This window comes from Scatophagus argus, chromosome 18 (genome assembly GCF_020382885.2).
Source record: "Scatophagus argus isolate fScaArg1 chromosome 18, fScaArg1.pri, whole genome shotgun sequence".
NCBI lineage: Eukaryota > Metazoa > Chordata > Actinopteri > Scatophagidae > Scatophagus > Scatophagus argus.
This window is the reverse complement of record NC_058510.1, coordinates 10,605,755-10,891,693: the sequence shown is the minus strand read 5'-3', so window position 1 is coordinate 10,891,693 and position 285,939 is coordinate 10,605,755. Positions and strand designations below refer to the sequence as shown.

The 285,939-nt window shown below is 39.7% G+C and overlaps 19 protein-coding genes across 39 annotated transcripts in view; 11 read left to right on the top strand and 8 right to left on the bottom strand.

Annotated features, from left to right (window-relative positions):
- The window catches only part of anxa13 (annexin A13), a 6,820-nt gene extending 2,164 nt beyond the window's left edge, over positions 1–4,656 (top strand). For both annotated transcript variants that reach the window (XM_046371794.1, XM_046371793.1), the window contains exons 6-11: positions 609–688; positions 937–1,005; positions 1,089–1,190; positions 1,515–1,590; positions 2,115–2,227; positions 3,267–4,656. In XM_046371794.1, coding sequence (XP_046227750.1) covers positions 609–688; positions 937–1,005; positions 1,089–1,190; positions 1,515–1,590; positions 2,115–2,227; positions 3,267–3,386 — 560 coding nt within the window. In that variant the 3' untranslated portion in view covers positions 3,387–4,656. The remainder of the gene's footprint in view (positions 1–608; positions 689–936; positions 1,006–1,088; positions 1,191–1,514; positions 1,591–2,114; positions 2,228–3,266) is intronic.
- A 1,711-nt stretch (positions 4,657–6,367) lies between these two features.
- LOC124049910 (coiled-coil domain-containing protein 106-like) lies at positions 6,368–15,682 on the top strand. 2 transcript variants are annotated; one of them, XM_046372026.1, is made up of 5 exons: positions 6,368–6,563; positions 9,295–9,512; positions 9,915–10,127; positions 10,220–10,426; positions 13,337–13,858. In XM_046372026.1, exons 2-5 carry the CDS (start codon positions 9,305–9,307, stop codon positions 13,657–13,659), a joined length of 951 nt encoding a protein of 316 aa, XP_046227982.1. In that variant the 5' UTR covers positions 6,368–6,563; positions 9,295–9,304; the 3' UTR covers positions 13,660–13,858. The 2 variants fall into 2 exon arrangements, with proteins under 2 accessions (XP_046227982.1, XP_046227981.1); XM_046372025.1 differs by lacking the exon at positions 13,337–13,858 and adding an exon at positions 14,677–15,682 and having other exon boundaries at positions 6,372–6,563.
- A 5,233-nt stretch (positions 15,683–20,915) lies between these two features.
- On the top strand, positions 20,916–75,629 carry myo3a (myosin IIIA). 6 transcript variants are annotated; one of them, XM_046371823.1, is made up of 37 exons: positions 20,916–21,201; positions 30,961–31,144; positions 32,992–33,126; positions 40,991–41,095; positions 41,264–41,363; positions 45,441–45,517; positions 47,177–47,322; positions 47,641–47,739; positions 49,385–49,450; positions 49,582–49,737; positions 50,154–50,195; positions 50,956–51,052; positions 51,914–52,030; positions 52,483–52,587; positions 52,745–52,828; positions 53,462–53,664; positions 55,074–55,172; positions 55,290–55,404; positions 56,237–56,363; positions 56,732–56,942; positions 57,419–57,566; positions 59,014–59,167; positions 59,559–59,647; positions 59,752–59,881; positions 60,368–60,450; positions 61,996–62,076; positions 62,159–62,364; positions 62,506–62,617; positions 64,016–64,178; positions 64,284–64,370; positions 64,462–64,585; positions 64,668–65,976; positions 66,060–66,204; positions 69,811–69,902; positions 70,511–70,551; positions 73,485–73,709; positions 74,898–75,629. In XM_046371823.1, the coding sequence occupies exons 2-37, from the start codon at positions 30,977–30,979 to the stop codon at positions 75,010–75,012; spliced, it is 5,556 nt and encodes a 1,851-aa protein (XP_046227779.1). In that variant the 5' UTR covers positions 20,916–21,201; positions 30,961–30,976; the 3' UTR covers positions 75,013–75,629. The 6 variants fall into 6 exon arrangements, with proteins under 6 accessions (XP_046227779.1, XP_046227778.1, XP_046227776.1 ...); XM_046371822.1 differs by having other exon boundaries at positions 20,917–21,305; XM_046371820.1 differs by lacking the exon at positions 20,916–21,201 and adding an exon at positions 28,594–28,765.
- Positions 75,630–76,686: 1,057 nt separating this feature from the next.
- Positions 76,687–91,411, top strand: gad2 (glutamate decarboxylase 2). Its single transcript, XM_046371915.1, has 16 exons — positions 76,687–77,607; positions 77,928–77,990; positions 78,160–78,306; positions 79,003–79,236; positions 80,566–80,656; positions 81,553–81,665; positions 82,148–82,263; positions 82,692–82,771; positions 83,119–83,173; positions 83,296–83,412; positions 84,699–84,763; positions 84,866–84,944; positions 85,050–85,199; positions 85,667–85,774; positions 87,180–87,269; positions 89,954–91,411. The coding sequence occupies exons 1-16, from the start codon at positions 77,532–77,534 to the stop codon at positions 90,125–90,127; spliced, it is 1,758 nt and encodes a 585-aa protein (XP_046227871.1). The 5' UTR covers positions 76,687–77,531; the 3' UTR covers positions 90,128–91,411.
- An 8,881-nt stretch (positions 91,412–100,292) lies between these two features.
- On the top strand, positions 100,293–103,566 carry LOC124049970. Its single transcript, XM_046372137.1, has 4 exons — positions 100,293–100,398; positions 101,549–101,598; positions 102,121–102,229; positions 103,260–103,566. The coding sequence occupies exons 1-4, from the start codon at positions 100,330–100,332 to the stop codon at positions 103,308–103,310; spliced, it is 279 nt and encodes a 92-aa protein (XP_046228093.1). The 5' UTR covers positions 100,293–100,329; the 3' UTR covers positions 103,311–103,566.
- A 4,180-nt stretch (positions 103,567–107,746) lies between these two features.
- Positions 107,747–114,608, bottom strand: nell3 (NELL (neural EGFL like) family member 3). Of its 2 annotated transcripts, XM_046371991.1 has the most exons (5): positions 113,244–114,608; positions 112,385–113,052; positions 111,280–111,839; positions 110,753–110,819; positions 107,747–110,459 (listed from the first exon to the last, which is right to left on the bottom strand). In XM_046371991.1, exons 2-5 carry the CDS (start codon positions 113,025–113,027, stop codon positions 108,928–108,930), a joined length of 2,802 nt encoding a protein of 933 aa, XP_046227947.1. In that variant the 5' UTR covers positions 113,028–113,052; positions 113,244–114,608; the 3' UTR covers positions 107,747–108,927. The 2 variants fall into 2 exon arrangements, with proteins under 2 accessions (XP_046227947.1, XP_046227948.1); XM_046371992.1 differs by lacking the exon at positions 113,244–114,608 and having other exon boundaries at positions 112,385–113,217.
- A 1,929-nt stretch (positions 114,609–116,537) lies between these two features.
- On the top strand, positions 116,538–140,020 carry LOC124049576 (amyloid beta (A4) precursor protein-binding, family B, member 1 interacting protein). The gene is made up of 14 exons (XM_046371401.1): positions 116,538–116,735; positions 121,240–121,299; positions 122,653–122,740; positions 123,473–123,771; positions 125,276–125,353; positions 127,852–128,011; positions 132,185–132,306; positions 133,492–133,566; positions 133,677–133,820; positions 134,191–134,301; positions 136,305–136,403; positions 136,498–136,621; positions 136,730–136,791; positions 137,679–140,020. Exons 2-14 carry the CDS (start codon positions 121,240–121,242, stop codon positions 138,312–138,314), a joined length of 2,058 nt encoding a protein of 685 aa, XP_046227357.1. The 5' UTR covers positions 116,538–116,735; the 3' UTR covers positions 138,315–140,020.
- On the bottom strand, positions 139,459–146,131 carry LOC124049577 (protein adenylyltransferase SelO-like). Of its 3 annotated transcripts, XM_046371404.1 has the most exons (20): positions 146,010–146,131; positions 144,996–145,198; positions 144,791–144,909; positions 144,577–144,705; positions 143,950–144,014; positions 143,785–143,841; positions 143,533–143,631; positions 143,113–143,180; positions 142,926–143,013; positions 142,737–142,806; positions 142,398–142,470; positions 142,232–142,315; positions 142,014–142,143; positions 141,737–141,781; positions 140,962–141,043; positions 140,717–140,809; positions 140,441–140,517; positions 140,262–140,305; positions 140,008–140,087; positions 139,459–139,902 (listed from the first exon to the last, which is right to left on the bottom strand). In XM_046371404.1, the coding sequence occupies exons 2-20, from the start codon at positions 145,090–145,092 to the stop codon at positions 139,780–139,782; spliced, it is 1,623 nt and encodes a 540-aa protein (XP_046227360.1). In that variant the 5' UTR covers positions 145,093–145,198; positions 146,010–146,131; the 3' UTR covers positions 139,459–139,779. The 3 variants fall into 3 exon arrangements, with proteins under 3 accessions (XP_046227360.1, XP_046227358.1, XP_046227359.1); XM_046371402.1 differs by lacking the exon at positions 146,010–146,131 and having other exon boundaries at positions 144,996–145,997; XM_046371403.1 differs by lacking the exon at positions 146,010–146,131 and having other exon boundaries at positions 144,791–144,971; positions 145,060–145,181.
- On the top strand, positions 146,048–150,311 carry pdss1 (prenyl (decaprenyl) diphosphate synthase, subunit 1). The gene is made up of 11 exons (XM_046371412.1): positions 146,048–146,218; positions 146,751–146,791; positions 147,042–147,168; positions 147,297–147,427; positions 147,609–147,750; positions 147,829–147,940; positions 148,089–148,198; positions 148,302–148,382; positions 148,638–148,751; positions 148,891–148,971; positions 149,399–150,311. Exons 1-11 carry the CDS (start codon positions 146,048–146,050, stop codon positions 149,537–149,539), a joined length of 1,251 nt encoding a protein of 416 aa, XP_046227368.1. The 3' UTR covers positions 149,540–150,311.
- Positions 150,312–150,355: 44 nt separating this feature from the next.
- On the bottom strand, positions 150,356–197,627 carry abi1a (abl-interactor 1a). 6 transcript variants are annotated; one of them, XM_046371405.1, is made up of 11 exons: positions 197,417–197,627; positions 184,681–184,848; positions 170,744–170,920; positions 164,737–164,840; positions 163,957–164,109; positions 159,472–159,572; positions 158,046–158,165; positions 155,274–155,519; positions 153,591–153,677; positions 152,223–152,408; positions 150,356–152,138 (listed from the first exon to the last, which is right to left on the bottom strand). In XM_046371405.1, exons 1-11 carry the CDS (start codon positions 197,531–197,533, stop codon positions 151,963–151,965), a joined length of 1,635 nt encoding a protein of 544 aa, XP_046227361.1. In that variant the 5' UTR covers positions 197,534–197,627; the 3' UTR covers positions 150,356–151,962. The 6 variants fall into 6 exon arrangements, with proteins under 6 accessions (XP_046227361.1, XP_046227362.1, XP_046227363.1 ...); XM_046371406.1 differs by lacking the exon at positions 153,591–153,677 and having other exon boundaries at positions 197,417–197,626; XM_046371407.1 differs by lacking the exon at positions 158,046–158,165 and having other exon boundaries at positions 197,417–197,626.
- Positions 197,628–199,172: 1,545 nt separating this feature from the next.
- Positions 199,173–205,589, top strand: acbd5a (acyl-CoA binding domain containing 5a). The gene is made up of 13 exons (XM_046371128.1): positions 199,173–199,323; positions 199,671–199,797; positions 200,160–200,280; positions 200,848–200,920; positions 201,041–201,158; positions 201,635–201,820; positions 201,922–202,113; positions 202,457–202,551; positions 202,640–202,862; positions 203,042–203,244; positions 203,871–203,939; positions 204,056–204,165; positions 204,248–205,589. Exons 2-13 carry the CDS (start codon positions 199,701–199,703, stop codon positions 204,258–204,260), a joined length of 1,500 nt encoding a protein of 499 aa, XP_046227084.1. The 5' UTR covers positions 199,173–199,323; positions 199,671–199,700; the 3' UTR covers positions 204,261–205,589.
- A 917-nt stretch (positions 205,590–206,506) lies between these two features.
- Positions 206,507–212,448, bottom strand: mastl (microtubule associated serine/threonine kinase-like). Of its 4 annotated transcripts, none has more exons than XM_046371121.1 (13): positions 212,126–212,448; positions 211,910–212,047; positions 211,686–211,825; positions 211,487–211,575; positions 211,284–211,390; positions 211,018–211,186; positions 210,687–210,838; positions 209,377–210,444; positions 208,461–208,602; positions 208,328–208,342; positions 207,253–207,366; positions 206,960–207,061; positions 206,507–206,821 (listed from the first exon to the last, which is right to left on the bottom strand). In XM_046371121.1, the coding sequence occupies exons 1-13, from the start codon at positions 212,291–212,293 to the stop codon at positions 206,664–206,666; spliced, it is 2,562 nt and encodes an 853-aa protein (XP_046227077.1). In that variant the 5' UTR covers positions 212,294–212,448; the 3' UTR covers positions 206,507–206,663. The 4 variants fall into 4 exon arrangements, with proteins under 4 accessions (XP_046227077.1, XP_046227078.1, XP_046227079.1 ...); XM_046371122.1 differs by having other exon boundaries at positions 211,027–211,186; XM_046371123.1 differs by lacking the exon at positions 208,328–208,342.
- A 371-nt stretch (positions 212,449–212,819) lies between these two features.
- On the top strand, positions 212,820–220,105 carry LOC124049457 (ATP-dependent zinc metalloprotease YME1L1-like). Of its 2 annotated transcripts, none has more exons than XM_046371125.1 (18): positions 212,820–213,049; positions 213,685–213,804; positions 214,248–214,416; positions 214,598–214,699; positions 214,807–214,916; positions 215,104–215,254; positions 215,390–215,497; positions 216,146–216,319; positions 216,459–216,611; positions 216,700–216,832; positions 216,936–216,998; positions 217,154–217,266; positions 217,554–217,709; positions 217,819–217,970; positions 218,092–218,218; positions 218,414–218,487; positions 218,968–219,054; positions 219,178–220,105. In XM_046371125.1, exons 1-18 carry the CDS (start codon positions 213,014–213,016, stop codon positions 219,316–219,318), a joined length of 2,169 nt encoding a protein of 722 aa, XP_046227081.1. In that variant the 5' UTR covers positions 212,820–213,013; the 3' UTR covers positions 219,319–220,105. The 2 variants fall into 2 exon arrangements, with proteins under 2 accessions (XP_046227081.1, XP_046227082.1); XM_046371126.1 differs by having other exon boundaries at positions 212,821–213,049; positions 215,390–215,473.
- A 785-nt stretch (positions 220,106–220,890) lies between these two features.
- pks1 (polyketide synthase 1) lies at positions 220,891–228,075 on the top strand. The gene is made up of 6 exons (XM_046372022.1): positions 220,891–220,948; positions 221,065–221,218; positions 221,312–221,472; positions 221,567–221,770; positions 221,875–222,056; positions 222,145–228,075. The coding sequence occupies exons 1-6, from the start codon at positions 220,891–220,893 to the stop codon at positions 227,626–227,628; spliced, it is 6,243 nt and encodes a 2,080-aa protein (XP_046227978.1). The 3' UTR covers positions 227,629–228,075.
- LOC124049986 (phenolphthiocerol/phthiocerol polyketide synthase subunit C-like) lies at positions 227,936–237,150 on the bottom strand. The gene is made up of 6 exons (XM_046372149.1): positions 237,093–237,150; positions 236,429–236,582; positions 235,723–235,883; positions 235,317–235,523; positions 234,971–235,152; positions 227,936–234,572 (listed from the first exon to the last, which is right to left on the bottom strand). The coding sequence occupies exons 1-6, from the start codon at positions 237,148–237,150 to the stop codon at positions 229,026–229,028; spliced, it is 6,309 nt and encodes a 2,102-aa protein (XP_046228105.1). The 3' UTR covers positions 227,936–229,025.
- Positions 237,151–240,712: 3,562 nt separating this feature from the next.
- LOC124049679 (retinol dehydrogenase 12-like) lies at positions 240,713–246,015 on the bottom strand. Of its 2 annotated transcripts, XM_046371592.1 has the most exons (8): positions 245,878–246,009; positions 245,507–245,622; positions 243,570–243,725; positions 243,379–243,483; positions 242,064–242,273; positions 241,742–241,934; positions 241,473–241,591; positions 240,713–241,410 (listed from the first exon to the last, which is right to left on the bottom strand). In XM_046371592.1, exons 1-7 carry the CDS (start codon positions 245,889–245,891, stop codon positions 241,489–241,491), a joined length of 897 nt encoding a protein of 298 aa, XP_046227548.1. In that variant the 5' UTR covers positions 245,892–246,009; the 3' UTR covers positions 240,713–241,410; positions 241,473–241,488. The 2 variants fall into 2 exon arrangements, with proteins under 2 accessions (XP_046227548.1, XP_046227549.1); XM_046371593.1 differs by having other exon boundaries at positions 240,713–241,591; positions 245,507–245,619; positions 245,878–246,015.
- Positions 246,016–246,627: 612 nt separating this feature from the next.
- Positions 246,628–249,740, bottom strand: LOC124049678 (retinol dehydrogenase 12-like). Its single transcript, XM_046371591.1, has 7 exons — positions 249,581–249,740; positions 249,246–249,361; positions 248,784–248,939; positions 248,593–248,697; positions 248,011–248,220; positions 247,686–247,878; positions 246,628–247,360 (listed from the first exon to the last, which is right to left on the bottom strand). Exons 1-7 carry the CDS (start codon positions 249,592–249,594, stop codon positions 247,258–247,260), a joined length of 897 nt encoding a protein of 298 aa, XP_046227547.1. The 5' UTR covers positions 249,595–249,740; the 3' UTR covers positions 246,628–247,257.
- Positions 249,741–276,386: 26,646 nt separating this feature from the next.
- On the bottom strand, positions 276,387–282,619 carry LOC124049818 (carbonic anhydrase 1). Its single transcript, XM_046371876.1, has 7 exons — positions 282,170–282,619; positions 281,672–281,869; positions 279,971–280,089; positions 279,553–279,645; positions 279,381–279,443; positions 279,124–279,279; positions 276,387–277,943 (listed from the first exon to the last, which is right to left on the bottom strand). Exons 1-7 carry the CDS (start codon positions 282,201–282,203, stop codon positions 277,824–277,826), a joined length of 783 nt encoding a protein of 260 aa, XP_046227832.1. The 5' UTR covers positions 282,204–282,619; the 3' UTR covers positions 276,387–277,823.
- Positions 282,620–284,927: 2,308 nt separating this feature from the next.
- Positions 284,928–285,939, top strand: part of rbis (ribosomal biogenesis factor) — a 1,691-nt gene continuing 679 nt past the window's right edge. The window contains exon 1 of the mRNA XM_046372000.1: positions 284,928–285,082. The gene's annotated coding sequence lies outside the window, so the exon portion shown is untranslated. The remainder of the gene's footprint in view (positions 285,083–285,939) is intronic.

Genomic DNA, 285,939 nt, shown 5'->3' with positions numbered 1-285,939 from the left:
CAGTTTGACCTCTTACCTGCTAACCTAACACTGTCACTGTTTACCAGCCTACTGTTAATGAACCCTAGAGCAGTGACTCCAGGGTGACTCATATACCTGCACCACATGCAGTACTATTCCTGTCCTTTTAGCCATGTAATTTACAGTCATACTTTGTTTAGTCAAGGCCCATCCTGCTGCAGTGCTGAAAGCTGATTATATTTATCAACATCTTCTGTCTTCTTAAGTTGAGGGTTTCTTGGCCATCTCGTGTTCCTTATCATCCTCATTCAGTGTCACTAAGAGTAAAAACAACAACAAAAATAGCATACAACTAAAATTACAACATGATAACTTACCAGCCACTGGAAATTGAACTTAAAGTGTCTGTGATTAAAGTAAACCACAGTGAAGTCACAATATTCCTGAGAAGAAAAAAGAGGTCAGACTTGAATATGTAGGGCAATTATAAACTTTAATGGAAAAGCAGGCTAAGGGAAAGTCATTACAAATTAAAAACAGAATCCAGAGAACATGAGTAACTGTCCTGTTTTAGACTGTGTTAGACTTCCCTTTGGGATACTGAGACATAACTCAGCCCCTCTTTCTTTACACTGTGTCACTTTCAGTGCATGAACGCGATCTCGAAGCTGACATCGAAGGAGACACAAGCGGGGATGTAAGAAACCTCCTCATGGCTCTTTTGCAGGTTAGTGTTCTTGTGTTCCTACTCCACTTGAGTAACTAGATTCCTCTGCTCTGCTGTAGGACGGAAATCAAGCTCCCTCTCCCTTTGCCCAGTAATGCCCTAAACACACACACACACAGACACACAGACACTGGGCACTTAACAGACATCCTATCGCGAGTGAAACAGAGACCAGATATAGTTACATCAGTCAGACAGAAAGGCCTCAGCACACAACTGAAGTCATCTTAGCCTTCTTTTTCCTCCAGGGCGACAGAGATGAGAGTTACGAGGTGGATGAGGATCTGGCTGAACAAGATGCGACCAGCCTGTATGAGGTACCATTTGAATTTAAAATACTTATTCACAATAATCTCATTGGAGATTCATTAATCCTGAACAACAGTAATATTTGCTGCAGGCTGGCGAGGGTCGTTTTGGGACGGATGAGTCCACTTTCAGCTACATCCTGGCCTCCAGAAACTACCTGCAGCTCCAGGCCACCTTTAAGATATACGAGCAGGTAGAGTTTGGATGCCACACTCTCCGTGACTGCAGTGATACTACATATCAGTTTAGATAATCTAAGAGCAGTATGGATTGGTATCTTATAGTTACGCTTATAAGAGCTGTTGGTTCTCATACACGTGCAGAAAGACTTGTACTTGTATTTTTAGAAGTAAACTTTGGGACTTTTTAATTATACTTTTTGTAAACATAAATCACTAGTCACAGTATCAAATCCTTTTAAGGGGATTAAGAGGAAATTATGGACCTGGGAAATGAAACTTTACCACTTTGAGGCACTGCCATCGCTTAGCTTCAACTAGTCATTTTCTCTTCTTAGCTTTCTGGAACTGAAATCCTGGACGCCATTGAGAATGAAACTTCTGGGACGCTGAAAAAATGCTACATTGCTCTTGGTTAGTACGAAATATAGAGTGTTGGATTTTAAAGTGCAGTATATTTAGTCTATGACATAATTAATGGACACTTCCTTTAGAAATTATCCTGAAACTAGAGGAATAGAGAGACGTGGTGTCTGAATGTGAGCCACAAAATGTACTCTTATTCTGTCAACATTTGAATTGAATGGACACAAACAAAGAGAGAAAGGAAAAGATTAGAAATCCAAATCTATTTGAAATAAATGAAAAGATTTACTTCCTCAGATTTGTTAAGTGTGTGTTTATATTGTATGATAACATATAAAGAATAAGGATCGCTCACATTAGGTCACATTGAAATTGAAAAACACCACAAAATCATAACGTTAGAATATGAATTGTTTCGTGTATCTCATTGTAGGATAATACCTTGTGTGTATAGACCATGCCATAGGTGAAGTGTTGAATAAACAGACTGCACGGTGCTTATTTACTTTCATTAGGGAAAAAGAGCTGATGTCAGTGGAATTTAATGAAAGTCTGTCTGTTTCTCTCCTCAGTGAGAGTTGCTAAGAACCCTCAGCTCTACTTTGCCAGACGTCTGAATAAAGCGATGAAGGGAGCGGGGACTGATGAGGACACCCTTATTCGCATCATTGTGTGCCGCTCAGAGGTGACCGCACTGAAAGATAAACGGACAGAGTGAAATATTCGGATTTGTTTTATGCCTCTTTATGTCTTTTTTTTTTAGTCGGGGATAAGTGAGGTTAATGCTCAAGATGCTGCAGCTATGGCATCACAGCTTCAACATACTTAACTGCCACTTTGTATAATTTTATCAGTATTTAATTTCATGACCACCACATGGAGAAATCAGGTTACACAAACATGGCCAAGAGATGGTCTTTCTCTCTCTCAGTTTCTCTAATCCCCTGCCTGGTTACAAGACCGGTGTTCCTCACGCGGTACTTAGATATTTATGGCATTTCCTTAGAAAAATTCACAGCTCCAAAATTTCCAATATGTAGTGTGAACAGTTTATTTATATAGCGCCAAATCACAACAGAAGTTGTCTCATGACGCTTTCCAAATAGAGCATTTTTAGACCATACTGTCTCATTTTGTACGTACATACAGAGAGAGAGAGGCCCAAAATTCCCCCATGAGTACTGGAACTGTAGGAAATAAAAATAATGATATACAGTAACTACTTTAATAATTCTAATAATAATAATTTAAAATATGACTAAATGATAATGATAGCAGTTGATGTCAAGCAAGACCACGGCAGGAAATCCAACCATGATCTATGGGAACCTGCAAAACGAGGAAGCACAAAGACTCCAGGGAAAAAGCCGAGTTAGTAATACGAATTTACGAGACACGAATGAGGGCAGAAGGGGAGGGAGAGGAGGAGAGAGAAGCTCAGTGTACCATGGGAGGTATAAAGGAGAAGAAGAAAGAAAATCAGATGGATAAAAATGTGAAATTCCATTATAATAAATTCAAATACAAATATAAAAAAATGAAATTATACAGTGCATTTCCATCCAACTGTTTTTATACATAATTTCAATTTGCACATAAAAAATATGAGCGTATAATGCATATAAACATAAATGCCATATTTTCATCATGTTTTCAAAATGTACGACGTCGGGTACAAATGGGCTTGAAGTGTACTGAAGTCTTTCTTTTCTTTTTGTCGACAGTATGATTTGGAGACCATCAAAGAAATGTATTTGGAGAAATATGACGTGTCACTGAAAGACGCCCTGAAGGACGAGTGCAGCGGTGACTTTAAACGCCTCCTCTTGGCCATCTGCCACTGAAGTTTAAAAGCCGGGCAGACATGGACAAGAGAGGCAGGGACGACGGAGTATGTTTGTACCGAGGGCACTGCTGTTTTCTTTCTAACAAACTAATTCTACTCAGTCTCTTCATGTGTCTTTATGTAGGCAGCAGGAGGGCGTGATAATACACTTGGCTCATGTCTTGTCCAAACTTAGTGTAAATTTGGATGGCTCTCTTATTTTTAACCTTTTCCACAGACAGAAACAATGAAACTTTCTCTTAAATGGACTACAGTTTTTTTGCCAGTTACTGCCCATTTCTTTGTCAGTTTGTAGCTCCAATTCTTTACCAGCATTTACACAGTGGTCAGTTTTAGTCACAAGCACAGAAATTTATGCATTTAGAGGAATTTACTGCAGTCAGAGTGATGTAGTTTGATCAGGTGGTTCTTGCTTGGTAGGATAATCACATTGCAAGCATAAGATATTTCTGTGCATTGGTTGAAATTCGGCTACAGCTTCAGTATTCCTCTCTGCTGCTGCATTTACCAATGTAATGAATAGTCTTACATTATTACCACTGTAGAAGTATGACACTGATTTAGATCAAGTTTTTCTTTATTCACGTTTATCGAGGATGTTTTGTTTCAACCACCGAGCCCCAAACTCAGTGCCTGTTGCGTTTCACTGCTGTTATAACTCATGCAATCACTCCATATGGCTTGAAGTTTGACATTATACTGTAAATGCAGAAATGTGAAAGTGCAAAATGAAGGAATATCTGTGTGTATCGTGAAGGCTATGCAACGTTATGTGAATGGATTTTATGATTTTTTGTTTTCCGCAGAGCTGCAGCAGAACATAATATATATTTTATCAGTTTCTTATTGAAACTATGTGTTGATTTTCAGTATGTTGCATTTTTATCATCTACTAGAAAAACTTGACAAATCCAAAGTACACCTCACCTTGTTATATTTTTTGTATTTTATGACTAACATAGTGGAGTGTTTAATATATTACATGATTTAGTTCATTGTTTTAGATAGGCCAGAAGGTATATGAGAAGAAACCTGTGAGAAACATTTAAAATCTGGACAGTCTGATGTCTCCATTTGTGTGTCTCTATAAGGCAGCTGATATTTGTTTTCATTAACATTATTGTAAACATTTTGCAGTAAATGGAGTAGACTCATATTGTAACAGTATCAGCCAGGACATCAGTTGGGTTGTTGGACTAGTTTTTGTCTCTCTTTAGCCAAAGAAGTTTAGTCTAACCGCAAATAAAGTTTCCTGTAACATCACCAAATCTGCTTTTATTTGACCTTTCCCTGTCTTTTATATACTAATGAAGTAATGCACTTTAAAAAAAAAAAAAAAAAAAAAAAGTATAACAACACCATAGGGACTGACAGAAAGGATATATATATATTTTTTGTTCATTTTCAATGACTTATCAATAAGCAAAATACCAAATGGCCCTGATGTAACCATAAAACCACTGTTCAGCTGTGGTGAAAATTATATATAGACACATCGTTTGTTTGTTTGTTTATTTTATTTTGGTCTTTTTTTGTGTTGAATTAAAATACTTTTAAACACAGATAACTCATAATAAGAAATAGTATTCAGAAAAACAGAAAAGACAAAAGGTTATATATTATATAATACTATATATTTTTTAAATAGCTACTTTACATATTCAGTTTTTTAATACACAATATTATCAACAAATAAAATGATATATTCATGTTCAAGGGTATGAGTTTCTGGAACTACTGGCAGAAACTGAATACACCATTCTTAATTATGTTTTCAGTGTAATTGCCTGAAACTAAGAATAATTAGGTTTTGGTTACTTTAGCCTTTTATATCTACTGAAGGAGGAGGTCCTCTAACGTGAAGTCCTCCATGTTGCATCACCATGTTTTGATAGTAGCCCAGAATGGCCAAACAAAACTGGCCCTAGAAAGGGTCATTTTTGGGTTTTAGTGGTCACCATAGGGCAAGGTGACATGAGTGTCATAAATCCTACTCACTGGATCTTTGATATAAATAAAGCTACACAGCAATATAAAGTAATAAATAATCCACGATTATGATAATCCGCTCCATCATAACCAGTAACATTAAAGTCAAACATCCATTAATCTATCAAAGATTATTGCCTAATATAACCAACCTTATTCCAATCTGAGTACTTTTTCCACCACTTACAGCTTGAAATGTGACAACATTAACAACATTAGCAACTGCAGAATTGTTTAATGATGCAGTTGTCATGGCAACACATCAGCTCTTTCTGTCACTGAGCAGTCTGAGAAGGGACACGCCCCCTTCAAGCCTGTCTTGTTGCCTTTAGGTCTGTAGGACATAGCAAAATTTCAAGGTGAAGGTATGTGAACCCACAAAGTGTTGGAGAAAATGAGAAGGTTTTGTCTTACCTGCCCACAGCTTGTGATGATTAGTAGTATCTTTGCCAGAAATGTGTTTAAATGTATGCATTGCCCTCTCTGTGATAGTGTTGTGTAAACCAAATGTTTTGTTGATTTTCCCACAAACAGAGTTTATAAACAGTGTGAATCCATCAACTGTAACACTGCTTTTGTTTTTCTTGACTCTTGTCTGTGTTTAGAGGACTGGGTAATTGCTATAATAAACAACTGTAATTAATATTTTCCTTTTTGTTTTATACATTCTCTTAAGATATATTTGGAATTTTGTGGTAATCTGGCTTGCCTTCATGTTGAGCAATTTTCCAGATTGGGTTATGAATTGCAGTCAGCACTATAACATACAGTTTGCAGCTTTTTTGCACAACCACCCAGCAGTGCAACTTGCACATTCATACAGTAGCAATATTAATTCAAAAACACTATATGGGTCTATAAGAATAATACGCCGACTTTTGAAGAATGATTACTTTTAATTTTTTATATGCTATTAAATGTGATGTAAAACGGCATTGTCCTTTAAAATAGAATTGAAAAGTACGACTTCCCGTCGAGCCCCTGAAGGCAGCGTAATATTTGGCGTCAGTGCTCTCTGGCCCTGCCCTCAGACGTGTGTGATGTAGTCTCCCAGTTTTGCACTATAGTCACTGTTTATATTTTTGTCGAAGACGGGACATTACACACGACGTGACATTTTGGCTTACAGCAACACACACGCAGGAACATTTCTCACACCGGTTTTACGCACTGGACTCTCTTGCAGGTACGTGTTTCAGTGGCTTTGTCTCCCTTTTGCAGGTAATTACAGTCATTAGCATCCATCTTGGTAAGAGCTAATTGAAACCGCTTCAAGGAGAAATGGTTGGCCCTTTGCCCTCCTAGGCTTTACACCTCTGTATGTTTTAGGAGACCTTACTTCTGTCATGCCGAATACGCCTCTTACCTATCAAAACACTGTTATATTCCGTATAAAATACGTTACATTAATGTGTCAAATTGTAAGGTGCGTTTTCGCACTTCAGTATTTAGTATTAGTATTTTACCCCATATACTAGCACTGAAAATGTAACATTTCTCTAGTTTCTGTCGTAGCTCATTTCCGTAACAATAATTCGCGTGTTATCACGTTGTGTAAAATGTTGGAGCCAGATTGATTACTGCAGCACTACAACACTTGTCTTTTGGTACCGCAACTTGCACATAGTCTGTCATGTTAGTCTCCGTGGACACATAGAGTTTAAACAGTAATGTCCACATTCTGCAACAAAAAATAACGATAGTAAGCTACTGCACTTAAATCTGTTCTACTTTTGAAATGTTGAATTCAGGTATCAAGCACCTGAAAGCACCGCATCTCGGTTTGTATACTCTGCAGCCAATAGAATAACCGTATCAGGTGACACGTTACAACTGTAACAAAACACACGCTGAAGTACAGCAGTGCATAACTAATGCATGACCTATGATGATTTAATGCATCATTAATGTATCATGAATTCCTGTTTCCCGCCATTAAGAAATAATGAAGTCACTATGAGTTTATATGATCAGTTAAAGGGGCACTCCACCCATTTTAAACATGAATGACTTAATGACAACCCTGATGACCATAACGGTTATTTTGTTGGTTTTGTTTAGTTTTCGATTCATGAGTTACCTATTGAGTCAGATGGCTATTGAGTTGCATTCTGGGAAATGTAGGATCCAGTGTTCTTGGAGTTTGAGCGGCTTAAAGTCAGGATACTGCAGCATCATCTGTCAACATTCTGTAATAAATTCAGTCATAATCAGATTTCCGTTTTTGTTTCTCATTTTATTATATTGTGAGAAAAAGTGTCATTCTGCTATACATCAGTATATAAAATAACTGAGACCGATGAATTGATGATCCATCATTTGTTAATTAAGCCCATGAATAAAGTGCGTGTGTTTCATAGCCTTATTTTAAAATGTAACCCAGTAGGATTGAAAATTGGATATTTGCTGATTCTCAGAGTTTGTCAGGTTTCCACAGCAAAGCAAATGCATACTTCAAAGTCCCGTAAATTATAGGGTGCATGTTTCTACAGACTGCAGCCTCTGATATTTGATCCCACTGAAGTTCTGCTGTAGAAATTGTCGCTCCATGGTCACCTTCAAAAGCAGCTGTTCGGCTGATGTAAATTATCCCATGAGATTAAGCTCTATAAACAATATGAAGTATCTTCACATTTCACAGTGCAGGAGCTACTCCAAGGACAAATACTTTTTTGTTGATGTTAAATAACTCTGTGCTAGTGTTGTTGGTAGTTAAGGGACAAAGTGAGTATGTTGCCATTTTCCTTGTAGTCCTTTAAGCCCATTTGATGAAATTTTTCTTGGGGAAGCTTTTGCCTCATTGAAACATCAAACATCAGATAAATTAGACTTCAGTTATTTAAGTCACTACAGAAGTTACAGGAAGTTGCACTCTCTCTGTATCATTCATCGTTTAATTCTAACTCGCATAGTGCAGGATCATATGTGTGTACAGCAAAAAGGAAAATACATAAACACTAAAAACAACATTTCTTTATTAAGCAAATTTCTAAAATGAAATTAAGATATAAGCAAAAAAAAATACAGCTTCCTGCTTAGTCTTAATTAAATGATTAACTGATGCATGATTAATCACGTTCTGATGAAGGTATTCATGTGTCATATATCATGAACTCATGTGGCTCAGGATTAATCAATGATTCGGTCAGTATCAGGTTTGTCTCCCGTTGTTTAGTCATTCAATTCAAAGGTAAAAGCAGAATGCTTAAATGATAGTTTGTCAATCATTAATAGATCAAGACCTGAACATGTGAAATAGAAATTCCGCTGTTATAATTAAGAAAACACCTCAGTCCTTGTATTGATTAGGGTATTGTTCTTGTGTTTAGGTATGCATTAATTAGCTGCTGTTAATTCCTATGCATACATTTTCATGAATTGATGCCTTTTTTCCTTGTAGAAATTCCTACATGAATTCGTGCCAGTTAAAGCTTTAAGAACCTTTATTAAATAAAGAATACATTGTAATCTTTTTTTTTTATTTTGTTTTTATGAATATATTTTTTGCCAATAAGTATTTTTATTTTTTATTTCACATTTAGTTTATATAAAAATAAGCTCACTCTCTTATATGAGTACTAAGATTATTAAGAATTAGGTTGTGAGTGATTTGGCCAAAAGATAATATATATAATATCAATTGGATTTAAAATCAATATCTAAACTGCAATCTTTTTTTCTCAGTGTTGACATCCCTGTCTAGACTATAGCCACATGCGGAAAAGTTTCTCTATTTTAACCATTAAAACGCAATAATGAATTAAAGGTGGTTCTTTCTTTTTTGCACGTACTCATCACTTCTAGTTGGCTACATCACTCTGTTGGTTTGCTCACATAACACTACCAGACAATGAGGTCAAACTGTGAGCATTTCTCGGTTATGTAACCCATATAACCAACCTGTGGTCCCCTCTCAGGTCTGAAGAGATGTCGTCCGTGTGGCAGCAGGAGCCGTCAGGTTACTCCCCCTGTGTAGAGATCGACTCCAGCTCTGTGAGGTGCAAAGACAGGCTCACGTCCCCGTCCTGGCTGAAGCAAGAACAAGACGACCTCCGCATCATCAAGTGGGAGAGCTTCCAAACAGGAGCCTCAGCTGATGCTGTTCAGGACAACACACCCAGCAGCGCCATGTCTGGTAAGAGCACTTTCACTGGCATCATCCGGCAACATCAACACACTGTTGTTACACACGTTTTAATAACTTGGATGCAATCAAACAAGTGATAAAATATTCTAAGCAATCAATAGCTTGTGCAGTCTGAAGATAACTGTGGTTATCTGTAAACTTAAAAGAAGTGGAAAAAGTTTCAGCTTTATTTAAATTGCAAGAAAAACATCCACTCTCTGTTTTATGTCCAGAGCAGTGTCACTGCTTCCCATTTGTCCACATACTTTTTATAACCCCTATCAGATCCCAGATAAGTGGACTTCAAGCAACAGCCACACATCTTTTTTCTACAAACAAAACTATTCCAGCGAAATAATTTGAAGCTCCATGTTTTAATGCTCTCCCTGTGGATGTCTGGTCTTCCTGCAGCTGCCTCACATATAGAAGGCCTGCCACCAAGGGTGCTGCTGACCATCACCAAGCTCCAGTGCATGCTGGAGAGCAAACAGGAGCGCATCGCTGCTCTGGAGAGACAAGTGGAGGACCTGATGCAGGACCGCAAGTTCCTGAGAAGCCAGATTGAAAACCTCACAAGTAACCGCTCTGTACCAACTTTTGCATCACCCAGTCTACTGGCTGAAGGTTTGCGTCTGAAGTGAAGTTGTGGATCATTTATAATTTCACAGAGTGGCCCGGCGGCTCTTATTCATTCCATTTGTGTCATTTTTATACAGCTCCAAAGCCCAGCAAAGTGCAGCACTCAGAAAACAAATCTCGGAAGAGAGAAAGGGCTTCTTGTAGTTCCTCTGACAGCAGTGACAGCGGCTCTGAAGCATCAGACTCATCTGAAGTTTCGGCAGCCTCGAGTGAACACAGAAGGAAGAAACACCATAAGGATAAGAAAAGATCGAAGAAAGGGAAGGACTACAGCAGGAAGAGAGGTAATAATCATGTCTTGTCATTATAGAGGTAGTAAACATTAGTGTTTTGTTGGTGGTGACATCATCAACAGTATCTTCAGTGTCTTATTGAATGGTAAGGCTTTGCAGTATGGTACAGAAAATTGTAAGTAGTTAAAAGGAATGAATGAGGTATAAATAAGGACTTAAGTGCTATTCACTGAATCGATGTCAAGGTGTTCCATAATGATAAGTTACCTACAAACAGCTGGTTAGATGGTGAACTGCTATCTAATGATTAACTACTGGATGTCTGTGAATCTGCATAATGGTAGCTTACATAGTGCATCATTACTGATTTATGAATAATGTGCTAAATAGTACTTAATAAATAAAAAAATGCTTTTGTCCCCTCAAGAGAAATATTTTATCATCATAACCAGGGATTTTCTGATACCACTATCAGGAATGCCTTTAATGCAGCATGGCATGCTGGATTGGGTATCAACAAGTACTCGAGTCTATGCACCAGTCCATGTGACTTATTAACCCCAAAATGGGATGTATGTAACTTCTCAAATTTTGTACTGAACAAGTCGCCAACACATTGTTAGTTTTGGTGGCCTCTCAAGTGGACTAGTGCTTAGTACTAGTACTCTCATCTGACAAATAAATACTGATGTGTAAATGGAGATCCTTACTTCATGATTATCTTATTGGTACTTATTTTTGTGTAAGGAACCATCCCCCCTCAGCAGCTGACAAATAACTACTTACTTCGTATTAGTGATGCATCAGTACTTAATGATTATCTTTTACTGTTTAACTGTAGCCCGTTGTGGATAACCTTATTAACAGAATGGAACACACACCAGTCCTCACCAAAACAGAATTTGAACATCACAGGTGAAAATGAGCAATGAAAGTAAAAAAAACAAAAAGAAAAGAAAAAAACCTTAACCATCAAAACAATAAACATTCATGATGCAGAAAGGCTCCAGTAACTCTTATCTTTCAAAAGGTATAAAAATGAATTTTAAACCAAAAAAAATATTGTTAAATCGCTAGAAACAAATAAATAAACTTTAAGACTTTTTAAAATAAGTTATAATGTCTTTTGGATGCAGTCTGATGAGGTGTATGATATAAATATATAGTAGTGTCAGACTTACATGTACACATAAACAATATGTAGTTTACATATTTTGTCATATATCACATTTATGTATGGGATTGTTCCCTATGATAGTCTTTTTGGCCCCCAAGACATCACGTAACTGCTGAGCCCTTACAGGCATGCGGGTCAGCACTGTTGATGGGGGCCCACACTAGACTTGAACTGGGCGGGATGGAGCCTGTGACGAGAAGCCACTGAAAAAAGCAACCTGCATCGTGTCATCAGCTCGCCACCGCCGCCGCCGATAATTGTCTGTAAGTACATTATTTTATATTTAATGTAAAATTAAAAGCAACATTAATTACAACAAAACTTTGGCGCCTTTTTTGCTATCTGAAATTTGTTACACATCACTTTATAGTGACAAGTTAAGCCCAATGATGAAAAGTAGCTTAATGTCAGTGTGATTACAAGCTAGCTGCCTATTAGCGAAGTTGCAGCTGATAGCGACTCCTCTTCATCCTCCACCTTCACATCTTCCTCTTCATGTTCAATTTGAAAATTTGTTACCTGAAATTTGAATCGTGGATTAAATGTGATATTTATTTGATAAAACTGTCTCCGTTGCTACATGGCTGATTTATGGAGACCTAATTGGTTGGGGGGTGTAGAAAGAGATATTTTTATTTCTTTTATACTGTATTTTGCATGGTGCACTTCCACAACTGATCTGAAGGTGGAGGGCAGAGGAGAAGACAAGACATAGTACACATTGAACAAAGTTAAAGATGAATTTCCCTGACTTTTAAACTAAGTAAAATATAGACTAGTTGACTAGTCTAAAAGTAAAAAAAACACTCTGAAAACAGTAAAAATTGAGCACAAATTAAGATTAAACATTGTCCAGAAAATATATTAGGTATACTTTAAGAGTAGTCACATTCTTCAGTAATTTATTGGGTGCAGCAGTTAACCAGCATTGTTAATAATAGTAACAAATACTCATTTTATATCAAGCAACACTTAATGGAATCCAGGAAGGAAGACATGACATTTCAGTGCAAATTACGTCAATATGTAATTTAAATGTGTAAGCTTAAACTTCAAACCAGCAAGGGGCTGCATAGACAGACTAATAACTTAAGAATTTCTCGTAGCAGTGTCTCTTGGAGTGTCGCTTCTTGTCTTTGATTTGTTACTCACCGTTAATGTTTTTCAACATGTTATATTCAAGAATCCATAACCATTGTCCATAAGTCTCCATGCAGCAAAACATTTCACCAATACAAAATCTTATCAAATTAGGGTCAGTGTTCAAATTTTAAAAAAAGTTTTATTTTATCCCTACAGTGGTTGCACTTTTCAATGACTTAGTAGACTTACACTTTTGGCTTTCAAAACCGTTTTTTATCTACCCTATGTATTTATTACCTGTACGACAAGGTGAGGTTTACTCTTCTCTGTGAACTGTCCATGTTGTATTGATTTTAGCACCATATGTAAACTGTCTGTACTATACTGTCAATTTCCTGTTTTAAAACAGCACAGCCACTTGAACTAAAAAATTGGCACTTCATACTCATGAAGTCATAATTTCAGCTGTACGTTTTAGATTCCATGTGTGTGTGCTGACTTTCTCATCAGAAGGTGGAGGAATTGGTGGTGGCATGACACCTAATTGAGACTAGTTTAAAGCTACTACAACTACTACATTTTCCAGCCATCTTGTGCCTATAACTAGCCAGACTTTAAGCAGAAATGTAAATATGTCAGCATTTATTATGTCAGTTGGGATGTCTCAAAAAAATAACAAACTCATGATATTTTTTTTTCAGTCCTGACCCCAGAAGAGGCCATGGAAAGGTATCGACGGGTACTGCAGGTGGTAAAGGAAGGCAACACCAAGTCTGCTGCCTATGATCTGGTGGGCGTAGACAGAAAAACTGTTGTGGACACAGCTCCAATTTCAGAGCTAAATGCTGTGAACACTGCTGCATATAAAGCGATGCGGGCCACAATGACGAGAGGGGAGACCTTGTCTTCCTTCTCCAATCGCTGTAAAGTCCGCATTGTGCAGGATGGCTTGGAGAAGAAGGTGGAGGAGATGAAGATGGCTGGGACATTATTAGAAATATACAGCAGGGCCAAAAAACATTAGCTTTGTTTTTTTTTTTTTATTGTTTTGTTTTATTACAGTAAATGTGCACTCTTAATTTTAAGTTTGAATCAACTCTATCAACTGTCATTTTATGTGTAGGCCTATTAATGTTTCAACAAATCATGTTCTTGTAAAGAGGACTCTTTTTTTTTTCTACTTCTTGGTGTTGACATGTAGTTTTGCTATGATGATGCAGGACCCTTCTGCTATTCTATAAAATCTTTCTCGCACTAATTTTGTTCTTATCAATTTTTCATTTTCCATTTGTTCTTTGATGATCAGTAGCCCTTATTAAGAAAACACTTCCATACAGATTAATGATTTAGTATTTGTCAGTTATCCGGGGGATGGCTCATTTTACTTGAGGAGACAAATACTAGGTAACTAAATGATAAGATAATCATGAATATATAATGCGTCACTAGGTCTAAGTAGCTGTTTATCAGTTGCTGATCAATAGTTCGGTTTGCTTGAGGGGACACAAAAATGCTAAGTACAAAAATACAAAAATAGCAATGAATATGGAGGCACTAAGGAAGTAATGATTTGTTATTAAGTGCCATCTAGCACCTCGTTCAGAGTTAATCAGGAATGATGCATTAGTAACTTACCGTCATGTGGATACATCTGAATAGCTGCAGATTTTTAGGAGCTAATCATTAGATACGTGATCATTGGACAATATCTAACCATTTATGTCAATTACTCATTAACTAGAAGTTACTAGAAGAATCCCGTACTTGTTTGATTCATCAGTTGGCAGCATGTACTTCAATTTAGAACTTGAAATTGGAATAAATCTTGTGTAAATTGTTTTCACTATTTTTTTTTTCACTTCCATTGGGAAGGTAAGACAATGTGTAAGAATAAAAGAGAGAGTTAGTAGTTAACTGTTTTTTAAGTTGTTAAAAAAAAGTTAATAAAAAAGTTAAAGTTAAGTTTAGCCTTTATCCCTTTTGCACATGCTAATCAAGAGTCTGTGTTTAATTGTACATGCCTTGTCATTTATTCCACCAGCCACCGGTGTCCAGTATGTCATCCACCGCTATAAACAAGTCCTGTCAGCCTTCATCAAGAAGAAAAGCATGAGTGAAGCCTTCCGCCATCTTGGAATTGACCGCAACACCATTGCCAACACAGCATCTATTGCCGAGCTTCATCTGGCCGGCAAAGACATGGTCCCCTTGGTGGGCATGTTTCGCCAAGGAGAAGAGACTCTGGTCAGCTACGCCCAAAGGTGCACCTTGGTCATTGATAGTGACACTGAACTGTCCAGGAAAATAGACCAGATGAAAGCCAATGGTGAGCTGCTGCCCATCTCAGGGAAAAGGCCGAGGGGGTTGCATTCTAATCTGCAGCCGCTAGTGGGTGCAACAGAGAGCATTTTAATAGGTTGATGATTATTCCATTGCATAGACAGCTGATATGTAATGCCTTCACAAAATAATGTTCTTCTGGTTGTTTATCTCCCAATCTGAATTGCTGGATTTAAATGCTTTATGTAGGTTTTTTTTTTTGTTTTTTTTTTTTTTTGTTTTGTTTTGTTTTGCGATTGATTGATTTATGTCCCAAGGAGAACAACAATTATTTTCAGTATCCACATACACATGTATAGGATGTACATTTTGTACTTGATAGCCATAAAAAAATATTCACAGCTGCTTTCACTATTGGAAAATAAAGATTTTTTAAAAATTATTATTTAGGAGCAGAGGTGGGGTTGAAGTGTTAGAAGTACCCACAAGATGGCAGTGCTCACATATAAAATTATGTTTATAAATCACTCCTGTTATCATTTACTCCAAAATGGTGGATAGTAAATTTCCATTTTCCAGCACCTAGATTTGTTGGAAGTGTAACTTCATGTTCATGGACTTTGTGAAGATAATTTTGTTGACATTATCCAGTAATTCATTATGCTGTAATGGAACTGAGTGATTTTAAAACTGCATTTGATGCAAAGTGTGTTGATGTTTCTCAAATGCAAACAACTGCAAATGAAAACACCATCTGTTCACACACAGATATGAGTTCTTTTGTTTTTGTTTTTGTTCTGCTTTTAAGTGTCTTGTATCAAGTCGCTCACATTAGACCACTTTACATGACCTTTTAATATAGCTTTTGAATCTGCAACCTTTCAGACAGAAAGTCAAAATCACTTGATTCTAGGATGGTAAAGGAGTAAAATATCAGCATCACATCAACGTCAAATCATATAACTTCTGTCTTCTGTAAGATTAAATATGACTGACAACATGCAATGCAGTGCAGTACAACTATACATGGATTAAATGTGGCCCTGCTCTCAGAGGTGTATTATTACTATGTCTCTTGACCAGAGGACTGGGCAGCACCACTTGTGTAGACAGATGGAAAAGCTTGGTAAGACATCCTTGGGCGATGGGAAGCGTCAGTGCAAAGTGTTGTCATTGGCTTCCCTGCTGTTTGCTTTTCACATGGAGTGACAAATTACTCGTACAAAGCCATTACAAGGGCTGCACCCATGCTGTTTATCTTTGCGTGGGACTCTGTCACTGTTGCTCCGTTTCACATGCCGACTATCTGCTTATCTTTCAGTCTCACATTCCAATCTGTCTGTCCCCTCCCCCTAACTTCTTCTGTTATGAACTCATTCAGTCGTTTCTCATTACCTATCACTTCTCCATCTCTTCTTCATCCTTGCTTTTCCTGTCTGTTTCATCCGTTCACCCTCAACAAAAAACTGGACAAGTTTTTGGATGGTGTAGAAATATTTCATGCCAGCAGAGGTGACTATACGTGACCTGAGGTTCCTCTCAGCCTGTTCGTAGCCAAAGGGGACAGATGCATGCTGCTCTTCACAGCAGCATGAGTTAGAAAAGGGTGGTTGTATGTCATCTCTTCCTACCTCCTGAGGCATGCAAATGTCACTTCTGCTCTCCTTGTCGCCGGCACGAGACATTATGGCAAATACTGAAACGAAAAATGACACTTGAGAGCAAGGTACACGATGTTTTCAAGGTATATGACGAGTTCATTTTTGCACACCACCCCTGTTGGTCAGCATGTCACTAAAAATGCGGGCTCCACCTGCTAATACTGAAGAGTGGCAGCTGCGAATTTGGTCCTAATGACTCGGGGCGATGGAGCTCAGAGCTGAAGACGGAGATAGGACGTGGGCCTAATCGAGCCTGAAGCATTCTCTCCTCCTCCCCCAGCCTTTTGACTCACACTGGTGGGGTACCAGCTGGGACTCCATTTCGTGTCTTTCCTGGTTGCAGGTGCCACGTCATTGTGGGGGCTCCAAGTGCCTGATGGGTACAAAATCAACCCTCCTTCTCCTCCTCCTCCCACTCCAGCTTTGATCCTGACCTTGACAAAAAGAGCATCTGGACGTTCTCACAGAGAGTAGCTTGTAATAACCACCAATCACCCTCTTAATGGTGCAAGTAAAATGTGTTTGAACTGGTGAGTTCAAATGGACTGGGGTTATGTTTTGTTGTTATACTGGCAGCGAGTGCCAGACCTGCCGATTAATAAATGTCTCAGACATATTATATAATGGATTGCAAGGCTTGTAATGGAGCAAAAGAGCTAAGACTTGAGCAATTGATTTTATGCTCTCTTGGGAAAATAGTTCTTGGTTTAAAAGAACAATGGGTATAATGTCACTTTAACTTAGATTATTGCAGGATTATGAGTAACCAATTATGTTGGTATTTTTTTCAGCATATTGTTTTTTGTTCATGTAGAAGAATGTTAAGTATTACTTATGAAAAGTTCTTTGTTGTTTGCCTGTCTGGTGTCATATTAAGTATGCTTCTACCAACTTATTTTCCATTCCTGACTGCTGTTATAGTTATCAGTTTTTCTGTTAAGGACCAATGAAATACAGTCTTGTTTTGAAGAAATAGTTTGACATTTTGGGAAATGTCACTGGAAACAATGGAAAAGAGCAATGTCCTGGAGTAACTTTAAGTTAGTGAGAATTCCTGCACAATCTCCATAAATCTCTGTTGTGTCCTTTTTACACTTTGATTTCAGCATAGATTATATAAACACGATATAATGTCCTAACTGCTCTTTTGAGAAGCTGGTAGGTTGATTTTCTTGCCTTTACGCAGCTTTTTCCCTGTTTGCACTTTTTTGTGCCAAGCCAAGCTTTAGCCAGAGGACTGTTAGCTTAGCTTTGCACAAAGAATTTTGACAGGAGAAAACGTGAACAGACAGTTGGTGTGAGTGTCTTCACCTTTTTGTTTTGTCCTTGGTCTTCTCACTAATGAAATCTTAAAATAACATGCTCACTGCTCCAAAAATAAGTAGGTCAGGGCACCAATGCAAAGCCAGTTCAACACAAAAGAATCAGGTAGTGCATTATGGGTATTTCCCCCTGTGGTAGAATTGGGGTGGGGGCCGGAGTCTGCGTGCTGGTGGGTGCCTATTCTTGTCCTTTTTCTGCAGTGGCATCAGATGGCTGGTGGTGCAGTCAAAAACAGTGTTTGTTAACACACAATCCAAGTTTATTCCTCAGCTTTATTTCCTGGGAGACAAAATACACATGGACATTTTTTTGTTCTCCAAGCTAGTGTCAAATCCCCTGTTTATTTGGTGCAGGAGGGCAGGGTTGCTTTGGTGTAGCACACCACCGAGCTGCTGGTTTTGAGAGGCACTAGAGGACAGTGTTGTATCTACTTCATTTTTGTCATGTACTATTGTTAGTGGCCAGACACATCAAGCAGACACCCCTCAATGCTCAGTTTTCCTTGCTGCAGCTGAACAGATTCATTCTGATACGTTAACAGTAATAAGTGTCCACTACAATGTAGGGTCAGTCTTTTAATGTGTATATTAAGTCAAACGCGTGGATAAGAAAATACTGACACAAGTTTAAACAAACATTCTCAGGCAAAAGTGTCAGTATTTGCCTGACATTTCTTTTTTTACATCCTTCAAGCTGTCCACACTGGCAAATAATTCCAGCCAATGATATAACAGACATTAATGAGACTTCTTTTGGCAATTATAATATTCAGAATAAAAGCAAAGATGCTAATCTGAAACCACAGGACAGCTATACAATGACAGCCTTTCTGCCAGTGCTTGATCAACAAGTCATAAGATATTGCTGGTGTGCTTTCCATCTGGCTGCCACTGATAAGAACTAACTGGGGGTGGCTGGATAATAGTCTCCCAAGCTTAAAAGGGATGGGGGTAATCTATTCTGGGGGAATCCAGCAAACAGGACCCTATAAACTAAACATAATCTCCCCCTTAGGAGGACATTCGGGCAAAGACGGCCTCTTCGATTTACACAGTTCTGGTGGAGGGGTGGGGGTCGGTGGGGACATCATGCTGCCACAGTCATGATCTGCCTGGAGCGTGATTTCATTCCTGGAGAAACAAGATGGCTGCATTCACCCACAACATATGAGGTATGTCTATGAGCTGTAGCACGTGTTATCCACCAAAGTTGCGTGACTGAGCTTCTACACAAATGTTGAAGCATTTCTCTGCGGAGGACCTGCATGTTCTTGTTTCTGTGCATTGAAGGAAATACATAAAACTGGTATGACCTCTATTTTCAGGGTCAGAGGCACTGACTGTTTTTTTTTCACCCCCCAGGTGTCCTCAGACTGACAGGGGTGCCTCCTGGGAGATGAAAGAGCAAAAGATGACAAATAGTCCTGTACATGTTCTATGTTGTAGGCTTGGAGAGGTTGTTTGTAATATCTGACCAGCTGTACATTGTATATTTATTAAAAGGTAACCAGTGAAAAAAATGGAATTCAATAAAAAAGATAAATTAACTTCAAACCTGCATAGGCATCCATCTGTGAACAAGCCCCCCACCCCCCACCCAAGAAACTAGCAAAATGAGGACTCACGTGATATACAACATTTAAACAGGTGAGTAGATGATGACATGTGACGTAGAGAAATACGCAAGATGACAGCTTGAAGGAACCTCAACTCCACCCTCAAATCTCATTGGTTATTTGTCCAGTGACGCAGGACAGATATCTTTGGCACGAAAAAAAGAAAAAAAAAAAACAGAAAAAACATTTGAAGAGGACCGGATGCAGGCAGACACAAGCCTCACGATTTAGAATATTTGCCAATAGCCGGGGACGATCTGGATGTTGTCCTTGACGTTTCAGAGTGACAAAACCACCAAGTATATATGAGGAGGCATCCTCTCAGCGGTGGTGTCTATTTCCTGATGTGTTCCAGCAAAATAGCAGGATGACTCAGTCAGAGGTCTCAGGCAGGGTTAATGATCGGAACAAAATGAAAGGAAAGAGAAGAAAAGGGAAAGTGGAGGAGTGAGATGACTAAAATTCCACCGGCCATTAACCGCCGATCAGAGCTGTCACATTATCTGGAAACACAGATAGATGGGTGGTTTGGCTGTAGGGAAATGCTCTGACTGTCTGCCATGAAAGCGGTCTTGTATTTCCCACTAGAAATCAGAGTTTGTTGAGGACAGTATGTTTTGCAATGTGATGGTGATTGCATGGCACATACTGTCTCTGCAAAACAATGCAACAGCCCCTGTCTCATCTGTCCCATCTGGGTGAATTTTTTAGGGTTTTTTTATGTTTCCATTTTAGAAAGCAGGGATTCTGCTGGATTGGGGGAAGCTGGGTTTCTCCTGTGTATTCTCCTCAGCTTGACCTCTATTATGATAACAGCTGTTAATTACACAGTGGAGGGTTTCCCAATGAATCTGTCTGTTGTTTTCACATATTGTACTTTCCCCCTGCATCTTCCATTACTTTCACAGAGTCACAGAACATACATATAATGCTGTACACATGTCTTTTTCTTTTGCTCATAATACATGCTCTTTGCACACTCTGTGATGTTATGGTGAATTTTTGAGACGTGGGTGTATTTGCTTGTGTTTATGAATGTCAGCTGAATTTGGCAGCGCTACCTAACATGGAAAACCGTGTTTGCAGCCATTCACAGCAAAAGAAGATTCAGTTTAATCTGTGTTTTCAGTATGTTTAGTCCATCAGGGATTTCCAGCACTGCAAAATAAGGCATGGAATTGAAAAGCTTAAAGTAAAATTTAAGTGGACACACTAAAATCCGAATCTGTTTTGAATGAAATTTCATATTTGCTGGTATCTGGCACTAAGATAGCAATTATCTTTAGTCGCCATTATGCAACCACTGCAGAGTACCTAGGTTAGTCTAATTGTGTCATAGCTTGAAGTTTCTTGTTAAGCTGCTGTTGTAATTTGTAGCTTTTTCATCCCCTTGCCTAACCTTAGACAACTGTCTTAATTTGATAGATGTCTGCGGTTCTAGTGTTTTACACTTCCTGTCTTTGCTCATTTTCCCTCCTTTATTTGATTGCTTGCCCCACCCTGATTGTTTCCACCTGTTTCTAGCACCCTTTCTCTATATATACCTGCACTCTTGTGTATGTTGTGAGTTTGCCTTTGTTTGCTGACTTCCTTGAAGTCTGTATTTCCCTGAGTTATTTGGATTGTTCTTTGGACTCTTTTTGCCTGTAGTCCTGGCTGCCTTTGTTTGCTTCTGTTCCATTTTTGAGTAAGTTTATTAAAGATTTTTTGTTCACCTTCTCCCTTGCATCAGTGTCTGCACTGTGAGTCCTCCATTTTGTGACTGCTGACATGGAACTAATGTTACATAAAGTAAGTAAACAAATTCTGCTTTAAACCCACCTGTTTTAAACCCCCAAACGCACTAAACAAAGCTTTGTTTAGATGCTGTCGACCTTAATAAGTCAAGCAAACTTATACTAGGACTTCCAGGGATGGAAAGATGAAAATTTGCAGACATATGTAGGCTTCCTCATAAAATCAGGCTTGAGAAATGAATGCTGAAGAGCATCAGAGGGCATTTACATTCAGAACATTATACAACTCTTCTCCACTGGGAAAGAGGGCAAACTCTCTTTGGATGATGAGTCACTGTTGGGACTAGTCAGCATCGTGTCATGAACCCTGCTGACTGTACGTATGTGGGCAGTAATTGTCAAAAGCAGTTTATTATTTGCTTTGTAGTTTGTGTTTGATGAACTCACACTGTATAGACAAAAGTATTGGGACATGTGATATTACACCAACGGGGACCATCACATAACATAACATCACATTCGAAATACATAGACATTAATAAGCAGTTGAGTTGAGTTGGTCCAATGATTTGGACTTTGTTATCTAACTTAATACCTACAAAACAAACTACATTCCCATCAGTCTCATCTGGACTTTGTGTTTAATGCTAATTCACAGATGCTAGCATGCTGACACACTAAACAAAGATGGTGAACACGGAAAAAACATATTTAAAACATCAGCATGTCAGTGTTGTCACCTTGGGAATATTAGCATGCTGACAATAGCATTGACCTCAAAGTACTGATGGTGAAGCTGTAGTCTTGATAATATTTTGCTAGAAAGAAATCTTTCAGGTCTTTATACGCATTCAAACCTGAATAAAATAGAACTGGATTTGAAATCCTTTCAATATAGGAATAAATAGTTCAATAGAACAGAAATGGTGAGCTGCAAATTGAATGCCACTTCCCTTGAACAGGTCAGATTAACATTGTATTGTATATTGAGCTATTCCTGTTTCCACAGTCATATTGGCTATGTGTTCAGTTTGTTTGCCTCATCACTATATTAATTTGAATTCATTTATGCAAACATTTTCTTTCTCGATTTTACCTCAAGGCACTCTTCCCTTCACAGAGCTTAAATAATCAAAAGTGAAATGCTTTAGATTACACTATCCCCTTAACAAATGAGAGAGGAAAGGACAATGGATGAGAACACAAATGGCAAACTCTAAGGTTCACAGAAAGCTAATAAAAACAAAATTATCAGGTCAGCTATAAAAAGGCTAGTATCCTAATGATCTGTTAAATGCACAATCCCAATACTCATTTAAGTGGCTCATGATATGCTATATACCACAGCTGGGGAAGTCACGGCCGAATGGTTTGCTACAATGGCAGCCAGTCATTGAAGGCAGCGACAGGCCTGTCAGGCATTCACGGCCACAATAGCCTCATCACAAGCCTTATTCAATCAGTCTTCACAGACCTCCACTGATCTGCATCACAGAGGAATTAACAATCAGAGCGTCCGTCCTTAAATCTCCTTCATGTAATCTCTGATTTCTCTTGATTGTGTCCGACACTGTCCTATTATTTAACTAGGTGCTTTCCAGTATGGCTGTGTGATTAGTACAGGGAGTGGAAAGGACAAGGCCATACTGTTATACTGTTTTTCTGTATGGTTGTATGAATTATAGGTGATCACAGAAAGGCTTTTGATTCTAATGTTTTGACGTGCTACATTCTGCTCTTGTAGGTCAGTCTGAATCCATGAAAATGATGTGATATTTACATACTTGTTTTTCTTTCTGTTACCTCAGAATTGAAGACTGCAGGATGTGATAGGGACAGCAAAACACAAATTCAACCTCACTGAAGTCATTCAGGCCAGAATTAACCTTGTGATGGTGGTGCAGGACAGTGAGGGGTCCGGGGCAATGATGTCAGAAGCGATATGAGGTCGATATTGATTCCCACATGTGTGCACACAAAGAGAGAGTGACTGTGTTAATCAATATCCTTATCAGTCAATCAGTCAATCGTCATGAACTGCAGTTTGTCCTTTCAAACCAGTGCATCACCATTGGGGTTGGTTCTGATTACTTTGAGATGCAGTCAGTCAGAATTCATTGGAGTACAAAAAATATAATGTAATGAATACTTTTGGATTACTTTGGGCTACCCTGAAATGTAGGAAGCTGACTTTGAATCTTATATCCCAAGAGGAGCACTTACTCAAAACGTTCATCTTACATTTTCAGTCTAGGGAAGAAATGAATAAAAACTCAACTATTAAAAAATCTAAATGAATATTTATGAGCTCACCGTTAAGAAATCCACAGTCTTTATATACAATTGAACATAATTGGTATATTCAGGCATTAAAAAAGTGTCATAATTTTCAAATTGCCATATTTTAAAAGTACAATCAAAAAATTTAATCAAGTCATCCTTGACAATTTAATTCTAATTCATTTATAAATCCTTTCAAAAAAATGTGGGCTTATTGTAGCTGCTTAATTTTTGTCAAAAGCTGAAACTGATCACATAATTCTAGTTACAGGTAATCCATTACCACCCAACTCTGGTCACCACTGCAACAAAACTGCTGTTTGAGGACATGCATATGTTTTTCCTTTTTTTAGAGCAAACTGGTTTGGCCTGAGGGGCTGCAGGAAGCTGTAAATCTCATTAGAATAAATGTTCATTTTGGCAGCATTTTCTTATTCTGTGCAGTGTGAATGTGAAGTCAAAGTCAGTTTCACTAAGAAAGTTGATTTTTCAATTGTATCATTGTGTACAGGTATTGATCAAATTGCAGAATGCAGAATGTGTAACGCAGTTTTCACATATAATGTTTATTATTTTTGTCTGAAGCCAGGACAAATGACACAGTATGACACAATGCAGAGATAGCCATAACAACAGTGCAGCCAGAGTTTAGTGAGTGGGCTAGAGGAGATAAAGCTGAATGACTTGCTTGTCATTGCAGTGCCACTTAGTTTTCAACAGCATAATTGTTCTCAACCCCTAACACTGCTCTGAATCCTAACACATTTCACACGTTACATGTCAGCAGAGTAGGTCTGAAAACATGTCTGAAAACAGCTACTTTAATTTCAGGTAAGACACTTCATTCGTTTCTTATGCTAATTTTATATTTAAGTGCTGGGCTGCGTTATTGTGTTGAATGTTTCAGGTAGCTTCAGCTGTGCGTTTGAGCAATTGTTAGGATTTTTATAAGACTCGCTAATGGATAAAGAAACACAAAAGCCATGCAGCTCCAACAGAGCTGTTGTAAAGAGAAATGGAAATCAGCTTTTATGATGCCTGTCAAATGGTATAAGCATGTGTTTGTTTAGCTTTTGTTTGTTTTATGTTTTAACAAATATAATAATTTTCACTGAATGTGAGATTAAACTGAATCTACTTTTATGCTTTTTTGACACTGTAAAAACATGTATTTGACTGAGAAGACTGAAATGAAATGTAAATCCCACAGAAGGACATACTGAGAGGATTGTTTAATCCTGCAGCCATCTTATATGTTTCATACGATGAGATATCTCATAGGCACAGCGTCAGTCAGAGTGAATCTTTCTTCACGATGTTGAGACTTGCGGCTGATCGGTGGGTGAGAAGCTGGAGTGCAGCAGAGCAGTATGTAGGTTACCTGTCACGAAATTAAGCCTATTATCTGCTTATGTAACACATCACACATTTGGCTGTGTGTCGCATGTGGGTTCTCATCCAATAGTTTATACAGTATGTGGCATTAAGCAAAGACAGGCAGACTTCTGTAAAGACGGTGCACTCATTAGGAAGTTTCTTCCAGAACTATATTAGAATTGTGTTGGTTTTGCTGCAGTGTTACTGTTTCCATATAAGGAAAATAATAGCTTGAGTACATTGTTGCAGGCTCATATATATTTTTTTAATAATGATAATGATAAGAAGAAGAAGAGGAAATGTGATTAAAGCTAAATGATCTCAGGATGCTCATAATGTAACATACTAATGTTTAGCAGCACATTTTGGGCCAATGATGATGCTTAAAAAGGGTTATCATATCATCCTAAAGGTGACGTGAATTCTTTGATGAAAGACTTTGAGGAAATACATCCAGTAGTTGTTGAGAATTTAAAAAGTGTCAACTTCCTGGCTAGATGATAAAATTGATCCATTGATGATCCATCATCTAGAACCGTGAATGTATGTACATTTGGTACAAATCCATCTTGTGGATGTTAAGCTTTTTGAACATTTTGACTTGCTGGTGTTACTTGATGAAAAAGTCAGGGGATCGCCTTCATCAGTATAGGGTTCATTATCGGGGCAACAGGAATATCAAATTTCGCTAAAACACACGATGTCATCGTCTTGGTAGAGAAATCATGGGGTCACCAAAGTCGTTAAAATTCATCCCCTGGGAACCATCAATACTTGTAATAACAGTGGTTGAGATATTTCAGTTAAGACTAGCTACAGACCAAGATTGTCATCCTTGAAACCTCCAACCTGCAGAAGCACAGATAAATGGAAAATGAAAAGGACTAAAAGCAATAATTTTGACAATTATGAGCTAGATTTACAGGCATCTTCCATCATTGGTATTTTGTGTCCTAACTGTTCAAATAGTGGGGCACGGGGAAGAGAGGTTTGTCCAGTCTGCACGCTGAGCTGGACCTTTGCCCACTCTAATCATACGGCTATTATGGCCATCAGTGCGTCTCCATTCTTGGTTTTGGTTCAGATTCCAGGAGCCATTTGTAAAGCAGCGGAGCAGGAAATGAGGTTGGTTTGCTGCTGTCTCGCGAGTCTGGAGGATGTGCCTGAGGGAGCCACAGTTAAGTCGGCACGTTGAACATGCAGGGGTCCCTCCCACGTGGAGAGCATGAGGGAGGTCATCAGTAGGAGGCGGAGGTGAGGACAGAGCTGAGATTCGCAGTGCGTTTGTAATAGACAGAGACATCACTGGCCTCCAGATTTATTACTGGCAAAACCCAGGGGCCCTAAAGCTGGCAGATGGATGAGGTTTTATGGTACGGTCAAAGCACTGGACCTACCGTAGGACCTCTTTGAAAAATAAAAAATTAGATCCTCTCATCAGCCGTTTGATAGAGATTTTTATAGGGCGCCTTCTTCCCTTTCCAGCGTAAAGTAAAAATAATTCTTCTGTCCCAATACGTCTCCTGCTATCTTGCCATTTTTGCCATAATTGACATTTTATGGTCTTGTTAAGATATCAGAAACAGCTTAGTAGAGTGTGAACTTCAGCTGAGATAGCTTGCCTTAAGTCTAACTGCTGTAGGTCAATACATGTCTTCTTATAATGATGAATCTGAAGATTGTTTTACTCATTTGTTTGTAGTTAGTGAGATCATAACTGCACAACATTGAAAAAAAAATTGATAAAATACCTTCTTGTTAGCCCTGAAGTCACTGTCTTAAAATAAAAGCCAAAAAGAAGAGCAGTAAAGAACAAGAGCAGCCCCATACTATTATGTTATTCTGAGCTGATAATTGAGCAGCTGTCATCAATATTTCACCTATGTGCAGACTCCTTAAGAGTTCAACCTTCTGATGCTTTCTTGCAAATTGGGCGTCATGTTCCAAGGCACAGAAACGACGTAGAGCTGAGAGGAGTTTTATGCACACCAGTAAAATGTTATTCTCAACACATGAGAGAGCCCAAGCACATCTGATAAAAACCACTGAACAAAAGGAAGACTTTTATTGTAGTTTATTACTTGGGGCAACAACAATTAGGCGAATACACAGATCTAATAATCTTTACTAATTTGTTAAACAACAAGAGACTGTTCAGTGAGAGTTTTTCTCTCTCTCTGATGGATACATGCCTGCGAGTGTTTAGGGGAAAAACAATCACTGTTCCATCTGTTAGTCTGTATGATCACAGCTTCACCGCTTCAGCAATTAGTTTCCGACAGTTTGAGCAGAATCAATAAAGGCATAGCTACATGAAATCTTACTTTTATATGAAGACACTGTTAAAGGTGCAGTTTGTAAGATTTACAGTTGCATGAGTTGCATGTGTGTTGAACTCCCGGCCATTAATAGAGGCCTGGCTTTTTATGCGGTATATGGTATCTCAAAATGAGTAGAAATAATTTGGGATTTATTGATGTAAAAATGTCATATCCGACAACCTGAAATAATTTGAACCATATCATCAGTCTCTGAACTGAACTCTCGGTCCGGCCCTGGCTCAGTCCCACAATGGCTCTACCCTCAGCAGAGCCTGTGTAATGGGACACTGCTAAACGATGCTGAGAGAACTCCTGTGTAGTCATGGCCTGTTGCACCCGACTCGTTCCTCAATGCCGTCCATGCACTCTCCTGTTGTTAGCTTGTCTACTCCAGGCTAATTTATGACACTATCAAGGCTCATCGGCTGCTGGACTGGACGCTCTCATGCTAAAACTAATTACTTAGACTAATTACTGCAAGCCTAATAACTTTGATATGCTCTGCAATATTGTCTTCCTTATTCTTGATGTATAATACATAGCAGAGGAGGTAGAGGCACACAGGATCTACACCCTGCTGTTGGTTGCTAATGCTATCATCCACAACAAGCATGTAAATCTACTTAAAGTAAGTATAATGATGATTTTATTTAATCATTATATAGCTATTTTTATGTCACTAAATATGCTACTAATACTAAAAACATTTCTGCTTGGCTGACCTAAAAATATGTGGATCCTTAGTTAAACAGAATCTCTGGCTGCTTCATTTGGATTTCTTATTTGCAAACTTTGGGAGTGGCTCAGCACAATGTATCTGTGTGTGTTTGTGTATGTGTGTGTGTGTGTCCACGCATGTTTGAGCACAAATGCATCCTTTACCCTTCCCACTCGAGTGTCTTGCTTTTTTTGCTTTGTTCCTTCTCACCATCAGCCATCAAAGGTCAGTAAATGTCAGTATTGAAGTATTTAGTAAGCATTCTCATAGTTTGTTAAAATCTAAATCTGTAAAAAAGCAGAATGTGATGAGTTTATGTTACTGAAAGTTGCTGAGCATTAGTAGAAATTTATTTACGTGTTGTCATAGTGTTTCTAATTTTCCCCGACCTGAATTCTGAACAGATTTTCCTCTTCTGATGTTAACAAGAATTCTTTTATTAATACTTTGTCACTGCTTGCATAATGACCAGCAGCATGAACCAAACAATCAACGTGGGATTTTATGCTTGATATAGCATGAATATCTTTATTTCTGTGCTTCTATTACCAGTAATTTATATCTCACTGTTATTTTACAAAAATCATCCAGTCTAAGTGAAATTTTGAACCTATTGACTTTGATGCTTCCAGTGAGCCAGATTATCTTGACTCGTACACCGGCAGTCTTCTTGTGCCAAGGTTAAGCTGAAACTTTAACCCACTCATCAGCGTCATGGATTAGTCCATGCCGGCTTCCTCTTTTGCCAAATGGATCTTCTGTGTCCTCTATGAGCTTCGGGTGGCCAAACCTCTGCTTCAACATCACTCATATCAAAGGGTACATTTTCACTAACTTTTGACTGTAGTTTAAAGTGAAAGAATGTACACTTAGAAAACCTGCATTCTTTCTTTAAAAACCACAGTGGTGCATCTGTTCTTAAAGTAAATACTTGCTCAGTTATACATATGCACTTCATTATTTGTGCATTTGTACACAGACTGTGGTTAATGCCACATCCCTAAACAACTAACTAAAAGTGACAGCTAGCCAGTGCCCTAGGGCACACAAGGTTAGATCACCCCATGCAAACACTCACACACAAACACACACACAGTCTCCTCTAAGGGGTTATTTCCTCGCAGCCTGTGCTCCTGTTCTAGGTGTCCAGTGTGAGTCCTTTGGTTTCGCTCACTTGTCTCATGTGTCACAGCATGTTGTCACATATAGAAGCGGTGATGTATTATTGAAGATGTCTGCAGGTTACTTAGGGACTGTACATTAGGCTAACATGAGTACAATTACCAACATGTGGATGCATGTATGGGGGTCTAATCGCTCAGCACAGGCAATGACTGATAAAATCTGTGCAAAACAATGTCTGTGTGCCAGTGTTATCTTGCACTGGAGTGATTTCTTCACAGTAACTCAGTGAAAATGATTTAAATCATCATAATGATCGTAACTAGTTTGGATAAGATAACTGCTGGCAAGTGAATCTAAAATAGCACCCTAACAAGCGATCTTATTTGGACATAAATAAAGTGACCACAGTTAATAGAAAGAGGAATGGCCCACTGCAGCACTGTGCGCTTAGGATCTCTAACCAGCTTTCCTTTGTGTATGAATGGGCTTCTATATGAGGAAAGGCTCACACAGCAACAGTGGCTAATTCCTGCTAATCCCACAGTATCTTCTACCACTTAGAGATGGTTTCCAATGGCAGCCCTGGAGCAGGGGAATTGCTGGCGAGATTAGCTTGTGTTAGCTCCTCCTCTGTGGTTTTACACTCACAGCCAGGCCAGGCAGGCCTACCACTGCTTCCAACCTTTCGCACAGAAATGGATTAATTACTTTTTGAAAATGTTCCAGGTCTTATTTAGAAAACAATGTAAGTTTGTTTTAATTTATTCTGCATTTACCATGGTGTTAGTTTTGTGAAGATTCAAAACTGTTGTGCAGGATTTGGTCTCTTACTTTACATGATCATTTGTTTTTACATGACAATCTGGCTAACTTTAACTATTGCAGCCATTCAAGACAGAATGCTGGTTTTATTGTATTTAATGAACTTGTGTTTATGATATTGTTTTGTCATTGTGAAGATAGTGTGATAAATATTACAGCGATGGTTGTAATGCACAAAGAAAAACAACAAGGCTTTGCAGAATAGTTCTGAAAATCATCTGAAAGTGATAGATTGTGCTACAACTGACTCTGGAAGAAGGAAACATACAAAAAAATAATCAACAAACTAATTTTGCAGTTAATTTTTCAGATACTGTTTTTGAAAAGTTATTGCAAAGCACAGTTTTAAAAGCTGTCAAACGTTACAACTTGTTACAAATTTTTAACTACGAAAACAGAGAAAACTACTGAAGGTTGGATGCCACTATTGATTTAGATTGATTGTTAACTGCTACTGCATAAGGCTTTAGTTTCAGTATTCACAAATATGCATCAGTGTTTGTTATGCTTTATAAATCTACCAATAATTAAACAAAATGATTGCACCACGACTCAGTCCCAGACATAACTGCATGCCCAGTCCTCAGAGACACAGATGAATCCTTTCACATTATGACCTTGCTGACAGTTGGTTGTCTTTTTGGGTTTTGTACAAGAACACAGTGCAATATAACACTCTTTGTCAGGAATTTATCACACTTTGTGGCTCAAATCACCATTTGAAATATCTCCATTAGCTGAGATCCAACTGGAGATACAAAGCTGCAGAGAATAAAAATGAACACATTTGACTGCTTCACTTGACAACTGGAGGCGTTACACTGCAGCACCATGCAGATTTATGGAAGACTGATACTACAATGTGAGATGAAACAGAGACGAAACATCAACTACCATCCTCGAGTTGGTGTGCTTCCAGACAAACCTTCATAAAAGTCTTTACCAAGTTCTCATGGATTAATATCAGTATGAGCATATCAGTCTGTTCATTCTGCAGTTTGTAGTGTTCTATCACAGTTCACCCATTCTGCTTTTCTAACAGTGACCCGTGTGTTTTTATCTTACAGGAGATCTCTCCTGAAGATGTTTCCACAATCAGGGAAATCGATTGTCTTTGACAACTTTCCGGATCCCACCGACACCTGGGAAATCATCGAGACAATCGGGAAAGGGACATATGGAAAGGTCTACAAGGTGCTCAACAAAACTGATGGAAGTAAAGCAGCTGTGAAGATACTGGATCCAATCCATGTGAGTTCTTATTGAAATGTCCCAGCATGAGTATGCTTTAGTTTAAATGACGTTAAACAAAAGTTGTCCCAGGTATACTGCATGCTGCTTATTAAATATAGACCCAAACTGGACATTTTAAAGGCTTTGATGAAAACACAGGATGCACAAGTTACTAATTTTAGACCTGAAAGATTTATTTATAATATTTATATTTCAGAGATTTGGCCAACTATATTTTCTCTTTTCATCTCTGTTGCTCTTTGTAAACTTTATTATTTGCTTTAGACAATGTATTTCTGCAAATTTTCCTCTCATTTATATTGCATGTATAGCTTAAAATAGATGGGTCTTTTTGTGATCAGTGATACAATACACTTCTTCAGTAGTATGGATAATGTTATAATGTATTGCTGTTGTCCCGTGTGCCAGTGCCAAAGACAAATTTTATGTATGCATTTTATGTAAATTTAATGGGCAAAGAATCTGAATCTTAACCCAAATTGATCCAGAATATGTGTTCTTAGGATTAGCTGAACTGAATTCTTTGTATTTTTGTTCACTTCGGCTACAGTCCACACCCCACAACAACAACAACACATAATGATAATATGGGCTAACTGCCTTATCCAATCACAAAAGTCTGTATATACATTCTACATTACATTTTACACTCTTGTGTCTGCATAAGCAATTGTATCATGCCCTTAGTCCACATTAACTCCAACGAGTATCAAATCAAACCAGTAGTGCAGTGTAACCTTTCCTGCAACTTTACAGGTTAAAGACCCTCCAGAAAGGACCCATCCCTTTCATGGAATAGGTCTAAAAAGTTCTGAAAAGTATACAGGCATATCTCTAAATCGGAAACAACACTTAGCAAGATAAACGTCATGCTATTCTCTGCATAGGATGTTAGGAAAAGGACTTTTCCTTTGTCTACTACCATCAGAAAATTATCTCAGCAAATTGCTTCTGATGAATTTTTCATTGTCACTGGGATGTGTTATGGCAGTACTCTGATAATTCTGGAGCTTTTTTGCTTGTGCAGGGTTTTAGCAGAGCCAAAACATAATTGGCACCTATGCAGAAGTGTGTGAAGCAGATCTGGCCTAAAGCAAGAACATTTTTGACAGAAGAGAGATACATGATGTCACTTCTGGCAGCCTGGGATTGATCCAACCTATAAAGCAGAATTTTTTTTCCCATAGTGACAAGACCTAACGATTCCAGAACATTACTGGGCGAGAGGCTCTACATTTTTATGCAATTACCAATTTATTGTCATTTGAAGTTTAAGTGTCATGCGTAGGCTATACTTCGTCTATTGCCTGTTTTGAACTCTGTGGCTTATGTAGCAGCTCTGATGAGCAGCCTTTTTCATCTATTAAATCCAACCTCCGTGATAATAAAAGTCTCATTAGTCTTTGGTGAATTTGTTATTGTTTCTCATTATTGAGAAATGATTATCTACAGACCACTAGTCTGTGAGGACCTTCATTACCATCATTTTAATCAGCGGGTTGATTATTTCATCTATAGACCTATTATGTAGGGTACAGCTGTATTGAAAACTGCCCTCTTAGTATACTTGGTTACAGGTTTACTTTTATGAAACATTTGTGGCATTTGTCATTTTGGTGGAAATCATCAAGTTGTATAAGCAAGTTTTATTTTTTGTTTTGTTTTGTTTTTGCTTCAGAGAGAGTGGTATCTTTATCTCATCTCATAAAACTCCCTACAGGAACTGAATTAAAACTACTTCTTTAATCTAGAAAGCTTGTATCACCACTATTAGATCTGCTGCAAATTGAAACGTGGTAAACAACTATGAGAAAATTATGACAATGTCTGTCCTTGCTTTTCAGGATATTGATGAGGAGATTGAAGCAGAATACAACATCCTCAAAGCTCTTTCTGACCATGCCAATGTTGTCAAGTTCTACGGGATGTACTACAAGAAGGACATTAAATGTGGAGATCAATTATGGCTAGTACTGGAGGTAGGAACACTTATATTTAAATGGAAATTTTGACTGAGACCTTAAATGCCGTTTTACTGTGTGGCTGTACCATGCAAACAAAGTGAGTACGGATGCAGATTAAAGGTCTGATTGTACTTCACACAGCATGTCTCCCCAGGTATATGCAGCGGTGACCAAATCTGGCCAAGGATTATGCAACAGTTTAAGCCACCACAGGCAGTCTAGGAGTTTACCTACAGGGCACCTGGGGGATTTGGTCACAGGCCTATATGGATGTGTTGGGGGTTGTGGTCAGCTTGTGTGACGCGGGCACCCTGTTGAGAGCAGCAGAGCAGGGATTTCTGTTTACACCGGCTGTCTCAATGCATTAATTTAAACACCTACAGGTTGGAGGCCTGGCCCAAATGTCTCTTGTACTTGATTTGCATAGAATATGCTACAATGATGGAATGGATATAGCATACATGTTATATCCATGTTTATATATATAACATTACATGTAAAATACATAAACAAGTTAAATGTCCTAAATTGGCCACCAAATACAAACTGGCTTAATTTTGTACAAAAGCATCAGTCATTTGACTTGGGCCTTGTAGGTGCAAATTTGTGATATTTTATTTGAAAGTTCAAGGGGACCTTGCAACTGCAGCTGCTTTCTGTACATCCAAAAAAAGCGGTGCCTCCGTTTCCTCTACCTCCTTGGTTCCCTGTCTTTCATATTTCATTACCTGCTGTAGCCTTTTTCAAATGTCAAACTCCAGACAAACATGTAATGGAGGTCAACCTCAGAGGAGAAAAAGTGTCTGTGGGATCCAACGCTGCTGTTGGTTTTCTTTGCCTTTTGACTTTTTGACTGTGTAATTTGTGTTCATGTTTTGGTAGAGGGCAGTACAAACCTGGCGATGTCAGCAAACGTTAGGAGGGTTGATAAGAAAGAATGTTGGCATAGCTGTCACAGCTGTGGTCATAAAGGTCTTTGACATGGTGTTTTTGGAGAATGTAACATAGCATTTTTGGTCATGCTGCCTTCATGGCTTTTGGGGATTGGAGTTGGTCGATTGGTCCACCACAACCAATGGTTGAACAGCCGTTGTACAGACAATCATAAATCCTAATAACTTTGCTGATCCTCTGAGTTTTCCTCTGCAAGATACTCCAGATACTGTATCATGGTGCCCAGAGGACGAACCCTGCATGCTTTGGGGTAATCCCCTGACTTTTCATTTAACAACATGGTTATTTTTGCTTCAAAAGAAAATTTTGCGACTGGTAAACATTAGCACTAATATGCTCATGTATATATAGACACAGTATGCAGCAAGAAACACCCATAAACACACTGAGTCAAACATTTTTTTGCCGTTCGAAGGGAAAGTGCTCCATTTGCTCCCCGCCTGGGACCCTTCAAATATTTTATGATATTGCACATACATTAGTCATTTATGAAGTAACTAAAAATAATACCAATGAAAGCTCATGCACAGGTATGTGAAATACCTTTTCAAAACCTTACCCCTGTACAGTAGAAGATTTAACAGAATACATGCAGTTTAACATGGAAAAGAACTTATCAGATATGCATAAGAAAATCTAAAAAAAACAAAACAAATGTTTTTGTTTTTGTTATATGTCATTTTTTAGCCTTCATTGGTTTCTTCATGCACACATTTACTTTGGTCTCAGTAAAAAGTTGAACTTTTAAAACATTTTCTGACTGCACCTTGTAAAGAAATGCCTATTTCCTTCAGCTGTGCTCTTCATTGTGCTGTTTCTTTTTCCATTAAGAGGGAGGGCAGAGCTAGAACACAGTGTCCATATTTTTGTAATCCAAGCTCAATGGGCTTTGCATCAACAGCAGCAGTGTTATGCTAACCCGGTAGATAGTTTTCCCCTCTTCAGCTTGAGTTTCTTTCCCTTTTCATCACTGTCCTTCCTTCTGACCTTTCTAGAGGACCCTGCAATTACTTTGCTCAGATATCAAGTACAATCTAAGATGCTGAATAACCAGACCACACGCTGCATTATAGGAAAACAAAGACCTATGTCTGATTTTTAGTTTTTAATCATGTCAGTTGTGTTTATCGGTGAGGACTGATTAAGTAAGTCCTGAAAGATAAAAAAGACACCCGGCTTTGCTACTTTGTTTACTCCCTGTTTCCTCTGCGATTTGCATATCCAATTTTCAACATTTCCCTTGCAAAGATCTGGAGCCAGCAGTCCAAATCTGGCGGCTAATCCTGAAGCCGAAATCACTGCCTGACAGTTTAGCAAGTAGCTGTGTGTGTACGTGTGTGTGTGTGTGTGTGTGTGTGTGTGTGTGTGTGTGCGTGCGTGTGCTCTGAAGTAGATGCACAAGGGGTTTTAACAGTGAGGAGACAGGAAAGCAGGCGGTGAGGTGGTCATTCACCATGGTTACTGTCTCTCCTTTCTAAACTGTAATTTTCCGTCCTTTAGCTCTGCTGAGAGGAGCCTTTCTCTGCCCTGCACTGACAGCAGACCGCTCATTACAAACAGAATTCATACAAATTGCATCCTCTACTTTGTTAGCCCCTCATTGGGGTCTGTGAGCTTTTGGCTTTGCCTCTTTGGTGTGCTCCTTTATAATGGCGGATGTGGACAGAGATGAGCAAGCTTTCATGTATGACTGCCTAATTCTGCTCCCAGAGAGTTTAAAAATACTTCAAAGATAGCGACGATGGAGCGACTTTTATTCTGTAATTGGAAATAAAAACCTGATTTGCATGTGCATTTCATTTCTGAGCTGCTATATTTTATCCAAAGACTCTGTTAAATGAAGGCCAATGATTAGTCCAACCTTTAAAGCTCAAGATGTATCTCACCCTTCATTATGCAAAAATGATGCTGCAATGCTAAATTAAAATTTCATTGCTGTGGCCCTGTATTTCACTTCGAAATCCAAATTTAAATGGTTGCTTACAGGATTTAACAGCTAGTACTTCTAGTACTGCTTTGTTGTTCCTGGCATCGCTTAAGTTCTAGTAATTAAAAAGCAATATTACATGGAAAATCTGGTGTTTACATTTGGCTAAAAACTGCTTCTCTTTTGAAAGATGAAACATTGTTTACATAATAAAAGTGACTTTACCACATGCATATCAAATCTTTTACAGTATTTTGTAAACATGCCACTATTAAAAGGCAGGAAACACCTCATTCATATGTCCATTCATCGAACCTCAGTGTGTCATAGCAAAGACAAAACATACTGCTAGGAGTAAAATGCTAATGTTTGTAAATGTGAGTAAATGATTTTTGTGAGGTATTGACTAATTTCTGAACCTCTAATAAATACTCTGTGAAAATAGAAACTTTGTGATTTGGTAACTGACAAATACTGAGAAAACAAAAGAAGGAAAGAGAGCATAGAGGTTCCTAAGAAGGCCTATGTAAGCGTACATACAGATTTACAATGACTGGAGCACAAAGCCAAGGTAATACTGTACAAGGGCCTCAGTGTCCCTGAGTAGCTGAGCCAACAGTGGACTTGAGCCCACCAACGCTCCTTGTCCAACCTACACCAAAGTGTGCAATAGACCTGCTGTCCACCTGTGACAGCATTACATTTTGCCTTGCCGAGATGTGAAAAGTCTTCAGCTATGAATAAGAACTGCATGGCCTTTCTTTGTCTTTACACTGTGTCTTTTTTATCATATAAAATGTAATACTGACATTGTATCCTCTAGTGGATTGGCAGTTAGAGATCAGGCTGACCTGCTCGATGGAGCTTGAGATGATCAGAAAGGGAAATGGAAGAAACCCGAGGATGCAAAGCTGGTAGAGACCAAGGAAGATTTCAAGATGTTATAAATATACTACATCTGCATTTAAACTAGAGACATCATTTTTCTATCCTTTTGTGTGTCCTCTCACATTGACACTTTCTAAAAGTCACAAGCAAACCAACACAGCTTATATTTACACGCATTAGTCTCTGCCCTGACTCGTCCTTCCCTCCTTCCTCAACCTCTGCGGTCATTAATTGACAATGAGGTTTAAAATGGTATTCCTTGTTCGGGCTTTTCAATAAATGGTGCCAGAAAGTAGATACCTTGGCTATTATGCCTGTGTAAACGATAAGGCCACCATAACAATAGGAGCGTTTTTCTCTGGAGACAATCCAGCGGGTCACACACACACACAGGAACACACACGCTTATTCAGTGTTGCAGACATGATCCAACCTCACACATTCAGTTATCTGACAGTAAATAAAAATACAATGTGGACTTATGCCTGCAGGGACATTAAAGATGGTTGCCTAAAAAGTCAGCACCTGCGTGTTTTACAGGCCAATGTGGTTTCTCCTCACAGAGTAAGAGGGCAGCTCTGTTTGTTTCATCTTTACATCTGTTTCATCCACTTCTTTCACACGTCTTTGATCAACTACTTTCATTTACATGACTAAACAAACACCTGACCTCATTTGTAATGGAGAATATCCCACTCAATATTCAGTGTATTCAGTTTTTTCTTTGAAAATTGATGGTTCTGTAGAAACTCACTCACGTTCACAATGAAGATGTAAGACACAGACCTTAACAAATCTTTTATGTAATTACTTTCTTTTCTGATTTGAAAAAATGCAGTTGTGGTGAAAGATGCAAATAAGAAATTAATCAACTTTAACACTAATAATAATAATAATGATGTTATAATGGTTATTGATTTGATTTCAACTTATTCAACTAATCAACTAATAATAGGGAAAGGGCAGCCAGTGGGATTGGGGTTGGCTTTCCTTTTGAAACCTCATATTTCCTTATGGTGATGCCTTGTTGGCAGCTGCAGTAAAAACTTGACATTAAAAGGCTGCCTTTTCTTTTGTGGATAATAATTTAACCATTTTTTATTATTATTAAGCTATTATTTCTTCAGCTGTTTTACAGTAAATCATAATTTAATGGTGAGATTCATTTGAGTTAGCTATGTGTTAGGAAATCTGGTTTAATCTGTACAGGACTTAAATCAAACCAGGTCTGAGGTTTCACATATCGTTTCTAGTCTGCAGAGGTTTGAGTCTTCACCACATCTCAAATAATTAATGTTCATGTCGCGCATCACTTTCTGGAAGTGGGCACTCTGGGTGAGAGCGCTAACATTTAGCTGTGCTAAATGTAGGGCGCTGAACATCTCATTAATATGGATTTGTGTGTCTGCCCCATGTAATTTAATGATGACAGGTGATATGGCGGCATTGATGTGGACTGACGTCAGGCGCAGCTCATTGTGCTGTGCTGTCTGGAAAAGCCTCAGTGGTATTCTCTGCTTAACTGCGGTTTGTCTGCACGTCTGATAGCAGAAAGAAGGAGTGATTAAGCTCCCCATGTGGCAGATGAGATATATGCCATCCATCCCGTAACAGCTTTCTGGACTCCTGATGGATGAGCACAGACGGACAGATAAAAAAACAAAAAAACAAACAAAAACAAAAAACTTGAGGCATGCCACTGAAAACTTAAGCCATTGTTTACATCAGGTTACAAACTTTTTTTTACACTCAGCATGTAGTGTATTGAAGCACTGCTAAATGAGCTGCAAGAGTCCATGGGTCCCTCGGCCAGAGTTTCTTTGTGAAGTCACTGGTATTATTTCTGAAAAGTCAATTAAATTACTCCAAAAAGACTCAACACAATATCACAGCAACCACCAGAATTACTACAAAGAAAAGCAAAATGACCACAAATGGATATAAAACTACTACAAAGAGACGGCAAATGATCACAAAACATCACGGAGACTCAAAACAACCATGAAGAGACACCATAATGACAAAATAAACTATTACAAAGCAAAACAATGACTATAAAGTAACCCAAGACAAATATGATCAGATGCAAAATGACCACAAAGAGACCTGAAATGACTATAGATTGCAAAACGACTGTAAAGAGACACAAAAAGACTATTTAAAAAGTCAGTGTGGGAGTCTTTTTGTAGCAGTAGTGTCATCTCAGAACTATTAAGTCATCTTAAGTTTAGTTGCTCCAGCAAAGAAAAATAAGGCTGTTATGCAAGCAATGTAATTTAAGTAATTTCTTACGACAAAATGCCAAATAGTTGCTAATTTCAGCTTCCTGTTTTCATCAGTTTTAAATGCCTGTAAATGAAATCTTTGTTGTGAAAACAAGCTATTTGAGGATGTTGCCTCAAGTTGTGTGTAATTGTGACTGGGATTTTTCACTGTTTTCGACTACACAGTGAATCAGAGTAATAATCACCAATGACAACAATCTGTATTTGCATCAGTAAAATCAGCTTAGTTTAGTTTGTGTTCAAAAACGTTCACTGAAAGTTGCAAATGGAAGAACCGATTTATAGCTTCCTGCGGTTAGTTTGATTAGTGTCAGTAAGTAGAAGCACTAATTCTTACTGAAAATATGCGCAGTGGCAATCAAACCTTGTGGGTGGAATTTTAATGGGATGACAAAATGGGTCCTTATTTAGAGATGGGGCACACAGCTGCTAATATTGTGCCTTGTGATTTGATGCTACTATTGTGCCAGTCAGCACTTTTGTGTTAGGATTGGAGGAGAAGACATTCATAGAGTAATAATACAAAATGGTACCAATTTTCTTTCTAATGCAACTTTTTCTTTTTTTTTTTTAATGAAAATCATGCAAGTACTGTAGGTAACATCCTGTTTCCCTAACCACTTTAGCAAAATAAATATTACAGTATAAGCCCCATGTTGCACTGCACATTTTTAATGTGAACTGAAGAACCTTATAGTTAGTAAGTTATTTATTAGTAACCTTTTCTGGTGTGCACCGCACAATATATTTAGTGCGATCGCCACAGGGGACTGATGCTTATCCGAAATAATCACACATAACTTGTCTATTGCTTAATTAAGCTTTCAGCTTACAAGTGCAGGAAATTAGTGTAATTACACAGGAACAAGTATTCAGCGCATAAAAGATATGATGGAAATTTCCTGTCTTATGTGAAAATGTTTTTACATGCAGTTAGGGCTAAAGATGTGTTGAAATGCAAAATAATCACGAATCATAACAAATGAGAAAAAGTGGGATGTGTTTGTGTTTATAATGCCTTTTGTAAATAATATATTTCACCACATCAAGTGAAAAGGTCTGTGTTTACAAACTGTTTTCATGTACTGAATCTACAGTTTATCTTCACTGGCAGCCCCCAGCGCTGTGACTGACACGTTAAGAGCTTTTTATTTTTTGTGTACGTCTGGCAGCTCCCAAAGAAAGGCCGAAATTAAATGTTATTATTGTTGCCAAGGCAACCTACTGGGTAATTTTGTGTAATTTTCCGAGAGGGATCGCTATTGACTGTGGAGCCCATAGGCGTAGTATATATAGAAAACACCCATAAACACACAAAATCAGTGTGTTTTTTCACTGTAAGAGCAAGAGGTGTCCCTGCTGATTTTAATCTTGCTATGTTGTGTTCCCACAATGAAAGCTTGTCATATAAATGATGTGTAATTTTTAATATAAGCCTTGCCATTGTTTGAAAACATAAGAGGATGTACTTCATTTGAAGACGATTTGAGCATGTTTAATATTTACCCTGCTTAGTCACAACGTAGATTAATTCCTTCATGCCAAATGTACGTTCTTCCCCGTGGGCTCGATTTTCACCTCTCACTAAGCTGCCTGTGGAAGATAAGCTGCTAAAGACTGACAGTTTTTACTTTCAGCATCTCTTTTCTAACTGTGAAATCTTACGATCAAATCATTTTCATCCTCTGCCGTTTCTCTGCGTGAAAATTTTCCACACCTCAGATGGCCCATATTTCATCGAATTGTATAAGTTCAGCCATAAGTGCTGACTCATGTTAAGCTTCTTCTCATTATTCTCTTTTCTCTGCGGGTTTTTCTGTCGCAGCTCTGCAATGGCGGCTCTGTGACGGAGCTGGCTAAAGGCATGCTGAAGAGAGGAGACAGAATGGATGAAGCCATTATTGCCTACATCCTGCACGAGGCCCTCATGGTAAGTCTGGCCTTTTGAATGTGCAGGAGGGGGGACAATGCTGTACCGCAGGGCTCGATCGAACAAGCTCCCACTGAATACGCTGCTTCAGTGAAAAGACGTTTAAATGGGATAATTTTGAAGGCAGGTGCTTGTCAGAAAAAGCTGTTAACCTCTTTTTCTTCGCAGGGTCTCCAGCACCTGCATGTCAACAAGACCATCCACCGTGACGTCAAAGGCAATAACATCTTGTTGACAACGCAAGGGGGGATCAAGCTTGTGGATTTTGGTAAGATTTTTGCAAAAGACAAGCTTTGACACCATGTCTTTTTTGTACTATCCTCCTCTAATCAGTGAAAATCATGCTATGGCTCTGTTCAACAGAAGAGGGTCAAATCCATTACCTTCAGCCACTTGCCAAATAAATTGTACTGCCAATTAGTTTCTTTGAGAGGCTGCAGTACATTTGCACAACCCGACTAGGTGGCAGAGGATAATACTCTTCCATTACACCCCATCTTTTACGTTCTCCTGCAAATGACAGTCTGTACTGCTGTTCACCATGTGTTTGCACTGATTTGCTTTTGGGTTTTCTTAACCAAATCAGGCACTCAGAGCAGCACAACCATACTTTTTAGCCTTAAGACTCATGATAGGCAAAGTGATTCTGACTATTTCCAGGGAGATGACTCACCCCTTGTTTTCTTCAGGGGCTGAAAAACCAGCTGCCTGTTTTCATTACAAATAAAATCCCCACTTAGAGTGTGTGTGTGGGTTTGCATTTAGGCTGCTAATTGTGCGCTTCTTTTAAAAGCCTTTTTCTTACCATGAAGCACAAAGTGCACAGCTCTTATACTGGGGCGGATGGGGGGTTATTAATGGAATCGCTTGATATGTGAATGTGAGGCAACTAATATGGAGCAGGGCCACACACTGCCTTTAGAGCAATTTCTTCCTCCTCACGTGGCTTTCAGAAATTCTCAACACCTGTTTATTGCATCTGGTTTTAAAGAAGGAAAGCCTTGAGATCTCCAGGAATTAAGAAGTTTGAGATGTAATTCAAACAGTGTGTTTCAAAACATCTCATAAATATTTAGTGATGCCTACATCTGGGTATGAGATCTTCGTCCTGACACCAGACCATACTTAGCTTTCCTTTATTGCATTTAAATTTCAATTTGCATGTGTTTGCCTCGACACAGTAACTTAAAGCCAACAGTAAATGCTGTATAACTAACATCATCACATTTATTCAACATGCTCCCAACTGACTGGTGGATTGAACAGCTGTCCAGGAGTTGTACTGGATTGAATTGTATCGCTTTTCACTACAGTTTGATGGTTCTCTTCTCTCTTAACAGGTGTGACACCAGCATCTAATACTAAATCAAGCTAGTTTATGTGTGTCATCCTTAATACTTATATACATAGAAACTTAAGCAGAACATTTCATGGTCAGTGAAAACAATTTATGGTTCGTGTAAGCAGCGACTCCAAGATGAGATCCCCCAGTTAATGGTAACAGTTTGCATGAGTTGCTGAAGGTTAATAAAAACTCACGGAATTATGAGTAAGAGTTTATGACTTGTATTCGAGAGTTAAATACTGTTACACTTAATAAAAACAGTGTATTGCTTTCCAGGTCATGTACCAAAACACAGTTTTTTGAACATGTATACCATAATTGTGCACAAACACGTAACACGAATCTGAATAATTGAATGTGTTGTGTAACCAATGGTCACTGAGCCACTGGAAAGTAATGCAGTGATAATGCAGTAAAAAAACAAAAAAACAAAACCCCATTGGACTTTCTTTCTCATTATCTCCTGGAAGTTATAGCAACAGGACACTAAATGCAATGCACCCTTACCCTGATTAAATTACAGATGTTTTGGCAGGTTTGAACATTGTTGGACACATTTGGAATTATATAAATACAGATATTTTAATGAGGAAAGGCAGAGAAGATGTGGTTAACAGTGAGATATCACCTGTCAGAGTCTTTGCCAGCTTAAGTAGATTAAGTTTGGCTTGATATAGATACATTTCTCCTAGTCTGTGTCCAGAGCAGGAGAAGCAAAGACACAAAAATGACTGTGCCATCTACCATTGCTGGTTTGCAAGTCTTTAACATCGCTGACAGTTGAAATTTGTATCAGATATTGGTCACGACGTCATCAGTGAAGAAAAAAAAAAAAAAGGATCAGCAGTTTAAAAATATGCCCGGCATGAATAAAACTTGCAGAAAGCGGTGGGGGGGTGGGGGGGCCCGACTCATGCTCGCCTCAGTGCTACACGCAGGCACTGTGTCACGCTGGGATTAATGGTTTTTCATGTGGAGGGGTGCACGCTACACTAAGCAGCTGAAGAGATAAAGCCCCCGCAGTGACTCATCACCAGCAGAGAAACAAAACAGCAAAGAGATGGCCCCAAAAAGAGCAGAGGAAGAATGAGAGGAGCTGTATGTTCACTGGTCTCTCATGAATATTCTAATTGACAGCGTTATCTCTGTGATGATTATTAAGTGTGGCCCACCAGGCTCCACTCTGCGCTAATGCAGCGGAAAGAGAGGGGCTGTGAGAGGTAGTTTGGGTTCATCTATCTTTGTGTGCATCTGCATCTTTGGAAAAATGTTTAGTTCACATTAATGTGGCCTGATGTGATACTGTACAGTGGTTTGCTGTTTGTGTGTGTGTGTGTGTGTGTGTGTGTGTGTGTGGGGGTGTGTGTGTGTGTGAGCCTTATGCATATATCCCCTCCTGCACATGTTTTTTAATCCTTTCAGTGTTTGCCACAGAACCGTTTTGCTCTCCACTCCTGGCTTTAACCCTCCAGCACCAACAGAGCACTGCACATATTAGTGTATTGTACCAACAATAGTGAAGTCCATCCAAAAAAAAAATAATAATAATAATAATCCAGGTGCACAGAATGAGCTATTGCAGAAAACAGCTGCTGATGCTGTTAGAATTACATGTATGCAACCTGCGTCACATCTGCACGTCATATTTCGAACAGAATCTGACAGCTAAAACACATTCTGTAGAAAACCATGGTTATTTTTTAAACTATGCGATTTAGATTCACATGAAATGATGCATGCCGTGCGGGTGCAAGGTAAATACGTTGGTCTCAAACATGTCGTGCAGCAGACCTCTTTTGTTTGTGTGTAGCTGCTTTTGTCTCGAGGCTCTGCTTTTGTCCTGGGATACATCACTGTGTAACACTGATTTGTCTGGACTGGGCTGAAGTCACAATTGTAGGTCAGCATGTTCCTCGTCAGGCTTTATGCCCAATCTTAACACACGCACACAAAGACACACATGCCCTCTCTTTCTCCATTTATGCTGAATTTATCCATTTCCCACTCGATTGCAACATGAATTTCTATATTTTGACATGGGCAGATATCTCACTATAAAAGCAAAGGACTTTGTCTGTCTATATATCTTCCAAATATACAGTTCATCCAATCTATTCTCCACTCAATGGGTATATTTCTGGGGACCCAAGGATGTGCAGTGTCAAATCTGGACACATTGCAGTATTGCTAAACTTTGAGGACTCTGTACAGCAGCGGGCACAGGGCTTCAGGGCTTGATTCAACCCAGTGAGCAAGATACGCACAGAGATGAAACAAGAGACAAACAATGGAAAAAAAATAAGAGAGTCAGGGAAAAGTAATTTCACATGGCAAACCCTACAAAGAGAGAACAAGAGGGGAAACAAAGCTTAGAGTACAATCTCTGCAAAGGGTCGGTCTTTCTCAACAGTGCTGAACAAGATATGAGCTAATTTTGCTTTTAATGTTAACATTTTGATAACCCTACGCAGTCAGTGTTCAGTGTGAAGTAGTTTGAATGAGAACAACATCCCTAATATCTTGCTCTGAGAGAAGGTCAAATGTTGTCTCCAGCTGCCAAAAGCGTGTTTACACTTGAATGGTATTCAAATGTTGTTCTTGAAATGCCTGAAAAAAAAAAAATCCCCTGTAGTCACACAACAATTTGTAATTCAAAGCAATCGATCATTTGAAGAGAAAAAAAAAACAGTCTGATGGCGTTGTGTACATGTGAGCACGTATATGTGTGTGTTTTGTTTTCCCTGTCGCTATAGTGATAGCTTTATCAGTGGCATAGGAGAAAGGAGATCTGTTCAGCCCCATATCAGCTGAACAACACTGCTGTTTACTGTTGACTGTTTCCCTTTTCACAGATGAACGCTTTTACCTACCAGTCTGAAAAAAAAAAAAAACCCACATATAAACCCACATGTCAAGGAAGTTGTTGCAAATTGTGTCCACTGAGCACACGTCTAGTGAGCAAGGCTAAAACGTCTAAAGTGTGCTTTATATTCCCTGCAGGTGTCTCGGCCCAGCTGACAAATACGCGCCTGAGGAGGAACACCTCTGTGGGAACTCCCTTCTGGATGGCTCCTGAGGTACAGTAAAACTGGCCTATAAATGCTCCCACATCCTCACCTCTTTCCACAACATTAGCCTGGAGCAGACCCCAGTGAGCCACTATTAAAGATCATCAAGGAGATAACACTGTCAAATACAATGTGCTGTGGAATGGATGGCCTCCATCATTTATTTCCTGCCTAATCATAGCTGTAGTGCACCAGCAGTTCATAAACTGCCTACACAGAAATGGCTGCTTCAAGAACTGATCATTTTATGCCAGTCACATCCCCTTTTTCTTTATTTTTATGGCTACTGTAGTTTTTTTCCTATGTTGTATAAGCAAGGTTATTATGTTTAACTAGATGTAAACTAAAACCTAAAACTAGGTATGAAAACATATTGGTAAAACTTTCCGTGCCTAACACTGAGATGACACAGTCATAACCATGACATAACATGCACATGAAGTTGAATGGGAGTGAATGAATGTTTACAACTGTTGTGTCACTCAGCCAATCGCGTCACTTTTAATGCTAAGCTGGCTGTTTGAAATGATTAAATGTGAAGAGGCATGTTTGGGGTTATCAAACAGACACTTATACACTATATTTCATTAAGGTGAACCTACAACACCTCAGGAAAACATCAGCGCGTAGTGGCATCTCATAACCACCCTTCTGGACACTTAACACCCATCAAGATTAGACTGGCTGAACCATTAGCAACATCTGTAGGGATAAGATGGGCAAACTCAAACTCTCCTCCACCACAGCTACACCTTGTAACCACTGCAGCTACGCTACGTTTTCAATGTGATCCACAGAGGAACCTCGCATCTTCACTCGTCAAATCGAAATGAGCACTTTTACATGAGGTTTGCATGCTGTGCAAATTGTGCATTGGGATACGCGCCGTGTGACGAGTCCTTTCAGGATTCAAGGGTTTTAATGTCATTTGTGTAAGATGTTCATCAACCAGGAGTGTATCTTTGGTGGACTGGAGGGAGTCTTTGATTGAAAGGAGTGAGATTTGCAAGCAAGGATTTACAGCACTGTTATTATCACAAGAAAAAAAGATTTTTTTAAGGTTTCTTTGGAGCAGATATTCTGGATAATATATAAAGTATTTTTGTTCAGACACCATCATATTTTCTAAAGAGGATCTGATCGTGAAATTTTGTGAGTTGTGGGGTAAGTCAGATCTACAATGTTCTAAAGTTTTTATTGACTTTATTGACTGATAATTTAGGAAGTGTTAAGAGTACATATATTTTTTGTTTGTTTGTTTTTTGATAGTTTATAATTACTTTTTTTAATTAGTCTTAATACGGACTGATTTTAACATGTGTTTTTTGTTGGTTTACATGTGCAGTTTTGTTTCAGGATGTTTGACTGGTCATCTTGTGACGATTTATCTGCTTGTCTTGACTGTGAAATGCTCAGGCCTACATCAGACACGGCTGTCTTTTTCTTTCTTGTGTTAAATCAATGACAAACTTTGTGATACTTTCAGCTGTATATTTTACTATTTGTGTTTTTGCTTGGGATTCTTTTGTTATATATTGTTTTGAAAACTATAAACACATAAATCGTAATTATAACACTTTTTGGAGCTGAGTAGTGCTTTGATTACTACTGACAAAATTTGAATCGACCCAGAGATGAAGTTGTGTTTTCCCCGTCTGTCTGCTGTAGGTAATAGCATGCGAGCAGCAGCTGGACTCCACTTACGATGCTCGTTGTGATGTCTGGTCACTTGGCATCACCGCCATAGAGCTGGGAGATGGCGACCCACCCCTCTCTGATCTCCACCCAATGAGAGCCCTTTTCAAAATACCCAGGTGAGCCTCCAGCCCGCTATCACAGCAGCCTATCATCATTATCAGGGTGCTGTGATTGTCATTGTCAATTAAGGCTTACTCTACTGCTCTGAATCAATACTCTGATGTGATCTTTTTTCAGCAGTGTTTGTCTAGATTTTTTTATTCACTGTACCGATGCAGACTGTCAGAAAGCAAAGACGGGCTAATGCACTGTGGTGGTATGGTACTTTGGAACAATCCAAAAAAGTCATCTCCAGTGATTTGCTTCTCTATGCTGACTGCCACCAAACAAAGCACAGTCTTTTCATTTCAGATGATTTTTTTTTCTGCTCGCAGCACATTATCCTTCCCCTCCTGTTCTCATTCATCCTGTGGAGAAGGCCAAGAGTGCACAGCCTTTTCTCATCTGTGTTTATTGTGGACTGAAGATGAAAAGTAATTGTTTATTGTCTCCTGATTCCAGTGTGAGAACTGCATAAGCACCTACTGTCACTGTCGTCTTCACAGCAATTTGTCCATCACTGCCCTGAAACGCTGTGCTCACACACACTCGCATCAGATACACACTTGTGTGTCGTAGCTGTCCTGTGTGTGTGCTCTGGGGGTCGTGCTCCACAGGAGCCATCACACAGCTTTCTTTAAATCTTTGTGACTGCTGCAGCCAGAGCTTCAGGCTGTCTGTTCACACTCCTCACTTCCCTCCTCTCACTACTCTGGGTTCATTCATCAAGCAGTCTTGGAAAAAGCTACGCTGAGGGCACTGACACAAACACAACATGCCTTATTCAATTTAGGCTGACTTAAATGGTACCAAATAGAAACAGAAGGTCATTGTGGACCTTCAGTTTTTTCATTTCTCCCTTCTGTTTGCAGAATGGTGGAATGTTACAGGACTAGACACAATACAACATAATGTATACACTAATGCAGTATAATGCACTCCTATTCCTGCCGCAAATACACCTTTCTCAGGGTCAACACATTTTTTGTAACCTTAGGTGCCAGTACCAGGATGTAGCTCCTCATGCTAATCCTGTTCTGTAGCCCATTTTACAGATCAAACTGTCATAGACTTGGGTGGGATTTTGTTGTTATCATTGAATGATACTGATACTGATATTATTGATAGATAAACAAAAAGAGCAGAAAAATATTCAGGAGCTGCAGAAAAGCGGAGCAGAAGTTTTGTTTTTTTTTTCTTTTTTTTTACTTATTCATTTATTTATTTTCACTTTTCTGTCACAGTTTGGTTAGGGAGCAAAACTACTTGGTTAGGTTTAGGAAAAGATTGATCAAAATACATCCTTTACAATGTGTGTTAGAAAGGCTTTCTGAAATGGCTGAATGCTAACTGCTAACTGCAACTCGTGTCTAAACATCACGCTTACATTTTAGATGTGATGTGCCTCGCCACATTGCTGAGATAAAATCCTCAAAAAATAAGAGCAGCTATCTGATACCACACCATCCATGCAGAGAAAAACTGCATGGATTCAGGCCCTACTTGTCTTAAAAAACACTTAAATAATCACAGCATTAGCAGAGCACATTCAAATTATTGTCTGATGCATTTGGTGCCTGCATGGGTTGTGTTTTGTGATAAACAGGAGATATATACCCTCTCATTAGACCAATTTATCGCTGTCAGAGCAACATGTAAACGGAATTAGCACACTTCACCACCACTTGCTAGGAACCCTCTTGTAAACCTAAACCTTGTAAACCCTGGTACCTAAAACGGGTCAAGGAATTACAAAAAAATACAAAAATTACCTTAGTTTTTTTTCTCAGTAGACATTTTTTAAGATCTGTTTAATATTTGATATTCAATGCTGCAGACTGTTGCTTTTCTGTCCTTAAGTCAGCTGTATCAATAACAGCCAGCTGCACAGGTGGGCTGCCATTTGTTCTTGCCTCAGTCCACCACAGAAACACCTCTGGATGTCTTCAGTGACAAATAGTCAAGCTTTCACTCCATCATTCCACTGGCTGCCTCGGCCTTTTGTTCTGCAGCCCGCCTGCGTAAAATCCCATCTCATCTTATCTTTCTATTTATCTTTTCCATTCCTTTCTTTAACAGAAATCCCCCACCTACTCTCCACCAGCCGGAGATCTGGTCAGACACCTTTAATGACTTCATCTGCAAGTGAGTGTGGATGCTACTGTGTTTGCTATTCCTCTGTGAATAATATTTACACCGACAATACGTAATCACGTGAATATAAATCTGAGAAATTCATCGCACTCTCTGCTTTTTCGTCTTCTTCTTCTCCGCAGGTGTCTGATTAAAGACTTTGAGCTCAGACCAAATGTGCTAGACCTGCTCCAGCATGTGTTCATCAAACAGATAGTTGGCCGAGAGAAAATACTGCAAAAACAATTGATTGAGCTCATTGATCTCAACCAACAAATAGGAGTTATTGAAAAAACGAGGTACCGTCCAAAGGGCATTTGCATGTATGTTTCCCCTACTAAATCTCACATTTCAACATGTCTTTGCATCATGTTAGTCATCGTGTCGCTCTTATTTCTCTCGCAGTACGAGCAGAACACTCACACACCATGAAGTGTTAACCCAAAGAAAAACTTAAAGTGTGCAAGCCTTCCTGTCACTGGGTTTTTTTATGTTACACTGTGGCTTAACGTTTGCAGACACTATAATCCAAATTAACCTCCTTGCCGGATGTTTTACAAGCCCTGTCACCCTCATAAACAACAGCTCTGTCCTGCTTCAGCCTTACTCGAGGTGCAGCCTCACACAGTATATGCCACATGAGTCAAATGTTAGCCCAGAAAGTGTGTATTGCCCGTAAGGTCTTGAAATGTTAATCCTATTTCTGTCATTTAAGCCATCATGGAAAGACAGACAGAAGCACAGACAGTAATGACAGGTAACAAATGCCTATATGACTTTTATGCCTCAGTAGGAGTAGATCATAATTGGCTTTTTTAGTTCATTCAGAGCTCTCGTCGTAGTTGTTATTACACATGTATTTGCAATCGAATACATGGGCTGATTTTAGATTGTTTACATTCTGCCACCCTTAACACAAACATTGTTGTCTGTCTTATGTCATAGTCTCATTTGCCACAGTTTTTTGTTCTACCTTTTCTTCTTTTATCATCCCATCATTTCATGCTGTAAGGTAAATGATGTTATGACATTTGCTGCAAAACCAAACCAACCGAACCCCAACAGTATTTTTCAGCAACTTTCAGATAAATGGAGGTTTAGCAGAGATTGGTCGTAATCACGATGGGAAATTCATAAACAGTGAGAGATGTAATCAGACGTATTCTGACATTACATGAGGAAACAGTTTAATGTAATGAGAAAGAAACAAAACAGACTAGATTAGACTAGACATTTACTAAAATGTGGTTTCCTATGCTTGGTAAAAATCACTTCCACTTGTGAGTCTGGGAGGAGAAACTTCTTACTGATAGGCCCCATGGTTCAGCATTGATGCTGTGGAGGGTTATATTTGCTCTTAGATTTTTATCTAGTTGAAGCTTTGATCATTTTGTGGTTTGTTTTAAGTGCAGAGATGTACCATTTTGCCTCAGAAAATATTTGCTCATAATGTATTGACCCATAAGTGTACCTTACATACATTGCTCAGTGAGAGAGTTATGTTCTGTGAGTTTTAGGCATGAACGCATCCACACAAAAAGAGGAAGCCACGTGAAGATGCAGACTGACCCAGAGGAGGTGGACGACCTCGCCACCCTAGAAGTACTAGACGAAGTGAGTCGACCGTATGTTGATTGATATCAGAATATATTAGTATCAGTACAACAAAACAATATCACGTAGTATACATACTTATTCTATAATCGTGAAGTGAAATCCATTCCATAAAGACACAAAAACAAAAATGTAGTGGAGTAGACCTCCCATTGTGTTTCATGTCAAAGTGAATGTGTTTATTTTCCTCTGAAGATGTGAAGATTTTTCAGACTTTAAATTTTTGGCAATAAATTTTGGGGTTCATTCTCAGTCGTGGAAACAAATCTTGTGTGGCTGTTCGACGTGTTTGAATAGGCCACAGCAATTACATCTGAGGAAGAGCTATAGTAGTAATAATCATTTTATATTGTGTTGATTGTATCCAGTGCTATTTATGTGACCATGTGTCTATATTTCTTTAGACAAATGGTCACATTAATATTTGTTAACTAGAACATTCTGCATATTTTTTTCCCCGATTAGCCATGACATTGTGTTGAATAGCCACAGTGGGAAATGCACAGCATCTTTTGCACAAATAACATTAAGAGTGATTTATCAAATCTGAGTACTGCATTGACGTATTGAATGATACAATCAGTCTCAGTTGCCAGTGGATATTTTCCCCCATCCTTCAGGAAGAGGAACTCTGCAGGTATGAGGGAGGCAGTGCTGTTGCTGATGTACCTGACCTGGCAGTGAGAAGACAGGAGAATTAATCACTGTTTCACATGCAGATAATATATTGATGTAACCAGCTTCACAGGCGTGGACGTGAGGCGTGACACAAGCTGAAGTAGAGCTTGTTGTCTCTTATAATACGGCTCTGACAATGATCTACATTAAAGCAGCTGTGTGGATTTTGTTGCCTTTTTCCAGAACACGGTCACAGAGCAGCTTCAGAGTCGCTATGGGAGAGATCAAATTTACACATACGTGGGAGACATCCTCATCGCAGTCAATCCTTTCCATAAGATGGAGATATACACTCCTCAGGTGTGTGAATTTAAACTTTTTAGTGTGTGTCTCTTCTGTACACTTGTGCAATGGTGGTCAATAGTGCGATGAATGTAGCCCAGTGAATGTCATTAGTGCCTCTGCAGCTCTTCAGTGGGCTGCATCCTATTTGGGCTCACCTCCACACACACACACACACGCACACACACACACACACACACACACACACACACACACACAGTTTCCCTGCCTCTTCCACACCTCACTGACTGTATTTTCCTCCCAATCATCATGTTTTTCTTTGACTCAGGTCTGTAGCTATTTTCATTCCTTTCCTCCCATAGCAAAACCATAATGTGTTGTATGGACAGTTTGTACTGAGGAAGCAATTTTGTTGGTGTGTAATTTATACATTATATCTGCCTTATCCATTACATTCACCTAAGTGTTTTAAATAAACGTTTTATTTTTACTTTCGGCCTTCTTCATAGTATACTAAGATGTACATAGGAGCTAAGCGCACAGCTAACCCACCACACATCTTCGCTGTGGCTGATGTCGCCTACCAGTCCATGGTGTCATACAATGCAGACCAGGTAATGCTGTGCGCATGATATTATACACAAGCATATGTGTGTTATATTAGAGAGTTCTGAGTGCAGAAAATTGTTGTTGGTGTTATTGTTCAGTAAGATTTAATTGTCTGTGAGTTAACCCTGAGTTAACCCCATCCATCGTCCTTCCTGTGTACAGTGTGTTGTGATCAGTGGGGAAAGTGGAGCTGGGAAAACAGAGAGCGCTCATCTGTTGGTGCAACAACTGACAGTTCTTGGGAAGGTGAGTTGTAAGCGTCCACATTTTGTTATCTTATGCTTAGTATTTTTTTTTTATTTATTAGATCACCAAGAATGATCCCAAAGTCTTCCTGAGGTGTACAAAATATAATTTTAAAAAATAATTAGCTTTAACTTTTTAAACAAACCAAACCAAATCTAAATATCAGAGAACAAATAAACTGATTTTGCAGAAATAAAAGAAACAATGAAAACTGATACGTACTAGCTGTAAGAAGTCCAACATAAAACTTAAGCATTTTAGACTAGACTAACAGAATTTCAAAGTCACACTTTTGAACTGTGCAACATCTGTTTCTTGTTCAGCAAGCCTCCATTCAATTGTTTGAAAAACTAATATCTAAAATTCAGCACCAAGGCACTTCGAACAGCCAATAATTAGTTTGTGTGATGCACCAGCTGATGCCAGTTATGATTTGCAACTTGAATGAAAAGCCAGTTTCATTTCAATTCATGTATTCTTTTTTATAATAAAGGAATATAATAAGAATGTATCGCTTTAATCAGGGACAGAAAGGCACATTACAGGGATTCATGCATCATTTCTTGACAAAAGAATTATTACCTGCACTATATTGATTTCCCAGTTACTTAGCTGGAATGATGTTTTATTCAGGCCAATAATCAGACGCTCCAGGAGAAGATCTTGCTGGTCAACAGCCTGGTGGAGGCTTTTGGGAACGCTTGCACTGTCATCAATGACAACTCCAGCCGCTTTGGCAAATACCTAGAGATGAAGTTCACCTGTGGAGGAACAGTGGTCGGAGCGAAGATATCCGAGTACCTGCTGGAGAAATCCAGAGTCATCCACCAGGCAGTGTAAATATCACCTCCTTCTTTTTTTGTCTCTTTGTCAGCTATAAACAACCTCATGACCTTCCTTTGATAATGACATCCATAGAAATCTAAATGATTAGTTTGTACATTTTCTGCACAGAGCCAAGAAAGTAATTTTTCAGGCTGCTGGTGAGGGATCAGTGTGTAATGATCTGTCTTCCTTGCACCTCTATTTCTCCATCTGAAACTGGTGGCATTTGCCTTCAACCTGCAGGCTTTGAGTCAATCTTTTCTTCTTATCATGTGTCTGGAGAGCGAACCAGGTCAAGTGGGGGGGTAGCAGCTCATTTCCTGTTTGATCAAAGATTGTGGTCTTGCAAGTATCCTTAGTGGAATATCAAAGGCAGACACAAGTATATCTTCAGAAAACAAATACACAGGTCAGAAGGTTTGGTTTGGCTGGAAGTCCACTTTTCTTCATCCTGTTATTGGATACTACTATTGGGGGAAGAACAAGTATTTTAGGGGACTGAGCTAACAGTATTGTTTATTAATATATTTAGTATATTAATATTAATGTATTTAGTTATATTTTCGAGGTGTCTGCTGCTACCTGTTAAACACATTTTGCAGGTATTATAACTGTACAGAATACTACTAATAAAACAGTTGTCAGCAGTGGTCCTGCCTTAAATTAAGATCGTAAGGTTACTTGCTTGTGTTGCCCTATGGTTCACAGAAAAAATGTTTCTGCTTTATGCTTTGTCCTGCGGAACCTCAATGTAAAAAGAAAGGAAAAAGGAAAGGAGAAAGGGCAATTTTCTTTCCTGCTTTCTGTGAAATCTTACGGACATCACAAAGTCTAACAAAGACTGCTGACACCACGTAGCGACAGTCAGGCCTATGAGCAAACAACTCTTTGGAGGCAAAGCACTTCTCTGTCAACCAAGGAAGTGAATTCAGTCTTGTTTCGTGATAAACTGAGTAGCCCTTTGTTTGGACCGTCTCAGTGTCCAGCAGTAAAAATCACTGGCTGTTTGTCTCTATGCAGCAAGTTTTGGCACTTGGCTGTAATTTTGTTTCAGTTAAAATAAAAAAACATGTACAACACCAAAAAAATGTATGAACAGTTTCTTTGAGAAATTGGTGAATGCTTGCAGCACAAGACGACCTCACTGACAAATAACACACTGAAACATTGTAGATTAAAGATGCTTTTGGAAATGTTTCTTCTTTGGAAAAACAACTGGTGGGGCATGAACTGATGAGTGAAATCTGTGAAATACTTTCATATCAACTATTTAGAAGAATTACTCTGCTTTGTCACTTGAATGCACCGTTTCTGTGCTTTTTTGCTTTCTGTATGTTTTCTTTCTTCCTTTTTCACTGGCTTATATCTACAATATTTTATTAATGTATTGTGCTTCTAAGACCTGAATTTGTTTTCACAGAGGGGAGAGGAACTTCCACATCTTCTACTACATTTATGCTGGCCTGGCTGACAGGAAGAAACTAGCCCACTACAAGCTCTCTGACAGCAAAACACCTAAGTAGGGCTGACATTCCTTAGTCCTTCACTTAAACGCTGTTATTTCCCACCGACACTGCAAACTTCTCCCTCCCTGAGACCCCAGTCCTGATCTTAGTGTCTCCTTTTTGACCTGCAGGTACTTGTGTAATGAGCACATTAAATTGGGGCCTGACATAGTGAGCAACGTCTTCTACAAGGAGCAGTTTGATGCAGTGGAGCAGTGCTTCAAAGTTATTGGATTCACCCTGGAGGTGCAAACTACTGCATAAAATACTGTATATAACTAATTATTTTGTATAAGTGAACAATAATTGTGGGCAGGTTTACTTATCACTGAGCGCTCAAAAAATAATATGAGTTTTAAAACTAGGAGTTCCTCACATTCACTCTATGGCTTGAAGTTACACACACATGTGCAGTCAGCTCGCTATAGTCAAGGCTAATGAGGGCCAAAGAACTGATTGCCTCATGGGGTCTGCACATCAATAGTACTTATCCTGTAATCACTTGTAATCGCTTGTAGTGGAGGAACAACCTTCTTTTCTACAGTATTCACCTTGTATGAAGTCCAAATGGTGCTCTTCTCTTTGTTTGTTTAGCTATAGGGGCTAAAACTACCCATGCTATAATTAGCAAGCTTGTCTATTGATTTCAAACAAACCGCTGTCATAATGACTGGAAAACAAAGCATACTATGTTTAAAAGGGCATTTTAAATTGAAATATCCAAGGTTCTCCAAAATATTAGCCTTCTTTGCATTCACATGCAACAATTGAAAAGCACAAATTGTGTGCAAAAGTTTTTAAATTGTGGGTAGAAATGATTGATTTGAGATAATAATAGTCTAATGGTTAATGTGCAGGAGATGCAGGTAAAAATTGATCTAGCTGAGTTTGAAAAATGGGCCTTGCTCCACTGTCTGCTGTCTACATTCATTAAAAAGTGTCAGAACTTATTAATAATGCACTGACACAGACATTATAATAGCCTAAATTTTCATCCAGATAAGCCAGTTCTCTGTACGATATACCTGGTGTTATCTGATATCAAGGTAACATCAATAGCTGTCTATCATTTCTGCAGGAACTGGGCAGTGTTTACAGCACGCTGGCTGCCATCCTCAACTCCGGTGATATCGAGTTTTCTCCAGTCGCCTCAGAGCACCAAACAGACAAGAGCGACATATCCAACATTTCTGTCCTGGAGAACGGTGAGAGGAGAGAGGGGCACGGCATAATGATGAGGAAAAGCAAAGATGATTTGAATTTTCTCTGCAACAACCCCTCACCCACCTCCTTCTGCTTTCAACTAACTGTTCTACAGATGATAGCTTTTACACGATTTCATTATATTTTCTACATTTAAACATCTAATCTTACTGATAATTTACAAAGCTGTATAGCTAAGGTTCATTAATTTTCTCACTTTTGAAAACCAGAACTCAACATTATTTATTTCTGAGGTTAGAATGAGGGCTGTTAAGGTTGCATATTTGCACATCTAGCATGTATCACTTGCACCCAAATCTACTTAGGGAATGAGGTGAAAGTTAACATTTCTTATTTAATGTCCCTTCAGTGGCATCGCTGCTGTGTATCCGCTCAGACGAGCTCCAGGAAGCCCTGACATCCCACTGTGTTGTGGCCCGGGGAGAGACAATCGTCAGGCCCAACACGGTGGAAAAGGCAGCGGAGGTGAGGGACGCCATGGGCAAGGCTCTCTACGGTCGCCTCTTCAGCTGGATCGTCAACCGCATCAATGCACTTCTGCGGCCTGACAGTCACCTAGGGTGAGATCACGAGCAGAAAATGTGATGTGGTGTATTTGTCTGTCGTAAATTCAGAGTCATGTCAGAAAGTTTCTAAATTTGTATGAATAAAAAACTTGCTTAAAGTTTAATTAACTGTCAGTTTGTTAAAGCTGTGGAATTTCCTGAAAAATCCAGAAAAGCAAATGAAATATCTTTTATCCATCCAATTATTGGATGGACACACATTCATGCTTCTTTCCAGAATGTAATTCGTTCAGTACTTTGCATTTTCAATCAAAGTGATACCTTTCTCAATAACCTCAGATGCACTGTGTTAGCAGTGTTAGCAGTGTTAGCAAATGTTAGCATGTTAACACACCAAAGTAATTCCCAACTCCAGTTTAAAATAAAAACAATGCAATCACTGCCAACAAATTGTGCTGGTTACAGAAAAATACAAACAATGTTTTTGAGATTGTAAAAAATGACCTCTTACTCCTTACTTACACCTTCAGAGAGGATGACAAGGGCTTGAACATTGGCATCCTGGACATCTTCGGCTTTGAGAACTTCAAGAAGAACTCTTTCGAGCAGCTCTGCATCAACATCGCCAATGAGCAGATACAGTTTTACTTCAACCAGCACATATTCGCTTGGGAACAGGTAAAGACTCACATGAGCATCAGCCTCAAACTACCAGTGAAACCAAAGAACACTCTCTGAGAGCTTGCATCCCTCATAGAAAGCACTTTATTGCACTTGCACCTTGGTACCATCTCATTTCCATCTAAATTGTGAGAACATGTCATCATTTGTCACTCAGCGCTTTTAAGAGAGGTGGCAAGGGTAAAATATTCTACTGTCTTTATTTACGGGATAATGAGGTCCTCAGTTCTCCCTTTATGCAGTCTCGTGGGCGTGTTTTGCCTGGGGGAGGGCAGAGAGTGGTTTGCTAATGTTAAATGATTTGGTCTCAGCCATGGAGAGGAGCTATAAATCATCCCAAACAAGGGTCAATTAGGAGTTGAAGACAGGTAGCATTTGACTTAATCTTACTCTTGGGTATTGTTGGCACCAGGCCCAGAAATACATTTGTCCCATACTGTCACCATATATACGGAGCATAAGAGAATTGTAGTGGACTATAAGAAATATCACCTAACTTGTCATATCTACAGTGAAATAAAGCAGCTTTACCAATATGTTTCCATATATGTTGACTTACATTGTTACATATTGTCCCATTATCTTTGCATCCCTGCAGATTTCCTGATGTGGCTTGTTTACTTCACAATGTGCAGGTTATGCTAGAATAAGCATGTTGATTTGATGTTGTTTGCTCCCATTTTGTCCTTTTCTTCTCGGAATAGACGTCTCTGGTAATGTTGCTGAGTCACACTAGCAGCTCAGAGAGTCAGTCAACCTGATGTGATCAGCTTAGTCGAGTATGAAGTGGAGGTCTTAGCTCACTTTGCCCTACAGACCAGATTTACCCAAAGTGGGGGAGGGGAGTGTGTCACCAAATACAATGGAATGAAAGACAACAAAAATTGGCTTTTTTGTCAGACTTCTCTAGTGGGTCCCTCTTACTGTAAAGTTTAGGGTTTTTGAACATTTAAGGGTAGCATTAAAAAAGCTGCAAGAACAGAAACTGGTTAAGATAGAAACAGGGTGAAACTACAGAACAGACAAACAGCTTCTGACTTTACTATGTTGGTTTCATTACAGCTAGACAGAAGGAAACATCAGTCATCAGTGTAAACTGTCTGAACATTTCCTTTCTCATGATTACTTCTGCACAATCAGTCCAACGTGATGTTTATTCTATTCCAGGCTCAAACATTTCTCTTTAGGCTGAACAGCCAGCAATTCCTCCTTGGGGCCTTGGTGGAGCTGCTTGAACCCTAGATAGAGAGTTAATAATAGAGGACAACAACAACTATAAAGAGATATGAAAATGAGCATTTGTTTCCACTCAACTTATACAGTATTTAGATCTACTGACAACATTGTAGGCCATAATAAAAATGGATAATTTACATCCAGGGGATATCACTGCAAAAAGAAAGAACTCATGATTATATTCATGATATCTGCCATTTCTGTACAGGATGAGTACCTGAATGAGGAGGTGGATGCTCGGATGATCGAGTATGAGGACAACCGACCCCTCTTGGACCTGTTCTTACAGAAGCCCATGGGGATGCTCTCACTTCTGGACGAGGAGAGTCGCTTCCCACAGGCCACCGACCAGACCCTCGTAGGTCAGTCTGTTCATCTTATGACTGGAGGGTGGATTCGCTGTTTGGAACCTGTATTTGCTAAGTAAATGTTGACTGAGCATATAGGGTCTCCCTCTGCTGACTTTTAATGTGTAACATTCTTTACCACTCTCATAGAAACAAATGAGAATAAGCGACTTGAAGAGCAATCAACAGATTTTAAACTGAAGTTCAATCCCCTTTTTTTAAAGCAATCTGAAAGTGTGAAAGTTCCTCTAAATAAAATGACATAGACATCTGCATGTATTTGATATTCAGAGGTATATACATAATCACTTTTAAATAAGGCTTCAGCATTTCCATCCAGAGTTGTTGTGTTGTGCCGTGTCTTTTTGGGATTGATTATTGACCAACATATCACTGGACAATTTAGAGAAATTTGAAGATAACCTAAAGACCAAAAGCTTCTGGAGACCCAAGAGGGTTGACCTTGGCTTTGGTATTCACCACTACGCTGGAAAGGTAATTGATATTTGATGTGTGTACAGAAGTTTCACTTTAAAATAAAGATACCTGATGTATGTTGGCCTTTACACAAGTGTACTTCCTCTCTACCAACCTCTAAGGTGATTTACAATGCTGCAGGCTTCTTGGCCAAGAACAGGGACACCTTACCAGCTGACATCGTCCTGCTGTTGAGGTCCTCAGAAAACGAGCTAATTCGCAAACTGGTCACCCATCCCCTCACCAAAACAGGTAAGACAGAAAGAAGAATAAAAAATTCCTCTTTAAAAAAATAGAAACAAGAGGGATGTCTGTTTCCTATTTTTAATTGAACAGTTTATGAGCAGAACTAAATTCATACTCAGTGTAAAACAACAGGCTATTGTTACGTATCTTAAGCAAGCTTTCCTCTCTTGTCTGTTGCAATAAGCTGACCTTGGCAGTGAGAATAGCCTTTTGCTGGCAGAGCAGGCAGCCAGCTTTCAAAGTTGAATCACAAAGCCAATAATCACATAAAGCAGTCTTAAAACTGTTGTGTGCAGCCTTACTGTTTCATTCCTAAGCAACAGTAACTCACATAAAAAAGACCCTCAATATCCGCTGGTATCTTCTAGACTAATTTCTGCTTAGAAATAACCTCATTAATTTATCCAAAATGATAAAAATATGCATACATGTATGATGAGTAAGGGCAGTATGTATGAACTGACTCTCATCCTCCTTTTGTTTATTTCACAGGCAACCTTGCCCACACCAAGGGTAAAGGCATAAACACAATGCGCACCCCGCGAACCCCGACACGCACCATCACCTTCGCCAAGGTACTTACAGCACTGTCCGCATTATCACTATATTATCTTCTACATCAAGAATTTCTCCTGAAAAGTTGTCCAGTCTGTTTTTGGCTTCTTACCTTCACAACCAGAGCTCCAAAACGCTCTTGAATTATAACTCACCTTCTCTTGTCTCCAGTGTTTTTCATACGCACTCTTTTTTTGTTTTTACTCAACTATAATTATAGCTTGTTTTGTTCTGTCCTTTTCCTTTTGTCCTCCCCTCTCTCTGTCTCTGCATTTCTATCATAAAAGATGGGAGTCCTAACCTTGTACAGTTCTTTTTCTTTCAGTGAGGTAATTTCCATATTTCTATATTGTTTGTGTCTAATATTATTTTACCAACATAGACACCCTTACTCACTGTATGTAGGGGAGTCAGTGATAGCTACATCTGGTGTAGATTTTACATGATTTCCAATAATTTATACAAAGAAATTAGTTTTCACTATATATATACAGTATGTGTGTATGTAATTGTGCCCATGCATTTGTTCAAAATGCATGAACATTTCCCCTTCTTTATTATCTCCTCTGAATGTAGAAGTAAATGCTGTTAAAACATCCACTGCTATTGTAGATTTTCTGTTTATAGCACCACGCCTCACATTGATAACTAATTTTACTAAAATGGCAATGAGTTGCATATTGAAGTATTACATTTTGCATTCAGAGCACTCAGTAACCATCCTGAGTCTCTTTGCCTTTGGCCAAATCAGAACTTTATCATTTAAAAAAATGATGTGACTCACTTTTTTAAAATTGCAGCAGCACACGATTGCAATGCCTGCTAGATGTAAGGCTCACGGCAATTTGCTCACCTAAAAGCAATTGACAGTTGCTACATTTAAATGAACTGCGTTTGATGAATTCTTGAATCTATTTCCATTCATCTGCATATGTTAGACAAAAAGCTAATCAAAAGCTCCACTCTTGAGGCACACTGAGTATTTGAAACAGTACAAATAGGCTGATGGCTTGCTATAAACTGGTTTCCTCCAATGTAATATTCAAAAATTAAATGCACAGCATGTTAAAAGTTACACAGTATGTGCAGATTAATATATTTGTATGTGCATTTTTTATGTTCATATTGATATAACATTCTGTGTTGTCTACAAACAATGTAGGTTTTTCTAAGCACATTTAGAGCAGTTATTAAACATATCATTTTTGTTTTGAATATGTTTAATTTTTTTAATAAAAAAAGAAAAATAACTTAAGATGAGTTGTTTTTATGCAGGCTGTGCTCTTGATCGTTCTGTTGTTTTTGTTTTTGTTTTTTTTTGGTTTTGGTTTTTTGTTTTTTTCGCAGCCTTCTCGGGAATTAAAGCTTGCTCCTGAAAAAAAATACTTGCTTCATTTGCCCCTTGATGACACAGTACAAATACAAATGGTGATTGGTGATTTTTTTTTTTTTTAAGGAAAATAAAAACATAGTTTTACTAAAAAAAAAAAAAAATCTCTGTGGGTGATTCTTTAAAACTTTATGCTCAACTGCTACCGTTTTTTCGCCTGCTTTATGTTCCTCAGCCTGGGGAACCTGGAGACACTCCTTACCACCCGAGAGAAACTACCAACATGAGAACCCAGACAGTGGCTTCCTACTTCAGAGTAAGATTCTTTACTCTATTTTTCCTATGTTTTTCTTTAATCAAGTTCCTTATGCATTTCCCTCTTGTTACAATCTGTCTAGTACTCTCTGATGGACCTGTTGTCCAAGATGGTGGCAGGCCAGCCTCACTTTGTTCGGTGTATCAAACCAAACAACGATCGTCAAGCCAACAAGTTTGACCGGGAGAAGGTCCTGGTTCAGCTGCGGTACACTGGAGTTCTGGAGACCGCCAAGATCAGACGGCAGGGCTACTCTCACCGCATTCTGTTTGCAAACTTCATAAAGAGGTCAGCAGGCTCTCACTTCAAACCAGGGCTCATTTGGAAGGAAGTAGATTATTCAGGCGATTTTCTATCAAATTAAAAAATCAGTGTATGATATGTGTTGGCCCTCGTGTTAGTGTCAACTGATTCCACTGACTGTTACAGGTACTACATCTTGGCTTTTCATGCTCATGAGGAGCCAGATGTGACTCAAGAAACATGTGCTGCAATACTAGAGAAGGCCAAATTAGAGAACTGGGCAATGGGGAAGACTAAGGTGAGTAGAGATGTTTAATTTTTCTTTAAACTGAGTGTGTTGTTATTTTATAATACAGTTTGAAGGACTTGAAGCTATATTATGCTTACATTCATGTTCAGAGGTGCTAATGCCCAAGGGAAAAGTTACTTAGGTTGGACATGACTGAAGAAACTAAACAAAGACAGCATTCGTGAAACACAGTGCATCCCTTTTCAAACAACATACAGTTTGTTTTACGCTTTCGAAATTAGGGTTGGTGTTTGGTATCATTTTTATCTCGGATCTTAGTGAACCTATTTATATTTAACATTCAGCTTTTGAAAATTACTTCAAAAAGATGCAAAGATGATTAGTATACGTAATTAAAGTCAATGTAGATGGCAGCACAAGATTGAATGTTGATAACATATGCATTTACATATTGAAATAACAGTCACCTACTGACCTAGGCACCTTATTTTCCCAAAAATACATTCTCCAAATACTGAAGGTCCTCATACAGAACTAAAAATGGATCCACTTAATTTACTGAAGTGACACGAATCATATTTTAACTGGGAAATTTAGACCTCAGAAATGGATATGACGTTGTAAGCTATTGATTTTACTAGACAAGACTCTCCACTCAAAAACAACAAACTTTCATTTTCCAGTCATCAAGTTTTTTTTAAACTCACAATTGTCACCTTCTGTAGTATGATCTAGGAAGGGTTAGCATGGGCTAGTAAGTGGTAGCCATTGAACCAAAAGACCTGGATTACAGCACCAAAACTCTTTACTTAAGTGTCACTGAGTAAGACATTTACCAAAGTTTGTTACAGGAACATCTTTTGTAGGCCTAAACAGAACCCTGTGACATTCATTTACTGTGTGCAAAGTCTTTACAACAGCACTGACAACAAAATAAAACCAGTGTGAAATTGTTTTGATTAGATAGTCTCATTACTGTGCTCATGGACACGCAAATTAAGTTTACACCTAATTCACTTCGCAACACTTCGCAAATCTATCAGTTTCTTGTAAAATATTTAAGATTGTTCTTGCACAAACACAGAGGCAATGACATTACTGCAAGACACTTGAGTTCCTCTAACAAATCAGGGAAGCATAAGAAAGGATATTATGTGCTACACTGCACTCTACTGCAAACACGTGCCACCTTAATGGAAGGAATCTACAGTCCTTGCTTGTGTGACACTTTCCAAGTGCTTTCTTGTGAGACACCTTGACTCACAGTGGTTTCTTAATAAAATTAAAACTTGTAGCTTAAGAAGTAGTTGCGCAGATTTTCCTGTCCCTATGTACTAAATCTAAAATTAATCCAAAACAAATCACTGGCACTGAAGCTGATCCTGTTGAGGTAAAATACATTTGATATGGTGATCAGTAAAGTCTTTCATGTGTTCCTACTCTTAGGTGTTCCTCAAGTACTACCATGTTGAACATCTGAACTTAATGGTGCAGCAGGCCACACAACGCATTGTTCTCCTCCAGGCTTACGTAAGAGGTTGGCTGGGAGCCAAACGATACCGACGGATACTAAAAGAGAGAGAACAGAGCGCTCTGGTGCTGCAGTCTGGTTTGTAAACTGCACATATTTATTAGAACATGAAGTCATCAAGAAATTGCTCTAACTTTTTATCGCCAATTCTTCATTTGACTTTTGACTTTTCACACTCTGCAGCTTACAGAGGTCATAAAGCTCGGAAGAGGGTGGCTGATGACAAAAGCAAAGCCAAGTTTGAGGCTTTCATCATCCAGTTTCAGGCTGGTAAGAAAAATCTGAGATGGAATCAGTCATCCAACACAATCTAAGTTAACTGGTTTTCTTTCTTTTTTTTTTTTTTTTTTGTCTTCCACAGTTTGCAGGGGCTATCTTGCAAAAAAGAAATACAAAGAGTTAGTAGATGAGAAGAATAAAGCTGCAACCAAGATTCAGGCCCGTTACAGAGGGCACAAGGAAAGGAAAAGCTTCAAACGAAAACGGTATATGAGAGAGGAACACAATATCACACTGAAAAAAAGATGGTAAATCGTTGTTTGACAAATGTATCCACTTTGTCTGTAGGGAAGCCAGAGAGAAAGCCTGTAAAGAAAAGGAAAAAGAGAATCCTGATTCAGAAAAGATCACGAGTGACGAAAATCCTGCTCCCAACAATGAAGCAAGGAATGACGAAGAAGAAGCTAAGGCAGCTGTGGTTCTCCAGAGTAACTACAGGGGCTACAAGGAGAGAAAAAAGTTTAAGGAGAGAAAAAAGACTATGGCCGGTGCTGAATTACAATTACCCCCAAATGCAGTGTTTGAACAAGAAGGTGGGCAAGGGCCTGTTAGCAAAGAAGAGGAAGTAGAAAAGATGGATTATAAACAAGAGGAGAATGATGAAGATGAGGAAAGTACGTATGAAGCAGAGGAGAATGATGACAGTGATCACACACAGGTGCCAGAAGATGATGAAAATACTGAAGTGGCAGATGAAGCAGTTATTGAGAATGTAGCAGTAGTAGATGCCATCAAAGGGGAAGAGGTTGTCAACATGGAAGAGGAAACCAAGGCTGCCACTGTTCTCCAGAGTAATTTTAGAGGTCACAAGGAGAGGAAGAGGTTGCAAGAAGAAGGCAAGATCCCAGAAAAGAAACTAAAAGCAACAAGTCCAACTGGTGAAGAGGAATTGCCCACAGTGAGCAGTCCTACAGCTGAGGAAAAAGTGCCCATTCAAACACCAGCAGAAAAAATTTGCTGCGAGGAGACAAAAAAAGAAGAATCAATAGACGCTCAAGATGCAGCAGATGTTTCTTCAATTGATGTCATGTTAGAAGATCAAGATGAGACTAAAGCGGCCGTGGTGCTTCAGAGCAACTTTCGTGGCCACAAGGAGCGCAAACGACTCGAGGAGGAAGGAAAGATCCCTAAGAGGAGGAAAAAAGAAAGAGAAGTTGCACCAGAAGAGGAAGAAAAAGAACAGGTAATGCAGAGTGTAGAATCAGTGTCAGAATCCCAGGAGGGTACTTCTGTGGAGAACCCAGAGGCCCTAGATGAGGAAAAAGCTGCTACAGTCCTACAGAGTAACTTCAGAGGCCATCGGGAGCGAAAGAAACTGAAAGCAGAGAGAGGAACACAACAGAAAGCAAAGGAGGAAGCTGACAATGATGTGGAAGGGGAAAGTAAAGAAGAGGCAGAAGAGGAGGCCCTGGATGTTTCCGACGTGGTGATAGAACGTAAAGAGGAGGCAGATGTTGAAAAAGAAAGACAGGAGGAGGAGCAGGCTGCAGTGAAGATCCAGAGTAACTTCAGAGGGTACAAAGACAGGAAGAACCTGAAGGCCAACAAGCAAATGGCACAAACACAAGCTGAACAGCTAGAGAGCTTCTCCAAAGAGGTAAAACAAAACATATGTTTCATCACCTCTTCAGCTCATCCTTATTTTCCACTTGCATTGTTTTTGTCAAATCTCTTCAACAGATCACAAAGACTTCTCAGGACTTTGCAGCCCTGCAGCAGAAGTTGAATGAGATCATCCAGGCCCATCAATCAAACCCCGAGAACAATGGCATGTTTGTGAGGGGAAAGGCAATCAATGGCTATGCTCCCCAGATTCAAACATCAAGTAAGATTGGCTCTGTGAAAAACAGACTATAAAACCATAAATATAATGCATTATGTTGACTGACCCAAGGTTAATGTATATTCTTAGCTCTATTTTTGAATTCCTGAAGCATCAGATAGTTGAGAAAGACAGACTGCCTGTCAAAGGAGGAAATTTATCCATTATTTTGGTATATCCATCTTTCATAGGGATGTTTTCTGATTTTGCTGCATTGAGGTTAGACATACTGCTAATGGAGTTCACATTCACCCAAGTAATATCCTCATTTCCTACCTCACCAAAACTATTCACCTAAAAACTATTCATGTTTTCTTTATGGAAAAAGAGATTGTTGTCTTCTCACAGAAGAAGGTAATGTTGTCACGTGCACTGTTCCCATTTCTCTCCTGAGAGGCTTGATAATCTCAGAAAACCTAGGAAAGCCTCCCAAAACAGGAAGCACTTCTCCACCCAGTGTGTCATCAGAAATAAAATTTGATTTGCACAGGTGATGGTCGCAATTGCTTTCAGGGTGGCAAAAGGGGGGTGGGGGTGAGGGGGGCAGTCAGCAAATTGAAAGTTCATCTTGTTTGCAAAATGGAGCTGGCAGCTAGCTGTCATCATTTGTTCAGGTGTTGTGAGACAATAATGTAATAATTGTGGAATAATATCAATGATTGCCGTCCCTTGGCTGGCATTGTGATTAATATGCCTTTCATCTTGGTTGTTTGAGTTTTGTTACAAGACATGGAGTGTAGGTTTACAGTATTTTCAAATGTGTTAAGGTGGTCATGAACCAAAGTTTTATAAGTCAGATTCTTGGTATTTTGATTTGGCTTTTTGTGTAAAACCCATACAAGAAGTACAGTGTCCTTCCAATTTTGCCATTTGTTAATTTTATCCAATACCATGTTCAGTGCCAATGTAGAAACTTGTGCTAGGTTTAGGTGGAGGGGAAATAAAGGATGTAGAGGTCAGGATATTGGAAAGGCGTGTAGCAAGCCAGAGTAGTCACTCTGTTTCCCTAACAACAACCAAAAGATAACCACAACCCCCTTTAAACATAGCCAGGCTAGCTGTTTTCTCATGTCTCCAGTCCTTATGCTAAGCTAAGCTAACCTCTAACTGTCTGCTGTCTATATTTTCAAATTTACCAAGCAGATGTGAGTGGTATTGACCTTCTCGTCTACTTCTCGGCAAGAAAGGGAATGAGCTTGTTTTCTAAAATGTCAAATCATTTCTTCAGCATGCAGTTGCAGGTGTGCTTTTAGATCTGCATCTATCTTTTATTTTGATGACAAATATACACCAAAGAGTGTTTTTTTTAAATACACACATTAGTCCACATACTGCCGTTTCCAGCAGAACAGAGTGTTCCTTTAATCGAGGCATGTCTGCCCTTTACAGATTTTCTGCAGCACAGCATGTTGCCTGAAGGTACAGCAGACTGAATTATCTGTGTTATTTCCAAAGGCTACTGCATCTCCCTGTAAAACAATACTTTTCAGCCCCACTAGGTCATTCCTTCACTGATAGTCCTAAGCTGTCCTTACTAAATTTCTTTAACATAATAAAGTTTATCAAAATCATTTGTGACACACACAATGAAAGCAATCCCACTTCATGGGAAAGGTCATCTACTATTAATCACGTTTTGTAAGCACACGTTTCCAACAATTATAATTAATAAAGGGGTGTGTGAAATTGGCTTTACTTGTTTGTGCAATCCACAATGACCTTTAGATGGAATTGTTCAATAATATTACAAACTTTTCACCTGCCTTACCTGTGAGCTTCAGCACATGATGGATTGTTTTTGCCACGTCTTTCCCCCTCGCGTGAGCAGTGATTAATAATGAGCAGCAAGTAAAGGTCATTGTAATATGGTAATAATTGCAATATCACACGCTCAAAGAGGAATATTGTAACAGCATATCAGACATGACATAATGTAATAGATGGAAGCACATCAACATGGAAGATGTTAGGCTCAAAAAGCTGCCAACAGACACACCTCTGTCTTTGTGCTCAGTGCAGTGCAGGGAATCGAACACGGACACAAAGTTATAGGACACTTTATGTCAAAGGCTGTGACACATAACAGTTGTTGGAAAATTCAAACTCGTCAAAGGCCTTAGGGTTAAACTGCAGTACATGTGGAGGGCAATTCAATAAGCACAACAAAGTCAAAGGTCAGCTTGATGTAAAATCACTCTCAACAGTCTCTCCAATAATACAACCAACCGTGTATGGTTGTGTATTTTCAAATTGTAGACAAAGCCCTGGACTGCTTATGATGGTGTAACCACAGAAATAGATGGTCAGTTTTAACTCATCTCTGTTAAATCAGTTCACAGTGGGAAAAAAAATGGCAAAACAAGAGGTCACGCGTTCTCTCTTAAATTTAAGGCAGGACAGTTGGCATGTCGTATTGACTCAGCAACACACTTTTTTTAGACAAAGGGCCTTGGTAGCACTGAGGCCAGTATGGTTTGAGTCCAGCCAGGAAGCATTGGTTCATGTCATTCCACAAGTCTCTTTCTCTCCTCGTTTCTCTATGGCCATCTCTAATAATGATACCCTTAGTCCTTGTATTTCAAAACCACTTTTGGTTACTTTTCTTATGCTTGTTGAAATATGTTTATGTTACCCAATTTTCTGGTGAAGTTCAGTTGAATTTTCAGAGAAAAAAATGACATTTGTAAAAGGTAGTTAATTGTAGTTCGTACTGGGAGTGTCACGCCTTGTGTTTAGGCTATGCTTTGTCTTTTGGTTTCTGGTCCATGTGTCGTGTTTCATGTTTGTCTTGTCATGTGTTATGTTCAAGGTTTTTGTCATGTCCTGTTTTATTTTGAAAGCGTCACTTCCCCTGTGTGTCTCTTTTTCATGTAGCTTTGCTTTTGGTTATCCTGATTGCTTTCTTCTCCCTTAATGTGTTTCACTTGTCTCTCGTTGTGTTGTCTATTTAGTCCTCGTCTTCCCCATCATTCTTTGTCAGGTCGTTGTTTTGTCTTCTTGTCAGGAATTGTTTGTCATGCCAGGATTTTTTCCCACAGCTTTTTGTAATTTTTGTTGATTCTAGTGCCACACAGAGAGTGTGCCTTTTTGAGTTCTCTTGATTTATGAATAAAAGAATATTATTTTGGACCACCGCCTGCCTGCCCTTTGAGATTCTGCATCGGGGTTCGGTCCTCTGTGTCAGCGACGCCATATTTTTGTGACAGGCAGAAATCCATCGCAGATGTTGTGACAGAAAATATTACAGTGAAGTAAAAAAAATATATATTTTTAAAAAAACCCTTTAATTTCTGCATAATAACACTGCAATGCAGTCAGAGTCAGGCTGATCATAAATTGTCAATATAGATAACCAAAGTCAAACTTTAATAAACAGTTACAATTTTACCACTCTTAAAAGCCAAGAGAAATGAAGAAAAATTGAAAATGCAAGGTTGAGGAAACAAAAAAAAAGTACAAATAAAATTAGAAAGTTAGAAAGCAACTGCTACGAGTGTATTTGAGGGTCAGTCTAAGAATGAAGGATGAAATAGCACATAATTATCCAGCATCTTTTATTCTGGAACAAACAAGACAAGACAAGCTTTAACTGTTTTTGTTACTGTTCAGCTGACAAGAGACTGTCAAGGACCCCCCGCAGGACCCACCAGCCAAAGACTCTCAATACACCAGAGGACTCCACCTATTACACCTTGATTCATGTGAGTCACGGACAGAGATGGAGAACGATTTCAGATACTCCAACAAAGCTTTGCTGTCTGCTGCCATGTGACACTGTAAATACTTCCCCAGCTATTGGTTTCCACAGTGTACTATTGATTGGCAATATTTTTTCTGTCTGCAGCACTCTTAACTACGTCTGTTCCCAAGAGAAGCAGCAAAGTAGCTTCTTTTGCAGCACTTCCAGTTTGTTTACATGCTGTCAGTTGTTCTTAGTTGACATATACTGTAGATTCATTATAAAGCATTTAATCAATAGAAGACCAAAGACCAAACATTCAACATTCGATAAATGAAGACATCAGAATTTTTTTTAGAAAAGACCTCCAGTAGTTTTGAACAAATAAAAATTATATTTCAGTTTGGACCAAAGCGGTGGAACTGCTAGCACAGCTAAAATATCTCTTCAGCTAACTTGTCATGACATGTAAGCAAATGCAACTTTGAAAGAGTCAAATGGTCTTTTTGCTTTGTATTGAGTGGTAACATGGGGAAATGTTCTGCACTGTTCTAAAACTTCTTCTTTTTCTCGAGATTGGAAGTGTTTGATTGACATGTAGTAATTTGTCCTCTGTCTCTCCTCACTCAGAGGTCTGTCCAGGATGAGAAACGCAAGCCCAGGAAAGAGGAGTAAGTCACCAGTTCTTATTTCAGCTTCATTTTAACAAGCTATCACCACTGTTTGAAGAGGATGCTGCCTGCGTGCTTGGCACACCAGGTCCAAGAGTAATGACTATAGCCCTGCGCTGACATCAGGACAGCTTCTGAGTCCAGACTTAATGATCTGCAGCAATACACACATCCTCAGTGAAATGAATTGGCTTCATCTTCACGGTGGTTATGGTACAAAATACATCCTGTGAAATTTAATGTTAGGCATCAGAAATATGTAAGATGCTTCATATATGTTGCTAAATCTAGCTGCAGATCAGACCTGTTTTTAAAAGAAAATTCACTAGAAGGTGTTTCTGGATGTGTGCATTCATGCATATGTATGTGTTGGATAGGCCACAAGGTGAGAGCACAGTTCAGAGTGAGGAGGTGGAAATAAACCAAAAGGGGCCGGCTCAACAAGAAGGGGCCGAGGTACTTTATCACAGCAGTCTGGAGACACACACAAAGTGCCAACACACACAACCACACACACAATGCGAGACAGCTCTAAACATCAAGGGTAATAATTTGTTAGCAGATAAATAAAGCCAGCGATAGACGGGAGCAGTTTACATGCATCATTAAGGATGAGAAGGTCAGCAGGAAAGATAGCATCAGCTCCTAAAGCTGACAGCAGAGGAGGATGTGGGACGGGAGAGCGTAGGTGGTAAGAGGAGTGGAAACTCAACAGTAGACAGTTTTGATGATAGCAAATGGGAGTAAAGAAAAACAAAAGGAGAAAAAGGGAGGTAGAGTTAATCAGAAACAGTGATTGTGAACCACAAAGATTTATATTTCATCACCATTATTAAAGCAATGATCTATTATATGCCTTTTTTGTACCCTCTTAACTAAAGCTGTGAGATAATAATGATTCAACAAATTTCCAGCTAATAAAATCTTTCATATTTAATGTTGATGCCATTGGCAGCAACAACTGTTACACAGGATAACAGAGGAAAAACTGGGTAGTTAACATGAAGGATGGGATGAACCAGCCCCTGAACAAAGCCAGGTTCAGCTATCAGGGCTGCACCCATTCCTAGGTGGCTGAAGCATGGCCACGATAGAAAAAAGAGCAACTACAGGCGACTACTCCTAAAAACAAATTTTAGACTGCAAGAGCCATGCTAGCAATGCATTAATCTAACTGCTAATATTGTACATGTCTCATAATGCTAAAATATTTAGCAGTTATGTCCCCCATCTAAGTTTAGAGTTAGCATGCTAAAATTAGCACTGAAGCAGCGCTGAGACTGACGAGAACATCATCAGAACATAGTATGGGGTATATAAAAATTTAACCTAACATTGTCTCTGAACCGGGCGGCACGGTGGTGCAGTGGTTGTCGCCTCATAGCAAGAGGGTTCCAGGTTCGAATCCCGGTCTGGGCCCTTCTATGTGGAGTTTGCATGTTCTCCCTGTGCCTGCGTGGGTTTTCTCCGGGTACTCCGGCTTCCTCCCACAATACCAAAAACATGCACATTAGGTTAATTGGCTACTCTAAATTGCCCCTAGGTGTGAATGTGAGAGTGTGTGGTTGTCTGTCTTTGTGTGTTGGCCCTGCGATTGACTGGCGACCAGTCCAGGGTGTACCCCGCCTCTCGCCCGTAGTCAGCTGGGATAGGCTCCAGCTCCCCCGCGACCCTGACGGATAAGTGGTATAGAAAATGGATGGATGGATGGATTGTCTCTGAACCAAATTTCATGGCAATGCATCTAACAGTTGTACAGTTGTAGATATATTTAGTAGACAGTCGTAGAACTATTTAACAAAAATCTCAACCTCGAGGTGGCGCTGGAGGAAAGGCCTCTAAGAATGACGAACGTCTGTGCAAAATGTTACACTAATCCATCCAGTAGTATGTTAAGATATTCACCGGATGAGTCAAAACACTGACGTTTGAAATCATGAACCACATCAGCTACCATAGCATCACAGAATGTCTTGTTAAGGTCAGAAACTATGGCCAAAAAGATCAGATTTTGCCACTTTAGCTGACAGGATTCACTTAACTTCAGTGTTATTTGGTAAATAATTTTCAATATTGATCCATATCTGTGTCTAAAACCTTAAGCAAATAACGAATAATAAATATTCTTTTGAAGAGGTTGGTGCCATCGAGACTATTCCAGACACATAATTCAGCTAGACAACATGGAGACACTGTAATTACAATCAAGAGGACATTTTCATTTCTGCCTCAGAAAAACACATTCATCATGATTCATCAGTGATTGTGCGTCTGTGGTTATAAGGTCAGCTCAAGCCTCAAACTCATCACAGTGTTAGATCATCAGAGTTTAGTGGAAAATATTTATGCTCCTGATGCTGCTGCACTGCAGGCACGAAAACACTGATTTCCAATAGGGGTCGTTGTTGTGTTTTAATAATGTGTGTGATGCATCGATTTCCATGTGGAAATTCTCATTTTCTTGCTTCTGTTGATATGGAGGTTGGACCGTTGGTAACAGCTTCATTGCAGCTGAAGGGGAGGCTGTGTGGCACTGATGGTCAATTTACACAGTCTGGTGGGCAGACACTTGCAGACTGTGACCTTCATAATTACCCTTTTTTCTTCCTCCCTGCTGCTATGATATTTAGTTGTCAAATGTAAGAACAACACAAGAGCGCCTACATTTCTTCAAGTACAAATCAATTACTTGAATGTTTCCATTTTATACAACTTTGTACTCCTATTATATCCATTACATTATAGAATCAAATATTGGACTTTGTACTCCACTACATTTGTCTACATTGCTAGTTACTTTTCATCATACTGTTCTTCATACCTTTCCCGCCAGGTGAAAACAAAGTATCTTTGAATTTCTGTGTAAAACTTAAGGATCAAGTGCTCCTTTATGGAATGAGAAGGTGCATCCGTCCCTTGTGTTTGTGCTCCAGTCCAGGAAAGCTGCTGGATGCAGATGACCAGTACTACCACCAACTGTCCACCAGCAGGTCTGAACCCTGCATCGCCACAAAGGACACATCACTCAGCAGTGTGCCTGAGAGAAGGCAGTCTATAGAGAGGAGGCGGTCCATGGACAGGAAACAGCCTACAGAGAGACAGACCAGAGAGAGGGCTGTCACTGAACCAGAGCCTCCCAAACCTGCCACTGACAACAGGTATGTCTTTGATTTGAAAAAAAAGTACTGATTTCTGTAAAGGCCCATATTGAGGATGGTCGAGTCAGAGGAACAGCTCATAAATTTGACCTCTCGGTATACTAACTATAAATTCTGTCATAAAATCTTGGAACAAATTGACAAAACAACTCAAATGTCCTCTTTTTTAGCTTTTTGGGACCTTTTTCAACCGCACCTCATGATTGTCACTGCTAGAGTATTGTAGTATGGTGGCATTGCGGCATTGCTGTGCTTACAGAATTACCATATTGATTCGTAACCCCTGTATCGCAATAAATATTGTATCGCCAGATTCTTGCCGACACACAGCCCTAGACAGCAATGTACCGAGTTGGCTCAGGTGAGAATAGGCTCTGTGATCATTTTTCAGCTGTCCACTGGTTTGAAGTCTGTGTACGCTGACTAAATGATCCAGCGTAAGTTATGATGCAAAATTGAATTGTTTTGTTTACTGATCTGATTAAAAAGGTTGCTCTCAGTCATATTTGGGTCTGTTTACATGCATACTTAATTGCCAAATACTGTCTTGAAAAAGCAAGCATTTTAATGCAATTACATTATAGCTTTTTACTGAGATATCCCCATAATAATCCACTTAACATTGCAGAACATTAATTTGCCTTTAAAAAGAAAACTGCTTCTTTAATTTCCAAATGTTCAAAGAAGATGCCTCAAATTAAGACTGCAGATGCATTACACAACCTAGCTGCTAAATAGTCGACACAGGGTTTAACTGAGCTGAGAACAAATGACCTCATACATCTGACAAACAGTTATGGATGAAGTTTTGGCTGGTTAGAAGTTAAAGGTTGTGCCTGTTAAACAATATCTGTACAAACTGCAATAGGGAGGTACTTGTACTTCCAAAAACGCTACACCAGCATTTCACATTTCACATTCTGGGCAAAGGACAGATGTTGATGAATCCCTGCACATACATCGTTTTTGCAGTCCTCCCTCGCCATCGCTTCAGACAGCCCACGCACATGACAAATGATCACTGAAGGTGATAAACAATGTGAAATCTTTTGCCCGAACATGAATCTTTTCATCTCCTCTCTCATGCTGGCTTTTTGTTTTTTCTTTTGGCTTTCTCCTCTGGTTTGTTTATCTTCCTTGCGCTCTGTCTTTTTGCTGAATTTATTCTTTCCTGTGTTATGTTGGCAGGCGCTCTGTTCCCAGAATGCTCTCCACAGAGAGTCGAACTGAGGACAATCCGTACGACTACAGACATCTACTGAGGAAGACCTCCCAGAGACGAAAGCTCATCAAACAGTACTGAACACAGGACTGAGCCTTTTAGTCGTTTGGCACAGAATCTGTCCGAATGTGAAAATGATAACAAACCACGTTACGATGTGTTATCATATTGCATCATGCTATGTGTTCCATCACAGCTTCTTCAGAAAACTCTGAAACTGTTTAGTTGTGGAAATGAAAATCTAGTCTAAATGTTGCATGGATAGAATGAAGGTAAGTGTAAATAAAACTTGGTGTAAATGAAGGTTTTACTCGTGCAATTTGTAAACTAGACGTTGCTGCTTTTACTTCATTTTCAGTTTACTTTCAGACCTGTTTGTGCAGTGTTGTGTTTGAGGTTGTCCATATGCGTTTAAAAATCAAATAGAATTGTGTAAAATATCTGTAGATCGTGTAAATACCAAATCCGCGCTCTCACGCTTGAATACTTGTTTTGAAGGAAACGTCTTTTGGAAAAACAGCTTTTGTCGTGTTGTTACAAATGTACATTCTCTTCTCTGCTGTATTCTCCGTTTTCTTCATTTGAACATAAAAATATATCAAATTCCTTATGATTTTTTCATTTATCTTACATTTAGTTCAGCTGCATTCATTCAGAAGTGATGATGTGGTGTACTCTGCTCCATTTCAACTGAAAATACTTTATTCATGTAGTTCTTTGCGGTTAAAAAAGGTCCAAGATATCAGAAGCAGCTGTGCCGTGCTGATATCAAACCAGGTCCTGTAAAGTCCTATTTATGCAGTGTTTCTTTTCTTGACTTGAGCATGTCTTAGAGATTCGACCTCTGAACTTTGTGTGACATTTGAAAGGAGAGAAGCCCCCACAGGGAGTGTTAGTGAACCTCCAAGGACAGCTGACTGCACATGCTGGTACTGAAAACTACATGCAGACTGAAAAATCCAGACAAAACACAGACAGGAAGGGAGGAACAAATTCCAGCAGCTCATAATCCTGCAGAGGAGTGTTGGATTATTGGATCAAAGGAAGTACTTTGCTAAATAAAAGTAATGATTTAAAAAAAAAAAATTCAAAAAATAGAAATACTTACAGCAGGAATATCATGGGAAAATCTAAAATAACTTAAGAAAATCCTTATGAGATTTATTCTAGCTCCACATGCAAATATTATCATGGCTTTGCCAAAGGGTTCAATTTATTTTAAATCTTTTTCTTTCTTTTTTTTTTGGCATTAAGTGGTAGTTGGCGATTGCATTCATAAATCATAACAGGGTGGCTCGGTCTACTTTTGATGCCCGCAGGGTCCGTTTGCTCTCATCAGGACGTGACATTGTTGAATTTTATTACTGTAATTTGGAACTGATTGTGCGAGTCGGACGATGATGCTATTTCAATTTATATTTTCCGTTTTCTCCCCCCAAATTCAACACACCTGCACCTGTTCAGATTCTTAATAAGTGAATCCGAGGGTTCAGTTTTATTTTAGGGAGACAAATCATTGAATATTAATCACGTTTTTCTCAATACCTTATAGGTGAAGAAAGTACTGGATAATTGATTTTAAAAAATGGTGCAACAAAAATGAGCTGTGGGATTCCTCTCCTTTAAACAAGTAAATCAACTCAAGTAAAGTAACGAGTAACAAACACTTTTCGAGTAACGAGCCCCAGCACAGAGATTTGGAGAGGAGGGACCCGTGCGCGCTGCGTGTATTTGAGCCAACCATCCTCGTCGCCCAGCTGTTTCCTCTGCCGGAAGCAGGCAATTAGAGCCGCCGGTCTCCAAGAAATACATGTGCAATTTCTGGGCTGATGATTTAGGTGGCATTCACTGCCTGTATGGAGGGTGAGTTCAGCACGCAGGGAACAAAGTATCTGGGATGTATGGAGTCACGACGCACGACGCAACGCGGTTCGTCATGACTTGAAGTGAATCACGATGGGATTACTGTAGTGACGTGAAATTTAGGTTAGATGCAATTAGGCATGGCTTCTGTACTGCATATTTAGCAGCAGCTGTAGCATGTAGCCGCTTAGTGAATCCACCTTTCTTCCACCTTTTGGCTGACAGTTCATTTGTTTTCATTTTTTTTATCATTATTATTATTATTTTGGGGAAATTTAACCAAATCTCCACATAAAGCAAGTAATATCTCTGCACCTGAACTTACTCCTGTACTGAAATCCCCACGGAGTGAAGAGGGTCGCTTTGCGTGGAAGCGCTGAGTGAGCGCGCCGGTGAAGTCACTGAAGTATTTGCGGATTTCTGTGGGGAGAGGCAGCTTTTATGTTTCGTGCACCTGTGGACGCCTGCAGAAAGAGCACCGCGCACACGCATCCTGCTTCTTTTCCTACAACCCCCTCCAAATTAAAAAAAAAAAAGAAGACAAAATAAAGCGTTTTGATTTTTTAGGGGTTTTCCCGCAACATAAAGCGTCTGTCGGATGCACGGCTGGGATTTCAGCAGTCGGAGAGGTCTGGTCAGATTCAGCACCACATCAGCTTTGAACAGCTCCGGGTCGTCGCGTGTGGATGGGCTCTGTCGGTCTCCGTGTCTCCCGCAGCTCATAACTACCGGCAACAATGGCATCACACGGTTTCTGGTCTCTTGGCGGAGATAATGCGAGGGCCAGTACCGGGAGTCAGAGCCCCAGTACGCGTGAGTGGCTTTTTGTCTTCTTCAAACCACCTCTGATGGAGCGGGCGCAGCACTAATTCCAGCGCATTGTCTCAAGGCAGTGCGCTGCATTTGGTGTTACGGGCGCCGAGTGAAAATCCAAACAGGCCTGCTGTGTTTATAGTCGCCACATCTGCTTTAAGACCTTTTTTTTCTGTTTTCTTGTCTCAGCCCTGCAGGATGTAGGAATTTACTCTGAAGGCTTGTTTTACTTGCATGGCGCGTCTTGTGTGTTGGCTTCTACCTTTAAAGTTGGACTCTGAATCTTATTAGCATCCTTGTTTATCCCTTCTCTCTTCCAGCCAGGGCTTGGTGCCAAGCGGCGGCACAGAAATTTCCCGGAGGAATTGGATCGAAATTATGTGGTATGTCGATTCCCAGTGGAGGGAGCGTGGGGTACGGAGGTGGGGTGGGTGAGGGTGAGGGGATGCTATCAGGGCGACGTGCCCCGTTATTTCTACCATAACACCGAAGGGCCTTTCCTGGTCGACAGATTAATGAAAATAACTCGGTGCTGTTTTGTGGTGTCCAAAGCGCTGCTCAATGTCGGGGAAGTGGAGAGACCAGCCGATCCGGCCGCCACGCAGCCGCCACAGAGAGAAGCTGCAGGCACCTGCGGCTGCAACAAATCCTGCAACTGCACCAAAGCTGCTGTGGTCTTCTCCGACCTCTATTCAACAGGTACAAAAGCAATGCTCGTAAAGCTGGGATTTCTGCTGCCAGGCTCCGTCTCATTAAGCCCCGAGGTCGGCCTTGTCTTGTGGTGATTTATTCAGTGTAAAAATGTCAGAAATGAACTATTTTTGTCAGTAAGTGTAGCCATTCTTCCTCCCCTCTTTTTTTTAATGAAACAAAAACTGCAAATATATGAATTAATTGCATTTGACTTTTTTAAAAAAAATCGGCTTTTTTTTGTCAGTAATCTCAATTTAAGTGTCCTTTTTTTATCTTCCAAAATGTGATCTGCTTTATTCCGCGTTCCCACCGTCAATGAAACATAAAAATACGTGATGCACAGTAAGAATACAGCGTTTAGATCACATAAATCTGTGTATACGTTTACTGTACTCTCTGTGTAGTTTATAGTATTCGGTGCTGTGTTGCAGTGGTGGACTCTTTGTGGGGAGGTCACCTTCAGCACAATCTCTTGTTTCGAGGTTTTCAACAAAAACTTCTTTCAGATTTCAGAGATGTTAAAATATATATACATATATGTATATGTATATACATTCAAACGCAGGCTTTTTATCGCCCACCTCCAAATTAAAGGCCTTCGCATATTCGTCTCGGGACATTTTTCACGAGGCTCCTCTCTACACATTCATCTTTCCCGGAAACATAAATCACAAAATGTCCCCCTCCGTGTTTTTATTTCAGACCTGTTACCTGCCATGGACGGTGACACCAAAACAATGACGTTCCTGCAGGAAGTTGTGGATATTTTACTGGCTTACATCGTGGAGTCTTTCGACCGGAAAACGAAAGTTATTGATTTTCATTATCCAAACGAGCTGCTTCAGATGAACAACTGGGAGCTGCAGGACGAGCCGGCGACTCTGGATGATATCTTGATCAGCTGTCGCGCTACTCTCAAATACGCCATCAAAACAGGTAGGCCTGAGTCTTCACGCTGGGTAGATAAATGCAACAAATTCAGTTTGACGTGTCAGGGAATAATCCGCGCTTCTTAGATAAAAAGAAAAACCAAAAACGTTGAAATCACAATAGATATTTATTGTCTTTTTCAAATAAATAGAGCAGAGGTCTGCGCAAGACCTAAATTATAACAGAATATCCCACAATACATAGCAGACGTAGCCTAACAATCTACTGGAAACCCACTTATTTATGTAACCTAATTAAACTGTTATTATAATAAAACAATAAGCATTAGTTTAAAGATTTTAAGGTGAATGCCATCTATCTCTATTGAGGGATATCTTCCCAAAAAGTGACAAATAAAGACTAAAGGTCTAAATTTAAAAATAAATATGTACTAAATAAATTACTCGTGTCTTTAAAATAAAATAAAATAAAAACCAACCTGGATGTTGTCCTCCTTGGCTTCCTCCTGTCCACCAGACCGATTAAATGCAGTGATGCAGTAAGTGGGAGACAATAGGCTAATAACCAGGATTCACAGGCCAAATCCATTATTATCTCCTGACTGACACGTGCAGGAGGACATTTACAGCAACAGCACAATAAATTCAATATACAGATATATATTTTTTACTGATTCTTTGTTATCACTTTGCTTTCCTCTCCCTGTTTAGCTTTTATAAAGGGTTTTTAAACGAATAATAAATGGATATAACACACTACAGTGCGACTGTAAACAGATATAAGGACATTTCAAGTGTTTGTAAATTTACAGTATCTTCTATTATATTGTTGTGTTTACACACCACCATCACCACCATTTTAAAACAAACTCATTTTGTTTTAAACTACATTAAAGTGGATATAAACCACTCACAGTATATGTTTATATCCTTCAATATATAAAAGCTAACTTTGAGGGATTAAAAACATCTTACATTGCATGTTCATAATATAAAAAGGAAAAGTGAAATGTTTTCCCACTTTTAATTTGTTCATTTTCCAAACTCCTCTGTGTGTGACAGCCATAGAAACAAAGGTGAAAAATCCCTGTGGCCGTGTTTTTACCCTCCACAAAATTCCCGCATTACCCAAGCTACACCAAATGTTTTCATTATTTCTCAAGATGGTTTAAAACATCACTGCTGCAGCATCTCCAACCTGCAATTAAAGCCTGAAGAAGATGACAGTTTCTGCGTCTTTTGCACAAGCTCAACATAAACACATGAAAAGAATATTTCAATTTTCCTGACTCCAGAAAAAAAAACAAAAAAAAATAAAAAAAACATTCAAGCTGCCACCATCTCACAGCCTTCCCCTGTGCTCCTTTTCATTCAGCCCACCCCAGGTACTTCAATCAGCTCTCTACAGGATTAGACATGGTTGGACTGGCAGCCGATTGGCTAACGTCCACCGCCAACACCAATATGTAAGTATGTGGCCTGTGCTTCATCATGATTTTAAGTGGTGATAATGACAATGAATTCCATTTCCGGTCCGTCTGTATGCACTCTGCTCTGTGTCTGCACCGGCTGATAGCAGCTTTTTTTCATTCAATCACTGCAAATGAAAAGGGTGAAATGAAAGACAGCCCCCCCCCCCCCCCCCCCCCCCCCCCACACCCACACACACACACCCCACCCCCCCACTGCTGCCTTTTATCCCTCCCCTTTACCTCTGATCCCCCTGGGGATTCAAGGGGAGAAAATTAGCTCTGAAATTAAATTCAGACTAATCTGAAGCTAATTTTGGTGTGTGTGTGTGTTTTTGGGGTGATAAACCCTGCAAGAGGCAGACGTGGCAACTGTGACACACCAAATAAGCCTGCTGTTTTTTGTGTGTTTTTTTTTTTAAAGGCTGCAGCTCGTGTATTAATAGACAAATATAGGAGGAGCCACATACTGGAAATGTACCTTTTAACGCAGCAAGGATGATGGAAATGTGAGACGTCTGTACAACAAGGAGCACATTTCAGCCAGTGAAATGTTGTGTAAGATGTGAACAAAGGATGAAAACATTTTTTATTTTTTTTCATATGGAGGCTGGTACATTTTGTTCAAAAGCACCACTGCAAATGAAGATATTTTTGCCTCTTTAGAAGTAAAGTTTGACTAATGTTTGTAAAATCAACAATAATCCTCATGCTTTTTTGTTCTTAAAGAATTTTGTCTGCCTCTGGGAGAACCACTGGTTTTCAACTTTAAATACATCCTGAAACAGCCAGACTGCAGAGGAAAAAGTCTGTGTTTACTGGCTGTTTTTCGGTGATGAGTCATGGCTCATTTTGTGTAACCAGCACCATGTGATGTCCCTTGTGTAACTCAGGTTCACCTATGAGGTGGCTCCTGTCTTTGTGCTGCTGGAATACGTCACTCTGAAGAAGATGAGGGAGATCATTGGCTGGCCGGAAGGGCGAGGAGACGGCATTTTCTCCCCTGGTATGTATGTACATGAGGTGACGCCAGCACCACCACCGCTCTGTCTGTGTATATGCTGTGCTGCAATGTGTCAATTTGCATTTTGATGGTATAAATGGAACCCGTTTCAAAGCCAATTAGCATAAAATCATTTTCTTTTCTCAACTTAAGCCCCCACCCATCCGTCACCCTCCAGTCTTTAATTTCCCCCATGCATTTCTGTCTGACACACGATGAGGAGCACTCATTGGAGAATTTAATGACAAAGACTGTGATTGGTTCTGACACTTTGGACAGTGAGCTGCCATTTTGGATGGTGTGTCATCCCTGGATATGCTCTTGATAAGCTATAAACAAATTTTTTGTTATGTTGCTGTTGTTTCATTGTGTAAAAACCTGTTATGCTCTGTGTCATTTAGAAGCGCTGCATCGTCACCCCCATGAGACTTGGTAGTTAAGACTGTGATGTGGACTGACACTGGACTGCCCTGTCCGTCCTCTAGGTGGTGCTATTTCCAATATGTATGCCATGCTGCTGGCCCGCTTCAAGATGTTCCCTGAAGTGAAGGAGAAAGGAATGTCATCTGTGCCCAGACTGGTGGCCTTCACATCCGAACATGTAGGCATTTATGTTTCAGCTCAGCTGCATTTTCAGCATGTTTCTTAATGGATCAATCCAAGCTTTGGTTCTTGGTTCTTTAAACCAAATGACAAAGATCTTCTCCTCCCTCTACTGACGTCAAATTGCTCTGCACTTTAGCTGTGGCTTGATGTGTGATTCAAAGGTGACTTTGTGTCACTTTCACACTGTCAGCACTGATATAAATCCGACATGTGTGTCAGAAGCAGAGGGACATGAGGTGACTGGTGTGTTTGTCACCTCCTTCATCTTTAAAGGACATTTGAAGGATGTTGTGAGCAAAAAGCAATTAAATGCCACACAGAACTCTCAGCATCGAAGCTGCCTCACAGACTTATTTTTCCTGTGACCTCATATACAGTCAGTTAAACACGATCTCTCTTTCATTTTTTCCTGTTATCTTTTAGAGCCATTTTTCAATCAAAAAAGGAGCAGCAGCTCTTGGCATTGGGACGGAGAGTGTGATCTGCATCAAAGCAGATGAAAGGTAAAATATGAAGAGTTGGAAAAAATAACAGAAAAAATAAGTGAATTGTAAAGGTGTCTGCTGGGAACTACTGAACTCCATTAACTGTATATTGAAGTAGTCCATTTCAAGCAAAACAAATGCTGCCTACACACTAATGCAGCAGTATATAATAATATATCAAAGTCATTTTTCCCAAGTTTCTTAACTTTGATAGTTTAAGTACAGTATTGGTAACACTTAAGTAGCATTTTGAATGCAAGACTTTCACATTGTTGTATTTTTCATACAAGTAAATAATCACATGTTTTTTTCACCACTGATAAGTTCACCAAAGCATCTAAATCTTGTCCTTTTTTTCATTGCAGTGGTAAAATGATGCCAGCTGACCTTGAGAGGAGAATCCTGGAGGCCAAACAGAAGGTAATGTGATATCTCAGTAACACGGCAATAAATACTGTAAACAGATCTGATGATGAGGGAAATTCAGAAACCATCTGGCATTGTTATATCATTAGCTGCCTTTACTGGATGTGCTTTTGCAGGGTTTTGTGCCTTTCTTTGTAAGTGCAACAGCTGGAACAACAGTGTACGGAGCCTTTGACCCCCTCATCGCCATTTCTGAAATCTGCAGAAAGTACAACATCTGGATGCATGTGGATGTGAGTAACACATTTGTATGCAGAGACACATCCACATGAACAGTCCCCGTTGCCTCGTTTAAAATCACCTAAAATGCCCATGATCTATTTTCAGTGAAGGGATGGGTAGAAATACAGAGCTCACCAGTGAGTATGATAAATTTGCTACGTCTGTCTCGCCTCTAACTGTTTGCAGTTGACCCAGATAGAAGCCAGCCATTTCCTATCTAATACTGAGGACTAGAAAAACTGGAACAGAGGCTGTAAATCATCTTCTCCCCTGACTTTGCCGTCATGGGTCCTCACGCTGAAGGAACTTGATCTATTAATGAAAGTGATTTAGCCCTGACAGGGGGACACCTCTATTAAGAGACATAAATGTCCTGATCTATCATTCCTCAGCTGACGAGACATGGAGAAAACGCATCTTGCTTTGGAGCGTCCGACGGAGCATGTGCTTTTCTTGATGCAGCTCCCTATGAAATAAATTTGTGTGGTGGTACTTCCTGTCTGATATTTTGACCAAATGTTGAGTCATATGTTGAGTGCTGATAGTCAACACTATAATATTAATATTATTATTTTCCTTATCAATTAATCTGCTTTACTTTCTTGATTAATTGCTCAGTCTATAAAACATCAGGAAATACAGACATAATGTTTGTAATTTTGGTTTGGTTTGAATTCTTAACTGATTATCAAAAGTTGACAATTAATTATCTGTCCATCTGCTAATATATTAACCAACCAAACTGCTGAGCTTTGCACCAAAAATACATTTTGCTTTGCATCCCTTTAAGAAATGTGGCCCAATACAGATATTCAGCCGGTCATGCGGTAACATTTTGAACATTTAAATCAATAGCGTCATGGCAGGATTATAGAGAGAGTTTTACTGAGGTGGACAACCCAGCCTGACTAATGTCACAGCATTTAACTGTAGATGTGGATTCAGTGGATGTACTACAGCAGGAGCAGATACATCCTGATCTGCTCCATATCTTATCCAGCAAAGCTCTAAAATCTGTGCATCTTACATTTCCAACAATGCAAGTTGATATTATCGACTGTTAGGACCTCCATACCCGATTAGTGGGCATTACAAGTCTCAAAGTTCAGCTCCTACTGAGAAACAGGAGACCTAATCCAACTGTTTTTACATGCAGCGCTGCATGTCAAATCCTTGAAATGAAAGGCTGGACTTCTATGTTGGACACCTCATGGGTTTCTCCTCGCCTTGCGGCTCTGCTGAATGGTCCATAACTTAGTGTCACATGTATGGTTATCATCTTTGTGTGTCCTGTCAGGGTGCATGGGGAGGAAGCCTCCTCATGTCCAGGAGACACAGGTGGAAGCTGGATGGAGTTGAGAGGTAAGTGACATTTTTTTGTGGGGTGAAATCAAACAGAAAAGTACAAAAGGTTAATGAAGATTTAAAGTAATGATGCATGTTGTTTGCTTTTGTTAACATCAGAGCCAATTCGGTAACATGGAACCCACACAAGATGATGTCAGTCCCTCTGCAATGTTCAGCCCTGCTGGTTAGAGAGGAGGTCGGCCTCATCCCGTTTATCCAAGTCTCCTTTTCACACACCTTGAATATTTCCTTTTTTGCTTTCTTGTGGTAATTAAAGACATTTTTTGGTCTGATTTCACAGGGTTTGATGCAGAACTGCAACCAGATGCACGCCTGCTACCTTTTCCAGCAGGACAAACACTACGACCTTTCCTACGACACCGGAGACAAAGCGCTGCAGTGTGGACGCCACGTGGACATCTTTAAGCTGTGGCTCATGTGGAGAGCTAAGGTAAGGAAACGCATACGTGGAAATTAGCTGCTGTGGAAATTTTGCATGCAGTTCTTTGGCACACAGGCTGATGTTGATGTTGGGTTTTGTGGTGATACCCAAGATGGACGGTGTTTTGGGGGTTTTTTTCTCTTGTTTTGCATGTTTCAACCAAAGCACTTCACAGGAAATTATATAAACTTGATGTCATTGAAAAATATTTTTGTGTAAAAGTTAAAAATGCTACTAGTAAAATTTATCGAATTTCATTAAATTAAAACAACCCTAAAACAAAACTTTACTTTTATCTTCTATTATGAATATTTAAGATTTTGATTTTGCTTTTTGACTTATTTTTCTGACGTTAAATATGGATGACGGATGTAGAAGTCTCAAGAGATTAAATTAAACTCAGGTTTTTGGATATTCTTATTACGTTTTCCAGCAGTTCACACAGTTGCCTAAACTAATAATCTTTTCTTTGACAGGGCACTATTGGGTTTGAGGCTCAGATCGATAAGTGCTTGGAGCTGTCAGAGTACCTCTACAACAAGATCAAAGACCGAGAAGGATACGAGATGGTTTTTGATGGGAAAGTATGTCTGCATTTGACTCTCTCTCTCCACAAGCATTATTCATCCACAACCATATAATCAGAGAAGCCAACATTAGTCCACATTGCTTCTTTTGCTTCAGTGTATTCAGTGTCATTATGGATGACTTGATTGGCACATTGTGTGCTCTTGCTTTGTGTTGGATGAATGCCATTTTTACCTCTAGCTGCCAGTATAATGTGTTGCTATTATGTTTAATGAATAGCATAACGGCCTGTAATTGCTCATATGCATATGAATAGCATGGTGTCTGAAATATCCTCTTCAGAGCAGTGCTACAACAGCACAAACATATGCGGGTATGACAGGGTTATTAAGCTAAAAACTCTTTTATAAAAGGAGTGCTTGGACACACAGAGTCATTTGTAGTAAAAGCTGTTTAATGTTTCAAGCCTTATTGTTTTCCTGCTGAGCCACAAAAAGCTAAGAGCATCATAACCCAGAGACTGATGGGAAAAAGCCAAGTCCTCTGGCCATTGGCCCAGGTGTTCACTTGTCTGTGCCTCCCACTGTGCCATTACATCAATCTGATGTTGAATATACAACCGCCGAACCAGCCCCAGCTGTATAAATGAGGCTGCTGTGCATGACTAGTCAGCTGTTGGTAATGAATGCTCTTCAGCTCGCAGGCAGGCAGGTAGGCAGGCTCTAGTGGGGCTTCATATTCCAAAAAATAGAGTTGTGTGGGGCTTTTAGATAGATAGTGGCTGAGAAGGACACACGATACCTCTCTGATGCTGGCAACACCTAATGGATTTTCTTTTTGAGCTAAAGAGAATCAGTTCTTGCTTGGTGACATAAATGGGCTCCTGTTACATTTAGCACTTTTTATTTTGAAACATCTGTAGGATGTCAGGCAAAGATCATTGGTAAATATGTGGACATGCATGTGGTTGTAGTTACAGGTATGTGTATGTAATACTACAAATGTCTACATGTGTATACGACTGGGTGGGTATTATTGAAATTAATATCATATTAATACTCACATTTTCCCAATTTTTTCTAATCTCAGTATAATAAATGCATACAAACCACATAAACTTATCGAATTGATTCATTCACTGATGTATTACATAAGGACTGAAGTTGTAGCGTCTCTGAAAATATTCTGATAGCTTAAATTTTTACGGATAAAAAAATGAGACAGTCCCAAAGTTGAGAATGCTACTACTTTATGAAAAACAAGAAGGCCTTCACGTAGTGGGTTTAATTTAAAGCAACCTCATTTCAAAAAACAATAACACACTCATATCAGCATGAAACATTCCACTGGAAGTTCAGTATTACTGAATTATATACCAGCATTAAGTGTGCGTGTTTTGCTTTTGCATGACTGCGGCAGTTCATTCCTCTCATCTCTTGTCAACTTTGTGTATTGCTTCAGCCTCAGCACACCAACGTCTGCTTCTGGTACCTCCCCCCTGGGATCCGCTACATGGAGGACAAAGAGGAGAGGAAGAAACGCTTGCACAAGGTGGGTGAGCAGAGATAAGTAAGCCTGACTTTAAGATCTACCAAAACCACCTTTCACTGCACCTTTTCTTTGCACTGCAAACCTGTCATTCCTATCCAACAAGACCATCACATGTCCTTCTCATTAGGGGTGAGGGCATCCACTTATACTCAGGGTTAAGAAAAAAAAACAAACAAACAAAAAAAGCAATTGTCACACACAAGATATACTCTGTAAACTGTGATAGTCTTAAAATAAACTACACTGTCACAGAGGAAGGGTATCACAGGCCGGACTGAGTGAGTGAGGCTATTCGGTTAGCAAGAGTAGCGGTCATTCAGATCCCATAGCAGCAGGGGCCAACTAATTGACAATTAGGACAAACAGATGGTGTACGTGCCAGCCATACAAGAGCTCTCCTCTGCCTCTTTAGCTGTAAAACCATCAGCCATAAATCCTTGCCATGTTTGTTGAAGCACATCAAATGGAGAGCTTTTCTTTTGTTTTCCAAAGTTTGATTGAAAAAACGCAGTGGACATGCCTCACTGAAACTGTTTGGCCAGCTCGCTCTTTTCCACAGACTCTGACACTAAGCCCAAGGGATGATGTAATGTTGCCCAATTAGCTCACCGAGGAAAACGTCCGAACTGTAGGAGCTTTCTTCAATTTTCACTTAATGACTGGAAAATTGTCAAAAGACTGATTTGACGGAAATCTGCAGCAACGGATTGATTATTTTACAGAAACTGCAGGCCTGCCAACTGCGACGGAACACCTGCAAGAGATTTAGAGAGAATGACTGATTATGTGATGAGAACTACAGTACCAGCAAAAGCACTGCAGTCTTTGTAAAGCAAAGTGTGTGGGGGTGTCCAACTTTGGATGACATAATAGGCTGTAGTGAACCTTTTTATGCCAACTCCTTTTCAATCTCAGCCTCGTGTACTATTTTTGTACAACTAAAATATGATAATAAATCGAGTGTTGCAGTAGAGAATTTCTAAATACATAAATAGAAAACACTGTAAATTTTGTTTTTTGGGTAAAATCTAAGTAAGTAGTAAATACAGAAAAAGCTTTATTTGTGACATGCATTTAATCCATCCCAGAAGGAGCAGTGGGAGTCATTGTATAGCTATCAGGGACCAACATGACGTCTAAGACGGTGGCTTGGTCAAGGGACCGCAAGAGAATTAACTGAACAAACATGTTTTGGTGCTATCCTCTGAGCCACTGTGCTGCCAGTGGCTCACCAGTTCCTTCTAAAATGTAGAGGAGTAGAAGTTTAATTTTTCAGCTCATTATTTTCTTACCAGACTATGTTGGACCTCCAAAGTACTGAATGAGTCACCGTTGCTTTAAGCTCTTAAAGGCAACAAACTGTCTGACATGTTATTATGTCTGATAGGTTATTCAGTTTGTTATTCCACATAATTAAATAGGGCAGCAGCTAAGAAGAGCCATCAGCCAAACAAATCATGTGATTTGGTTGCTAAGCTACTTTTGAATCACACACTTATGTATTAAAGTCTAAGTTAAGATTTCAATAATCAAAATAGTCTAAAGGCTATTAACAGCACTCAGACATGTTTTTTAGTGCTCAGCCTTAAAACATTCATTTACCTTTTTGTACAGTTGAAAAGTAGCTCCTCTGTATATCTTGCCTTTGCTGGAAAGTGCTGGTCACCATACTGCACCAAGCAGGCCATGGTAAGTTAGAATTTAGAAGAATTTTTAGAATTTCCTATAACGTTAATAAAAACAACAAGCATTAGCCCTAAAACGATAGCCGACTTCAGTGACAAATATGTTGACATTTTTTTCCCCTCAGTAAAAGTTGGCGTGGGTCAAAACAAAGAAAGTGAGTTTCAAACTTGTAATTGAATCTGCCATAGCTCATCAAAGCAAGAGAGTCCACACCACCATCAAGACTCTGTTGAGCACAAACCAAGTGACTTTGGCTGCTTTAGTCTCAAATTCCAACCTGGCAGCAGCAGTCATAGGGTTGTCGTGTACCGTACAGATTTGGCTGTCAGCCTGGTGGGAGATAATGGACAACTTGGGCCCAGATCTGAGGAGTCTGAGGAGAAAATGGGACTTGTTTAGTTTCTGAAAAAGAAAATAAAAAATGGAAACATACCACTCTGATAACAGTTTTCTCACTCACTAACATATTTAGTCATGTGATCACACCTTCTATTGTTAGCGCAGAAGCTAAAAAGTTAATTTTAAGTTTGAAATAATGTTTTTTGAAATTAGGTTGCTTTAAATTAAACCCACTACGTGAAGACCTTTTTAAAGATTTGGTTCATGTAGATTCTCTTTTCAAAGCAATCTGGTCTTTGTAACCTTTTTTTATTATTGCAGACTGTGGATGGTTTGAAAAACGCCTCAGACTCAACATTTCCATTCTCTTAAAAACAAATAATTAGTGCCAGCAGAGTTCAGATTGCCTTTTTCTCACCTTTCGCAGTTAATTAATGAGAAAAATTAGAAAAACAACACAAAAAATAAGCATTGATCAGTCAGTAAGGCAAGATTCTCCCTTATGCAAGGATGGATTTAAGAACAGTATAGAGACAGATTCATAGTTCTGTCTCTGAATTAATTTGTTTCGAGTTCATGCAGTATATGATATAATATTTTCTCCACCGTATATCTCTAAAGAAATAGTAGGCTTAATCTGTATTTACTGTATCTTTCAGGTGGCTCCAGTGATAAAGGCCAGGATGATGGAATATGGGACAACTATGGTCGGCTACCAGCCACAAGGGGACAAGGTCAACTTTTTCCGTATGGTGATCTCAAATCCGGCTGCTACCTTCGAGGACATCGACTTTCTTATTGAGGAGATTGAACGACTCGGCCAAGATCTATAAGACTCATCGCACCAAATCCTGCTGTACTTTTCCCCTTGACGGATGAATTGTTTGTTGTGAATGTACTGGTAAACTTTTTTTCTCTCTCTTTCCTCCAAAGTCACCTATTTAAGAGTATATTTGAGAAAAAAGATATACAGATATATCTATAGATTATGTATCGTAGCTTTGCCGTGGACTAACTTGGTCCAAAGCTTTGTAAAAGTGCTTCTGTCCGCCTTTCCTGTAGTGTAGTCGATCCCAGAATAGTGTAAGTGATGTAACTTTATATGTACCTTTTGTGATATGAAATGCTTGTGCAATAGGTCGATGAGGAGGAGTTTATTTTTTAATCATTTCTCATTTGCCGAGTATGTTGTTAAGTGCCAAACGTGGTTGTATTTTACTGTAACTTTACATTTTAAACTTCTGATTTAAAACAAAAAGAAAGCACTTCACCTTACCTCAGCTTAATCGACTGCCTTTACATCTGCGCATAGTACTTCAAGCAGTGATTCTGGATAATATTCTCTTGATCGGTGATGTATAGCAGTACCAGCACATGTTAAATGAGCCTCTCAACCACAACAGGCTGTCACAGATGATTTGGAAAAATGTACAATAGAAGGCAAGGAAACCATTTCCATCACAACTGCCCAATAGTCACATCAGTTTAAAGCATTTATGAAGGTGCGTCGACCCATCATGCATCACCTCAGCTTTTGACAGTTTGGTCTGCAGCTTCTGATGCTAATTTAATGTTTTGCTTGTTATGTCTTTCAGCTGATTTCAAATGTGCTTTTTTTCTAGTGTTTTTAAGGTGGTAAAAGCTTGTTGAACCCACAGTAATTGATGTCACCAGCTACATGCACATATCAAAATGATGGTACCATTTCCAGCCAGGCTGTATATTTAGCTGTGCTGAGTGTGCTTTGCATGTTCGAATGCTGATCTAGAATGAGAATAATCAACTCTTAAGAGGTCATATAAAGTTATAATCCTTAATCATTTCAATCCCCAACTTTGCTATGGTTAACAGCCTTTGTTTGTTTCAATTTTGGAGTTTTTAATTGCCTCTGTGAATATCCATTTTAATTGTTAGTCGTAGAGTCTGCCTTTACTACTCAGAATTCAATCCGCATATGCACAAGGAATTAATTGGAAATCATATTTGATTTATTTGATTTGATATTTGACAAAACACTGGTCCCCGTGGGGTCACTAAAGCCCTGGGTTCACTGCAAGTCAACTGGTTGTGGTAATATGAATAACTGTAAATTGACCACGCTAAAAGAACAATATCAATTTACCAACTGTGGCCACTGCTCTAAAATCTCCTTGTAGACAAGCAGCTCAATTCATAGATGTTTCGAATAGAAATCGGGGACCTTTGCTACCAAAACCAGGACAGAAATTTTAAGGATTATAACTTTAAAGATGTAAACCTCTCAATTACAGTACGATAATAAGAGTCTATTTGTTAGTGGTGTTATTGAATGTGCACTGGAAGGTCAAGGATCTAAAGAAACTGGGAACAGGGGCAATAATGGTGTTTTGTCTGAATACAGAAACTTAACCAGAATTGGAGGTACTGTAAGGCCTATACCTGACATCACTTGCACTAAATCATCAAGGGAGGAGCGTCCCTTAGCATTGCAACTGAGGTTTCTTCTTTATTCATTCACAAGCAATATTCAAGTGTGGGTCCAATCTATATACCCTGCAAAATATCAAAAATAACAGTAAATTTAAGTGTACAATAGTTAACGATAATCAAGTTTTCTACTACGCACAGTAGTTAGCAAAAAATGAAAAAAAAGAACGCTTACCTTAGGCAGGTTAGTTGATGGAATTTGAACCCTGATTTAAGAAGCAGAGGTTCTGTAGCATTGTCATTAGAAAATGTTAGAAAAGCACAATTTGTTCAACATGGTTGGTCAGTGTACAATCACTTTTGCTCATAGACTGTAAATAGTATTTCAAGATGTCCTAAAAACATATCTTTGTGTATACATAAGTGTATATAAGACGTATAACCAGAGACTATTTGTGAGGTAAAGTTATTCATATTTTCTCTATCTCCACTATAGATTACTTGTATTTTCATCCTGTTAGTCCAAAAGGCTTTTTTCCTCTATATGTACGTATGTCGGATACTTGACTTGGTTTGTGGCTCTTCTTGCTCTTTCAAAGAAAATGTGTTTCAGGTATTGGCTTTAAAGAAATTAACAGATTTCACCTTGAAATAATTCCAAGTCTTGATTAGACTCTGGTGTTTGGATTTTAAATGAATATGCAAAGCCATTTTGACTCTGAAGCACTGTGTTTTTTGTGATACTCGACAGTACGTGCCAATGTGTACCTTAGTGTGTTTGTAACTGTGTTGCCTTAGTATAAATTTGCCAGTATTGTCTAGTTTTCCTCCAATGGAGAAGTTGTGCACTTTAGAGTATACAAATGACCTAATAACGTGCAATGTCCGATGGTTGTTCATAAGTCGATGTTTAAAAAAATGCTCAAAAATGTAACTTAAGCTCTTTGGTCTGAATGTGACCTGAAACAAGGGTCTGTGGGAAAAAAAATTATTTAATTTTTGCAGTTTGTAGATATTATGAAGCTTCTGTTTAGCTGCCTTACACCCCAACAGAGAGTACCCTGGAGTTTAAGATATTTTTTTAAACCTAATTTAGTTCATTTCCCAATAAAATTGGCATACGCACTGTGACACAGACAACATTAGATTTATTACAGCAACAAAGGAATCTCAATGTGGTAACCTCGGAAAGCCAGACATTTTGTTTTTTGTGCTGCTGCTGCTGCTGCTAGACTTGCTTCCTTTGCACGTGCATGCAATGCCTTGCCTATCCAGCTTGTTTGATATAAAGTCTCCTATACACCTTTTTCTATATATATAGGCGTATATACATATATATTATACATAGAATATAAAGTATGTGTAGCTCCTGTAATTAGCTTTAGTGTCCAATGTATAGCTTAGCCTGTAGATTAGTGCACTGTCGCTCTAGCCTTTACATGTGATCTCTGTGTCTTGGGCTTCCTGTAAAGTTTCTCCGTGCCGCAAGCATGCTAACCTCGCCTTGCGTTGTATTCCTCTCTGCGCTTAATCTGACTATCTCTATCCTCTGTCTTTCTCCTCTGCTTGAAGACTGTCGCTGCTCAGAACGTAGAATATTATATCTATATGTGTAGTCCCACAGCATGTCTTTCTGAAAGCTCTTCACTGCTCTGCACCTGTAAAGACCTTTTTCTCTCTTTCTCTTCCGCTTCGCCCTCTGGTAGCAGTGACAAAGTATCCTTGCACTTTCCTCTAACATTTCTTGGCTACCCACTGTCATTCTGTTTGTCTGAGATGGTATGTTGACTCGTGTCATGGTGCCGTAACGTCACTGTTTCTGTTGCCCCGAGGCCCTTGACTTTATGGGATGTACGAGAAATAGAATTTATAATTGGTTGTCCAAATAGGACTGCTTGTCCAATGCAAGCATTGTTAGCCTTCAACACAGAAGCATTGAGAAAAATATAACCTGGTTTCTTGCTTACAGAAAATTTCTTTGTTTATGAGAACAATTAAAATACCTGTAGTACTCAGATTGCAGTTCATTTTTACTAAATATGGTGCCACTTTGAATCATTTATTCTGCAAACTGCTGTGCTAGCTTCTCTCAAACATTCATTTGTCCTGAACTATATGTTACTGTTGAAAAAGTAAAAATAAATATTGTCAAAACAAAGATCTTCTTCTTCTTTGTCATGTATACAGCAACATCTGTTGTGTTTCCTACCACAGGCAAAAAGCACAGTGTTTCATGAACAGAGGAGTTTTAAACTGTTACATAAACTGATGAAAACGTCCTTGAACAGCAACGTGGGATATGAAAAGTGGCACTCTGACAGCACTACAAGGTAAGGATGAGCAGCTCCAGTCCAGCATTGGTCATGTTTATGCAATCTCTAAATTCATTGTTTCAGAGCCTATCAAATTGAAGATCTATGCTCGACACAAAGGAGCACATCAGCAGAGAGAAAAGGTTTGTAATGATTGCCTGTGGCAAGGTTTCTCGATTCTTTGTCCAAATTGGGCTCAAAAATGCATCACTTGTGTAATTACATGCAATACAATACCACAACCTTCCCAAACAAGTTCTTTTATGGCAAATTTCTCATGTTGAATTTTTTATTTTTAAGAAAATATTTACCCCAAACAAAATTACTGATTATGTGAAATGTAAAACATAGGAAAGCAGTTAAGCCATAGTTTATTTACATGCACATTTAATTTCTGGGGAAGCAAAGAGCATTAAGTGCAAACACAGAAATACAGAGATTCTTAAAGGCAGTCAAAAGCCACAGTAGATTAAAACAAAACTAAACAATGCTGATCAAACATGCATGAGAAAATCTTACCATGCATCATAAACTAAGTACAGATTTGAACACGACATACCTAAATAATAATGATTTGAATAATTTAAGCATCACAGTTGCTTCTCATGCCACTCCATTGAAAATGGATATATACATTAATACATTATATACATTTACATTATATAGACAAAAGTATTGGGGCACCTGACCATTACACCAACCAATACACAGACAGCTTTGCAGCAATAGCTTCCACTCTTCAGGGAAAGCTTTCCACAAGATTTTGGAGTGTTTTTTTGCCCATTCACACAGTAGAGTAATTGTGAGGTCAGACGCTGATGTTGGACCAAAAGTCCTGGCTCACAATTTCCGTTCCAGTTCATCCCAAAGGTATTGGATGGGATTGAAGTCAGGGCTCAGTGCAGGCCAGTCAAGTTCTTCCACACCAAACTCATCCAACCATGCCTTTATGGACTTTGCTTTGTGCACTGGGACACAGTCATGCTGGAAAAGAAAAGGGTATTCACCAAACTGTTGCCACAAAGTTGAAAGCATAGCAAATGTCTTGGAATGCTAAAGCGTTAAGATTCCCCATCCCCATCCCCATTCTTCTGTCTGAATAGTGTATTTTTGAGAGCAGTATTACTGGTAGGTTACTGATGCCTCTCTAGATGGCACTGCTATCCCACAAGTTAGCCATGAGGCAACAACAGGAAGTATATTTTTAACTTGTCTCGAAATAGGCACATACTGCAAATGTGGCTGGGATTTTTGCCAGATAAGTTATTTCCTGTCATTGCCTGACTCTTCTCTATCATCTCTGATTACAACATCATTTTATATCCAAATTAAAAAAGAGAGAGGATAAAAGAAGACATCTCAAACTATGTGAAAGGTTCCCAGATGGTTTGCCTCATCTTTCCCTTTCATACACTAACGCACATACTGAAGATAAAGAGGAAGAACCATATGGGAATAATCACCATCTCTCTGACAAAGACTTGCCACACAACCATACAGAGAATTATTGTATTTGTTTATTTAAGTGACATAAAGGCCCAGAAAAGAAAGTTAGTTATATATGTACATTTGAAACAACACATCTGGAGAGCACAGCATCAGCTGGCTCTGAATGAAGACCCCACTCAGCGGAAATACGTGGTTTTAACATTACAAATATGACATGTAATCATTCAGTTACTTAACTGTTTCCATGCAGCAGTTTGTGTGGTTCTGCATGAATGAAGTCCAAGTTAATACAGTGCAGTCATTGATCAATCTCCAACACCTGATCAGTCCACAGCAGTGGAATAAGAGGAAAATCTGTCTCACTGCTGAGCATTCTGTACACATTTTTTGCATGTAATATGACTGTTAACTGTATCTAATGTTCCTCATGTATAGCTACTGGTATACTGTTAACAGTATACAGCACCACAGTAAACTGCAGTTCAAGTTTTCTTTTCTTCTCTTAGGTGCCAAATGGCCGAGATTGGTTCTAGATAGCTCTTGTTAAATGTATGCTAAAAGGCTAATGAAATTCCTGAATAGGCAACAGTTGAAGGCAATATACTGGAGATATTTGTCTTGATGGTGAAAAGATGTATCCCTTAGGAAACACGAATATGTCCACTAAAAAAATTGGTAAACTGTCTGTGTGTTTACAAGATTCAGCTAAAATGAAGAATGTAGTCTGATAAAATAGCCCTGCAGTAAATCTGGCCTTGTTATGTTATTGGGTTTTTACTGAAATTGTTTTAGAGAAACATTGATTCAGTGTCATGGTCATTTTGGAGGCTTTTGTTTGTGATGCTGTTAAATTGTATTTGCATTACACAGAGAATATTAAGTCAACCCACAATTATAAAAATAAGCTGTAGGCTTATAAGCATGTTGAGTGTTCAAAAATGGAAATGGTTCATCTTCTGGAGATGACAATCTGCCCATTAGGTTTTGACATCCTCTGCTAGAACCTGAGCAAAGGTCAGAGATGATACTACAAACAAACATTCCCCTGGGGACAATGAAATTTCTCGATGAGTTTATGTTGTTTCAGTTTCTCTCCATAATTTCTATTCTACATTCAAGGGGTGGGACTTTGTGTAGAGTCAGTTGTTGCACCTAGTGGCCTACAGTTTTTGGAAGGAATAGCCGAACTAGTTAACCTAAACTCCAAATGAGGAACTATATAAATGGCAAAAATCATTAATGATCTGCAAGTTAACTAGAATGATGCTAACTCTTCTTTTAGTCTTATAGGTTGCATATGTGTTGTTCAAAAGATAGCACGCACATCAGACCTACCAAGTCTTAGATATACAGTATGCACATATGACGGGATTATGCGAGCTATCCTCCCTTATAGCCCATATAGGGAGTTTTACTTTTACTGTTCTTGGTGCAGGGCCACACAGAGACAAAATGACTTGTCAGTTCATCCTCCATTATTTATCATGAAGGAATTACTTATGTGTACTCTTGACATCACATTTTGGATTCGGGCGTCACCAAATAAATTTCAATCAACCTTGATACACTGCCTCTGCAGACTCTGCTGCTGTTATCTTCTCGACAGGCAACTTAGTTTTCCACAGAGTGAAAATAATTTTATCATCGCCTTTATAGGTTGAAAATGAACTTAATGACGAGGTTTGACTTTTCTCAGAGACCGATCCTTAAAGCTTCCTTTCTCTCAGTGATCAGAGACGATCCCACATGAGCAATTTATCACCAGCATCACCTGGATGATCTGCTCAGTGTTTGCTGTAACCCCTTCCATATGGAGCACATCACAGGCTTGTAAAGTCCCAACACTCCAATCCTACGTGTGATTACACAGAGAAGAGATGAGCTGCTCCATCCAAACACATGAGTGGAAAGGAGAAATGTAGCAAACATGTCATAAAGTTTAGAGTCGTAGAAGTTACTCTTTTCTCAGACTTACTTGGCTGTGATTTATGAACAAACCAGCAGATGGTAAAATCAGAGTGGCTGGCTTGAGGGAGACTTACCAAAGCATTTTGACAGAAAGGCCAAAAGGATTCCCATGCTTCTATAAACGACTGAAGTCTTCCCTGAAAACAGACCATGTGTATTTGTGCGTAAGGCAGCTAAGCCAAGCCAGATGTCTGTATCTTGTTGGAATTGGTGGTGTTCACCTCATGGCTGTATGTTTCCTGAACTCTGCCTTTGCCCTGATGTCAACCCAGAAGCTAGTAGGTCATCTGTTAGTGTTTGGTTTCAGTCTGACACTGCTCAGCTAACACATGAAAGCTTGGTCACCTTAGGGAGGAGGCCACATGCTTGGTTGACAGCAGAAGAAGTTGCAAGGGCACATTTTTTTTCCCAGCACATGTTGCGTTATTCATCAGTTGTCCAGCCAGAAGTTTGTAAGACATGATCTTAGCTTAAAGTTCCTCTAATCATTATTTTTAATGTATCAGTGGATGAAATTACTGCTTATGGAAGGGGTTGCGTGATGAGGCTGGCTGATTCTGCAAAACCATGTTTACATTTAGTGTTCTTATAATTCTACCAATATCTGCTCATTGGTGTTTGCTCTTTCAAAAGTTAAATTTAATGCACTGAAAGTGAGCTGGACAAACCTTTTCTGAAAAAGTTCATGAACTGAAACTGAAAAAGTTGTTAGAGGAGGAAGAGAAGAAAAAGAAGAAGAAGAAGAAGAAGAGAAAGAAGTTGTTTCTGCTGTCGGTGTTTTCCCAGATATTGAGACCATTACCAGCTAACATGAAAGAATAATTACTTACACAACAACTAAAAAAAATATCCTGAAGACTTCTCTCCATTTTCCTCTCACAGATGACCATGGCATCTAGTTTTGGTCTTTTTCTTCTTTGAGGTTTATTGTTCCATAACAAACAGTTGATTTTCTTCCCAGTTTGTGACCTCTGCTTCTATTCTGTATATTACAGCCATGTGTAACAAAGCCTGTTCTGCCAACCTCCAATGCTTTGCTTAGCCTAGTTTATTAGCGCCAAGCCAGTTGATGGAAAAGTGCCAAATCCACGTTTCATTTTTTTCACTTGACAATTTTTGGCAGACATGGCTATAGAAATGCCTCCCATGTTCCAAAACCTTAGCAATTATTCAGCTCGAATAATGTTACCATAACTAAATTAAATGATTGCCTAAACTGCAAAAGCAAGGGAGTGATAAAGTAGTATTGTTGTAGGTTTTAACATGCAGGTGAAAATATCCTTTTACCCGCAAATCACCAAGCCCACAAGCATGAATCTTGTGGGGTTGCATCCGCTTCAGTAATACAAATGAACTTTTGCTGAAGACTTTTTAAGCCACACAGATCTTGTTGAGACCACTTTGTTAGTCAAAGTTTGTCAGACTCATTGACTCCCCTGACCTCACTGCGCAGCCTGCCTACTACCGAAGCATACACTATGTTCTGTTGCAAAGTACTGCACACATACGCACACACACACCACTCCCTTCAACTTATTGTGGTATATACAGAGTCATTTGTATGGATGCATTCAGTGAGATAGTTAATCTGTAAGCGCCCGGCAGAGAAAGCAATTAACCTCACAGACCACCGGAGAGTTGATATGAATGAGAGAGCATCTCTTTGCCATTTAAATATACACCAGCTGGACTCCCTCACTCGCATTCAGCCAACCTATTACTCATCATCAGCACTTTAAATGGGCTCCTCATGATGACAGCAAGACAGGCCTTGCTCTCTTTTACGTACATGTATATTGTACACACTCACACTGACACACACACACACACACACAGGTATTTATTTCCACTACCAGAGTGACTGATCCACATGGCTCTGGAGTTTCAGATTTCCCCTGACACAGAAATGATCAAGGTCAGCTAAAGAACAAGAAAACTAAATGCTGCATTCTCAGTGATCAGGGAATTTACCAGACAGGGAACTATGCAGAGCCCTTGCCAAGACTGGAAAAGGGAGATACCGCATGTCCAGCACGAGTATTTTCAGTGCCAGAGTAGGTTTGGGCTGGCCAAATTATCCTAGAGAAGACAAGTACTGTTTATACTATACTATAAAACAAACAGTTTTCTTTACTACATGTTTACCTGTCTAGTGGTGTAGGAAATGTCAGGAATTTAAAGAGCTTGGTGGTAAAATTTGTGTGTGTGTGTATGTTTGTCAGACTGAAAAACTTTTCATAGGCTGTTCAATATGAATCCCACTTTGTGTTTGTAGCTACTGACCTGCCAGTCCATTTCCTCATGCATCAGTAACTGCTCTAATGAAGACAAAAACACACAGCTGGACAAAAGAGGGGAGGAGATTTTGACAGAGAAATGGATGCACAAGAAAAGGAGGATGATGAAGAATGGATGATGAAAAGAAGACTGAAAACAACTAGTTACTAAGAACCTAGAGATATGAATGCAGTTTGCACATACACAGCTGAATATGTTAGACAAACTTCTCTAAACTGCTTGCTAGCTGCTTGGCTGTATGGATTGCAATGTCTGAAGGTCAGTCCAGAGTGAAAAAGCTCAAAAACTTAATCAACTGCAATGACATTTGTGGTTCCTTGATTCTGTATCATGATACAGAAATTAATCATGACAGAGTTTAATTTTAAGCACATAAATCTATTTGATTTTATTTAAATATTCATAGTTTTTACATTTATGTACTGAAATTAATCATAATCTGTATAATTCTTTCAATTCTAAAATATATTTAATGTAATTACTTAATACATATTAACGTGGTTTAAATAATAAAAGATGTGAAACAAACAAGATTTTTTTATTTAAAATGTATGTGATTGGTTTGCATACAATTTAGGGGAAGTGAAACTGGGAAACCGGAAATGACATCATTAATTTGCCACTGGACGCTATGCCGATCATTATACAACCTGTTGTGCCTCAGGTTAATGGTGAGTAATCCGAGTCATCCTTTGTCTATCTAGCTGTGTATTATTTTTGCAGTTTTTTAACATATTGCATTAATGTCATTTCATTGTAAACAGTTTTATCTTTACTACGTCGTGTGTACTGACTACTGCTCGCAAGCTAACGTTAGCTAGCAATTCGCTAAACCGTTAGCGCTTTTAGCACCTCCGGTTCCCTGGTCTCAAAGTCCATACGTTTTTTGAATGGGATTTTGGTAAAATACATCAAATAAAGAAAATACGTAAGTAAATACCCTATTTGTGAATTTTTAAGTTTTTACGTGTCGTAAAAAGGCGGTTGTTAACAAGTTGCTCAATACCACTAGAAACCCTGTCGGGGACATTAAACGTCATTACCCCCGAACAGGCGGGAGTGCCACTCTCAGTTTTTTTTCCGCGATATCGTCGCGTATAGTGGTGCTTCACTTTAAACATGAGAAGCAGCTGCCCACGGCTCTGTCTGTGTCGGCGAGAAAAAATAACTTAAAAACTTGTTTGGGACGGGGTTGGCAAGCTAAATGCAACCAGCTAACTCGCTTGCTAACTTCCTTTCCATCACGATCATTGGACAAAGTTCCACACAGTATCGTTTGTCATGCCATTAGTCAATGTTGCCATTAGTTGTAGTGGTGGGTAGTTTATGTTAAATAGCTGGCTAGTTAGCAAGCTAATGTTGTTCTGATCATGATATGTCAAAAGTTAGCTAGCTAGATGGCTGCCTTGCCATGTGTACAGTACCAGCTAAATATACAACTGCATATAGCTTTGCTTTTCTTCTTCAAATATCCAACACTGATTATTCTTTTCATGCTTCTTTTGTGTTCTCACTCACCAAAGTGTAGCGCAATTAAAATGTGGTTCATATTGACTGACAGTTCATGTGATTTTAAAATTGCTTAATATGTTGAAGCTGAAGTTTCAGTAGGATAAATACATTGATAACAGAAAATTCAAATGGTCTTGGTATGAGTTGAAAAACATTTTAGTTGTGTTATTTCTTTTTTTTCTACAATGTATGTTACAAATATAATGCCATTCCTGTCTCCCTCCTTTATCATCATACCTTGTAGTGTATTTAGTGCTGATATCCATGGAGAGAAATAATGGTATAATTATTGTTTTTCTCTGTCAAAAGGTAGCTGAGGATCTGAGGCAGTCGGTAAAGGCAAAGCCGGATGTCAAAAGGTAAGTCATAAAACAGTGTAGTTGTAAGGATATTTTTTGTTTTGACTGTTGGGACTGATTCTGTTTAGTAGAAGGGGGTATTTCCAAGGGTTGAGGGGTTAGGGGAGAGAAACTCAGGATAAGGAAAGTTAGTTTGTTCTATTTCCTAACAGGAAGCAGAACGAGGTGAGAAGAAGAGGGAGTACAGCACGAGAGCGGTTCGGAGAGGGTTGGATAGGAGGGAGGAGTAAACCTTACCCTATGAGAGGAGATTAGGATAGAGGAGGTGAGGAGAGATGGCAGAGGGTAGGAGTGAGGGAGCAGGGGGTGGACAGAAGAGGTTTGCCTCTTTCCTACTGTCCTTTCTCCCCTACCTTAAATCAACAGTTTGTTATTTCGCTTTTTTGGATATTGGCTACCTTTTGAGAAGGTTTTCATTTACTTCCCGGATCTCTGAATAAAGTGGGTTGGTATGGTGTTGTATTTGTTTTCTTTTTTACATTAAAATTGGGATGTTCTGTTGACTCCATTTTATTGTGGCAGGTCAAGGGTTTCATTGGATAAAGTACAGTCTCTTCTGTCTCCCTGGAAATCCTTGCGTCTTCAAGAAGCACAGAACCTTACCCTCAGAGGAGGACTAACCTATGAACAGGTAAGTTACTATCTTTTGTTTCATGTGCACCATTAAAAATTCACTAAATTAAAGGATTAAGAGTATTATTTTTAAGCAATGAGACACAACATGCTGTTTTTTACTGTGTTTGGCGTTGTTACGAAATGGCACCGAGTACCCACAAACATGGTCACTGGAAGAGTTAAAGCAAGGCGTCTGGACTTGTGAAGATTTGAATTGAAGACGTTTCACTGCTCATCCAAACAGCTTCATCAGTTCTGAAAAAACTGTCTGGTGGGGAACAAATATATAGCTCAGTAGGTGTGACTAAGTGATACTAAGTAAAACAAAGGATCTGTTAGTCCTGCAAATTTGTCTATGTAGAAGCTGCTTGGATGAGCAGTGAAACGTCTTCAAGTCAAATCTTCACAAGTCCAGATGCCTTGCTTTAACTCTTCGAGTGAATATGACCTGGATGACTGAGAATCTCCACAGATATGCCACAAACACGGTGAAGAATGGCATCGAGATTCTTTAACACGACCCTCGTTGTGATCAACAACATGATAAAATACTGTCATGATGTGGGCTAATTTGCTCTCACACTTAATGTATTCTGCTTAATTTCAGCTCCCTCAGAAAGTAGTCTGATAACACATCTGGGGTCCGGCGAGTCACGCTTGCATGCTGTGTTCTGTGTTGAAATGTGTCTCGCAATTAGCAGTTGGTCTGGTTCTGCTAACACAGCGGAGCAAAAATTGTCAGATCTTTAAAGTTGAATTCATCTCTAGAACAATGTTGTCCTCAAACACTACTTTTTATCATATTTAAATTGTTGATGATTATTGAATGTAGTAACTCCATTTATACATAATGTACCTTTTTGACTTGAACTCATTGTGACCTTAAACTTGTGTCCATTTCATTCTCATGAGCACTATGTCTAAAATGCCTTAAGGTAATTTCTTCAAATGAACATGCACTTGGCCTGAATGATGAGCTGCTTAGATTTTGGTGGTCAAAGTTAGGGTGCCACAGCTCATTGTTCTCTGTTCCCTCCATCTTTCAGGACATTGAATGCAATGAGGAGGGACGACCATGGCAATCTACACTTTTTTGAGGTGATGGTCCTGGTGGATGCTTTGCAGATGTTTGTGTGGTCCTGGAAGGCGTCAAAGTTCTTCACAAGGAGGGCGGAAGGAGGACGTTGAGGAAGAGACCAGCCATACATGCCGATAACCATGTATATAGTGTTCTTGTACATTCATGACCTGGAAGATTCACGCATGTCGAACCCACAGTTGACTGAGCATGTTCCATCTACAGCAGTAGATGAGGGTTGAAGAGCTACACCCCCTGCCGTGTATTGTCTGTGCCTGTGTGAAGAGAAGAGTTCTATAATGTCAATAAATTTGTTGAATCAGCAAGGTTGTCTGATTGTATGCATCATTGAGATGTTGTTGAATGGGGAAAAAAACCCCATTGAATAATAATCATAAAAATATTTAAATTTAATTCATTTTGATTGAATTTAAGCTTAATTATTATGTATTAAAAATATATAAATTGAATGCATTTTGATTGAATTTAAGTGTAATTATTATGTATTTAAAACAAATACACATTATTCGTCTTGAATAGGTAACCTAATTATTATGCAATTCAAACAAATATGCTTAATGTATTCTGAATACATAATCTGATTAATATGCATTTAAATTCAGTAAAATTATATTAATACTGAATACATAAGAATAGTGAATATGCATTTCAAATGCATAGGCTTTATTACACCAGTGCATATGCATCATGAAAAGTTTATAAGATAGGTTTATATTCAAAAAATTTAAAAAAATCAGTGGAACTTTGTCTTATAATTATTTTACATAAAAAAAGTTAGGCTTAATTATTTCTGTCATCTATGTTTTGCCATTTACAACAAAAAACAATTCAAATATTCAATCGATACAATTCAGTATCAAATTTGGTACTGTATAGAGGTATTTATTTAGCTTTAAACTGTAACTGTAGCTCTATATTTAAACAACTTAAGTGCAATTAATTCCCATAAAAATAAAACAACAAGCTGGGGAAAAAAAATCAACAACATCATTACAGTTTTTCTTCACACCTCATAAATCCACTGTAGAGTACCATCGTGTGGCGGACTGCAGTATCAAACCTGACCACATGGTCTAAATATTTCCCTGTAGACAAGAGGCCTTGGCTCTTACAGTAACATCCGCTTCTGATTAAAGCTAGTCTGTCTCCAGCTTTGTCCTTTTCAAGTCAACATCGGAGCAGACTGAGGCCAGGTTTGGGTTAGGCGGGTGTTCACCTCGACCACAAATCACTGAGACTGATGTGTCTATTAACATGACACTATGTTACATTTTTTTCAACAAACATTAACAATTGAACTGAATTAAGTAAATACTTAAAAAACATAAAAAGGAGTAATGTTAGACCTATTGGGATAGGTTTGTTGCTGAAACAGCTGAGCTTTTGGAGCATTTCTGTTGTGTTGAAGTCATTTCCTCACACGCCATTGATTGTTTGAGCAAAATCCAAACACAAAATCCCTCAGAAAGCAAATAAACTCACAACAGATGCCCTGATGAATGATGTCTCTCTGTTTTGCCACAGACACAGTGGCATGCAAATCTGCAGCCCATCAAACCGCATGGCACCTTTTCTGTTGTTATATCACAACATTTGTGAACTATAAGTGTCTGAATTCTTTGGTTGATTAGTTGATGTTGACCCATCCGATCTGTGACAAACTGCCTGGTAAAATGTGAGATAATTATGAATCTTATTGAAAGTGACTAGAATAACATTTTTTTTGTAGGAATAAGGGATCAGATGACTCTTGTATGCAAGGAGTCACTCATAGAGAATTCGCACTTACCAGCTCTCAGCTCTATGGAACATTAGTGACTCACTGATTCATTTTTCCTGCCTGAAACTTCACTATCTTTGCTCACTCTCACTGCTCTCCTCATTTCATCATAAGCTGCAGAAGGCAGTTGATTTCAGCCATGAGCCTCTATGCACCTATGCTCAGCACCGAACAGCAGACAAACACAGTTACCAACTAACTAGTAAAACACAGTGAAGCATTTAGCAGCTTAAAAGCCAGGTATTTCCCCTGGAAGTTGGTACAGCTAAAAGGAGGGGGAATATGGGACTTAAATTCAACTGCTGGCCAGAAACAAACTGAATTTTGCTCTGGGTCTGCTGGGTATTTTAACACAATGCATTTTACTAACAAGTTCACCATATTAAGTTGAAGGTTGAGTTTAGTTTAGTGTGGTTTAGTGTGTTCACAGCTTGTTCCACAGCTCCCAGATGAGTAAAAAAAATCAACTTTGTAGGTGTGGGTCTTTAAATGACCTGTAAGGCTGGCAGGGAGAAGCAAACCACCATAAGAACTCTTTCACAAGGACATTCATCTGTAGTCCTCTGATGTTGTTGAGGGGTGAATTTACCCTTTTAGCTGAGATGCTCTTTTGTCGTTGAGGTGCACTGGGTGCATTCCACTGGAAATGGGAAATCAGTATTCTTCAGACTTGAAATCTTTGGAAAACCTCACCAACCCTGACCTTTAAATCCAAGATGGCTGCTCTATGCATCAACAATAGTAAAAGGTGTAGAATATCATTTTAATTCCACTTCTGTATTTTTTGTGTCTCATTAAATCAGCCATACACACAGTAATATCCAATTTTTATCTGTGGATTTGTTGCTACAGTGGTTATTAACCTGGCTGGGATGACAGATCTTGGTTTTCCAACTTGTTGTAATGTAACTCAGTGAACTTATGTGTGACGTCATTCCCAACTTTCAACTGCTGAGGAAAATGGAATATAGGATATGACAAGCGAATCAAGTTTGCTATTGACAAATGACCTTCACCTCTGTAGTCTGTAGATGTCTCAGTTGCTTGGGTTTGATGAGTCTCACTGGGGGATATAAGGTGTGGGTGGGTACTCTACTCAACTGTTGGTGGTCACAAGAACGTGGGTAATAAAGCAGCCCAAAACTACCTAGCTTGGTTTTTCAGTGGCTGACTGCCACCATGATGGATCTCACCTCTGCGCATTGGGTCTCACAACAATCAGTGTAGGCTACCATCTCCCAGAGTCTGGAGTCATGCTTCTGACCATTTGATGAATGGGAGTCCATTCTCTCCTTCTAGCTCTGGCCTCCACCCATTCCCAGACAAAATAACTGGTTCTTTACAATAACTACTATACGTCTAACGTTATCGTTTTTCTGTTGTTGTTTTTTTTTTTTTATATAGATTTGTCTGTCATTTGGTGCTAGGTGGATAGTATGAGGTGAACTTATCAAAGCATTTCTACAGAAACAGCTGTTGGCTGCTAGAAATGGGGTTAATGAGAGTAGAAGTTGTTGGCAACCAATACGAACAAAACAAAACAAAACAAATTAAGAGATCAAGTAAAGGCTAAGAGAGTAATTAAAAGAAGCATCCGATAACTGCCTACACAAGAGAGGCCTTTCACATTGTACGTAGTTGTTTGATCGATTATTAATATACATAATATTGATTCTAGTGTTAAAGACAATATTTTCAAACGACACATTCCTCTCCTCTGTTTTTCTCCTTCCTGCTTCGTTTCTCTGTTCCCATTTCTCAGTCTGATGTCTCTGAAAGTCTTCAAATGCTGTGGGTCTCATTTGATCTCCAGCGTCAGACATCTGGAGCACTGCTACACTGAAACACCTGTTTTCAATTCAGGCAACCAACAGAAACATTTGATTGTCTCTCACAACCAGAACTTTTTTGTTCTCTCTCTCTTTCTCTCTCTCTTTCATTGAGTCACAGGCTGTTTGTTATGTTTAAACCAAATAACAACTCTCCTATAGATAATAGATGGATGAATAATTTAAACTTGATTAAGTATGATGATGCATGATTTTCCAGGTATTACGTTTGTAATTTTGGCACCTTAGCAGCTGAATAAGGTTGCTTTCAAATAGGTTCAGCATGTTTGAGATTAAATGGAATGAGTAACAATCACTGTCAAGATATTGGGGGGAGATATTCAGGTCGCATGAGAGATTAAATTATGTTGATGGAGAGGCACGCTTTAGGTGCATAATATGCTAAATTAAACTTAAATGTTGTAAAAACCCAACAAGGTTGTAAAAAATCTTTCATTTCTGATTGTTGTTGATTAACAATTGTGAGTATTAGTTTCCTGGTTTCAGCCATATAGTTGTAATTTTTTGAATACAACCAACATGGCAAGGCAGCTTTTAGTAGCTAAAGTGAAATTTCATTTCTGGCTAAATAAATGCATGTTTTATTTGGTGTTGAACAAATATGCATGCACTAACACTCCAGACATGTGCAGTGAGCACAAGCGCAAAAAGAAAAATCGCTAAACATAATGAAGCGAGAGTAACATTGAAGAATTTCAGTGGTGGTTTGGCTGCCAACTCTCTGAAACACTCAATTGTGCCTAATTGTTTCGAGGACAGAGCACACAGAGAGGCAATTAGGAATGATATGCATGGGCAACTCTCCACAGGAAAACAGCATTTAGGCAAAAGAATAACAAAGTATGATGTTTGCACATTCCACAATACTACATTAAACTATATGTGTGCAAATAAACATAAGATAGAGCCAATCACTGCATGTATTTGAATATTGACACTGTCAGCTCAGTATATTTTTCTCACGTCTGTCAAATATATGCATTCTGTAGTGTAAATGCAAAACCCCTGTTTTATAAAAGAAAAATAAATACAGTGAAAAACAACATCAAAATCCAAAACTCCTTCTTATTGAAAATTTACATAGTATTTGTGTATAGCTCTTTAATGGCAAACTCTTCAGAACAATTCACATTTTGGAAAATGCATGTTGCATTGTGGTGTAACATTAAGTGAGAGGATTTATACCACCCTAATATCATATATATATATCTCATATTATAAATGCAAGTGTTTTCCAGACAACAACTGCACACTCCAGGAAAATACTGGTCTGGCAAATCCTTCACACTGCAGTTTTTGTAGGGATTTGATATAGTGTGTTAATAACTGAGCTTTAGAGGTGCTTGTTGGCAGATTCTGTCACCTTTGCAGACAGCCAGCAAGGCTAACCAGTGGTGGAGGGTATTTTCTCATTTAACTCTGATTTAACAGAAAGAGAATTAGCGTGTCTCCCAAAATGACAAACCACTGTTTTAAATGCCTCACGATATAATACAAAAATGTTTTGTTACATACAGTACGCAAGTTAAATATGTGCAGGAACAGAGAGATATACTTATCAAACGAGTCATACAAGTATGCAAAACTAGACATGCCAATATGTGTACACATGCACATACATACATATATGAGCACCACTGCACATGTCTGTACACACACTCATACAAACTATATAGACACACACACACACACATATAAACATATTTCATGAAGAATTGGTCACTGCTCAACCAGCCGAAGTACTTCAAGCAAAGGCAGTACTTACAATATTTAAATCATACCCCGAAAGATTTCACAATAAAAGTCTAAATCGCTGATGCATTTAAAACAACAATAATATGACAAAATAAGTGTATTAGATGAATAACATTGTTTTTCATCAACCAGTTCTTTTCTTTAATTTGGTAAATTGTTGAATCTGCTCTGCAATTCAATATCGTGCAAAACTGTCATTTGTATTAATGAAGGCTTCATCGCTGCTTGGATCACACTGCAACCCAAAGGACTGAAATGTTAGTGCCTCCTTCATGTGTTATTTGGTTAACTCGTCCTCGGATACAGTCCAGAGTAACATACACTGCTGTACCATTCTGGACCTGAAATGAGGCCCTCAGCCCAATACTGGCCCACTGGCTCCCTTCTGGCATATATCCAGACACCTGCTGAGCCACAGGCCCTGCCTGTCCGCCCTGACCCCCCACCTGCTGCAAAGTGAGTTTTACAATATTGCAAGAGTGTATCAGCTTCAGGTTAAGGGCTATGTTTGCTGTCCCTTTCTCATGGAATATAAAGTTCTTCCGGCTGTTTGGCTCCCCTGAGCGGGCCAAATGAACCTGCGGTGTGTCCGGACTGATCTGCTGGAATAACAGCGGTTTATTCCTGACTGCTCCAAAGGGCAGACCAGTCCTCGACACAGTAGCCATCAGGGCTGATGACACCGCCGAAGGAATCCAGATAAGGCTCAGCATACTGATCCCAGTGCTGTCCCCGAAGTAGCGGATATTGCACTGGGAAGGAGTTGCAATCTCAAAGCTGAGCGTGTCCCCACTGTCCACGTTCACAGCGCCAGAGAGGGTGATAGAAGTGTCCCTGTAGTTGACGCCTGCCTTGAAGGCTTGCATCACTTCCTGGCCAGTACCATTGTGGTTAGTGTAGGCTATCAGGGAGAAACCTTCTCGAATGCAGGTGTGGCCCATGGAATAAAGCGCCTGTTGGAGGACGAACTTCACAACACCCCTTTCTGTGAAGCGCACACCGCGGTTGTCATGGGTTAGAATGATCATATATGGGTCGGACACTGAGGTCATGCGGAACGTTGGACGGTAGCTGGTCTGGTAATGCACCAACAGGGACATCTGCGCCGTCATAGCTACAGCACCAGTATCATGTGACAGCCAGAGCAGACTAAAAGACGGAGTGCTGATATCATAGACGTGAAGATCCTTACTCTGGTTGCAGTGTTGATTCGGGCTCTTTAGCAGCAGGGTGAAGGTATGGTTAGGCTCCACTTCAACTCCGCTACTCATGCTAACACCCTGGAAGTACTTCCCCTCTGGCTGTTCGATGCGAACACCACTGAGGTCCTGACCCTCCTCCTCTTGGCTCCCATTGAGCCTCATTCCCACCTGAAGGAAGTTCCTGCAACTGTGCTTTACTGCAAAGTTATGATCCAACCACACCAGACCGTGTTGCAGGAACGTCACCTGCCCTTCCTCATTGGCCAACAGATCAGTGATCTCTTTGCCTCGGATGTTTAGTTGAAGCCCGGAGAAGATGTGGATGCCAGAGATCCTGGCTGGGGGGACGACCACATTGCCCCCCCAAGACCGAGAGAGGAGGCTTTCCGAAGACCTGCCACAGACAGCGTCACTGACAGCTGTGCAGGGAACAGTGACAGGCTCTCCATCGCAGTCAAAACAGGCCTGGCACTCCTGCAGCTCCTGGTTGTAGAAGTAGTCGTGACCACACAAGCCCATCACTGCTTCTCTCTCAGAAACTCCCAGACACTTGAATCCTCCTGTGCAGTTACAGACCAAAGAATGTTGGGAAACCAACGAGTGAAAACAAGGTCTAACAGCTCTGCAGACATGTGATTCAGTACATAAAGATTATTTTGTCAGAAGAAAAAAATGTTTCAATTATTTCTGTTCTTCAGCACTGTGCCCAAATCAATTATGAATCAAGAAGATGAAAATCTATTCTATGTCATTCTAAAATGGAAATGCTAAGAGGATCATATTTTTTCAGTGTCCACAACTAGGAGGTAAATTGTGTTAATTATCCTAAAAACAAGCAATGTGTTGAACTCACCTGGAGTATTAAGGCACTTGACCCGCTCACCACAAATGTTTGATAATTCAAGGCATTCGTCTCTGTCCTGCAAAAAAGAAAAATATATATATACAGTATATATATATATATTTATCATCATTATCATTTTTGAAAGCTGATTCCAGTACCATTGCTTCTGCACTGAAACTGCATAGTTCATATTTTGTTTCTCACGAATTGATTTTAAAATGAAAAACAGGAATGTTATCAACCATGGAGGCTTTTCAGGGTGAACATTTTCTCTCCAAATAAGCTGTTGTTTTATTTGGGCGTTGCTGCTATATGCTTGAAAACCACTGACTGATAAAAATATGTGAAACTGCAGCTATCAACTAACTACTATCAGCTGAAACTTGATTACAGTTGTGTTTGCAATGGCTTGGTTTTCACATATCTCAGATAACGGCTGTGCAGGACAGATATCAGTCCCAACACCAGTAAAGCAGAAATGGTATTAATAAAGCTGTTAGCTGAAAAAGAAATAACAGCGTTTTAAAGTATAATACCTGGCACATCCTGTCTGCAGTAGGAGAACACTGCGAGATCAGAAAGAAGCCTGGTGGACACATGGTGCACTTCTCACACTGAGGTGGGTCCCTTTGAAAATCACAAAACTCCTCTGGCCCACAGGGTGAGGGACATCCCAGCAGAGGTTGAGGAAAATGAGCCTCTCCAACTACATCCATCACCTTTGAGTCCATGTCCATTTTGTGGACAGCGTAAGACTTCTGCAGGTGGCTTCGGGCCTGGTTCTGCAGACCTGCCAGGTGGTTCTCAAAGTAGCTCTGCAGCTCACCCTGCAGGCCCTGAAAGGAAACCTGTTTGACGGTGTCTGAGAGGAGGCCATACTGGGCCTTCACCACATCCATCTGCTCGTACATGCGCCGCTGCTGCTCCAAGATCTCCCTTTGCTGGGACAGTAGTGCCTCCTGTTGGTCTGCGAGTTTCTGCTGCAGGTCGCGGATGACCACCTGCTGTGCTTGCAGGGCCTCCACCAGCTTTTCCTGCCCCTTTGCCAGCTGGAGGTGCAAGATGAGGGCATCTTCTGAGGGAACTTCATTCTCCCCTGACAGGAAAATAATGCAAAATGAAAGATGGGAGCAGACAGACATGTTTTTACTATTAAACACTGCAGTGCAGGAGGTGATTACATGAGATTAAGAGTGATTCTGTCGTTTGATTTCTGCAGGAACAGAGTGTGAACACCCTCTGACCCCAATCTATTGGTCTAGTCATGGCAAGTGCAATTAAGGTTTTCTATATGGACCAACATCAAAGCACTCTAAATTTTCTGGACAATTGACTCTGAGACATTTTTCCAGTACAGCTGCTCCAATTGTTCTGCAGATATAATTTTGGGCTGATGGTCAACAAAGTCTTAGCTACTTTTTCTTTTAGATCATTTAACTCCTTTTGCTGGTCACTTGTGTGAGAAAGAGGTTAAATTCAGTATTGTGTATTTGGTCATCAGCCTCTTTTGGATTGCCACTAAATGTCTAAGAGTGGTTATGCGCAGTTGTGATGTTTTCCATGGAGTAATAAGCCAAGAGTAATCTACACACAAAATTTTAAATGACAGTGATGATGATGATGATGATTGTGATAGCAGACCCGGCTTGATGTCACATGTGAGCTGGACACCCAAAGGCGCGCCGCCAAGTTCCGACGACGGATATCCAAGCTCCGGAAAATCTCCCAGGAACTGTGCGGCTCTGTCGGACAGATGGACAGGAGGAAGCTGGCTGGCGCTCTCCTCTGATCCGGCCAGACATCCTTCTCCCACACAAGACTTTACTCGAGGTCTTGGCCGTATCTTAAGCGGCAGTCTGCACTCAATCCCTCTACAGTCTCGGGTGTCATTGGTGGGCTGAAATTGTTTCACAAGAGCGAGGCAGTCCACATCGGTGCACCCTGCAGGTAAAATTTCATGCGCTCTTATCCGTGTGCCGCCGCTGCTGTCACCGTGCCGCCCGCGAAGTGGCTGGACAGCCGGGTAGGCTTCCGATGCTGCCCTTGGAGAGCTCGGGTACGCATGGTGTTGGCTTGCAGCTATTTGCGCCGCTCTCCCCTGCGTTGCCGGGTTAAACTGTCGCGGCGGTCTGGAGGATCTGCTCCCCGGACAGTGCGCTCCGCTGCACGGTCTTGGATCGCCGGTTTCAGCGCCGTAGCAGTGCGTCCCCCGGCAAACCTCTGCGACAGCTTGCAGTGATACCCAAGACAGCAGCAGCAACAGCACTGGTGTCACTAAAACCATTTTGCTCTCTGTCACTCTCTCCCTCCTGCAAAAGAAGAACAATGCGAGTTAATCTTATGATTGACTATTTCTGGAAAACCACAACTCTCCAAAACTGCTCTCAAAGAAAGTCCATCTTTTTCTCTCAGACTGAACACTTCTCTCTCACAACTGAAAACAAACTTTACTATCCTTGACACAGAGACTCTTGATCTGCAGTTCTTGATAGAACATTACCTTCAGCTCCAGGGTTTGGTGAGACTGGCTTTCCCTGCTGTCAGTAAGGAATAAAAACATTAGACACACGCATTACTGCTGGCTCTCTCCATGCCTGACCCACTCCGAGGACTTCTGCAATACAATGTCAGTATGTGGCATTCCTAAGACTTAATTAGCATCAGGTTTCCTCGGCCACAAATTAACCCTTCACCTTCCCTGTTCTCCATACAGAAATTCCCCGCTGAGGTGCAAGAAAACAGAATGAAACATTTACTAAATCAAAACATATAAATATTGGCTCCCATTTTCATGTTAAAAAAAAAAGTGCACGCATTGCCAAAAGTTATGTAATTTCCCGATGACTGTCACTTTTCATTTTGCTCGCTGTTGACTTTCCTATGACCTTATGGCCATCCAAGTTGCAAAAAGTGACAGTGGTTTTTGTTCGGCACATCCTGAATGTTGAGACAGCTGCTGGTTCGCAATGTCCTTCACGTTAATACTGGCCTTGTCAACAGCGAGTGCCCCTTGTTTATAGACAGAGCCAACAAAGGTCAAACTTTTGTTGAAGGAACCAAGTGGCAGAAGTCAGGAACGCAAAACCCGCAGCTGTTTTTGTTTTTTTTTTTGTACCGTGTTCTCTCATTTTAGTGTTTCAGCAGTCACGCTGGGACGTTATCTGAGGCTGATGTGTGGTGAGATGTTCACAGGTTCTGATGTCATTTTCTGTCATTTCAAGGTCAGATGCGTATGGAAGCCAGTGTCTGCCAAGAAAAGTATGGAAAAAAAAAATTACACATCATGACAATTAAAAAAGTCAAACATTTGGCTCATCTCATATCTTACACTTAAAATATCTGAAATAATTCTAAGTATCTCATACTTTTGAGTCAGCGATCCAAAATTTTGACTTAATCTCACGCCATTTTGACTTATATTATTATTCTGATTTAGCGTCTCATAATGATCACTTGATATTTTATTTTCGCGACAAGTGATTTAGCATCTCTTCATACTGACTTGGATTGTCATCAATAATTTAGCCTTAGATATACATAATTTTGAATTAGAGACCTGACTCACTAGTTCACATTTTTGACTTTTCAATATGTCTGTTGGCTGAGATCAATAAAAACAAAGCCTAAGATTCCTCGTGTGTTGCATTGTGTTGGAAAATAAATTCTGCAAAACAGAGTAGTGGGGATGATTGGAAACTTGATGATTGGAAAGGTTTGTTGCATGAAACAATTTCTCTGGTGTAAACATGTAGAGTGAATCAGTGCTCTACAAAGAAAATAAGGAGTGCAAGTTGGAACTTCTTTAAACCACCCACTGAGTTTAGAGGCATTTGGCATGAACAGTACAGAAAAGTACAAACAGAGGGCACTGCAGCACTCCTGTATGCATCACTTCTCACATGATCACAGTGACTGTTTTCCTGTTTTCCTTTGACATTTGACAAATGTTTTATGGTTCTGCAAGGTGCCACTGGTTTTGTCATTACCACCCCACATCAGAGCAGAAAAGCCCGAGAAAGATATTTAGAGGTGTGTCAGAACACTCAGGTTCAACTGAGAGACTAATGGCTTAAATGTATACCCTCTTTTACACCTTATGCCTTAACATCTGGGAAACTGCAATACTGCTTTGTCAAGAGGGACTTTGCTTTGCAACTTGTAAAAGCTTAAAATTGCAGTGCATACTTTATTCACAATGCACAACATTTGACAAGCACTTCAAAACAACAATCCTGTACAGTTTTTTGACCCCATGCTGTGATGTGTGAGCTGACGCACATATGGGCTAAAGGACCACCCTCAGTGACTGTAGAGTGACTGCAGTGACACAACAAGGCTGGAAAAATGGCCCCTTTCTTTGCTGCAGAGCTCCACAGCCGTTAATCAGTGGGTCTAGTTGAGAAATATTCTCCATTGCACCAGTGTGCTGTTGTTTAGTAGAAACTTGGAGCTAATGGGAATCTGCCTTTGTCCATCTGTCAACTTCTTGAGAGACTGAGGAAATGAGTGGTGGTTGGGACACATGCCTGTACCCTCAGTGTTTGTCTAATACATCAGAAGTCACGAAAGGATTTTGGACGCGTTCAAGGTTATTTAGTTTCCCCCTGTGGTGCTCGGCTTCTGTGATGACAGGATTTTGCCACAGAGAGGGTGGTCGGTCTTTCCCACTGGAGCCAAAGCTCATTTTGGGGCCAAATAGGACACAGAAGTACTAATAATAGCAAAAATAATGCCGATAGAAATTAATGTATTCCTGTTTAACGGATGAAGGAGTTGAAAATGTAGTAAGCAAACGTTAATAGAAGCACATTAGTGGAAATGCAGGTGCAGGAGGAGGAGGTGCAGGATGAGATTAAAAACAAAGATGTGAAATCTTGTTTTTTGGCCCTCCCAGGTTGATTCAAGGAGAAATGCAAATAAATAGAGCTATCTGTGTCTGCATCGTCAGATAAGAGGCAGAGGATATTCATAGCTTGACAACTTGATGCTTCTCTATTTCCCCCTTAAGGTAACTGACCTTGTTGTGGCACACTAGTGGCTTAAGATATTCCTTCCTGATTTTCAATGAAGAAGAAATTGCTCGAGATTAGGGGAAAGCAATTCGTTTATGCCTGGCTCAATTCAGTTCAATTGAATATAATTCAATTCAATTCCTTTATTGTCATTGTACAGTGCAAAGAATTTACGTTCCCCCAGTGGATCACAAACAAAAAAACAAAACACATATATATATACACTTAAAAGACCAAAAAATGAGTGTAAAAAAACATTGCACGTCCCTGACTTGTTTAGATTGTCAGATTGAGACAATTGAGACATTTTAACTTCATTTAAAAGTTGCTCAGAAAATAATTCTACTTTTATACATCCATCTAGAGGCAGTGCTGTATTTTAAGAAGAATTAGATCCTTGGAGCTCAGCAGCACTGGTGTCTTTAAACATTGTGACGTCCCATATTACTACTTCTGCCTAAACCTGCTGTAAATCAGTGTGAATTATTAACCGAGACTGCCACATTCCTCACGCTGATTCAACCGTTCTCTCGATCCCACAAGACCTTTTTATTATTCCTTCTAATCTTCTTCATCTTCTCCAGCAGTTGTCAATCAGCACCATGATTAGAAGTTATACTAAGCCCGCTCGGAGTTTTCCCCAGGTCTGTCAGTGTTTGCCGCTTTTAAACAGTTGCAGTGCAGTGCAGATAAGGAGATTTTTAAGGGGGGCGGCCCTGTGCTGCCTTGACAAGAATATTGTGAAAGTCTTGGCAGGAATGCAGTAACAGGTCTGGACATGAACTTCCGCATTGAGCAGGAAGAAGTGAGTAGCTAGTGAACCAGATGCAATCCACATCAGCACGCCCTAATCTGACTATATATGACTGTTTTTTTGGGTGTTGATCTGTATTAGAGAATAATATTTTTAGGGAACTGATGCCCATGAAAATGTTGTCTTGAAAGTAACCAGCGAAACAAGGATTAAAACATTTGAAAAGGTGAGTTACAGCTCTGTTAAGTTGGATGTTGTACCTTCAGTTAACGGTGAACACCCATAGCTGCTCCTCTGAGCCTATAGGTGTTTTTAACTATTGTGCATAAATAACTTTACAAGGAATTATCAAACAGTACAAAAATGGAACAGAACTGAAACTGTTATTGTTACTGTTAGACACTCTTAGTTTTGTTCTCAGAAGATTAGGGTCAGTTAAGTTACTGTACGATGATAAGGCAGCCATTAGGGCATTAATATACGTGTTCTTGTATCCTTTCCAACTGGGTGGACTCAGTTGTAATTTCAAACTTCTGTGTTACTCAATAACCACATGAAATCAGTAGGGTTGGCCTCTTATTTTAAAGTGCTGTCAGTAAATCTCCGATTATACAATCATTTTGTTTGTCTGGCTTTTGTGATGAGATTAAATCACAGAACATTGTCTTCTTAGATTCAAATGGAGTAATATTGAAAAAAAAACATTTTGTTGACAGGGTCTGTCTTTGACTCCTGTCAAGCCAAAAACACTGCAATACAGTGTCCAAAGACTCATGTGCAGCAGGGAGTTGTTTTATAATAATAATAATAAAACTGTAAATATAACCTGTTTGTGGAACAGAGTGTCCATGTTTGATCTCTACAAAACCACAAACAGTCTTCAGCAAAAAGAAGATATCATGTAGTGTTAAACGTCAGTTATGGTTCCTGGTTTTTTTTTTTTCTGTAAACGCATCTGCCTAAAACCCAAGTGCAGATATTTGATCTGAGTAAGAGAGGAAGTTTCTGTACATTATGGTAAACATGCTGCGCTTCGATACGGCCGCTTAGAGTTGTTGTCTGGTTTCCATTTTTTCGCCTGAAACTTCAGCTGCGCACATGTGGAAAGGATGAAACATATATTTGGAATTATTTAAAGGGGAATCTTTTTATGTAGGAATGTAATAGTTGCTAGCATGCAGTACTTTTGCTGTTTCTACTTCTTTGGATACCAGAAGTACAGTGTTGTATTTTTACAATTCATCGTATGGGTTTGGAAGATTGCCAGGTTTCATGCCTGAGTGTTTCCAGTAATATTTATGAATGCTGACAAATCAAATATTTTTAGGGAGGTTTCTGGAAAGAAAACAGAAATGGTCCATAGATGCAGTGACATACCCCTTATGCTTGTTTCCCCTCATTCTGAAACATTGTCCAAAATAATTTGAATATGATTTAAACGTTTACAGATACAAACTTTGAGGTATAGTAAATGCAGTTATTAAAGGGAAATTAAGTTATCCAGTTATTGTGCTCGTCTCACCTTACAGAGGACACTTTAGTCTTATCATCATGACCTTGTTGTAGAAACATGTCTGATTAAAATGGAAAAAAAGCTCACTTATGGATCAGTAATGGTTCTTTGAAATAGCGTTAGTCATGCTGAACTTTCTCTTCCACCTATGAAGGTCCTCCAGTATTACTGATAAAAATCTTTTCCATGATTTCACAACAGATCCATGTCAACCTTTATATTTTAGGCCAAAGACGTCACAAAACTGTTCATTTTTGCTGTTTTAAAGAAACAACAGGACACGTGTTGAAATAAGCTTACTTGTTTCTTTGTTGAATGTTCGAATATTGATACCACTCTTATGTGTGGACACCCAGGAGACAGTTAGCTTAGTGTAAACACTGGAAATGGAGAAATAACTAGCCTGGTTCTGTCTGTTTTGTATGAATTTAACAAACAAGACTGTTGAGCTTTAGTGGTGCTGGTAGGAGGATTTTGTCACATTGAGAGAAAACCAGACAGATATGAAGGGGTACTCTAACTCCTCAAGAAAGTGAATATTCTCATTTATCAAAAAGTTAAAATTTTATAATATATTGAAAGTCATTCTAGTATACTTGTACTATGGTGTACTACGCTGCTTTAGGTTAACCCCTTTTCTGTGGTATGAAAGAAAATGTTAAACTTCCTTAAGTTTACTTTCCCATTTGATCGACAGATAATGTGTACTTATCCATAGAAAATACGGCTACAAACTTCAAGCTACGATCTCACGCTTTCGGTGAACTGGATGGACTCTGTGAATGACCTTAATGACATTATTTTCCTCCTTATGTGACTTTAAAAATACATATTGAAAATTGCATCAAGCAGACACAGTGTTTACGTGTTCTGCGTGGTAGTTAATGAGCAAAGTGAGGTGACGTGGACCTAAATCATACTGAGGTTGCTACAGGAAGGTCTGTTATATTCTACTTGACATAAAACAAAATAAAATGTGACATGACAGGATGAACAGGGCAATGAAAATAATTAATGGAGTGGAAATAATATGGACATTAGCCTTTGTGCTTTATGTCAGCATTTGCTTAATTTTGCCATCATGCTAAACAATGGGTAAACTACAAACTAAATGGAAATTATTTTCTCATACTATTCACACATGACATAATGTGAGTGAAGGAAACAGTAGCGCTAAGTTTGCAGGTGTCTTTCCATGTCACCATTTCCTATATGATTTCGACATTGCAACTGGCAGGAAGTCTACCACTTCCTCTTTGGGGCGACCCATTCGCATAAATGGGTGGAGCAGAGGGGTGGCTGCATGCTACAACCTGGTTAAAAAAAAACCACACATAAAAATGCAACATGGAAATTATTACCAGACATTCACAAACATTTAGTTTTTATGTAAACTACTTTGCGCAATACTATAAAGTTTTGCATATTTTAACCTATGATCAACCCAAACCCATCTTGGTAATCAGAAGATGCACCATTTCTCATAGGTTTTAATTCATATCTGCACAAGCCTCATTGAGATTGAGGGGTGCATGGTAAATGTATTGGATAGTGGCTAACCTTAAAAGAAAGCTTATAAAAAACACAAACTGACTCAGACTGACAGACTTTTCCATCTATAAAGTCCTAAATAAAGAAGTATAATGAAATGGAATGAAATACTTAAGTGTGGTCTACATTTCAAGTGTTAATTAAAAAAATGTTAGCCACTAGCTTGAAGGCAGGCCAGTGAAACTCATTAACAGCCACAGAACCACAGGCAGAAGGCAGAGTGTTAATGTTCACCAGTGAGCTGTCTTTCAAACACTTTCACGTTCAGCTCATTTTAGTAGTTATGGGGTTTGTTCTGTCACTCAAAATTGACTGGTTCAGCAGTTAAAGCGGCCACACTTTTGTTTGAAATGTCCTTTAATAGAATACTCAGTGATTGAGGGCCTGATCAACATGCACTGGAGCTGCACAGTAGCTCAAAGACAGCACATTACATTTGTGAAATTAGCAAAGTGAAAACCTCAGTAAAGCTCTGCTGTGCTCTAACTGAATGAACTCCCACTGACACCTTCCCAATACTGGTCATATTCCCCTGTAAGAAAACAGGCACTCTGTCCTGCCTGCACATTGTAGCCCATCATAACATTGACTCTGAGAAATCAGGATTCATATAAAACATGTTTATGAGAGGGAGCATACTGTACATGATTACAGATCGAAATCTCAAGTGAATCTTCAGAAATTGTTTTCTGGAAAAACACAGCTACCCCGGTGGTTCCACAGACTGTTTTGCTACTTAAGACTAACATTATTAATCTTGATGATGCTGATGTTTCACTCCATACATCTACATTTGGGTCAAAGTGTAAATCTGAAGCAGTCAGTATGCAGAAAAAGCATAATTTATACTATGAGTGGTTTCTTATTCTTTACTCAGCATGTTTAATGCATCAGTTTTTGTAGGTGTTAAGTATTCTAATCTAATCTTTTCATCATGCAGTTTTTGAAATAAATTGCTACTGTCATATACAGTGACTGCACATTATATTTTATTAAAGAAAATATATGAATGAATGCAGTTGTGAGTAACAGGATCTACAGCTTGAAATAAACTGGGACTTTGAGACTATGTTTCATTCAGTGCTAGTATAGCATTGAAAAGCAGAAGGATTATGAGATGGCATTTACATCAACATGTCAGAATCGGATCAGTTTGGTGATTAGATTAAAAACGCTATATAAACATATGACACTGTGTCAGTTTAAAAATAAACAGCACATCTGAATCTGACAGAAAATGCGAAACTGAAGTAATTTTGCCATCTTCAGTTTGACGTGCACAACAAGACACAACAAGTGGAAGGCAGAAAATGAATACCTGTAAGTTATGCCTTCATACGTCTCTTCCTTCAGTCTGGGTTGGAGATATTTTGCAAGATAGCACAGCCTCAGGGCCCATATTACAACTGCACACATAAAGTAGCAGTGCTGTGTCTTACCACTGGCTGTGTAACATGCATGTGTATTTAGCATTCCTCACATTCCTTCACTGTAATTCATTACAACAACCATATCAAATCAATGTAAGTTCTTAGCTTTCTTAGAGCAACAATCAATACAGGTCATTGATACACAAGGTTCCGTGGTCACTTTATATCACATGGTGAATCGGTTTTGAATTTGTGTGTATGTGTGTGTTTGAAACTTCTATCATTACTTTAAACAGATGGATGACATTGATGCCATGTTCAGTGAAATGCTGGGGGAGATGGACCTCCTCACTCAGGTAAGCCAAGTCCTGACAGCTATAAGACATAAAGTATGAATGGACTGACAGTTTGATTCCAGCCCTTCACTCCACAGCTTAAGACATTTTTCTTTTCACTTTCGCTTTTGCTCATAACTTAATGTCATGTAAGTATTGTACCTCAAATCTGTTTGCTTTTGAGAGAAAATGAATACTTGATACTAGTCTTCATAATATAATATGAAAGCCATATTAACGATTAAAAACATTTCTCTTTTGTTGTTTATTATTATCATAATCACGATTACTCTTATTTATTATTTCAACCCGTTGCTTATGGATTGCTCATAGCAGTGATTAACTTAACAATGTTCCAGAAATAAAAACAGATAAAAAAAACAACAAAAATAAATAAGATAAGTAGCAGTGTTGAAAAAAAAAAAAAAATCCTTGAATTGCATTATGAAAATTTCACTAACTTTCGCTTTTTGGTCTTACTTCCTTTATTCCTAATAAATTATATAAATGTATAATAATTTTTTGCAATATACTGATGCCATTTTTCAAATACCCCTTATAATTTAATAATTATAATTAATTAAATAATAATAATTATAATAATAATTTAATCATTTAGGTTGTTATTATTATCATGTAAGATATAGATAAACAGTAGTACTAGCGAAACAATTTTGCTGTCACAAAAGAGTGCATCAGATCCTCTGTCGTGGCATTATATTATCACTTTTGAATGAAAGCAATTATACTCACACTTCATACAACAAATACTGAACCCAATACATTTCTGCAGACTGCCTGCATTTAATTCTCTCACCTTTTACCTTAAGTAAACTTTTCTTCTTTGGAGACAGATGACAAACTCACTAAAACCCACCATCGATCACAGAGACACTCTAGACTGGCGAGCACAAACGACACAGTGGGGGGAAATACTCTTGTGGTCATTTAACAACCATAAATTACACTCTCTTTTGGCGGGTAGGTCAAATGGCAACCTCATGAGCCACTTAGGGATCACACATTTTTCTCTTAGTGAAAATGCCTGCTGATCACTTTGATGTTTTTTTTTTTTTCCCCCCAAACCCATCAGTCATTTTAAATCATAGCAATTTCACCAGCATGGCTTAATATTACAATAATAGAAGCCCTGTTTGGTATAGTACCTAAAAACAGATGTAACCTACATGTTTAAACATTATCCCTTCTGACATAATGTTTATGAACAGTTTAAGCTACAGGAATTCAACTGCAGTTTAAGTTTGGATCAATTCAGTTAATTCATTCATTCATTCATTTTTTGGGAGTTTTGGCTGTATAGATATTATATTGATGGCCTTACAAACACACTGCCTTGTTCATTCTTCCCTGCAGAGCCTCGGTCAGGAAGCAGCACCTCCTGCTTCTCTCCCCAGCACGGACAAGAAACCCAACTTCTCCATTGACTTCACTGACCTGAATGGTGACTTAACATTCTGTCTGTCAAGTGTGTGAAAATACCACAAAGAGCTGGGTGTTTGACTGTTGTATGATGACTTAGTACAACTCTGCAGTTGTGCAAGGGCAAGATATAACGCATGTTTCATCGGTTGTTTAAAAAATGATTGGTAGTGATGTTAAGAGGTAGAAAAACAACATTCAGTTGCCCTGTAGTATACCTGGCTTCTGTTCAAGAGATGATTTCAGGCAAACATTGAGGTCACTGTATGTGCTAATTACTCTAATGCAAATGCCAAAGCTAATTATAGCATATGTTGTTATTAGCACTCTTTGCCATATTCTATTGTTTTAGTAGGTATATAATCAAGTAGGCTGACTTCAGTCTTTTCAAGTCAGGTTTATCTATAGAGCATTACCTATGCACAATTTTCAGCCTCATGGAGGCACAAGTGGGAAAGTTGGTAGACTTCATTATCTTGGGACCACAAATGTGCGCACAAAATTTCATAGCAGTACATTTAGAAATTTTGCATGTCTACACTATGAGTCTAGTGGTTGACCAGCAGTGTATTTGCCATTCCTAGAGTCATGCCAAACATATCCTAAAGTCCAAATTTTATAAATGCTTTGTAAGTTGTAAATAATAGCTTGATGATGGTTAATTGCTGGTTAACAGAAGCTTTAGCTCATTCTCATATTTGGAACTTGTCTTAAATATACAAACCGTACCTGACTGGCTGTTTTTCAACATCAGAGTCCCTCCATGAACTGGAAGACAATGATTTGGATGCGCTCATGGCTGATTTGATGGCTGACCTTAATGCGACAGAAGAGAAACTTGCAGCAGAATTACAATGTCTCAAGGAGCCATCACTGCCCCCTCCAGACCTGCCACCACCACCTAAGGCCCAGATCACAGGCATTGCTTCCTCCTCCTCTCTCATTTCCCCAACATCACCCGCAAGCAACACCAGCAGCAATGTTACCACCCCAGCCTCGTCTGCTGCCTCCCCTTTGCCACCTCCACCTCCTCAATCTGTGAAGCCTACAAGGGTGAGTCAGCGTGCAGTTTGTAAAATGAGAAAAACACCTCTGCAAGTACCTTTTAGCAGCTCAACTGGAAACTTTAAGACTTAAGAAGAGAGTTTAGTCAAAGTTTGTTCGAGTTATAGAAATTGACTTGAGCTGTTATGGTTTAAAGCAAAATGTCACATTATTAGACGACAAAAGAACACTTAACTGTGCACAGTCATGCTTTTAAAATACAACGTGCAAGAATCATCAAGCAAAAAAGGCAGTGATGTCAATCTTTTAGTGGTGGTGAGTCTGTTTATTACTAGAAAGGGATTTCTGAGCCATGCGTGACAAGACAGTCTTACAACAAAAACATCATCAGTTCCCAGCATATAAATTTCTAGTGAGTTCTTTTTGTCTTGGTGGAACTGGGAAGAATGGTATTCTCTTATAACAGTTGGGACGGTGAGATCATGGGGAAGTTGTTGCTAGATGGAGGCATCTGTTACAGTTCCAGAGACTTGTGAGGCAAAACAGCAGAGAGTCTGTCTGGAACAGATCAAACATATACAGCCATAAGGCAGGAAAGAGTAACAGGATCAATACCAAAGGTTGGAGAGAAGGGGAGGTAGAGGGTGGCAATGGTGGTGGTGGTGGGGGGTAAAGTCAGACAGGAGCTTATTGCTTTAGCAGGATTTGTTACCTCATCCTTCCTAGGTAAAAACACCAGCTGTGCTGAGGCTGAGAATGTGTCATTGTTAGGTAGAGGCGTACAAGTTCATTAAAACTACACTCTAGGCAGGATTTTTATATAAAACATAACATCTGATTTAATTTAATTGAGATCCAGTAGAGTCAAAAATGTGTTCCAAATCAAATTCTTGAATGGACTTTCCAGTCATGAAATGAAAACAAAATCAAAACAAAAAACTACACCTCCTGAAGTTCTATATCCACAGAAACTAACCACATTCAGATCTCTTCCTTTCATTTACCTTTAGCACCCTTTGAGCAATAGGCAAACAATGCATGAAATGTGATTGATCGCCATTTTTTGTAGATGTTACAGCCAACAGCTTGGCTTAGCGATAGAGGCTGGAAAGAACAAGCTAACTTGCCTCTGCCCGAAGGTAGCAAAAGCTGCCCAGCAGCACCTCTAAAACTCACCTAAGGGAGCAGTGAATTCTATGCTGCTTACTTGGCAACTTCAGTTAATGACAAGGTTCCTGAAAGTTACTGTTTTTGGCATGAAATGTCTGGCACATAACTGCCCCTAGTTTTTACACTTCGGGTTTAACATGGATTAACTTGTACACCTGCACCTGTACAGATATGAGTGTGCTTTCAAAACTCTGTTTACAGTAATCAAAGTTGATTCTTTTGGTACTGAGTTTAAGTAACTAACTAGTTAGTTATTTAGAGAAGTAACTAACTTTTAGCCTTAACACAATTAAGATTGTAAGAGATTACTATAGTATAAATAATGGTGGCTGATATTTATTCTTCACTGAATAATTGTTAATTTTTTTTTTTTTCTATTTAGGAGGAAATCGAAGCACAGATGAAAGCAGACAAAATCAAGCTCGCTCTTGAGAAGCTCAAGGAAGCTAAAGTGAAAAAGGTATGACCAAACACTGAAGTATCCTCTGCTCTCACATCTACTGGACATCTGCTGGGGCAGTCGTGGATCAGCGGTTAGGGTGTCGGACCCGTAACCGGTGGATCGCTGGTTCGATTCCCCGTCCCGGTGTCCATGGCTGAGGTACCCTTGAGCAAGGTACCTAACCCCCACTGCTCCCCGGGCGCTGCACGCGGTCGCCCACTGCCCCGGGTTTGCTGTGTGTGTGTGCACGTCACTTGGGTGGGTTAAATGCAGAGAACAAATTTCGTTGGAGTGAGTTCCCTCCAATGACAAAATATGTCACTTTAATCTTAATCTTAATCTCTAATCAACAGTAAACTTGAAAGACATTGTGAATTATGGCTACGTGGACATCACTGTAAAAAGACATAGTGTTCAAAAGTAGCATGACTTTTTTTTTTTGTTTTGTAAGAGTCATGAATCATAGTAATGGATGGCCACTTTCAACCAGGCGCATCCTGCAGGATAGCACGGTTTCCTCTTTGGGTGATATGCGGACAGTTTCTCATCTTCAAAGCAGTCAACAAAAGCACAGACGCGGCCTTGCGTGCAAAGCTCCATGTCAGGATCTGCAATTTAATACAAAACTAGTTTCAGGTCAAGCTTCAACTTTTTTGAACTTTTCTTTTTTTTTTGATGCAACTGATAATACAAATGCCATGTTCTACACTTTTACTCATAGTTTGTTGAAGAACAAACGAAACATACATGGTTGTGGTTTGTGCTTTACTGACTTACTTTCCCCTTTAGGATAGTAATTATAAATTCTTAGAATCTGAGCAAAATCAGATACGGGGAAGCAGTTGTGCATGTGTGGATGAGGAAACACAGACCATTGGCCACTTTCACAGGAACATCTGTCCCAGAGTTGTTAAACACAGAATAGCAAGGTGTGGTCCCAGTGGTTTTCAGCAGAAACCATTGAAGGCTCAGCCTCACTGAAGACCTTTAACTTTCAGATAAACCAACTGGTTCCAGAGCATGTTTTCAACACAGATTATGTATTTTGAAGATATATATACATATATATATATACATATTGAACCTTGCATATGGAAGAGCAGTAAGAGAAAAAATAATTTGGCTTTTCATTCTACCACATGCCATAACCATATTGTTTTCCAGGGAAGGTCAAGACCTAGTAATATGTGATCTAACGCTCTAAATCCTCGTGATAACATCTTTGAAACCCACATTTTTACGACGCAAGGCAAGCAATTGACTGACCTTGGTTCTGTGAAACTCCTCAGCTTTCAAAACTTGGATTTGTTTCAGATGAGAGGAAGTGTGAAGCCATATGAGTCTGTGAGGAAAGCACTGCTCCGCTCCAGAGCAAAATTAACCTCAGCTGATTTTTTCCCGGCCAAAAAGAGACAAATACAAAGGAGAAGAAACTACTTTAAAGCAAAAGAGGTTTAACAGAATGGAGAAACAGAAGTGCTGATGCCCAAAATCTATGAGCAAAACTAGCATTAGGGAACAGAAACAACAATTTGCTTTATAGCCTATACTTAAACTGGCAAACAAACAAGTTGCATGTAGTCCAAAGCTTGATTTGATGACACACTTCAGAGACACCTGCTGCTGCTGCTCAACTTGTTTAACTTCAATCTGTCAATCTATCATGCAGATGAAACAAAAAACGTCATGCTAGAACCAAAAACACTTCATTAAATATTATGACGTTTTAGGAAATATGCTTGTTAACATTGTTGCTGAGCATTAGATGAAAAGATTGAACATATCTGTCCTTTAAATATGAAGTTACAGCTTTGTGTAAACAATAGAAATGGGGGAAACAGTTTATGTCCCAAGGTAAAATAATCTACATACCAGGGTTTAGTGATTACAACATTAAAGGGTATCTGTTTAACCAACTAAACCAACTAAAACATCTGTATTTGTATCTGTAATCAGTATGGAAATGAGTTTTAAATCAGAAGGAGACTGGATTAACCAATTTTAGTGGGATAGTTATATTTCACTTCTGTTTGTTAAAATAATGTGACTGCTAGCTACAGCTTCATGTTTACCATATGTGGGACCTGGTGTGGTGTTGGAGCTGTCATGGACACCCCCCCATTTTCATTTATTATTTTTCAGGGTTGTATTTCATTAATTGGGTTATTGCATGTCTGACTGGTTATCACAATTTGAATGTTTTGCTGTGTATGGGAGGAGGTCCCGCAGGCAGTTTCGGGGCAGCTAAGTGCCCCAGGGGTCCTCAGGTAAAGGCGGGGCTGTATGTGGGGAAAAAAAACCCGGATAATCAACAGCGAGAGAGCGGTGTGTTTGTGAATTGTCAGATTAAAAGTGAAAAAAAAACCAAGCAAAAAAAAACATGCACACCTGAAAGCTCGACTGTGTGTCCAAGTGTGCAACACATATAGAAATACAATCTTCTCACCTAACAAACGTTGTGTGTTTTGTTAGAGGAAAATCCAGCAAAGTAAAACTAAGTTACAATTTTCTGACAGTTGGTGGTGAAGGTGTTGCTGAACGATGGCAGCTCCAAGACTCTGATGGTTGACGAAAGGCAGACGGTCAGGGAAGTTCTAGACAACCTGTTTGAAAAGACTCACTGTGACTGCAATGTGGACTGGAGCCTGTGCGAGACCAACCCTGAACTGCAGCTTGGTGAGTGAACAATTCAGTTTTGAAAATACTTTACCTCGTTGTTGATGCTACATGGTGCTGCACTCGTTTAGCACCTCTCACGCAAGATTTCAAAGCGCCTTGCAAAGTTAAACAAAAACTGACGAGAAGTCAATCCCGAGACTTTAAAATGGTCCACATGTGTTCCCTCCTTCTGGTGCTGGTCAGCTTTTGGGCACAAAATTGTGGCTAATGTCAGACTTTTTGGGGTAGACCAGAAAAGAGAGCATTGCAGTGGATAGATAGATACTTTATTGATCCTGAGGGAAATCCAAGCATCCAGTAGCCCATTGCAGCAGTGGAGGTTAGTCAAAAAGTAAACAAACAAACAAGGCCTAACTGTTAGTAGGAAAAATAGACTAAACATATACTAAATAAACTAACATATGCTACATTAAAGTAGCTGCTGGATATAAAAATGTGAATTAGTCACTCTGCATTGCTCAGAGTGAGAAATGATGCTCACCTGTGTGCTTGTGGTAACTTCTCGAGAACTTACTTTCATGGCAAATTTCTCTCTCTGAGCTGTAGAATCTGTAACTATAATGTCGGTTCTATCCTGATGGAGCTGTAATTAAGCAAAGGTTTTGTGATATCCAGGTGATAACATATATATATAATAATACATCTAAAAAAAAGTATCAGTAGCTCTTGTGTTATGAGAAGATACAGGTACATAAAGCTATGTGTCATCAGCATAGCTATGGAGAGAAATGCAATGCTTCCTGATGACATATTCAGATTTACAAGTGTTTGGAAAGATTATGACGGACTGATGACCAATGATTAATCCATCAGCAATCGCAGTTGCCTTTAAAGTGGTTTCACTAGTTGATACAGCACCATTGGACTTCCATCTGTGGTCATTTTGTGAGAGACTTGTTTTAAACAATTTGCATTTGTGTCAAATATTTTCAGGGGAAAATTAAAAATCTTTTGGTGCACATTTCCAACAGCAGTATGAAATAAATCAAAGGATAACTGGGTTGCTATGCAAACTACAACATTTTTACCAACAGAAAAAAATGTTACTCTACTGGTGACATTGCTTTATTTATTTCTGTTAAATTTACTGTAAAAACACAATAGCAATAGGTCCATATTGGGCAGCATATCAACAATGTGCAGCGGTAATGCTGACTACCACTTTGACCACTTAAGCCTTCAGTGTGTTTTTATATGAACTGTCAAGTAAACACACACAATCTGCAGGGTGGGATATTTCACTCAGGTCCAGATGATGGACTGTGTTTTTATTGGCACGATGGCAGCCACACTGCAGCAAAGTCACAATGAAACATTGATCTTACTCCCATCCATCTCTCTCTCTCTCTCTCTCCCTCCCTCCTCGACTCTTTCTTCTCTCCATCCCTCTCGCTCTCTCTTACAAACACACATACAGTGTAGACAGGTGGGTTTAATTTGCTGTATCGGACACCGTCAGTCATCCACCCTGTCATGCGGAAATACAAGCCTTATGATCTCAATCCTCTGTCTGAGTCGTCTGTGCTATATTTACTTCAGCTGCTGGACTCTCAGATTCTCCGGACACTCATTACCACCTGTTTTCTCTGATTTCGAACAACTTCATCAGATTGTTATGGAGATAATTCATATTTTATGAGAACCAATCCCACATATCATGAACGGGGAGTTATTTCACTCAGCCCTGAAGCTGTTTTAATAAGATACTCATGGTAGAGTCATTAACTTCTGTGAGTACTAAAATCTGAGTCAATATTATTTTGCTTGAAAATTCTATTCAAGAAATGTTATATTCAGCTATTTAAGCCAGGAACCACTTAATTAAAGGATTATTCCATGTTTTTCTTACTTTCAACTAAGTCCAGATACCAAGAATGTATTATGTGGCCTACTAAAAAATGTAAATGTAAAGTTTTATTACAGAAGTATGAATAAACTGCTGGGTATTGTAGTTTGTAGAAAACATTACTCAAACAGGTAACACACATTTGATAGGGACAGTAGAGGTTTACGACACAGACGAGTGTGATAGATTAGGTTTTGGATACACAGAGATACATATGTGTTTGTTGGCTCTAAAACTCTAGAAAATCACCAGACTTATCTTTCAGATGTTTGCTGCAAACACTTTGTCACAGAAAACATTTACAGTCTCCCTTTTGGAGCTGTAGCATTGCTTCAAAACGCTAACAACCAAAACACAAACATCAAGCAGATTCTTTATGGATGAGGACTGAGTTTGTAATATCACACAGGGCTCTAAAACACATTAAGCACTTTTAATATTAACCTTACAGTAAGTAAAATCAGTACTGAAGGGGGCAATCAATGAGGAATTCACTTTCACAGTTTTACAGTTTTACAGTCTTTTTGCATCTGGTGATTAAGATATATATATGTATACTTCCAGTGCAAATGAGGAAATATGTGTTTCCCTTTGGTCAACACCGAAGTTTATTTTTAACCAAATGAGCTGTCTGACACACAGATTGCTATTTAATAGGAAAGGGTCTTTTGACTCATGAGCACAGGGTGGACGTGGTCTTGTGTCATCTCTGACTTGCAAGGCCATGTGACAGCCTGTCAATGGAAACAATGACACCTTTAATCTTTATCAACAAGTGCTGCCCAATAGCAACACTGTCTTCAAACAGTGAAGATTTTACTGTTAAACTCACCCATGTGCTCACCATGCGCACAACTGAAACACACCATGTGGTTAATGAAGTTCAAAGGGATTTTTTACTTCTAACAACTCACTCTAGCAGCAAAGTCACACCATCCATTTAATGATTGTAATAGTCAAACTAAGGACTAGAACCCTGGCAGCAATTTATTTAATGCCTACCTCCACCTCAGCTAGTATCCTGTAATTGGGGACCATGGCTAGACTACAGTCAAATGCCCAGTACATGATGGAGATATATGGCAATGAGTGTGTGGGTGGGCAGACATTAGGAGGAGGAGGTTGAAATTGCCCTTAATGTGTTTTCGTGGTTTAGTGCCATTTAAAGTCCTTCCAGCAAATGAGGAGGCTTGTGTTTTATTGAGCCCTTCGTTAATTCATCCGACTTGAATTGTCCTGTAAAGCTGCGAAATGGTCTTTCAAGCAAACTCAGCTGACTTAAAGATTTTGTGACAGAGTGAACTACTGTACATATGGTAAAGCATTCGTTTTGACTTTTTTTTTTCTCCTCTGTTTTTTGCTTTGTGAAAACAGAGGAGGCATGAGAGCACAAAGACTGTTGTAGATTGTGCCTGGAATAACAATGTACTGTAGACTAGATTATTTAATCTTCCAACACCTGGATACTGTTGTTAGCGTTTGAATGCTGGTAAATGATGTTTTATGGGCCGATGTTTACTACAGATGTGGAAAGTAAGCAAGTATATTTATTAAAGTGCTGTACTTGAGTAAAATTTAGAGGTGCTTGTACTTTACGCTTTGTAAGGCTTTTTGTTGCTACTTTACAACATTTTGAAATTGTCCTCTCTGGGAAAATTCGACCATTGAAATTTTTTTAGTACTTGAAATTACCTATGTTAACATTGTTTGAACAAGTTTTAGTTGCTTAGGGATTTCTCGCATGACTTCACCCACTTCCAGGGTTCATGGAAAAGAGAAAAATGTCTACAAGATAAAAATGTTCTGGAGTTGTGACCTTTGGAGTTGCTTAACCAAACTACAGTGTTTCACGTGTCAAATCAGAAAACACTGAATCGTTTTTTAATGGTCATAAGGGAACGACCAAAGACTTTTTGTCATTTAGGAATGAGAACTTGTTTCAAAGGTTAATATTCTAGCGTTGGCATCGCTGAGAGCCATTAGTTACATTGCAGAAAGATAAATTTGCATCACAACCACCCCAAACTATTCGGTGTAGTAGATAGATACAGAGACATACAAGATACAGCACCACTGATCAGCTTCAACATTCACTTATAAACAATGTAATACTTCACAAGTACACAAGTTTAACTCAGTACTTAAGAACAGTAAAAAAGATGTTGTTCGTTAGGCGCATTCAGTAGTCTATTCATGATGTGGCTACTGTCTACTGTGTGTATAATTAGAAAATTTCACACTTTGGCACACCCCAGTGGCATCAAAATTGACACGTCTGACTGCTGCCACCAATGGTCTCTTAAAGTTTGCTCTTCTTTTGACAGAACGGACATTTGAAGATCACGAGAGTCTCGTGGAGCCTCTCTTAGCGTGGACGAGGGACAGCGAGAACAATATCCTCTTTCAAGAACGAGTGGAAAAGAATGAGGTTTTCAGAAACCCACAGGTTGGTCCCCTCATTATATGCTTTTTATGCCTCTATGAACATATACTGAGCGATTAGAGGTTTTGTGCATGTGATATCTCAAATGTTCACTAGCTACTTCATTATTCCTGGCCTTGGTTTGTGCAAAGTCTCCACATTGTTTTCAGCTCAGCACCATCTGGCTATTTTCACTCTTGAATCGTTGTCTGAATTATGAGATGTCTTTCCTCCGTGCAGGATGACCTCTTACATTTATGTCCTCACTGTAATACATCAGACAAAACAGCTTCAGGCAAAAGACACTGAGATCTTGGCATGTTTGTTGATATAATGGGAACCCTTTATAATCTCAGAGTGTTTAATGGATTCAGTCTGTTGGTAGAGACAAATAGCCAGATTGGAAAAACCGGTGAGATATTCTCATTTTTAAACTACTCCATCATGTCTTCCACATCCCCCAACAAAAGAAAGTTCTGCTTTATACAGCACGTCCTGACGAATTTACTTACAGTTTTAACTTTTGACAAGAGCTACCAAAATAGAAATCCCCCTGTGGGCTTTGTCTCACCACAATGAAAACATAGGCCCAGACTATGATATGAAATCAAACCCAGCCCCACAGGGACAAAGCAGGGTTCAAGTATTTTTCAAGGGTGATAACCATTAGTTTCTCTGCTCATGATGCTGATAACCAGTGTCTTGTTTTGATGGATTGTTTTTAAATTTGACTTCATTTCTCTAGAGAAGAATTAAAAATAAAGAAAAGTTATTTTAGTGTTCCTTGACCAGACTGAAAAATAAACGGCTGAGGTCTATCCATAGATGCTAAAATTTTCAAAATGAAAATGGTAACATCCTGATATTAAGCAAGCATGGTGTTAACTATTTTCAATATTTTAATTTGATGTGTTAGCTTTCTAACATTTGCTACTTGACACTTGACACAAAATGCAGTTGAGGTTGATGTACCAAACATCATGATAATCCATGCCATAGTTGTCACTGACCAATAAACAATATTTGCTAGCATGGCTACCATTAGACGATATACTGGAAAATTACAAACTTTATATTTATTTTTATATTCTGGAAATAGGAACTGTAACAATCCAATACCCTCCAGGGCTCAATTAAGTATTTCTGATTCTGAAATTGCTTTTATCATCTTATGGTTATCAAAATGCACTTTGAATTTTATCCCTGCAGAACTTTTATCTATGGAAGAAGGATAAGAAAACTCTCAAAGACATAAAAGACAAAGACAAGGAGCTATTAATACAGGTAAAATGTGCACACACAAACCATAAGTGAAATATTTTCTTTTAAGTGACAGTTTTTCCCAGTGGGGGTTCCTCTCAGTGACCCCTTCCATCCCTTCTTCCCTTCTGCAGGAGAGCTTCTGTGGGACTTCCATCATCGTGCCTGATCTTGAGGCAGTGATGTACCTCAAAGAAGACAGCAAGAAGTCCTGGAAACAGCGGCTCTTCCAGCTGAGGGCTTCTGGAATTTATTACGTGCCCAAAGGAAAGACCAAGGTCAGGGGTCACAAGGGGATATCGTGTTTTTTTTGGCAAAGACCAGACTATAAACACACATTCAGCAGCTAATGGTCTAATCCAGGACGCATTCTGCTGGGCTCAAACAAGTTGAACAGCCGTGGTGAGAGATAACATTATCCAGTAAATAGAGACATATTTATGCAATGTCAAATGAAACCTTAAGAAGTGTGAGGTTATTTTTTTCTTGTTTTTTTACTGGCTCTGCAGTCCTAATCCTAGCCCTAGTGTGTGGTCTTACTGCTTTATGAACCGCAAGCTTGCTTCGTGCAACACTGAATATAATTAGAGCTTTCACGACATCTACAGTGTATTCACTTACAGTATCTAATCCCTTCTTTCTTTTCAGTCATCTCGTGATCTCGTCTGCTTTGTCCAGTTTGACAATGTGAATGTCTACTATGGCAAAGACTTTAAGAGCAAATACAAGGCCCCGACTGACTTCTGCTTTGTTCTGAAGGTAAGTTAATGTTAAATTTGTCGTCTTATCTATCTAGTTTGCCTCACACACCCTTTTACTGTGGAACCGATCAACAGAGAACCTGCAACTTCCCCCAACCATGACACCAAACAAAACATTTACAGTAATAGCCTGTTTTATTAGTCGTGTTAAGAGGCATACACCACACAGTATACTGTGCAAGAGATATCAGTGTAGAACTGAATGTAACATGGTGATTTTTGAGTATATGGTCAGTTACACATCTGGTTGCTTTACTGCAAATGGGAAGAATAATAAATAACATAATTTGAAGAAGTGAAAGGAGACAGTTTTATCCAATTTAGCTGAAAGTGATGAGAAAGGGACCAAGATGACTTTCACAGCAGTTTCTAATATTCTGATATCTCTTAAAAAGACATAACAGTAAAAGCACCATGGATTTAATTAAAAGTGTATTTTAAAACTGAGAATTTTAACATGGATGGCAGGTACAGACAGGACTAATTTAAGAGTAAGAAATGCTGACTGACAGTCTTTAAGGGATGTGAAAGTCCGCTTTCTTTTTTTTTCCCCTCTATCTTGTCTGGGAAATACTAGAATCAGCAGATACCATTAGACTTGTTGAGGATCAAAGATTAAAAAACTTAGAGAGGCAAAGAAATTGAATTACCCAGTAGTAAAAGACAGAGTCCTCAAGGTTTGAGCTGAAGGCAGAAGACCGTAAGGCCAAGGGAAAAGAAAAATGACCTGTCACATTGGACGTTTGAGAAGGCAAGCCAGGTCCACCTAGGCTCTTGACCTTGTTTAGAAATCATGTAGTAAAACTTATGAAAAAAAAGGTCCTTCACTTGTGGAAGATAGCATCATAATAACTAACTTTTTTTTTTTTTTGGCTGTCAGTGTTCAATTAGGAAGCATTTTGACAAATTGGTGGGGTGGTGTTTATGGGCTGCCAAACACTGCAGCAATTCAAGGACAAGAGCAAAACAATTTAGCCTCATGATTTAGCTGTTATATATTCAGAGAAGGCGCCTGAGGTGGTGACTAATACCGTCCTCATTATGTACGACTGATATGGGAAGTCAACTTTCACCCTAGGGGAAAACAACTGACTGTGGGATTAATGTTAGACCCATACAGTATGCCATGCATGGCAAATATTTATGTAATCAGTCAGATGGTGACATAAATGCACCAACTAAGAACATGGAAGCAACAAACATCTCAAATTTCCTAAATTACACTGAATTCAGACTGCACTCACTGGCACATACATTTGACTTTTAGCTTTCTGGCTTCTAATTTGTCTCTTAATGTTCATGACTGTTGAGTAGACTATTAGATACAACAGGGATTGAAAACAGATCATTCATTAAACTGGTGTTGCCTGTTAATACTCTGATTCTGGACGCATTCTGCCCCCTTGTGATACATTGTGAAGTCCTTAAAGGAGAATCAGCATGTATGGGTTTTGCTGAGTACCACTGAACATGTGCAATTATAAAGGGGAGTTTTCCCTGGAAATGTATAAATGTATAGATATATGTAAATATCTGCTAATTTATATTTTATTCTATATTTTACTTTATTTTATATTTTTTTCTATTTTGTTACTATCTTTTCATTTTCATTTTCTTGGTTGGGAAAATTGCAAATCGCAATGTCTTAGAAAGAAGTGAGATTACCAGACATGTGCAGTCTGCCCCTGATTTTGATCATTTCATCTCATGTTAAACACTGAAACATCCAGGGATTTAGTGAAGGTTCTTCTTAAGGCAGAGTCAAAAGATGATGTTGTTCTCTGAATATACTAATGCACTAAAAAAACCCCACACTTTTCTTTAGAAGACAGAAGGAAGTCATAGAGTCATATGACACCCCAGAGACTAATGTATTGTTTTGGTCAAAAGCTCCCAACAAAAGCTTATTTCAAATTTCGTATTTGCTATACTGAAAGGCAGGGTTGGATGTATATTGTTAACCTGATCTGATGTGTTCACCGTTTTGATTTACCTCTAAAGCATCCTCAGATCCAAAAAGAATCTCAGTACATCAAGTACCTGTGTTGTGATGATGCTTGGACCATGAACCTTTGGGTAACCGGAATACGTATTGCAAAGGTAAATTCAAATCTCAGCTCTGTATTTTTCTAACAGGAAATAATCTCCCTTTGAACAAATTTCATGCTCTGCGTTGTGTTTCTTGCACTTCCAGTACGGTGTGTCACTGTATAAAAGCTATAAAACAGCCGAGAAGAAGGCTGCTGCCAGCTCTGTGTGGACGAACCGCAGCGCTCCATCAAGCTCCAATCCATCAACGCCCTCACCCACCATCAATGGTAGCATGACACACAAGCTGCCTTCACTGTTTCACTGATGTAAAACAACTCAGATATGATGATTTTGCTTGTACAGTATGTTTACTCATGATGTTTCTCCTCTGCTAGCTAAATCACCGAGCCAGGCTAATGGTCATGCTCCCAAGCCCCAACCAGGACCCGTTTCTAAGGTACAAAACTCTTCATTAGGGGTGAAGCTAATGGTTATTTTCATTATCAGTTCATCTGTCGATTACTATTGCTAAGCTTCAGAATAGCGAAAAATCCTCACCAAGGTTTCCCTAATCCCAAGGTGCATTTTATCATCAATACATTCCGTTTACAATGATAAAAAAAAAAATGTAATAACTGCAGGAATGGTCATTGGACATTAAATTGATGGGCAATTATTTTAATAATCGACTAATCGTTATTTTTCAAGCTAAGATGCCAAACATTTCTCTAGTATCAGTGTCTCAAATGTGAGCATTTGCTGCTTTTTTGTAATCTAATACAGTAATTTAACAGTAATTGTGAATGCCATTTTTGACAGTGAAACATTTAATAGATAATAGATAATAAGAAATAAATGGCTGATTAATGAACAATGAAAATAATGGTTAGTTGCAGCTCTAAACTAACTACAACAAACTGAACTCAGATTACTGTCTTAAAACTTTGCCTTTATTTCACATTCAGTCAAATTCTTTTTAAGAAACTTCTATATAAATAAAGCAAATTATCACATTTGAGAAAGGAGTGAGTGTTCGGCTGTTTTGTTTTCATTCATGATTTAAAAGGGCTCTCCATTCATTATTCATTACTGAATTTTCATAAATTTTGGAGACTCACAGATTAAAACGAGTATGTCCACTATCAAAGAAACGGTGGCTGAGATATACTGACTTTTGGTCCATTGTATGAGTCAAGCTAAAAATGCTCTGGTCTATACTTCCAATGCCACCAACAGCATCATTTCAGGAGAGACTTCCCTTTCTGGTAAACAAGCTCGGATTGGTATTAATGTGTCCCCCTCCTTGTACATGTTGTGTCATTATGTCATAACCTATCTTCTCAGGACTTTGAAAATACTCCATTTCCACCTCCACCACTGGATGACATCCTTCCCCCACCACCTCCAGACCCAGTCCTCCCTCCACCACCACCTCCTTTGGCTGCCAAGAGTGCCGCAAAACCTGCTGCCCCCCAACGACACCTGCCAACCAACTTCCCTCCACCTCCACCTGCAATGGACAACCTCCCTCCTCCACCACCGCCCCCACCCATAGACGATACCTCAGAGGCTCCACCAGACTTTCTTCCTCCACCTCCTCCTGCCACTGGCTTTGGTTCACTGCCACCTCCACCACCACCTGTGAGCTCCCTACCACCACCTCCCCCAGTAGGTTTCGGGGGTATGGACCAGTCTCTGCCCCCTCCACCACCAGATCCAGGGTTTTTACCACCACCTTCACCGCCATCTCAGCCAGTGTTCATGGGTGCTGGAGCACCCCATCCACCACCTCCCCCACCTCCACCTCCATCTGCTGCTGCCCTGAGAGCACCGGTGCGACCTTCTGGCTCAGTGAAGAAGGTACCTCCTGCTCCGCCAAAAAGGACTACACCATCGTTGCAAGGAAGTGGTGGAGGAGGAGGAGGTGGAGACTTCATGTCAGAACTGATGTCGGCCATGAACAAGAAACGTGGATTATAAACATAGTAAGAACCATGCTGCACAACGACCTGTAACCTTTAATCAGCCTTGTCTTGTTTTCAGCAAAACAGCTACTCTTTACATCTTCAACATGAAACTATCCATTACTATCCTTACATAATTGTGCATGAATCAAGTGAAAGGTTGATTATTATTATGAGCAAAGAGTTCAACTTTAAATGTTATATATAAGACCAGGGGCCTCTTTACAGAAACTTTCTCAGTCTGAAATCCTACATTTTCTCAATTTAGGATGACATTACGTGTTTTTTTGGTAGTACAGAAACATTTTTTTTAGCTGCATCAGGAAAAAATTCTGTCTTATCTTAGGACAGGAATTTAGTTATGACTGAAATGTCCAAACTAAAGAATTTAGTCATTAAGAATCCAAGGATGGCATAGATCCTGTCCTAAATTCAAAATAACTGGCAAAAATGTCAGCACTGCTTATTAGGTTTTTATGGCAATGAAAATGAAAGTGGGAAACAACATGCGTATTATAATATATTGACTGATACACAGTCAATATATTAGCACAGCCATGAGCTTAGCAATTACTTCTATAGTGGAAAGATAAGATTTTTCCTATCTTTGGGATTTTTCTGTAATGAGGCCTGTTTTGTACAGTTCTGTACAGTACAGTTATTGAGAGCTTCACAGCAGTGACTGTCGTCATGCAACAACTGTAGAGATGTACTTTTTTGTATGACATAAAAAAATATACTGCTGTCATCATACTTCAAAGAGAGACGTATATAGGATTGTATATATTGTCACATGTTTGCATGGGGGGGCAGGTTTAAGTACTGTAAAAACAACTTACTTGGGCACATACACTGTAACCCATTACTGTAGCTTTCAAATGACTGTTGTCTGAATAGAAATCCTGAACAGATCCTTAAAATTCTTGTTAGAATATGAAATATATGAACAGGATAACAGTATTTATAGGGTACATGACATGTATCTTAAAGCAACAACTTCCTTGGAAACCATCTCATAATCAATATGAAGCCTCAGAAATGTTAGAAAATACTTTGATATTTTGTTCTCATTTTGTAGCTCTGGTGTGAGCATGTTAATGGGGTGAAAGGTAATGCTGTAAATGAAACTAGATCCTTCAAAAAATGACGGGACAGCCTGCTCTGCAGCATCTTTGCATTTATTTTAGTGTCAGTATATAGGATCACATGATGCTTGCTTGTATTTAACTGTCTAACAGCCAACGTACAATTTATGTGCAAAATACAAATATTGTTTAATTCTTCTGTGGCATCGAGAACTGTATCTAGTTTTTTGTTTTTCACTGTACGTACACATAGTGGGTAATTATAGTAGACAAGAGCATTAAAATGCTATGCCCTTGACATTGTGAACTGTGTTCCACCAGAACTTAATTGTTGTAAAAGCTCAGTTAGGTTGTAATTCTTCTTCGTTTTAGTATTTTTCTATATCCACAAGTCACTCAAGAGGAACAGCTGACCTTTAGCCTCTCAGCCCACAGCGGCGGTCTTGCTGCATAGCCCGCCTCCTCTGCAGTCTCTTGTGTAACGAAGGGAAAGGACAGGATGTGAAGCAGCAGCTCCACCTAATGGAAAAAAAATAAAATGCATCAGGTTAATATCAAACAACATAAAGCATCACAAAAACATATTATATTCAGCAGTTTACTGTCAATTAAATATATGCACACCTCAAAAAAATCATTCATCTCTGCTTTCCTTATTGCAGACTCTGCCATCCAGTTCCTCAGCACATATCTAGGGTTCACTTCTGAAAGATATTTTTCACACTCAAACAAAGGTCTTCCTGGCAACAGATCATCATGTTACAGAAATCTGCATGACTGAATTCCTTCTTTATTGATGTTTTAAAGCACTATGCAATATCTAATAAGTACATCACTCATGGTCAAATCAACTCTAATATGTGGATTTAGTTGCTTACTTTTCATCCTCTGTTGACGATCCAAATCACTGTCATTTTGTTGCCTACAGAAGAGACCATGTCATGACACACAAAATGGAAGTGAGAGACTATGGCAAGTATTTTCAAGCACAAAAAGAGCATTTCAGAGAGAGCTGGCTGATACGAACACAAACTTGAAATCACATCTTTCTGCTTACTTGCTAAGCCGGAGCAGGTACGTGTTGAGCCAATCAGAGAAGAGCTTGTGAGACGATAAGTCTTCAAGGGCCCACATCTGAAACATAGCAAAAAGATGAAAATCATGAAAAGAATTCTTGAAAATAAGAATGAATACACTGGAGCTGTATAATTTTTGCTGTTGTGGTACAGCATTTTGCATGTTCGTTACATGCATACTGTGTCATATAATTGTCATATGCAAGCAACTCCAGAAATATTTATCACATAGTAACATATTGCAGCTTCAGCCCCACCTGTGTGAAGTTTTTGTTGTGAAGCTGCTGAGCTGAAACTTCACTGAGCTGCCTGAAGGTCATAGTGAAGTCTGACTGTGTGTCCTCCATCATCTGTGGAGACAAATTAGACAGGGAGTTTAAAAAAAAAAAAAAAATCAAATTTGTGCACAGCCAAGAAACAGGCTATAAAATTCAACTGATTTAGCAGACAGAGATGAACTATGCAAAAATATCGATCACAGAACTTGTTGTTAATGACTTGCCTTAAGTAGGAAGGCAATGAGGTAACCATCATCCTCCTCTTCAACTAGAAGCCCCAGTTTAGCTTTGAACAGCTGATGAATCCTGAAATTAAGGAAACCGAGAATGGTAGTGGTTGTGGTTATTTTTAGAAAAATAAAAGGCTGATTTCTCAAGAAAGTGAGATATTTTATCATGAAAAAAGACCTCACAGAGGCATAAGAATGAAACATACAGACATTGCTTTGTGGGGTGGGCTTAGGAGTTTCACACAACGGTGTATAAACTTTATATGTACGTTTGCCTTTTGTTGTAAGAATCTAAAAGTATTTAAAGGATGACTATTTATGTTAAGGGATGGGTATACATACAGTGGTCAACTTAAAGGAGATGTATTAACTATCCAATAAGCCTAAAATTAAAAGATTTAGTGGCATAGAGGAACAGGAAAACAAATAACTCATATTGGTTTGCGTTTGAATGGTATAATTAAATATGTATAGAAATGAGTAAGACTGAAGTATGATTGATCAACAGTAGGTACCCCTTGACCTGGCAAATTCAGTTGTCAAGATGCCATATAGCCTACGCATGCCAGCACTGCACTCCTGACCTCTGATAAATATCATAAGTAATAAAAGGAAATAACCTTTTGTTATCTCAAGATAACAAAAATATTAACTCAACAGCATTAAAAAACCGTAAGCAAGGCCACTGCATGATAATGCATGATTAAGGCCAGAAAATAATACATGATCACTGTCCTGCTTGGATGTAGGGGAGACACATGGAGCTCACCTCATCTGGTAAGTATCAACATATCCTTTCAAAATAATTTTAGCCCTGAGGAAGAAAAAAAAGACAAGTAAGTCACAAATTATTCTGTCTAAGATAATCTAACAAGGGGTGTTTGTTGGATTTTCTAACAGTGCATTACCTTTCAAGTGGTAAAGCACCAAAATAGAAAAATCTGTGCAGTGCAGTATATACTATAGCGGGCAAACAGAGGTCAAAACAAGTCACACATTACCTCAAGTCCCCTTGATATAAATGGTTACTATGTTGTTCTTCTTACTCTTTCTGTTGTTTTTCAGAAAACACAGGACTGAGAGCCGTCAAGAGCTTTTCCAGGTTGAACAGTCCAACGCTGGCCTGAGCTCCTATGCTGTATCTGCCCTCATCATCAGATGTGTTGGGAACAAAATCTGCAACATTAAACCTTTGTCTGACATTTGACAAAATCAGGGAATTCAGTTATTTCAGTGAAACACCAACATGCATTACTGTACACACTGGGGTTATATGACTCCATGAAGCCAAACGGTCCGTAGTCGATGGTGATAGACAGGAGACTGAAGTTGTCCGTGTTGCACACGCCTGTCATTATAACACACAGCAGATATCAGTAGAAGCTGGTAAAGGCTGAATGATAAAGTGTTAAATGAGATCAGATTCTCACCATGTGCAAACCCAACCGACATCCACTTGGCAATCAGATGTGCTGTTTCATTTACTACTGTGGAATAAAAGAGCTAAGACATTGAAAATACAAAAACAAAAAGCATGAAAGAAGGAAGCACCTTAAAGAAACAGCATGGTGATTTAAAAGTACTACAGTGTAATGTGTCTGAAAAGTAAATAAGCCACTTAACTATTAACTTATTGCACATAAAATAGGCCTGGATTAATCATTTCACTCAGAGTAGTTTAAGTCTTATAAAACCTATTTTTGTTGTTATCATTTCTGCACTAAAGGTGTGCAAAATAATAATTACTACATTTTATTTTATTAACTTACCAAATATTTGTCTGGGTCGTCTGAACTGATTGAAGAAAAATGTTCATCAATCACAAAGTTCAACAACTTTCTAAAAATCAACAAAACAATAAAATTACGTTACAAATGGCAGTATCTTATAAGCAATAGGGGGCCATAAAATAAGATCAGTGAGAAGCACCGACATTATGATCATGCGGCCAGACTCACCTCAGAAGATCTATCTCTCCACTTTGAGCCAAAATTTCCAAAGATCCAATTCGAAACCATGACTTGGCTAACCGGAGAACAACAGCTCCTGGAAAAAAATAACAAAACAATTTTGTGATATAAATTTATGGTAACTGATAATGAGTGAAATCTAGATTTTGGCTTATTTTTGCATGAATCACTGCACCTCTTTCTGTCCTCACATTGCCATTGTAGTACTGATCTCTCAACACCGGCTCGTCACTTACAATAAGACTACAACAAAGCAAAGCAAGAGATCACTACATTTTTAAGGAAAGTTCATCTTAGGTTATCAATCTTAATGGCAAATAAAGTTATCCACTGAAATATGCATGTTAATACAAAAAGCTGTCTTTTACAGGGTTATTAAATCTGTCACAGGAAGTAGAGAAAACAAACTTAACAGTTTACAAGTTCTGAATAATTTTATTTATTTATTTTTTAAGGCATGTTGATCATATACCAGTGCTGTAAGCTATAATGTCTTGCTACAAAATATTAGAATTTTTAAAAACAAAGGAATCATTTGACTTTGTTTAAACAATATCAATATTATTGTGTGTCACCTTTCATCAGCCCTCCTCACCTGGCAGCCCTGCTGGTTGGAACGCCCAGGAAATACATAGCTTCACTACACAGGAACTCCCTTACAGAAGAACGGATCACAGCTCGACCATCTCCTGACCTGTATTAAAATTCATGTTGAAAGTTCAGATTAAAGATAGTTGCCGCTTGGCTGCCGTTTAGTATCACCAACAAACAATTTAGCCAAAATAAAACAAGAAAAAAAGGATAAAAGGGAACAAAAGTTGTACAGAAAAATAGCCAATCATCATACCTTGAATAAGGTGTTTTCCCTGAACCTTTCAGCTGTAATTCCCATACTTCTCCGTTCCTGTGGTGCATTTTAGGAGGAAAATAAGCTAAAACTTTAAGTGCAGATGGCTCTTTAAAACAGAATACTTTGAATATAAAAACAAACATAATTCAAAAATATGCTCACCTGTTGGTATACTGACCAAGGGAATGTGCTCGGCCATCACCTAGCTGCCCCGCCCAGTAGCCAAACTAATGAGGAGGCAGATATTAGTCAGTAAATGGTCAATAATTGTGACCATGTCTATTTTATAAAATTAATTTAAAGGAAATGTACAAAAACTTCCACATTTCCTTGGCTTTGTTCGTCAACTTGGCTTAATTTAATCATTGGTTTATGATATATCTGTTAAGATAAGATAATCCTTTATTAGTCCCATTACTGGGAAATTACAATGAGATTATACTCAATATGTTCCTGGTAATAACAGAAAATCTATCTCCGTGATTTCATTAAAAGAACATGCTTAAGAATACAAGCACTGGGAGGTAAAAAAAAAAAAAAACCAAGTGGCATTGCTGAAACATGGGCTTTGTAATTGTTAACTATAAAATAATAAAGAAATACAGTACACTCAGTTTTTGAACTGTAAATTAACTCTTTCCGATAACTATTTTACTTTGGGCAAATCAGTAAAATCGGATTCATGCTGGTAATTAGAACAAAATACATTTGTTGTTTTAAGCTATATTTATATTCATGTATATTCTCTCTTAATTAGACGTAATTTAACTAATTTGGAACAAACACTACCTGATGACCTCCATATCTGTGGGCAAGAGGTACAGATCCTGGTAGGAGCCTGCCACCACTGGCATAATGCAGGAACTCATCAGACTGCGTTACAGCCATGTCTACATTTAAGATTTCTTCGATGACATCCTGTTGAGACAAGTTGGAATATAAATGAATTCCTCTGTTAAATACTTAACAGTGTGTGATACTTAGAATGACACTACAACACCACCTTAGAAACTGCTGCCAGTCTTAGCGGGATTTTCAGTGGAGTTGGAATGGATTTGGAGAATATGCAGTTCTTCACTGTGCGGACAAAGTTGCCATCAACTTCATCTACTGGCAATGCTTCTGCAGAGGACAGAATGGTGGTGACCATTTCATTGTTTTGATCGCTTTCAAAATACTTCAACCTGTAATGAAGTAATAATCAGTACCTATGAGCTTCTTGCAGGACACACTGAATTTGTCCAGGCTCTGTATGAGGTTTGAAACACTCACGTTCCACCTGGATTTGACAGCGCCTGCAGCCATTTTGTCGTGGTTCTGGCACTCATGGTCAGTACTTTGGCAGAACTCCAGTGCATACACAGGTGTGCTGGCTGCTGCTACCAGGGCAAAGACTAACACTGTGTAGATACTGGACATTTACACAAACAGAGCAGGTGCCCTTAAATGAGCCTGCACTGCTAACAATAATGTAGCTATAAATAATACAAGGGTAAACTATGACTTCCAGGTAGTCATCATTGTATGGAAACAGCAGTTGTAGAGGAGATGCAAGATGGGAGTCCAGCAATCAAAACTATTATCAGCCCAATGTACTTGAAGTACAAAAAGTAAAAAAGGCTTCTTTCACAGTGTTCTATATATTCTATTCAAAGGTTATCGATGCACTATAATGTTAACTACCAACATATATGTAACAGTCTTGCATAAATTTACACCTAGCTAGGCTTAAAGCTTAGCTTTCCTGAAACTACTTGCTAGCTGTTAACCAACTACTTTCTACCACTGGCAACTCCACTCGTTATGTTCCCTGATAGGGATATTTTTATTAACCTATGGTCCGTTTTTAAAGGAATACCTTGGCAAATAACGCTACAACCAATATCCACTCTAAATTAACGTAAACCGTCTTGTGGAAATAAAAAAGAAGGTATTCTATCAACAACATGTCCCATATAGTTTGCGTTAGCTGTCCGTTAGCTACTCAGCTACTAGCAAGGTTTGTTAGTGTATTTTCTGTAAACCTCTGAGAACATCATATCGTTTACTTTCATATCTTTAGCTCAAGTAAAACCAGCCGCAGTTTACATCTACCGCTGCCTGCATTCCTGACAAACATTCCATTCATTCCACTGGTTTTTAGATACTCATGTTCCTCTTAACTCTGCCACGGATAACGCTAACTCCTCGGCATGGAACGTCATCAACTGACGACCGCTTACCTTTTTCCGGTTCCGTTGAAATATAATCGTCCTAATGCATGGTGCTGGGGAATATGGCGGTGCAGTGGTGGAGGCAATGCCGGAGGTGGAGTACAAGCTGTACTAGCACGGGTTTATTTGAGACCTTGTGGCAATTAAACGTCAGGTCTGTGTCCGTGTCCGCGTCCTCTCTAGGGCCGACAAGCCGGAGCTGCCGGCCGGGGAAGGAGGTGAGTTGGCAGCTACTAACAGTACACCGCCGGACATGCAGGGAGTCCTGTCAAACCCAGGAAGGTCATACACACCGTCGATCTGTCAGCCCACCCCACTGAATGGTGTTTTTATTCATTTAATGGGTTTGTTACTTGTGTGTGTGTGTGTGACATATACTGACAGTACAACCGCCACTTATCTTTACCAAGAGTTTTTTTGTGTTTTGTTCTAAAATTTTTTTTATTGAGAGGCGACTTGTTGCAGTGGGGAGTGTTGGCTTGCTCAAAGCTTGCGTAAAGGTCAAAACCGGCACCTGATATTACGCTAATGTTAAGTCCTTTACTTAACTAGCTGTCCACCCAAATCTATCAAATGTATGGTTGAGTCTCTTTTCATTAAGATTACATTTACGCCTTACATTCATTCATTCATTCATTTGTCATTGAATCACGTGCGTTATTCCAGATTTCAGTAAAAGATTTACTTTTATAAATGCGAAAAAGAGTAATATCCTAATATCCTATGGTATCATATCCTTTGAAATTTCAGGGTCGGCCATCAGCTTTACACTTAACCTCGTCTCCCACCAGGTAAATTTACATACATTCTTGCATATTATTATTATAATCAGCTTAGACTTGTAGCACATTATAAATTTGCAATTTTCGTTGAATGTCAAGCCCATACCAGATCGTTAAGATTGATGGAGTAATTTTTTGTCCCACGAAACCCAGGAAGAGTGGTAACAGCCACTGGATGATAATCTATTACTGTCCTATTGAAAATAATGTAATTGACAGTTTATTTCACAGCTATTCTATGTGTTGTCTTTCACTTCAGACACAAGTCACGGTTGCTGGATCTACATTTTTGCTGTTGCAGAAAGATACACAGTGATGCAAAGCTGAAGGACCCCTTCACATTAGCCCAGAATGATTTAAAAAGTTTATATGATGACATCAGAAAGGTACATTTTCAATACAAAGATTGTAATGTTAACCTGCTATGAATCTCTGCATATGAAACAATGCTAAGTTTGTGCTAACATGATGCTAGTTGACAAACAGCATAGAATTTTAATACTGTGCTTCACAGGAGCTGTTTGTATCCAAAGAAGAGCTGAAATTTTTATGCGACTACTACTTTGATGGCAAGGGCAAGGCCATCCGACCAATGATAGTTGTCCTGATGGCCCGGGCACTCAACATCCATAGCAACAGAGCTGGGTAAAACTGGATTACTCCAGACCTACATATTTCAACAAAATATCATGTTTTTTAAGTGAACTATGATATAGTTGTAAGACTGAAGATGCACCACACCCTTTAACAACTCTTAAATTATGAATCATAGTGTATTACTGCATCTCACTTCCTGCAATCTGTTATTGACCTTTGTGTTCTGAAGGGATTTGCTCCCAGGGCAGAGGGCCATAGCTATGATCTCAGAAATGATCCACACTGCCAGCCTGGTGCATGACGACGTTATAGACGGATCAGATAAACGAAGGGGGAAAAGAACCATCAATGAAATTTGGGGTGAAAGAAAGGTAAAGGAAGTACAATCAGCTCATTACCTTCTTTTCAATCCAAAAAAAAGGATATGAATATCATCTGTTTTCTCTCAGGCTATCTTGGCTGGAGATTTCATCCTCTCAGCTGCCTCCATGGCCTTGGCTCGTATTGGTAACAACACAGTGGTCAAAGTGCTGTCCCAGGTGATAGAGGACCTGGTACGAGGTAAAGCAATCAGACTTTTCTTGCAATTTTGCTACATCAGCGTCTTCTTTAAGTTGTACGTAAAGCACAAGTGAGCAAATTTGTAGCAAACTGTCAGTGCCAAGAATCTGCTAATATGCCCAGTGACAAACTCTCTGCTTGCTTCTAGGTGAATTCATGCAGCTGGGTTCCAAAGAGAACGAGAATGAGCGATTCAAACACTACCTCGAGAAAACCTTCAAGAAGACAGCGAGTCTTATTGCAAACAGTTGTAAAGCAGTATGTACGTTCTGTTTCCACACAAATATCACAGAGCTGGAGGAAAGCCTCAGTTTCTACGGTTAATGTTTTTTTGTTGACTGGCGCTTCTCCTTCATTTAAGGTATCCATTCTTGTTAATTCTGATCCTGAAGTTCATGAAATAGCCTACCAGTATGGGAAGAACGTTGGCATTGCATTTCAGGTAATTTCTGGTCTTTTAAAATCTTTTTTAAATGTTAGACTTAGACAAGCATGTCAGCCATCTATACTTTATTTGATAAGTGAGAACCAAAGCTCCATTTAAAAATGATAAAAATCTCCTCTACTGGAAGGATGTCTCAATACGTTTGGTTTATATCAGGACATAAAATCATCATAATGGTGTCTAGAATTGAATTTTGAATACCTATGGGTATATGAAATGATCATATGGATTCATATTGTCTCTGACCTTTAGCTGGTAGATGATGTTTTGGACTTCACATCAGGAGCCAATCATTTGGGGAAGCCCACGGCTGCAGATCTGAAACTGGGCTTGGCCACCGGGCCGGTTCTGTTTGCTTGCCAACAGGTGAGACCAATATGAACATTTAAAAATTTTTCATAGAAACTGTACATATAAATCAAGTTAGTGGAACACACAGACACACACTATGCATCACTCTCTGTTGTCTGCATTTTACCTCAGTTTCTTCTTCTGTCGTTTTCAGTTTCCTGAGCTCCATGCAATGATCATGAGACGCTTCAGCTCTAAAGGAGATGTAGATCGAGCCTGGCAGTACGTCCTTCAGGTATGTCCAGTAATACACTCAACAAACAAAACGTATCGTATCAAACAAAAATATCTGCTTCATCTCATGAGATATTTTATTGTAAATAGATAAATATTAAAAAGGTTTGTGATATATTCAATAAATATTAGACCAAAATTCTGAAACAACTACGTAAGCCGTGTGTGTTACATATGCAGTGATGGAGGAGAGAGCTTCTAATTTGTGCAGAGCCCTTTTTGAGGCATTGGTGATACAATGACTGATGCATATTTGTTTTGATTATTGGAACAACTTTCCACTCAAGATGTTGAAATTCACAAAATACTTCAAAAATGCCGTCAATATATTGTGTTTAGCTGTTGAAGAGAAGTACGGCTTTGTCAGTGCAGAACATAAACGCTTATTAAACCTTCCTTGGATTGATACTGATTCTATTCTGTTACAGAGCGATGGCGTGCAACAGACCAACTACCTGGCCCAGCGCTACTGTCAAGAAGCCATTAAGCAGATCAGTATGCTGAGGCCGTCGGCAGAGAGAGACGCCCTCATCAGACTCACTGAGATTGTGCTCACCAGAGACAAGTGAACCACCTCTGCCAGGCTTCACTTCAGGCAGCTACCAGTGAAGGCACCTCACCCAACCCACCACCGTATCTATGCAGGCCAGGGTTGGACAAAAACAGTGAGAGAACAATGGCAGTTTGGTTCTGATTGACCCCTGGTGCTGGTTTTAGAGCCAACTCTGAAAGAATAATTTGTCAGAACTCTTAATCAAAATCAAGGGATCAAAAACAGCATGCAGGGCTCTCTCTGAACTGATGTTTCATGGCTCTCTCAACTAATCACAAACATTTACATGATTAATATACACGATGCTGAGCTGCTTAAATGATATATTTAAATACAAGTGGGTTTCGGTACAACTCTTTTCTTCCAGATTCCCTGAATGATACTGACGGTGATGATTTGGAAAAGAAAATATACACTTTAATGAATGGTTGGCACTGAAACACTCGGCTGTGTACAGTACTGTAACTGCAACAACCTCCCAGATTTCAAAACTAGCTGACTGTGACTAGACAGTTTGTTACATGCTAGTGCTGAACTGTGGCAGCATTGCAAAATCTGCGTGATTCCAAACACAGTGGAAGTGAGACTTTGTCATTGGTGTGTTTGTTTGGATCTGTGTCATTGTCTTTTGAGATCCGTCCACACCTCCAGAGGCCAAAAAGTCATGCATATTTGACTTGTGAAATGTTGTAAGATTACTGTCCTGTAACAACCAAGGCCTTAACATCTACAATGACTATGTGCTCAATAAACCTGTTGTTTTGTTTTGTTTTTTTACTTAAGTCAAACCTTTGCTCCTTTTTGATTCCCTCCAAGTGACCACACATGCAAGTTGTACATAGAGTTGTTTATTATAAAAGACTGTACATTAATTTTTCAATCAACATATTATATGTACAAATGAAGGGCAGGCAGGGATAAAGTTCAATAGTTCTACCCATGAATTTGAGCGGGAACACATTTTATTTATTGGTATGAAAGCAAATGGGCAAAATATAAAAGGCATTAGCTGCAGTATTCTGAAATGGTAAACGGTAATGAATGCATTTAGAAGTCCAAAGTTAAAAAATAAGATCACGCTAGGTAGATGAATGTTCAAGGGCCAACAAGAAAAAAAAATACAAGGTAATAAAGATGATTCCTAGACCTGAGTGAAACCCAATATCGATTGGCTGATTTTACTCGAGCTAAAATATGTACACCTGTGCAGCCCAGAGGATTTCACGTTCAGAGCATTCAACAGGGTCCCTGAACCCAGAGCAGGTCATCGTTGCTTGGTGAAAACTGGAGGTATTAGAGTTGTTTATTGGTCTACATTACATCTGAATTGTCATATGGCAGTGTCAGGCACGGTGATTCCCGTCTAATTATAACTGCACACCACCTGCTGTCTTTAGAGTTCATTATTGCCATTGTTACCAATGGACCCTACAGCTTTTATGTGGATTAGTATAAAGTAAATAACAGTGATGTGACATAATCTTAAAATGCTTAGTAATAAGCCCCCCCAAAAAAGAAGGAATGTGTGCTCTTGCTTCACACACATCTAAATGCATGAGAAAACCCCATTTCGTTTTTGTGATGCAAATCAAATGCAAATTTGAATTTTGAGGGTAAGATCATGGGAAAAGCCCGATATTCGCCCCATAATCCACCAGACATAAAAGTTCAGTGATTTCAACAGTGTCATAAAAAGTAAAAAGGTGAATACATTTACAACATAATGGAAGCGTAATGGCGGTAAACTTAAGATTACATAATATTTTTTTTAAATTTTGCATGCTTCAACGCCAAGACTGATTTTCAGGAGTAAGTGTTTGTCATATACAGTATTTAAGTTTGTGAATTATCGACAGGCCACCTGTGTTTGTTTAACAGATGAGCCTTGTGGAGTCGAGGGCACCACTAATGAAAACTATCATATAATTGACATTCACTGAATTCACATTACATAAACCCAAGTGGCTGCAGCTCACATTATATACAACTGACAGTACAAACACTTCAACTGAAGGTGTTTTACATAACATTAATATTTTATTTGTTCCATCAAATCTAATACTCCTGTTCACAAAGGATTCTGTTCCAAATCGCAAAATTTTTGTCCCAGCAAGATGATGTCGTACATCTTGAAGCTGTGTGACCACCGTCTTCGAGTTGTTGTGAGCACGTGCAGCCTAATTCTTTAGAAACTTTTCTTTTTTTTTTCCTTTTTTTTTTTTTACATATTCCATAAATGTCCCCTACCCGCCCATAACACCAAAATAAACTAAATAGATATTACTTTTTATTTGCAATCAGCAAGGGAAAGAACATTCTGTCATATCAAAAGGGGATCATACAGTTATGTCTATGCATCTCATGAGTCAAGATTACTGCAGTCAGTCTCTCAGTGGATTATGATATGACTGTATAAACAGACTGTACTGCGAGGTCCCTTCAGTCGGCATAGTGCATGATGGACTCCACATAGTTACCAGGGAACAGTCCGGTGACGCCGTTACAGACGCCCTCAAACCAGCCGTCATCGTTTTTCTTGATGACATAAATGATTGCCCCCTCCATGAAAGTCAACTCGTCGTCCTTGTCCTTGCTGTAGTCGTAGATGGCCACCACTGCAAACAGGAGGGGAGATGTTTGTTCAGGACAACATACAATATAAGATTTAATCAGTACGGTAAACTGGTTTTGTTTCAAACCTTTCTCGACATAGTTCTTGGGTGCCCACTGTGGGTCTCCGTCAGCGTAGGGGTCGTTGTACTGCACAACTGCTGCATCCTCTTCTTCGTAATCAACTGGTGGGGGTGGTGGAGGGGGAGGAGAGTCGTCAAACATGGGTATGTCATCTGGAGGCGGAGGAGGAGGTGGAGTGGGAGTATCTGCAACTGTTGAACAGACACGGAAAGTGAGATTACTAAAGAGACTTGCCCTGCCAGGCTCCAAAGGTCGAGGATCGCCGGTCAACATGAGCCTGGTGCTGGAGAGGGCGGCGGCTCAGTCATGCAAAAATAATAATTAAGACATGCAGAAGACAGTGTTTAGAAGGAATCTGAATGTTAAACTCATAAGCAGGCTGCATCACTGATAGGACTTCCCAGGGATCACTTAATAGGATGACATACTGCACGTTTAAGCCTCTTAAGTGGTTCGTGCGGTTTGTGCTCTTCTTACTGTGGTTCTGAAACTCTTTTCAGGCATGCACATACAGAAAGGGAATTGCACCAGACTTATGGACACTGATCTCCTGGTGATTATTACATGCTCAGTCATCATGCTATTTAGTAGGTTAGAGGTTTGTTTGACAGGATCCTCACTGGGGAAAATGGCAATAAAGAGACATACAGAGCAGTCATTTTAATGCACATTTGATCTCAAACTACAACTGCCAAAAACCTTATAAAATGTCCACAGAGATCTAAAGTTTTTTTCATACTAATTAATATTTCCTGAAATGTAAAACTTGACTATGCAGTTTTGGACCAGCAGGGGGCAGCAAAAAACCCATCTTCTCCAATCCTGTTTTGCAGAGCCCTTTGGCACTTTTTTCCCCAAAACATTATCATTCACCTCAGCTCAATCCTGCAGTGCCACAAGAACATTCAGCATATGAATACCAAACTTCAACAGTAAGTGATGGACCCCCCTGCCCCCCCCTCCATGTGACACTAAATCACAAACAGCAGTGGGCAGCAGCCTCAACAATCCTGATTGCTCTTCCACTGCACATTTTAAAAAGAAAGGACCTTCCCACTGACTATGTGATGCACCCCTACGGCTAACAGGAAACAATAAGAAAAATTTGAGTCTAATGTCACTGAAGAAGAAATAAATCTGCATCCCAAAAGCAGATAAAGCTACTTTACCTAAGTTGTACAAACCATGACGAGTCTACAACGAGGCACATTCTTGGAGGATTCATTGTTGCAAGAGGTTGGTATTAAATGTTCTCACCAGACAGGGGTGAGGGGAGGAGAGAGGAGGAACAAGAACAATGCATGCTGGGTGTTCTGGAAATGCGAATGTTGGCACAGATGAGGAAGAAAAAATGTCTTAGCCTCTTCACTTACTGCTCTCCTGCATCCTGGCCACAAAGCCAGTCAGAGGTATCTGTGGAGTCAGCTGGGGCATGGGGGGAGGAGGAGGAGCGGTAGACACTGAAAGCCAGCAGAGGAAATACAAAAAGGCAAAGAAAGAGACCAACAGAGAAATGAAAAAAAAAGAAAGAGAAAAAGCCCATCAGTCACCAAGAACATACAGAAAGCAGTTAAGAGTGCATCCCAATCCCAAGCAAACACAACACTGACACAGACCAAAGACACAAACACTGCAAGAATAGTGAGCTTGTACATATCTAACAGAACAGGACAGAGAGATGCGCAACAGTGACAGAGCTGAAATGCTCAGATAACAGAAATTTTAGAAATTTCAAATTAGATTCAATTATTTTCTTGCATTTTTATGTTATTTTAAAGAGCAAAATACCAATTATTGAAACAATCATCAACAGAGTAATTCGTTCGACGGCCTGCAGCTGCAGCGTCTCGACAGATAAGAGTAAAACATTCTATCGCTGAAAAGTTCAGTGACGTCTGTGAGTGTGATGAGATTTCACATAGTATCTGGAGATCACTGAGGCCAGAGGATAAACAGTGGATTATGTCTGATTTCCGTCAATCAGACAGTTCCCACTCATGGCTCGATAAGAAGCGAGAGCTGCCAATGGCCAGAAGGGGGCACTGTTTGCCTTGGATGTCTATCAACCTCAACCCCAGTCAAATGCAAACCTATTGAACTCCCACCAGACCTGCTGTGGCTATGTACAGAGTACTTTAAATTCTTAATTTACATTTCCTTTTCCAGATCATCTGATCAATCCCAGTTAGTTGCAAAACACATTAAGGTTGGTGATTCTGAAAATACACGTCATAGCTGATGAGCGTCTGATGGAGATGAGGCACTAGAAGCCCATTTAAACCTGATATTAACACACAATCTGTCAATGGATATCTTATCTGAATGAGGAAAGCAGGTTACTGCCAGGTGTAAATGCACGCAAAACACACTGTGATCGGAATGCCACATATGGTGGTTCTCTGGCTCGCATTCTGAACTAATCCAGTCCGCACAGTGTGATCGCAAAAATCCTCCCATGAAGTTGAAAGGTCACCTGACAATGTATTTTCCTACTATCTCAAGCTGCATGTAGCAGCAGTACCTAACAAGTCTTGCCTTGAAAAAGTGACTTAAAAATGAATGACACCCATACATACACGGTTTTCTTTATGTGCCACGGTTGCTGACCGGTCAACAGGCGTCTGGACTGCACATCACAGTTTAGGCAACACTGATCACAACCAGATTCTGATCATGTTAATACCAGGTGTACATTTTGTACAGTAGCCAATTTTGAAAGTAATCAAAACCCACATGATGTACACAGAAATACTTCTGACTGAGCTCTTATATGAGCCAAAAAAATGACTATGTATAGTCAGCAGTCATCAATTGTCTGCATTGTATCTGTTGCAGAACCCAAGAATAAGACATTCTACATTGATGCTAATGACATCCCACAGTTAGATACGAAGCCTTAACCTGCACTTTCAGACCTGCAGATATGGTCTGTGGCTACAAAGGTTAGCTCGATTTAATTTTGACTGTGCATGATTTGGGAAAATGTGAACTTTTACGCTTCAGTAAGAGTTCAGGTTCTATAAAATAGGCTGAGACTGGAGACAGAAGAGTCTTACTTGAGTTCTGGCCATAGCCAGGAGTGCCTCCATTAATATGAGGCTGTTGTTGTTGTTGTTGCTGTTGCTGCTGCTGTTGCTGCTGCAAGGAGAACTGGGAAGTGACTGACGGCGCCCGGCGGTAGGTGCCCGTGGCCGAAACCATAGAGACAGAGGAGTTGGAGGGGTTGTGCCGTGAAATCTGCCGCGAGATGGTTCCAAACTGGGACACTGGAGCGGGGCCCAGACCAGGCCCAGGGGCCACCACTAGAAACACCCGAAGAAAGGGAAGGAAGGGAGCAAAGATAGGAAGGACCAAAGGGGGGAAGGCGGGTTAGACAGAGGAAATGGGAAGAGGGGGAAAAAAAGCACCCAAAACATGAATAATCAAGATCATGAAAGATAATGTGAGACTTTAAAACTGATTAGAGTCCCATGTCTCATGAATAGACAATCAATAACCAATTAAAGAAAGCAGAGAAAGGAGCATAGATTGTAAACTAGTAATACTGTTACACAGAGATATTTCACGAGGGTAAAATGAAAATCGAGTCCCAAAAGGTCATCCAAATAAATTCTGCACCTGAAGGTTCTTTAGAAACGCAGCAAAAGAGAAAACTGAACAAGAAGATTCAGCGAGCAAAGAGAGGAAAGCAGCAACAGAACAGATGGCTTCAACAGAGCAGGCAGTGAAAGTAACTTTTTCATAATCGCAACGAGAAGGCAGGTTCGTGAATGAGTCCACACGTGTATCGTTACCCTGGCTGTATAACCAAACCATCGCTTCGAACAGCAGCGTCGTTACAGCAACAAAAAAAAAATACCATCAAATAGTTGAACATTACAGATGCAGTGTGTGTGTGCGCGCATGTGTGTGTAAGACAAAAATGGTGAGGGAGAGAAGAGTTACAGAGAGTATTTCCTGCCTGCTCACATTTCTAGATAACATACTGTCTCCAAGGAGAGGCCCTGCTCTCAGATAGAGATGGGTGGGACCAGAGGAAGTTTGCAGGAACACAGGAGCAAACAAACTCCATACTGTCACCAGCATAAGTAAATATAGCTGAAAGTGTGTATTGATGTACTGAGGATAAACTGTGCATGTTTCAAATGATCATCTTGCTCAAGATTGCAGCAGAGTAGTTGATAGAAACCGAGCAGCTGGATGCTTTTCAGCCTTGCAGAACTCTAACAGTAAATCAAAGCCTCCATCACTCAGCGAGCCAGAGTCAATACCTCATGTACATTAAAGCTACATTAGGCAAAACTGAACGTTTGCATCACTCAAACGGCCATTTGAACGTCTTAAAATTTCATCACTCAAGAATCATATTATGATGATGCCACCATCACTGTCTCAGAATAGAGAGCTGGCTCACTATTTTATTTCAGGTACATAAAGAAGGGATTTCTACCAGTGACCATAACTGGCACCTGGACAGGTCACAACTAGGCTTTAAATAATGTGTAAAGCTGTTGTTAGGAAACGCTGTCCAATCCAGAAGTATTAAATATGCTAACAGGAAGTCACTGTAGTATCACAAGCTCTAACATACATCACAATACATCAGTTTAAGGGGTTAAGCAACACACACACACTTATCAGAACGAGAGGGAAATACCCACACCTGCTAACCTAACTGGTCTTATTTGGTACTTTAGTTACTCTAATATTATTGGCATGGCATGTTATATTTTTGTGAAATGTAAATTAAAATCCATCAGTTTATATCATTATCAAAAATCATTTTGATTAAATTTCGAGTCAGATATTTCAGCCATATTTTCCATTACTTATTTTATTCCTAAAACTCCATTTACTTCTGGCAGTTAGGCCTACTGGGTGAAAACATTTAGGAAGGATTAATACCTACATAAGAGCTCATTTCTGTGGTGCAAAAAAATTTTAATTAGTAATGCATATGCTTGCACTGAGGCTACAATGGTCAAAATGGTTCTTCTCTGTCGCAGCCCCGGTTATGGTTTAACACAGAAATCAGGAAAATGTTGCCCGATGCAGCTTTAACAAAACTACTTTTCTGATGAAACAGTAAACATATCTGTGCAAAAGAAGTCTCAAAACCCTTAAGGTAAATTAATTTTTCATCTTTGTATGGAATACAGGACCTCAGCCTCACCTTCTCGGTCCAGGCAGAGAGCTAACAGGCTTTGATACATTCACAGATATACAGGAACTTGAGGTCAAATGTAAATTAACAATTTTAAGAGAATCTGCAGAAAGCAATTAACTTTAACCCATCCTTAGGTGAGATGAGACTTCTTTGTCAGCCAAACATAGCAGACGTGTGAAGCATAAAGAGAGAACCACCACCACTGCGGACTGAGAAAAAAGTTATTGAACAGAAAGGTTTTCTCACGTAGCATGTAACCTGTTGGTCTCCAAAGCAAAGCACATACAGTATACAGTCTGTTCACACTTCAAGCAAGACGATCGACATGAGCAGGTCATTTACTACGGAGCAGAACAACCAGGGAATTGGCTGATGTGGGAAAGGTCAAAACGTCAGCCGCCAAGAGACAGCTCTGCACCCTTTAATGAGCCGTGGCTCTGCCTACATAGTAGAAGTGCAAAATTAGAGAAAGAAATTAACTTTCACTGAAACTTTCTCACACCGAAATATTCCGATCCTCTTGTTTGAAGTGTGTACAAACAATCAGACATCCATCTACACTTTGATTTGTGCATCTCCACCATGAGAGGATCACAGCAGACGTGCTGATTATCCAACGTCAGAGGCATCAGGAGAGGCCTCAGATGTTGGGTGGTCTCACCTATGGGTGGTGGTGGTGGTGGTGGTGGTGCTGGGGGAGCAAACCCGGCCATGGGAGGAGGTGGTGGTGTTGGAGGAGGGGGTGGGGGAGGGGCTCCCGGAGGAGCGAACATGGGCGGCGCTGAAAGGAGTGTTAACATTAGTAACCATTTAACGCCAAACAGAGTCTGTCGTCTCCCGCAGCTCTTCACCGTTACATAACTTCACATCACTTTACTCAAGAACCCTTTGGGGCTGGAGGAGTTCTTCGACTTTGTCATGGTGCAGCGCTGCTCCACACACACTTCTTTGTGGTATGAATCGAGTGTTTCCATGGCGACCAGCTTGCAGGGAGAGCTGTGGTTAGTTCTGAGCTGCTGGCCTGATCCTGGCACTGAGGTATAAAAGCTGCCACACAAACCTAAAATATTCTTCAGCTCAAACCCTTTGCAAAAGTTGAATGCAGCAGTAAGGCTGGCGTATGGTATAATGCAGCGCTATGCGTATCTTGTGCATGGTGTTATGTGGGCCACTATAAATCGGTAGGCCGAACGCAGCTTTGGCCTATTTACACAGTAGGATTGAGAATCAGCTGCGCTCAGAACACAATGGGCTTCCATAATCCCTGTCTGGTAAACATAGGCTTTGTGTAGCGCAGTCCCACTATCTGCAAATAGTACATTACATTTGCACCTCGTCAAATAATGCCTATCATACATACATGTGTATTATATTTAAAGAAATAAACATGTTTCCTGATGTTTGTTGCTCTAAATGTCTATTTTAGCTAATACTTTAAAATTGGTTTAAGCAAGTAGACAAATATCTGCACACTGGACTTAAAGGCATGTAACACTTTGTAGTGTTACGCAGAAGATACTCTTGTCTATTTTTAACGTATGCACCCAAGTAAACTCAGGCTGAGGCTCTCAGCATAGCCTGTATTCTCATCAATTCCAACGTCACTGTGAATGATTAAAGGGAGTTATCTCATTTCACACAGGTCAAACAGAACAGACCTCAACTGATTAGAGTTTCTGAGTGCAAAAACAGATTTTTGGGGGGAAACATAAATAGCAGATATTTTGTTCACTACTCAGAAAACTCTTAACTGGTGTCTGGAACATTGGCAAAAGGCTTACAAGATGTAGACGACTCATACTGCTTACTGATTAATGTGCTGATGATGGATCAATGAAAGTAATGTGTTGTCTGAATGCATATTGTATATCATTGTTTCTTATTTCTATAAGCTAATGGTGTTCCCAATAAACAAACACATAAATCTCTCCAAAAGCAACACTAATGAAATTCCAAAATGGGTTAGCAAAACTGTAAGGCACGTTTTGGTTGAGTACAATACTCTCTTCATTTATTACCAGAAAGGGCGAAAGGCTTTCTGGCCTGTGGTAACCGTCACTGCGTAATCTCCAGCTAGCAAAGCTCACCTGGTCCAGAGTTGGGGATGGAGGGTGTAGGCACGGCGATGGGAATGCCAATACCGCTGCTGCCACTGTTCTCTCTGCTGCTACTGCCTCCGCTGCTTCCACTGAGGGGGGGCGGCAAAAGAGAAAGAGGACATCGATTTATTGAGGTCAACCTGCTCAGACTGCATGCAGGTAATACTGCAGATAAATGCACTCCGCTTCTGATGTCCTATTTAGAAATAAGCAAAACTGCAAAACGTATTGCACTTTTAAGTGTTACTCAAGAACCTCACTATTCATATTTTCATTTCTTCTTCTCTCAGTCTGATTGTTTCTGTCTATTGGCTTGTTAGGACTGAGCTGCAGAGTGACACACCAAAGTGAGCAAGGCATTAGTCCCTCGTGAAAACTCAGTCAGAGTTAAACAATAAAATGAAAAATCATCCAGGCTTAAATTTGATATGTACACCTTTGCAAAGCACAACGCAAAGCACATAAAAAATATCAGGCTTGAGAGCCTCTGATTGCTACAAAACACTTGAACTAATTTCCAGTAATGATGATACCCTCTGTGTGTTTAGCCCAATAATATCTTTTTGCTTTTATTTGGCAGCTGACAACAGAATGGGGGGGTGAATCCAAGGTTAAATTTACAACAAACACTTCTCGTCTGGCCTTTTACAAACAATCTAATCATCCAAATACTCTGCTGTAACATCGTGAATGTGCTAAAAGCAACAAAGACATAATCTGTTGATCAACAAAAACATCATATTCATGCATGTGAACTCATCATTTGCATCGCTGTTCCATAGGTGATGAACCACATACACCTGTATGTCAATGTGTCATTTGTCATGACAAAAAAAAAAAAGTCATGTCTTACAGTTCAATATCACACAGAAAACTTTGTTCCTATGTTTTAAACGTGACAAATTTAAACACACACACAGCGAAACAATTAATCAAGCAAAATTCCAGGTATTTTCTGCTTTCTCAGTTTACTGTCACTATAAATCATAGACATTTGACAGAAAAGGAAGAAAAAGTGTCCATTAGGGTTCTGGGAATGAAAGACTGTTGAGAGGTATGAGAGGTTTAGGTTATTATTTTGTTCTGGTCTAAAAGGACGCATCACAACAGAGTGACAGAATTATTTCACCTTAAGTTTCCATTAAGAGGCATGACAAACAAACTTTAAACGTGGCTATCATATCCAGCCCTCTAATTGTGTCAACACCCAGGCCCAGCCTCTGACAGTGTTAGACGTGGGAATGTAGCTCTGCAGTGGCCTGTTTAAGTGCAGTTTCACCCTTTATTTGACCCCAGGGCTCACAGATCAATGCCCTGACCGAGTAAACCTCCTCCTGCTCTCACTCCCTCGGGCAGCTCTTGATCCTCATTTCTGCTCCAGCCTTTCGCCCCACCTCTCCCTTTTCCCTGCCTCTTTCATCCCTGCTTTTCAACTGATCCTTCTCCCTACTTATCACCCCTAACCATCCCTTGACGTCCTCCTCCTCTCATCTCCTCATCGCCTGTAAAGGGAATCCCCATTCGTCTCCCCTCACCCCTCGTCTCCTCTGATTCCTTCCACCCCTCTGAACCCGCCCCCCCCAATCTCTTTATCCCCATTTCTCCATCATCCCCCCCTTTCCCTCTTCAACTCTCTGATCCATATCAGTCAGGCCCTCAGGCTCTCCAGGCACAACCAGCAAGGGTTGCCCCTCTGAGGGATGTTGGTGACAGCGTGAGCCAAGCGTCTGTGGGGATAAAGTCTAAACAATATTGTGTCATCCCTCGTTTGAAGTGAACGCAGTACTTCACTCCCCCATCTGCATGTTCTGGATTTATCCATTCTAATCCCTATATAACTTACCCGTTCCTTCGCTAACCCATTTATCTCTTCCCCAGCTTTTGCTTTCTCCCTCTTTGTTTCAAAACACTTGCAATGAAATAAAAAGGACTCGGCTCAATCTCTCCTGCTCCACCTTCCTGCCTGCTTTGCTCATTCAGCTTCTACCAAACACAACCAGTTGTTTATAAATTAGCTATAGGCTTAAAAAAGTTCCAGCACGCTTTCTCACAGATGGCAAAAATCTCTGGAGCAATTAAGCAAAAAAGACACTGTTCTCAGTGAAAGGAACAAAAAGTAAAAACCAAGTATGTGCTTAGGCATTGTGATATGATGTGATTCAACATAAGCGGGGAAAATAGGCTGACAAGATGGTCCAAAGAATAATTTAAGACTCAGAGCTCCTTGCTTATAAAGACTGAAAATTGTTATCAAAGCTTCAGATGTGCATAAGTAACTTGAAGCACATAAACAGCAGAAGATAAACATAAGGGTTGCACGAATCCAGTATAATAATCTAATGTAACATTGTTTCAGCTCAGGCCTCTTATCAAGGAACTGCTACTATATATACTATATATAACAACCGCACCAAATTCAAACTACTGCAAAATTTTATCAATAGTGCTCCTAATAAACACACTGTGCTTGCAGATGTTATAGCATGGTTCACATTTAAGGTTTAACGATAATTAAATAAAAAAATAATAATAAGCATGTCATTTTTATCATGCTGAAATGTGCAAAGGTGATGAGTACAGACAATGAGACTGACAACGGGCAGCTAATGTATAACTTGTTGGTGCAAAATAAGCAAACTAACTCTACATTTATACTGAACAATCCCCATGTCGCTGAACGAGTGAATTAAAACATAAAAAGTGTTTAGTTTTCAAATCATATACTTTGCTTAACTGTGTGATGCTGTGCAGCCTCTTGAGTTGCTGACTTAGTTTAGAAGAGACAGTAGTAAAAAGATGACAGTAAATTGTGGGAGACAGATGACGAATGACATGCAATAAAGGTCCTCGGCTGGACGTGGGAGGAGGGAGGTTGAAGTTACTGTCAGAGTCTTCGCCCCTTGGCTACAGAAGAGACCCCAGCAAAAAAATAAATCAACGGAAGAGCTGATGGTTTTATCAAAATCAGTTACTTCTGTTTTAAATAACTAATTTATCCTTCCTTCAGAGGGTCATCTTAAATGCATCCTGGTCAGTTTGCACAGCTGAAGCAGGTAATCAGATTTTATCAAGAGGATACTGTGGTGACTGCAATAAGCATGTTTTCTTAAAACAATGATACCTGCATGTAACCATGTAATCTTTCCCACAGGAAGATATTAGATACCGTAATAACAGGGAACATACGGCAGACGCTGACATTGAATTTAGACCTCAGTTGTGGATGGCAGAGACTGATGAGCTGAATAAGCACAGCCGACTTCAAGCCTGTGTAATCAAATAGTGATGCGACAGCAGCATTAACTGAAACAGGGTGGGTGCAGTCCAACTCTGAAGACAGCGTCAGTTTGTTAAAAGGACATTAGCGTGGCTTTAAACCACAGATCTGTAATAGTGAAGCTCAGCAGCCAACAGATCTGCGCATTTGTTTTGTTGTTGCTCCACAGTCCTCCAGCATTTGGAGCCAGTAATTACAAGAACTGGAGTATGGTTTTAATTGATAAAGACGAAGAAGCAGCAGTTCTGGGGAACTTCAGCCGCTTTGTGCAAGAGTACGCATACGAAGTTGGGGTGAGGGGAGGGAAAATAAAACGTTATTTAATATTTATGAGCATCACAGTCAGCATAACAGGCTTTTTAGCTAATGAGGCAACTTCACTCACTCGTAACTCAGATTTGATGAAAGCGTCTCACGCTTTCTCCGCGTGGAGGTTTCTGGGTAACAGCCCCTGAGAGCCATGTTTAAGGGTTCCATGCTGCAGTTGACTTAAGCGTTTTTTTTTTTGAAAGAGGAGTTTGTATCAAAAGCTTTTATGTATATTAGTGTTGGAGTGATTCAGGCGGAGGTTAGAAACTCCAAGCCTTGTCAAACAAATGCTGGATTTAGTACAGCATAGATGAGGTGGGTTTTTTTTAAGAGAGATCCATTGCTCACATTACTGAAACATTGAGTGCACATTTAGAGTTCAGTTTATAGGTGCAGATGGAACAATAATTTCACTCATACCTATTCAAAAAGTAGGAAAAAAAGCACCTGTGGATCTCTTCATTATAAGCTGCGGAAAGTTTAGCAGCATTTCCGTTTCAGAAACTTTTATGCATGAACTTCGACATCAGCAGCAAGTGACAACAGTGTGTGACTCTGTGTTATCTGCTCATTTTTTTAAGTTGGTTAAAATTGGTTAAGCTTCAGACATTTTAACTTTAAGCTTTAAGCTCTATACCTTACTACACAAAGAGCTGCTTCTTATAACTGTTTATGTGCTGATGTTGGTGTCATTCTGCTAGTAGCATTTTGTAGTTCTATTAGACGAACTGTAATAGTTTTTTCTATACACTGCCATTCTATTACCTTTCCTCCATTCTGTCCCTGCTGCACGTATATGTTTTCATTCTTTCAGTTTTACTGACCTGTTCATCAGCAATGGTTTAAACACTTGTGACAGACCGTGTGCCTCATATTTTCTTATCTACCTGTGCGTACGTTGCCTCTGGTTGAGCGAAGCCGTGCGCCCGGGGCTGTGCTGCTGGCCGTGTTGGCTACCTAGTCGGGCGGGGCTTGTCATGTAGTCATTGGGCACCGTCGGTGGCTTCACCGGCTCCAGAGTCTTGAAGGGTGTGTTGCGCCTGCCAGTGGCCAAAGGTGGACAATGAAAGGCAAATAACGACAAATCACAGATGGGAATGATCGTAATTCTGTGCAAATCCTACTATCAAAATTGCAAGGCAGTATTCACTAGAGCATTGTAAATCCATTTATCAGTTTACCCAGCTGGATGCTGTGTGCTACGGCTGCAAGTTTACTCTTAATATTTGATTAGTGAATCTGACTGCTGCTGTGCGTCAGAAGACGACAGCGTTAATCAGGGCGTGGGACCCGTCATACACCAACAGATCAAAGTTCCCAGACTCTTCTTTTTAATAAGATCCATTTTCCCTGGCTTCACTTACATCAGTTTTGTTATTCCAAATGTATATAAGAGCCAAAAACCACAAAACACAGCCATCACAACCACATTTAATGTCCTGGGGCGCCTTGTTAGCTCAGTGGGAAATGTTTGCTCACTGTGTTATTTCTTCTACCCTCCACTACACTTTCATTTATTGAAAAAAAAAAGAACAAATACTGAAAATATAAGACAAAAAAAGTGAGATGTACTTTAACTGTTCATAAGAATTCTGTTTCTCCACATTCTGAGTTTGATAATTAAAGGATTAGTATTCCTTTGGTGGTGACTGAAATGGAAATCTTACCCGAGCGTGCCGCGCCCTGACATGGGAGGGCTCGGTGGCTTCTGCGTCGGCGGATTGGTTCTCGAGAGTGTTCCTCCTCTGATTGACTGATTGTTTCCATGTTGCTGAGGTTAGAAGAAGAAAAATCCCCAAAGAGGCTTATTTACCAAACAAATCACTTGAGACAGAGTGGACAATCATTACAAAAATGGAGTGTTATAGGCTGCCCAGATGAGAACTCTACAACAGCATAGATGTGTATATTTCGGCTGGTAATATTAGAAGGGTTATGTAATGACAACCCAGCTTGTGTTTATCTCAGTCACAGGCTGTCTGCTGCTGATTGCAGGTTAGAAAACTCAAAGTTGTCTCAACAAGGCCTCTTACAAAACACTTGTGACCCGATAAACACATACCGTAACTACTGAAAGACTAAATAACCAAAGCTCATAAATCAAATTTCACATGATACTCTGAGAAACTTAACAAGACAGCTTGTAAAATTTGGCCAGAATTCAAAGGTAGCTCCAAAAGTATAGGGGGCGGCATAACTGCCAGCTGGTGCATACTGTTTGCAACCTGTACACAGTTGGATGCTAAACTGGGACCAGACTCAGTCTACGATAGCAAATACAGTAGAAAGGTGATTTACAGTAGCTTCGATGAGGGCGATGACTCCGGGGACAACAACATAAGACAGGCAGGGACAGAAGAGGTGCTAAGTGGGACAGGACGGGCTGAGGCTAGCTGGTTAGCACAGTACACACATGTTTTTGACATAACATCACTGCTGCTGTTTCTTCACACTTTGGCGATGATGCTATTTCATTTTTTTTTATGTTTGAAACTAAAACTCTGGCCATATTTTACAAGTCGTACCTTTATTGTATATATACAACATATACCTTGTCTGGGAAGCCTATAAGGACTTAAATTATGCTACAGAACATCTATGGACAACTACACCACATAGAAAGTAAATGAAAACATACACAGTTGGTAAATTGACATGGAGGATGTTACAGAGCCTCAGAACATGTGTTCTGGGCGAAGAGGACTACAGTCAAAGTCAGTCAACATGGGAAATGACAATATTAAACACATGTACAGGGGTTTGCTGTGGAAGGGAGTTGGACAAATCTATCAATAATACATTATAGTAAAAGGGGTCATGTGACAAACAAGACTTACCTTGGCTTTTAGCCACTTATGTGGGCGAAGGGGAAAAAAAACACAAAAGAGAGAGACAGAAAGAGGGCATGTCAAATGGCCATGTCTAAACGGATCAGTGGAGGTAAAAGTACAAGCGAGCAGGAGGAAAATGACTCCTCGTGGTATTTACACTGAGTAAACGTTTAGCAAGAGCCGGGCAGGTCAGCAGCTACAAGTCATATTACCAGAGGAAAACACTGTGGCTGGTGACTGCTGCTGTCTTTACTTAGACCTTCAGTACCACACCCAGTGCCAAAGTCAGACTTGAAGGAAAATGCAGCAGTATGGTGGCAAAGCTCTTGTGCACAAATGAAACAAGTCTTATCTTATCGGGGTGTCTGCAACTACAGAAGCTACCTTTGAACATCAAAAGGCTGCTTCACAAATATGGACTTCAACTGAGCATTATATGTTTATTCAGTTCATTTTCTTGTACATATTCAGGTTTGGACTTGGACTGAATAATTTCAGATCATCACATTACAGGCAGTCACGAAAAAAAAAAAACAAACCTTTGTACTTGTGTGGGCTGATGTCAAAGAGAATATAGAGCTAAAATAGCAGTGGGGTTTGACAACTGCAGAGTCAAGTGGCTCATCTATAATGCAGCTTCCCCAGTGGCCTTTGCAGAAAGCATTGCAGCATCACAGGACCACAAGAGAAAGTGGACAGTCCAAACCAAAAGCAAATTCATGGCATAGGTCAGTATGAAGTGATCTCTGCCTCTTTAAAAAGAGGAAACACCTCTACTGCAGTTGTGAATGGTAAATATCACTCTCCCCAGGTTATCAGAGCAAGACAAGATTCAATTTACATTCTAGTTCATGCTAGAAATTCTAAAGCCTGCTACTGCCTTCCCTTATCTTCATTGCAAATGCACCTTCTCTGTTTTGCTGCACACAAACCGGACTTTGTGGAAACGCTTTAGCAACATCCAAGTGGAATTGTGTAAAGACAGGTTCAGATTAAGGTCGTTATCAAGACCAAAAAGGCTTAGCATGTGGAGCTAGGGCGAAACTCTAGAGCAACGTAGTCAGTCAGAGTAGTGTGTCAAGTGTCAATCAGGTCTGCATTCAGCACAAACAACACAGACACTTCCTGAGGTTAATTTGGTCAGCATAAATATATCACAACAAATATAGCACAAACAATACCTCTGCCATGACATGACAGTAGCTAATTGTTCTGCATTTGAAAGCTACTAGAAACTCATCACCTACAATTTTAAAGCTGACACCTCACTCAGCAGTGTCATGAAATCATATCCTGCTTGTGATGCTATCTACAGTCACCATTTTTCAGCAATACATTCTGCAATTAACTCTCTTTTTGTAATATTTTATAGATACTGACTGGGTATGCCCTTTCCATGCTGGATTAAGATTGCCTCATTTTATCTCAGGATATTAGCTTCATGTCTTACTGTTCACTCTGTTTACACAGTATCAGAACGATCTTAAGGTTTATTCAGACCAGCTCAGGGATTGTGGCGAGGTGGGTTGTGCGGTGGTATGGGAGGACACAATTGGGAGAGTATCATTGTTTATTCCGTTAACTCAGTCTGGATATAGCCTCCAGCTTGAGAGCAACAGCTCTTCCAGTGAGGCTTTCTCTGTACATTTACTGCTGGTGCATTCTCTTGGAAACAACACACAGCATAATATAAAAACTCAGAGCAACGTGGTGGACCTCTGAACTCTTAATTTTATAAATTTAATAGAAATGGCTTGACCGAGTGTGGACCAAGCAATCTGATTGCCAGCTTATGTGATTGGCCATCGCAGCGTGATTGATGCAGAGCTGGAGAAAACAGGCTACACAACTAAAACCTGTCAGTAAGGTAACCTGTCACAGTGTTATCTGCTGTTTCATGGGAAATTTGCACAGGAGACACACAACATACCAGGAAATTAAAGAAAAGGAGTCACGACTTTGTCGACTCAAGTATAAAAAAATCTAACTCCTAAAAAACCCAAACTATCCCTTTAAGCTAATCTTATAAACTCTTCACCGTCACAGCACAAAATATCAAAGGCCTCCAATCTAACTTCAAACACCTGACATCAGTGTTCCTGGATTCCCACAAGCCGCGCTGACTAGATTAAACATCAGCTGACTGGAAGAATAAATCTCATATTTCGTATTAAAGCTAAAAAGCATCATGTCAGTGTCAGTGTGCCTTGCGATGCAGGAACATCCTGATCTGTCAGTTCTGAGATTCCATTTATTAATATGACGCTGCTGTGTTCAGGGAAGAATCTGATTATCCACTGGATGAATTTCATCTTTTCTGTTCTGTCAATTCCTGTTTTTGAAATGAGATGAGCTTCTAACCAATAATGCATGCAGGTGCAGCCTGTTTCCTTTCTGTATTACAGCTAATGCTTTGCTACTTAATTATACAAACACTGTGTGAAACTGCAAAACCAATTTAACATTTAGGCCAGTACAAATTTACTGACAGAGTTTCACAGTTAACTGGAGCCAATAGACATGATTTAAACTCCCATTAAAGTATTGATTCTGGTCAGTAAGCAAACCATGGCTATAGATATTCTATATGAGCCTGCTATCTGACAGCAGCCATCACAGGATACTATATGAATTAATATGGAGTACTGATGTTGAGTATTGATTGGCCCTTTGGGCTGTGACATGTAAAGATGAGAGGAGGTGATGAGGATGCGGGACTGCTGCCAGAGTGTGTGTGGATATATGTGTGTGTTCCCCATCATATTCACTACCTAAAAGCAACCCTTATAAAATCATTTAAAAGGAGAACGTCTAAAGAGATCAGGCCCAGAGTAATTTGTAATGTTCCTAAAATAGATGCATCAAACACTCTGGCAGCAGCCACGAAACACAATGGTTTCAGTATTTTGACACTATTATGAGATGATGGAGCAGTATCCTAATCTTAAGCAGCTCTTCTGTTTAACCTAACACAGAAGAGTCAGAAATGAGGATGACTCGCTCGAAATTCAGGGTGATTTTGTTTGCTTTTCTGGCCTGAAATTGCATAAAATTTACATGAAATTTTCAACATGTTAACATTATTATATCATATATTGATTCTTGACCATACAAAACTCAACTCCAGGTCCATTAGTTAGTTAATAAAATAAGAGTAGCTACTGAACGGAATAAGAAGTGAGTTTTTTGGGGCAACTATATAATCTGTTTAATGATATAATCAAATTTAATAAATGTGCTCACTGTCAGGCATCTATCTATAGATTAAATTTCCGTGGTTAACTGCAACATTATCATTATTATAATTTTAGGAAACTCAAAGATTAAGCTATAAATATAAAAAAATTGTGGTACAGCAATACTACTTGAAACTACATAAATATTCAGAGTTCTGTGCCCTGGTTATGGTGAGGTTGGTTGGTGAGGCTTTCTGCAAAGTTTAAATCATCCTTCTAGCACCTCTCAAATTCATATTATGTCTTGTTTGTTTAGCAAGTACATAAACAGAGATGCACTGTAAAAATGACAGCTGTAGCTTTATAATAACATGTAGCTTTATTAACAGTTATGTACTGTTTCAAGACATCCATCAAGTCACTATGCTCAGCTGCTTGTTCCCCCAAAAAAAGAGAGATACAACATGTTAACAGCTGAAGATGATGTTGGACGGTGAGTTGAGGAACTCTGAACTGAACCAAGCTTGCTATTTCACCTTCCTTCCGGTCTTCATGCAAGGTTAAGCAAACAGCTTCCCATCTCTTGCATCATTTTCAACGTACAGACATGAGAGCAGTATTGCATTTCTCATTTCACTCTTGGAATCTTTCCAAAATGTTGAACTCTCGCTTTGATTAGAAGTAGTTGCTGTCTGAAATAAAACAACTTCTTTCTTCATTTTTAAGTACATAATGTTCATAATACGTGGTAAAAACTTGGCATTTGTTGAGGGAAACACACCCGAATAAAACACTTCACTCCCCATTAGCCATCAGTCCATTCCACCAAGACAGAGGCATCCAGTGTAATTCCCTACACACTAAATTGAGAGTGACAATACGGGACGGTAATGGCGGGCCTCTAATCCAATCTGTCTGAAAGCTGCAATTGATTGGCTGATTGATGGGGCAGCAGATGCTCAAGGGAGAGGATGGAGGTCGCAAAAATGCCTGCAGCCATCAGGAAATGATGTCATTACCACCATTATCATGACGACCCACTGACCCCTAAAGCTATCGTTTGAGTTTCTGCTTGGGAGAGTTTTATCAGATCGAAATCAGCTTCTTTCCAGCCTTTCAGATTGTACTGATTTGAAAAGAAACTACGCATCTCATTGAAGCAACGTCATTCTTCCGCAAATGTTTAGAGAAACGAGAACATGGGATCACAAGGGCTGACTGGGCTTAAGTGCCTTTAAAAATGCCTCACAAAAATTTTTCTCCGCTCACTATTTTCACAACACTCCAAGAATAGAGCTGTTTTCTGAAAGCTCTATGATGTAATAACTTTTTCAGATCATCTCCACCCCCAACCTGTTCCCACCAACCCACACTGAAACATATTCCTGCAGGGTCAGATGGGGTGCTTTCTGAAGATGAAAGAGAAAGCAAAAGAGATCGAGTGTGAGCAAGAAAAGTCAAAGAGGGAGAGAGAAGAAGGGAAATAGGAATACCTCTGGCAAAAAGGAGAGGAGGGGGAGGGGAAGAAAATTAGATATAGTAGAACAATGGAAGAATAGAAGCTGGGCTGAGTAAAGAGAAATCTGATCAATGAGCAGATTTTAAGGAGAGAAAATTACAAAAAAAAATTACATAAAATCAGGAATAACAAAAAAAAGTCTGTTCACCTTAACACCATGGCCGACGTCGTCCAGTACAGTGTAATCGATGGGCTTCCTGATGTACCTGACTGGCCGCTCCATGTTAGCTGGCGCTATGATCTTATGAGTCCTCGACGTGTTTTTGTTGGTAGTCAGGATGCCGATTTCCCGCCTGGCCACCTTCTCTTTATGGATGTCCACCGTCTGGAAATAACAGTGAGGAGAGAGAACGGCATGTAATCGATGCCACAGTGGAAACAACAGACATGGACATGACAACAGGGACCTCTGGGATTGAATGAATTCCTCATACAGCAGCTTAAGAAGGTTTAATTAAATCATGAGGCTGTGCTTTTCATCACTGAGGTTGTAATCTTTTTACAACGGCCAATGCACACTAATAAATCGATTGTGGTATGCGTCTGAACATTTCTGACTTTGAAATTAAGTGCACAACAAATAAATAAAACTGTGAAAACATAACGGCAGAGAGTGATGAATTAGAATTGAAAATGGTGTGACTGAAGCGATACGAAAGAACTAGAAAGAAGAGTACATTTCATATGCCGAAGGATAAAGTCTATTGTGCATTTAAATCATATTTTCACAGATTTTGTTAGTTGTAAAAATGCCTCTTTCATCTTCCTTTGCATGCTAGGGACGAATTGTGATGCATTATTTATGCTCCTGGAGAGCCAGAGTGTTTTCCTTCTGAAACTGCACCAATGTTCGATTCATTACCCGGTTTCCTTTCTAAAAACTAATTACTTTAAAGATGTATTAGGAAACCTTGCCCACTGCTGGCTTAAAATGACAAAAATAACTTATTGAGAAACTGAACTCAGAATTTACGCTACACTTTTACACCCTGCATGGTGCTTGCTTGCAGTCAGTTGGTTCATACAGAATACTGAATAAAGTAAGAATGAGGCTCAGTTTCTGCACTTTATGAATCCGAATTTCCCGAAGACCTTGAAAATAAAAGCGGTAAACCCCATTTGAGAAGCCACAACCAAAGAAAGTGTCAAATTTTTGCTTGATAAACAATCAATCAATCAATATCAGATGGTTGACAATTTCTACTTTCTACATCAAGGACGTATATCAACGAAAGAGTTGAACATTGCTGTCCAATCTTCTGTAGATCTCAGCACCATCACACACTACGGCATTTCGACTCCCTGCTCTACCTTCACATTCCCAGTAAGTCGAGAGGAGCCCAGGAGCAGCTGCCCTTGCTCTGAGAGATGAAAGACTTTAGTGTCTGCTGTGGGCAGACCAGTAAAATGATGGCCTCATACAAGGGGGGGGAAGGAGTCAGTGACCAGCAGCCAATAGGGGATTCCTTTCATGCCACAGGGATCTGGAGCTGGACTGAGCTCTTACTCTTTGTGCTGCACTGTTCCACTGCATGGTGACTTAGCCTTTAAGAACCCCTCATCTCACAGTTGAGGGAATCAAGAACACTGGTGGACTTACATGCCAGCACATCCAGTATAGTGCAGTCAGTGCTGACATCTCTAGACAATATCAAGACTAATATTAAACTGTGGCACTAATGAGACATAGGCTTGAAAGCTGACATCTGGCATCTATAAAAAAAAGGCTGATTTTACTTCTAACAGGACACACAAGGGTAGAGGAAACTGGATTGTTCAAAATTACAGAAAAAAAGAGGAATCAATATTTTATAACAGGCAAAATTGCTCATACATAACTGCCCCCAAAGAGACTTCCCATACAAAGGGGAAGCATCCACTCTGTTCCAAGGCCCTGCTATGTCTGTTTGAATTAAGAGGCATGACAAGAGCGTTGACTACAGTGTTAGTTATAGTTTATAACCTGAGTTGGTCTGCCAGAACACGAGAGGCTCTTAGTGTAAAAAAAGAACTGCGGTGACAAAGTCATCCCGATGAGGTGATCAAACCAATGCGCAATTATTCCATTTTAGCAGCACTTCAAACTCCAGAGCGCGAGTCCTCCACTATGAATGAATTTGAGCAAATAACTTGACTGCACAGCTCAGACATAATGCCCAAATTTGTCTAAACTGTCATAAAACATGACTGTCTGGAAACAACTGGGCCAAAATCTAATCAGTCTTTTCCACATCTATTTTCAGAGGAGCAGTGTAGTACGGTGATTGCCTATGACGGACCCAGACGGGGGAAGAAGTAAAGAAGAAGCATGGAAAAGCTCATTCAGGGTCTGGTTTTACCTCCAAAACAAAGCTTTAACCTCATTTCACCTCACTATGACCCGAACACATCGATCTCACCTAGAGACCTTGTTAAGTCATGGAACAGTGTTATCACAGGATATTATGGAGAAGTAGCAGCTCTCAGGCAAAACTCAAAAAGAGGAAAGTTCCGTTACAAACCACTGAAAGAAACTCCTCCTAAACTAGAGAAATGCTGTTGAAATGTTGTAGCTAAATTGGGAAAGCATCTGGTCTTGGCTGAACATGCTTCCCATATCAGAGAGCAGCGGGTGGACAAACATCATCACAGCTGGCAAAGGAGGGAAGTGAGAAGGCGAAGTGGTGTGAGTTCATCTCCTTCCTGTATGCCGAGAAAATAGCCCTGCTGAAACAGTGCAGGCCCCTGTTACAGAAGTGTTGAAAGGAGGGTAAATTCAAGACCATAACTTTCACGCAGCGAGTGGCTACACCCTGACGACAGCACTTTTCTAATCTGCCAACCGGTGCCCAAAGAATGTTAAATGGATCTGACAAAAACTGCAAAGGTCTAAGTAGAAAAGTGCATTCCGGTTTGTCCCCTTCTGACCAACCCAGCGAGGAGTTTCAACCTGACCAACAGCAACTTAATAGCCCATCTCTTTCCTCTGCTGACTTCTCAACTGCCAATAAAGACGTTTACTTGATCCCAGTGGTCCATCTGTCAGGTGGAAAGAGACTGAACGCTGAAGATATTTTGCCAAACTGAAAGGTGGATGATTCACATGTGTTTTCAACCACTGTCACCCATATGTTTGAGGCCTGCGGGTGTTTTCCCAGAACGCTGAGCAGTTTTGGCTCTGGTGTTTGGCTAATCCACCAGTTACAGGCTTTTAGGATTAAAGAGCACCCACTCCTTGCTGCCTTCTCCTTGTTTGAACTGCTGCTTTTACTCATCTCTTCCATTGACTTCTACTCTTCTCTTTATTCCATCCCGTTCTTCTTTTGCGTACTTTTTGTTTTGTCTTTTTTCTATCCTTCTTATTCCACCCAATTCTTCCCACACCCAGAAAAGAGTCACCCACCTCTATGACTAGTTTAAGGAGCTCAGTCATACGTTGAAAGTACTGCCAACATCGTCATCATTATCCACACTTTGTACCCAGACAGAAAAAGAAAATCCAGTCAGGACCACTTAGGACTGAGGAGTTTTTCCCCATTTTGTGATACAAGTGAGTCAGCGCAGTAGTTGCCATGATGAGAGATCCTTGTTGTGTTGTTGTTAGCAACAAGTGCCTAAATATTTGTGATCTGTTATTTATTTCCTTTTAACCTAGATTGTTGCCATTTTAGTTGCAGCTGCTCTTGGAAAGCTTGCAGCTCCAAAAAGGGCACAATCATCAACTGTTTCATCAGCCTTGAACTTCACATGATACTGCGTCCCTCAATGAAACACTAACATGTTTGCCCACCTGGGCATTGTGGGAATCGCTTGCCAAAGAGATGACATCAAAAGTAATAATGTAAAAATAATCTGTAAATGCATATGATCTCATTTCAGCCTGTTGCCTGAATTTAATCTGAGCAATTATGATGGCTTGACTTAAACAACTCCAATATATGACTTGCACAGTATGAAAATTTCTCTATCCTGACTGACTAGAACAAGCATTTCAGTAAGTCTGACACTTTACAACATGGTGGACTTACTGCTGACTTTGATATGAAAGATAAGCAATTGTATCTCATTCTGTGGTCCTTTCCTTAAGTTGACAAAGGATTACTATTATTATTGTTAGCGCCATTATTTATGACCCTTTAGCATTTAGTGTTTTTAGGTCATTCTGATGTGACTCACTGCCTTTACATAAATGTATTTGTTTTGCCTCATACCTAGGCAATGATGAGAATGTACTTATATTTAGGCCGGGACAATATAATGGCAAACAGTTTAGTTGTCAGTCATTACAGATTTTGCTATACTTTTTATACCGTGTGGTACATCACTATGTGTATATTTTTTTGGGTTTTTTTTTAAATGGACCATGATCCCAAAGTACCCACCCCTATTTGTTTAATATTTCTCACTTTGAGGTTCTATGTTTTGGTAGTAGTGTTTTTGTTAAGCATTAAAAAGGTACGAGACATCTCAAAAGAAAAACTTCATGAAATGCTCTGTAATACTTGTAACTGTGTGTGTTAATCAATAACGACTCTTTGTCATTTGTGTATTGAATAACATGTCTAGTGTGACTGAAAAGCTTTGACAATAAAGAAGCTTTGATTTGATCATTCATTTACAGAAGTTTTCTATCCCGCTCCTTTTCAGACTTAAGGTAGAGAATAATAAATCTGTAAATGTAGTATTAGGCTCTTCTCACACTTCCCAGCTTCTTTGACCCAGTCTTTCTCCTTAATACTGATTTACACTCTCTGACAAGGAGCAGTAGTTGGCAAACAGGCCACACATTGAGAATGCGTCCACACAGCATCAGCAAAATAGACATAAACCTCTCAGGCCGGTAGCACAACCAATCAAAAGACCAGCAATGGGATTTCATAACCTTACACAAACGTAACCTGACAACTTCCCACCAGACAGACACACAAACACACACTATTATGGAGGGTGAGGTAAGAGGAGATCAGAAAGAAGATGGAAAAAAAAAAACATGTCTGTAGACTGATAATGGAATTGAGACAGCTGGTTTCACTTCAGCACATGTTGGAGGAAAAGAAAAAACAGCCTTTTCAGCACTTTGGCAGACTGGCTGCGGGATGATATCCTCAATAAAATGCCTGCCATGCACAAACGCACAGACAAACAGAAAAGCTGCAGCACATGTACTGTAGGCATAGCCGAGAGCTTATACACAACATGGGTAAAAGCCTGCTACTAGACACACAAAGAACACACCCTAAATGTCAGTGTGTGTGCATGTGTGGCTAACCAGACCAGACAAATGTGCCAATCATTAATCATAGACTGCAGACAATAATAACACTTGAAAAAAATGCTTCAGCAAATGCATCTTCTCCCTGCTCTTCTGACATTCCACACACATCACTGAAAAGTACTCAGTTCCCACAGTACGCTGTCCAAGAACATTCGGACGTGGGCTATTTTTACTGGCGTGTAAAGACATAAACCAGAACTACACATGATTATGAAATAAGACATGGCTCAGGGTTTTATTAAAGGCTATTCCTGGCTGAGTGCTAAGATAAACTTGTCTTTACAGCACTTCAGAAATTGGAAATCCTTGTTCTATGGGATTACGAGGAGATAATAACTACGAAGCACATGTCTCTTAAATACATTTTGATCTTCAATTTCAGTCTTACTGTACAAGAGGGTTTATCACAATGATCAGAGCAGCTAACAGGTGAAAACAGCCCAATGAGGACATGGGCATCTCCTTGGTTTTAGCAGGAAAAAAGTTGACTGAAACTGAATGTTCTTTCTTAGCAAAGCCCTGCTTCAGGCTCACACTATGACCCACATTCACCGCCGAGAGCAGATTTGAACAATTTGTGATGCTCAGTGTGTTCCTGGAGTTATTTTATGATGAAGTGCTGAAGTGTGCTTTTTTTTTCCTGCTGCACCCATCTTCTCTCAACCTGCCCCGGTCATTTCATACGTTTCCTGAAATAACTTTGTCAGAGAAGGGTTCTGGACATGCTGCTTTTGTGGAATGTGGAAGCGTGTAGAGCCTTGGTAATGTGATCATTCAGCCGTATCATTAAGACATGTGTATCGAGACTCCTGCTGGTAGAGAAATTGGCTTTGCCTTTGGCTCCATTGGAGCTCTGACTGCATGATGCAATGTCTAGCCATTCAAGATTTAAGGGACCTTGTCACAGATATGCTGACAAGCTGTGAGTATAACCACAGATTTGTTCTTGGATATCTTCTGGGAATGTTTGATACTGAATATGGCTCAGAATCTGAGAACCGCTATAACTTTTTGGTACCAACCTAAACATATCTGTTTTAAAAACTTCAAGTTTCTGATCAAACAGTTCTTTATTTTTTATTTTGCTGCCATAGGAAAGAGCCACGATGACTCTTTCTCTCTGTTTCTAGTTTGTGTGCTCAGCCAAGCTAACTTATTTTGTGTCAAACAAAATCCAGCCCGACATACAAAATTTTAGGGGGCTTGAAAAACGGAAAGCTATCCAGTATTTCACGAGAAACAGCAAGGATTAAAGATGTCCTTGATGTCTCTTCTTTTTTTGTTGTCAGTCATCTCATGATCCTTCAGGTTGACCTTGTGACTGGGGAGCCCACAGAAACCAGTGCTCTAGCACTCTATCTAGGGCATGATTTGAACCAGCTCAATTTCGATGACATGTCTGACCCTCTAGGCTGTTGTAGCTTTCAGTCTTTTGGCCTCTCATTCTTGCTGTGTCCTCATTTGTAGCAGTAGTGCAGTCCAACACTCTCAACTCTTCACTGAGCCAAAACAACTGTAAGAGCTGAGCAAGTGCCTCTTTGTCTGGTCTGTTTCTCAGCGTGATTACAGTCAGCACATCTGAAGCCTGACGTCTCTGCCGTCAAACAGTTGTCCAAAAGCCTTTTGGTGGGGCAGTTTCTCTGAGCAGTTAGTGCAAAAGAGAGAATGTCGGCACCTCCGTCTACACTCTGAGCCAAAATCGGAGGTCAAATGCCCCGTAGGGAGTTCTCAGTTTGGCAGCTTCTTGTTAAACATCCCTCAAAAGCTGAATTCCTCTGGTAAATCTAACAACCCAGTGTGTGTTGTGATGGAGCCAGAAGGGAAGGTTGCAAAGATTGGCGTGAAGTCCAAAAAAGATTGTCTCTTAAAGCAGAGAACAAAAAAAACCTCTCTATTGAACTGAGTTAGGACAGCATGCCAAGGTCGACGCTTGCTTTGCTAACACAGCACATGTGAAAACACCTTCGGCTGACAAATGTAACGTCTGGGCTGAAGCCAAAACAGCATTCCGAGTGAGCTCTGAAGTTTACATACAAGCTGAGAACAAGCCCATATGATGCCTAGACTTAAAATCACACAACATTAGAGTCGACAAACACCAAAAGCTGAATCTCAGCTACAGACTGTGTCTTCTGTAATCAACCTTGTTTATACAGAAATGAAAAATAACTGCCTGCATTTCTCTAACACAGGGAGGAACTGCAGAAAATGAGGTGTGATGATTAGATGTAATTGCTGAGGGCTGTTAAGTGGAAAAGAATGCAGTGGTAATGATGATGATGCTCTGCAGTGGAACAGGGGGAAGGAAGAGGAAGTAACCACAGAGCCGAGCAGCTGATGATTCTCTCTACAACATCAGTCCTCACTCATTTCATATGTTCACTTACTCATATTTAATCTCTGTTGATGCAGGACAGAGCCATGACGACTGGCAGGTGCTGCCACACTTGTGTTGTGACGCACACAGAAACACACACGATCCAGGAAGCAAAGTCAGCAACAGTTGTAAAGCGTCCAGAATTGATTACATGATTAATCAAATCAAGATTGACATAAAGATCAACACCAATTTTGACAAGTTATGAATTATTGATTTTCTAAACCTGACTAAACATTTACTGGTTGCAGCTTCTTAAATGTGAAGATCTTGTGTTTTTCCTTTAGATATTGGGCTGTTGCCATTTAGGGCTTCACCTTGGACTCTGGGAAATTGTAATGGCTTCTCTCAATCTTCTGTGACATTTAAGACTAAACAATCAATGGATTAATTATTCTTTACAAATTAGAGAAATAAATAATATGATTCAAATGATTGTTTGGTTGCACTCTCATAGTATGTAAGATGTCTGCTGCTGTACCAGTAACAGAACCATAATACTGTACATTTGCTGAAGGTTGGTGAGGTTATTGCTTTAGTGAATAGTGATGATAAAATTATTGTTTTTACAACGACTTTTTATTCCGGTATTCAAAACTGTTTACTGTTTCCCACTCCCTCCTACCGTCTCCAACCAACCCAGCCCCCAAACAAACAAATTTTATGTGTATACAAAGATTCAGACACATGCAATCCACAATCACAATCACACAATCCACTGCACAGAGAAAGAGGCATGTAGAAAACTGTGAACAGTGGAAAAAAATACAGAAAAACTCTACAAAAAAAGTCTACATTTCACAGCCAGGCAAAGTGGGATAGACCACCAGGAGAGGCAGGAGAGAGACCAAAACACACAGGCGAGGATCAGCAGGAAACACAGGGAGCATACACACATACACACACACACACAGGCACGCACAGGGAAACAGGGAGACCTATAAGGCTTCATTTCCTGTTTGGATGAGCGCCATAGTTCCTCAACAGGAGGTCAAAAAGCCAGCGCTGCACCACAAAGACGCAACCCGAAACGCGCGTGTGTGCTCTTATCACGGCACGTACACGCACATGAGCAGCAGAGTGTGACGGCATGCAACTGTACATTCGAGGAATGAGGACCGGAATGAGAAATAACCAAAACAATCAAATGCATGCCAGAAAACTATTACAAACTGAATTCTGCTCTGAACACAGACAGTGGACTGTCTCATGTGATCAGATAAGAATATTGTGTAACTGTAGTAATGGCATCTCAGTGAACCTCCCAGCTGTGGGAACAGACTGGGGCTGTACTCCTGTTGTGCGTGCGTCAGCTGCTTTCTGCACTCAGCCTGTTGTTGTGCTGCTGCTTCATCGCAGTGGTTGCACCCCGGCCAGCTCCAAATGGAAGCACAAGCTATAAAACTCGGACGTACTGGCAGAATGGTGAGTTGCAAGATGGGATTTTCAACAATCAAGTTCATGAATCCATCATTTGTTTTTATCCCTATACTGCCAACCACTCTATAGGATGAGAAACACCAAAATGCCACTTGATTAATTAGCACCGAGTGGTCAATGTGTGGTATAACAATAGTCCAACTCACAAATTGATAGGATAAATATGTGTTGCATTAGAGAGGATTTTACTCATGCAGATCTGTATTAAAAATTAGGGATGTACTACATGTACTTTTTAACCTATACCACTAACCAATAACAGCGGTTGCGCTTTAAAAAGTTCAAAACCTTTTGATAAAGTGAGCAAAGACGGACGATTTCATATTCCATAACTTAACAGTGAGATTTGTTGAAACTTGTAGACTTTCTCTCTCCTGTTTGAACCCTTGCCCAACATGTTTTGTAAACAGCAATCATGTCATCTTCCTCAGAAACTAAACAACATCCACCAACAACAACCAGTTTGGCTCTTTAATCTACGCTACCTGACTCTACCAAGCGCTTGTTCTTCTTCTTCTTCTTCCTCTTTGTGTTTATTGGTCGATCGCAAACTAACTCTGAAGTTTCACACCACAACCTACTGCATCAGAGTGTGTGGATGCTGTGCTTGCTGAGTGAATGAAAGCTGACATCTGACAATATAAATTTCCCATTGTGTATATTGTGCATCATTATTAACCTTTGACACTCCCACTTAAAGTTTTTCTGACCACAGTTTCTGACAGTTGTTGCCAGACACTGACTCACCATTTCCTCCCTGACAGACGTACGACCATGAGACACATGTGGAAAAATTGATCACTTGTTCCAAAGAACAATTCAAAGGAAATTACAAAGAATTCTGGGTATATTGTCAGAGGACGACACTCATAATTGTTTTGAATACATGCATAGAATACATCAGGTCTTAACTAACTCTTAATTTTATTTTGTTGCAAATATGATAAGCATATGAAACAGCGGGAGGGTGCTTTTTCAGGAGATATTTTCAATAGGTTTTTACATTTAGTTGAGGTGAAAGAGCTGGTTTATCACTGAAAGCAAATTGCGACAAAGTTGAAAGGAAACAGTCTCAGCAAATGCATCATTACTCAGGTGAAGAATGTGATTTATGTCCGCTGAAGAGACGAAAACTATGAAAATGTAAGATATGTAGAGATATACAGAGACGACAACATAGTGACCTCTCAAACAATACATAAAATTCAATATTTTTACATCGTTTTTTGCCATCTCAGGTTTGGCTGGTGCTTCTTTAAATACATCGCCTTGTCGCGCCTTCTTCTTCTACAATGTTTTGATGGCACCTGATTGGATAATCAGCCCATCAAATGGACTGTATTTGTCGTTATATGCCTTGGATGCACACAGCAACAATGTTTTTGTTTTGTACAGCTGTATTTGTTATTCTGAGCTTCCTTCAGTTTCAGTAGGTGCCTGAATTTCTCCAAATAAAGTTGCTTCCATTGCATTGTTATGTCTCAATGATGCTGCCACAGGCCCCAACACTATGAGAGACTCAGGTGAAAACAGAGGGTTTACACAGCTGCACTCCTCTGGGTTTAATTTTATGAAACCATATTTATGTGGCGCAGACCAGGTTTGAAGAAAAAGCTACTCCATGAAACTTCAGATCTGTGTCAAGGAGAGGGGAAAAAAATCATAATCAGGACACAGAAGATGCTGCATGAACACAGGCTGTGTGTGCATGATCTTTACAATATACTCCCTCTCTATTCAGGCTATCACAGAGAGGTTCTCAATGTGAGGCATTTTCTTCCGTTGGACAGACAAAGCGCTCCCTGTTCACAGCCTCTTAGCAGCCACTTCACACACAGCACAAGGTGGAAGCCCCGCGAGCCTCTCTATTTTCCCCATCAGCTCTTCCGCCTCAGCAGTGCAGAGAGATCCTGGTTTCTGAATGGCAATAACAGCAGGGACACAAACAACCTGTCAAACCTGGCGACACAAACAAACATTTGTGCATCTGCAAATGGAGACCCATATTCAAGCACACACGTTTCGCTATTAAGTCATACTGCAGCCCAACCCTGACGTCCACTGAATATCAATAAGCAATTCAGGTGAAGATGCCACATACTTAATAAACCAACCACACACTGTTGAAGAAGATGTTTAATTTTAGCACATAAGATTCACATGTTCCAGACTAAATTGTTTAAAGAGATACATTTCAAAACACAGATTTTCTTAGAAACTGATCAGTTTTTATCAACACCTTAAAATTGTGACAATCACTCAATAATACTAACAACAATAACAACACTCAGCTGCCAAAACCAAGCCTACCCCACAGCACATGTAAAATAGATAAGAACAGATGTGCTATATTACAGTACAGTATAATACAATACACAATTGTATACCCATGGTATCCGATTCAGAAGGATGCATCCATGCCACCACTAAACAGACACACCCTGACCAGAGCAAACCTCTTGTAACTGTGGGCAGAGCAAAAGGAAACAGCCGTGACGCCAGGCAACGTCTCGCCACACGCTGACTGACACGTTAATGTAAGAGCGCTACATCCTAAGGCACCCCAGCTTCAGGCATGGATGGGTACGGAAAACGATTAATGATAGACTGTGTTAAGTGTATATGTTAGTATGATTGTGTACGTACGGCCTACTAAACTCTGAGGGATGTTTATTATTGCTGCCTCATGGAAAATTCCTTTCCTTGCCTTTCCTTTTTTTTAAAAAAAAAAAATAAAAACAGCATACCCTGAGAGCTACAGGCTTTCCTCTCCATTACCCATTCAGCAGTATGCAACACCAGCCCTGATATCCACGAGCAACAAGGGCTACATGATAATGATCCACCTCTGAACCGGACTGTCATGCAGAGCAATAAAACACATCCGCAGCCTGCAGAGCCCACAGCCCTGACTCTTTATTATTAGAATAGAGATACACTTCATTATGCCACACACATTAGGGCGCCTCCTCTTGCTCATCCTTGGAAAATAAAAAAACAAACAAAAAAAACAACTAGACAGAGATGAAGGTGTTGTGAATGCAAGGATCATTAAGCATTCTGCGTTTTATAGTTAGTTGCCAAAGTAGCGTCCCTAATCATTGACATTTCTCAGGGAAAGGTAATGCAAATTAAGGACAGATAAGAAAGGCAGAAGGAATTTCATGTTATTCTTGTAGCTACAATGATTATCAGCTGGAAGTAAATTAGTTTGCAGTTCTGATCAAGATTGACTTTTCTTAAAACAAAAAAGAAGAAATCCAAAGAAGAAGGGGAAAGTCTTTACGGGACATCATCTGACCTAATGTGACATGATCTAGTTCATCTTTACCATGGCTGCACAAAGTACACAAGCATGGGCATAAATATAGCACAGGAAGGATGGAATTTCCCATGCACAAGACAAGAGGCAGTGATGGATACAGAAGTCAGACAGTGTAAGCTAAGCCTGGAGTTTAGTGTATGACAATGGCTTTTTTCACTGATCTAAAGGACCATGTCTAACTGCCATTCACATGCTTTTCCGATGTGGCCCAGAGGGGTTGTCATAGAAACGAAGGTAGGCAGTAGCTTCATTGTGACCTTGGTGTCGGCGAAATGCTGTTTGTCAGGATATTGACTCAAAACCTGAAGAAGTGCAAATATGGCTTTTTTGGTCTCTTTCTCTCTCTCTCTCGCCTTTCTTTGCTCATCATCATTCGTCTTCCATTTCCTTCTGCCTTTCTCTCTGATTTGCTGGATCTCTCTCCCACTCTCAAGCCCTCGAGTCTAACCAGTCCTCTTTCTCTCCATTAGACTGAAAATCTGACCTTCAGTGTATCCTAAAGGAATTTCTGGCACTCTGTCAGAGGAAAACACAGATAGCAGACATGGGAAAGACAAAAGTGAGCTACTCCTTCTGTTCCGTGTAAATGTTTTCTTGTTTTCAGATTCAACCGTTGTGAGTGTGTTATAACTGTTTCAGGTTAGGTGAATGCCTCCCCGTTCTAATCTACGAGATGCCACATGCCTGGTGCTCTTTGTTTGATTTGTCTGAGCTCTTAATGCTTTCATTGGATGAGCGGCTGGATTTACCTGCACATGGCAAAAGCCTCATGTTTTCAAAAGGAAAAGGCTCGGAAACTAAAAACTCTGCAATCTGCAAATCTACAGTTTTTACAATTACCTAACATACAAGTGGGCTATATAGACAAATTCCTGCAATGCAGTACATGTTTCAATAATTTTGTGGAAAATCAATTGGGAAACCCTTAATGATACAATAACCAGAAAAGTGTGTTTATTTTGGTTGACTAAACCTAACAGATCAAAATGTATCACATGAACGCAAAAACAATATAAAAATCTTAGACTGTCATAAAACAGTCCTGCTCTTTGATTTGAAATCATTTCCCAAAATGACGTAATGCAAACAGGTATTAGAAGAAGGGTACAGTAAAATCACTGACATGAGTAGGATATATTCAACTTCACAAATTTAAAAATCAATTATCTTATTGTTCAAATCAGTTTTCATTGTAGCAATTTAGGGATCTGGGATATTTGCATGAAAAAAGGCCCCAGAAAATAAATTGAAAATAAATTGTTTAAAAAGGAATCTAAAAATATATATGTTTGAAAAATTAACCAGTTTGTACAAATGCATTGGGCAACATAAACGAAAAATCAAAATAATAAATATTACCACTGGAATTAATACTGGTATGTTCCTTAGGGTTGCTCAGTGATAAGCACTGCAAACCAATAGTTGCAGAATTAATGAGTGATTGTGGTAAATGTAAATGTTTCACAATGTTGAAAGAAAAATGTACAGACTTCCACTCATTTGTCTAAACAAAAAGTCACTTGGACTGGACTGACAAACCAATAAAAAGGAACTAAGAATACTACTGGGGCTTCTGTGTTTGAAAATAACAGGGCCTGTGTGAAAGTGAGAAGAGAAGTAGGAAATGTGGGGTACCATTCTTCACAGCTGTTTGGTCTGTGGTGTGTGCTATCTGTGTGCATTTCTGACCTGAGAGATGTGGTTGATGGACGACTCCATGCGCCGCAGCTGCGAGGCCTGGATGTCCAGCAGCTGCAGTACATTGTTGGCTAAGGCATTGATCTGGTAGGCCACGCTGGCCAGGGACTGGGTAGTGTAGGCTTTGGTCTCCTCCAGAGCTTTCCTCTTGTCCTGGGCCTGTGCATGAAAAGGGATTAGAGAGAGGAAGAGAAAAAAATAGATGTAATAGATGGAAGAGGAACTCAGTTACTGTTAATAAGACAAAACATTCTCATCCATCTTCTGGCTCCATATCCAGGTCAGGTTTGTGGTGGATTTGGGCGAAAAGAGCAGCCAAGAGAACTTTCATTCCCCAGAGAGCACACCATCTCTGTAGGGATTTGAGATGATGTAACTCACCCTACGGCAGCCATACTGGAAGTTGAGTGTGAACAGTTTGAACAGCTCACTACTACTGCTGAATCCGAAGACTCGGAACATCCCCGGTATACTATCACGACATCGAGAGCGCGTCGTATTACCAGTGACAATTATGAATTGTTACATTATTTAGGATTCGACACAATCTCCAGCATATTTTAAAAAGATTTGTTCTTCACACAAGCTTAAGGGATACTCATCTAAACCTGTGTTATATGGAACACTACCCGACTGCGAGTTTGAATGAAGGTTCTGAAAGAACATGGTTTATGCTAAAATACGGCACAAGGTTTCTGCGCTCCACTAGGACACTAAATGTACATGTGTACATTCATGAACTATGATTGCTTGGTAACACATTTTGCCAAAATGGGGCACGGAAAAATGTGGACTAAACAACATCACAGGAGGAAACATGAAATACCCCTGTACTTTTGTGAATTCAAAAACACTGAAGTGTTCTGCAAAGAGGCTACCGGTATTCTAAACAAGCTAATGCAGGTTAAAAAAATTAAGGCCTACAGTCAGTAATTATTTGACATTTAAAATTTAAATTTTGATAGTGTATTTTTAATTGTTGTGTGGAAGCTCAAATCAGCATGAAAAGCAAAAACTGATTTCTTTTATAAATTGGACTGCTGACATGTTAGCTGCCTTAAATTTCTTTTGTGGTTTTTTTTTGGGCTTTGCTAGGTAGCTAACTAGCTTACAGGCTGTTTTTAAAAAACATTTACAGAGGGCTTCTGTTAAATGAGACATCTATTAAATACATTTAACGAATACTCCACCATCACAGCCTACAGACAATGATGCTTAACTGGTTAATTAATTAGCTAGTTGGCTCACTAATATGGCCAAAAAACAAAGTAAAATCTTTGTTTTGGTTGACTGAAATGACAGAGGTTCAAGTTACAAACTCGTGTGACAAACTAAGGCTAAAGAAGCTTTCCACTATCATCTTAATATAGAAACATATTTTTCTTCAGCATTTCTCCTCTTTTAGTCTGGTTGTTATGTTCAGAAACTACTGTGTCAAAATCACAGACCTTCATGATGGACAACTCTTGCCTGCTGGGAAGTAAATCAGTAGAAAAATAAACAGGCAAGGATTTGTACTAAGAATGGACATGTCTGCTATACATTACTCAGTAACAAACTTTCTTCCACCATATTGTTTAGAAACGACAACACATGCTTACAGAAGCTATAAAAAGTGACTAAAGCAGACAAACTGTAGTAATCACATGTTCACATCAAACAGGCTGAAGCAAAGAGTCAAGCTCCAAACTGAGCCATCGTGTTTGATCTCTGTGGAGTCTTGCCAACAACGCTCAGTCGAGTCCAAAGAGCCCTGCCTGAAGGGGTGACACTGCCCTTTGATAATAGGCTGCAGCAGCAGGGGGTAGGTGGTGGTGACAGTGGAGGAGGAGATGATTACTGGTCATGGTGGTTAAGCGGTAAAACATAAAAACAGGAACTTTTGGTTGCAACGGATGGACAAAACAACCACGTCACTGTGTTTCTCATTACTGATTCCCCATGGCAGCACATAACTAATCCAGAAGCAATCCGTACGGCTAAAAGCTCCTGACCTGGAGAGCCGCCGTGCTGTTAGCTTCAGCCGAGTGAGGAGGTGACAGCGTTAGTGGTGTTTCTTTTAGTGTGGATCAGAGCAGCAGATGTGCTGTGAGATAACAGCCAGAGGAAGGAGGAGAGATTCCTCCAGAGTGCTTGGAGCAAAAAAGCCATCTGTTGAAAGCACATAATCATTCATGTGCACACACAGACACCTACTACTGACACTGCAATATACAGTGTGGTAGATGGAGTCACAGCTGCAAGAAAACACATGAAACAACAAAAACAAACAGACAAAACAGCCTTATATGCATGATGGCAGATTTTAACTAGCAAGAGGATGGGGTTTTTGCAGCATAAGAGTTTCAAACTGATTACGAAGAACTTTTACTTGCCTGTACAGAACTGCTGACCTAAATATCAATCAATCTATTTTACACATGAGGTTCAGTTTACATATGATGAACACTATGCAACCTGTAAACTCTTGATTGTGTGATTGAGGGGGGGGGGCTTCAAACTTACATACACTTATTTATCACATTACAAACTTGGGGTACAGAGTTTCAAAGATGTGGGCGTCATCGTGCAGAGAGGCTCTACTGAAAAATGCTGAATTCTGAGAAATGTAGGATCCAAGGTTTCTGATAATTTTCTCATAATATGAACTTCAAGTCAGGGTATCTTGACCTCTGCAGCTTTAATTTTAACTTCTCATTTTTAGCTTAACCAAAGTACAGCACTAAATTGCTGGTGTACCCCTTTAACTTGGTTTTGTCATTATCTTGCAGCTGCATCGAGTACAGACAAGCAGCACCATTGATGCTGCAGCAGCCCAACACAAATGCTCAACTGTGATTTCCTGTATTCATTTGGAGAACCTCTAATTGTACTGCTATTCGCTGTTGTAATATTAAGAAAACGCACAATTAACATGGTTTTGTCAATATTTTTGCCGCTGTAGTGCACAGGCAAACAGCACCATTGACACCAACATCCTGCATGTCCATGTCCTCCATGTTCCCACCCGCAGCACATGTGATGTTTTGTCCATGTTTCTCAATGGCTGCAAGTGATATCTTTTTAAGATGTGTCCAATCCACTTTCACGCTCTCAGAGTTTATCATGTAGACCTCATGAATGCACACATTCATTTAGTGCCCCAATGACTAATAACAGCCTTCCTCCTCTACTACAGCTTCTCAGCTGTTTTCTTTCTCCAATGATACAGTGAGCAGTACTCTGCTCACTGTATCATTGGAGAAAGAAAACTACAATGACATCAGATTTACAGAAGGTTAAATCTTTAGCCTCGTGTTAATCACACAGCTGTAATTCTTCAAATCCAGACCTCATGTCTGCACACAGTCAAAAACACAGAACGGTTAAAAACAGAGGACAAAATAAAGCGATTCAGTGTCACAAAGTGTCTTCAGCACACTGCTTGGTGAAATCAGATTCGTGCCATCCTTCTTTATATTTCTAAAGAAACAGATCTGAACTGCATTAGCTGCCAGAGCCGTGATGTGGGGTCAGCGGTGGGCGCTGGGAGGACAGATGCGACACTTGATTGCATTGCTGCTGGCAGCGTCTTACAGCCGTCTGCTCTAGTTTCAGAGCCCCTTCACTTGCGCATCAGAGGTCGGTCATCCACAAATCCTAACACTGACGACACTTGTTCAATTTCCCAGTAACGTATGCTACGTATGACGTCTATCTTCAGCGAGACACCGGCAGGAGAACAGTAGATACTCAGAAACCAAACAGAACAAACAGCGCTTGAGACATTTGTCAAGAAAAGGAACAAATTGTGTGTTTGCTCAGTACAAAAGATAACAGCAGCAGAGAACTGAGTGTACTATACCACAGCAGGAGATGGAGAGAATGAGGTGAGCTCCCAGAGAGCTTTAGCGCTCCTGGGTGCACTTTATCTCATATTTCTGAGCTGAGTAATGACTGAAAGAGACTGTAGAATATCCAGGCAGAAGCAGACAGGTTGTAAAAGGGAGCTGCTGTGTGTATGTGTGTGTGTGTGTGTGTGTGTGTATTTGCACCATGTAATCATAGCTGGGAGCTGAGGCAAGCTAGATTATCAAACAGCCACCTGACTACAGCAAAAATACAGGGCCAGAGTAGCAATGGTTGTGACAGAAATGTTAAAAATTCTCCAAGAGGCAAAAATCTTTTCAAATGACTGATTGCAAATGTTGTGTGTGGTGTGATTCATTTTAGTGTAAACAGGGAGTGGCAGTCACAAGAATGGATCAGTCTCCTTTTGACTCTGTCGCTCATCCAGTCTGGTAAGATAACGGCCAACAAGCAAAGTGAAACTAACACCTCTTTTTTTTTTCTTTGACAAAGTGGTACACTGCTTCAGTGTCAGGGTCCCCCGGCTGCATTGACACAGCAGGAAGGAAAGGTTCAGACTTCCTCTCTAAGGACAGAAACTGTGCACTCTGCACGCTGAAGCCTGAGCATGATGGAAATGGACAAAATGAGTATTTTTCTTGACTTCCTCATGAAAAAAGACCTAAATAAAAACTCATGAGGGGCTTTCATCAATCTAAACTGCAGAACACAATACAAATTCAATCTCTCAACAAGGGGATTCAAATAATACTTTAATAACAAGTTACATCTGTTTGTATTGAATGTGCAAACATATGAACATTTGACTACAAAACCACACTAAACAGTGTTTTTATTGTACAGCTCACAAGAACAACATATGGGTTTATGTGCTCCCACTTGTCCAGAGGGGAAATGCTCTCGGAACAAAAAAAACTTTCAGGAATGCTTGGAATTGCGCAACATGTCAAACATCTTCAAACCTTCAAGTGTTGCTTGAGTGTCAGGGGTGCAGGGAGGAATCAAAAAAAAAAAACCTACTGTATTTTTCTATTCTGTGAACTGGACAGCTTAGAAAAGAAGTTCTTGACAAACTCCCAACACCTCAGCAGGAGTGGTACTTAAGGCGAGTACGTAGTCTGGGGCAAACTGAGTGTATTTCCAACGGGACGGTTGTAGAGCTCGCATGGCACTTTGCTGCATGTGATGTATCGACCGCTCATTAATGCAGACTGGACAGGGTGAGAGAGCTAAGAGCTTATGCTGTGCGGGTTGTTGTATTGATGTCGCTGTCTGACATTCAGCAGCTGATTGGGAGTAAGGTGGAGCCAATGAATAAGTGATTACTAAAAAGACACGTTCAGGATCGGGCCGAGTGTTACTCAAGCAATTTACTGGCTATTTAGTTCCTTCAGTGATTTATTACAAAACAAATGGAAGGGAAAATCCAATAGTGACTCTGCCAGTTTCAATACGTTACCTAGTGATAACTGCTGGCTTAAAAAAAAACCCTCAGAAGCTTGGAATATATTTTCAGGGTAATGTTCCACTACCAGGCATGAGAGGACAAAGTTCGCTGTACTGTCATTACAGACAAATTACAGTGTGGGTCTTATTTCCTTTATTTTTGTCCACTATGACTCTTCGTCACAGTGGCATCTTAGTCAACACAGAAATGGGAAATGCAGACTCCCAGATATCAAGTATAGTATTGACTGGTGTCTCATGTCACTTGTTCAAAAGATCTTGCTCAAACAAATGAGAACTCACATTTAACTTGTTTGAACTAAACCAAACACACCCACATAGTCAAATCCAGCATTATAGAATTAGTTCACAGTGTCTGAGATGCCTCACCTGAATCACAGACTTGTTATTATGGTAACATTACTTAACTTTATCAATAAATGCTGAATCAAGTTTTGTTTTTTGAGTTTGGTATTGTGATTATCCATTCAGCACGACTTGGCAGTGTTCGTCAATGAACAACAGTAGACTAGTTTGCTGAGAGGACTTTAACCATGTCCAACTGGGTGTCTGAATGACACACCTGATACAGTCTGCCACAACTGCTACAGGGATTTCAAGAAGACTACTTTCTACAAGTACTTTTGGTCAAACTTAAAGACAAGTGTTTGGGTTTCTGCTGAATTCAGGTTTTGCTGTAGGCTTCTTGCCGCCCAATCAACATCATTCTCCTACGAAATCTGGAAAAAAAAAAGTGACAATAAAAGAGATCGACCAATGTTGGTTTATCACCAATAAAATGTTCAGAATCAGTATTGCATTTACATTATTTGTCCACTAGAGAGCACTGACAAGTTTATGTACGCAAAATATTTCGCTCAGCACAGATCTTAGTGACAGTTCTTCAAGGATCCTCACCAAGCACACATCAATCAAATGTTTGTCAATATTTTGTATTTATTAAAACAAATATTGGATGATGCATTGCTATCAGTTTGTTTAACTTTGAAATAGTGACGCCGTTTAGACTTCATTTTCCTGACCATTATCCTGTCCTGCTTGACAGAGAAACGAGCTTCCAAGATTAATTCAAGGAAAAGCAACTAAGGAACAATATATTAGTTTTAGATGCAACGGTAAGCTTCCACGACTTTAAATATGAAAGTGAGCAACCAACGCAAGCCACCTGAGCAGACAGACAAGGTAATAGTGACAATGGGACGTGTCAAGAATGAAGAAAACCTGCAGGCTTAACAACTTCAATCCTTCCCTGAGAAAAGTCTACAATCTTTATACAAACTCAGCAGTGCACTACATGAATTCATAAGTCCTCCTCCTCCTCCACCGGAGCAGATGGAGGCTGACTGAAAGGCCATAAGGTCTACCTGACCTTGAAGAACTGCCAGCGCACAATTAAAAATTCCTTCAGTATGTCAGGGAAGAGACACAAAAGGAAAGTCTGCACACAGAGGAAACTCATTAACCTTTCCTGAGTGACTTCTTAATTGGTTCATCCAGGCAGAAAGTCACTGTTCAATACCTGAAACAAAATTCTTCACTGATAAACAAACATATACAGATTGATCTATTTTTCCCAGAGGTGCTGGAGAAGCTCTTGTCCATTTAAAAAAAACAAAAAACAAGGTGACCGGAAAAGATTCTGTACGAATCCAACCACAGGCAGACAATGATGCCAGTATGTTCCCAATTTTCTGAAACTCCTACACTCCAACCAGAATGTTACAGATCAGTCCAACAGTCTGGACCAAACCAGCCCCGGTCGGCTGAGGGGGAGGAGTGACAGGTGGTCAAAAGGATGAATGGGTCCGGCTGGCTGGTAGGCTGAGAGCCGCTAGGCCTCTGCCACGCAGGGAGGAAAAAGCAGGCCACTCCGCAGAGAGAAAGTCAGAGAAAGAAGGACAGGAAACGAGGACTCGGAGTCACCCTGAGAGACAGAACTGTGTTATTAAAAAAAAATGTCATATTTGCCACCTGCTCTCTTTCTTCCAGGAGGGAAACGCTCATTAATTATCCTGGGAAAACAGCGCAGGACAGGTACACCAAGGTCACATGACCAGGACACATCTCTCTTTCCCTTTGTGTCCAGCTCCACTCTTCTGACATGCTACCTGCATTTACAACATAACAGCCCACATTTCTAAACTGCTCATTCAGGACCAGAAGCACAGTGGGCTTCATGCTGGCTCAGCAGGCACAGTCACATGTCCTGGCCTTGCAACACCGGTTCTGACCGGCTTGTGTCCCTCTCGGTTTCTCATTTTACTTCCATTTCCCTATTCCTTCTTACTATATGCTGTTTTTTCACCTTCCTTCCAGGATTCCCAGTAATGACATTGCAACTTCAAAAAAATACAGAAGCAACAAGTTTAGCATGTAGAAATGCGTGTTATTACTATTTTGGAGCTGCATGGTACTGCTTCAGATTACGATGATAAAAGGTTTGATTCTTTAATCACAATGTGTTTAATGCAGTATTAAAACAGCCATACAATAACCTTAGTGCACCAATGCAGTACTACGTGTTCTAGTTCAGAAACTACTGGTCATTTAATCAATTATTTTCTCAAAAGGAGAACAACTGGCATTACTTATACTTATATGAATAAATGATTAATCTAGCAAGAAAAAAAATGACAAATACCACCTGGCTGCAAAAAGTATTCATTCTTTAGATTGAAATTTCTTAGATTGAATGATAAATTGATCCACTGATCTGTAAGTCAAGTGTTAACTCAAGCCCCAAAGTTAAAACAATTATGATTTACATCAAGGAATACCTGAGCAAAGCATAAACATGAAAACAACACTTAAAAGGGCTGATATGAGCAAAGTGTGGCGTTCTTCTTTAATCCCAGCTCTGATTTTCAAATTGTTTTTGAAAATAGGATTCTTGACATGGAATCTCTAGAGCCGAAACAATGCTTTAACTTAACAAAAAATTGTTTTGTGCATGAAATGGCGAAACCTTTTAACTGCTTGAATCGTTCGACCACTGGAACCAAAAGATATTTAATTAACTATGACATGACAAAGAACAGGCTGCACCACTGGAGAAGTTATAAACGCTGACAAAACTGTCGATCGATTTTCAAAATCAATTTGTTTTCTGTCAGTTGGTTGTCTGTCAACAGAGCCTGAGCACAGCCACCACTTAACAAAGAAGCCAACAAACCTTTTCATGTGTCTTGCCAGCATGGCCAGGTGGCCTACTTTGCATACGGTATACGTGTCCTTGTCAGAGAGGTTAAACAAACACACATCAGTAAAAAAAAAAAAGAAAAAAAATGTGGTGGGGAATTATATTTCAAGGGTGTTCTTTTATTTGGTTTGTGTATTATTCCTGTAACTACCTGACACCAGATTAATGTGAGTAATGTCTGCGCAAAGGTCTTAAGGCTTCTTCTTTGGCTCCATTATTAAGCCACTTCCTGACACAGAGAGAAGGTATTTCCAGGGAGCTAGTCTTCAGTCAGCAAAGGAAACAGGAAACAGAACTCTGACACACACACACACACACACACACACACACACACAGAGCTCAAAACATTCCGTTGGATGAAACAAAAGTCACTATCAAGTTGAGAAAGTGGGGCAGTGGTCTATCCTCGGTTAAACTGGAGACTGTACCATCTGCTGCAGCCTGCTGAGCTGCACTACAACCCACAACTCCAAAGCCTCCACGACAAGAACAGAAAGGGAGAGGGAGGGAGAGAGAGAGAGAGGGAGATGAGGGCATGGAAATGTGAGGGAGGAGTGCTGAAAGGACGAGCTGATTCAAGCTGAGGCATGTTGACATGTGCACGCTTTGCTTCTCGGTGCACAGTATCGTGTGTGTGTGTGTGTGTGTGTGTGTGTGTGTGTTTCTATCTCCAGCAGACAGAGAGGGCTTATGAAAAGTGCACTGTTAGTCTGACACTCGTCCTCACACAGAGCGAGCAACATGCGGCGAAAAGCTTTCAAATCCAGCGTTTCTATGTCAGCACTTTGAACGAGGTGCTCTGCTAAAGGCCGGGATCGCAAATCAGCTGAACGCAGGCAGCACAACTTTCCGACAAATTTCGCATGGCGTCAAACTGCCCTGTCGACATCACGGTCTCCGTCTGCTGCTGCATGAAAGTGTCATCTGGAGTTATTTCATCGCGTTTCACATTGCGTTAAGTTTGCCTCTCAGTGGAAAGCTGCAGTCCAGTCAGTGACGAGGCAAAACACACTCAGTTCTTGTCGTTTTATGTGCCAGTTGTTGCAGCTGAAGACTGAACACCACCTTTTCAGCCTACACCTAATGCTACTACTACTAAACTACTCTGAATTCTCTCTCAACACACTTTTAGATGTTGCAATACCTTTCTTTTCTTATTTAACCAAAAAGAAAGGCCAAGTTAAAAAAAAAAAGCTGAATATTGTCTGAACACCTTAGCATAATTGTCCAAAAGTGGTAAAATGAGGATTTTAAAATCAGAATAAAGTCAACAGACAAGATGTTTCTTATACTGCTTTGTATTCAGTATAATACTCAGCCCTATAAAATAGTGAATTCCTATAATTTTGGAATAATAACTGCTCAAATGATGACACACTAAATAAAATCTGTACCACTTATGAGCAAATAGCAGCAGTAAAACATCAGTATTGGCCTTCAAAACAACAGATGAGTATTTTCTTACATTTAATAAACTAGTACCAAGAAAAAAAAACAATAAAGGTTTTTCAATATACCAAGTAAAGTGGGGATGCACAATTCTGGGCCAATTCTGATATTTAAAATGAACATTTAGCAGAATATAGAATTGTTGTTGTTGTTGTTATTTATCCACCATTTTGGTGAAGGGAAACAAAGAAACAACTGATTAATTAATTATTGCTTTCTGCTTTTGTCTGCGCTCTACTGTACTTTATGTAGCATATGTTGGTTTATTTAGCATGTTTAGTATTATGTTTAGTATCTATTTTTCCTACTAAGTTAGGCCTTGTTTGGTTGTTTGTTTGCTCCCTTTTGACTAACCTACACTGCTGTAATGGGCTACTGGATGCTTGAATTTTCCTCGAGATCAATAAAGTATCTGTCTAGCTATCTATCCATTTGACTAATTATATAAAAAAAAAAATATTGAACAGTTTCAAATTCATTCAGCCACTATTTTTGAAAAAAAAAAATAAAAAAAACACACAAATTCAAGTCATACAAACGTATGAAAAAAAACCTTTAATATAAGCAAATTTTACATGAAAAAAAAGAGACTGCTTGAAAAGCCTTTTAGCCTGCTATATAACTGCCTTCTCAACAACTAGAATCTTACACAGCCGTACAAACTGATGGTAGGGATGTCACAAGCCAGCACTTCATGAATGTGCCGGCGTAAAACTGATGCAGCGCAACAGGTACACATCAGCCGCTGCCATCGCTGACTGTCAGCTTATTTACTGATCAACAAGGCCGATACTGATGTCCAACCACTGCATCCTTAAAGTGAAGCCAAAGTTCCCAAATTCTATCTAAAAGACTGATTTAATTACTTAAATTAATTACAAATCTGGGCCAGAGGCCAACTGTAGGTGCTTGTCAGTTAAAGACACATTTCTGTCAGACTGCAGGTTCAACATTAGACCCTGCATAACAATGAGGCCTGATCATTTCGGAAGGAAATGACTTAAAATTTCAAAATTAATTAGAAAATACTGTCAAAAAACAGAGCATGAGATCAGCATTGGCTTTCAAAATGTGCTCAGCTGATCTAAAATACTGTCATGCTGCTAAAAGTCATCTCAAAAGTTCCCTGTCATAAGTTAAAGTACATTGCTTCTGCTTTAGTTTTTTTAAATAGATCACAGTATTGTGCCATCAGGGAAAGTTTGCAATGTCTCAATCCAGTGTTGTGGTAAACAAAACCTAAAACTCACGCCATCGGGTCCACAGTATTTCACCTCACTGTATCTGAACTATCAGGTTAAATAACTGCAAACAAAGAGAGGAATAAAAAGACACATCTTGTCTTCAAAAGTGGCGGGAAAGACAAAGACGACAACGTTCTCGTGCGGCCGTGTTTGCCTGAGAGCTGCTTTAACTGGCACAAAGCTTCAGAGTCGTGCCTCAAGATGCCAGATCATCCAGGGACGAGGAAGAAAACAAAATTACAGGGAGTCTTTGGAGAGTACAGCTGGAGCGGACACACCCTCTGTCGCTGATATGGTGGGTTGTCTTCCTGCTGAAAAATGTCTCAAAAGACAGCTCTGCCTCTCTTTTGGTTTTTTTTGGCTTTGGCTTACCACATATCATAAAGACAAAACCATTTGTAGTCACTGTGACACCATATTAAAAGCAAGCACACTTACTAATAAAGTTGCACTGCGCTGACCATTTCAAACAGAAGCTTTCACAACATTAGTCATCACAAAATTAGACACTTTATCAAGAGGAACAACACAGATGTATGTGAGGCTGCATGATGGCCAGCAGATATTAAAGCAAGTCCTGTTCCCACGATAAGTTCAGGGGAGGAGGAGGAAAGAAAAAAAAAATCAATAGCTCCAACATTTATTGACCAACTAACAATTGCTTTACATTCCTCCATCTGTCTCAAAGCCTGGCTTGTAAGCACACAAGCCCGGCTGCGTTATCTTAGCCTGTCTCCCCACAGATAGCCAAAAAACAAGCTGCCTTCCATGCATATTAAGTTTGAAAAAAATAAAGAAAACTTGTTTAATGGATTAAAATAAATACTGCAGCCACAATAAAAGCCATTCGCTGACATTATAACAACAGCTATAACTGCACTGAGTGCTTACAAGTCCATAATGTAGACACTATATGTTCTCTGTAATATTCCCAGTATCCCAATGGGGGGATAAACTGTTTTTGCGGTATTAAATGGTGCGTTTAATGACCTTATGGGATGTAATGGACTATATGTTATTATGATATTGATACAGATTTGGTTTTACTGTGACATTTAGTTTCCCACTTGTACTGTAATACCTTTTTCAGACGATGCCAGCATCAATTACGAACTAACCGTCGTAACTTTCTTGCTGGTGCCTTAAAACGAAATTAAATTATTTTTAACAGCTAAAACTTGTTCGGAGAGCTGCCTTAAAGCACGCAGGCCTCCCCACCAACAGTGAAGAGTGTAAGCAGTTTTTAACCGACCCCATGTAGTAATAAAAAAAGTAGACACACCCTCTGAGTAAACGGGATAAATGTGTTCAATGGTCTGAGCAGATAACAGTAGTCTAAACGTCCCATAGTTGGAAAAGCCCCGCCAACAAACTGTGAGCTCCAAGCTTTGGGAGGAGATGTTTATTTCTCAACGGAGCCCAGTTTCTTTATCTACATTTCCTGTCCCAACAACCATTCAATCCCGAGCTTTTCGCGACAAAGGGAGCTTGAAGATAACGTGGTAGCTAACTCACTTACCTGGACATAATTGTTCTCGCAGTAGTCTGCTACTCTGGTGAGGTTTTGGTAACTCTCCACAAGCGCTCTTTTGCCGGCTGGAATCTCTTCCTCTAACAACATTTGTAGCTCTGCCATCTTACATCTCTCCGCAGAGCGTCCCTTTCCTTCTGCCTTCCCTTTGATTGAAGCAGCCACCAGCCCAGCTCTGCCTCGAAAAAAAAAATAAAAAAAATCCTCAGCCTGCTATTGTGGGATTCCTGCCCTCGCTGTGGCGTAACGTCAAATCAAAGATCGTCTGCGCTGGAAGGGAGAGATTACTCAATGGTTTAAAAGCGGGACGAGTGCTTGGTCTGCAAGCAAGGTCTCAGTAGCATTACTATTCGCTATAAACAGGGCTGAGTTTATAACATTTAATCGAGTTTGGGAAATGCAATATCTAACTAATAATGAAATATAATAAAATAAATAAATAATGTGTGTTAGATTATAATTATATTGTCAATGATTACTTTATTACATTTGTTTATGATTTTAAAAAATGACGATTTTAAAATTATGAACCATTCTTTATTTAATATGAATTTGTCGAATTTATTTTACTGCATATTAAAGGAAGTTAATCTTCTCAGGTTGCCAGTTTTGATGGCGACCTTTGATGTGACTTTCACATTGTTTTTGGTTTTTAAATGGTGTTTGTATTCCTTCTTATTTGCACTGAAAATGGAAGGTGGACATTATGAGTAAGTTCTGTACAAAAGCAATGACCTCCATGTGGCTTTTAATTAAAACAAAACAAAATAAAACAGCAGCAACAAGAACTTACACAAAAGAAATAGTTTCCCCATGTTCTAATTTGTTAATTTGAATATTCGAGTTGCATAGTAGTAGAGTAGTTTGGTATATAATTTATTATTTTAGCATGTAATTTATCATGTTAAAATGTTATTTTTGAAATAATATTTTTAATATTTGATTTTGAAGTAGCCCCAAAGTATTCAGATTAGACTATGTTTTTGTAATTGGATTGGATTAGGTTCTTCATACAAAAATAAAACTGTTAACATAAGTTTTCTCCTTCTTTTCTTTTCGGATTTGCATCTTAATAAATTAATAAAATGCTATGTTTCTTTTAGGTTTCTCAATTGTGGCCCCCAACAAATATGACATATATTTCTTTATCTTTGCATCTAGCAATTATTTTTCATCACTGATTAATCTTCCACTGTGAATCATTTAATAGCAAATCAAATAAATACCCATAACAATATCCTCAAGCCGAAGATGATGTTTTACAAATGTCACTTTTTTTTCTAACCACTGATCCAAAAACAAAAGCTATTTAAGTTAAATATGAAGTAAGGTGTTGAAAAGCAGCAAAATATCACATTTGAGACATGGCCCTGTTTTGCATCTTTCTTTTAAAAAAAAATAGTCAGCAATTAATTGATAATGAAAATATTTGGTGATTTTGTCGAATTACCTCAAATTTCATCTCTCATAGCGTTTTCTAGTGTGGTACTCGACAATGAAGACAAAGTGAGAGCTCTTGCTTAACTCTCTCGTCTTTCTATCACTCTTCCAACCGAAGGAAAACAAGGCTCCTGACTAGAGCATGATGGTATGTGTAGTTTTATAACGAACTTAACCCCAAACTAGAGTCATCTTGTGAATGGCATTGAAATATTACAGCAAAGCATTTGCTATGTTTCACCTGCTAATACTTTTCCGATATATTCAGTAAGCCTTCGCGTTTTTAAGTTTCTTTTCTAGCAGAGGATTGTTGTGCCTGTAGGGAAAAAGTGACATCTCGTAGAAAACTACACCTCCCGAAGTGCACCTTTGCTTGGCTTCATTGTTGATGGCGTCTGGTCGAGGGCTAAAGACAGGTCGCCTTCCGACTAACAGATAGGCCGTTGACTTTAACGGTAAGTGTCATCGATTTTGAGCTTTTCTGTCGCGAGTTCGGACGTATAAATTGTATTTAGCACAAATGTCAGTGTGTAGTTAATAATGTGTCGCGTGCTAAATGTGTGTCCTACATACATAAACGACACAACCTCCTCCTACTGGTGGCCGTAACATACAGTAGCTACAGTAACTTACAAGTTTAGCTAGTCGCAGACATTGCAGAAGTTTGGATTTGTAGCTTAGCTGTTAATGTTGTTAACAGGAGCTAGCGTAAATGCTATTGCTGCAGACGTAAGCTCCTGTCACGTTTCTGTTTGCGCTCCTCACATTGCTGTGTTGTTGTTGTTTTCCTGTCTGTCTGTAGGTTTTGTGGTGAGTGCCTCGGTGTGACACAATGGAGGTGGAGGGTGTTACAGTGGAAGATGAGAGTCGTTTGACCCAACTGAGGTTCGAGGCCGCCGTCAAAGTGATCAAGAGTTTACCCCCTGATGGTGAGAGATCACACCGGTGTGCGACTCGCATTTTCAGGCCAGTTTAACCAGTTCGCCGCAGGGCTTTAACAGCGAGGCCAAGAGAGATAGCTAGCAGGTGCAGTTCTTGGACTACCTAGGAGCTTGCGCGATTTAAAATGCTTAATCCACTTTACTTGCAGTGTGCAGACAATTGCTTCCCTGTCAGCAGTCTGCACCTTAATGCACCATCACAACGGTCACTTATGAAAATCTGTGTTCTCTGAGAGCCTTCACGGATGTGTATGAGATAGGAAATGGTATAAGTACTTAAAAGTACACACGTGTTTTGGAAATTTCCAGTACGAAGTTGTATTTTGTAATTAAAGTATCATTCCCCTCAGGTCCCTTTCAGCCGTCCAATGATATGATGCTCAAGTTCTACAGTTACTATAAACAAGCCACTGTGGGAGCGTGCAATATACCCCGACCGGGCTTCTGGGATGCAGTTGGCAAAGCAAAATGGTAATGACAAAAGGAAATGTGTGGTCACTCAATATGTTTTTATTTTTGTGCGCATAGGATTCCTACACAGTTGTGTTATATACGGGGACAATATTGGTGTATTTATTTCAACGCCACAGTCCTCAAAACAATTCATTAAGTTTAACTCTGGATAAACCTTTGTAACAGTATTTAATGTGTGCATGTTGCTCAACATGTTGCTTTTTACCCACTTCACCTCCCTCCACTCTTCACCACTGTTTAGTGTCAGGTTATGCAAGGTAATCTCTGGACTGTCCTTGGAATGTAACCTCCTAACCACCAGACTGGACAGATTCTCTCATAGTCCCTTGGATCGGAGTGTAACACCTCTTAGTTTCTTAAGAATGGTTACGTTTTGTCAGCCTTTGACACACAGCCAACAAAGAACACACTGACCTTAAATAAACTGCCCTTATTGACAAAGTTGAAAATTGGCACAGGAATCTGCAAAAATGATCTTGATTGCATACAGTCTTTACACCGAGCAGGGCTTTTTACACAATGAATAATGAATAATGAAAATGTCATTTTTGTTCCATGATTTAGGGATGCATGGAATTCTCTCGGAGATATGCCAAAAGAAGCAGCAATGGCAGGCTATGTTGATGAAATGAAGCTGGTATGTTTTCTCCTTTTTTATAAAGGATGTAATACATCTATTAAGTAGGAATACTAGCGATTAGAACTTTAACTATTGGTTGAGGTTGAGCTATCATTTGTTGCTGCATTTGATGCATAGATCCTGGAGGGTATGCCCATGAGTGAGGAGGTGGAGGAGCTCTTACGTGTCCTCGGCCCGTTCTATGAGCTGATTGAGGAGAAGAAAAAGATCTCACAGATATCAGACCTGAGCACAGGTGGGTTTTATTCACTGGGTGTAATTCCTCCAACTTTCACTTTGTTTGTGATGTCAAAAACAAAGCACATGGAGCTTAACCTTTTATAATTTGCTTCTTGTCTGATGCTCAGCCCGTTTGACAAAGTTTGTTAGGGATCTGGAAGGCAAGTACATTACCATGTAAATATTTAATTCTGGTGGCATAGTTTAGTGATTGTCTGGTGTCGTAGCTGAGATGCTTCTTGTTACGTCACGCTTGTTGAATTACTGTTGCAGAACATGTGACTTAGCATATTGAAGGTTTCTTTTGCTATCATAAACAGAGACTTTCATGCCATTAATTCAGACTCAGACTGTGTTGAGCTACTGAAAATTATATTTTCTCAATCTCCAATAAATGTTTTGTTTAGATTTAATCAATAAGCAGAGAAAATATCATTAACCGTATTTTCTGTCTTTTGGTACTTGTGACATTGCAATGATTTTGTCGCACAGGCTTAGGTACAGCGTTGAATTCAGCTATGTCGAAGAGTGTCGCGAAGAACATCATCCGAACGATGGAAATGAACGGCACTTTGGAGACTCGTCCAGCTAGGCTCAAATCAAAGGAAGGGAGGGAAAGGTCAGAGGAGGAGGAAGAAGAAGAAGAAGAAGAACTAATGAAAAGGGAGGTCATAAAAGGTAACAAAATCATTTAAACAAATGTGCTAGAAAATATTGCCAGGAAAAAAAAAGAAGTTTGGTTGACACAGATTTCTTTCTTTCTTTGGATTTTATTTCAGACAAGAAATCAGTAGCTTCACAGCCAAAGAAGAAGAGTTCAGCCAGGAGGCATAAACCACAGCTGTCAAACGGTAAACTTGCTAACGGGGTCACCCATCTGACCAATGGGAGTCATTCCAGGACCGCCCTGAACAGTGAGGACTCCCAGGAGGGGTCAGTCGGTGAGCCTCTCCTCAATGGTGACCACACAGGTATGGAACTTTTCATGACAGCAGTATGTCATGTATGAAGTGTTTCAAAATGGTTAGTGAGGACTCTGCACTCGCCTCACCCACTGCCTGTGCTTGTATATCAGTGCACCATGTGATCAGATAATCTGATAAGCTTCATTCCCAGAGCTCTAGCAGACCCTGAATCTTACTGCTTTAACACAGGCTGCTCCTGGGACAGTTTTAATCACTCTGTTGAAATGGCACACAAACGCTCTAAATAAGTGACCGCTGCCTTCCTCCATGCTCTTTACTTTACATTATCGCGCAGAGCGAGGCTGAGTTTTTCTATTCTCTTCTTGTATGTCCTTTGTACCGATCTCAGATTCCAATGTAGACGTGTCTGGCACCGTTCACCTGGCCAGTGACTCAGACAGTGAAGTCTACTGTGATTCCGTGGACCAGTTCAGCCAGGAAGAGGCAAGAAACCACTTAAAACCACTTCTCTGATGCAGTGGTAGTACCTCTTGGTCCATCACTGATTCATTATAATGTGCTTGTTCTCCAGAGGTCAGAGCATAACCACTCTGTGGAGGACCTGGATGAAGAGGAAAACCATGTCCTGCCTCATCTAGTGGAGCCAGTTGCAACACAGGAGCTCCAGGAGGATGTTCACGGTCCAATGCAGGTCATAAGGTGTGGAGGGGAAGATGGAGAGAATGGTGGAACCTCGCAGAGACAGAGACTGGATGCAGAACCGCCAGACACCTCTTTGGTCAGGAGAGGAAGAGGTAAGGTGTTAATCCATTGGTTTGATGTTGTCTTTTTGGTGCTCTGCCTTATGTTTTGTAGCACCGTTAAAATTGAACCAGAAAATCCCAACTAAGTGACTCATGACGCATAAAAATGTTCTTTTGATTTATGCATTGTGTGAGCATGTATTAATCCTGAAGAATTTCTGTGTTTTTAGGCTCCAGGTCTCCTGGTCTCAGCTCTGGATCTCTGGTTCCCATGTACAGCGGTGGAGGTGGGGATGGGAGCCGCTGGGGAGGAGCAGTGACACCTGGAGGGAGCCTTAATGAGCAGATCGTTGTGGCGTTGGCTAGGCTGCAGGAGGACATGCAGAGCGTCCTGGAGAGGCTGCACACCCTGGAGGCACTCACGGCTAGCCAGGTCAGACCAGTCTGTCCACTCATTTGTTACCTTCAGAAATGAGAGTTACGTGAAAGGGGTAATGGTCATGAATGCAGCATATTTGCTAGAGGACGCTAAAAGACACCAAAGTGATCCAGCTCGTCGTTTTCCGGTACTTGATAAGCTGACTGAGAGAAGAAACACCTGTTGAAACTTTGAATTTAAACAGGAAGTAGTTAGGATTATGCTCTCTGTGGTTATATGTGGATTTAGGCAAAATCATGACCCAGTTTGACCCACTTTGGACTACTTTTTCTATTTACATGGCAAATGAAGGTGAAGGAAGCTAGGAGGAGGGTGCCAGGTGAAAACTGGTTGGATAAATGGTTGCTTTGATAAATGATTAAAAAAAACATGGCTACTTTAGATATATTGAGTCAAAACTTTTTGGTACAATTTGTTTAAAACCTGCTGCAGTTCCTATTTGTCTCAGTAACAATGCTCAGTCAACAACAACAACAACACAGCAGTACTTTACTCTGTGTAAAAATTAACACAGATGGAACAGAGGGAGTTTGAACTTTGTACTTTTCACTGAAACATAAATAAGCTGATGGTGTTTACTCTTCCTCTGACATTAATTTATGGACTTCTTTATTTTTCAGTCTCTGCAGGCAAGAACAATGTCTCTGTCTCCAACTTATGCATCACCCCCAGTGAATAAGAGGAATCAGGTATAAAATATATCACACTTTGTTTGTTTATTATTTGAAAAAAGTAAGCCACTTCATTCATGCAAAACAATGCTGATTATTATGGCAACAATTTATTTGATTCTCCAATTTCGCAGAAACCATGCTGGTGGCCTTTTGACATTTCTCCGACCAGTTTGGCCTTTGCCATTATTTGGCCGTTTGTGGTGCAGTGGCTTATTCGTCTGTACCTGCAGAGAAGAACAAGGTATTCTTTTACAGAAAAGTATTAATCTACCGTTGTCTTCATGCAACATCCATTTTAACTCCTTAACTTCCTCCTTTGATAGACGAATCAACTGAACCTGCTGTCACGGAAACTACAACTTCGTATAGACGAAGAAGGAGAGTCCTCTAAATTTCTTTGGTTTGGGTTATAAATGGCTGTAACCCCCTCTGCTTAAACCCACAGACCAGTAATTTGCTTTTGCACTATGAAGAAGGCACCTAGAGTAAGGAGTGAGAGGACGGTATTTCTCAAATGTGTTGTAGTGTGGATGTGGAATCAAATAGAAACATGAATGTATGGGTTCACCTGTCATTCTAGGTCCTTTTCAAGATAATACCACTGTACTGCAATCCATTTCTCTGTAACAAATGGCTGATGTTGGGAGGAGGAACTGTTGGGAGTGTGGATGTGTTTATAAATCAGTTATTTCCACAACAAAGGCTTTGTTGCACAAAAATGGGTCCGATACTTTGTTTGGTTTTGAGCCTAATGCTTGATTTTCACAGTTCATTATCATTAGTTGCCCAGGTAATGCTGCTATAATAAAATGTCGTAATAACTGTAGTAGTTTAGAGGTTGAAGATTGAATGTAATACTGTATTAATATTTGCGATTATTTTAAATTCTCAGAATAAGTTAATATTTATTTCTTTTAGCAACAGTCACAATGAATGCAGCGCAGGCCAGATTTCAGCTGTTTCAAGTGAAGTTTATATTTTAAGTGACTACTAAATGTTGTGTATACATTAGACGAGGTTGTGTCTTACTTCATATCAGTCTCAGTGCTTTATGAGTGGTCTGACTCTTCACCTCATTGTTTTTCAAATAGAAAGAAGTGCCTCAACATCATAAGGTACATTCATACTGTAGGCAGCATTATATTTTTTGACATTCTCACATTGTAGCATTTCTGTTACATTGTCGGACCAAATAATCATCATTAGTGCTACCTAGTGAGACATGAGCTGTCTTGATTATTAATACATAACCTCTGTCACTGTCTGTCTTGTTTACGTGATCACATTTTTCTGTGTTTTATCATTTTTAATGTGTGTGTGTAATGTTTGTATGATATTGTGTAAGATTTTGTGTGACTGACAGTAATCATGACTTGTTTCAAAGGAAAGCAAATCTATATAAATTGTATACAATAGCTGTACAGTTAAGATAAAAATGCAGTATTTTAATTGCATTGCCATGAATTAATATAGAATACTATATCATATTTACAGAGGTTTGCATCTGCAATAGCACTAATCTTTCCAGAGCCATTATGTTTTAATAAAAAGTAAGTTTACCTTTCTACTGAAATGTTCTAAGGCTTTCTCACCCTCTCTGCCTGTGGATGGAGCGGTGTCTGCATGTGATAATCTAAGCCTCAAATAAAGTTTTCATTAAGCATTTTTAATTTGCCCAGATTATTTGAAATAACTCGTTCATTAAATAATGTTTGTTCACTTTATTTCTAAGTTGCATGTGAAAATTGATAACATTTCATCACATTTGTATGGTAAGTGCGAACGTTAGCAGGCAATTGGAAATGGAGAAATGGAAAACCTGGCTCTATGGAGAGGTAACGAAGTCTGCCTGACCAGGAAATAATCCTGCACATAGCTCCACAAACCACAGCTTGTTGTTCTTATGCGTCTAAATTTGTACAAATTTTAAAAAACAAGAAAAACTATTGTACATACCAGGCTGTTTCCAGTCTCTGTGCTAAGCTAGTTAGCTAACTGGTGTTGAACTTTGTAACTGTGTAAGAATGTGAAAAATTGCCTGAAATGTCTAGGGACTATCCTTATGTGAAGCTAAACTATCCTTCAAACACACACAATTGATAATAAGATTTTACCTAAATTTTACTTTCGTCATTGTGTCATGTTTGATAATTTAGCAACAAAGAAAAAATGCATTATATTACATACAGATTTTATTTGTACTTTTTCTTGGAAGGAACAAAATAAAATCTAACGAGCAGAAAGCCAAGTGAATTTATCTAAAAAAAACCCCAAAAAACTAAATGTATGGTGTTAGACAATATCACATCAAAATTACATTAACTGACATAAAAGCAGAAAAATTAGCCGTTAGAATGCAAGAGTACACATTTGAGTCTTAAAACAACAGCACAAAATGTTATTTACAAGATTTATGTTTAAAAAAAATTTTTTTGTAAATATATTAGCATGTTTTTCTTCAGCAGGGGATTGTTAGAATGGCGAACAGTGTGCCAAAAAATGGACCGTATTGGCCTGGAAAGTCAACATCAGACAGCAGGTGCCACATTTACATAAACTGACAGACATAGACTATTATTTTAGTGACTGACAATATAACACCACAACAAAACAACACAAAACTCATTAAACTCTGTTTAATGGGTTTTTGGAGTGTTTCACATCGAAAGCAAGTGATTCATCAATAGCCAAAAATTGTGGACTGCTACTTTGATAAAACTCCTCTTAATGTTTGTACTACTACAGACTGAAGCCGGACACAGCGATGTGCTGAGCGTTGTTTCGTGCCTCAAAGTATGAGGTGTCAGTTTCATCCTCCGGCTGAGGTATGAAAGGCATCGGCTGGTTCTGCAGGTTGTCCCAGTCCAAGCCCTCAAACAGGGGGTGACGCTTGAGCTCTGATGGATGTTCGAACAAACTGATCAGAACACATTCCCTGTTTAAATTTAAGTCACTTGGATACTTGTGTACCCAGAACTGTTTCATGAAGGACTGAGGACCAACGATTTTGAAAAATATAATAAAGTGGTTCTCACCCTTTAGACCAGCCCGTTTTGTCATGTCCATGGTGAGGAGGATTTCAATCGCATTTCTTGAGTTTGAAGACAGTTCCTCCTCCTCCTCAGGCCAGGGAATGTCTAAAGTTATTGACAGTGAGGAGGAAAGGAAGCCTGTCATGATCAACTCATTTGTTCAGCTAAAACCGTCAAACAGTGGACATGTATGTGTAATATTAGGTGTGCTGATCATCAAATTTAGGCCGATGTCAATGATGTATTGTAGAGCATTGTGTTGTTTAGGATTTCTTGCTAAAGAAAACCAAACTCACCTCTGTTGAGAATATTCTGAAAGACCAGCTGAGGCGTTTCGTCATTGAAAGGTGGCACACCCGTCAGGAACTCGAAAAGACACACACCGAGCGCCCACCAGTCCACCATGAAATCTGAACAGAGGGCAAGAAAAAAAAAAAAAAAATCACATTTCATACAGCTGCTGGCTTCAAAACGCCACACTGTTTGCATGTGATTCCTGTTAGAGTGTGCGCTAATTGTACTGCGGTGGGTGAAGCAGGGACTGAGTTAGACTGAGGATTGAGGGATTCAGCTTCTGGGAATACACCTCTAATTCCTTCATTCACACATGAAAAACTAAATAACTGAAGAGAATAATCTGGGATTTATTTTAACACACCTGCTCTTTAATATTAGTGTCAATATCATATATTATAATACTATACACCCAATATCAGTGTTTTAAAAAGATTATCTTAATTTACAGGAACTGCAGATTTTACAATGATAACTGTGTCTTATTAAGAAAAACACTTGACAGTCGATGCATAAATACTTTACCACACAGGATCATTCATGTCACAGACAAACTGTTCTGAATCATGCTACAAAATGGCTTTGTGCAACTAACAGGAAATCTTGCCCTCAGCGTGTTAACATTTGAATGAATAATGGCATGTCAGATCAATAAGCTATTATTAGATGACATTTTGCACGTCAGTTGCTAAATGTCAAAAATAAAGCTCATACCTCAGCACAGTGACATGTGGCAGAATTAGCCAAAATCTACAGATTTTAAGAGCAGAAAAACATTTTTTGTCCAGTTTAGAATATCAGCCTCAACAAATCTGATTCCCCCAACTGTTAACAATGGTGTTAGTTTAACATAAGGAGACAGTCCCCATTTTTTTAGCCTTTGTAATCACACATTTAAAATGGCGTCCCCATCCCTCTGATCAGGCCTCCAGCTTATTCACCAATCCAAGGGGCAGAAGCAGAACCAGCAGAAAAAGGAAAATGGGGTAAGAATCAGCTCGTCTTCTCTAGCATATTAGCAGGCTGGGTGATCATGCAAGCTTGCTTGTAAAAGCAGCAATGTCAATATAAACTTACCACACTGACAACTTCCTGAAACTCAAAGAAAAAGCCTGTCACAACAGCTACACAGACAAATCCATTGGACTACATGTGATGAAAAACAGAGCCACTGTTGTGGTACTTGAAATTTTAAATTTCCTTTCCATACCATGTAGTTTCCCCAAAAGAAGCTCTGGAGCCAAATAGTCAGGAGTTCCTAAAAGGGGTGCGCCTTCAACAGGCAGTGCACCCCTTCTCACACTCTTTGGAGTCCTGAAAGGGGTTTGCGAGGTCAACATGGGCTGAGGGGTCTGTTGTGAAACAGAAATAAAAGGAAATGTGAAAAATGGCAAAATGATAGACAACATTAAATTTTACTGCATGATATATAATCCAATACAATGTATCTTTGTGATATTTTAAGTCATGTAATCCACCACCATCTATGTCCTGAAAAACTCTAGCTTAACAAAGGTAGTAATTTTTGTCAGGGTGTTATATTGTATTTTCAGAACCTCAAAAGGCCAAAAAGATTATATATTTTTTAACCTAGTGCACCCAAAGTAATAACCTCTTTGTGCAAAGTAAAAGCAAATTTTTCAAACATGCTAGTGGCTCTACAAGGCTGTAAGTTAGGCAGCTGAGTTGAGCAAAATGCTGTTATCAGCACGCTGACAAGCTTACGACAACGCAAACATGTTGCTAATTGTCTGTTTCCTACAGCTTTTACCAAGTTTGCCATTTTAATATAGCGTGTTAGCAAACGTCAAATTTTGACAGATATGAAAACTCAGGGGATCTGCCCAGTTAACATAAATTATTTTGATACGCATACCCATTTTCAATAGTTACAACGACATTTCACTAAAAGCCACAAATGTCAATCTGAAATTAAAAAAGTCATTGAGAAAAGTTACCCAAGTCATTAGAATTCATCAGCTGGGGACCGCAGATATTTTACATGACAGATATACCACTGGCCTGCAGTTACTACTACTAGTAGTAGTGCTACTGTACTGTACTGTAGCTATGAGTAGAATAGCTATTGTTATTCTTAAAGTTGAATTGAGTCCTAATATGGTTACCTGGCAAAGAGAGCTGCTGGAGTAGAGTCTTTTCTGCACTGGTGTTGCTGTGCCAGACGCAGAGTAATGGGAAGCTGCTGTGGACACGTCCATAGCCTCAACAGAACCAATACTAAAGCGGGACACACCTGACATGTTGGAGCGGTTAATGGAGCTACAGTAGCTGCGGAAAGCTACAACATTTCGTGGCTTGAGGAATGAGGAGGACTGCGCAACACTGCAGGTCAGATCAGGGAGTCGGTTAAGAAAGGAGCACCGAGATTCACCTATTTGACCAAAGTTACCAAGTCTGGGTGTTTCTGTAGTAACAGCCGATGGAGTTTTGGGGCATGATTCACCAAGGAGTGAGTCTTTATTTTCCTCTTGCTCCTCAGATGATGCAGAATTCCTGGTTTTGGAATACTTGCTTGGCTTGAGAGATGCTTGACTGTCAATAGTGAAAGACGTTTCATGCACAGAGCCATCAGAGTCAAGGCTCAAGCTCCTGCAAACGTCACTGCTCCCAGCAAGCGGTGATGTGAAACTTGAATGTGACGAGTCTTTGGCTCCATCTTCAAATACATCCTCTGTTGGCTCTTCCAGTTCACAAAACAGACTTTTGGCCACAGCAATAGGACTGGAGCGCTTTGGACCGTGGTCTTCATCCAACCCAATCCCCTCTGTGGAGGCCATGAAGTCGCCTATTTGGATGGTGGAAAATGTTCCAGTCAGGCCAGTGTGAAACCTCACAGACTCCTCTGGAATCTGGTAACATCTCTTATAGTGTGTATTATTCTTCTTGGCTTGGATCGCCAATGACTCAGGACTTCTCTCAACATCAGAAAACGTTCTCTTTACAGATGAGGCTGATGGAAAAAAGTCACCCTGAGCTGTGGAGACTGACCCCAGTTTGTCGGCTGGAGGCTTTTTTCCCACAAGATGGTCTGGATTTGTCTTATTTGACAGTTTCTTGCTGGTGTCCTTAGACAAGCCAAAGATGCCTGTTTTTGTGGGTGCACAGTCCTGTTCAGGCCCTTTGGACTCAGAATGTCCTCTGCTCTTCTGTTCATTAGTAAGTTCATTTTCTTTCTAAATAAGAAAAATAAAATAAAATTACTGTCCAGTAATTTGTTAATTATATCAATAGACAATATGCACTAGACACTAATATATCTGCAGTTAAATTCCATCAGACAAAAAGGATAACTTTTTATTCACAGATCTGTGATATTAAATGACTTTAAATTAAAATTTGGGGGCAATAACGTTGCAGGACAACCTAAATCAAAATATCATGTATACAGGTCATAAATGGGTTTACAATCACTGACCTCCTCACACTCCCACAGTGGACTGACGCCACCTTCATTGTCAGTGGTGGTGCTGTCTGCACTCATCGTCTCAAACCTCTTTCTGGTCTTCAGCAATGTGGGAGTCAGATTTTTAGTCATATTATGAGGATTGAACACAGTTTTGTTAGGTCCTATGGAGACAACACATAAAAACAGTTAATATATTTACGCACATTTTCATTGCAACAATCTCACCAGCAAGCAATACTCTGCACAAGACTTGTGCAGAGTATCAGTCCCTGTAGAACCGCATTCCACAATGTTAATAAATGACAAAACACAAAAACCAAGAGGAAATTTTGACACGCACCAAACATACCCATTTTCCAAGGGTAGTGAGTTGGAGAGTACAGATTTTCTTTGTTCTTCATTAAGGGAGAACCAAGAGAGTTATTTTTCTGTTTTACTTTGCCACAGGACATCGGACTGGACACAGCAGATGCGCTGCAGTGACGCTTGCCCTCTCCTGCTGGGGTATTCTGGGGTGTTTAAAATAATCAAATTAAGAAATAGTCATAACATAAGAAGCACATAAACAGCACATCTCTCCATGCAGAATTCCATAAATTCACTTACAAACCCAAGGGAGCTGATTAAGGAGAGGACTTGACCTGGGGTGCGGAAATAGTCTTTTTTTGGTTTAGCCAACGATGGAGTAGTAAGGATATCCACGAGACTCAGCTCTGAGTAATGAGTACAGAGATCAAATAAAGAAAATATTACTAACATTACTTGTAGTAATGGTTAAAAATTTGTTTAATGACAATGGCATTTCATACCTCTGTCAAGCTTGACTTTAGAAAGGCCAAAGTCAGTCAGTTTGATGTGACCTTCGTTGGATATAAGCATGTTGTCTGGCTTCAAGTCCCTAAAGGGTGAGAATTTTGGTTAATGCCAGGACACAAAATAAATCTCACCCAGAGATTGATCAATCTGTGTTATACACATTTAACGACACCTAAAGAAGTATCCAAGTACCTGTGGATTATACCATGACGATGGAGGTAGTCCAAAGCCAGTGCAACCTCTGCAATGTATTTTACAGACATATCTTGGTCGAAATACCCATAGATGTGAAGCAGGGATTTGACATCTCCACCAATAAGGTACTCCATTACCTAAAAGTAACATGAAAGTAAAGATTTAACAAATACAAATAATAACTTCATATAGTAGTTACTGCATTTGTCTCTGTGTGTTACCAGATAGATCTTAGTGGCTGTCTGGAGGGAGTAAAACAGGTGAACCACGAAGGGGCTTTTGCTGAGAGCAAGTGCATCTCTCTCTGCCTTCATCTGGCCCATCATATTTTTATCAACCATGTCTGCTTTCTTCATCACCTTAAGAAAAGAGGATTTATTTAACTAAAACGAGTCTCATTCAAGGATTCAACGACGCCAATGATCAAACCGACTCACCTTAATGGCATACAATCGTGAGTTGGATGTCTTTCGTGCAAGGTAAACCTTGCCAAAAGCACCGCGGCTGATGGGCTTCAAAACGATGAAATCCTCGATTGAAGGCGGTTTCGGGACATCCACTGGTTTGTGAATTGTACTGGAGTCGGGCTTTACATCTGCGTCCATGCTTATACTAGTTTTCAAATAACGAACTGGGTTGTGTGTGCAACAGCCAGCTAGTTCAGAGTAAACACTTGCATGACAAAACAACGATCTCGGGTTTGTTTTGAAATTTTGAATCCCACTTCTCTTTCGCGGGGTCCTTTGTCGTTCCTTTTAGTTGTGCAAGTAACTGCCTGCGTGTAAAGCAAAAAAAGTGTTTTGGTGTGCGCTGTAATTACGTGTTTGTTAATGATTTTAGTTGTAAAATCATAAAGGGAATTAACGTTTGTCAAAATTAGACATGGGCTGGAACGACATTTATATTTCCGATTTCGATTAATTTTGATCAGACTGTCAGGAACAGAGTAGTCACCAATATAGAAATTGTATAATAACAGCCAAGCTTATTTTTTCCAATAAGGTACACAAATGGGAAAATGCAAACAAAGTCATACTTTGTCGTATACAGTTTGGGATCTTTTAATCTATATAAACTGCAATTTGATTTGACCATAATTTATGTAATGATGCAAGCCGCAACCGGTAGTGATACGACTTGACGTCATTTTGTAGTCCATTTGATCTCGGATGCCGGAGAATCCATTTGGTGTTAAGCTAAGCTGCTAAAAGTTGTGTAACAAGGAAAACAAAAGGACACAGCTCCCGGGAGGACTCGTTCATTTAAATTATACAGAGGATCTCTCCTCATAGATTAATCCTCCAGATCGAGTTCGAATTGTAAAAATGTTTTCTCTCTCAACGTCGTTTCAACCACAGCAGGTAAGCCGACAGGATATCAGCTTTTTGATTTAGCTAGCTAACGTGTACCCTTTTGAGAACGTCGGGTTATTTGTCCTTTAGTTATAATGTCACCCTCGCCCAGGAAAGACTTCAGTGGGAGTTACAGCAGCAAGAGGCTCTGTCTCTTGTTGTTCATGTCATGACTTCTGGTTCGGTCAATGACAACTTAGCGCGGCTAATGCTAGCAGTTATATATCAGCGGTGGATTTGCCGTTATCAGTCCATGCCAACGTCGCGTTGTCTTCGTAAGCTGTTCCTAAGTCGGGAGTTCCGACAGCCTGTCTACGGGTGGTTTTGCTCATCAGTTTCCTTTCTGTCATGAAGAGCCAGACTTAAAGTAAACTGTAGGGTGCTAACTTAGTTTTTAAAGAGTTGAGGTTACACAACTCGCATACATCTGTCGTATGAGGGCCATACTGCTCTGACACTGACATAACTGTGATGCCCCGCGGTCCCGTCTGGAAGATTCTCCTTCAGTCCAGCGGGAAAATAAACAAAACAATAAAAGAATAAATACTAACATACGTGAGCGTTTACTTAATATATATTTAATGTAATATTATACATGTGCTGAGAGACTGTTCTTCATACTGATTTGTTCGTGTATCTGCCAGATGATACTGCCCCTCAGCCAGCTCATCAACGCCCTCCACTCTCTCAAGAACGCAGCCACAGCTTCAGTCCAGACCCTGCACAGAGACTTCATTCCAGAGCAGAGTTCATTTTTAAAAGAGGTGAGAAGGACACCGTGGATACATGACATGATGATTATGGAGCTTAAGCATCTTTACATACACAGAGTCTTTTGAAAATCTGTCAGTAATGCAGTAGCCATTCCTCACACCTTTTCTTAACCAGATAAGCGTTTTGCTTTTAAAAGTATTGTTCATTTTTGGCACCAGCCAAGTATTGTAGTTTTAAGCCGACCAGTAACTGACAAGTTGTCTCTCCATTCCATGTTCAAACTAATTATCTTGCACATCCTGAGCTAAAGAAGCAGGTCTAACACATGAAATACATTTGTAATAAGTTAATTTCTAGATATCTCTGAAAAAGTATTTTTCTAAAAAGTTTTTTGAAGCCTTTAAAAGGTCACATGCTGCCACGAGTCGTTATTTCTATAATAATCATTTTACAGAGGAGCTGGTAACCAACTTTTGCTATCTTTCCTTCACAGCCCAGTGTGAGTCTGAGAGATCTTGGCCTGTCAGAGATCAGGGTTAGTCAGCTGGATGAGCTGGTCAGCAGGTTACTGCCTACACCAAGACCCGTAGAACCTCCTGCTGTTCTATCTCCATGGAGGACGAGCCACGTTTCTTCACACAGCTTCTTCCACAACAAGCATGGTGAGCAGCTGGAGCTGTAGAGCTGAATGGCAACACAGTTGTACTGTTTTCTAAGAAGGGCCTGCTTTATCAAACACTGTTGAATGTGAAATAATTTTGTTACTTGAAAACAACTAATTACAAATGTGTTGATGTAGTATCAATGTAGAGTGAAAAACATTTTTCACTTGTCGTCTGACAGGGTTTTCTCACAGACGGTTGGGGGTTTTTGGCTCCCCAACACTCCACAGACAATACCACAGTCCTCTTAAAGACGTTTGCTCAGAGCTACAATTCCTGCCAGGTAGGAAACTGACGTTGAATACATAATGTGCTGTGTGTGTGTACGAACAGCCTGGCTTTTAGGCTAGTGTTTAATGTTTCTGGTTTTACATGTGTGCCTCTGTTTAGTATGGGTCCAGACTCGGGGTTTCAAGACTCTTAGATCAAAGACCAGGCGAACAGAGTCTGGTTATGACGCTGTGACGGAATCTGAGCCTTACACACCAGCCTTCATGAAGGTCAGCATGTTACTGCACAGTTCCAGCAATTTTTATCATTTAGTCTAATGAATGATTAATGGATCCTATTTGCGAATGCACACATGGGAGTGTGACTCATTATTAAATAATTAGGGGGTAAATAAACAAGTGGAAAGGACTGAATCTTGAAGCTTACCAACCAACTCTCCTTCTGTTTCACTCACAGGGGTTTCTTCAGAGGGAAAAGGGACCAGAGGCGCAGTCACTGGATCAACTGCTGAAACAAAGGAACCTCCCAGAGAACCAGCAGGATGCTTTCAAGACGGGTTTCACTGAGGGCTTCATGAGGTCGCAGGCCTTCACTCAGAGAACACAAGGCATGTGTTCAGTAGTCAGTGTAACAGTTGCAGTGGGTTTACTTTGGGTGGCAGTGCTGAGTTCAAACACAGAGAGATTTTATGATTGACATAGCAGGCTTCTAACTATCCTCCATCTCTGCTCTGTTTTGACAGACTCACTGAGGAGAACCAGATTGATCCTGTTGGTCCTCCTGCTTGTTGGTATTTATGGCTTGTCAAGAACCCCCTTTCTCTCGGGTAAAGGCTCCTTTTCTGATGCTGGTTTGTTTCAGTTTTATTCTTTCACATGCTTGCAAATCAAGCCACAACTCTACATGCATATTCTTACTAGAACAAAGATTGTTAGTGTCTATTTTATGTCCCGCCCACTTATAGCCAGGATCTGCTCTGAGGTTTCTGCCTTCTAAAAGGAAGTTTGCCCTCGCCACTCATGGCAGTTTTGTTGGGTCTTTCTCCACCAAAAACTGAATTAAAGGGCCTGGTCTAGACCTGCTCTAATTGGAAAGTGCCATGAGACAGCTGTGATTTAGTGTATATGTTTACATTGAGCTTAATTATGACTTATTTTCAGCCTAAATAGTTGATGTGATGTGCTTTTAATGTGTACTTTTCAGGTAATATTTTATTTTATCGTTCCTGTGGTGTGCATGTAGAGTTTAACTGTTTATTCTGCTGTGTACTTCTGTGTAGTAATACCTAAATATCTACATCACCTTTGTATATTTTCAAGCCAGGGTGCTGGAACTATTCGAATAGTTGGAAGCAGAAAATGTAGAAAAGAAGCATACATATGGATCTTATCGTATTTGCATATGTGACGCAGTAAGCATATTGTAACCAGCATTTATACTGACTCATTAGTGTAAAGAGGTTACTGTACTGAATCCCAGTTGTTTTGGGTTTTCACAGTGAGATTCCGCACCACATCTGGTCTTGACTCAGCAGTCGACCCCATCCAGATGAAGAACGTGACATTTGATCATGTCAAAGGAGTGGAAGAGGCAAAGAACGAATTACAAGATGTTGTTGAGTTTCTCAAAAACCCCCAAAAGTTTACTGCTCTGGGTGGAAAGCTGCCTAAAGGTACAGTGTTTTATATTTTTACCACATGTTCTGTTTTGTTTGGAGAAATTGCTCAGTGCACAAATTGGTCTTGTCCCACACTGATGCTTTTGATATGCTGATATTTTAAGCTAATTAGTCTCCTCTATTATTCTCTCAGGGATCCTCCTTGTTGGTCCACCAGGCACAGGAAAGACTTTGTTAGCACGGGCTGTGGCTGGGGAGGCAGATGTGCCTTTCTACTACGCCTCCGGATCAGAGTTTGATGAGATGTTTGTGGGTGTTGGTGCAAGCCGAATCAGGAACCTTTTCAGTAAGTTCACTGGATATGAGAAAATGTAAGCAACCAGTTGAGGATCCATCCAAATCACTGCCCTGTATGTTTGTTTTGTGATTTACAGAGGAGGCAAAAGCTAATGCTCCTTGTGTGATCTTCATTGATGAGTTGGACAGCGTTGGTGGAAAGAGGATTGAGTCTCCCATGCATCCCTATTCCAGACAAACAATCAACCAGCTGCTGGCTGAGATGGACGGGTCAGTTTTCTGGCTTTGACTTTTTGAAAGCAGCTTAGTGCAAGTAAAGTGTTGCTTTGAAGAACTCTGTCTTCCTGTAGTTGATGTTCTGGTGTTTTTACAGGTTTAAACCAAATGAAGGTGTCATCGTTGTTGGTGCTACAAACTTTGCAGAGGCTTTGGATAAGTATGTTTGCATTTCAAACACAAATATTTCCTCCAGTTTTTTTTCTTTATTACTCTCTCACCCTGTGACAGATGAATCAGGTTGTTTTATCTGTCTGTCTAAGAATCTGTGTGATATAAATCTTAATTCGTACTTCATACGCTACTGCCTTTTAGCGCACTGGTAAGGCCAGGAAGGTTTGACATGCAGGTGACTGTCCCTCGCCCAGATGTGAAAGGACGCACCGAAATTCTCAACTGGTACCTCTCCAAGATCAAAGTGGACCCTGGTAGGTCACAGTAAAATATTCAGAAATATCAAGCATTTTTTTTAACTATTGTCTCACAAAAGAAATATCTCAGGATATGTTTCTTGGATATGTTTCTGCAATGACACTCTGATATTTTTGTTACTATTTCAAAAAAAAAACTTCTAATTGGGGTATTAGTGAGGAAACCCTGTATATTTTGCAGTCATTAGCTCTCCTCATCAATCAAAAGCATTTTAAAGAACATAAAGGGGTTTCATGAACACTGGTCACCTTTCATAAAGAAGGTATTTTCTATTGTGTTGCAGCCGTGGATGCAGAGATTATTGCCCGGGGCACTGTGGGCTTTTCTGGGGCAGAGCTGGAGAACCTGGTCAACCAGGCAGCCCTGAAGGCAGCTGTGGACGGGAAAGAGATGGTCACAATGAAGGAGTTGGAGTTTTCTAAGGACAAGATCCTCATGGGTGAGTACACACAGTGCTGCTCTGCAACCCTCATGTCATGTCACATGAGTCAGTTTACCTTACACACTGTAATTACTCTTAAAATCCTTTTTTGTCCTTTTCATACCAGGTCCTGAGAGGAGAAGTGTTGAAATCGACAAGAAGAACAAGACCATCACAGCCTACCACGAGTCTGGCCATGCCATTGTTGCCTATTTCACCAAAGATGCAATGCCTATCAATAAGGCCACGATCATGCCTCGAGGTCCAACGCTTGGACATGTGAGCGTTCTTGTTATAGCTCTATAATAGTTGTAATACTCTGTATCTGTGCCGTTAGTGGCACTATTTGTTACACCTAAACCTAAGGCTTATCAGTATTACCCTTATCTCTGTCCTCTAGGTGTCCATGCTCCCAGAGAATGACCGCTGGAGTGAGACAAGATCCCAGCTGCTGGCTCAGATGGATGTCAGCATGGGTGGTCGAGTAGCAGAGGAGCTCATCTTTGGAGATGACTACATCACCACTGGTGAGGGAATAAGACAACTTGATTTTCTTAATGCTTGGGTGTAATTTCAGATCCGCAAAGGCTGTTTGAGATGACATTTATTTTTGTGGTTTCAAAGGATTTGGACAGGTTTGTATCAAGTAATACTTTTCCTTGTATGAAACCCTGCATTTGTTTACATTAGTTTCAAACATCTCCTGCTGTTGTGCATTTTAGGAGCATCTAGTGACTTTGATGGAGCAACAAAAATAGCAAAAATGATGGTGACCAGATTTGGCATGAGTGACAAGGTAAAATGTGAATTTGTGTGGTTGATGAATGAACATTTTGGTGTCTACTAACTTTCCACTAACATGAAAGACAGTTTTATTATTAGTCTGTGCTGTTCTGAGGCTTTGACTGTATCAGTTGCTGATTCGACCTTTATTTACATTTGTACAACGAAGTGTGAATGTAAATGTTAATCTGAGCACATAATACATAAGTGTAGTTATACTATGCCAGTTGGCATTCTTATCAGTGTACTTTGCTTTATTGTGTAGTTGTCCTGACTTGAACCACTTATACGTTACATCCACACACTACAGGTGCTGATTTCAATGTGTGTCCAATTACAGACCAAAGCTGTACCAAAAACCTGCAGTCCTGCATTACTACACCATGCAGTTAGACTTAAGACAATGTAACTGTCTGTCCAACAAAAAGTGACTAGTACACAAGAAGGTCCATTGTTCATTCAACCTAAGGATGTATTTTGCATTTGGTTGCAGCTTGGTGTCATGACCTACAGTGACATAACCAAACAGAGCCCTGAGACACAAGCTGCTATTGAACAGGAAGTCAGGATTTTGCTGAAGGTGAGCTTTTCCACAGCACTCTCAAACTGACCGTGTTCGCTGTAAATGTATATCAATACAGATCATGTGAAAGATCTCTTTCTACATCTATTTCTAATTCAGCAATTATTCACTTTCTTCCAGGATTCATATGAGCGTGCTAAAAAGATCCTGAAGACTTACAGTAAGGAGCACAAGACGCTAGCAGATGCCCTGCTAAGATATGAAACTCTGGATGCCAAAGAGATCCAGATGGTGCTGGAGGGAAAATCTCTGGACCACTAGATACCTCAGTAGACATTTTAGATTCTTGTATCATGTATATATGAAGCTGTGCAATTATGCACAGGCCTTTTGGAGGCCTTGTATTTCAGTTGTTTGTATCCCTCTTATTATAAATGTGAATGTGACACTGACATTATTAAATTTTACCCCCTTAAATTTTCACTTGAAGCATTTTCTTGTTTTGGATTTCCTATAAAGAAGACCTCTGCTTTCACAACGATTTTAAAACACTTCAGATTAAATGAATAAAAATAAATGTTTATTCTCCACAAGTTTGTCTGTTACAGTTCACAAAGCTGTTTATCCTCTACTCTCAAGGAAAATTACTTCTTTAGTGGTTCTATATGCCATAGTCACATTTGTTGTCGTAACAAGGTTATAGAGCGAATGAATTAGCCAAATATCAAATTAGGGTGAGGCGATTTTATTAATTTATCTATGTTTGTACACACTTTGGATAGACCGGTAAACACCATAGAACCATAAAGTACCTCAATCCAGAATGTACTATTTGGCTGTGGCAAAGAGTTTTTTTTCTCTGATGTTTTTCAACTGCATCTACCTTTATCTGTTTTGTTTGTTCTTATTTATTTAAGTGGCCAAAGGAAAGTCCTCTTTTTTGGAAATTAGTGATAAGCCCCCATGTCCTCCTCTAAGCTCACCATTAACTGATAAAAAAGGGGAAATGTATATATACTGTAAGTGTGTGAAAGGATTGGCTTTGTGCTTCTGTTTGTTTCTTTAGATAAAGGCCATCTTGAGGCTCAAATAAAGGTTACATCATGAATGTGTTGTGCAGTATTTTACTCAAATGAAACTTCAGCAGCCATCAGTTGATTTGTGTAGTTGGGGGCAATGCAAGATGGCACTTTGTAGCCTGTAACACATCATTGGCATATTATCATCATTATTATTATTATTAGTAGTAGTAGTATGAAGATAACAGGGCTAATGTTTTTAGCAAACTATTCCTTACTGACACTTCCAGCAGACATAGAGGAATGTGTTAACATGTTAAATGCCAATTAGTTAGTTGCGAGCTTTGCTGACAGTTGCTGTACAGATACATTGGATTTATAAGAGCTTTTTAGTTTAGAATGGATGACATCTCTGAGTACAAATTAAAACAATAAAATTGTGGGCCTTATAATCAGGGCTGAAAAACATTAAAATAATCCACCAATTAGACCATCTTTAACAAAATTACTGCTATGCATAAACCTGAGAAATTCTAACTTTGATAGTCAGATTCTCAGTATACACTGTGTTCTTTTGTAAACAAGAACAAAAGCTTATTTACTGCTGCCTTTGAATGATCTTAACTTAGGCCTACAATTACTGTATTTAGTTTCAGATACAGCCAACTGAGATTCAACAAACCTCTTGTGTTCTCTGATTTCCTCCTCCTCGTGTTTATAAAGGGTGGGAGGTAGGGAGGCGTTAGTTCTGACCGAAACAGCAACCAGGGCTGAACATTGAGCTTCTCTATGGAGAGGCTTGAAATTTCGCTTTGGCTTTTAGAATAAAGCAACCAAGCACCAACAGCAACTTCACCTCCAATTTGAAGGAAGAATGGAGGACACAGAGGATGACATCGCTGTTATTGGGATCGGATGCAATTTCCCTGGAGGTATGACTTTTACGATGCATTTTGAATTTCTCTTTTAATCACTGATTTTTTTTGTTTCAGTTGTAATAAGAAAAATTATTGTCAACGATTAAGAATCGTGGTCCATTTCATTTTAGGTGAGGGGTTGGACAATTTTTGGAGGGTTCTGTTAGAGGGAAAGAACTGTGTTGTGGATATTCCTGCAGAGAGGTTTGACACAAATTTTTGGTACGATGCTGATGATAACAAACCTGGAAAGACGCAGACTGTCAGAGCAGCTCTTATAGAAGGGTAAGCATTATCTATTTAGACTAAGGTTAAATGTGTGTTCCTCCAAATGAGAGATGTTTAAATTATAATGACTACGTTATTTCTATATTTTAGGTTCAATGAATTTGATCACAGGTTTTTTGGCATTACTGAAGCAGAGGCTGATTTTATGGACCCTCAGCAGAAACTCCTTCTGCAGTGTACATACAGGGCATTAGAAGATGCTGGAATGGCTATGGAACGCATCAGTGGAAGCAGAGTCGGAGTTTACATAGGTGACTACTTTCTATCATGACACATTTAAAACTCCAAGCACAGTCTCGTGAGAGGCAATTTGTGACATGCTCTGTTTTTTTAATGGTTTTGCAGGTTTAATGAACAGAGATTATGAGACGCTCCAAAGTAACAGCCCTTCTGCAATAACCCACTATAATGGCACTGGCACAGCAATGAGTATGGCTGCAAATAGAATTTCCTTCACTTTCAATCTCACTGGCCCATCTTTTGCCATTGACAGTGCCTGTTCTTCATCTATGGTGGCTCTACATTTAGCCTGCCAGGCTGTAAAACAAGGTATTTGGTTTTCTTTTCTCTACAAATGCAGTTCCTAAAAACAAGCCCATCAAGGAGTCACATTTAAATGTTCCATCTTTCATTTTACATTCTGTTTAAACCAGGAGACTGTGAGATGGCTCTTTGTGGAGGTGTCAGCTGTATAATAGAGCCAAGAGTATTTGTTGCCCTCAGCAAGGCCAAGATGATCTCAGCTGATGGGACCAGCAAACCTTTCTCCATCAGAGCAGATGGTTATGGTAGAGGGGAGGGCTGCGGTGTAGTTCTTCTGAAACCTCTGAAAAAAGTAAGCCAGTGTTGTGTTTATTTTTTTAAGTAATTTCACATCATTAATAAATTTCATACAATGTGTGACTGTTACTTTCCATACAAAGGCCATTAAAGACTACAACAAAATATGGGGTATCGTCAGCAAAACAGCGGTCAACCAAGATGGTCACTCTGTCACTCCGATCACCAAACCATCCATGATTCAACAACAGGAGCTGTTGCAAAGAGTCTACTCAGAGTCGGACCTTGAAAATGTCCAGTACATAGAAGCACACGGCACTGGAACCCCAGTTGGAGACCCAATAGAGGCAAGAAGCATCTCCAGCGTTATTGCTAAAGCCAAATCTCCTGGTTCAGAGACACTCCGGATTGGCTCTGTGAAGGGCAACATTGGACATACAGAATCTGCAGCTGGAATGGCCGGACTTATTAAGGTACTCTTGATGATGAAGCATGAGACCATTGTTCCCTCAGTTTTCTACTCAGAAAACAGTGCTAATCTAGATATAAAAGCATTAAGTATAAGTATTCCAGTTAAAGCTGAAAAATGGGAGATGAGGGGGTCAGTGGAAAGGATAGCTGGGATCAACAGCTTTGGGTTTGGAGGCACAAATGCTCATACAGTTGTGAAAGAGTATAGACAGAACATGACAACTACACAGATCAGAAAAGGCTGTCCAAAACTCTTTATAATGTCCACAGCCTCTGAGAAATCATTTATCCTCTCCATCAAAGACACCTACCAGAGACTTTGCAGCGATCAGTCAATTGACTTACAGGCACTGTCATACACTTCAGCATGTGGAAGGAGTCATTCTAGACACAAATATAGGAAGACCTTCCCAGTGTCTTCCTTGCCAGATTTAAAACATCAGCTAACATCTGCACTGCAAACAAAGTTTGAGTCAGTGATGTCTGACTTCCAGGTGGTCTTTGTGTTTTGTGGAAATGGGGTTTCCTATAGGGGTATGTGCAAGCAACTCCTGAGAGAGGTTCCTGTTTTCAGAGATAAGGTCAAAGAAATTGAAAATCTCTTCCACAGTCATAAAAGTATCAGCATCAGTCAGTGGCTTGCTGGTGAGTATGATAATGAGGATTTCGACAAGCCAAATGTTGTTCAGCCTCTTCTTTTTGCAGTTCAGGTTGGCATTACAACTCTCCTAAAGCACTGGGGTGTCAAACCGGATGCCGTGCTTGGACACTCTGTTGGTGAGGTTGCTGCTGCTCACTGTTCTGGTCTCTTGTCTCTTGAGGATGCCGTTAAAGTGTTGCACCACCGCAGTACTCTTCAGACCAAGGTCACAGCAGGGAAAATGCTTCTTGTCAGTAATGTGGCTGTAGAAAAGGTATTAGAAATCCTTCTAGACTTTTCTGGAAAAATTTGTGTTGCAGCATTCAACAGCCCTCAGTCCTGCACTCTGTCAGGGGATGCAGATGCTATAGACAACCTCCATCAGAGGTTGAGAATTGTGTTTACAGAGAAAAATCTCTTTCTCCATGAATTAAATGTACCAGCAGCATACCATAGCCATATGATGGATCCTATATTAGATGACATTGAGAAAAGTATTGATCATTTGGATGCCAACAACAAGGAGTGCAAACTTTTTTCAACAGTGAGTGGAAACAGTTATTCTGATGGTGACTTTAAAACAGGCAGGTATTGGGCAAGGAACATCAGAGAGCCTGTTTTATTTGAACACACACTGCGTGCTGCCATCAAAGACATGCAATCAAGGAGAAATGTGGTTTTTGTGGAGATTGGACCTCGTAAGGTTCTCCAAAGGAACATACATGAGACTTTGGGAAATAACACCATAGTTCTTTCCTCTGTCCTGCCTGGGAGAGATTATGACACAATCTTGTCTACTGTGGCAAAACTATTTGAACTGGGCATCAATGTGGACTGGCATCAGATCTACAGGGGTTCTGAGACATTGCCCACAGCTTTCCCAGTCTATCAGTTTGTCAACACAAAAAAAGAAATGAATTTTGAAACTTTGAGAAAGGTTGATGATTCATCTGCTGTTTCTCACACTCTCATATCGCAAACAAATCAGGCTAACAACGATTACACATGCACCTTCTCATTAGATACTGCACCATATCTTTGGGAGCATAAAAACAATGGTGTTTCTATTGTGCCTGGAGCTTTCTACGTTGAACTAGCCTTTGCCTCGGTGATGGCAAGTTTTAGAGCAAAGAAACATGTTTCTTTGCTCAGGCTCAGTGTGAGATTTGAGAGTTTGTTTACACTGAGCTCAAACTGTCATCAGTTGAAAGTGACACTGGAGCATGCAGAAAATGATGCCTCGTTTAAAATACAGTCTTCTGTCACAACACATGCCTCTGGCACATACAGCTGTATAGATGGCCAACCACTGTTAGAAGAACCAAACCTTTGTCTCAACATGATTTCCCAAAGGTGCAAATTGGTTATGAAGAGAAAAGAGATTTATTCAATTCTTTCTCAAGCAGGATTTGAATATGGCTCTGTCTTCAAACAGCTTGATAATGTGCATTTTGGAGATGAATTCAAAGAAGCTGTGACAGTAATTCCCGTTCCCAGTGAACTTCTTAGCAGTTTTCATGACTGTTTCATTCACCCGGTGTTACTGGACTATTTCTTGCAAATGACCGCTGTGTTAGCTATCAGAAGGAAAACAGCCAAGCAGGGGTTCCCGTCAGCTATCGGTAGTGTCGCTATATCAGGACCACTACAAAAGGAAATGGTCATGTACTTACGAGCCACTCAAGAGACTGCAGACTTCCTTGATGTATGTGGTAGCTTTTCCACCACAGAGGGTCATGTACTGGTGGAACTTAAGGGGGTGAGGATCTCATTTTTGGGCAGTTGTTCAAATGTTCTTCAGTCATGGTTCTTCCACAGTGAAATAACTGCAATTCCTGGCAATAGAGACTTGCAAAACTGCCAAATAAAAGCAATTGTTTTTGAAGACAAACTCGGCATTGCTAAAGGACTTAGGCCATACATACATCCAGAGTCAGCACTTGTGGAGAGCAGAGAGCATTGGGTGCAGGACCAAGTTCGAAACATAGTGCTTCACTTACTTAACACAAATGTGGATTTGGAAAATGTTCTCTTCATTTGGGGTGTTGATGATCTCAGTCACTTGTCACCTCAGAAGATGCTAGACTACTTGGTGACTTGCTGTGAGCTCTTTCGGCAGATAGTTTTAGCCTTGAAAGACAGTAAACGCTTTTGCACTGTCCACGTCATAACGTATAGAATGTCAGGAATGATTGTTGACCGTGTCAGTTCTGGTTTTGTGCTGTCTGGTATGACAAGAGCTTGTGCAGCGGAGATGGTAGGCCTCTCTTTTCAACTAATTGACCTTGCTTCTGTGACCAGTGAAGACATACAAATGCTGGCTCATGTAATAAACACCTGTAAACAACAAGAGGTCATAATAAGCAAAGGGCAAGCATCAACAACAAGAATAGCACAAACCCCCATGAAGGATGGGGTGTTATGTGGAGGTGATATGCATTCAGTATATGTTAGCAACTTTGTTCTACAGACAACTGATCCGTACAGAGTGTCTCACTTAACTGCCATGCCCTGTTACCAAACTGTAAATCCTGTACAAGACAGGTCAGTTGAAATTCAACTAACCAATTTATGTGTGCATTCATTTGATTACTTTCCTATCACCACTTCACATCTGAGCTTCGGTACGACAATGTATTGGAATAAACATGCGTCACAGAATCACAAGCTTCTCTCTTTAGATTTTAGTGGTATTGTCACAGCTGTTGGGAAAGATGTCTATAGTCTAAGAGTGGGAGATCACATTGCTTCATGTTATCCAGTTGTTGCCACTGCAAAGATTATAATTCCTGAAGCTGTGTGCTACAGCACAAAGAGACTCCCATTTATGAAAGAGACCCCATGCGTGTCTTACTTCATACTGGCATGGGAGATTCTGCAGAGAATGTTGTCTAAGGTAAAACATCAACACAGAAAACTGGTCATTATCTCCTCCAGTTCAGCCTCCGCTCTGACGAAGGTTTTGGCTCTGACAGCAAACAGGTCAGGCTGGAATGTTTCCTCACTTCCTTATTTCAGAGGGCATTTTCCTCAAAGTTATGCATTTGTTTTTCTGCCCCCATTTGATCTCTCTTGGCAGGACATGTATAATAGTGATGGACATGATAGACACTTTATTTTTGTATGCAACAATCTGATGTCATCCTCACTCCCAGCCAACATGTTTGCACTAAATAATGAACATACACATGTACATAAACTTGATGTGACTAATGTTCTTCAGAGAGCAAATCTGCAAATACAAAACAGGAATATTTCAAACTGGTTAATGTCATTAGGCTTTGATGCTACATCTCTACCTTTGAAAAGAGAGACTTTTCAGATATCAAGCACAAAAGAGGCACAGACTATTGCAGATGCTGAATCCTATTTCACAACAAAGACAGTGCAGCAAGTTGTTCTACATCACAGAGCATCTGATAGTCCAGTGTCAGATATCACTTTGACTGCAAGGCCTGAACAGCTCTTTCAACAAAGCTGTGTTTATATTGTAACTGGAGGGCTCTCTGGTTTGGGACTTGAGACTGTAAAGTTCATTGCCCACAATGGTGGCAGTTGTATTGCAACACTGTCTAGAAGTACTCCAACTGATGAACTGCAGTTTGAAATGGATCTCCTCAAGAGAAGGTATGGGGTGACAATCATGAATGTCCAGTGTGACGTTTCTGTGTTGATGCAGGTAGTGGATGCAATCTCAAAGATTGAACAAAGATTCTCCTCTTGTCCAATCAAAGGAGTGTTTCACAGTGCTGCAGTATTGCATGATGCTTTGATTGAAGCCCTTGATGAGTCACTCTTTCGAAAGGTGATGCAACCCAAAGTGAGTGGGGTTTTAAACCTTCATTATGCCACACTCCATAACAAACTGGATTTCTTTGTGTGCTACTCCTCCATCTCTTCATTCATTGGAAATCCTTCACAATGTAACTATGCAGCAGCCAATTCCTTCCTCGACACATTCTGCCATTATCGGAGAAACCTTGGACTTGCTGGACAGTCCATCAACTGGGGTCCCTTGAACCTTGGTCTGTTGTTGAACAAAGATCATTTCCAAAAATTCCTTGAGACAAAAGGTATGATGATAATGGATGTTTGTGACATTCAAGAAGCACTTGAAAAGTGTCTTCTAATGAACAGACCACAACAAGTCATATGCAAGTTCAACTTTAAAAATCTTAACATTCATGTACTTTCACAAAACGCATCTCTCAGAGAGCGGTTGTCAGCTTTAGTGGAAATGGAGATAAAAGATGATATAAGCACTGAGCCCAGGGTTCAGCATTTGTCTCCCACACATGGAAATGTGAGAACAATTGTCAGTGACATCATCAGTGTCAGTGTAGATGAACTGGATGATAACTCAGCTCTGTGTGCATTGGGTATTGACTCAATGTTAGCAATGACTCTGCAGAATAAGATTTTCCAAGAGACAGGAGTGAATGTACCTTTAGTTAGAATACTGGATCCCAACAGTACACTGGCCACTTTGGAAACTATTGTAATTAATAATGGATAATTTGATATACTATACCAGGATACTTTAAATGAGGAGTAAGAAAGGGTGAGGATACAAATGTAAATTTTTGCACAGGAATTGCACTGTTTCACTGTTGTGGTATTGTTCTTTGTAGTAGGTTTGTTTTAACTCAATACAATGTGTGTCAGCTTTGTTTTACTTTGACTTATTTGAAAACAGTTTTGTATTACTATTTGATTTTGATTTTAATGTGTATATTTATGTTGCTGATGAGTTCTCTGTAGAAGATTTGTACAATAACTCTCAGTGTGCTATCGAACAACAAATTGCTGTGTGACAGAAATAAATCAGCCTTATCAAGTGTATAGAGAATTCAAGTGCATTTTATTTTATCATGGCACAAGCAAGTGAAAAACAGTACATGTTTCCATCACAATATGTAAGAGTTCATTAGTATCATATTTTTACAGTGATGGTCATTAACAATGGCTATGTTGTCTGTTAAAATGTTTTACATTTGCAGTACCAAATATATGTATTGACAAAACAGAATAGTTGTATAAAGAAATCAGTTTTGATTGGAGCAATTGCTTAGCTGTGCTTTTTATTTAGTTTTAGTAGGAAAACTGATTTAACAGATCACTGTATCTGTTTTCAAGTTGTTTGTATGTATGTATGTACTTGTTGTGGCAATGTCCTCTAGGAGAACAATGTCCCTGTCCACACAATGTGATAACTTATTGGTTCAAACAGCAAAAGACTCATTAATCATACATGTGCACAAATGACATTTATGGGACATTCCGGAATACTGTATTATGTGCTATGTTTTATCATCACCATAAAGATAATAATCAATCAGAATTAATGAGTTAGAAATGATAAAAGATGACCATGACCTAAGAAAGATGAGTGGTTATAAAACAAGCAAATGAAAGTAAGTTGACATTACTGTCAGGTGGACTGCACCTGTGACAGACATAAGCTCTAAAGTTTAAAATTTACTGACCATAAAAGAATAAAAAAGAATGTACGTAATTTAAATAAATGATTCACATGGGATTATACATTTATCTAGTTACTTATTTAACTGTAATTGTGTGTTTCATTTTCATGCTTTCATTTTGAGCATGTCTTTGAACAAAATGAATAAAACCATGATAAAAAAAAAACAACAAAAAAACAAAACATCCATTTAAAATGTGGCATGTCTCCAAAGAAGTGAGTAAATGATAAAACTATTGTACCAAAATGAATCAAAACAATAAACAGAGCCATACATTTACAATAAGGACAACAAAATAAACAAAATGCAATAAGAACATGTGTGTTAAAACAAGAATGCAGTTGTAGAGCAGTGGCCAATCATAGTATATCATAATAATATGGTGTTCTGACAGTTGATTTTTATATTTCCATATGTGCATTTGTCATTTTTACAGTCTAGTAGAAACATCATTCCTATCTCCAGCTGGATGAGGCTCTGGGTTATCACTGAAATGTTTCCCTTCATCTCCTTCACTCAGTATTGCAACTACTGTTAATAGTGTCGCATTGGGATCCAACAACTTCACCAAAGGCACATTCACACCTCTCTCCTGAAAGATGAGATTCTGCAGAGTCATGGCCTGCATGGAGTCAATACCTAATGATAACAAAGGTGATTCATCTTTTAGCTCACTCTCATCCATGCCGGTTGTCTCACTAAGCAGAGAGACAACATACTCTTTCGGTGAGACATACTCAGTTTGTTTAGTATGACACTCTGTCTCTCTGGATTTTTCGAAAGCCTCCTCTACCAGTGCGGAGAGGCGCATGGTCAAGGCCACATTTTGAGAGAGTATGTTGTACCTGATGTTTCTGAAATTAAACCTGCAAACGGCCTGTTGGGGTCGATTGAGCACAAGGCATTGCTCCAGACTTTTATGAATCTCAGCCACATCCAACACCATCATCCCCTTTGCCTCCAAAAACCGGTGCAAATGTTCCTTGTTCAAAAGGAGGCCAAGATTTAGAGCTCCCCAGTTGATAGACTGTCCAGGCAGCCCGAATTTGCACCGGTAGTGACAGAACATGTCGAGAAATGCATTGGCTGCTGCATAGTTTGTTTGTGATGCATTTCCCAGAAAAGCTGAGATAGATGAGTAGCACACAAAGTAATCCAACTGACAGTGCTGTGTTGCATTGTGCAAATTCAGTGCGCCATTTACTTTGGGTTTGAGAACTTCCTCATAAAGAGATCTGTCAAGCTTCTCAATCAGCCTGTCATGCAAGACAACTGCACTGTGAAATACTCCTCTGATTGGACACCCAGGAAATTTCTGGCCAATTACACTGATAGCCTTGTGCACAGACTCAGACACAGATATGTCACACTCCATGGCAGTGATGTAGTTTCCACACTGTTTCTCCACATTACATATTTTTTGCTGCATATCTGGTGTAGGTTTGCTCCTGGAGAGTATTACAATGTACTCACCCCCTCTTTGTGAGATGAACCTGACAGTTTCAAAGCCCAGACCAGAAAGACCACCTGTCACTATGTACACTGCTTTTTTTCTGAAAAGCTGCTTTTTTGTTGGCAGCAATGGAATGTTAGTCAGCATACCGGTGACATCCTTTTCCAGAGCCACAACAGCTAGCTTCTTTGAGTTGAAATATGATGGTTCTTTCTCTGAATGAAGGCACTTGATGCTTTTAGATTTCACACTCTGAAAGGTAAAGCTTTCAAGAGCAAATTTCCTGCTCAAGTTCATGGACTTCAGCCAGTGATAAATGTGGGGTCTTTCTGCAATCAATGCTCCCTTTTGCAAGATGACAGGCATCTGAATTGTCTTCACATGAACACTTCCCTCTACAATTTGTAACATATCCTGAGCAAGCAAACACTGAATCTGAGTTTGACAGATCAAGACAATATGTTGGACGCCTGGAAAGTTGCAGACTTTAGCAATCAGAGATTCATCAAATGGAGGCAGGATGACAAATGCATGTATTTTATCAACATCTCCAAAAGACCCCTTGCAGTGTGTCTCAACAATCACGTTCCAACCTGACTTGTAAGAGGTGAGTTTCAAGACTTTCATCAGAGCAGAATCAGGGACAGTGGAAACAATTCCTAGATTATGTTTTGTCCTAGGCAAAGCTCGATGCAGGATCTCCCATGCTAGCACAAAGTAGGAAACACAGGGTGTTTGTTGAAGGAATGGGAACCGCTTGGTGCTGTAGCACACATCCTCTGGAACACTGATCTTGCTGGCTGTCACTACGGGATAACACGAAGCAACGTGGTCTCCCACTTTTAATTTCCTGACATCTTTTCCGACTGCTGTAATAGTACCACAGAAATCAAGAGCCAGTAGCTCATGGTTCTGTGATGAGTGTTTGTCCCAGTACAGTGTCTGGCCAAATTTCAGATGTGATGCACTGACAGGGAAGTAATCAGATGAATGAACACATACTTTCGTGACACAAAGTTCAACTGATTTGTCACTTATTGACTGGACTTCCTTGTCAAAGTGAATGGCACTCAGTTGTGTCATCCTACATGCGTCAGCTGTCTGAAGGATGCAGGGCTCAAACATTGTAGAGGTAAAATTTCCTACTGAATTGTCAATGATTTGGGGTTGAGTACGGATAATGGAAGGTTTCAGAATCAGTCCATCTTTTACCACCAACTCTGGGTACTTGCTGCAAGGACATGATCTTAGAATCTCAGACAAAGATGCAATGTCCTTAGCAGAGATAGTGCTTATATCAATTAGCTGAAATAAAAGATCTGGTATCTCTGCAGCAAATGACCTTGTCATGCCAGCAAGAACAAAACCTGGACTTATGCGGTTCACTGTAATTTCAGATGAACAGTAAGTGATTGCTCTGATGGAGTTTGGAAAGTGAATTCGCTTCAGCTCAAGGACTATTTGGCGGAAAATCTCACAACAGCTCGCCAAATTCTGCAGGACAACTTCAGCTTCCAGTGAAGTGAGGTTTTCTTTGCCCCACAAAAACAAGACCTCGTCAAACTTTCTCTCAATATTTGTTATATTGAGATTTGACAAGAGGGAAGGAAACCCATGGCTCAAGATGTCTTCTGCATGTGTGAAGGAAATATATGTAGACATTGAGTCCAAATATTGCTGAAGGCCTTCAGAGATCCCTATACAGTCAGAGAAGACCAAGGCCTTAGGAGGATGAGAAGATGCGATGCCATCAGGGATGACACTGTAGGCATTATGATAGAAATACTCCTCCACCACATGAGAGTGATTACCAAGGTACTTGATCATCACATGCTTTACCTCAACCAATACTCTTCCTTCTTTATCTGCAAAGCAGCCACAAACCTCAAAGTGGTCAAGACCCACATCAGTTGCTCTCAGATAGACAATCATCTGATGCTGCAAGGGTTCAAACACTGTCAGACTTCCTATTTTGGCAGGAAATCCAGGTCTGCCAGCAAAGGTGTTTTCTACAGTCACTGGGAGAAGCTGCATCAGAAAATCCAGCATAACAGGATGAATACAGTAGTCATGCAACTGAGACTGTAGTTCATCTGGCACTGTGACAACTGCAAAAGCCTCCTTGAGATCTTTTCCATAATACACATCTCCCTTATTCTGGAAGACATCTCCATACTGAAAGCCTCCTTGAGAGAGATTCACATAGAACTCATGAGAGCTCATTACAGATTTGCATCTTCTGTAGATGGAGCTGAGTGAAATACACTGCTCCTCAATCTGTCTCTCTTTTTTTGAAACCACTGTGCCAGACGCATACGTTGCAGATGTGGAGAGTACCGTGAACCTAGTTTCTTCCTCTGTTTGTTCTAGCTGCACTTTCATTTCAGGTGCATTCTGAGTTAAAACAAATGGACTATGAAAACTGACACTAAGCTCTAGGAAGTTGAGTGGTACCTTTGGTTTTGCACTGGCCATGAATGCGGCTAGACCCAACTCGGCAAAGAAGGCACCTGGGATGATGGGTATATCATTGTGCTTGTGCTCTTTAAGGTAGAAAGATGAGTCAGACTTCAGATCACAGCTGAACACATTGCTTCCACTTCCGGTCTGGCAAAGCACAGGATGATTACTTCCTGTGTTTTTGTGTGCTGCTCCAATGATAACATCTCTGTCTGAGAAATCAAACTGATATTGCGGAATTGGTAGTGGCATTGTCTCGTGCCCTCTGTAGAGGCTCTTCCAATTTACATGGACACCCAGTTCAAACAGCTTACAAACAACAGACATTATTGATTCATGATCTTTTTCTGGCTGAGCTGATGCAAGGACAATGGTGTCATTTCCCAGAGATTCCATGATGTTTCTCTGCAGTGCCCTTCTTGGCCCTATCTCTACAAAGACTGTGTTCTTCTTTCCTTTAGTTGCTGACTTTACAGCATGCTCAAAGAATACTGGCTCACGAATGTTCCTAGCCCAGTACTCCCCTGTGCAGAAATCACCCTGCTGGACTTTCTTGCCTGTCACTGTTGAGAACAGCTCTGTGTCAAAGTCATTCACCTGTAAAGAGCCAATTGTCTCCTTGATTTCTGGAAGAATTGGGTCCATCATGGGGCTGTGGTAAGCAGCGGGGACATCCAGTACACGAAGGAACAGATTCTGACCATTGGCTGAGGTACTTAACTCCTTATAGAGGCTTTCAATTGCATCTGCATCACCTGTGAGGGTGCAGGACTGTGGGCTGTTGAAAGCAGCAAAGCAAATTCTACCAGAGTAATGAGAGAGAAGAGAAGTTACCTTTGATACATCTATGTTGCTGATCACAAGCATCTTCCCCCCAGTGACTTTGCTTTGGAGAGTGCTGCGGAAATAAATCACTTTTACTGCATCCGCAAGAGACAAGAGGCCTGAACAGTGAGCAGCTGCAACTTCACCAACGGAGTGTCCAAGCATTGCATTGGGCTTGACACCCCAATGACAGAGTAGGGTGGTAATGCCAACTTGAAGAGCAAAAAGGAGTGGTTGGACAACATGTGGACTTTTGAAGTCACTACCCTCAAACTCACTCTCAAGTGTGTCCAAAATGTTCAGTGTACTCTGGCTTTGGAAAAGTTGTGCAATCTCTTTGATCTTATCCCTGAATACAGGCTCGTATTTTAGTAGCTCTTTGCACATGCCATGGTAAGTGACACCATTTCCACAAAAGACAAACACTAACCTTGGATCTGAGTAGGCCTGGCTAATATTTTTGCCTACAGTGGCACTTAAGTTCTGTCTAAGATCAACTACAGATGAAACTACAAAGGCTTTTCTGTACTTATGCTTTAGATGGCTCCTCTTACAAGCTGATGTGTACAACAGAGAATCTAGATCAACTTTGCTTTCTAACTGTTTTATGGAGTGTTCCAACATCATAGTAAGAGATTTTGTTGAATTAGCTGACACAACAAAATATTTTTTCCGTTTGCCATCGCTCTTTTGCTTCATGTGTGACTGTTTGTGCTGTCTGACAATGGCGTGTGCATTGGTACCCCCAAAGCCAAAGTTGTTCACTCCTGCAATTCTTGCACCAGAGGTTTCCCACTTTTCTGCTTTCTTGGGAATTTTAATGTTCAGAGCTTTGGCATCTACACTGGCAGTCTCTTCAGAGTAGAAAACTGAGGGAACAATGGTCTCATGCTTCATCATTAAGAGTACCTTAATGAGTCCGGCCACTCCAGCTGCAGATTCTGTATGTCCAATGTTGCTCTTCACAGACCCAATCCAGAGTGTCTCTGAACCTGGAGGTTTGGCTTTAGCAATAACGTTGGAGATGCTTCTTGCCTCTATTGGGTCTCCAACTGGGGTTCCAGTGCCGTGTGCTTCTATGTACTGGACATTGGCAAGATCAGATGCCGAATAGATTATTTGCAAGAGTTTCTCTTGTTGTGTCATAGAAGGTTTGGTGATCGGAGTGACCGAGTGACCATCTTGGTTGACTGCTGTTTTAGTGATGATACCCCATATATGGTCATGGTCTTGTATAGCCTGTGAAGCAAAAGCAAGTGTAAAATGTAGCAACAATGAAAGGATTAGGTTTTTAACACTGAATAATGTGTCATAGTGACATAGAAATGGAATATTATGTTATTTAGCCCCAGTCCAAACAATGCCAGAAAATGTTATAGGCTTGTTCATCTATAGAGAAACAGGGATGACAAGAACAAGGATGCTACTGACTAATATAACATCTATGGGTACTGCTCAGAAAGTCTTAAAGTCTTAGATGTCTGAAAGAAACAGACTGCTTTAGTTCCTTTATTTTCTTTTAAGAGTTTCTGTTATGAGTTGATGTTGGTCCAACAGCTGATAGTGTTGGATATTAATTAAAATGAAAAAAGGAAATTATTTTTATTTTTCATTTTTATTGCTCTGGATATTCTGACCTTTTTTAGAGGCTTCAGGAGAACAACTCCACAGCCCTCCCCTCTACCATAACCATCTGCTCTGCTGGAGAAAGGTTTGCTGGTCCCGTCAGGTGAGATCATCTTGGCCTTGCTGAGAGCAACAAACACTCTTGGTTCTATTATACAGCTGACTCCTCCACAAACAGCCATGTCACAATCACCTAATAAGGTAAAACATATTTCATGAATATATTTAGGTATATTTTTGTTGTTTTTAACATCTAGCTCTGTAAATAAAACCACAATATTGGGGCATGGCTTTCCATCAGGGTTACCTTAGAGGTTGTCTTTGAGTTTAGTTAGATATACTGAAGACTGTACAGACCTTGTTTAATGGCTTGACAGGCAAGATGAAGAGTCACAAGAGATGATGAACAGGCACAGTCTATGGTTAGTGAGGGCCCAGTGAAGTTGAAGATGTAGGAGACTCTGTTTGCTGCAATACTCATGGCAAGTCCTGTACCAGTCCAGTGGTTGATTACACTTGGGTGCAAGTGTACAGCATTAGTTTCATAATCTCTATTCATTAGGCCTGTAATAAAAGCACCATAAAAACTGGTAAGAAAAGTACACTCAGCTGTTACTGCATACAGATTATTCAGAGTTGGAATTTACAACTATTGTATAGAAGAATTAAAATCAGCTGGAAGTCTATGGACTTTAGTCAGAATGGGGGCATTATTTCTACTGTTACACAAAACAGCAACAACAACACTTTTTCGCTGTCTAACCAAAAAACACTCCTGTCCTAGTTCCACTGGCTTCCTCCATTGGTATTCCGGCATTCTCCAAAGCCCTGTAAACACACTGAAGGAGCTGTTTCTGTTGAGGATCCATTTGCTCCACTTCATTGTCAGTGATGCCGAAAAACTTGTGGTCAAATTCATTGAACCTGAAAGTATTCAAATAGATTAGATAAGATCAAATTTAGCGACATATGAATACATCATAATTTAAAACTTTGACTAAAGTGAAATTACTTAATCTGGTGATAACCATAGTTTAAACTGAGACAATCAAAAGTGCTCTGCATGGCAGCATAATTCAGTTGGTTGTGGGTTAAGTACTGACAATGTGAGAGGATTAAAAAATGAAGAAGATGCTTCCTGTACACCACTTTTAAGCTAGTCCAGAGCTGAGTTTATATTGTGAGGAAAGTCTTTATATCATGAGTTACATGGTTTTTCTGTATTTTCTCATATTTATCCTTGTCTTTTTTTAACCTTGTGTTGCTTTGAAAATCCGTATGTTGAAAAGAAGAGAGCATCAACATTTCTATTCATATATTTATTGTCATCAAGAATATGTCCCAAAAATGTTCAGATGTCTCAATAACCCAGTTTTCTTTTACCCCTAATAAAACAATGCATAGTTAGAGGCCCAAGCCAATTAAGTACTTAATTAAATAGGTTGCAGAATACGGTTTAAAGAACATACCCATCAATGAGAGCAGCCTTGGCTGTGCGGGATTTACCCGCTTTGTTGTCATCAGGATCATACCAGCTGGCTAAATCAAATCGCTTTCTGGGAATTGGCACAGTGCAGTTTCTTCCATCTATCAGAACTTTCCAGAAATTGTCAAGTCCTTCTCCTGGTTGGAAAGGGTTAAAGCACAATTGTGGTTCTATAAACTTTAGTCGGTAGATCAGAAAAGAAACGCCTGCAGTTTGCATTAAGATATTTGTAAATACATGATTCCCTGCATTTGCAAACACAAAATGATTGTTAAAAGGGTCGAGCTTATTTTATGAAATGAAATGCGTAATTTGGCCGCAGGAACTTTAATAATTTAATTAAGAACAACATCCTTGATAAAATCAGCGAGGACTGATTTTTTTCAAACCTTGATGGTCGTTAAGTTTCCAGGTCTAAAGTGAACTCGTTTTAATCTATTGATGTGATAATGTTGAAATGATACAGTTTGTCTTTTTTTTTTTTTTGTATTTCAGTTTTCTACACTTTCAGAGAAACTTTTCATTTATCTTATTGCATGCTGTGAAAGAGAAAACTGAAATGGCAAATCTGACTATTAACACTCACACATAGACAAACGTGAAACAAACCAAACCAATGCATAAGTTCCTGAATTCAAATGTCTCACCGCCTGGAAAATTGCATCCAATGCCTACCACTGCAATACCATCTTCATCTTCTTCCATTCTGACTGAACATCACTGAGAAAGAAAAATCTTTACTGAATCATTATGTCAGCATTTCTTTCTTCCAGCCATCCCATCCAGACACTGGTGTATTTAAAATTGTGTAATTAGTCCAGGTTTGTCATGCACCTGTGCATCCATAGATCCTCACCGTCTACCTTCTCCCTTGATGATGGTATCATGGCTGCACATGCTATTGATTCTTATAGCCAGCTTCTTTTCCTCATTAAACATTAATGATTATTTGTATACGTGGGCATGGGGATGTAGGACTTCAGTGCACACATTTATGGCACCCTGGAAATGATTATACCCAGTTTGATTCAGACTTCTTATCTAGTTTAGTGCTGAGTACAGATAAAGTAATTATAGTGGGTGACTTCAACATTCACATGGATATTGACTCAGTCTTAAGTCAGCCTTTAACTCACTCTCAGATTCAATAGGTTTCCTTCAGACAGTAAATCAACCAACACACTGTCATAACCACACCTTGATCTGGTTCTCACCTACGGCCTAGAAACTAAGAACCTGTTAGTTGTCCCTCAAAACCTTCCCATTCCAGACCATTCACTTTTAACTTTTGAGCTAACTCTAACAGACTTTACAGCACACAACAAAAAGGTCTACTATACCAGATGCCTCTCTGAGAATACTGTAGACAGATTTAGGGATACAATCCCATCACAGCTCCCTTCAGCACCATATACCAATACAACAGAGCGTACTGACTTAAATATTACTCCTGCAGAAATTGATTGCCTTGTCAACAACACTGCAGCATTACACAGTTTTATATATGGTTGCCCCACTGAGAAAGAAGGTTAAAAATCATAGGAGGCTAGCTCCTTGGTATAATTCAAATATACGAACACTGAAGCAAAAATCAAGATGAATGGAGAGGAAGTGGTACAAATCAGTTGAATCCCAGAGGACCTTGAAATATAGTCTATTGACATATAAAAAGGCCCGTCATAAAGTCAGAACAGTTTAGTATTCATCATTAATAGAACAAAAGAAGAACAACCCATGTTTTTTCTTTAACACTGTAGCCAGGCTGACAAAGAGTCACAGCTCTGTTGAGCCTTGTATTCCTGCAGCTCTTAGTAGTGAAGACTTCATGAGTTTCTTCACTAATAAAATCACTAACATTAGAGAAAAAATCAATAAAGATCTCCCCACAATAGCCAACATACTGCCAGAAACTTGTTTTAGTCCTGCTCCATCTCTGGACAGCTTCCTGCCCATAGACCTCCCTGAGCTGACCTCCAGCATTAATAAATCTAACCCAACTACATGTCTCTTAGACCCCATCCCAACTAAGCTCCTCAAGGACGTCTTTCCCTTCATTGGCGTTTCCTTCTGCCGATATCCAACCTCCTATTTTTGTCTAAAATACTTGAAAGAGTGGTTGCTAATCAGTTAACTGATCAACTGCACAGAAACAGTCTGTTTGAAGTGTTTCAGTCTGGTTTCAGAGCCCATCACAGCACAAAAAACAGCACTGGTTAAAGTTACAATTGACCTACTGTAGATCACAGCATTTTATTACACAGATTAGAACATGAGACTAGGATCACAGGGACAGCACTAGGCTGGTTTAAATCATATTTATCCGATAGATTTCACTTTGTTCACGTTAATGATGTTTCCTCTTCATATTTAAGGGTTAACCTCGGTGTTCCACAGGGTTCAGTCCTTGGGCCGATCCTGTTCACCTTATACATGCTCCCTCTAGGAAATATTATTCAGAAACATGGCATAAACTTTCATTGTTATGCTGATGACACTCAGCTGTATTTATCCTTAAAGCCTGAAGAAACGGAGCCGTTAACCAGGCTCCATGTCTTAAGGACATAAAGGACTGTATGACCTCCAATTTTTTATTATTGAACTCAGACAAAACTGAGGTCATGGTTCTAGGCCCCAAACATCTTAGAACTAGAATAGCTGATAATATTCTCTCTCTGGATTGCATTACTCTGGCCCCCAGTATGACTGCGAGGAACCTCGGCATTATCTTATCAGGATGTGTCATTTATCCATCACATTAAACAGATCTCTAAGATCGCCTTCTTCCACCTCCGTAAATTGCTAAGATTAGGAGTGTCATCACTCTCAGAGTGATGCTGAAAAACTTATCCATGCTTTTGTTACTTTCAGGCTGGACTACTTCAACTCACTATTATCAGGATGTCCAAATCACTCTATTAATAGCCTGCAGCTGATCCAGAATGCAGCAGCTAAAGTTTTGACAGGAATCAGTAAAAGGGATCATATCTCCTCCATCTTAACTTTTCTTCACTGGCTTCCAATAAAATTTAGAATAGATTTTAAAATTCTCCTACTTACATATAAGGCCCTAAATTGACTAGCCCCATCATACCTGCAGGATCTAATAGTCCCATATATTCCCAATAGAACACTCAGATCACAGAGTGCAGGTTTACTTGCAGGTCCCAGAATTCATAAAAGTAGAATGGGAGGATGAGCCTTTAGCCATCAGGCACCCCTGCTGTGGAACCAGTTGCCAATTTGGGTTCGACAGGCAGACACCACCTCCACTTTTAAGACTAGACTTAAAACCTTTCTGTTTAGTAAAGCTAGCCTCAAACAATAGTAGCCTCAAACAAAGTGTGTACGGCTGGTACAGGTTCCCACAGGTAGAATAGGTCTGACTAACTGTTAATCTTTAATCTCTATCATAGCTACGCTGCTATTGGCCTATGCTGCCGGGGGACACAGACATGATCCACCGAACAGTTCCCCCACCTCCCCAATACCACCACCACCATCTCTACTCCCCCACCTCCTCTCCTCTTCTTCCTCTCCCCTCATCAGATCAATATATAAATCATTATGTTATGTCACTAACTGTGTGTCCAGTTCTCCTCGTAGTTTTGTGTCTCTCCCTCCCTTTCTCTCTCTATATATCTCTCTGCGGGTCTCTCTCCATCCAGATCTACATGTTGAACTGCATCCGGCTGCCTGACAAACCCATTGTCTACTATCAACATCTGCCTATGTTGTTCTTCTATGTAGTGCTATTGTAACTAACTTAAACAACATATCAGCTAAAAAACAAATACATACAATATATAGTCTTCAGAATTACAATTATAACAACCTGTCATGTCTGTCCTTGTAATTTATGATGTTTACTGCATGTATGTTTCTCTCTCTCTCTCTCTTTCATCCTCTCTGGGTTTCTGTAAAGCTCTGGGTCTCTGTAAAGCATCTAGAGACAATTTTGATTGTATAAGGTGCTATATAAATAAATTGAAATTGAAAATTGAAATTTGATGAGCAAATGAATATGTCACACAGTGGGTGACTCTGGATCAGTCTTACACCCTAACCAGCAATCAACTCATTGACCCTTGAAATCAGGTTTAAAATATTCTTATGAGTAATAATTAAAAAAAAAACCTTCTCAACTTTATGTTTTGATTAGATATGTTGAGGTCAAAGAGGTTGAAACTAACCTTCAATAAAGCACTGGAAAAACTGCTTCAGATGTCTTCACAACATTCAATAAATTCTCTGCTTCTTTTCACATAAATCAGAATCAGAATACTTTATTGATCACTGGGGTAAATTGGGTTTGTTACAATGAAATAAAAAAAATAATAAAATGAATAATAAAATTAAATTAAATGATGACTATAAATGACAATTGTGACAAAGTTACCTTTGGACCAATGGCATTTAAGTCATGAAATGATTTCATTTCAGTTCCTCAGAAAGACCAGAAGTAAGATGCAGGCAAAAATGTTTATACTGTATTCCAAGGGCAGGAAGCACTTATTTTGCAGAGCCTGTGCCAAAAACCTCCATCATAGCTTTTCATCACTGATTCGATGCTGCAACATTAATTATAAGGGACAAAATGAATTGTCACAAGGATAATCAATCAGTAAAACATTCAGTTCAGTCCTTTACCCACAATTGATTCAATTAATTGAAATATCCATAATGTTCAAGGCAAAAGCAAAAACATAGAATGCAACACTGTGTTTAGTGTCAGAAAACAGAAGTGGAGGAAAACATTTTGAAACATTTAACTTGTAACTGGTAAGGGTTTTCTTTTGAGCCAAATATCCAATATCCATTATTATTCCCTTAATTAAAAATAGTGCCATATACAAATACATATGTATGGTAGTGTGTAAAACAAATGCATACAGGAAGTGTTGGCAAAGTACATGACAATAAGAAAACTATCGTTAATGATAATCTTTTGCACATTATTTCTTGGCAGTCAGTAGAGAGATTAGATGTATTATACCAGTTAGTAAACAGACACAACAGACTGTGAAGCATTTCATTTTAAATGCCTCATTCCCATGTTATCGACAGCTGCTGACAGGTCAGCTCCCACAACTTCTGCGCCAGGTCGTCGTCTTTACCGGCCGCTGAGCAATTGGCAGGAGCACAGTCACTGTAATGAAAGACATGTGTGATGAGCAGCTCATAAGAGATCTCTTTCACATGCTCAGTCTAGTATCATTCTTTAGACTGTTTAATTGCTATATTGAATAACACCCCAGTGGTTCCGATTCTGAGGTCAGGAGGCCAGTGTTTAGTGTACCTGTAGTATCCACCGCTCTCTTTCTCCAATGATGGTTCCACTGCACAGTAAATGGTGGTCTGAGCTCCCTGCACAGAGTTTTTGCTAATGGGCTTGAGCATCGTTAAGAGAAACATTTGAACGCCACTCATATGACGCGATAATTCTGTTTTAACGATTCCAGGGTGGAGGGAATATGTCGTCACACCTGTGCCTGAAAGACCAATCAGTATGTGATTAATGCTCATGAATGAAACAGTGTACGAATAATAGAACAAAAAGCCATTTCCACCTTATCTGACAGTCTTCCTCACCAAATATGAGATATAAATATACTGCATACCTTCTAGTCTCTTAGCCAAAGAGCGAGTGAAGAGGACATTGGCTAGCTTGCTCTGGGAGTAGGCTTTCCATTTGTCATATCTCTTCTCACTGTTAATGTCTTCGAGGTTGATGGAGCCCCAGGAGTGAGCCATGGAAGACACTGTGACGATCCTGGCTGGTGCCGATTTCTTAATCAGGTCAATCAACAAATATGTCAACAGGAAGTGACCTGGAGCAAAAAGTAAACGTAAAAAACAAAAAACCAACTTAAAAACAGAATGAACTGTTAAATATAAGTAAGATTCTGGGTGGAAGTCAACAGCTGTTTCAGAAGAATGGGATGCTAAAAACACTAGAACTTTCATCCAGATATAATGGTTGCTTGGACTAAGAAGCATAATAACTAGACAGCTACAAATTGGAGCAAGTTTTACAGTGGTCAGTGTCCATTTAATCACTCAATGATTCAATCAATCATTCAGTGGTCAATCAGATCTATTTCTTCGCAAATGAATATTTTTTTCTTAATTTTAAGTTCAAGCATTACCTACTCATAGGGTATTTAAAAAACCTTTGGGCTTGCAGTGTGAGACTTGTTTATGGTAACCAGGCTGTCTTTATGTTCATCAAAAAGATAAACAGCATGGATTTTCAGTGACTAAATTTACATTGGGGGAAAGATATGTGTGGTACATCGTAACCTTGGCAGGGACAAATGTTCTGATGGCAGGGTGATAAAGACTTGTCTTTATCTTACAAATTTGCCTTATGCGATATCAGTACAACAAGCTTGAATTCATCAATAAATATTTAACAGCAAAAGGATATTACTGCTAAATAGCGGCGTATAATAGAGGACTACATACAGGTGACTGTGAAAGGATTAAATGAAAATCCCTGTTAAAGTGAGGGCTATGTATGTATAAATTGAATTCTAATTATACCATATAATTATAAAATAATTACAGTTGAAGCAAGTTAGTCCCAAATGACCAAAAACAATTTTCAAATTAAGTATTAAAAATGTTACAACAAAATTAAGTGCAAGTTGGCACTTGCAAGGGGAAAAACAATATACTTCTGCCTCCTAGTGGACATTTACGTGCAGGTATGGGGACTGTTTTGAATGCCCTGAGACCTCAGTCTTGAGACATAAAAGCAAACCTTAGACCAGCAGTAATTTACTGATGTTCACAGTCTAACATGACCGAAAATCGAAACGATTACTTCGATACAATTAGGCCCATTTACAGAAAGAACCAAATATCTGCAGAAGTTCATCTAAAATAGATTGTATATGAACACAGCACCATATAACGACATGGTTTTATTACCCATGTGATTGACACCGATCTGCATCTCGAAGCCATCTGCGGTTTTCCCATAAGGACAAGCCATTACACCAGCATTGTTGATGAGGATGTTGAGTTTGGGCTCTTCTGCGAGTAAGAACATTCAGAGGTATATTAATGCGACTGTAAAATCTCTTCATGTGTTGAGTTTTCTGAGGAACAAATTGGTTAACCTTGGTTGATGGCTTCAGCGAATTCTCTTATCGACTTGCTATCTGACAAGTCTAGTTTCATGCAGACAACGTCTTTGTTGCCTGAACTCTCAATGACATCTTTTGCGGCGGCCTGTGCTCTCTCCATGTCGCGGCATGCCATGATGACCCTTGCCCCTAAAGCAGAAAAATAAACAGCGGTGAAATACAACAGCACGAACAATGTCTTACTAAACCGGTGTTGTGTGTGCACTCGCAGACACGCACGTCATATGGGCAAAGAGCACCCCATCATCAAAATGTGTATGTGATGCTCTGCACCGTATTTCAGAAAAGAGAATTCAGAGAGGATGTTCATACCTGGACAAATTGAATCGTCACTGTTTTTATAATATTACAGTGACCAGTTTAGGGTTTAAACAAGGTGTTGCATGCAGATTTCAACCCTCAAATCTGTTATGTCATGTCAGTATACTGTGTGAAGCAGGAGTTTCAAAAGTGAATTGTTTTATAAAATCTAAAATGATATGAAGCAGCTATAGAATTATCTAATGTACAGGATTTATTGTCATCTAGCGGTGAGGTTGTGAACTGCAACCATTTGAACGCCACTTGCCTCAGGAGAACCTACAAGAGCTGCTAAAGATGTGAAAAACAAGAAAGGCCCTCTCTGTTTGGTTCGTTCGTTCTGCTCATCAGAAACAAGGCAATGCCACATGGTGAACTGGACACCCACAGCACAAATGTAAAGGATGAACGTGAAGGAAGGTCACAGAAGAGACCTCAAATGACATCTTCATGTTGATAAAAACTGTAGCAGAAGATTAGAAGTTAAGCCAATATTTATGAAAATAATAAAATAAAAATGTAAGGCTCCATAATTTGAACCAAGGAAGCAAACTTTATTCTTCTAATGTTTCAACTGCTATGTACACAGACAGACTCCTTTCAGCTTTCTACCCTTCACTACAAAAACCCTAGACACATCAGTACACCGCATGGCTGCTAATCGGCGGGGGGGTACATTGGGGGTACCTTACAATATCAACAATTATGTAGAAATATTTGTGTATTGTTTTATAGCATGTATATGTCTTAGCAGTTAAGATAGCACAAGTTATCATTTTCATGTGTTTCTGTCAATAGATCCCTTAAATCCTGCATACTGGACCTTCAACTGCACCTTCACTGCACTGCAGGTTGTTCAGGTCGAGAAATAGGTTCAAGTAGATTCAAATTAGACATGCATTTCTTTGTTTCTCCTGCATGTCTAAAATCAAAACAATAAAATATTTATTGTTGTTGTTGTTGTTGCATTTTCTTTAAACTTTGGAAACTTTAATAGAGCTGGGTGTTGTTGAAGTCTGATACTATTTGCATTATGACTCTAATGTAACAAGTGCCCCTTTTTCATTGAATATGTCAAGATTTTAATAAAACCTTTGTCAATTTTAGGCTGTATTTTATTTAACCACAGTTTTGTATCACAGAAGACCTAAATTGACAAACAAATCAGACATAAAAATAAAGTGAAATACAATACACATTAATATTTGTGTTCCCTTTTTATGTGTGCATTTACTGGTTCACAATTTAATGCAAAACAAATGTTAAGATGACAGTGAGTACAATAGATTGAATTACCTGAGGAGCTGAATGTGATATTTCTATACTCCCTCATCTGATGCAGTATTGTTGTGACTGCAGTACAAAACTCAAAGTACTATTGTTATTAATATTATTATTATTGTTATTATCATTATTATTACTACATTAGCAACATATCCAAAAATATTACATTTGGCCTACAAGAAAGTTGGCTCAAGTCACTATGACTAAGCAAAAAAAAAAAAAAAGCAAAAAAAAAAAAAAAAAGTTCTGTGTTGTTTATGTGAGGATGAGGTGTAACTTCAGAAGATTTAATTTAAACTGTAGCTTTATATTTCAGACAAACCAACCTCTCTTCGCCAAGTCGATGGCGGTCTCTTTGCCAATACCAGCGTTGGCACCAGTGATGACCACAGTTTTGCCATCTAACTTTTCAGCAGAGGACCAGGGAGCCCGAAAGAAACTTCTGGGATATTGAGAAATCACGCTTACTCAATCAACAAAATGGGTGTAACATGAACAACGACAAAACAAACACACTTATTACAAAAACATGTACTAGTTTGGTCTCAGCTAAAACAAAGAAAACTTTCTTTGATGATTTGCTTAGGTAGCAAATAACTGGTTAAAAAGCTATCTTAAATTAGACGTACCATTGGAGCTCAACTAAAAGTACATAATTTAGAGTAGGGATATTTCTATGAACGGAAGGTGTTCTCACCTTGTACCCGACATCTCGTTTTTCCACAGAAGTCAGAGAATGGCTGTACCCAAATTCTGAAAACAAACTTTCAATCTCACACTCAACAGCAACAAACTAGTGATGCGGAAGTGCCGCTATTACTGATGTTTGATAAACTGGGAGGCGACGTAGTGGGAGCTAATTCTCTACTTAGCCAATCAGCTAAGAGGCCGTCGCTGTCGCACAGCACTGATTGGTTAAACTTTATGTATGGGCCCGTCACGTGTGTTTGTGTGTTCGATTAGTAGTACGGGCATAGACGGGGGCGTGGCAAGATAACTGTAAGTAAAGAAACTACATTTATGTCGTTATTTGTGCAGACATTACTTATTTAAAACGATTAAATCATGATTAACTCAATGATTAAAATAGTGGCATTAACTGTGGCTGACTTTATTATGCTTTCTCAGAGAGACCACAGAAGTAAGATGCGGGCGAAAATGTTTATACTGTATTCCAAGGTCAGGAAGAACTTGTTTTGCAGGGCTTGTGCCAAACACCTCCATCATACCTTTTCAAAATCACTGACTAGATGCTCCATCATTCATTATCATTCAAACCATGTCGTTATCATTCCACAATTGATTAAATTGATTGAAATATCCATAATGTTCAAGGCAAAAGCAGAAACATAGAATGCAACACTGTGTTTAGTGTCAGAAAACAGAAGTGGAGGAAAACATTTTGAAATATTTAACTTGTAGATAACAGTAGTCTGACTCACTGGTAGCAATTTGTTCAGACCTTTATTCTCGAAAATCAATATGGTACATTCTCTGCCCAAATCAGATGCAAAAATAATTATCACTATGACATTATCTCATAGTAAAAATGACGAACTCGGGGAACTGCAGTAGATAATAAACCAAAATCAGTGGAGAAACGATACAATAATCTATCACAATGTATTCATAACATTATAATGCGTAATTTTGACTGATTGCTTGATAGATTCTTTGCACCCAATTGATTGAAATATCCATAATGTTCAAGGCAATAGCAAAAACATAGAGTGCAACACTGAGTTTAATGTCAGAGGTGGAGGAAAAAAATTTGAAACATTTAACTTGTACATAACAGTAGTGTGACTCATTGGAAAGGGTTTTCTTTTGAGCCAAATATCCAATATCCATTATTATTCCCTTAATTAAAAATAGTGCCATATACAAATACATATGTATGGTAGTGTGTAAAACAAATGCATACAGGAAGTGTTGGCAAAGTACATGACAATAAGAAAACTACTGTTATTGATAATCTTTTGCACATTATTTCTTGGCAGTCAGTAGAGAGATTAGATGTATTATACCAGTTAGTAAACAAACACAACAGACTGTGATGCATTTCATTTTAAATGCTTCATTCCCACGTTATCGACAGCTGCTGACAGCTCAGCTCCCACAACTTCTGCGCCAGGTCGTCGTCTTTACCGGCCGCTGAGCAATCGGCAGGAGCACAGTCACTGTAATGAAAGACATGTGTGATGAGCAGCTCATAAGAGATCTCTTTCATATGCTCAGTCTGGTCCTGCAAGATTCATATATATTTGAGTATTTTATGTTGTTCTAAGTATCATTCTTTAGACAGTTTAATTGCTATATTGAATAACACCCCAGTGGTTCCGATTTTGGGGTCAGGATGCCACCAAGAAGCTGCAAATTGATCAAGGCTTCTTCATTATTATTTACGGAAACCAATCTGCAGTGAAAAAGTTCAACTTGACCTCAAATGGCATCAGATGTTGCTGATGGGTAGGCTGCAAGGTACTGTCTAAATGTTTAGTGTACCTGTAGTATCCACCGCTCTCTTTCTCCAATGATGGTTCCACTGCACAGTAAATGGTGGTCTGAGCTCCCTGCACAGAGTTTTTGGTGAAGGGTCTGGCCATCTTTATGAAAAACTGTTCAATGCCACTCAGATGATGCCATAAATCAGTCTGGATGACTCCAGGGTGGAGGGAATATGTCGTCACACCTGTGCCTGAAAGACCAATCAGTATGTGATAACTGTACAACGTGAATGAAACAGTGTACGAATAATAGAACAAAAGGCCATTTCCACCTTATCTGACAGTCTTCCTCACCAAATATGAGATATAAATATACTGCATACCTTCTAGTCTCTTAGCCAAAGAGCGACTGAAGAGGACATTGGCTAGCTTGCTCTGGTAGTAGGCTTTCCATTTGTCATATCTCTTCTCACTGTTAATGTCTTCGAGGTTGATGGGACCCCAGGAGTGAGCCATGGAAGACACTGTGACGATCCTGGCTGGTGCCGATTTCTTAATCAGGTCAGTCAACAAATATGTCAACAGGAAGTGACCTGGAGCAAAAAGGGAATTACCTTCATTTTCAAATTAAGTGTTTGAGAGCACAGTATCTCACTGAATAAGTAATATTTAAGGAAGAATGTGTTCTGGACACTCAGGTGAGGGTTTGCTTGGAAAGCTCTAATCCATCAATAAATATTTAACAGCAAAAGGACATTACTGCTAAATAGCGGCGTATAATAGAAGACTACATACAGGTGACTGTGAAAGGATTAGATGAAAATCCCTGTTAAAGCGATGCCTATATATGTATAAAGGTCCAGAAAACTCAGGTCCATTTACAGAAAGAACCAAATATCTGCAGAAGTTCATCTAAAATAGATTGTATATGAACACAGCACCATATAACGACATGGTTTTATTACCCATGTGATTGACACCGATCTGCATCTCGAAGCCATCTGCGGTTTTCCCATAAGGACAAGCCATTACACCAGCATTGTTGATGAGGATGTTGAGTTTGGGCTCTTCTGCGAGTAAGAACATTCAGAGGTATATTAATGCGGCTGTAAAATCTCTTCATGTGTTGAGTTTTCTGAGGAACAAATTGGTTAACCTTGGTTGATGGCTTCAGCGAATTCTCTTATCGACTTGCTATCTGCCAAGTCTAGTTTCATGCAGACAACGTCTTTGTTGCCTGAACTCTCAGTGACATCTTTTGCGGCGGCCTGTGCTCTCCCCATGTCGCGGCATGCCATGATGACCCTTGCCCCTAAAGCAATAAATTAAACAGCAGTAAATACATCAGCACGAACACCACGCACATAATATGGGCAAAGTGCATCAATAAGTGGAATTTAGACAGGACAAAAGAAAATGGGAGCAGTACTTTAATAATATTACTATTACTAATATTTTTTTAAATGAATAAATAAATAAAAACAAATTGAAATTTGTGGTGCCTTGTCAGTATATTGGGTGAGGCGGGATATTCTTATTAAGCAGCTGAAGAACTGTCCATTGCGTAGGACTTAGAGGGATCTGCAACTTCAGAAATTTTAATTAAAACTAAACCAACCTCTCTTCGCCAAGTCGATGGCGGTCTCTTTGCCAATACCAGCGTTGGCACCAGTGATGACCACAGTTTTGCCATCTAACCTTTGAGCAGAGGACCAGGGAGCCCGAAAGAAACTTCTGGGATATTGAGAAATCACGCTTACTTAACTAACTCAAACAATAGAATGGGTGTGACACGAACAAAGACAAGGCAAACACACGTACTGCATACAATTATATTTGTTTTGTATTAATGATTAGCAATTAAGACGTTAAAAAGTTATCTGACATTGACTTATCACAGTTGGAGCACAACTGAAACTACATATTTATTTCTATGAACGTTAACAGTCTCACCTTATAGCTTGCATCTCACTTTCCCACAGCAGCCAGGCTGGCTGTACTCAAAATCTGAATACAAACTTCTGGTCTCACGTTCAACAGCACCGAACTTCCGTAAAGGCGTCGGTGTGTTGAAAATTGGTGGTGCGGATGTGTCGCAAATATTAACACTTGATAGGCTGGAATTTCAGTTAATCATCTGTGACTCATCGCTTTCGGATAACACTGATTGGTTACTGGGTGTATTGGTACTTTACATTATTGGTACTTTAAATTTGGGTCCATCCTTTGTAGTATGTGTGTTCGATTATTACTACGGCCATCGCCAGAAGCGTGGACAGTTAATACTATATAAAGCTTAAGTTCAGTCAGAAAGACTATGTCTTTGCGCATGCCCTTTAAATCACGAGCGTTTTCAGCTCCACTATCTCATTCTACCCTTCTTCCAATCGCAACACGTCGTGTTCTCCTCTAGCCAATCGCTTGCAAGCTGTCGCTCTCTCTCTCTCTCTCTCTCCCCGCTCCACTGTCTTTTTTTTTTTTTTTTTTTTTTTAAAAAAATAAGCTTTATTTGTAAAGGAATTTCCAAACACTCAGTCATTACAGCTCATAAACCTAATAACTTTCTCATCAACACCCCCACTGTCTGAACACTGGTGGGAAGACTCCTTCACATGGAGTTCCCGGAGGTCGTTTACATCTTACCAAAGTCTATTTCTTCTTCTCACATTTATTTTACTTCAGCTATCTCATTCACTTTTCGTTCTTATTAGTTTCTCCTGACTGAACCAAAGAAACTACAGCATGTATATTTTATTTGTGTAGATGTTAGCTATTTAAGCATAGTAAATAATAAATAACTCTGCAAATTAAAAAGCTGCACTATATTTTGTTTTTTTTAAAATGTTTTAATATTGACAAAGAAGTATCTCAACATAGCATTTCGGGGGGGATATTCACTTTATAGTCTTCAGAAATATACCCACAGTGTAATATGCACAGTGCATGTGTCACAGTACACAGTGCTGGTATATGTATTAGTGCATAGCCTCTTTAAAAACACCTGTTGTTTTGCATCCAATTTGCAACAAGTATATATATAAAAAAAGCTTGCTTCCTTTCTATGAAAACAAAGCTAAATTAAAAATGCCCCCCACAAAAGCAAGAGGACGTACTTGCTCTGTAGATACGAGACCACTCCATCATTTTTCATTTTTCGCACTCTCTCCAGCAGATGGCAGTCAATGCACATCAACCACCATGAATCAGCTGTGGGGGCCTGTTATACTTTGACACCAGCATTGTGCTTCTGTGTTATGTCTGGAGACAGATTAACAGGTTGGTATTTGGGTAGATCTTGTCCTTGGCTGAGGCCTGAGACTCTGCTGGCAAATAATTAGCAGGAAACAGAAAGGACCTAACACTGTCATGCTTCTCCAAAGCTCAGCAAAAAAACCCATCAATGGTTCATTCATACATTAAGAGACATTGCTACAGCATACAGTGGGATTACACTGTGGACAGAAGGGTCATTAGAGCAGGAAACACTGTGCTGGGCATCAGCTGACTGTGCATAAGCAAAGGTTTCCTTCCCGTTTCTTTGCAGTATCAGTCTGCAGAGAAGTGTATGAGTGTGTTGCGTTGCGAGTGTGTGCTGTGCATGCGCACGTGCACGTGTGTGTGCAAATTTGTCAGAGAACAAAGAGAGGCAGCGGTGTGTTGAGACATAACTGGATCTACTCTGATTAGAGAACACCCAGGAGTCCAGATCAAGTTTGTGTGCACTGATGCTGATTGTATCTCTTTGACCCTCCACCAAACCTCTTGGACTTCCTTTTCCATGTTTATTTAAGCAACAAGTGGTGGCAAGTGGGACAGGAAGGGGTTGTAAGTGGCTGTTGATTAATTTTTCATATATCATTATCTCATCTACTGTGTGACAGCTTGACTTATTGTGATCACTTTAAATATCTGAATATCTGTTTATCTCAACAGAACAGATGGTCTGTGGTTAAACAGGTAACCAAACAAAAACTACTGAGGTTATGTTATGTAAGTGAATATTTATTAATTTAGATTTTGTTATGGGACACAATAACAATCTGTGTTTATTTGTCTGCCATTTGCATCTCATCTTTCCCACTTATGTTTATGTTTGCTACTATCGATGGGCTACTGTTTCGTCAATAGTGGCAAAAAACATCAGACATGACAGTTTACCTAAGCTATTACTGGCGCCACATTAGCAGCTTCCCAGAGGTCAAAGACAATGGGGAGGCGAGAGGATGTACTGAATAAACTGCGGGAACAATCCATTAGCTATAATGGGAATATTAACTTTACTTTGGCAGATGGAGAACGAGAGGATGCTGTGGTTTCTTATTTTTACACAGACACACGCGCGCGCACACACACACACATACACAAATAAACTGATGAGAGCTAAAGGAGAGCTAGTGAGTCACTGTGCTGCTTGGCGAGATGTGTCGCCTCTCTCACTTTGCGAAATGTGCTTAAATAAGAAATGTGTTCAAATAAGAAAACATAAATGATATATTAAAAAAAAGACATGTATAGAGCTGTTGTGATGTCACAAAATAATGTTTGAATGTACAGGCCTTAGGCTTTAAGAGATTTAAGGTGAGCAGATGAATGTGAAAACGGTCTTCCAGTGTCAGCCTCTGCACGTCCATCAGTCTGTACGCTGACAGTCGATCGAGCATCTAAATGAACAATAAGTTGAATTTTGGGTGGAGGGGGACTGTAAATGTTTCAACAAATAAATGTAGTGATAATTTTTGTGAAAACTTTTAAGGAGTTTCTGAGCAAGATAAGTTTATACTCAGGCTGAAATTTCCATGAAATCATTCAGAACACTGTGATTTGGAAGATATGTGTTTAAAAGAAAAGGCTACTAATTTTCTTGTCCTTTAAAACTGGTCAGTAGCAAAGCTGGCAGAGCGAACCGCCCTGCTGTTTACATTATAACAATATCTTCCCAAGGTCACATCTCTCACTGCCTCCCCTGACACACACACACACACACACACACACACACACACACACACACAGGCGACCAGCAGTCTGGCTTGTACAGTGAGCTCTCATCTACAAATTCTTAATTTATCTGAAGCTATGGGACATGATAAACATCTCCCAGTGTCCTCATCCCCTGGCATCACTTTCACCACACAGATAAACCTTTACTTTACACTCATAGTCTGTTTTGTCTGCCCCCCATCACCACACACACACACACAAACACACACCAGCACATATAGTTTCTCACCTTTCTTGTGCGGTTACATAACACACACAGAATGCCATTCATCAGTCTGTGTACTGATCTAAATCTCCGACCTGTGATGGCTTTTTCAACTGCTGCAACATTTCCCTGAGACAGCAATCTATGCTTTCATAATTACAGTCTTACTTTAAAGAGCGGTCTCGTTGGACACCAGATGACAGATCCCTTCATCTCGTCGGCTGCTCTGTTGGCTGAAGCACACTGCAGCATTTAGCTCTGCTGCATTATTTCGTAATTGGGCTAAATCCCTTTTCTCACCAGTTTGAATTGTCTCTGGAGAAATCAGCGCAACCATTGCAAAAGAAAAAAAAAAAAAAGGTCATGTAAAGGTTTTCCCGTCTAATTTTCTGAGGAATGTAAAGTGTTTCCTCCCTCCTATATCTGAATCGTACAGCATGTTTTTGAAAAAACATGGCTTATGTTATGCAACAGCTCAACATTATGGGCTCAAATGTTCTTGCGCTGGACCCTGCATACCGAGTGCCAAAATTTCTATAAGTTTCACACAAAGAGACTTCTTAAACATTGTTTCATTTGTCTTAAACCTGAAATTGATAAGCATCCTTTATTCTAGATTTTGTTGTTTAGCCATGTTTCAGTTCCTTCATTTAATATTGAGCTTTTGATCTTCGCAGTGTCGTCTTGGTGGCATCATGCATCATGTGCGTCATTGCTGTCTCAGAAAACAAAGAGCAGCGTTAGTGTCAAGGGTGTGTTTCAGCACCAGTCTACAGACATTAATGTGTTCTGCTGTGTCCATCAAAAGAGATAATGGAGGATTGTTGTGAGATGTGGTGAATTTAAGTGATGTTGCTCTGTGAGGGTGAGCAGACAGTCATTAGGGCCCTGCTCAGAGCCCCTGAAGGGAAACAGGCGTTCAGTGCTATTTATAGAGCCGTCTCAAGGAGCAAATACTATAGTTCAGAGCCCTCAAGGGGGGCCTGCTTTAATGGCTGCTTTATGACATTTACTACAGTATGAGCTATAATATCTTATTTTAGTGTAAAATTCTATGAGTGTTATTTAAAATCATGGATATGGGATGAATGTGATTTAGTGGACTGTACCAATAGAATAAACTGCACTTGCATAGATTATGCTTAGTGACTGTGACTTCTACAGACCTCTGCTGGTGGCTACTGGGAATTGCCAGAATGTCATCAAGTCTCTGTGAGTATGTATTACATAAATAATACATCGACATTTGAACAATTCTACATGTTCTTTCCTCATTGTCCCTTGCTCATGTTGCTGCTCTCCATCTTTGAGCTGCTCAAAGTGGAAGTGGGTCATGGAGAGTTGGGAACGTTTGAAATGCCTCTTCCTAAAGTGTTCTCATTTCAAAGTCCTTATCATAATTTTGTGCAGTCTGGCTGTAAGCATCTTCCTTTTCGTACCCTAAGTGACTTCCTTATCCACTCATTGTTTTATGATCCTTCTACAGTGGGAAAAAAAAACAACTTTTTTTTTTTTACTTGTATCCCATCACATCACAGCTTTATGTGCTGTAACGTATACCTTCACCCCATGACATTTATTTCCCTTGTCATCCCAGATGCCACCTTTGCCATATACTTTTCATCGGAGCAGCACACTCATTATATCATTCAGCCATCAAATATTTTACACAAGCAACCAGCATAGACCTGTGTCAGTTTCAGTGATGCTCTTTACTTTTATTGCTAAGGAATTGCTGTTGTATAACCTTTAGCAGCACTCTGAACTGGATCCAGTGTCAGCTTCCTCTCCCTGCAGACATTTCAGGTGAGGCTCCACTAAGTATGAACTTTATCCAGTGCTAAATGTTCCACAACAGTCCATCACACTCACCCATCAGCAGTTGAGCAACTGGTGTCTGCCACAGTAAAATAACCAGACTGAATCTTTTGATCCCTGCAATGTGTCGGTCACCTTGCCAAGATTTCTGCACAACCTCCCCCCCAGTGAATACAATGAATACCTGAATGAATGAAGGTTACAATGAATTTTCCCGCTGTTCATGTCAGAAACCAAAAATTCTTGATTATTTATGTATTTGTTTAGGGCAGACTATTTGAGCCATGGGATGTGTCTCATGGGATAAAAATCTTTTTTTTATCATGCAGCAGGTGAACCTATGTATGTGTTTAGATGTTGACTGGGTGTGAGAATGGATTCAGAATCTGACTATACATACATTGGCCTCAATTTTCACACAACACCCTTATGACATTTTTTTCCCCACACCCTCTACTATTTTGGCAATTTCCATTCTTAAAAAGAAAATCTAAAGAAAATCTGAAGCCTGTGGCTGACTGATCATGTTGCAGGTTTTTAATTCAGTTGGTGATGAACAAATGAAAATGCATGGAAAGCAAAATGTGCCTGAACCAGATTCTGTTTCAGCAATTAGGTATAATGAAAGCTTTAGTATCCCCACAGAACAGTCTGAATATTTTGAGATTTTTTTTGATAATCATAACCGATGATGCTGAGGCTACCATTTGCCCTTTTATTTCCACAGGCAGGGCCAGAAAGTTTTCTCTGCTTGTAGGAAACACTGGATCAGTTTGTTAATATGTTCTCTGTGTGTCGACCTGAAGTTTATGATGCTTTTATAAGCTTAAATGTGAGAAAATCTGCTGGAGAGAATTATTTATACCCCAGTTGTTTGTTGTGTCTGTTGTTCCCACACTTGCTGCTCTCATGATTTGACATTTATAGTGTGATTCATAATTCATCAGAGTCAGGTGGGACGGTTGTGATGGAGACTCCAGCTGTAGCTCAGGGAAATAACAACTGGAAGCTTTATGATGAATGACCCTGAAAAATGAATCCCTGCCTGCCTTTATTCATGGCTGATCAAAAGGCATTTAAATGCTGACCAGAATGTCCCACTAAGCAAATTAGTATCTATTGGGTTTGGATGATTTTGCATGGCCTGGTTAGTATTGAGGCTTTAGTTGGTATGCTAACTAATAATACCAAACTTCACCCTTGATCTGTACCCTCATTTGTCTGTATCTGTCATAAGGAATAGTCCTGCATACGCACGATATGTATGAAGACTTCACACAATTGATCGCACAGTTTTGTAAACTCAGGAGATGTGCAAAATCCGGGAAAGTGATGTTACTTAAAGTTATATTCCTGTTCTTCATTATGTCATGCATAGCTCATGTGGAGGAAACACGTTTCATTAAACACACATATGAGCAATCAGGGGTATCTCAGAATCGAAGAGGAACATGTTGTAAAAGCAACACTGACATGTTATTATCTTAGTCTTTATGAGTTGATATGGTCAATGTGTTAGCAAATAGCTGTCCATTTGGAGTGTTTCCCTCCACCCTCCACCTGGCACCTGTTTTCTCCAGCTGCTAAATCCTCCTGTGTCTGTCAGCTATTTCTGCCATGTTGTGCTGGGCAGGTAACATTCAGCTGTCTGCTGCAGAGATGGAAATGAGGTTGGTGAGAGTAATGACGCCAAGGCACTGAGACGAAATACACTAAAGGAGGAGGACTTCAGGGTCTAGAGATAGTTCCCTATAAACTGGATGAAATGATGACCCAGCAGCAGAGGACACACATGCAGTCAGTGGATGCAGACGGTGGATATGAAAAAATCTTGTTCTGCTCGGTCAGCCTGATTACCAGATTAAATGTTGGCATTGTATGCTTCTGGAAACAACACATTTGTTGAAACTTTACACTTCTTCATGTTGCAGTTTTATGTTTTGACAGCAGCGGACTTAGGATCTGCTTAGATTTAGGCACATGAACCAGATCATGTACAATACTTGGTTTTGTTGCCACAAACATGACTGCTAAATGTTTGGTTTCTTTCCTTAGTGTTATGCTGTCACACCCTCCTCCTCCTACTCCTCCTGATCAGAAAGTTAGCTCAAATACAAATAATCGAAACATGATATTACATGGCAAAATGCATGATAGGCATGAATGTTACAAATCGACTGCATCTGTATGAATGTATTCTGGTGACTGGACCGATGGGGTTATTTGATGTAAAAGATTGCAAAGATTCCTTCATGATGTTCATATTGTGTACCTACACTTTACCCCCCTGCTACATTTTAGACTGTAATTATGTTACTAACTTACAATAATTACGTCATTATGCAGAAACAAGTACACCCTGTACCTTTGGTGGAAATCTTAGCAGTTGCACATGCACAGCACATTTGGTCTGAGGGCAGGGACTGTGATGGATGAGTGGCATGGAAAAACATTCGAAGGGGGAGTAATCACAGTGCAGCTCCCTCATACAACAGCAAACGACTCTGACCTCCTCTGTCCTTTTTCTCAGACAGACGGGGTCCAAAAATACACAAACTGAGTCCAGATGATTCATTAGGACCAACTGGATTGGGGACACAGTTTTATGTAATCCGAGTGTGTTACATTACAGACGCAAATGATGACAGTACCAAGTCCCAATCTGAGTTGTTTAAACATTTCATTCATTCACATATTCATTAAGGATCTTAGGTCTAATAAGTCAGAAAGAGTGCAGTGAAACTTTAGACCGCAATATGTACAGAGGAAGAATGATAAGAATGGTCTGGTAAATGTTTAAGTTGAGTGTTTTGTTTTCTTTTGGATTCTCTTGTGTATACTTGAGGAAGTTGACATATGGAGGAAATACACTAAGGTACGGGCCTTATACATCTGGTCAGTGTATGTTCGCTGACAGCTGGCTAACTGCATAAATGATGGCGGTTCGCACATGTTCCTTAAAACCTTTCTTAGGCACTTCATCCCAGTGTGAGACTCTCACTACCAGTTAAATGAAATTCCGAAGAACTCCACCATGGCACAGATTTGATTGAATCTGTTTGCTCTACAGGGATTACATTATGTAAGACTTCACGTAATCGCTATTTTTATTCAAATTAGATTTCAGCACTGATCAAATGAATTAAAAAGTGCTCACAGATGGACCAGAGCCAGAAACAACAGTGGCGAACAAAGCTGTGGAGTTGCAGTGCCTTCTGTATCTTGTCTGTGTAGGTTTGTGTCACAGTTACTGAATATTTTCTTTATTAATTCATCTATGAATTTTGATAAAGTTTTACTGGAGGACAGGCTGATTGCGGCACTGTTCTTGTACTGTCTGCAGCCTCGTTTTCAAAAACCTGGAAATTTGCCATACTTGTCCACTGCAGTGAGTCCACCAGGAGGTGTTATGTTAAACACTGCACCATACAGTATGCCAGACAAGTATGTACAACTGCTGCTGCTCGTAAAGTGGAGATACATTATCACACACACACAGACCGACACATATGCACACATATGCATCTACAGTGCTCATTAGGTTCCATGCATTTTTCTACTGTCAAACGAAGGCAAAAACATTTGCTACCAAAATCTTCTTCTTTACTCTCCTCTACTTTTTTAATAGTCCAAAAGCTGAAATGTGACTACTATGGACAGACTCAAATACGGTATCTTCAGTCCTCAGTGTCACCAAGAGAAGCACGTCTCCTCTGCAAAAGTTTGTCATCAGTGTAACAAAGGGAGAAGTGGTCATCTGTAAAAGGAATGCCAGAAGCTCTTTGCTATTCACAGGACACGCTCACAGAACACAAGCCGCAGAGCTGGAGGGAGAGAAAACTGGCCTTTCAAAAGAAAACCGAGCGGGAGCGCGAGGCTGAGAGAGAAACTCGCAGGGTTCATATGCATCTGAATGAGCCCCTAACGAACAGGATTTCAGCTGATTCTTGGCACTTCATTTTATTCTGCCAGAGAGAGAGAGAGAGAGAGAGAGAAAAAAAACAACCTTCAAGCCTTGGACTATTGATATTCATTCATGTCCGTTTCAGTGTGTGCCCCTGAGGGAATTTCAGGTTGCAGCAGATGCTTAATGCACACCATTTCCATGAAAGCTATTGTATAAACACTTACAGCTTCCTGACCATCACCAGCAACAAGCAAGGCCCTGCAGCGTTACCAGATGGGAAAAGTTTAACCATCGTAGCAGAGGCTTAAATTGATCGTAGTTTGAGGAAAATTATCGACACAAGTCAGGACAAAATTAAACCTATAAAACAGCATTTTGCTGAAATATGAAAAGGACATGAACAGTGCTCATGTTCTACATGAAAACAGAAGGTCCATGAAACCATAAGCTAAGCTAATTAGATAAATTACTGGTGCATTCAAAACAACTTGAACTGAACACAACATATACCTTTGTGAGAAAGCCCCACCTCCACGTCACTTCAAACCAGGCTTGTGAGTCACATTCATCACAACCTAAACCAAGCATGACTGGCTGGAAAGAGTCCACATGACAAGAGAAACATAAGCACCGGCATAGGATCGATATGTTGCCGTCCTATCAATTGTAAGTTTCACAGAATGGTCAAGTTACCATACGTGATGACGCTTTCGACTATGCTGTGACATCTTGAGCTGGTTCGACCACGAAAATGTGAGTTGAATATAGAGGTTAGTTTTTTTTAGTTACACTGACACATATATTTAAATTAATAATAAAAGATTAGTTGATTCCATTTATTTAATTTCTGCATGGTGTTTTACAGTGTATGAAGTGTGTGATTTTTGCCTTTGTCACCCAGCAGGTGATGAATGGATGACATCTGGTGATAAAAAGCGAAAAGGAAAGATGCTGCCAGCTTACTAAATCCATACTCAAGGCTCTAGATTGCCACTTGCCATATTCACATTTTATTATCGCATACCATGCAGAGTTGAGAGAATTGTGTGTCACTGCAGGCGTCTTCTGTGCTTTCAGTCACTTAGGCTTCAGCACAGTTGGGAGCTGGCCTTGTTTCTGTGTCTCCCCATTACAGGGCACACAACAGTGTTATCCGAAGGGAGACTTGACACGTGCAATGTGTACGCTGAATCCAGCACACCCGTTATTTCTGGCTCCCAGCTGCCCGTCTCCCCCTGGTTTGCTGGCAAGAAACCATTCTTAGTCCTATAAGAGTCAAGAGCCACAAAAGTGTATCTGTGTGCAGGATTTCTTAGGGGGACTAAACAGAGAAGAAATAACAGCAACATCCTGTCTTGTTCATTCCCATGATTATCTTATTGTTTATGGACATGACTGACAATGCTAGTAACAGATGGTCTTTCTCAGGTGAGGCGGGAGACTTTTCATCTCTTAGGAAGTCCATCTGTTGGAAAAGAATTTTTTTTCTGCAGTTTAGTTTAGTGATTGTTGGGCCCAAAGTTGTCAGTGTGCATCTCTCACAGACTGGCTCTCTGCAATCAAATGGACAACACATACATTAGCAGCTCTGTGTTGTGCTCTTGTACAATGATCTTATGATATCTTAAGCTTAAGCTTGGAAATTCACTGAATTCAATGGAAATTCACAGTTTTCCACAATTTGTACCAACAATGATTAATTTGGCAGTAGGTTGAGGCTGCCTCTTTCTGCTCTTTCCATAATCCCAACACACAAGATGCTATTTATAGGATTTTTTTTCTCATTTTATTGCCTGTTATGCTCACTGTGTACTTAAGTTTCATTGCTACTGAAACCTGAACCCTTACTGCTACAACGAGCTCATATCCTGACAGATCGATAATGTTTCTCTGTCTCTTATCTTCACAGGGCTTTTTACCATACCTGGTAACCATCACTAGAAATGACTCATTTGGGTGTAGCATAGTGTGGCAAAAGGAACATTGTGGTGAAAGGACATAAATCTGGCAGAAATCCTGCCTGGTTTATGTTCTGCTAACAACTACTAACCTGCTAACAACTGTACCAAGTCCACCTCAGATGTTGTTGATGCATAAGATCATGAATGATTGTTGGCCCCACTGAACCCTGCAATACTCGGATTTGCTAATCCTCTTTGTGCAATTAGAAACAGTGCATTAAAGCCACTGTTGCCTTGTTAAGACAGCGACAAATCAAATCAAATATATCTATAACATGTTGGCCAGTAACTTATAATTCAAGTGAAATAACATTCATTCACTGTCATATGTTGATATCACTATTGTTACTTAAAAGAGAGACCCATTGTTTTAGCTTTGCACTCCTAACATTATTACACTCACAATCCACAGTTTAAAAAGAAAAAAACAAGCAGACAGTTAAATGGACTTTGACCTGTAAAATCTGGCCCCATATGGATGTGCGATTTGCAAGGAGACCTACATGCATTAATGTACAAATTTGTTCCAGCCACCCCAAACACTTGAGCCGTGTTTTCCCATTTGATCAGTCCAACATACGTACGTGCTGAGAGGCTCCGGTCAGAGGTCTTTGGGAAACATACAAGTCAAAGTCCTGTTTCACCAACAGAATTAGGTTAAAGTCTAAGATGAAAACTGAAATCGTATTAAACCTGTCTCCTTCAAGATATTTAATGGTCAGTGAACATGCAGTCTCACAGTCTGTGATTGTGTTTGCAGAGAGGCTTTGGATTAAAGCTGTTGTGTGCTATATTAAGATAATGAGATCTACTTTCTAAGGATATTAAGAACGACCTTGACCCAAAGCTGAGACTCTCAGCTCCCGACGTTTTTTTTCTTTTTCTTTTTTTTAATTTACAGTGGTTTTCACTGTTTCCCAAAGAAATGTTCAGCAGTGCTATGTAGGATCAGGTTAAATTCCCAAGGAACATGACTAAGCCTCAGGTGTAAACCACCCACGAATGAACATAATTAACACTGTCTTAATTATTGATAAATGCAGACCTTTGTTCATTTATAATCACCTTATAGAACATGTCGATGGTTTGAGTAGAAGAAGGAAATGGTCTGATATAATCCCTGTGAACCTGAAAACAATGTTTTGTTGTGACTCAAAATATTAGCCACTGAAACAACCATTTGCTCGTCAGGGATAAGAGCAAGTTTTCCCTTATTTAGTGGATGCTCGCTATGTTTTTCCACCTTTATTGACATGCAGTAGAAAACGATGCTTGACTGCACTTCACCTCATTTTAAATTATAACACAGAAAAGTACTCCATGGTTTGAAATGCATAAGCATTTTTAGAGTTAATTACAAAGAAATTACAAGGTACAGATCAAAGAAAAGTCCTGAAGGACTCACACAAGTGACCTTTGTCTTTAGAGGAAAAACAGAACTATCGAATTATGATCTGTTAAGCCTTACTTGCAAAATCTAGACGCTTTCAGCTTTATCCCTTAAATGCTGTTTTTGGATTTTCTTTTATTTTGTCACCCCCCCCCCCTCCATGTCCCACGAACCTACAAACTCTGATGGTCACTCCATGTGTGATGTACAAACACATAAACCTGTGATCACCGTCCATAAATAGCTGTCTTTTTTGGACAAACCCGTTCCCTCATCTCTTTCAGTATTTGTACATCAGTTTGCACTGATATGGTGGTGCCAGACAGATTGTGTGCCTGGTTGCATAAGGAGGTCGGTCGATGACCTCCTCATGCTCACTGGTGGGGATGTCAGTCAGCTGGCATATTGCTCTGTCTGTTTTTACTTCAAATGACGAAGGCATTCGTGTTTGCTTTGCCAACAATAAGACACAGTCAGTATCTGTTTTTTGAGCTTGGTAGATAAGACCATTGTTGTGGATGAAATCACATGTGTAGGTCAGAGAAATGTCATGAAAAATAGTCTGCTTTCTATTCATGAATTACTGAAGTGAATATTAAATACATCCTGACATAAATGCTCTAGCTTGAGCCGAAATCTAATGTTTTGTTTCCTACTGAGAACCCTGGAGCAACGTGTGTGTGCGTGTGTCTTAAAAACAAGCATCCAAATACTGAATTCAGGTCAGAAGGCTTATGCATCAGATTTAGGAGCAGCATCTCACATGTGGTAACAGAAAACAACACCCAGCCCAAGCAGTTCCCTGATGCCTCTGTGTATTACAGCACGATAATTAACTGCAATTACCATTATCTGCGCAGAGATCAGAGCAACTCATCAAAGCAGCAAAGGGGCAATCACACAGTGCTGCTGTTACATAATGTTTGATGAACCCATTTTTAAACATCACTTCTTGCATATTCGCCCAAGTGAGTTTTTTTCCATGGCATACGAGCAGGGTAGTAACCTCATGAATGTACTGTAGCCACATTACATGTAAGGAAGCGAGATTAATATTTTGAATTAGAAATAATATGTAGCCCGTCTTCATAAGAAAAACGGCCAAATAGATTGACTCATATTTACGCTCATTGCTAGGCAGTGACCTCTAGTGGCCTTATAGTTATGACGGTAGCAAAGAAGGAAGTCAGGTGACGTAGTATAAGAGCAAGTCCACAGACGGAGGACATTTGTGTGGATAGGTGGGTCAGAGAAACACAGGAGGTTGCTGTCCCTGTCCTGTGTGAAACCAAAAGTCAAGCAAGAGTCATTTTAACTTATGAACACAAAGTACGAAAACATTTATGTAACTCTGTACATATTTTAACTCAAATCATGATGTTTTCCCAAACCTAACCAAACTGCGAAAATTAGGAGATCAAAGAACGAAGCTGAAAAGTAGAAATAAGCATCATTATTAATAAACTGTATCCTTGCAAGTTTGGCACAAAAATTCAGTGTTTCTCATGTTTCTCTGGTGCCTCACAGATGCATCCTTATGAACTCTTGCTTAAATGGTAGAAACTTGAGTGCTAGCATTTAGCTAACTTGTTGATGCAGGTTTTGCAAAAAAAAACTTTTAAAGCAAATTCTACTGGAGAAATTAAAGCATAATATTTGGAGAAATATGCTTGCTTGGTGTCAACAATAAATCACTGTATCAGGCTGCTGTGCAGAATGTCAGTGAATAAATTTAACATTACACCTGCTCAAGACAGCGAGAGAGGTCATGTCCATCTGGTGAAACAGCTGTAGTCAGCAACGCTCACTTTGGAACGTGTCCATGCATACTTTGTGAGCAATCTTTGTTTATCCGTCTCTGTCCTCCTGCCTCTTTGCTTCTACCATCCACACACACATCCATGCAAACATACGTGCATCAACTCCTCGCAGATTTGTAGCTTTGACCCCCCCAAGGTCTTCGTTGTGTGTATTTGTCACATTCACAATGAAACTGCCATTTCGTGTACTCTTGTACAGCCACTGGGCCTGGAGACGAGCCACTGTGGTAGATGACACTTCAGTTGCACTCAGTTTTCACTAGACTGCACAGATGTGCTGCAGTATCTCTGGTGCTGTGAGTAGATCTTTGCTGTTTTATGAGCAATGTTTGGAGCATAGGAGGATATTTGCATTAATTGTGAAAGAATACAAATACTGACTCTAAAAACACTAAATGCTTGAGTTGCCTCACGTGTATAAATAAATTCAAACATTGTGAAAGTACATTTACTCTCAAAATATCAACCAGCGTGATAAAAAAAAAGTGACTTATTTAATATAGAGTTTTTATTCTGTGAAACGGGAAACGGAATCGAGAACCAGAACTCATCTGTGTTGGAACTTTCAGTTGTAACACGTGAACTTCCTCAGTAAATGATGCTCGGAAAGCTGCGTGGAATTGCAGATGTTTAGATTTCCATTTTTGTCTGCACTTTACAGGTTAAATTTATACATTCACTGTAACTAAATATTGAGAAAGTTGATGACTCGTTCAGGACACCATTATTCTACCATATCGATAGCTAACAAATACTTTTTAGCTGTTATATTAATATGTGTTATATTAATGTTCAGTCTTATATATTTGACCTTAAAGGACTTCTTGTTAAGATTAAATTTAAAGGTGAAATTCCATGATAATTTGCTAAACTCCATCTGCTTCTGTATGTATGAAAGGTCCAAAACAGCAGTTGTGTTCTTTCATCCATTTCTTAGAGTGCATGGGGGCAGCCGTGGCCTAAAGGTTGGAGAAGCAGCTTGTGATCGGAGGGTCACCGGTTCGATTCCCCCACCGGACGGGCAGGAAAAGTTTGGGTGTGGTGGAGTGATTAATGCGAAAAATGCCCCCCCCCCTCCATTAGCTGGCTGATGTGCCCTTGAGCAAGGCACTTAACCCCATCAATATGCTCCCTGGGCGCTTGATGCTGCCCACTGCTCCTGTGTGTGTTTCACTGCATGTAATTTGCTGGGTGGTGCATGTGTGTGTTCAACTAAGGATGGGTCAAATGCAGAAGACGAATTCAGTGTGTGTATGTAAAAATATATATACTGTCAATAAAGCTGATTCTTCGCATGTTATTTTCTGTGTATGCGGCTCAGGAACAGGTATTAGATGAAAGTATTAGAGTAGTAGTATTAGATGAAAAATTTAATGTCAAATAAAATAAAATAAAATAAAATAAAATAAAGTAAAATAAAAACATTTGGGGACAGTGGTCACTCATTTTTTTTGAACAGTTCACCTATAGGCTAGTGTAGGTCTGATCTTTTACTCTCTCAGTGTCTCTTTAAAAAGAACATACAGTACGATATCAGAGTGACTGTATGTTATCAGAATACCAACACATGGTGCCAGAGGTCTGGAGCACACAAAAGACAACCGCACCCTGTGAGGCCTCATATCTGATGCTTTTTTCAGCAGTTTACAAACAGCTTTGGGAACAAATTGAATGTTGTTCATTCAAAAAACATTAAATTGAAATTTTGACCCAAGCTCAGGCTGTCACCATTGTTGCTTTTACATATTAACTTTCTTTAGTGGTCTGAACAAGGATAACCCTGGTAAACCATTAACTATTATGTGACTACACAGAAGCACTGAGTTGTGAGTCGTCTTACATGATAATAACAACATGCAGTACACATGTATACTCTTCTTATAAGTTCATCTCAGGTGTGACACAAATAGAGTGCAACTATCAGTGTAAATTTGGTTTATGAGCTTATTTTGTCAATTTAATACATTAACTGTCCATGGAGACATGTTCATGCCGCTTTTACTTCTTGTGACAAAGTTTTACCTTTAATCCCTTTTAAAGTTCTTTCATTTATTCTTCCGCAAGTCCAAACTATCTATCCTACAATCAACACAATGTTCATGTAACTGTTCTCATTCTCTCTCATCGCTTTCAGTTTGATGACAGCAGATTCTGCTTGTTGGCTTACCACAATAGAAATGCAATTAAGAGATGCACCGACCTCTCAGGGCCTGATCACACCAAGGCTTGTCGTCCCTACAAAAATGCTTTGGAAAACATGCCAGGCAAAATACATGCCACACAAACAACGGTGTGTGCAGTGCCGGCTGCATGGAAGACCTGGGAGTGAAAAATGCTGAGAATATTATAATTTTTATGCAAAAATTGCTAGAAAAATGCACTGCAGACATACTATAGGAAAGAAAATATTTTAGCTGGTGTATCTCTAGTGACCCGTCTCTGAGTGGTTGGCCGCTCATTGAATTGCGTAATTGGCTGCAAGAATTTAGGCAATATTTCACATGTCAAATTCCCCTCCATCTTCCTCATAATCCGTGGGAATTAGGGTGAATGTCAGTTTCAGTGCATTTAATAACCCTTATCTCTGCTGTTGTCACAGATAGTGTGAAACCCACTGTGCCCACATGTCTGAGAGCAAATACCCAACTTCCTCCAAGGTTTCGGTTTATGTGTGGTGCTGATGAACGCGAGTGTTGCAGAAGCGATTATGCAGATAAACAGAAGTGATGGCAGAAGAAAAAGAGGGTGATGATGTTAGCTCAGGTTTAGGGAGTATAAAATGAAGTCAGGGCTCATTTTTAAAATTAATCTGTAAATTCTTTTATTTTTGTGGGCTTTTTCTTGACCTTATGGCTTCATGTTTGGTATTTTAACATCTATTATTGGCTCACAAACACTGAAATTTTGTTTTGTTGCTTCCACTCAGAGTAATAGCTTTCTCATGTTCTTAGGCTGATAAAATGTGTGTAGTTTATCACGAAAATCCTTACAGTATACAGACAAAGCTAGTAAGCAGAGCTAAGAATTTAATTGATTAAAGCAGTCTTCATACATTTTACATTTACCAGCCATTGTGTCAGCATATTTTTGAGATAACTGCATGGCCTTGACCTGACAACCAAGCACTGATTTGAATGCATAAATACATACTGCAATATTTAACTGGGTCAGAGGGTATTACTTTCCCACTCAATGAGGTAGTCACGGTTGAATTCATTTCTTAAGGGGCCCCAAGCCCAAAGATGAGCTGTGGACCCCTTTTGCCCACCCCCCACCCCACCCAACCCTTTGGTTCCAGTCTCTTTGTATGTGCTGTGTTGTCTTTTAATACGCATCAGGTGCACTGCACAGGGGACAGCATATAGCTGCTTTGTTATGAATTATTTGTGTGTGATTTAGCCTGAGAGGACAGAAGGCGGCCCAACATTTCAGTTCAGGATAATTTATGCTTTATTGGTAAGTATTAAACAAGGAAACTGCAGTTGTTCAAATTATCACAAACCACACAGTGATCATATATCTGTTGGAGCAGTCCTCACTTTGTCTGCTCCTGATGACTTAATATTTTATTAATTAGTTTATATATTTAGGCCTCTCAAAGCTCAATATAAATATTATGGTATAATCATGGTCTTAGTAGATGGCATGGATTGACCTTTTCAATACTCACACAAAACCACCATCTTGGCCCATACTTTACCAAGTGGTTTAGTAGCCTCCAGCGCACAACACATAACATACAGGTTATAAATCTCAGTCTTAGATGCCAAAGTCTTGTGCTTCGTACACCCAACCAACCATCCCACAGCCTTATCTCTATGACTTCTGTGCAGTATAAGTCTGCTTCGCTTCTGCTGAACTTTATCACCTCATCACTCCATATGGCAGCAAACACTTCCTTGCCTTTAGTGGGCCTCTCTAAAGATATTTAGGCTATGTCGCTCTATCATTGGCGTGATCTTTCTATACACTGCTGTTTACACTGAGGGAATTTCCTTCCCTACTTATGTGGCGCCAGACAAGTATTCCTTTGAAATGGAGCAGACTGTATAGAAATATCAACAGTTGTTGTGATGTTTTGCCAAAGGTGGTGTGTTGACAGATGTTTTAGCATTCTGCGATAACTGAGTCTGAGGCTTTGAGTTTTTCTGTTTCCTTTAGTTGTCTTTATCTTTGTGTATTGTGTATGTAACAATGTGCAAAGTTTCATTACACACTGCTTTTGATGTGCTTATAGAAACGCACAGCATTTTAAATGTGCAATCGGTGTAACATTATGTAACATGTCATGTCACCACCATCATATTCACCAGCATCGTAGGGCCGCCATTTTGGTTTCCTCAGTCTTTTTGTGAAAATCAAATCTGACTTCTTTATTGACTTTTGTGCATGAGTGATGAAAGCTGCTTACATACAGTATATACATACATGATTACAGTATGTAAGCAGCGTGTGTGCACTCACACTTTGTACATACGTAGGCATGTCACAACAGCCTAACACTAAGAAAATGAATATAGCCAGTTTTCATAATGAACTTTAGGTGACATGCTGGATGTAAACAGTCAGCAATTACACTTATGCTTGTGTGAGTTAAAAGGAACCTGTTTCAGATGTTTTAAGAAAAGTGTATTAATTTAATGTTAATACTGTAGTTAATAGTCACATAATCTTTAAACCAAGTGCTGCCAAATTATTTACAGATTAGATTACAGTAACCTCTTGATAAAAGAGAGAAATAAACCAAACATTAGATATTTAATACATAATCCAAAACAAACACATACACACCTTTGAATTCTAATTGTGGTCATGGTCCAACCACTTCAATTTAATTACTGTTATGCAAGAAAACTCACTGACCACTCCCTCTTAAAATAATAATAAAACAGTATGGAGCTCTGACATCATCGAGGACAAAGTAAAATCATTTGCATTGAGCATGTATTTGTTAAAATGAACAGCTGAACAGCGAGTATTGCCTCAAAGTCCTTCTATTACTGCACTCCTTCACCAGCACTTGCCAACAGGAGGTAACATGAGAGACATGACCTCCAACAGCTCCACAGGAAATCCTACTCCCATGGGTAATACTAGCCAGCATACCACCAGCGGAGCACAGGAGCAAGTGGGGAATTGGTGGATAACGGTGGTGACACGAAGAAGAGGAAGAAGACAAGATTCTTTCAGCTTGGTGACCAGGAAAAAGGAACAGAGGAAAGAAGAAATGAGAAAGTGAATGGCTCACTGTTGTAATCTATTCAGGCGAAACATCTCTCCACTTCAGAAAGTCTCTCTCCTAGTGTGTGTGAGAAAAAGTGAGGGACAAAGAGAGAAAAAGAGAGAGTCAAGAACGAACAATCAAACGGACAAAGAAATGGCTGGAACTGGTACAGGTTTTGTACAGTTTCGCTAAGCAAATCAGCAGGCCTGATAGCCTCAGTGAATAGACTCATTCTTCTTATCTGTGTGGCCAGCAGAGCAGGGGGGAGGAGGAGGGGGTGGTGAGGTTCTGTGTAGGTGACCTAGATAAGGTTATTCCTTAGCTCTATTAGGCTTGTGGGGTGGCCTCTGAAGGTGACACACCCCTCCACTATCAACCCTCCCTTCTCTCTGCTATCAGTAGAAATTACTGACATGATAGTCAGGGGATATCAGCAAGAGGGACCTCATGCCAAACAGCAAACAGCCAATACTTCACGTTATATGGCTTCCGCATGAACTTCGTCTGCTGCAGAATCTCAGACTCAGTGACTGAGATCTCTGATTAGGGGGTTATAGTCATTATTTGTATCCCTACAGTGACAATTCAACTTGAAAATCCAGTTAATGTAGAAAGGAAAGTGTTTCACATTCATGGCTTCACAAAGCCAGACATTTAAGAGGAAGTACTACTGCGTCAGAAACAGATGGGTCCATGGTAGACTGGTTAATCCTGTTGCTTGGAATGCTGAAGTCAAGTTTTAAGTAAGTTCAGTTTAATGGTGAACAGGAAGCAATGAGTTTCACCTTTGCAGATAGAAATACAGCATCCTCGTTACAGAGCCACAGCATGCAGTGGCACGAGTTCAACGTCTTTGAGGAAAACCAGTGGCAGCACAATTGTATCATCCGAGACAAGTTCCCCCACATTGCGTACCTTGTTGGCCTGGGTAGTGTACCACCATGGGTATCAAAAGAGATGCAACCGCTACATTTCCCCTTAGATTCACTGAGAGCGTGTGCGGTTCAGGACAGTCCGCAATAATTCTCCCAGATCTTACCCACACAATGCAGGTGCCCCAGCAGACCAGTATGAGTTAATGCAAGAACATGATCCCTCACTGGCTTCCCATTCTGCTAATTGCATTTAGTGGAATGTGCAACCAAGCCAGAGGTACTACTGAATAGTGTTTTCACTATGAAAGGCACGGCAGGTGATAAAAGCTGTGGTCGTATTGCATAGGATTGCTTTGAAGAACTGCAGCGGCTTACACAGTTCATCAGAATGCTAGTGTACCTCATCTATTGCTCATTATAGTTTATTTGGAATAAATACAAAGAAGAAGTGGGGAGTGGGCAGCAATAGCAACCATGGCTGAAAAGTAAAAGCACTAAAGAAAGAAAGAACAACAGGTTTAACACTCACAGGAAACATGTGCATGTTCTCCACAGGAAAGCCCTGAGCAACAACTAAACTTAAAACACTTAAAACATAGTTGGATGGAAAAGTGACATGCCATGTCCAACAGTGTCACCAAAATGAATTATGGGTTTAAAAGAGAATACAGCAGCATCTTCATAATTTTGTAGCCAGATGAACACAGGGATGATCAGTTCATAATAGGAACAGATATTGAACACTGTGTGTCAGTGAAGGCCCCATATGTCTCAACAGTCGGTAAGGACCCGTAGTGTAATTATCAGAGACTTACTGCTACTGGTTCAGCAGTAGCATGACCCTGCAGTTAACAGGGATTATCTCATGATCTCATTAGGTTACAGCTACAGTATTTAGCTGTGTCATACTTTATGGTGAATCATAATACTGATGGTTTATGGAGCAGCACGAAAACAGACATTTTATATCTATTATATCTATTTATATTCAGAAAAAAAGCTACACATGCAATGACACATACAAAGTGTCAAACTGTTTTTGTCCCCTTATGCTTTTCTTGCACCATTTACCTTTAATTGGAATCAATTTAAGGTACTATTTTTAAGAAAACAGCAGACACACTTGACATTTAAATATAGTGAGATAAGAGAAAATATTGAGGTCCCAATGGGAGATGATTCATTTGGACAAGATGTGCGTCTATTTACTTTTCCTCATGGAAAACTAAATAGAGGTTGCACTTCATGAGTATTTTTACTTTTACTTTGTTTGCTGAGAGATCAGCTTCATCCCCATCTATCAACATGTGAAAACACTGCTGCAGATGTTTGAGACTAAGTTCCTGTTGTCCAAAAGATTTTTTTTTTAATGAATCTATACAGTTTTTCAAGAATACCCAATAATCAATATAGCACAATACAAAATAATTCCTTTTAACTCTAACTTATTGACTGAATTACACCAGGAGTGTTGCCTGTACAGGTTTCAGAATCACACACAGGGTCAGCATTTGTTAATATTTAAAGGCCAGAAAGTCAAGCACACTCTAGTGTTTGATTTATATAAAGGGTTAGGCCGGTCTTAGGTGTCATTTTGGCTGGCGGCGGGGGGGGATTACAAGTGTCACACTGCATTTCAGATCTTCCAGATATGTGAGTGAAACTACTTCTCACTTCTTGAGAAGTAAATGTTTACATGAAATGGCAAAGAAGACTGAAGACAGGAAATTGCAGAGGAAATTTGTTTGTGAGATGTTTACGTGAGGCCATTCTTGCTCATAATGCTTAGTCTTAACTGGAGGGCTTCCTGAATACTATCTTTAAACTGATGACTAGATTCACATGTGGCCATGAAGAGTTTGGTGCCGAAGCAGATATGAAATGAATATGTCATTCATGTATGTCTTTGTATTCTATCATTCAAAATATGTTTTCAAAAGCTACAGCAGTGAATAGCAGGAAGCAACATAGATTTGTGGTGATATTTAAAGACACTGCATTCAAGTCAAGGAACAAAAGTGAGTGAGTGTATGCGTGATTGGCTGAGCATGAGATGGAAGTATCGTGGGGTGCTTTGGACAGAGATTGTTGCATGATGATGGCGTATGTTGAGCACGTTGGCACCTTGCATGGCAGCCTCTGCTGTCAGTGTATGAATATGTGTGCAAATGGGTGAATGTGTTGTAAAGTGCTTTGAGTAGTTGTTAGACTAGCAAAGTGCTACATAAAGGGCAGCTGTAGCCTAGAGGTTGGAGAAGCGGCTTGTGATCGGAGGGTCACCGGTTCGATGTGGTGGAGTGATTAATGTGACAAATGCCCCCCTCCCCCTCAATTAGCCGGCTGATGTGCCCTTGAGCAAGGCACTTAACCCACAATTTGTTCCCCGGGTGCTTGATGCTGCCCACTGCTCCTGTGCTCCTGTGTGTGTTTCAGTGCATGTAATTTGCTGGGTGTTGCATGTGTGTTCAACTAAGGATGGGTTAAATACAGAAGACAAATTCAGTGCGTGTATGTAAAAATATATATACTGCCAATAAAGCTGATTCTTCTTCTTCTTCATAAATGCAAGTCCATCATCTATTATTTAAAATAATAATATTCTATTCTGTTTTTTAGAATTATGTTATGAAACCTATTAGAGAGGCAAGTCACCTTTTGTAGATGTTCATTGTTTATACTGAGACTTTTTTCTCTCAAGGTATAAAACATATGAGGGAGTTTGAGTCTGGGGTTCCAGCCTTACAGGATAGAAAGACTGTTTGATGTACGCTGGCTGTCTTTATCCTGCACATCTGAAACGGCTCTCCAGGAAAGCTATCCAGCCTTTCTCAAACTCTTTGAGCATTGTCCAATTACAAATCCAGATCTATCATATAGAGGACTAGATGCTGGTGTTATCTCGTGTGGCCTCTGATTTCATTGTTATTTGCCTTATAGACAGAGCTTTACTTGGGTATGTTTTAAGCATAGATTTTATTTTAGTTCTTTTATATGGTCTGTTCATGAAGTAGTGTTAATCACTACAAGGGAAGATACATTTTGTCCCCACAGAGGATAAAAATAATTCAGCAGAATCAGGGGTATACAGAACAGGGGTGGGGGAGGGGTGTCTCACCCAGCCAGTAGGGTAAAATCAATTTTTCACAGTGTTAAAAGGACAGCGTTTTCACAGAGTTGTCGGGGAGAGATGTTAGAACAATGGTACTACCACACAAACTGGTGCTCTGAGCAGTTAGGGGTTCATTGTCTTGCTCAAGGGCAAATACTCAGGAGATAAACTGGCATCTTTCCAGCTACTAGTTTCCATTACTAGTCAGCCTCCAGTTCAAATCGAGGGTTTTTCTGAGTTTTAATTTTAATCATCAACCATAGAACAAAGGAGAATATAATATCCCCACAAGGTCCTTTAATATCTATTTTTACCCCTAACCCTAACCTTAGAAAAAATGAAAATTTGAACAACCATGCCAGTTTTCCACTTCATTTACTGATGAAGCTCATGGGATAAATATAGTAATCATTACACAGAATAAACAAGTATTTACCCTCCTGACTGAATGAGATTAAGTAACATTGTGTCTCTACATTAAGTTGATGCATCCTCTACACCCTGGTTGTTACTCACACAGAAGTGCAACGTCAGATCTGCTGAGTGCATACTGCAGTGGCGTGCATCCTCTTCAGATTCCCACACTCTGTATTCTCTCTGATCACAGATGTGTGCGTATAGTTCCTGTCTCCTTAATATAAGTCACCCGCCTGCCACACTTGATTATGCAACATGCTGCACCACTAGTCAGAAGCCTGTGGGAAAAATGTGTGACAAATCTGTTGTTATGCGTTGACCATAAAGACTAGCCCCAGATTTTTTTTTTTTCCCCTCACCCTACATGTTCAATAAAGCCCATTTAAACACCAATGAGTCATTACTATCTCCTGTATTTCACATGGAACTCAGCCCGGTGTAACTAATTCACAATCTGATATGACACTGAAGTTTTTGACCTTGACAAACACTGCTGCAGACGATGACCAGGTCTTGTGTTATATTCTCATCAGTTTATGAAAGCATGCGTTCAGGGAGACAAAACATGCAAATAAGCGTGGCCACATCTGTATTACATGATGGTACCCAGCAGGATGCTTCCTCTCACCCAGCTGTCACAACACCAAGTGAGATGAAAAGATGCAACACAAAGGCAGCACTGGTGAGATAACAAGACTGTGCAAATGTGAGGGTGTAGTGAAGTACCAGTAAGGAATACAGGTGATCAATGGCAGTGTTTATTAAACAATCCAGCATGATAAAGTGACCAATCGGTTTTACTCATTCATGAGTTTATTAATGATATGCTTAAGTGAATTTGTGCAGAGAATGTCAAGCAACTGATGTTTTCCTCTTGTGAACAGTGTTTGTCCAGCCAAAGCAGCCACGACAGCCTCAACGTGTCAGGATCGGATTTCTCCACCTTTTGAACCAGTGTGTATGGAGCTGTGCATACACCCACCTAAGTCAACATGTGATGATGTTTGATAACATGATGAATTCACTCGGCATAACAAAAATGATTTAATTAATTTATTATTATCATTATGATTATTATTATTTATTTATTTTCAGATTCCAAGATGAATTAAGTAATACGAACTATACTCCCATACTTTGTGGTCATGATTACTTTTGTTATGGTTACCTGAATGCCGGGTAATTTTTATACATACTGGAAATATTAGTTAGTTTCAACCAACATGGAGTTAATGTTAGCTTAATGGCTAGTTACTGCTAAAGAAATCTGTTAGCGACTGCTGTTAGTTCAGCTCCAAATCAAGGTCTTATTGTTTAAAAGATTGCATAGAATTTTAAGTATTAAGTCTGTCACTGTTATCACAAATCCAGACATCACTGGTTTCATCTCCTGTTGTCTCTTGCTGCCTACATTTTGGGATTACTGGTCATAAAGTGCTCTCACTAGCAGTCACATGTGCACCTAAACCAAACTTTTCCATTTTGATTTGTATCAAAGAGTTATTTTATTATACAGCTCGTTATTGATTGTGACTGATGTAGTCAGACAGACATTGGAGCAGTCGATAGCTTTTATTTTTATTGACATTTTGGAGGGCACATTCTGCGCTGGCGTGATGAGGGCACACTGAGGACGCGCTGGGGACAAGTCCAACTCTATTGAGAGCTCTGTGTGGTCAAGCCAGTGTTTACTGTACATAAGAGAAACATTCACTTCTTCTCATGTCCTCAAGACCAGCTGAAAAAATTTGGTAACACCCAGCCTCAAACAGAGCTGGTAGGAAAGCCCCATTGATTAAAACCTATCTCATCTTCCTGTCAGGAGTTCATAGGAGAGGTGAGAAGTCAAGTGCTGCTCACATTTCACAGAGAGTGAAATGCCATTGCTGATTAAACTGTTGAACGGCAGCTAGCAGTGTCTTCTCGCCCACACATGATAATAAATTGTCAACACCCATCGACCACCATTTGAATTGAGTGTGCCGTCATAATTCTCTATCACTTATAAAGGAAATAAAACAAATATATATAGTGACAGGACATTGTGGGGTTTTTTTATGTATTTTTTTCACTGTCTAAGTTTGCAGTGGAAAGATTATTGATAAGCTAAAATAAGATCAATTATGTATAACTACAGGATTAGATATCAGTTTCCTGCTCCTATGAATTAATATACAGCTTCCCCAGTGCTGAAGGCGCAGTGTTTTGGATTATAACCAGTAATAGATTATGAGATACTTTTACATACTTCCATATAATATTACATATTTCACTACACACACTAAAGTGGCTTTATGTTACTTTGAAAAAAAAGATACTTTTGAAAATTGAATCACTCTTTCTTGAAAGAATTTCGATACAACTATCAGTTGGTCTTCACAGTACTACAAGAATAGCTTAACCTAAAGGCTGGAAGCAGTCCAACCACAACCTATTTGGAATTATGTTCTTAACTAAATATTTAACGTTCATCATGCACCCAAACCCTGATCTTTTCTTAAACCAAACCAAGTACTTCTGTTGCCAAATTGTAAGCAAGCTATATCCATTTCATGTTAATCTTGTGGTTATTGTAGTTATCATTACAACAAAGGTCACTTGATGAAAGTCACATGACTGTGACAACAAATTATTTGACTTTGTCCTTTCCTGCCATTCCAAAGTCCATGGAATGGGGACACCGTCATTGACATTCACAAAGCTTTAAATGCATAGGCCTAGCACGCGACTTGTCGTTGCAAGTGGTATGTTAACTATAAGGCATGCCATTAAATCATGTTGGTTGATACCATATCATAAAGCCACATTAGTGTTTGACCAGCATATCATTTGGGATTGTGTAATCTTTATCCACTGGGCTTCACCTATTGAGGGGGGAAAACTGAGAGACTCAGGTTCATTTACAAGACGAGCTGACAGGCTGCATGTAGCAGGAAACTTAAAAAGTTAAGGTTAAAAACCAATTCAACAAGTCATGTGGAGAACTTGCTCAATTATATTTAAAGAAGCAAAACAGATGAAACACTTGACACTTGTTAGTCATAAAATATATTTATTCAACTAGTAAAACATCCACTTCCAAAATAGAATGACAACAACACATACTCATGGGACAACACTAACAATGACTGGCATAAGGCATTTTTTTTAAAAACTATTTTAACTACAATCTTTCTGGAAACACACAACTTTTCTTAAACTTCTTTATTGTTTCAGAAATGCATAAAGGGTTAACAAAAGCTCTTTTGTTATTTATTGTCCATCCCAGGGCCTGACATCAGGCTGACATTATTGTGGTATCTACTGGCAGGTTCTTTTCTTCCTTGGCTTTCTTAGCAGGGTAATCATTCTTGGCTTTGTGCATTAGCAACTATGGCATCGCCCACAAGGCGATTGTGCGTTTTAAGCTTTAGCACTTGACACATTGGGGTTTTCAAAACAACACATGAAGGGTTTTTCTTTACACATTACATTTCAGTTTGGAAAGGAGCATCATTCCTTTCTATTGCTATATTATCAGGGCGTCACAAATGCACATGACCTTTTGATTCTAAAATATAATTTAGGAATCACTTAAGACTCATTTTGCATAAGCTTTCAGGCTTAAAAAAGACAACATGGGATAACAAACACATGAATGAGTTTAAGATTAGGCTAAAAAAAAAACCCCCAAAGAAATAAGCCATTGTCACACTGTTGGGCAGCAAGCAGCAGTTGCTGTACAATGAATTTAAATCAATAAGCAGGTCAGTGCCTATAGGCATCGTGCCTGCATGAGACTGTGTGTGCGATGTTGTGGTTGTGCCTGTGCCAGAGGGGGATTTTCTGCATCAATTGGTTGTGATGGAGGCGGTTGCAGCGTTTCATTAAGCTGCTGTGATGCAGAGGCTGGCAGTCAGTCAGAGATTACAGACAGACTGGCAGCGGGAGTGTGTGCATCTTTTTATCTGCACCTTACCCTCCTCACAGATGGTTATGTATTTCCCTCCTCCCCCTACCGACTGCAACTAGCTTGTGTCTCCTGCTTCCCGTAGGCTTGAGAGCACCATTTTGATTGTAAATCATGTTCATTTTCCATCCCTGTGGTGTTTGCTGGGCAACATAAGGAAGACCTGCTCACACACCGGCTGAAACGTCTCTGAAAACATTGGCACCAGATAGTAATTCCAAGTAAATGTGCAGCTACCACCAAGAAGTGTCTTAAATAAATGATGACAGAGCATCTTTGCTGGCTTAATACATACATTGAGATGCAATTCTTGCAAGTGCTTCATCTCACAGTTAGACTGCCCAGTGGTAAAAGCAATGGGCCACAGGAATTTCATTTATTTCAAAAATTGGACGGAGAGATATGTGTGCTTTGTTGCTCATTGCTAAAGAGGTAACTCTGGGTGTCTAACTAAAGGGAGGGGGAAGGGAGAGGGCAACAGGGCAGAAAGGGCAAGGGGGGGTGGGGGGTGGGGGGGGGGGTATTACTGGAAGGAAGCACGGACGCAACGACCCTTGAGCGGCTGGGGAGGACGATAGTTGTCCACCATGCAGCACTCGGCCTCACCCTCAGCAGAGAAGAGCAGGCTGCGGAATTTGGCCATCTGTGAAAAGGGAGAAGATGGTCACATTAGGCATTCCTACTGACCTCCTGTGACTGTCACTCAGAACACATCACTAGCTGCGCCACTGAGCCAAGAGCCTTCGAGGTCAAAGCTTTGTTATTAGGAACTGAGTTTGGAAGTTGTGCTGCTGATGCTGAAAGGAATCACTTTCTTGCTTCGAGATAGATGAGAGGTTTATTACCACTTTCAAGTCTAAATATAGAGGCGCAACTAGCAGTTAGCAGCCATTAGCTCATCTCGCTATTTCTTGCCCTAAACGTACATATATATATATATATATATATCCACATATATGTGTGGAGATGTGGAGAGAGAGAGGTAACTCAAGAAAGAGGAGTATACTATGAGTATTTCCTGAAAAGACAAACAATGTTTTGTTTGAGTCTGTCACGGCAAGGAACGCAAGATATTTGATATTTAAGAGATTTGTCATTTACTCTGGGTTAATGTGTCACTGACACAGTGGGTTGCTATTCATCTCTGTGGCAAATGAATTCAACAAGTGGGTGTATCCTCTCACAATTAGCTGATAACTAATGGGATGTATTTATTACTTTATTCTTTTTTCAGATTTATGAGTCACTGCTTTGTCATTATTTGCTTGACTAGCCTTAAAGTCTAAAGGTTATGTCCACATGTCTCACATGTTTACCCTTGAGACACACACTCGCCACCATGAAATAAACATTTGACCAAGCAGTGTTAATTTTCACATGGCCTAAACACTCCGACCGCAAGGACAAAGCTGCTGAGAGAGGCTGTTATTTTAGATTAATGGTTGGTTAGATGTCCAATGTCCATTGCAGTGGTGGAATTATGTGTAATTTTAGGAGTAAACACAGCAAGTGTTGACTGTGGGCCTTTATGTGCGTAATCAAACGCTCACTGAGGCTGCGTCTCTTCACCTACAGGATGTGTTGTGCGTGTAGGACGAACATTTCCTGTTGACTCCCCACATATTGACTCAAAAACACTCAGGCCTTTCCTCCCACTACAAGAGGTTTCTTCATCGTGTTTCAGCAGCGCAGCTATTCTGAACAATTAAGCCCTTGATTTAGTTCCTAGAGTAAGAGAGGATTTGTAGAGAGGGCTATTTGAGACTGTGGGCACGCAGCCAGTCGGTCTGCTACCGCTCAATTAGCTCCACGAGAGACCATACCTGCTCAGAGCTGACGCTGATTGGCTCTTTGCACACAATCCAGGTGACGCTCTCCAGCAGAGGAGGTGTGGTCAGAGAGCCATCATATGTCCAGTAGTCTAAGCAGCTGGGGAGCAAGGTAGACGGGTCAAAGTCAGCGAAAGTGGTCTGCTTGCCCTGTAAACAATAAAGAAAGTAACAGAAAATGAGGAGCAGGTCAGTCATACTTTATCATAAGTAATCAAATGTAAAATAATTTGCCTTTCATGGAAACATACTTTGCCCTTGATGAGATCAAAGCTGTCCAGAACTTTCTGGAGACTGGCATTTGCAGCACCAATCTGAAAAGCAATAATACACATAATGTTGAAGGGTCATCATACGATCATCAGCAAACAGTACTATTCACTGCAGCTTTGTGGTAAATGAAAGGAAAAGTATGCTATTGACCTGCAGGAATACTCCAACAACAGCGAGCCCATCAGGCTGGCTAGCAGCCTCACCAAAACTTGCGTATTTGGTATTCCAGTGCACCAGATGGAGCTGTGAATACAGGAAACAGAACAATCAAAATCAATGCCCTTTAAAAGTCATAATATTCATATGATACATTTCCAGAAATATTGAAATCCATTCGTGATACTACACTTTGACCTGGTGAATGTGACATTAAACATAAAAATCAGAGAAAATTTCTTCTCTGCTCGGGCCTAACTTTAATCTGAGCATCAGAGAATGTTTTGTCTCCACCCATTACGTTTTAACCCAACCAACCCATGAACCAAAACAAATTCTAATCTGCCTTTTCCTCCTTGTTACTGCCCATCTGAATATTGTGATCACCCTAATAGCACGGAGACATCTTTACCTCAGCAGGATACTTGGTCCCGGCCACAGTGTGCTCAGAGCCCCTGTCATCTGAAGCTCCCCAGTGGAAATGAAACTGCTTGAGCCTGTAGATCCCTGAGATCGGTCCATCTCTCAGAGCTGCAGAACAAACACACATCTGCCATCAGTTCGTCCTACAATTGAGCGTGGGTGGTGCTGCAGTCAGTGTGAGTGTGCAACATTGATAAATATGAAAACACAAGAAACACATCAACAAGATAACAAACACACACACACATGCAGACTTCCTATTTCATGGGAACAGACTCAGTTCCTGTTGTGTAAGCTCTGGTCAAGCTGAGGGTTACATTCAGCGTGAAACGATGTCCAGGTATTGTTAACATCAAACCTCCTTCCATTGTTACATCATGTATCTATTTGCAGTGTACAAAGTGGCTGAAGCAGTAGCAGATAATCCTGCATATTGCTCTATTTGTGGTGCTATGTTGACACACACACACACCCACACAGGATATTCATTTCTCAGTAGTCATCCTTAAATGACGAGAAGGTGCAGCAGAACCGGTCTTGAAGAAATGTTGATGTGTAGAGGACTTACAAAACTAATGTGATGTTCATCTTTTCCACCTTGGCCGCACATGATGCATGACGGACGATGACACGCAGACCTAACATGTCCTTATTTAGAAGGAACAGTGTGGAAAATAAGTGCAGTGCGAGGCAGAATAAAGAGGCTGTAACTCATCTAGCCCTCATTCTGCAAAACCGCTTTTGTGTTTTCATCATCAGGATGATTGTCCACTAGAAATAATCCATGTGATTGTGTCGATTATGTAATATTCTTCATTACTCTCAGATCAGCTTAAGGACAAGCAATCCCAAATCCTCAAAATCCTACATTTAAAAGAGGCACAAATGATTGTTTCTCTATGAAATCGGATGAAATGTGGAAAAAAATAATAATGCAATCTATTTTTTATATTCTGGGGGAAATAATCAGGCATCTTTTTGCTAACTTTAACATGCACGTTTAGCACACCAATAGTTAAGCCAGGGTTTGTTTGCAGAGTTGGCCTGTAGCCTCCGTTTTTTGCGCCTTTGACCTCATTGAGAGTAGAAAAGAGTCGGCGTGGGAAAGGTTTAGCAGAGGTTACATTACCAATTCAATTAGTATCTGCGTGCTTTGTGCTTCGCCTTTGAATGAAACCCCTGCAGCCTAGTCAGTATTTCTTTTATTAAAAAAAAAAAGCAAACAAGAAACCAGTCCAATGAAATAAAATAAAATTCTATGATCATTGTTTGCTGAGAGCCCCAGAGAAACTGGGACGGGTGACTCATGCATCCATAAATATTAAGCTTAATATTAACATGTCCGAGTTGTGTATAAGATGGAGACCATTAGAGCTGCAGAGTTAACACACAACCACTGAACTGAACCTGAAAGCCGCATTTTGGGGGGGGTTTCTCCATCCAACAGGCCCCCCATCACCATCATCGATTGTGTTTGTTTTCAAACCTACAGGTCGGCTGGCTCCTCTATTGTGTGAAACGCTGTAGTAATAATCGGAAATATAGAAGCAGGCTAGTTCCCCCACCCCCCTCCAGGTTAAGACGAAATGTTAATAATGCAGATTTTTTAATCAAATTATGCGGCGTTGATACCGAGCAACGTCGCCTCCACTGAGCTGCTACAATCATGCAATATTGATGGCACACTAACTTGAGATGTCGGAGTCATCTATGAAGGTCACTTGGAAGGAATGTCCGTTGTTGAGAATATCGAGGCAGGTGGAGGGATCGTACTTCAGGTTGAGCGGCTTCAGCCCCGCGTCGTATGATGCATCGCCAGGTACGATGTCAATGGGAGACTGGCGGGGTCCATTGGCAATAGGAAAGTTATCAGCCCATTGTTCGGGTCCTAAAAGGATATAATAATAATAATAATAAAATTGTGATTGTTAGAATTTTCATCGAATCTGTGCAGTATATGTACATCTGGAATGAAACAAATTGCGCATTCGGGGATTGTGAGATGCTTAAAACACGCGTAAAAAAAAAGAAATAAATAAAAAGCCCCCAAATGCGCAGAATGAAAATCACTGCAGTGACCCGTGCTCCCGTTCATTCAGCACAGTGCATGCTGGTGTGGCTGGTTTTGACACCCTTCTCAGTCATGTCAACCTTATATTGTAGCGTGTGCGTGCAGTGAGCGCCTCACCGTTGTCTGCTCCGTATCCCCAGGAATGAGACATTGTTACAATTTGGATTTGTGGTTATCAAGAGCCGTAATCTCCTAAAGCGAGTCGTCCCCCAGCGCAAAGCAGCCAGTGTCCTCCACTTGACAGCTGCAGAGCTTATATAGGGTCCCCCCTGTGAGCTATCAGGCTGTTGTTGGCCACATGATGTCCGCGCAATGACCGGGAGGAGTTTAGATGCACCGCAACGCTGCAACACAGTGGATCAATGAGTCTCTCTCTGCCTTTCTCTCTCTCTCTCTCTCTGCTGCTGCTTCTGTGGTGGTGTTGGTGGTAAGATCTTCATTGACGAGCCATACTGTGATCAACTGGATCCTATTCTCCGATCAACGTGCCGAGCGCATTTTCACCTAACGGCTTTAACTTGGTTGTCATGTCAGGAAGTAACGGCAGAGTCACCTTCAAAACTGAAAGCCGGCTTCAGCTGTGACATCACAGAGAGAAATGCTGTAGAAACTAAATCATAACAGCAACAGCGTTCAAAAATCGAAAAATGCAAAGCAGGTGGGCTGGTTGGTCTACTTGCTGGATTGAAGGTGTCTGATTGAACAGGAGAGATCAGTGTGAACAAACATGGGCCATAAATCTGATAACAGTGAAACAACAGAGATAGTAATGGTCGTTTGGGTGGAACATTGTGGGTTATGGATTTTTATCCAAAAAGACTGGACTCAGCTCTTGCACAGACTGCCAGTCCTTGGTTCAGGGTAGGGTTTCAGAAGACCTCAAGTTGGTTTTCCGAAGTAGTAGCCTAAGGACAATAAAATTCATTAGGCCGATTACTCCATAGATTAGAGGAAAATCAAACACTCGTTAAATGATAAATATGTAGGCCTATTTTCGGACTTTGGACAGGAGAGTTGTCTTGTTCTTGCACAGCTCAGCAAAACAGATAACTAACCGAAGGTCTGCTGTACCTGATATGTCAGTGATGGTGCCGCAGAAAGCACATCTGAACAGTAAATGTAACCCACATATATAATTTAATGCTTAGATAGAAAAGCTTTGGTGCTTTAGTTATGCTTTAGTTACGTCTGCTATTAACGTGACATAATTAACATAATAAAAGTGAAAACAGGCTTGTGCTTCCAAAATGCAGCAAACCCACATCTCTCACCGGATGGTGTGGTTGCATCCAAGTGATCAGCGCAGCTCAGTGTACAATAGCTCAGTAGTTTTTCAGAAAATCAGCACCTGTAGTGAAACACAGCTGTGGTGGTAACACGGTGCCACCTGCTGTTGATCAAGGGGACTACAAGGCTTGGAAATGTTTTACATTATTATGTCTTTTCTTTTTTTCCCCACTTTGACAGGCAAACAAACAAAAACCACAGAGACAAAATAGTTAAAAACAAGTAAATCAAGAGCATTTTAGAGCCTGTTTAAAAAGTCATATTCAGTGGTGAAACAAAGGAAGCTGCATTTACAAAGGTAGTTCAGGCCTACATAAGCAGAAATTTGAGGCATGTTTGAGGCTAATTTTCTTTTTGTGCCAGTTCCTACTTTTAGGCTAATCCACCATATTCCAGGGGGAAATATTGTGCATTTTACTACAAATATTTGAAAGATTTTTCTTCCCCAAATTAAGATTTTTAATAGAATGCCTTTATTGTTATTGTACAATGAGATTGATTCGCTTATAAAAATATGAACTTAGAAAATCAGTTGTTTTGTTAGAAATAAAACTGCCCAACAAGCTTATATATACACATTGAATCAACTATAGTTTTTAGCATTTTTATTTTGCAGTTTTCAACTATTTTGGCTACAGGTTGTACAAAACAACGCCGTGAAAGTATCACATAGGGCTATGGGGAATTGTGACAGTGTTTCTCACTATTTTCAAGCCTTCTCTTTGTTCTTTTATTCATTTTTTAAACAAACCAAACAATTAGACGTCTCATTGTGAAAATAACCAGCAGATTAATCCAGAATTAAAATAACCATTAGTTGCGGTTCTATGCAAAATTATCTCCACCTTAACCAGCAGTAAAATCCTGCTTCGACCTTAACAGGCTCATGAATAATCTACATATAACAGAACAAATGTCACAGGGATCAGTTTTTCTGCACTGAATAATGCCAGTAAATCACTTCTAATATTTTAAGTACATTTTCCTACTGCTTACAAGTAGCCAACATTTTCGACTGAGAATATTTCTGTGTGGTATCATTAAGATTATTGTAACTTAGAGTTAGCCTCCAAAATGCTAACATGCCATGACTTTTAGTAGTAGAATCACAAGGATCTGGGGCAGTTTGTGTCCATTTAGTCATTATTACTTCGTTTAAAATATGTAAGGCCTATTTGCAGAAATTCCAAACTTTTATTTTGAAAAAAACGGAAATGCTGATTAAATTTCATTCGGCTAACTTAACGCAGCTTTCCTCCTAGGAAATCAAATATTCAGGGTATATATTTTTGTCTTGCGACTATAATCGAAAACTGCATTTTTCTTAAGATAAGATGTTTGAACTAACATTTACACAATGTAACCGGATATTTTAAAAGGATGCAATTCAGTTTCCTCAAATGATTTCGCTTTCAAAATAATGGCCAATTTTTTTTCGCTAGGTTGGTGAAGTCATGACCCGCCCTATTCTATATGTGATTGACTCGTTGCCTTCATTGGTTGTCTCTGGTTAGGTTTCTGTGTGAGGCATAAGATTGGTTAATTCTACGTTAAGAATATTACAGTAAGCCAATCAGAGTCAGAGTGAGGCGGGTCATGCCTTCGCCATTTTGGGAAAAAAATAAATAAACGTCGCCTCCTTGTTGTGATAGCCGAGAGTTGTCTCATAGCAATGACGTAACAGAGAGAGCACGTTTGTACGAGTACATGAGGATATCAACACCAACTAACAGCTCGAACAAGGTTTGTCTGATAAGTTGTTTGTTGTTAAGCCAGTCTGTGTGCGCACTCTTTTCTCTAAACAACCCCGTTTAGCAACATTGATTAACTCCATCAGAAAACGATGAAAATAACTCTGCGACAAAGCCTCACATGCACAGTGAGGAAGGCAGATGACAAGCTGTCAACGTTTGGACGTTTGTGAATTACTATAGTTGAATTAATACGAAGTTTGCGGATAAAGTTTAAGGGGCACTTGGGTGTTTCCCCAGCAGGCTAGATGCTTTGTATTTATTACAATTAGCTATTAGAGGGACTCACCCCCCCCCCCCCCAAGGCTGGGAAGGATCAACATGAACTTAAAGTAAAGAATACACTGGTACAAAGTACACGACAGTATCTGCTGAGTAGTTTCGTCAGGCTGTCTAGTTGCTCACTTCAATCTTGCTTTCATGCTTTTGGGTTAATATTCTTGTAATGATCAGTTTTCTTGTAAGTAATTGTTTATGCAACCCTCAGTAGGAGTCCAGACACTTATAGACATGAAGTTGGAAGTGGGTCAGCTGCAAAATTGTAAAATGCTTGAATTGGGGTTCTTATCCTCCATTTGTGCCACATTCACAATCACGTCGCTTTTCTTTATTTTCATGTATCGTCTGAACCTTTTGATGCCGTTCAGGTTTTGTGACTCTCTGTCTGTGGAGGTGAGGTTTTGGAGTAAGCAGATGTGCTGCTAATCAGGTGGCAGCTGAGTGTATAGGAGGCGTATGGAGAACCTGGAACAATCAATGTTTTTTTTATTGTTTTTTTCCCCAAAGAGCAGTGAGCAGGTGTGATCAGTGCGGTAACTACCGCTTTAGAGCACACAAATACAGCAGTTG

Bases quoted from the DNA above. Each gene is read 5' to 3' on its own strand.
- pks1 (XM_046372022.1), top strand. From the start codon at position 220,891: ATGGAGGACACAGAGGATGACATCGCTGTTATTGGGATCGGATGCAAT. The intron at 220,949-221,064 runs GTATGACTTTTA...ATTTCATTTTAG, and splicing joins CGGATGCAATTTCCCTGGAG to GTGAGGGGTTGGACAATTTT. The intron at 222,057-222,144 runs GTAAGCCAGTGT...TTCCATACAAAG, and splicing joins TTCTGAAACCTCTGAAAAAA to GCCATTAAAGACTACAACAA.
- myo3a (XM_046371820.1), top strand. From the start codon at position 28,716: ATGAGCTTCGGGTGGCCAAACCTCTGCTTCAACATCACTCATATCAAA. The intron at 59,882-60,367 runs GTAAGACAGAAA...TTTATTTCACAG, and splicing joins CCATCCCCTCACCAAAACAG to GCAACCTTGCCCACACCAAG. The intron at 62,618-64,015 runs GTGAGTAGAGAT...TCCTACTCTTAG, and splicing joins GGGCAATGGGGAAGACTAAG to GTGTTCCTCAAGTACTACCA.
- gad2 (XM_046371915.1), top strand. From the start codon at position 77,532: ATGGCATCACACGGTTTCTGGTCTCTTGGCGGAGATAATGCGAGGGCC. The intron at 83,174-83,295 runs GTAATGTGATAT...GTGCTTTTGCAG, and splicing joins TCCTGGAGGCCAAACAGAAG to GGTTTTGTGCCTTTCTTTGT. The intron at 85,775-87,179 runs GTATGTCTGCAT...GTATTGCTTCAG, and splicing joins AGATGGTTTTTGATGGGAAA to CCTCAGCACACCAACGTCTG.
- mastl (XM_046371121.1), bottom strand. From the start codon at position 212,293: ATGGACGCAGATGTAAAGCCCGACTCCAGTACAATTCACAAACCAGTG. The intron at 210,445-210,686 runs GTCAGTGATTGT...TTTCTTATTTAG, and splicing joins CACTGTGGGAGTGTGAGGAG to AAAGAAAATGAACTTACTAA. The intron at 206,822-206,959 runs GTGAGAACCACT...AACATCCATCAG, and splicing joins AAAACGGGCTGGTCTAAAGG to AGCTCAAGCGTCACCCCCTG.
- LOC124049970 (XM_046372137.1), top strand. From the start codon at position 100,330: ATGACATCATTAATTTGCCACTGGACGCTATGCCGATCATTATACAAC. The intron at 101,599-102,120 runs GTAAGTCATAAA...TTATTGTGGCAG, and splicing joins GCAAAGCCGGATGTCAAAAG to GTCAAGGGTTTCATTGGATA. The intron at 102,230-103,259 runs GTAAGTTACTAT...TCCATCTTTCAG, and splicing joins GAGGACTAACCTATGAACAG to GACATTGAATGCAATGAGGA.
- LOC124049577 (XM_046371402.1), bottom strand. From the start codon at position 145,206: ATGTCCAGTATCTACACAGTGTTAGTCTTTGCCCTGGTAGCAGCAGCC. The intron at 144,015-144,576 runs GTAGTGTTTGTT...CCTCCTCATTAG, and splicing joins ACAGATATGGAGGTCATCAG to TTTGGCTACTGGGCGGGGCA. The intron at 140,306-140,440 runs GTAAGCAGAAAG...TCTCTTCTGTAG, and splicing joins TACCTGCTCCGGCTTAGCAA to GCAACAAAATGACAGTGATT.
- abi1a (XM_046371405.1), bottom strand. From the start codon at position 197,533: ATGGCAGAGCTACAAATGTTGTTAGAGGAAGAGATTCCAGCCGGCAAA. The intron at 164,110-164,736 runs GTAAGATTTCCA...GGCCACTGGCAG, and splicing joins TCAGGGCGCGGCACGCTCGG to GCGCAACACACCCTTCAAGA. The intron at 158,166-159,471 runs GTGAGCTTTGCT...CACTCCTTTCAG, and splicing joins CATCCCCAACTCTGGACCAG to CGCCGCCCATGTTCGCTCCT.
- LOC124049910 (XM_046372025.1), top strand. From the start codon at position 9,305: ATGTCGTCCGTGTGGCAGCAGGAGCCGTCAGGTTACTCCCCCTGTGTA. The intron at 10,128-10,219 runs GTTTGCGTCTGA...ATTTTTATACAG, and splicing joins ACCCAGTCTACTGGCTGAAG to CTCCAAAGCCCAGCAAAGTG. The intron at 10,427-14,676 runs GTAATAATCATG...TTATTCCACCAG, and splicing joins GGACTACAGCAGGAAGAGAG to CCACCGGTGTCCAGTATGTC.
- LOC124049818 (XM_046371876.1), bottom strand. From the start codon at position 282,203: ATGTCTCATTCCTGGGGATACGGAGCAGACAACG. The intron at 280,090-281,671 runs GTTAGTGTGCCA...TTTGTTCTGCAG, and splicing joins AGATGACTCCGACATCTCAA to CTCTGAGAGATGGACCGATC. The intron at 279,280-279,380 runs GTATGTTTCCAT...TATTGTTTACAG, and splicing joins TTGATCTCATCAAGGGCAAA to GGCAAGCAGACCACTTTCGC.
- LOC124049678 (XM_046371591.1), bottom strand. The intron at 248,940-249,245 runs GTTGGTTTAGTT...TTATTGCTTTAG, and splicing joins CATCGACTTGGCGAAGAGAG to GGGCAAGGGTCATCATGGCA. The intron at 247,361-247,685 runs GTACACTAAACA...CTTTCATTACAG, and splicing joins GAGAGCGGTGGATACTACAG to TGACTGTGCTCCTGCCGATT.
- LOC124049679 (XM_046371592.1), bottom strand. The intron at 243,726-245,506 runs GTTGGTTTGTCT...TTTCTGCTTTAG, and splicing joins CATCGACTTGGCGAAGAGAG to GGGCAAGGGTCATCATGGCA. The intron at 241,935-242,063 runs GTATGCAGTATA...TTGGTCTTTCAG, and splicing joins TTTGGCTAAGAGACTAGAAG to GCACAGGTGTGACGACATAT.
- LOC124049457 (XM_046371125.1), top strand. From the start codon at position 213,014: ATGTTTTCTCTCTCAACGTCGTTTCAACCACAGCAG. The intron at 218,219-218,413 runs GTGAGGGAATAA...TGTGCATTTTAG, and splicing joins AGATGACTACATCACCACTG to GAGCATCTAGTGACTTTGAT. The intron at 219,055-219,177 runs GTGAGCTTTTCC...ACTTTCTTCCAG, and splicing joins AAGTCAGGATTTTGCTGAAG to GATTCATATGAGCGTGCTAA.
- LOC124049576 (XM_046371401.1), top strand. From the start codon at position 121,240: ATGGATGACATTGATGCCATGTTCAGTGAAATGCTGGGGGAGATGGAC. The intron at 125,354-127,851 runs GTATGACCAAAC...ATTTTCTGACAG, and splicing joins AGGAAGCTAAAGTGAAAAAG to TTGGTGGTGAAGGTGTTGCT. The intron at 133,821-134,190 runs GTCAGGGGTCAC...CTTTCTTTTCAG, and splicing joins TGCCCAAAGGAAAGACCAAG to TCATCTCGTGATCTCGTCTG.
- acbd5a (XM_046371128.1), top strand. From the start codon at position 199,701: ATGGAGGTGGAGGGTGTTACAGTGGAAGATGAGAGTCGTTTGACCCAA. The intron at 200,921-201,040 runs GTATGTTTTCTC...TTTGATGCATAG, and splicing joins ATGTTGATGAAATGAAGCTG to ATCCTGGAGGGTATGCCCAT. The intron at 203,245-203,870 runs GTCAGACCAGTC...TTTATTTTTCAG, and splicing joins AGGCACTCACGGCTAGCCAG to TCTCTGCAGGCAAGAACAAT.
- pdss1 (XM_046371412.1), top strand. From the start codon at position 146,048: ATGGTGCTGGGGAATATGGCGGTGCAGTGGTGGAGGCAATGCCGGAGG. The intron at 148,383-148,637 runs GTAATTTCTGGT...TCTGACCTTTAG, and splicing joins ACGTTGGCATTGCATTTCAG to CTGGTAGATGATGTTTTGGA. The intron at 148,752-148,890 runs GTGAGACCAATA...TGTCGTTTTCAG, and splicing joins TTCTGTTTGCTTGCCAACAG to TTTCCTGAGCTCCATGCAAT.
- nell3 (XM_046371991.1), bottom strand. From the start codon at position 113,027: ATGGTTTTAGTGACACCAGTGCTGTTGCTGCTGCTGTCTTGGGTATCA. The intron at 111,840-112,384 runs GTCTGCTATCAC...TTTTCCTGTCAG, and splicing joins CACATGTGACATCAAGCCGG to GGGAGAATGAAGTTCCCTCA. The intron at 110,460-110,752 runs GTGAGTTCAACA...GTAACTGCACAG, and splicing joins CAAGTGCCTTAATACTCCAG to GAGGATTCAAGTGTCTGGGA.
- LOC124049986 (XM_046372149.1), bottom strand. From the start codon at position 237,150: ATGGAAGAAGATGAAGATGGTATTGCAGTGGTAGGCATTGGATGCAAT. The intron at 235,153-235,316 runs GTCTGTACAGTC...TTACCTTATTAG, and splicing joins CTGTCAAGCCATTAAACAAG to GTGATTGTGACATGGCTGTT. The intron at 234,573-234,970 runs GTCAGAATATCC...TTTGCTTCACAG, and splicing joins TCCTGAAGCCTCTAAAAAAG to GCTATACAAGACCATGACCA.